This window comes from Quercus lobata, chromosome 4 (assembly GCF_001633185.2).
Source record: "Quercus lobata isolate SW786 chromosome 4, ValleyOak3.0 Primary Assembly, whole genome shotgun sequence".
NCBI lineage: Eukaryota > Viridiplantae > Streptophyta > Magnoliopsida > Fagales > Fagaceae > Quercus > Quercus lobata.
Genome location: NC_044907.1, coordinates 87,434,096 through 87,678,335, shown reverse-complemented (window position 1 = coordinate 87,678,335; position 244,240 = coordinate 87,434,096). Strand labels below are relative to the sequence as shown.

Genomic DNA, 244,240 nt, shown 5'->3' with positions numbered 1-244,240 from the left:
TATATGGGATGAACTTAAAAAATAAAAATAAAAAAAAAAGGCATATATAGACTCTTGACTTAGCTTTTTTGGTTTCTTTAAACATGTTACATGGGATGAACTTAATTAGTGCTATAGTAACAAAATAAAAGAGGCCTATTATTAACGCAGCACCCGTTTAGATTGAATATTTACTAATGATGTACCGTTGCTACTTCTTTCTTTCTTTTTTTAGAAGGTACGGTTGCTACTTTGGGAGTAATAAAAAGCTTGTTAAAAATGAGTAATTATAGAATATTCCTAGGGTACTATAAATACATACTCATCTCTTTCTCATCCATGGTAAACTCTACCATGAATGTGAGAGGACGGAGTACCATTTTCCGAGTTTTAAAAGTACCTAAGAATTTCTCCTCTCAAAATAGTGGAATCCAATAATTAAATTCATGGTGGGACCAATAGTTGTCAAAACGTGGTGATGGTGGCAATAGAGATGGAGGATAGTCTATTTTTGTTGATTTTTTTGTCGGATTATCATATGTTGTGGTGGTGGTGGTGGTGGTGGTGGTGGTGATAGTTGGGTGGTGTTGGGTTGCAGTGGTGGTTGTACGGTGGTGGGTGGATAGTTGATCAACTCTCTTGTTTAGAGAGAGAGAGAGAGAGAGAAAGCTGGAAAATAAGAGAGTGAGGGAAGGAGAGATAGATGGCTGACTTTGAGAAAAAATAAAAAATAAAATATTGATTTACACAATTACTGTAACACCCCGACCCAATTTTTATAATTAAACTATGTGTTTAAGTGGTTAAGTATTATTAATATTTTAAGCCACTTACTTACAAAAATTAATAGAAGAGTATTTAATAAGCATATTATTTTATAATGCCATTGAATGAAAATTGTAAAGATTATACATAATTGAATTGCTATCGGTATTTTAAATATATACTAAGTATGTACAAAATTATATTAAGTGGTTTAAGTTATTAGATATATAATTGTTGGTGTTTAATTAAGTGTATAATGATAAGGATATATATATATATATATATATATATATATATATATGTGTGTGTGTGTGTGTGTGTGCATGTGTGTATATGCAAAGTGATATTATTTTGTAGAAAAGTGAGTGTGAATGCGAGAAAGTTAAAAAGGTAAGTTACCCTTTCTTTTCACCCAAGATATTTTGCTGGACTTCTTGGCTGCACCAGAAATTCCCTTGGTCATTCTTGCTTTACTTCTTTGTTTTCTTCCTTCTTTGTTCTTATTGGTTGCACCTTTATCTCTTCTTTGACTTTCTCAAAGAAAGAAGACTCAAGAAACTTTTTGCTCCCATTTCCCACGGATCAATGCAAATCAGAAATTTGCACCTCACTTTACACTCTTTTCTCTTAAGGAAAGTGCTAGGAAGCTCCCTTGAGTCTTCCTCTCAAGTCCACCGGTTCACACACCAAAGGAAAGACAAAACCCCACCCAAAAGTCTTCCCTTTATCTCATTTTCTTGGCTGCAACAGACAGAAAGTCCAGCAGCAAGAAGGAAGCTTCTTTCAACTCTCTCAAGCTCTCTACCTCTCATACCTTCTGGTCCAGCCACTAGGAAAGGAAATCCTTTCATGTAAGTCTATATATATATATATATATATATATATATATATGCTGTTTTAAGAAGCTTTGAAGTTGTGTTGGTGATTTGTTGAAGGTAGGTTAGGGTTTTTACTAATTAATGATTTTATAGGATTAAGGAAGTAAGAAAAAGTTAGGATGAGTATTTTGATGTTGCTACTGGGATTTTTGGTTGTGCTTATTTTGCTCTAAATGGTTAAATGACTGTGTGTAAATGTTTTATAACATGTCTTATGTGTGTATAAAAATCCCCATGTGAAAATACCATTGTTTGATAATTGTTTATGAATTTACGATAAAACGTTGCAAAGCTGTCACTGTGACAGATTCTGTGTTCATGCATGTTAAATTATGTATTAAATTGTATATAGGGAATTTGGATGCTAGGGATAATTCCTATGAAACCTAAGACACTTGTGGTTGTTATTGAATTGGTCTCACAGCATTTGGATTAATATAAAAATAATGGTTTAATTTATAATTTGCATGAAATCCTGTCAGGACAGATTTGAGTATGCTGTCTTACGTGATTTTTGGTAAATTATGGGTTTATGATTTGACTCCGAAATTTTTATGGTTTATAATGAACATACAGGAGAGTAGTTATATAAAATTTCATAACAATTGGATGTGTTTGGATAGCCCGTTTGTATTTTACAAATGGGGCATATGCTGCTGGAATAGAACAGTGAACAGTAAGGGACATGCCTAAATTTGAGGATTTAATTCTATAGTTAGGGTGAATGGTGAAAGTTCAAAAACGTGTATAAACACCCTTGAACGTTTAGACCCCCAAGCACAAAATAACCAATTCAAGCTTTATGACAAACAACAAATGTGCGGAAAATGAACATAAGAAATAAACAGAATTGGAAATCAATCTAAGCCAATTATAAATCACAAAAATAAAACCACAGCAGATAATAAAAAGGCAAAGATAGAGAGGAAGGAAGATGCAAATACAAAGACAACACGCGATGTGTTATCGAAGAGGAAACCGAAGCCCTCGGCGTAAAACCTCTCCGCGCCCTCCAAGCGGTAATCAATCCACTAGAAAATACAGTTGGGATACAAGGACAGTAATAGACCCTCCAAGCCTAATCTACCCAGTGCACCTAAGCCCTCCAAGCTTCTTGCTCCAACGAGGTTGCGCCGAACCTTTTTCTTTTCTAGCTTCCCGGATTCCGCTACTAGACCGTAGCATCAACCAATGAAGATTGGTTCCTTCCTAACTGCTTCCCAGAAACCCAAACAACTGTCTCACAGTGATGATGATGGTGAGAACCAGGTTTGGTATAATGCCTCTCAAGGATTTGTCAATGGAGAGGAAGAGAGTTGAGGAATTTGAAGAGTCTCTAAGGTAGAGATTGTAGGTGAAACAATCTTGTTTTTCTTTAGGGTTTCTCTCTCAAAATTCTCTCTGGAAGCTCTCTTTCAATCGTGGGTAAAAGGGGTATTTATACTGGAGTGGGAGAGGAATGTGAAACATCAGGTTTTACAAAAACAGGAGTGGGTCGCGGCTTGACCTCGCGGCTTGACCAAGTCGCGAGATCCAGTCGCGAGATAACCGTATGGCCAGTTGTCCTGTTTTGTCCTGTAGTGCTCCAGCTAGCATGACTGTTCATCTTCCAGCATGCTTGACACGTGTGCTGCTTCTGGCGGCTTGCAGCCGCGAGTCTCTGTTTTCTTGCATACTCTTGAGCAAACTTCACTCTATCTCACTCACTACCCTTACAACAAACCCACCTAAATACAGGGTTACTAAATACTGAATTACAAGCAAATTTGGTACGGAATAAAGCCAATTAGATGGTTGAATAAATTCAACCTTACAATCTCCCCCTTTGGCTATTCCGTGACAAAACCCTAAAACAGACTCTAGACTTAACATGTGAGTTGGGAACAGTTGATCAAAACTCACTCACACCTAACTCTAGAAGCTGTGAAGCACTTGAATCATATGAACATAATACTCCTGAAACACAACAATACACCATGATCATTGTAAGCAGAAAATTATAAATGCATATGAAACAGGCAATATGTGATCAAGCAAAGATGGAGTTAAGAAACAAACCATAGCTTGATCAACCAAGTGAACACCACAAGGTAGTGATCACAGTGCTCATTCACACTTGGAATGAACACAAGGACACACAAGTTAACAAGCACAAGGCAAGACACTTGTATGAACAACACTCAACCAATGCATAACACACAAGGTATATGCATCTAGGAACAATCCTACAAGGGCACAAGAGTGACAGTACATAAACCAAAATGGAGAACATTTAGATTAAAGTACTGATTTCAACATAGCATAAAGGCTGCATTAAGCAAGGTACATACCATAAAGCCTACAAACTATACATAAAACATAAACCCTAAAAGCTTACAAAAGCACATGGGTACAAACACAAAACATCCTGAAAAACATCATCAAAATATATTAAATTTTAAACCAAGAGTATATGTTAAGAGTTAGAAACAACTATACACCAAAACACAGTGTATAAAACCCATAAAAACACTAAGAGTACTCAAAACATAAACATATATAAACAAAGTCTTAGAGTTTGACAACTCCCCCTCAACACATTACTCCCCCTTAAGAGCTACTTTTTTGCTTCTTAATCATCAATAACATTATCAACAGAAAGAAACTTCTCCCCCTTTTTGACAGGAATGGCCAAAGGGTCACTGTTCAGGCTGAGTGGTGAAGCTGTCAAGTTTTGCAGATAAGACATCAATCTGGTCCTGCATGGCTTTCATTCTCTCAGAGTGCTCAGTCTGGATTTCTCTTATCCCATCAAGTCTTTCCAGAATAATTTGGAAAGCATCTGGAGGTGTATCTGAAGAAGTTGATGCTCTAGGTCTTTTGCCACTCCTTCTGGGTGTTGAGGTTGATGCATGCCCTGCTGCCTCTGCTTCAGTCTCCATTGGGACACCCTCTCCTTCATCACCTTCATCTTCTTCTCCTGGAAGCCTAACACTTATCCTTTTGCAGGTAAGCTTGTTAATTGCAGAAGGTGTGGACATGGGACTGATGTCTTGAGGAATTGGAATCCCCTTCCTTCTGAAAATCCTCATCAGCAAACTGGGAAAGATCAATTTTGGCCTAGAGGTTGTTCTTGTCTCATCCACAATGGTGTCAAATATGTGGGAACTTATGTCTATGAAATTCTTTTCTTTGAGATCCATCAGAAAGATTGCTCTAGCACAATTGATTGTAGTCAACTTCTTAATGGGATAGAGGTTAAACATCATGATGATTGTTAGACACCTCATGTCCACTGGAAAGGCAGTGGTATTCAAACATTTTCCTTCTCTCTGTCCACTTATCCTTTGTTGAACTGTTTCAATAGAGACACTCCTATCCTTGTAGTTTATAAATTCCTCATCTTCTAATCCTTCAAGTCCTAATGCATCATCTATGACATGAGCATCCAAAATGAATTCTTTACCTCTAACCCAGCAACTTAACTCATTCTCCTTTATCACAGCATTTGAGTAAAATTCCCTAATCAGGGGTTCACACACTACAGGGAAATCACTCAGAAGTTTTTCCCATCCTCTTCCTTCAAAACAGCTGGGGATAAAGGTTTGTCTCAAATCCTCCAAATCTACAAATCTTTCTTGAATAATTCCTGCACTCATGAAGTTATCCCTGTATCTCTCAAAATGATGAACTGACCGAAATAGTTTAGAATCCATTTTCAATCTTTTGTCAGCCTTCTTTGTAGGAGTTTTCTTCTTAGGAGGTGAGGGAGCCATCTGTGAACAATCAGAAGAGGCCACAACAGTATAGAGCAATATATGTGTAGAACTAGTCAGTACCATGTAATTAATAAAGAAATTTCGTCCATACAAGTGAACTTGGAACATTCAAAACACAAGCTACTTAGACCAATAAGATGGATAAACAAGCCTAAGATAGGAAACACATATAAAAGCATCAGATATAGAAACTAACTTAAAGGCAGATAAATGTCAATGAGACAGATAATGGAAAATGATATGGCTCATAAACAGCATTGTGAAGCACACATATGCTCCCAAAAGATTTACACAAAAGAGCATGCATATTCAGCACAGTAAAATCCACAGCCTCAAGAGGAACAATTTGAAACAACTCAACAGCTCAAAGTTCAAATAAAATGAAAGAAACACTTAGCTAAGCACAGGATGAAGAGCAATAAGGAAACAACTAAGAGCATATCAAATTCTAGCAGCAGCATTCGCAATCTAAGCATGAACAAGGAGCAAAATCCGAAACACAAACCCATTTCTAAAACACAAACATAGGCGAAAAATCAAAGGGAAAAACACAAAATCAAGTAGAAAAGAGTGCAAAACTGAAAACCCATACCTGTGATTTGAAGATTTTGAGCTACAAGTATGCAATAATGGAGATTGAAGATGAGAACACGGAGTGTTTGGGAGGAAGAAAGTTTAGAGAGAAGATGAACAGTTACCAAAAGTTCGAGGGAAAACTGAAAAAGGTTTAAAAACTGCTCCTGTTTCTGCCAAAACACGCGATTTTCGCGACTTGATTAAGTCGCCACACAGTCGCCAGCTCAAGCCGCCAAAGTACACATAAACAAAAATTTGAAAAAATTTTCTAAGTGTTTTTCGCGACTGGAAGGTCTACCCGCGAGTGAGTCGCGAGCTGAGCCGCGAAAATCTCTGAGTGAACCTCGCGACTGGACCTTCCACTCGCGAACAAGTCGCCAAATATGACCAGCGAAGATGCGACTGAGTCTCGCGACTTGACATACCCGCGACTGAGCCGCCAAAACAGGGCAAAACAGGATTTTTGAAATTTTCAGATTTTTCAAACAAAAAATTTTCCAAAAACACCTAAAACACTCAAAAATCTTTTTGTGCTTGAATTAACAGAGATTGAGCATGTGAAAACACATTTCATCAAGTACAATCACACAAATGAATATGGCATTTATCGAACATAGACTTGTGTGTTGTGTGTGGATATCAACAATGAGATAGTCCTTAGTCTAATGTGAAGCTTCAATGATCAATTCAACCAAGACATACACAATTAGCACTAGATCATGTGACCCATCTCAATTATAGAAATATGTATATATGACCTCCCACAAAAACTTGATAACATAATTTGGAGCTTTACATTTGACTCCACTTTCAATCATATCATTTGATCTTTTTGATCTTTTAAGTCAATCACCTCTCATTGTGAGAGTGATATTTGATATTTCACTTTAAAGAATAAGTCTTTGGCTTTTTGAATAAACATTCACTTTAATATAAGGTCGCTTACCCTTTTTCCTAGTCGAATACTAGAATGTGCGACAGGCTTTTGCAGCTCAATATCTCTTTTCATTTGGAGATTTACATTTGGTGAGCTCTTTTTAGCAAAACAAAAATAAAGAGTGGGAAGATATATAGACACAAGTCTATGCATGTCTCAAGATCAACATAACCATTCACTAATCATTCATGACAAGTTTGAAGATCTATTTACAACAATCACATAGATTTCAAGATTTTTCCCACAGTGATATAAGTGCATGAAAACAAGCAATGCTCGAAAATGCACAAAGCCATTAGCACAAAGGTACAAGGCAAAACAAGTTTTGAGACAAAACTCAACAAAGTCAATCAAGCTTTTTGATTTTCTAATTTTTTATGTGATTTTTGGATTTTTGACACAAGAAACAAAAGATTGATAAGACAAAATTAAAAATATTCACAAGTAGACAAGCAAACAACCAACATCAAAAACAGCAAGCAAAAAGCAAACCAAACAAACATTGTCACAAAGCATAGGAAGTATTAATGCATGGACATGTTGTAATACTTATGCATGAGTACCCTTTTTCACCCACACGTCACTTGCGTTTGGGGTGATTTCCATATAGGATTGGGTACGGGAGTTAGGGCTTTCAAACCTTCGTGAGAAGCTTTCCAAGCAGTTGGTGAATGCACCAATCATCTTCATCACGTTCATCATTCCGGGATCTCCATTTTGATCTCTAGATTGATCTCCTGCCCAAATTCTCCTATCATTTCTAGGTCCTCCTGACCTTTGAGGAGTTGCACTGTTCTTTGCTCTCAGCTTTTGGCAATTTGGTCGAGTGTGCCCTTGAAGTCCGCAATAATGGCACACATAGGTTCCTCTAGGACCTCTTTGTGGTCGTGGACGTGACTTGGCACGAGATTCAGACCTGCCCACAGACTGATTACGGGGATTTAACATCCGTTGGTTCACCACATTCTTCTTCTCCTCCACCTCGAGCTTCTCACCAGTAAGGTTAGCTACAACTGGATCTTTGGCCTTTACAAACTTCACTTCTTTAGTGACATTTCCAGATGAACTACTTCCTCCGGTATATCCCAATCCGGATTTGTCTGAAAAGCTCTTTTGAGATGAAAAAACATCATCTAGCTTCTTGGTGGTGACCCTTTCTACTTTAGCATTTGCTTGCACAACCTCACTCTCAAGAAATCTTACTTTTGTGTAAGTTTCGGACAATTCACCATTCAGAGTTTCTATCTCACATTTGGCCTCCCTATATCGGATTAGGAGACTTTTGTAGTCCTCCTCAGCCTTCTTCATTTTTCTCACAGCAGCCTTGGCCACCCTTGTGTATTCCCCGGACTTCTCCAAGAGTGAGTTATAATTCTCCTGAAGATTTGCTGTGCTTCCATCTTCTTCAGCATCCGATTCCTCAACAATTCCTAGTGATTCATCATCACTATGTTCTCCAAGGTCTCGCACAAGCAGATTCAGCTCATATGAAGACTTAACATGAGCAATAGTCATAAAAGCCGAATAGTTCCCCTCTCCATCACAACTCTCTTCAGATTCTGAGTCAGACGAATCCGAGTCACTCAAGGTCGTGGCATACGCTTTACCTTTCGATTTCAAATAATTCGGACATTCCTTCTTAAAGTGTCCATGCCCGTTACATTCGAAACAAGTGACACCTTGTGTAGGTCCATCTTTCCTCTTGAATTCCCTTTTCTCCCTTCCAGAACTTTGGAATTTTCTTTTATCATCAAATTTGCCATTATTTTTGAATTTCAAAAACTTTTTGAAATTTTTGACAAGGTATGCAACATCTTTGTCAACCACATCTTCTCCCGATGAGTCTTGATCTTCCACCTTCTCATTAATGGTCTTTAGAGCAAGAGATTTACTCTTCCGTTGATTGGGCAGCGACATCTCATAAGTCTGCAGAGAGCCAACCAGCTCTTGTACTTTGATATCATCAAGGTCCTTGCTCTCTTCAATTGCTGTCACTTTAGCTCGAAAACTTTCCGGCAATGATCGAAGGATCTTCCTTACAATCTTTGAGTCCTCCGTTTTCTCCCCCAAGTTGAACTTGCTGACAACCACTTCATTTAACTTCCCATAGAAAGAGTCAAAAGACTCATCCTCACTCATTTTGAGCTCCTCAAACCGAGTGGTCAGCATTTGTAACTTGGTGTCCTTCACTTTCTTCGTGCCTTCATAGGTAGTTTCCAAAATCTCCCATGCTTCTTTGGCCACGGTAATATGAGAAATCCTGTGAAATTCATCTGGAGACACACCACAGAAAATAGCATTGAGTGCTTTACTGTTAGCATTAGATGCAACAAGTGCTGCCTTATCCCATGTGGATTTGGCTGCCTCAGGTTTGGTCCAACCAATCTCAACAGCATCCCAAACGGATTCATCAATAGAACACAGAAAAGCTCTCATGCGAACCTTCCAAAAAGCATAATTACTACCATCAAAATATGGAGGTGCATTTAGGGATTGAGACCTATCCATCTCAAAAGGGAGTCAAGGATCACATAATGGTAATGAAACCAATAGCAGTGTACCCGCTCTGATACCAATTGAAAGTTCAAAAACGTGTATAAACACCCTTGAACGTTTAGACCCCCAAACACAAAATAACCAATTCAAGCTTTATGACAAACAACAAGTGTGCGAAAAATGAACATAAGCAATAAACAGAATTGGAAATCAATCTAAGCCAATTATAAATCACAAAAATAAAACCACAGCAGATAATAAAAAGGCAAAGATAGAGAGGAAGGAAGATGCAAACACAAAGACAACACGCGATGTGTTATCGAAGAGGAAACCGAAGCCCTCGGCGTAAAACCTCTCCGCCGCCCTCCAAGCGGTAATCAATCCACTAGAAAATACAGTTGGGATAAAAGGACAGCAATAGACCCTCCAAGCCTAATCTACCCAGTGCACCTAAGCCCTCCAAGCTTCTTGCTCCAACGAGGTTACGCCGAACCTTTTTCTTTTCTAGCTTCCCGGATTCCGCTACTAGACCGTAGCATCAACCAATGAAGATTGGTTCCTTCCTAACTGCTTCCCAGAAACCCAAACAACTGTCTCACAGTGATGATGATGGTGAGAACCAGGTTTGGTATAATGCCTCTCAAGGATTTGTCAATGGAGAGGAAGAGAGTTGAGGAATTTGAAGAGTCTCTAAGGTAGAGATTGTAGGTGAAACAATCTTGTTTTTCTTTAGGGTTTCTCTCTCAAAATTCTCTCTGGAAGCTCTCTTTCAATCGTGGGTAAAAGGGGTATTTATACTGGAGTGGGAGAGGAATGTGAAACGTCAGGTTTTACAAAAACAGGAGTGGCTCGCGGCTTGACCTAGCGGCTTGACCAAGTCGCGAGATCCAGTCGCGAGATAACCGTATGGCCAGTTGTCCTGTTTTGTCCTGTAGTGCTCCAGCTAGCATGACTGTTCATCTTCCAGCATGCTTGGCACGTGGCTGCTTCTGGCGGCTTGCAGCCGCGAGTCACCCGTGAGTCCCAACCGCGAGTCTCTGTTTTCTTGCACACTCTTGAGCAAACTTCACTCTATCTCACTCACTACCCTTACAACAAACCCACCTAAATACAGGGTTACTAAATGCTGAATTACAAGCAAATTTGGCACGGAATAAAGCCAATTAGATGGTTGAATAAATTCAACCTTACAAATGGTTTGAGCTATAATTAAATATGCTCATCCTTTGGTATGTTAGAAATATATATAAATTTTATGAATTGGTTTCTCTATGATTTAGTACATCATGTTGTCTGATGAATGCATTTTGTGTTGGGACTTCCTTGATTCTAAGAGATAGGCTTTGAGATGAATGTGAAGTTTATGGTAAAGAATTATGGATAGTAATAAGCTTTGATTTATGGTTTAGGTGTTACCAGTATCCAAGTCTAAGCTCCTTCGACTTTAGGCTCTCGGTTCCTCTGCTTTCAGGTAAGGGATAAGTTATATGGGCATTTGGTAAGTCATGAGGTTATTTTAAAGTATATTATGCATTAAAATGTTTTTGATTAGAGATATGACATGTAATCATTATTCTGACAAAGATATGTTCGTGAGCTTTCGAAACCCTATGATTTCAGCATACTGATGCTATTACTGGTTCCACGAACATGATGTTTAATGAAAAGAATGGAAATGCTATGATTATGAAATGTTATGCAAAAGAAGAAATTTCAGTATGATGTAAAGTATGAAATGTTTTCGGGTTATATCCTCTGGTAATCTGAACTCGGCTAGTAGGGGTTAATTACTAGCTTTCCATGGAAAAATGTTATATGTTTGGCCATTTAAAGTAGAGGAAATGGGGCTGCCCGTAACTCTAGGCCATTTAAAGTAGAGGAAATGGGGTTGCCCGTAACTCTAATCTGACTAAGGCCTTCTCCACAATGTGTACGGACGGCGGGGAGGAACAAAACCTGGAGGGGATGTGCCATCAGGCCTCCCAAAGGGGACAATATCATACACACGGGGGCACCCAAATGTGATGAGGCCTTCTCTGTACAGCTTATCAGACATGGACTAACCAATATGATATGAACAGCTATGTTATGTTATTAATTATGAGAGAATTATTTTGTTTAAATGCATTATGAAAAGTTAAAAGCTCTCATGAAAATAAGAAGTTTCTAATGAAAAGAAAGCTGTTCATTAAAGATTAAAGTTTCTGAAGTTCTGTTGTGGTATAAAGATAAAGTTTCTGATGAAAGTACAAGTTTATGTTTAAAGGTTATCAGATATCTGTTTTTATGAAACGTTAAGTTTTATGATCATGAAAGTTATAGTATTCTATGAGAAGAAGTTTATAACGAAAAGTTTTCTTATTAGTCAAGATGTTTCTAGTTTAATACAAAGTTGCCGATTATCTGATTTGAGTTAAAATAATTATTTTGTAACGAGAATATATATATGGCAACTTTGTAAGAAATGAAAGAAGTTTAATTTGAAAGGTTTTGGTAATATTAAATAGATAAGAAAAAGGAGAACAATTATTTTCTATGATGAGCGTATAAGCTGTTATTATGAATAGTATAAAATACTATGCATGAAAAGATGTTCTCCTGTTCGAATATTCATAGAATGAAATGATTTTGTTACATGCATCCTTATTAAATTCTCATATATCTTACCTTTACTGAGCTATGTAGCTCACCCCTTCCACTCTTTCAATTAGTAGGTTTTATTTTGGAACAGAGGGAGCCTTAGTCGAGTTTTGGAAGGAGCTGGTTTAGTTTTATATGTATAGACCCTAAATTAGCAATTTTATGTTTAGCTTTGTAGTATCGTGTATTTTAGGATCTAAAGAAAGTTGTGTATCTTAAAGTATTAAGAGATGTATTATGTGAAAGTGTGGAAATTAAATAATTGGTGGATTATGTTATATTTTGAGTACAGTATTGATGCTCTGACTATCAAGTGAAAAGTGATATCAAGAAGTAAGGAAACAACAAAATTATTCTAAAAATAAAAAGAGAAGCTTTTGGAAAAGTTTTGTAAAAGTTAAGTTGGTTCTTGTTAATATCAGGTTTAAACTTGATATTAGCATGCCGGTCATGGTCACAAATCCGGGTATCGGGTTTGGGGCGTGACAATTACAGTAACCATAAATGTTTACATGGTTACTATAGCAAACTAGTCATAGACCCGCTCAAAACATATTATATGGATTGGGTTAAATTTAATGCATATAAGTAAACAACTACATTTACTAAGGGCAGTCCAAAAGGTTTAGTTGTGCATCAGAAAGTTGCATTAACAGCAAGGAAACTTTAAGCTAAGAACCCATAGGTTCAGCCAGACAAACTCAATTCCTAAAATATATTCTTTGTATTATTTAAAGATATATATGCTCTAAGAGAATGACAATGATTCTTATGGATAAACATTTTTTTTTTTTTGTATAGTGACACAACCGAACAAAAACAGCACTAAAATGATGATGACGATAATGAGGCTCCTTGAAGCCATTGAAAATATGTTGATAAAGTGATAACTAGGAAAGAAAGAATATGATTTGATGTGGATTTTTTAAGCAAAGCTGAAACCTTTTACAATTCAATTACCCAACAAGTGGACCAGTAGGAAGTCCAATAATTACAAAATTGAGGTTTGTTTTCTAAATTTCAATAATTAATTATTCTGCATATATATATATATATATATATATATATATATATGTATATAATGATTGTGAGAATTTAAACCATGTGTTAAAAACCTCATGATTTGCAAGTTAACCTGTAAGGCTATTATTAAGCACATTATCAATTTATTAAATAAATAAATAAATAAGGAACAATTTGTTAAGCACATCATCAACTGAAAATAATCCAAGATTGTAGAGCACCCAATCTATTTACTAGTGGAACACACAGAAAGAACGAGTAGATCCCAAAATTGTGATACGTGTAAATAGCTCTTCCATGTTTGTTTATTTATTAATTAGCCAAGCTTAAATTTTTTTTAAGCCTATTTAATAAACGAGCTCAATATAAATAATGGGCTTGATAAAGCTTGAAAATAGTCTTGAATTATAAGCCCAAACTATCTTTTTGCTATGCCCCCATTACTTCCATAGTGGTACACATGGCCCATTTGTATCCATTTATCCCATTTGCCATGTCTTAAAAAAAAAATCTTAATTTCTATAGTGATTCACATTTTCTACGTTATCAGAAAATTGAAATTTCCCATCCATGTGAATCTATGGGATAAGAGAAGAAGTCAAGTTTTCATGTGAGTACAATTTTTGAATTCGTAATATTCATGAATATATTAAAACCTGCGAAAATAACAAACACTTAAAAAAAAAAAAAAAAACCTGGTATATACCTGGCAAAATACGTCCTACCCAGATCATAAAAAGACCTATGCAACTATTTTCCTTTTACATGTTTATTGTCATGGTCCTCTTGGACTCAGTTTACCTCTAGTTTACTAAAATTGACACAATTACAAATACATGTTTAATTTCTGTTACATGTTCAAATTGTTTTAGTTCCAATGCACTGGTGAAGCCAAACCTTACCCAATTGTCTTATGGTGAAAATTGATAACTCCAAAATAAATCGTCTAAAGGCCAAAAGGCCAAAAGGCATTGTCCAGAGGCAGCATTCATTACCAACACAAACAGTTGGATATCGACATTCATTACCAAGATCTATAGTTACTACAAGCAACAAACAAATAGCTTTTACCTCACTTAATGTGCCAAACGCTAAACTCATAAATGCACACCATTTATGGAAATAAACAAGCTAACGACTACAAAGGCTCTCCTATAAAAGGAGAGGCCACTCCACATGGAAAGGTACGCTTTTATACAGCTTACAATATACTTTACTCTCTTTCTCAGCCTCTCAAATATTGACAAAAACATCGGAGGGCTTTTGACCAACACCCCATTGATATTCAAGCCATAGCCTCTTAGCTGCTCTCTTTTGCAAGATTCATCCATCTAGTGCCTAGCTAGACGAAGAAAGCATATTGTAGATTTTAACTCTTAACAAAAACAATATTCTACACGTGATGCTCTCCATGTCAATAATGTTTTGTTTATAAAACCAATAACCAACTCTCATCTTTACACTAAGTATAAAAAATAAAAAAAATAAAAATCCCCTAGCTAAAAAATTTTGTAGCATAACTGATACCTCATAAATCTTGGTGTTTCCAAACAAATACCTCAGTCCAAATCCTCTTTCTCCGATTGTATATATGAAATTTTAAATAAAAACAAAAAGGCAAAACAAAGCAACCCCACTAAAATCCCACACACACAAAAAAGTGCATCAAAAGCAAATTAACAACTAAATATACCTCAAATTTTACTGCATCTAACGTCTATATGAAAAATCTTAAGCAAGCAAAGCAACCTACCATTTAAGATTAGTAATATAAAGATACACATGCATATAAACAAATTTAAAGAAGCCATTATCAATATTTATAGCAAATGAAGTTGATGTGGAATTGGATTATTATACATTCTCCAACACAAAAGAAAATGATACAAAGAAAGAACAAAAGAAGCAAGTAAGCAAGGGATTCATGCTTCTTGCCAACTTAGATTTATATACTTTTCTTTCTCTTTTATATAACCACTATTCATTTTTAAGGAGAAAATGTTTTTTTAAGTAAATCTTTGTGTTCTTATGTTTATTTTATATTTTCTATTGTCTTGGTAATTTTTTGTTATAATATTTTAGGGATTTAAAAAAAAATTATTTTTTGGATTTTCATAAATCATATAAGAATAGATTGCGGCCTAATAGGCAATAGCTCCCTAGTCCCACCCAAGGAGTTTACCCATGGTTTTCTACTTGCTTCATATATGGGGCAGAGAATGCAACATATGAATTGTGAGTGTTTTGATTCTATTCTAAATGGTATTGGGATAAAAGGTTTGGTCTTCCATTACTTTTTAGCAACGAGCACATCTTTCCAAAGTATGTGGTAGACTATAATGGCAAGCTATTTAATCTAACCCGTAAAACTGAAATCGTGGTTCTGTCAAAATTGTCTAATCTCTGCCAATGAAAAGTAACGACACAAATCAGACCGGTCTTCGTCGTAGACTTGTAGTCACGTCCCACAAGTCTAAAGGAGTTCCATATAATCATACAAACTTTGTGTATCTACCTCTGCCTCAACAGCTTCCAGCGGCATGCTTGTCCAAACCAATGAAGCTTCTCAACCCCAATAGTATGTGATTCTACTCTTTACTATATGGCGTTTTGCATATTAGATGCTTATGGATGCCCAGTGGCAAGATGTAATAGGCAAGAACTCACACTCAATCACACAGCCAAACTCTTGGAGTAAGAGCATCTCCAACAGCTTCAACCAATTTTTGTACTATTTGGAGAATAAACAGTGACATTTAGCTTTTACATACCCACTTTTTCAAATACACTTCCAACAGATTCTTTATCTCATTTAAATATTATTTCTTCATTCATTCTTTATTCATTCTCTATCATCATTTATTTTTCCTATATTTATTCCCAACAATTATATTTTTTAATGAAAAGTGTTATATTTACAACATTTTTTGCAATACTTTCACAACAAAATTTATGTGAAAAGTTGTTACTAATTCTAATTTGAACTCACCACTGAAATTATCTTTTTTTCTCGCCAATATTAACTAATAAAAATTTGTTATTTAAAATTTATTGTGAAAATATTGTGGTAAAATTTCTTAGTTAGAATTTTTTATTTTTTATATTATTTTTTATTCTTTCATTTCATTCTCCTCCACACACGTGTCCTCTATCCCCCTTATTTTATTTCTTTTTCTCCTTTTCTCCTCCAGTACCTTCCAGCAACGTCTCATTTGCTCCTCTGTTCCTCAAAAAAAAAAAAAAATTGTTCTTCTCATCGGAGAAAAGACAGAGACAGAGACAGAGACAGAGGAGAAAGACTGAGAGAGATCGGCTTGGCCTCCACCGCATGCATCTCCACCGCCGCTCTAGCTGCCGCTCCAACATCTCCACCGCCAGGCTGGTCGGATCGGCTTGGTTTTTTTTTTTTTTTTTTTTTTTCATACTTGCTTGTTCTGATTCAAATTTATTTTAAGAATTGGATTTTGTTTTGTGGTTTGTGTTTTGTGTTTGGATTAGTTCTTTTGCTCATGAACAGGTCTCTCTCTTTTCTCTTTTTTCTTTTATTTTTTCTGATTTCATTTGGTTTATGAGAAAAAAAAAAAAAAACAACGGCAACGGAGAGAATGAGAGAATGAGAGGGGAAAAAAAAAAGGAAGCAACGGAGAGAATGAGAAAAAAAAAAAAAAATCCGAATGAGAGAGAAAGAATTGATAAAGAAAGGAGTTGGTAGAATATTTTAATGCAAGAAATTCAATTGCTAATGAACAGTAGCTCATCAGATCTGATGAGTTACTGTTCATTAGCAAAAAAAATTTTCGGATATAGCTAAAGCTGTTGGAGCATGAACAGGAAAATGAACAATGCACAAATTCTCCAAATTTTAGCTAATATACCCGGATACAAAAGCTCTTGGAGATGCTCTAAGTCATGAAAGCTTATGGTTCCAAGCAAACTTAGAAATTTCATTGCAGATGCTATCATTTATGGGTGCAGACAAGGACAGCTTCAATAAATGGATCCCAGTTTATCTTGTGTTGGCCATATGGTGGACGACTTGAAAAATTGAGTGGTCAATTAAATGGTCACTTAAGTGTTCCAATAGGGATGCGGTCATTTGTTAGCTTTAGAGGCAAACAAATGCCACACTAGTAGGATTTGGCTGGAGGATACTCCTCCATGTTTCCAAAATTAATGGTACATGCTTTCAATAAAATTACCAACTTTTCATTCAAAGAAAGAAGAATTTAAAATATTTAAAAAAAAAAAAAAAAACAAAAAGGGTACAATCTTCTTGTCCCTAGTTCTGTACTGAATCTTCTCATCACAGGCATGAGATCTCTATAGAATATATTTTGAAAGAGTACAACAATGGCATGGGCATTGAGCTAGAATTGAACCATATACCAATGAAATTATTGCCAAAGAAATCAGACAATTCAGGAATTGACAACAACGCATTAGGCAAATAATATTTTGCAATGAATTATAAATGTGTAGCAAACAAATTACACAGCAACAACATGCCAAGCAAATTTTCCTCAAGTATCATGTTCTGCAATTTGATCAGCCATTGGTTGATTCTGTTCCAATGAAACCAACCCCTACCCAAATATCTAATAATATGATAAAGCTAACTTTTCAAGCTTAGTAGACAGTAAAAAGACTTGGAAATTGCATACATGTTGGGCTTCTAATGCCAACAATGACAATTCAGTTACATGACTTTAAGGGTGTTTAAGCAGAACCAATTTCATTATTTTGTTTTGATCTTATGAGAAGTTGTATCCACCTAAGCTCCAGCATTCCTTCTCCCATGGCCGGCCTCTCATCTCTGTTCTTCTTGATGCATCTCAATGCAAGCTCAGAGAATGCTTGAATATCTTCATTGCTTCCTTGGCTTAGCACCATATCATCAACAATTTGCAATATGCAATTCTCTTCCATTGACAAAACATGCAATCTACCAAATTCATATGCCCTAGGAACATTTCTGTGGGATGATAACCTGTCAAGACTTCAACCAATACAACCCCAAAGCCATAAACATCAGACTTTTCCGTGACACGTAGTGTCTCTAGATATTCTGGGTCTATGTATCCAATGGTTCCCTCAATGGAATTACCTTGGAAAAAGTCTTCTGCTAGTGCAATTGAAACTGAAAAACCAAAATTTGATAGTTTGGCAATCCAGGACTCATCCAAAAATATATTTGATGACTTGACATTCAAATGGAATATTGGCCTTGGCCTACCATAGTGCATGTAACAAAGAGCATAGGATGTCTCAGTGGCTATTCTTACACGGACAAGCCATGAGATCCGGCAAGGAATCTCATTGTATTGACCTTGGAGATTATCAAAGAGGGTGCTATTGGAGATGAGCTCAAAAACCAACATGGGAATTTCAGTTTCAAGGCAGCAACCATAGAGTCTCATAACGTTCTTGTGGCTGATCAATTGTTTAATTGTGACCTGGTTTAAGAAGAAATCTACCATCATCTCAAAGGGCCAATGCGTTGGAGGGCCTTTAACTTTAATAGCTACTTCCTGTTCATCTAGTGTTCCTTAGTAGATTGTTGCAATTACAGAGCCGAGGATTAGATTAGGATCATAAAATCTGGATTGGCTCCATATCTCTACCTTAGTTGCAGGTGGTTTGATTTTCTAACCATCATCTCAAAGGGCCAATGCGTTGGAGGGCCTTTAACTTTAATAGCTACTTCCTGTTCATCTAGTGTTCCTTAGTAGATTGTTGCAATTACAGAGCCGAGGATTAGATTAGGATCATAAAATCTGGATTGGCTCCCTATCTCTACCTTAGTTGCAGGTGGTTTGATTTTCTAGTAACATTGCTCCATTGCAGATGAAGTATTCTTCTTTGGCCTCAAATAACTGCCTTGCTTTCTCCATCCTGATACTCTTCACTGCCCATAAAGTTATTAAAAAAGTGGATATCACTTCATATGAAGTTAAAGCACGTGTATCTTTAACTAAAATTACATCCAAAAAATAAAAGAGAACAAATCTGTGCTAATTATGATATATTTAGCCTTGAAAGGAGTGTGGATGTAATAAATCAACAATTATATATGTACATGATGATAGGCAAATGACCAAAAATCCATTTTAAGTAGAAAGTTACCTCCATAATTCATATCATGAGTATTGGAGCAAATTCAAATATGTAATTAAGAGAAAATTTTCAAGTACCTTTATAGAAAGGCCACCAAAGTTATTGACCAAATACTCATCACGGTGTAATCAAAATCTTACCAATCACCTAGAATTTGTAACAGAAGCAATTAGCAATGTTGTTGTTGCTAGTACCAGAAAGAAAAGTTACAGTTTTGGTCATACTCTGAATATAAGTTGCAATTTGATACTACACGACAAACCTTAATATATTATACTACTAAAGTTGACATGATCATTACAATTAATCAAATGTGTTGTCCAAACACACGCAAACAACATAAAATGTAATCTTAAAATTCTGTGGAATCTATTTTAATCTTAAAAAATATTTAATACTTTGGTAGTGGATTTGGGCCACAATACATTGACACAAAGGAATAAAAACAGCACTAGAATAAAAATGTACAAGATTAGGAGTCCATTGTGTGCTATCAAAGGTAAAGTTTATAAAGCGGTTAGGAGCAATGGTTGTCAGAAGACGTACCCTCCTCTCCGAACCCAAAACATCTGTCAACTGGTTCCTAATTCCTAAACATCTGAATGCCCTTCATCAGCTCGATCTGCCACCTCTCTGTCACCTCTATTCCAGCCCCTATAGTCCAGCTCAAACAACCAGGCAATGGACCCATCTCTATTTTTACAATCAAAACCGAATGAATCCCCTCCATTTCGTTCTTCTACCCTTGCAGCTCTCCTCCTGCAGGATTGGTTGCCAGTTGGAAGACTCTATAAAAGTCTGGACTTTGCTTATTTTGCAACTGTTGAGGCTTTCCTTTAGTTCTTAACTGTTAGCTACCTTGCACATAGAAATAAAACTTTTACTATGCATGACCACATTAGTGGCAAGGAAAGGATCTCCCTTGCCTTGTTCCTACAAGTTCAAATAGATCATAAAATAAAGACAAACGACACCTAGAAGTACTTTAAGTTCTTTAAATTTTCCCTTATATCCTTCTGCCAGCTATTGATCCATGCCTGAATTGAGTAGGCTGAATGAAATCAGCTCTAATGGATAGATCAAACCAAAAAAAAGCCTTTTAACAGTTCCAGACAAATAAAACCCCTTCGCACACTTAAACATAAAGCAAACCATACTATATGGAAAGGACAACAAAGAAATATATAAGAATTAGAATTCTAGTTCATTTTGAACTACCCCTCAATGTGTCATGTCTTTACTAATGAGCTTGTACTCATGGACTTCTAAATAAGGACAACCCAGAAGCCTAGTTCCGAATGTAAGAAAGAACATGGGATAGAACAATAAATCTATATACCATTGGCAGTGAAAGCTTCCAGTTTCAATGTTTAATTGCTTTCCAGCACATGATTTGCTTTTAAAACACCGACAAAGTGCTTTGTCTTGCCATTCTTTTTTCATACATTGAAATGAAGGAACCAAAACAGCACAAGAAGAAAAGAGTATAAGATTCATAGTTCACTGTCTGTTATCCAAGCTAATGTTCGTAAAGAACTTAGGGGCAAGGGTTGCTAGGGATCAAGACTCTGCACGGACATCCATACACCTGTCAAACCCAAACATTTGTAAACTGTTTAATGTCCTTCACCACAGCCTCTCTATTGGCCAACTCTGCCACCTGCTTGCAAATTCTAAGATTACTAATAGAGGGAAATCTCAAAGCTTGAAGATGCTATGAAGTAAGATTTGGACAAACTAGAAGATGCTATGTAATAGTCAATGTGGAACATCTGGAAAGCTGGAATATATATTTTTGTCATCTAGTTGATATGTGCCACTCTCATGATCCCCATTTATGATTTTATTTATTTATTTTTTTTTTCCTTTTTTAAAAAAAATTGATTTATTAAATACAAAGACCTTCACATTTTATTAAGGGGAGGTTGTCATTTTGAATAGTTTGAAGTTAGAGAATGAATGGTATGTCATTTTATTAAGGGGAGGCTTTCCTGGAACTTCTAGATCAATAATAGATTCTTTTGCTTAAAATTTTTGTGTTTATTTATTTATTTTTATGTTATTTATGATCCTCTTTTGATATTATAGCAATGGGATCACTTCTAGGTGTGATGCCTATCAATTTATATGTGAATAGCATTCATTTTACAAGCAGTGAAAAGGTACAATGTCACTTTGCTTGGTGTTAGGACTTAGGAGATTCAAAGGGGAATGCAATATCTACAAAGAGCTTCTACTCATGTATAAAATGTATTTGAATTGAATGCATGCACATACAATTAATGGAAATTATTCTTGAAAATCTGTGGAAATTTCTATTTGTGGCAGTGTCATGTTTATTTTGTGAATGTCCACAAAAAAGATTTAAAAAGGAAGAAAAAGCTCATCTGAAACAACCAACCATGGACACGCACCTTCTCTATTTTTTCAGAAGAAGCTTGGATCCCCTGTATTTATATCTCCTACCCTTGCAGCTTGAGTCCAACAGGATTGGTTGCCGATTGGGACACTCTTTCTACACTTGCTTATCCTGCTGCTATCAAGGCTTCTCTTTGTTTTTTGAACTGTTAGTTACCCTGCACATTGAAACCAAACTTTTACAATACAAGACCACATTAGTGGCAGAGAAATGCTATTTCTTCACAGTTTTCTTGTTCCTTTAAGTCCAAATAGACCATAAAATGGAGAAAAAAGACTATAAGAAGTACTTTAAGATCCCCAAAACTCAGTCCCAAAGCCAGATTTCTCTAGATGAAAAGGGAAAAATTAAAAAAATGGTCTTTCAATATCTTTGACTCAAAGGACTAAGTACTCAGATGCTTTCTCAATTCTGCCCTCACAAGAATAAAATTCAATAAAATTCTCCAAAGAATGACAATCATTTTAGAAGGTAATTGAAACCTATAGTTTTGACAATCATTTTCAGGGACTTCACTTATGGTTGTGCCAGTAAGATTAATAAAGGACCTGCCAGCTTGATTTTGATAATTCCTAGTATGCAACAACCACTATCCTTTTTCAACCAAATAAGCCCTAGATTTGGAATGATGCCTAATGAGCTTGTCATTAACAAAAACAGGAATTTGTAAAATCCTCTGAGAATCATTTTGGCCATAGAGCTTTCAACCAAATTCAGAATTCCACCTGAAAGACTAGCACATATGCCTCAACATGTAGAGAACCTAAACAATTTCATTTGACATCCCTTTGCCTTTGGGGACATCCAATAAAACAGGAACTCTCTCTCTCTCTATATATATATATATATACACACACATACTTGGATGTCTATGAAGGTAGGTGTAATGGTGTATTATCAATTGACTATGAAATGTATATCATCAGGCTAAAGTGACAAAACAACAATGAAAATGTGACAACTTATATTCTAGACATAATGCATGAACAGAGATAACAAGTAGAGCAGGGTTGACCTTCTCCAATTTTCAAACTTGTCTTCCTACATGAGTCTAATTACTAAAAAAACAAATATGTGAAATGAGCATGGATGGTTTGGCTTGGTTTTGATTTGAAATTAGTCTGGAAAATTTCAAGAATATCAAGAGCCCAAAGCACAAAAGTCATATATGGTAAAAATTTCCATAATTAACGAGCAGTGTTACGTATGAAAGGAGCTTAAATTATTAATATTACAGATCAACCAGGCAATGCAAGTGATAGGCAAATACCAGCCTTTCCATTCAAGATTGATATTACATGTATTTTATTAAAATCCTAAATGTTGGAAAAAAAGAAATCAGGTGGAAACAAAATAAAGAAAAGAATAAAAAATCTAATTTACTAAAAGATATGTCACTTTTAAATGAGATTCAAATATTATTGAGGTCTCACCCATGCCTTTGCACAAGCATCACTATGATGATGAGGTGTAAGTATGGACCCAAGTCAACCCATGAGGGCATTTTGTCAAGCAAAGGAGAGGGAACTCTGCAAGAACTCACTCTTAAATTTCTCTTCTTCTCTCTCCTCTCCACACATTTTGCTTCCGATTCCATGCTCTGATTCAGTGTGTGTTTCACTTTGTGGAGTTTCTATGATTAATGAAAATTTGAAATGGAAGAAAACAAAATGAAATAGAACAATAAACCAGTACATTTGGCAACAAAAGCTTTCCAGTTTTCAAGCAGATTATTTCTTCTGCTTCTAAAACGACAACAAGAAGCTTTTTGTTGCAATTCTTTGTTCATCCTAGTCAAATTGCTAGGAGTCTCATTGACAACTCTAATCAAACATATGGTGGAAAATCCATTAATATTTGTACACAAGAAAAAGATATTGTAGCAACCAACAAAACTTGAATTAAGAAGAAAGATAGTGACTTACAGAGAAAAAAAGTTGATTAACCTTCAAGGTCACTTTCACTAGATTCTTGCCAATCACCTAGCTCTTCAGCACATTCCTTGTACTCACTTGACTCCTCCCAGTTAGAGTTACCCTGGGCCATAAATTCTGTGAGCCTTTCAATCCTTTTTGGGTGAGGTTCGTAATTAGAGCTTCCAGCCCCATCACAGTCACCACGGGTTCGCTTGGCTTTGTAACCTTCTGCTGCCACTGCCATCAAATTGTCAAAATTATGATGGGGAACATCTAAGCCCTTATAAGGAGTGATGTTTTTATTGCTTCTCTCAACCATAGTTCGGTTAAGATCTTTGATGTCTTCCATGCATACCATTTGCAACACGCATTTCTTTACCATGATTGGGATTAATTCCTCCCTAAAGCCCTGACTCTGGGTTTGAATTTTAATTCCAATCTGACTGAATCCATTTGCATTGCATTCCCACAATGCTTTTATGTCTTTCTTCCCGTAGAATTGAGGAAGCAAATAAATTAGCCAAATGTGATCTGATAAAGGAACAATTTCGCCAGTGTTTGGTGCTACACACATTTCTTTTCCATTGGCTATCAAATGACAGCTTAGTGAACAGTCTTTGAGGATTTGGTTATGTGAATATGAACAAAATACAATGCAAACAGCAATCCCCATCCACTCATTACACAAAAGAGAATAAGGTTCTTGTATACTAACTTCAGCCCCAATACTTTGATGCCTAAACCACTTTGGAATTTCACTTCCAGGAAAAACAACGCCATAACTGTAGTCAAAAAAGTATCCCCGAAACCCATGTATGCTATTTAGAACAGAGCGAGAGAGAGGGAGCCGAAGAGATTTTATTATCATTGCGAAAAACATGTCAATGAAGCCTTGATTCTCAGCCAGTTTATTGCAATTTGAAAGGAAGAGGCCTCTCCCAGATAAAGAATTTGTTTGAAATAGATCTGGTAGCGTTTTTAGCAAGGTACAACCATATCCCGAAATATAAAAAATATTTAATGGAAGCTTTGGCCAAGATCAAAGACTCGTGCAATTGTCCACCTCCAAGCTTTTCAGAATAGATAGTTGAGCAAAGCTTTCCGGAAGGCAACTAAAATGATTTCCACTTAGAAATAAATATTTTAAAGAGAATAAGTAGCAAATATCATTGGGGATTGCATTGAGATTGCAATAACTTAGATCCAACCTAGTCAAAGAACACAAACCCGATAAAGAAGTCGATAACAAGCCCATGTGATTGAGATTTTTGCTTAAATTGACCGGAAGCAAGTTTTTTAAGAGTTTGAAAAAGAGCATTATAACAAGGCATAAGTCCGGTAGCAGTTCCACTCACATCAACCTCCTCTACACTTTTCTTAGTCACTAAGTTTTCCAGTAGTTTTGAGCATCCGGAAAGATTGAGATTTTTAAGCCACTTCATATTAAAAACGGTACTAGGAAGAGAAATGAGATTTTTGCAATCTTTTACATTCAATGAAGCAAGGCAAGTTAAGTTCCCAATTGATGTGGGTAATTTTGTAATAGCAATGCCATCCAAGTAAAGTCTTCATACACTTTCCATATTTTCACCAAACTCAGGAATTCTTTTTAAATTTGAGCAACCAGAAAGAATAAGGATCTCAAGAGACTCCATTTCAAACTTGCTTGGAAGACTTTTGAGGTTTTTGCAACCTTTCAGATTAAGAAAAGAGAGTTTTTTACAAACTCCAATTGATGGGTGCAAAGAACGTAAATTTATACAATCCTCAAGAACCAATTTCTCAAGATTTGGGATTTTGTTGAAGTCAAGGGTTTCAATCAATTTCAGTGATTTCTTCAATTGAATGAATTTCAAACTATCAAAAGACTGTAAAAAATCAAAAAGAGAAAAAAATAAAAAATTAGCTTCCATAAAAACTTACCATTTAATGAAACATAAAAATAAAGTTGTATAAGGTACCTAAATTACCTTTTGTTGGAAACTTGATGGAAAATATTTTGCGGGGTATCCACTCCAATCAGGAAATCTCAAGGCATTAGGAAGATATTTGGGCTCATGCAAAAGGTGAACGTTATCAAGAATGAGCAATTTGAGATCATGAGCTTTTGAAAAGCATTCCGGATTCCAATATGCCTCTCTTTGTTTATGCAACTTTAAGACTATGCCTTGAATTGCCTTTGTTCCCTAATAATCATGAAGAGCACATATTAGTTAATTACAGAATGTAAGATTACTAAAGCCACTCTAAGTTTACTCTTTTAAATAGAGTGAAACTTAGATACAATACCTTGGTGCAATTCATTAGGTTCCCCCAATAAAATTCAAACTCATAGTTGAAATGAATTTAATTATCCTTGAAAATGGTAACATTGTGTTTTATTGTCAGTGCTATCAAGTGAATTTGATTTGGGAAAATAATATATTGAACCTAAAGTATTGTATCTAAGTTTTCACCTTGAATAATATAATAGGGTACATGCTCAAGTTTTCTAAATAACTGCTTACCGTATTTTTTGTTAGTACATCGTTAATGTCCTTAAACAACCATAGCTTTCCACGCTTTCCCGGCTCTTTAGGACACTCCTTATAAACTATGTTCTTGCCCATTTCTTGAAGCAAATCATGCATCCACAAGGTATGACCACGGAATTTAACAAGAGATTTATCAAAAAGAACCCCCAATCCAACATCTGGAAAAAGATCAAGATAATCTAGTATTTCTACTACATCATTTTTCTCCTTATGATTAAAGAAACAAGCAATATTTAGGAATATTTCCTTCTCTATTTCATGTAGTCCTTCAAAACTTATTCTAAGTACTTGGAGAATATCATTTTCAGGAAACTGTTTTAGCCTATTTAATGTACTTTTCCATTGATCGATATTTCTACCAAACAAAAACGAACCCAAAATCTCAATAGCTAAAGGAAACCCATTCGCATAATATACAAAATATTTAGACAACTTTAGATAATCTTTGGGAGGATGATCTTTTTTAAAAGCTTTCAAACTCAGAAGATGAAGAGATTCATCATTAGTCAATCCATTAGACTCATATATTTCATCTACTCCTAGGGCCTCTAGCAAATGCTTATCTCTTGTTGTTATGATAACTCTACTACCTAAACCAAACCAAAAATGACTCCCTGCTAACTTGTTTAATTGATCTAATTGATCTACATCATCAAGAACGAGAAGAATTCTTTTATGACATAACCTATTCTTGATTACAAAAACTCCATCATTAACATCTTGTACACTCATATTTTCATTCAAAATTTGAAGAATGAGTTGTTGTTGTAATCGAACTAAACCATCTTTCTCACAAACTCCCCTAACATTAGCAAGAAAACAACAACCTTCAAACTTATTTGAAACCATACGAAAAACAACTCTAGCAAGAGTTGTTTTACCTATTCCTCCCATCCCCCAAATCCCTACCATGCGAACATCATTTGACCCTAAATCCAAACATGACTCCAATTTCTGCCCTAGAGAAATTATTCCTACTAGCTTTTCAGTATTATCGGAGAATTCATAGCTTAATTTATGCCATAATTCTCCCACAATGTTCTGGATAATTTGTGACTCAGGCCTACAATGAAGAGATAAAAATATGTGGTTAGTGTAAACCACAATAAATATGTTTAAAAAAAGATAGAAAATCCAATTTTCTATTTTGTTGATTGAAAATTAGTTGGCTCAAGACAAAACTAGAAAGAATTACATACATGTATTTAGGTCTACATAAGGTTCAAAACAATGCTATATATGAGGTGGGTGTTATGTAAATATTTGAAAGAATGAAATGTCAAACTGGATTACCTATCTTGTACATGCCATCCTTTGAGATTAGCTACTACTCTCAAAGCAATTCTCCATTCTTGCACCTTCTCTACGTAGTCCTTGAAATGTTCTTCATGTTTAGCAAAGGCTTGGGCAAAAGTACCCATTTGTTTTCGTATAGTAGATGGATCCACATCATAAAAAATTGGAACAACAGTCATTTTCATCTCTTTCATGCACCCAATGATCTTTACAAGTTCATCCAAACACCATGTAGAAGATGCATAGTTTATTGAAAGAATGACAATTGCAAACCTTGATTTTTCTATTGCTTTCAAAAGCTCTGGTGAAATAGATTTTCCTATCTCAAGTTTTTCCTCATCTCTAAAGGTCAAAATGCCCCTTTGTTTTAAGGCGACATATAGATGGTCGGTAAATCTATTGCGTGTGTCCTCACCTCTAAAGCTAAGAAAGACATCATATTTCCATTGTGGTGTTGAAGAAGAAAATGATGACGAAGATGAGGCAGTTTGAGTGCTAATGGCAGCCATTAGAAATATATTGGCAAATCTTGAACTACAATAAAGATTAAGAAAAAAGTATATTTAATTAAATTTAAAAGGAAAAAAAACTAGAAGAAGAGAACAATTTGATGTGGAGGAATACATCCTCTATTTTCAGTCAAGTCAACAACTCTTTTTTCTTTTTTAAACAAAGTAGGCATGCTAGTGCCCTTTACATCCAAGGATCGACGTTGGAAACTTAAAATTATATAACTGCATTTATCACTACAAAATAAACTTTGTGCTTTTAATAAAAATTTTCTAAGTAGCAAACCTCTTGATCTTTATATTCAAGATGAACCCTTCCCCATGTCAATGCATGTACTCATTGCAATCCTCACACCATTGACCAATCACAGCTAAAATGATGCATCCTTTTAGTTTTCCCAAGAAGAATACTCCATCTTTTCCAAATTCTTGGGCCTCTAGTAGTCCCATAAGGTAGTCCTCTTTTTTAAAATCAATAAATAAATTTCTCAACTTTCCCTTTATTTTACCTTTTTAATTAAAGACAATGCATTATTCTCTCTAAAAACAAAAAAATACATAGCATTAAATGATTCACTAACATGCCAACAATTAGCTGTAACATAATAATAAAAATATTAAGAGAAAAATGTTTGTAATTTAATATTCTGTATAAGAGTAAATAAGTATAGACTCATTTTTATTGTGTTTTTTGTTACATTAAAGTGGTCAAATAAGTAATAATAGTCACTAGAGATTAACTGCGAATGGATGACATTATCTCTTACTAGAATCATACCTATTCCCCTGTATAACAAATAAATGTATATGCATCAAGTAATTTCATTCAGTATTCTTTTGTCAGAGTTGATCTCACTAAGATCTTAAGTGAAAATTTATTCATTGGCTTGTTACATAGGATGATTTGGTGTCTCGCAATGGAGGTTGAAGTATTATAAAGATTATAAAATTAAAGTATTATTAATAAATAAAATGTCAAACCAATTAATTCGTTTAAAACAGTTGGTATATAAGGAGAAATTCAAATATAAAACTAAAGGGAAAAAATGCAAAGACCCATAAACAACTTTTATGTTTTTCCACCTTTCCTCTGCTTTATCATCATCCAAGTGGAAATTGAACCCAAACTAAAATATTTATAATAAAAATAAATAAACAAACAAACAGAGAATTCACAAGCATTACATAAAAGAAGGGAGAGGACCTTGAGGATGTGGATCACGTTGTCAAGGAGAAGAGAGGCTCGAATGATTCCTCAGAAAAAAGGTGTGTGCTTAGTTTGAAGAAAACTATTTAGCGAGAAAAGCTCTATTGAGGAGGAAAATTATACTTGAATTGAGGAAAAGAGGTAGCTGTAGAAAAGTAGGTCTGAAATTACAGTAGAAGAGTAATGTAAAACTCAAGAACCTCCTGAAACAACACCAGATTCAATGTCCATTCACATCCTCTGCCTTGGCCATTTTTTTTCTGAAACCAACTACTGTTTTTATTCATTATGTTATGTATACATGTGTGAGTAAAGTCTCACATTGAATAATAATAACAAGAGCAAATAATTAATACAACATAGTTAGGTCCAAATTCATAAGTTTATGCTTTTGGATTAAATGGTATCCCAACACATTTCAATTAGAGTCTCCAAGGTGTTATGTTTTGTATTGCTTCTTAACTTTTAAGATTGGGCATTGGGTATTGGAAGCAAAGAGACATAGTCACATGCAAGCATGCACATATATTATAAGGGATTTCTCTCTAAACAGCCTGATTGTTCTTTCACAAATTGAAGATGCCAAGAACCGTTTTGCAGTATTTATGATATCATCAGATTGAAAATGTACTCTTAAAATTCAGTGGATTTCTATTGTCTTATAAAAAAATTATGTCTTTGCTAATGGATTTGCACCATGAGCTATGCCTATAAAGGGCTTTCTAAGTTCACTAGTGATTTTGCTTAGTACTTGCCCAAGATCATTTTGCCCATGGTGTGCATAAACAGAAGGAGAGTATGCTAAATTAAAACTATAGTAATACATGGGTTAGGCCTGGCAAAATTGGATTCTTGGCCCATCAATCAAACTATCAAATAGTTGGGTCTAGGTCCATGGTGTGAAGAAATGAATAAACCCATGAACTAAATTGTTTGTGGAAGTAGGCAGAAAGTCGGAAAACAAATCGACCAGGTCTAGACATTATATGCATTGGGTTAAATTTAATGCATATAAGCAAACAATTATTTTTACTAATGGCAGTATTCTAGAGACTTCTGAATGCAAAGCACTGCAGTCCAAAAGGTTTGGTTGTGCATCAGAGAGTTGCATCAACAAGAAGGAAGTTTTAAGCTCCTACTCATGGGTTCAGCCAGACAAACACAATTCCTAAAATATATTCTTTGTATTATTTAAAAATATAAATGCTCTGAGAGAATAACAATGATTCATATGAATAAACATTTTTTTTTTTTACAGTGACCAAAAGGAACAGAAACAGCACTAGAATGATAACCTACAGAATTGAGGACTTGCAGCAATGGTGGTAATGCTCAAAAGCTGCTTGAAACAACTTGGCCTTCAAACCTTTTCTTTTTCCCTTACTATCTCAGACTGATTATTCTTCAAACAACTGGCAAAACAACAAATGAAAATTATTTTTAACTCAAAAGTAAGACTGGAAGTTATCAAATTTATTTTATAAAAAAAATAAAAGGAAAGAAAAAGACCCAAGAAAATTTTTATTCTTTCGATGAAACAGGGTAGGTATGCATCTTCTAGGAATAATGCAGTGAAAATAAGAGCTGGGAGAAAAGAACATTCATAGAAAGCCTCTTTTTGACATCAATTATACAACGTATTTTTACCAATTCAAACTAACAACTATGGCTCTTTATCAATTATAATTTTTATATAGAAATAGAATTGAAAGTTTGGAATTATATTGAGTCAAAAAAAATTAATTAAAAAAAAAAAAAACTTCTCTCTAAAAATTATGATTTCCACACAAAAATCAAGAAAGAATCTACTGCTACCCAAACACTTTTTTATTTTTTAAGGGAAACATTTTGTATTTTGACAATCTCACAACTTCTACAAGAGGAAAAATTCAGATAGAAAACAAGAAAACACAAAAAACCCAGAAATAAATTTTACTTTTCTCCCTCTTTTCCACTGTTTGCCCATCACTCAAACAGAAATTGAACACAAACCAAATATAAATTTAATAAAAAAAGAACACATAATTCATAGAGAGTATTGAATAAGAGAAGAGAGAGGACCTTGAGGATGCGGATACATCACGTTGTCAAGGTCGATGAGAGAGAGAGAGAGAGAGAAGCTACCGGTACCCAAACACTATTTTTTATTTTGTTTCACTTTTCACATAATAATAGTATTAAAAGTGAAAAATAATTTATTTGACAATCACAACTTCTACAAGAGGAGAAATTCAGATATAGAACAGGAAAACGCAAAAAACCCAGGTATATAAATTTAATGTTTCTCCCCTTTTCCACTGTTTCCCATCATTCAAACAGAAATTGAACAAAAAACAAATATAAATTGTGGAGAGTATTAAAATAAAAACAGAGAATTCACAGAGAGTAATGAATAAGAGAAGAGAGAGGACCTTGAGGATGCGGATGGATCAAGTTGTCAAGGTCGATGAGATGAAGAGAGAGAGAGAGAGAGAGAGTCGATTGAAGAGGAAAACTATGGTGGGATTATTTAAGCAACTGTGGACAGTAGAGAAATGTTTTTTTTTTTTTTGATGTGAAATCTGTCAAGTTTTATTCAAATACCAGAAACAGTAGCAAAGTCTTGGATGAGGGCTTGTTCAATACAACAAGGAGTCTCCTCAATCCATACAATAGATTCATTTATGCCAAGAGCATATTTAGCTAAAATATGGACAGGTTTGTTCCCTTGCCTCCTTACATGAGAAAAATAAATTGTGCGAAAATCTGAGCATAGGAGTTGCATCCCCACAACCATTGAATCAATTGTTGAGGGAGGTGAAGAAAGACCACAAAGCGCGCGGACAAGGATCAGAGAATCACCTTCCAAAATTATATCTTGGAAGCCCATGTCCCTAGCCAATTGAAGGCCAGCTTCAAAAGCTTTTGCCTCCACGTCTAAGGGACCCAAGGGCGCTGGAATTTTTCTGCACATAGCTGCTACCACCCGACCCAGTTCATCCTGGATAACAAACCCCACACCAGCAATATTTTGGCGCTTTGTAGTGGCACCGTCCACGATAACTTTGACTAAAGTAGGTGGAGGTGGAGACCACGTGACATTCACTACTTCTCTAACAGCAGGTGCCGACTCTGTTGCCACTGAGTATTCCAGCAAAAATTGAATTACCCATTGAACTATAGCTTCCGGGCTCTTCCTTACAGCCCCATGTCTGGTTTCATTTCGATTGCAGCACAATGCCCAAGCGATAGTCACAACCAATGCAATCTTATCTTCATCAAATGACTTAATCATCAGCAGAAACCAAAGTAAATCAAAGAAAGAATGAAACTGACCCGATCTGAAAGAAGTTGGAAGCTTCGTGCACCCCCAAATACGTTTAGCCCTTGGACAAGACCAGAACAAATGGCCTGAAGATTCTGAGGCTGAACCACATTCTTCACATGTACTATCCAGCAATATTTGGTGTCTACATAAGTTCTCTTTTGTGGGTAGTATATCACGACAGGCTCGCCAAGCAAAATGACGTACCTTGTGTGGGACATGTAAATGCCATAACTTATTCCAAAAGGACCTTTGTTGGCTGTTTGAAGAAGCTGAAGCTACATTCTCTGTTTGATGGAGACACAATTCCACTTTATATGCACTGCGAACAGAGAAACCTCCATAACTAGTCTCAGCCCAAATCACACGATTTCCAGGAAAATTGGCACTTATGGGAATGCTCAAAATTGCTTCTACATCCACAGGGAGGAAAACCTGCTTAATGATTTCCTCCTTCCAGCTGCCTCTCTCTTGGCATATTAACTCACTAACCTTAGTATTCGGGTGAAGAAAAAGCCGAGGAGTAATAACTTCATAACTCGCAGCCCTTGGAAGCCACTTATCTCCCCAAATCCGAATGTTTGAACCGTTCCCTACTCTCCACCGAATACCCTTCTCTACAATGGATTTTGCTGCCAAGATGCTACGCCAAGTGTAAGAGGGATTATTTCCAACAGCAGCATGAAGGAAAATACTTGGCTTTAAGAACACGGTAAAAAAGGGAATTTTGACAAGTTTGGAGTCGCCAACCTTGCTTAGCCAATAAAACTACGTTAAATTGTTGGAGGCATTTGAAACCCATCCCACCCATCTCCTTAGGTTCACAAAGTTTATCCCAACTCAACCACACCATCTTCTTTTCTTCCCCTCCTTGGCCCCACCAAAATTGCCAGATCATACTAGTAAGTTCCTCACATAAAGAATCTGGGATCTTAAAACAACTCATGGTATAGGTGGGTATAGCTTGCGCCACCGCTTTAATCAAGACCTCCTTACCCACTTTAGAGAGTAACTTTCCTTTCCAAGCCGCCAACTTCTTGGAAAGTTTATCTTTAATAGCACTGAAACTTGCTTTTTTATTTCTTCCCACTAACGATGGCAAACCCAAATACTTTTCATATTGTTTTATCACCTGAGCTCCAAACCTCTCCCGAATCTCCTCTTGAACCTCCCGAGATGTATTAGTGCTAAAAAATAAAGAGGTTTTAGCACGATTTAATTGCTGTCCAGAAGCATTCTCATAAACCTGAAAGATCCACTGCAATGACTCACACTCAGAAATGGTAGCTTTGCAAAAAATGAGGCTATCATCTGCAAAGAACAAATGTGAGAGTTTAGGAACGCCACGGCACACCACCACCCCTTCCAAAGTACCAACATCCACCGATTTTCTGATCAAGGCCGAGAGACCTTTCGCCACAATGAGAAAGAGGTACGGAGATATAATTGTTGATACTTGATAACTTGATATAATTGTTGGAGTGGTGAGTGGACTAGGTAGAAAGATATCTTATTATTTAAGCAAAGCTAAAACGTTTGACAATTCATTTACCCAACAAGTGGATTGGTAGGAGGAGGTCCAATTACGAAACTTCCGATTGACAATTCAATTATTTAAAAGCAAAAGCAAAACATGATAAATTGATAATTGACAATTCAATAGATATATATATTGTATCCAAAAAAAAAAAAAAGATATATATATATATATATATATATACACACATTAGTATTATGTCAATGTGATGAACGGTTTAATAAAAAATTTACCTATTAATTTTAAAAAATATATATTTTTGATAATATAACCAAATCTAATAACAAATAAAATAGTAAAAATATTTTTAAAAATTAAGTTACATGGAAAATGTGTATTACCTAAGTTTTTTTTTTTTTTTTTTTTTTTTTTTTTTTGAAAAAAATGATATTACAAAACTATAATTTAATTATATATGTGTGTGTGTGTGTGGCACTTAAAAATATTTCCATTATACTTGCTAACATGTATAATAGCAAAAGTACTAATCATATATAAATTTCTTGTATATATGACCAAAAACAAATTCCATAAATTACAAAAATGCAAGTAATAAGACTGTAATGTAAATATTTATTTATAAATTATCAGTTGTAGCCATTTTAATGTTGTCATAAGTGAGGAAATAATCTGCATAATCAATTAAGAACAGCAAATCAAAAAATAATATCAATAATCAAGATGAATTGCATTATCTAAAATTTTTTGAAAAAATCTTATAATTTAAGCAATAATTCAACTACGTTAATAAAAACTCATTAAAAAAAATGAAAATAGTTCTTCTCACATAAATCTCCTAACTTCATAGGGTAAATGAGTTCCATCCCAACAGATTCAGTCATAAAATTTTGACTGAAATAAAAATTCCATAAATTATATGTGTGTGTATATATATTGGTGAGTTCTAGTCTATTTGTTGGGTAAATTATATTCAATAAAAAAATGTTGAGTAAAGTTGTAACGTTAGGTTATAACTAATTTTGTAACTAAATTTTGTCATTATTTAATTTATTTATATTGTAATATTTACATTTAATCAAAATGTTGTAACATAAAATGTATAACCTACCTTTTATCATTAAATTTTCTCAAAAAAAAAAAAGACCCTTTAGTCATTAAAAAAAAAGGGTAAATTAGATGATTTAAAGACTTTTTTTTTTAAATCATGAAATTTATTTAAAAAAATTTTCAACAGTAATACTAATTTTTTTTAGGAGAAGATATTAGTCTTGTTTAAGTAGAATTTCATGTCCAATCCACTCTTAGATGCGGTTTGGATTGGGCTTATTTATATATGCGTTTTTCTCTTTCACGTTTCCTTTTTTTTTTTTTTTACCTGAAGTTGGTTTCACGTGGGGGACAGACCTGCCAGTGGGTCCTGTGCATTGTGCACGGGACCCACTAGCACTTTGGACGTCCACAATTGGTCTGAAATGGCACTGTTTGTGGGTCCCGTACACTGGTCACAGGACCCACAAATATCTTTTTTTCACCCAAACTTTAATTAAAAATGAGTCTTACAGTACTATTCATACATTCAAAAATTATTTTACTACAGTATTTTCAGTTTTAAGTTTTTAATAAAATAAGTTGTATCTAAATGGACCCTTAACTCATTACCTTTGATGGATTCAGGTGAGAGTTTAAGGTGGTGCAGCCTATTTTGGTTAAGAGTCGTTGTTAATGGACGAATCTGCCCTGGATCATAGCACATAACCAGGTGGTAACTAAAATGGGTAAAAGGGAAAATTGGCATGTTAATAATTTTTTTCAACGGTACTTGATATTTCTGAAATAAAGTACCGTGTAAATTAATTCAGGTCACAATCCCATTACTTTGTTTCTATCCCCCTCCCTTTTTCCCTCTCTCTTTCACGCTTCAAAGCTCAGGTATGACAGATTTCTATAAAATTTCTGTAAAATTCTCAGTCTTTCGGTGACTCTGATTGCTAGGAGTACTTGGAATGTGGTGAGGAGAGCTCAGTCAATTGGAAGGAAGGTTGCTAGAATTTGGAAAAATGGGTTCAAATACTCTGTAAGTCATTGGATTTCTTGATTATTGTTCATGGAGTTTCAAAAAATGGGTTCAAATACCTTGAATTCTTATTTGTGTTACTTATTTGTGCTAGTTGCTCACTTCTTGAATGATTATTGGACTTTTCTGCAATGAGATTGTGTGTGCTTGTGTAATGTCATTTGAGTTTGAATGGAAATGGGTGCTACCACATGAATTACATTGCTAAGCTATAATATTAATGCTTCACTTCATACTACAGGGAGAACAAGGTTGGTCCCTCTGCTGTTGTTCCCATCCTCCAATTCTCTCTCTCCGGCCACTGGCATTTTACGTTCTACGGGTTTGAAAGGGCACACAAACCCAACACCCAAATAGAAACGGATTCCCTGTTACATTCATGTGTAATTTTTAATAATAAAAAAATTCCCTTCATCACTTCTTTTAGCATTATATATTGTGGGAACAATTGAAGAAAAGAAAGTAAAATATAAAAGTGCACTTTAAATACAGCAGAGAGAAAGTTCTTACAACAATAGATTGGAACTTTACATAAGCATTCCTTTCTGAACGAAATTGAAGCATCTGATGCGAGTGTTAGAAATTGGAACGTTATGCATGTTAGATTACTCTCTACAATTTTCTTATCTTTTTGATCAATCAACAATTGATTTAAGGTCCCTAGATGTCTTTTATTGACACTTCAATGGCATACTCAAATGATAATATGCTTGCCATACATATTCCATGCTTACTTCACTTCCTATCTTGCAGGTGATCTGCTCATCCTTAAACAGAATGAATTGCACCGGATCACGCTTCCATTTATGATTAACTGCTCCTTTCTAGGAAAGTATACCACAATCTAGATTTGGTGGTGATCTTCAACATGATGTCCAGAAAGGGGATACAGTGATTAATGCCACTTGTGGCAATGGTTATGATACTTTAGCAATGGTCATTATACTTGCTGATGAATTAGCCAGGGTTGTGTTTATGCAATGGATATTCAGAATGATGCTTTAGAGAATACTTCTTCCTTGCTAGAAGAGTTGCTCAATCCAAACAAGCTGCCCTTTTCTCACAGTTCCATTTATTTGTTCAACTTTATCTGCTAAGAAAAGCAGAAACTGTACAGTTGTTATTTTTGGGATGTTGCCTACTAATTTTGGATAATGAAGCTTCTAAAGTAATCGATTTTCGGTTTTAACATATATGGATCTTTAGTTCTAAACTAAATTCCTTTTAGTTTTCTTTTCTTTGATACCAGGTCCAGAAGGTACAAAACACAGGAAGTCTTTAGCTAATACAGCTTTTACAAAAGATTTGGTCCAACCAAAGAGAATGTATGGGGGATTTGATGCACGTCTTTGCTTTTGAGGTAATTCGAACAACAAGTTGAGTTATAAAAGTTCTATTTGTTCTATTATAGATCAAGTAAATCAATTCTAAATAAGATTTGTACATGTGCAATTTGTCTACTATACGCAGAGGTGGATCTCTTTTCCATAATATCCTTCTTATCTGCACAATTTTTTTCTACATTACCTTCTTCATTTCTTTCTTCGAGTATACAGTACAAAATTTTCATGTTGTCAGAGCTATAAGCAAATCAATCATGGCGTCAAATTGATCATTTTCCACCACCAATACCTTCTTAACATCTTCAGTAAATCTGACACAGTAAGCTCCACTTTTCTTGCTTTCTAAAGTCTCAAATCTAATGTTAGTGAAACTTGATAACTACATCCTTCAGAAGCATCAAATCGCAACCATACAAAAGAATATCATGTCAATGAATTTCACTTCTAAGAAATTTCATTGCTTATGGTTGCCCAAGAGCGAGAGCACATAACCACACAGCCTAACTCTTGGAGGAAGGTATAGCCACTTATTTCCAAACAAACTTAGAAGTAAGATTTTACGCGGGATGGTTGAAGCATAGTGGCAGAGTTATGTCATGTGCAGTGGATTAAGTCCAAACCTTTCGAGAGGCTATCTCTTCATCAACCATAACTCCTGAAGGTCAATGCAATAGACTATGCTCTACCTCCTATTTATGTTTCCAAAATTAATTTTGATGAGCTTACTGATAAACTGGGATGCTACTGAGTTATGGTGTGGTAATTATAGATACTGCAGTTGCAATCATTGCTGATTGGTGTGACCTAAGGGCTAAGGCATATGGATGCAGACAAAGGATAGCTTCAATCAATGGAGCCTTGTTTATCTTTTGTTAGCCATCTGGTGGATGACTTAAAAAACAAAGTTGCAAAAGTTAAGTGTTCAGTTAGATGGTCACCTTAGTGTTGCAATAAGGATGTGCTCATATGTTAGCTTTAGATGCAAACAAATACCACACAAGTAGGATTTGGCTGGAGGATACTCCTCCATGTTTCCAAAATTAATAGTGAATTGCTTGCAATAAAATTACTCTCTTTCAACAAAGAAAAGGTTTTCCATCTTCTTGTCCCTAGTAGACAGAACTGCAGGCATGGTTTCAAAGTAATTGTCAGACAGAGAAATGTAATCAAATCTTTTCCAGCGTGAGATCTCTTTAGAACATATTTTGAGTATTGAGTGTTGCATCGGTACAGTAGCAAGGGCATGTGAACTAGAATTGGGTCACATGCCAATGAAATTATTGACAGACGTATCAATTCAGGCACTAATCACAACAAATTAGGGAGATCACCAGCAAACATCACTATGTCTCCCAACAATGAATTACACGTGTCAAGAGTAGGAAAAAAAAATCCAGAAATGATCCATTTACCCTTTCCCCTACCATCTTTAATTATCATATTCTACAATTTCCTCGAACATTGGCTGTTTCTATTCCATTTAAACCAATTTATACCCAAATAACAAATAATATGATAAAGTTAACTTTACAAGCTTAGTAGACAGTAAAAAGACTTGAAAATCCCATACACATTGGGCTTCTAATGCCAACAATGAAAACTAGGTCAATTTTACATAGACTTATGCTAATCGTGTTAGAGCTGAACCAGTTTCGTTACTTAGTTTTGAGTCTTTTGACCTCACAAGTTGTAGTATCTGCCTAAGCTCTATCGTAACTTCTCTCATGCTTGGCCTTTCATCTCCCTTATTCTTGACGCATCTCAATGCAAGCTCTGCAAATGCTTGAATATCTTCATTGCTTCCTTGGCCTAGCACCACATCAGCAACAATTTGGAATATGCGGTTCTCTTCCATTGACAAAACAAAGTAATCTACCAAATTGTTATGCCTTAAGAACATTTCTGTGGGATAGTGACCTGTTAAGACTTCCACCAGTACAACCCCAAAGCTATAAACATCACACTTATCCGTGACCTGCAATGTTGCTTGATATTCAGGGTCTAAATATCCATAAGTTCCCCGAACTGAACTACCTTGAAAAAAGTCTTCTCCAGGTGCAATTGAAACCGCAAAACCAAAATTTGATAGTTTAGCAGTCAAGAACTCATCCAAAAATATATTTGTTGATTTGACATCCAAATGAACTATTGGCCTTAACCTACCATAGTGCATGTAACAAAGAGCATAGGATGTCTCAGTGGCTATTCTTACACGGTCAAGCCAAGAGATCCGGCAATTAATCTTGTTGCGTTGACCATGGAGTTGATCAAAGAGAGTGCCATTGGGGATGAACTCTAGAACCAACATGGGAATTTCAGTTTCTAGGCAACAACCATAGTGCCTCACAACGTTCTTGTGGCTGATCAATTGTTTTATTGTGACTTGTTGTAAGAAGAAATCTACCATCATCTCAGTGGAACAAAATTTTGGAGGGCCTTTCACTTTAATAGCTACTTCCCTCTCATCTAGTATTCCTTTGTAGATTGTTGCGATATCAGAGCCGAGGATTAGATTAGGATCATAGTTATTAGTAGCTTGTTGGATTTCTTTGGCAGAGAAAATCTTGATTGGCTCTGTATCTCTACCTTGGTTGCAAGTGATTTGCTTCTCTAGTAACATTGCTCCATTCTGGATAAAGTATTCTTCTTTGGCCTTAAATACATGCCTTGCTTTCTCCATCCTGATACTCTTCTCTGCCAACATATAGCATTATTAAACAAGTGAATATCACTTCATATATAGTTCTTTTCTACCAACAACTAACAATATGACAAATTAAGGGGTAGGTAATCTCCAAAATAAGTTTGAGGGGGAAAAAACTAGACATGGAAAAACGGGCGAGTCGGGTCGGGTCAATTGGGTTGCGGGTCAAAAACAAGTTATTTTAAGTGGGTTAAAAACAAGTTAGGGTCAATCGGGTTGCGGGACGGGTCGGGTTGATTCGTATTTTTCACATGAATTTGTTTTTATAAAGAAAACAACATGTATTTGCCATTTAGAAAGTCATGCAACAAATTACTTGATGTAAAATGCATTATATGTATATAACTGTTATGGGTCAACAATTTTTTTTTTTTTTTAATTCAAAAGTAAGATTGGATGTTATCAGATTTATTTAATAAAAAAAAAATTAACAAAAGAACAAACACCCAAGAAAATTTTTATTCTTTCAGTGAAATGAAGTAGGTATGCAAGTGGTCATCTCTTTCTTCCTGGTATCTTTTAGGAAAAACCACAAAAAATGACAGCTAAAAGAAAAGAACATTCACAGAAAGCCTCTTTTTGACATCAATTATACAATGTATTTACCAATTCAAACTAACAATTATGCCTCTTTATCAATTATAATTTTTATATAGAAACAGAATTGAAAGTTTGGAATTTTAGTAATAAGTTTATGATTCTGAATCCTCCAATTCTTCAACTATGATCATTAGTTGATTTCTCAATCTTTAGAGCTAAACTTCTAGATTATGAATTAAAAAGTGAACACATAGGATTGTATTGGATTTAGTTCTTTTCAAAGTATGTACACAACGACATTAATCTTTGACCTTTTGTACAAATGCCAAACCAGGTATGTACACAGCAAATAGACTCTCGACTTTTCTTTTTTGGTTTCTTTAAACGTGTTACATTACATGGGATGAACTTAATTAGTGTTATATTAACAAAATAAAAGAGAAGAAAGAGAAAGTTCGCAATAACTAGTATACCCTTTCAAAAATAACAACTATGCATCTTTAACATGAATAATGGGATTATTAACAAAACAATTAGAGATAATGGGATTGCAAGATTCAGTAGCAGCTCCAGGAATTTTTTTCAAAGTGTTCCTCAACAAGCATAAATTACACAATCTAATAAAAAAGAAAATTTGTATATTGACAACAATAACAATAAAAAAACACGCAAATATATAAAATTTACAATTGCCTTTTACATGGTTTTCTTATCAAATATTTGTCCATAATTCTAGTAAAAGAATAAACAATAAACTATAAGTTCATTTGAAATATTAATAAAATTATTAATTATTGTTGTTTAGTTGTTTCATTAATTTGTTTGTCTTTTATAAACTATAATTTGTTATATTGTTATTTCATTAATTATAAAATTATTAATTGTTGTTTAGCCTAACATAATTTAATTTGTTTGTCTTTTAGAATGTATTGGTTAATTAAATTATTAATTATTGTTTATTAGTTGCTTCCCCCAATTAATTATTGGTTAATTAAATTATTGTTTATACTTATGTATTAATTAAATTAATATTTATTTAATATTTTTATATTATAATATATTTCATTTAAAATATATTTTTGGTGAATTTCTTGCTCATTTGTGATATTTTCATCTAAATTTTGTGTTATATTTTGTTTATTACTAATAACAAATTTATCCATTGATCATTTTTGAGACTCAATTAGTTTTTCTTCTTTTTTTCTTTTTAAAAATTCTTCACATCCGGATGCATATTTTCTAATAGACATTTCTAATCAAACAATATATTATAAAAACTAAAAAAAAAAAAAAAAATCACTTTCAAGCTAGTGTAGAGCAAATGAGAAATAAAACTTGATTTATATAAAAAGTATTGTTATAGTTTCACCAAACAATAACAAGTTTTTAGCAATCTTAACCTACATAAATAAAGATTTATTCATTATATTACCAATAACTAAAATATATATATAAAAACATAAGATTAAAAAAAAAAATTAAAAACAACACTATACAAGCCCAGCGCCCTAGCCCAGCCAAGAGGATGCCTACCAAGATGGCACCCACAAAATACATAAAACAAATCCTATTGCAAAAAGACAAAAAAAAAAAAAAAAAAAAAAACACAGGCTAAAAAAAAAAAAAAAAAAAAAGCTTGAAGGCCCAAACGTGGTGAAACATCCAACTCACTGCCCAGAAAAAACTTAAGGACACGTTTGGTAGATTGTAATAGATACTACAATGTAATAGATATTCCTATGGTATAACTATTCAGTTGTTTGGTTATGTTTTTATTATAATGAATAGTTATTCCTTATGAATAGCTATTCTTTAAAATGAGGAATAACTATTCCTTATCAAAAGTATTAAATATCTATTCTTTCACCTTATGTAATAACTTTTTTTTTAAAATTTATTAAAAAGCCATTAGTTGCCTCATCTTCAAAAGGAAAGAAAATAACTTTTCCTTATTGTTAATTATTAACTCTATTTTGAACACCCTAAAATAAGTGTATTTTACAAAATGTGACTTAAAAATGATTTAATTACACATTCTTTTTATACTTTACTAAATTGTGGATACATATTCAGAATTCTATTTCTAAATGGTTACCAAACTAATGAATAGTAATACTTATTACATTCCAACTTAATGTATTTATATGTAATAATCATTATAGTGTACCAAACGTGCTCAAAGTCTTTAACAAGTCTAGAGAAAGGCAGAAATCCAAGTACCTCAAAAGTTACCAAACGTGCTCAAAGTCTTTAACAAATCTGAAGAAGAGTCTAGAGAAAGGCAGAAATCCAAGTACCTCAAAAGTCAAAAGTCAAAACCCATTCAGTGATTCTTCATTTTGTAGAATCAAAACCCAAACGCAATAGCCAAAAAAAAAAAAAAAAAAAAAGATGAGATTGGAGGAAGCTTGGTCTAGGGCCAACCCTGACAGTGGGAGTGGAGAGAAAGAATGAGAGAGGCGGAGAGTAAGAGTTGAGAGAAAAAAGTAGAGCAAGAATGAGAAAAAGAAAGGTAAAATTTTTAGGGATTTGAGGTTTTTTTTATTTGTTTTGACAACTTGTAATTGCGTATATTGGGTTTTTTACTTTTATTTTTTAGAATTCATGGGTTTGCTACCATGTTGGGTTTGTTTTACTTTGTTTTTTTTTCTTTAGATTGGGTTTGTAATCTATTATTTAGGATTGATGTTGGGCTTTTTTTTCTTGGTGGGCTTGCTCTATTACAATTTTTTTTTCTAGATTTTAGTTCAAAAATTTTTTTGGGCTTTTTTTTGCTTGAAAGTAGAACAAATAAATTTTTTTTTTTTTAATTTGAGGGTATTTCTAATTTTGGTTGGGGGTGTTCCTAATTTTTTTAAGGGTAAACAAATAAAAAAAATTTAATTATTATATATAGTTTTTTTTTTTTTTTTTTTGTGTACTGTACGTTGTGTTGCCACTGGCAAGATTGGCTGTGAGACTTGATCTAACACGCAATTGAGATTATTAGGAGATATTAGATCATAAGGTTTAGCAATGTTCATGTACTAATAATCTATAGGAAAAAGGGAAAAAAAAAATGAAAAAGAAGAAGTAATTTGGAGTCTTTCAAAAGAAAAAGAAACGGAATTGAAAGTTAGCAATATTAAGGGTCTGTTATTTTGTTGAAAATTGAAAACTGAAAACTGAAAGCATTGTAACAAAATAATTTTTAAATGGGTGAATAGTGTCGTGAGACCTTTTAATACATATATATATATATATATATATTTTTTTTTTTTGAATAAAGTAGTTGTAGGTCTTGTGAACAGTATATGAACAGTGCGTGAACAGTCACTTTGTTCCCTAAAGCTAAAACGCGTGCAGCAAAAAAAAAAAAAAAAAGAAAACGCATACGCAGGTTCGTTCGGATCCAAACACATAGTACTCGTTTGGATTGCGCGTTTTGCACGTCTACGTTCAGTGTTTTGGGTTTTTTTTTTTTTTTTTCTTCAGCGCATGAACAGTAAAATCACATGAATTTACTGTGCAGAGACAAAAATCACTGTTCATACATTTAAAAATATTAAAAATGGGTTCTACGGTACTATTTATACATTTAAAAATTATTTTATTATAGTATTTTCAGTTTTCAGTTTTCAGTTTCAACAAAAATAAGTTCAATCCAAACGGACCCTATTTACTAAGTCTTTCGGAAAAACCCACTCTCTAAAAATTATGATTACCACACAGAAATCAAGAAAGAAGCTACAGGTACCCAAACATTATTTTTTTATTTTTTTTTTTTTACTTTTCACATAATAATAGTATTAAAAGTGAAACAGAAATTGAACAAAAAACAAATATAAATTGTGGAGAGTATAAAAATAAAATATATAAAAAGAAACAGAGAATTCACAGAGAGTAATGAATAAGAGAAGAGACAGGACCTTGGGGATGCGGATGGATCACGTTGTCAAGGTCGATGAGTTGAAGAGAGAGAGACAGAGAGAAACAATCGATTGAAGAGAAAAACTATGGTGGGATTATTTAAGCAACTGTGGACAGTAGAGAAATGTTGATATAATTTTAGGAGTGGCGTTGGTAGAAAGATATATTATTATTATTTAAGCAAAGCTGAAATGTTTGACAATTCAACTACCCAACAAGTGGACTGGACTTCTGTTTAAAAAAAAGAAAAAAAAGAATGGGCAAAAGAGAAGATATATATATATATATATATATATTTATATTTATATATAAAAATAGAATTCTTTGTTTAATTACCTCTTCTTCTTCTTTTTTTTTTTTCTTTTTTTTTTTTTAAGAAAAGTTTAATTAGCTCTCTTAATCTAGGTTATAGACACAATATTTTCACAAAAATTTTAAAATAAAATTTATATGACAAGTTGTTAATAGTAGATAAAAAAAATGATAATCTCACTAATAAGTCTAGATGAGAACTAATAATAATTTATTGTCTAAATTTTATTATAAAATTATTATGAAAATATTGCGTCAATAGCACTATTTTTTTTAAAGAAATATAGCACACTAATTTAAAAAGTTTAAAAATACAATTAAATATCACAATATTTTCACAATAATTTTTTTAGTTGTAGCCAATCTTAAATATTTTATTATTTATTTTATTTTGACATATAAAAACAACTCAACTATCAACTGTATTGAAAATTTTGCCATAACTTGTTGTATTTTAACAGGATTGTAATTTTTATTTAATAAATTTTTTTTTTTGGTAGAAAGTAATTTTCCTTTGATGGACATGTATCGTGCTCAAACTACCTTCTATTTTTATTTTAATTTTTTTATCTTCCCTTTTTTTCTCATCCACCTGTTTCTTCCCTATTCCCATCAAATATCTTTTTTTTTCCCCTCCACTAACCATCTTGTCTCCTCTTCACCTAAAAAGCAGTTTTTCTTCTTTCACCCAAAAGACAAGAGGAAAGAGATATATTACACACACGCACAAAATGAGAGGAGAAGAAGCGACAGCAAAAGAAGCAGCAGCTCGCAGTAGAAGGAAAAGAAGCCCGCAGCAGCAGTGGGTTTATGTTGGAATTGAAAATTACACATTTGATTTAGAATTTTGCAATCTATTTGGTTGGTTAGAATTTGGAAGAAACGAAAAGAAAGAAGAACCAGTATGGGATTCTTCTTTTGGGTTTCTTGAAATTGGTGACAGGTATTATTTATTTATTTTTATATATATATATATAGAGAGAGAGAGAGAGAGAGAAAAGAAATTTTTATTTTATTTTTTTTGTGAGTATAAGAGGAAAGGAGGGAATATTGGTGGGACCTTGATCCACCGAAATGTATTTTTTGGTTATACCCATCTGTAACAGATGAACAATATGCGTAATGCGTGTATGGGCCCATAGTATGGGATTGGAAAGTCAAGAGTGGGGACAGGAGTTCAGTGTGTGTGTGTTTTACCTTGTAGCAAAAAACACCAAAACTGCCTCTATATTTGCTAATCCAACATGGCAGATGACAACACACATTGCTAAAGTGACATCTAAAGATAGACTTGTTGATTACCTAGCTGAAGATGCAAAAATAAACTTGGTTATTTTATACACTCACTTTCTCTCTCCTCTGTGAATGACCTCTTAATAGAGAAGTTTATGTACCTTTTTCATCTCTATGAAGCATATGTACTTTATACTTTCTTTGATTGCCTAAATTCGAGATTATAAAACAAAAAGTAACGCCCTTGAATGATCATAAATTTTTTTTTTTTAGAAAACAAAATATGGGAACTTAAGAAATAAGTTGAATTCCATAGCTTACTTCAGTTTCAGGGAAAAAAAGTTGGTACTTAACAAACAAGTTTATCTTTATGGCTTATATCGGTCTTCATCGTATATAAGAGAAGCATGTATTGTACTAATATTGAAGTGATCATTTGTTTGTAGTAGCAGTAGTAGAAGTTCATAGGTATTATGGCCTACATTCCTCCACACAAGCGTCACTCATACGAAGCTGGTAGTAGTAGTGATAGGCATAATAGACCCTCACCAATACCACTATCGCTTGTTCCTCAATTCAGGAGAAACCTTAATTTGAGGTTGCCACCCAAACCCTTTTCACAAAGAAGTGGAAAGATCGTTTATAAGTATGCAGAGCAGGCTATTTCCACATGGTTTCCTGTTGGTTTGGATCACAATCACCAGTTTCCACCTTCTGTACATGTTGACTCTGTTCCCTTGCAGCATTTTGAGAGAACAACAGGAATAAATCCACTAGTTTTGTTCAACAACAACAACAACAATCATCCAGGTAAATGTTACTATTTTTCTGCTCTGATTTTTTTTGGTAACTAATTATTAATAATGGGTTTGTTGGTTTTGGTTAGTTGAGCAAGTGAGGAGTCCATGGGTGTATATAGCAGAAAATGTTGTGTCAGACTTGCTTTCTTCCTTCGAAAATGTCAAAAATGAAATCTTGGACTTGGAAGATGTCAAGCCAAAGTTGGTTGCTAGATTTGGAAAAATTCTTTTTCATGAGTAAGTCATGCTTCTATTCTACTCTCTGAGTTGCTGTTTTTGGTTAGTAGTTTTTTTTTTTTTTTTTTTTTTTGGGACACGCTATGAAAATCTGATTCAGTAAAATGAAAAAAATGTGAAATAATGAGGTTGGCACAAAGAAGTGAGTGAGATAAATCCAAAAGCATGAGTATTAGGATGACACTTATTTGTTATGCACTTTACTACCTCAAAACTAAGCAAGGCATCCTGGCCTAGATCTTTATCTCCTCGTATTTCCTTAAGCACATCTAGCACCTCTTCTTTCTTGAACTCCCTCTTATGAGGAGGCCTGTACTCTCTTTAAAAGAATTGGCTTAGTTAAAAATTTCTGATGCAATGATAGAGATTTGTAAATGCCATTATTTAGTGGATGTATTTGCTAGCAGTTAGTGATTAATAGGCGCTTTGACTTCCTTTATTTGTTTTTTGGTTTGGTATTGGTAAGTGAACATAAGCACTTAATGGGTCTTGAACCCATGAACTTGGCCTTTCACCCGATTCTTATGGCGAGAGCATTTAAGCTAGCGCTCATTGGCAACTTCTCTAATGGATTTGATGCCCTAGATTTTGGCTAAGTAGCAATTTGAGCCCTTTGGTTTCAGCCTTCGATAAGAATCCATGTGCTTGCACAAATTAATCCAATGTCACATCTGAGTGTCAATAGATTGACTGATCAAACAATTCATTTGTTTTGGCAACAACATCTGGATCATTTCATATCCCATTTAATAAATTGTACTAAATTGTTTGAAGTAATGAATGTATTTATATTGATGTTTTGTAACTTCGAAGATTTCACATATCAAATTTGTAATAAGAGAACCCTTTAATATACTTGGAAGAGTTAAGTAGCTACGACTTTCTCATGTAATTTCTCAAAGAAAAAAAAAAAAATTTCTCATGTAGGAGCCCTTCAATCAGTGAAGAAACTACAAGAGTAGGTTTGGCTGCAGAAACTACATTGAGTAAATTGAGGAGATCATTTTACACAAATATTCCTAGTTCATATATGGAAAACATTAAGGGAGAAGTTGCCCAAAAGATTAAAGTTGATTTTGAAGAGGAGAAAGATTTATACCATGTACAGGTATTTCTTTTGCTGAATATCTCTGCTTATTATATTCACAATTATGCCTTTTGATTTAGTTGGCCACTGACTTCCCCAATTTACTTTCTCATTTTGTATAGTTGTCTGATGCCACACTACCAGATTCAACTATTTCTTGCAAATGCAGTGTGATAAAAGAAGACAAAAGGCTTCAACTTTGTAAGGCAAGTTTTCTGCTTAATATTGATGCACATTGCATTCAAATCATGCTTAGGTCTGAACTTGTTACCCGGGTTGCTGATGATTTGTTTTCTTCCTGTTTTATTAATTTTACGTGACAAACAAATCAATTTAACATGAAAAAGTATAGAGTAAAAAAGATGATGAGGTTTAGTATCTCCTAGTTGCTGCCTTTTTTTTTTTTTTGGATAAATGGAATTTTTCTTACTATTTAAGGTTTGGGATTTGATTCATTATGGGGAGCGAGAGAGAGAGAGAGGGATTTGGGACTAGCATTGGTGAAAAAGAAAAAGAATCTCTGATTTTTTTTTTTTTTTTCCTTTTTCTGGGTATATTTGACTTTCCTTCCAATTGTTTATTATGTGTGATTTGAGACTTATGTTCAAATGACACTATATTCTTGTAGATTGAATTACACCCATTGCGTCATATGGTTATAGACATATCGTGCCTTGATAAAAACTTAGACCTAAGGCTGATGCTATCCACCAAGAGGACCTTAACAGCTCTCACTGTAAGTTTCATGTCTATATTTGCTGTCATCTACGTTATTTTACATTATTTCACAAAAAAATTGGTCATTTTCATCCCAAAAACATTCCAAATCAACATAGTCTTAAAGAAAACTACACAAGGAGAAATCTTTATGCTGGAGCTTTTATGCATCTGAATCCCCCATTTCCGAAGGAGAAAATATGTGGTATAATTTTCAATTGTTAATTTGTTATGCATAGACACGTGTCTCTTCAGGCAAGAAACTTACCAACATCCACCTGAGTTTCCAGCAAAACGTTTCCTCTAGACGAACATGAATTTGGTATTTGCAAATAGAATAATGTTTCTATAAATCAAGTTTTAGTCTTGACTTCTAAAAAAGTTTTTTTTTTATGAGGTAAAGTTTTGGTCAGGAAATGGTTTCTCCTAACCTAAAGATTTAATTTTGACTCATTTTCTATTTGTTTATTTATTTACTAGGCTTTTAATCACAAGCTTTGCACGTGAGAAATTGAGCGTTTGATAGAATAATAATAATAATAGTTGTGTGTTCAAAAGCTTTATACAATTATCTACGATGAAATAATTAGTAATAATCCTTCAAATTTTAACATTATTCAAAGTATGTAAAGAAACAAAGCAAATATATATATATATATACACACTAGGGAAAACAACAATAGACAAGATATAAGGATGGCACCTTTTCTTTTTCCTTGGACTTTTTAAGCAGAGGTGAAGCAAAACCTGGCCTAATTGTCTCCCAACCTTTATTTTACGGCAAACTAGAAGATGCTAGTAAGTAAGAGCAAGAGGTGTGCATTAAAAAAATCTAGTTAGAGTTAAAATTATATTGGTTGAGCTAATTGTATATAATTTTTACTACAAAATGGATTATTTATATTATAAATAAATTAAAAATAATAACTTCATTTTTATAAGTAATAAAAATAATAACTTCATATCTTATGAACTTATTTACAAACTAACACAATCCAATCTTAAGTCTGTATAAGTATAATTTTTTTTTTTATATAATTATATAAGTACACTTTTATACATATACACACATGAACATATAATATTATGTATACTTAAATCAATGATTGTACTCTCAAGTTTGTTCACAAACAGATTATTATGTTGGAGTTGACTTATTTAATAGTTAAAGAGTACTTAAGCTTGAACTTGGTTCATTTACTAAATAAACAAACACAAACAAGATATTTCCCAAATCAAGCTCAAATTGTTTATAAATTATAAATAACTCGGTTCATCTACAGCCGTAGGACATGTGTGTGTGCATTTAAATGCCTATGTATACACGTGAAAATAAATATAAAAAAAACGTATTTTTATCATGCTGAAGTTAAGTTTGGGTTAAAGTTTTATGGTCCTTATTGATAGAAAATTTAAGATTCATAATATTAATTTTTTCCCTCTACATATTTTAGTCGGAAGGATGAATTATTATCATCATCAATATATATATATATATGATAAATTGTTACTAGAATTGGGAGAGGGGGGGATTTGTACCTTAGTTCTCCTTATAAAGGAGACCAATCAATGGCACTAAGCTACAAGGATCCTGACATTATCATCTTCTTTTGTATGAAGCAATTGGACTAAAAAAGAAAAATAGAAGAAAAAAATAGAAAAAGAAAAAATTTGAAAACAGGGGTGGAATTGGACTAATCTTACCATATGGGATAGTTTTAGCATGGTATTTCTTTCTCCTAGGAGTCTAAGACTTAAATTTGTGACCAAACTAATTTATGTATTCTCCAGGATGATGAGATGCAAAGCATTAGAAGTCTTATTAATTCTGCAATTCTAGATCCAGATGTGAAGGGTGGGTTGAGATGGCCCTTGGGGAAGGCATCTTCTGGAGGTAGATATTGTGTGGTGGGGGTTTGGCACACAATAGCTAAAGATTATAAAAGTTCATCATTGAGCCTGAAAGTGAGACATGCTGATCGATATGATTTTAGAACTTCAACCGGGGAAGCTACAAGGGAGATAAATTTGAAGCTGAAAAACATTGTCTCATTATTACAAGTAAGTAACGTATATAACTGAGATGCTTATTATAAGTGAATAAGGAGCTTAGTCCATGAAATCTAATTGAGGAACAAATGTCTAACTAGATTTTGTTTTGTTACATTCTTTCCTGTAAGGACCATTCCATAACTTTACTTCAAATTAAGTTTTGCCATCACATCATTAGATTATGTGTTCTATTTCATATGAATTAGATGTTATTTGCTATCAAATCCATAAATTCATACATTTAATGTTTTTGTGATTTAGTTAAGTTTACTAGCATTTTATAGGAGATCCTAAGTATTTTAGGTTTTATTTTCTTTAGTTCCAAGTTAGTGTTTTATCAGTTATTATCTTATTAGATTTTTAGTTTACTAGTCAAACTAGGAGTCTGACTTTAATATTGCTTATGCTTTACTACAGCATATAGATACAAATTGGGATGGGTATCTTTTTCTCTTTCCTTTATTTCTTCATTATGTGTTATGAACTCCTCTTTCAATTTTCAGGAACAGGAGGTTGTTGAGGTTAGTTCGGTTGCCAAGATGCTTAAAGACCACTTGAAATTGATATGGGATCATTTCTTATGCTGTGAACATTTTTTGACATGAAATAGCAAAAAAGGTGGCGAAAAGATAAAAACAGAAGAGACACCATATGGAAAATGGCGGTTTGAATATTTTTGATATGTTTATGGTGTATTTGCTTACATCTTATGGCAATTTGAAGGCAATGGGCATTGATTCAGCATTGTAGTTTTTAGTAGAAGATGATACGTCATCTTGTATTGGTCAAAAAACTATTAAATCATAGGGTCTTGTTATCAATTATTATAAAAATCCAATAAACTTTGATAAAGAAAACGATTAAACCCACTTCCAAAGACACCAAACATAATCCAATTGCATTTTAAACATAATTAGTTGCATTAATCTATGGGAGAAAACATTGGTATACTTTTGCAAGCTAGAAAGTATTCCAACATGACATAGGTTGAGTCCAACTCTAAGTGACAAAATGAACCCTTGTTAGTAGGATTTCACACAATAACTTAGCTTGGTTCTACTCATTCAGTTTTTCAATCACCACTGCAGTCCAACAATCAATAGCAAAGACACATTCCACTCATGGTCAAAGCTACAAAATAGCATGTCCAAGTAAGGAGATAAAACAAAAGAGCTTTATTAACAACATTACAACAAATAAGTCCTAACAAAATAAATTGTTGTTGCCACCCGATTAGAGACCTCCCAAATTCATTCCAAAGTGCTAAATCTACTGATTGATCAACCTAGAAGGTAACATTATCCTCCTTTCCATGCACTCTTTAAATTAAGATATGTTGTCCACCAATTCCAACCATAATGGAGATGAGATCTTTCATAGCAAACTAGATGTCATATTTGAAATCTACTTAAAATTCCCAACATTTCTACGAGATTATGAAAATTGAGACAATCTATTAGCAACAGTTTAAAAAAGAAAGCAAAGGACCTTGAACCTACGACTATCAGCAAATTCAAATCCATTTCAAAACTTCCTGCTCTATGAAATTGTGGATGGCATAAGCATATGGTCATGCCTACTGAAGTTTGAATTTTCAGAATTGGTGCTGACTAGTTACAGACCAAAAAAATAGTCCTCAGTCCACAAAGCTCCCACTTTCGTGGGGTCTAAAAGAGAAGATTGGTAGGCAGCTTTACTCCTAAGTTTTTTTTTTTTTTTTTGGAGAGGCTGATTCGGGCCCCATAACTAGTAACAGACAAATGGACCAAAATCCTAATACTCACATATTATAACAAAACTAAATTATACGGCCTCCAACTATGGATTAGAACTAAAAATTTAAATCCATCAAGAAGTATGAGTAACTTCATTATCAGAGTGATAGAGATAGATTATGCAATGAAGTGATGAACATGTAAAGGCCTATTTTTATAATTTGTCTAACAATTGGAAGATGAACCTCATCTTCCATATTGTAATTATGTGGAAAGAGGTTCCATTGGGTCTGTAACCTGTTGGTTTCATTTTTAACAATACATTTTAGGCCCAAATCCAAATCTTTGTATAGTTACTAGCTATTAATATTTTACTTGTCCATTGCCTTCTACAACTTCATTGATTTTTTTATAGAATAATATTGGGAAACAACTTTTACCCTTAAAAGACATAGAGTTTAGCAACAAATCACATGATTAATTTCTTTCATCAATTTTGCATTTTTTTTTTGTGTTAGTTCTTATTCAAATTAGGTTGGTATCCAATCCAATGAACGAGCACCCAAAGATGCAAATGAAACAATGCAACTTAAAAAGGAGACATACCTTGGCATCAAATGCAAAAGAAATCGAATGGAAACAGTGAAGAAGAAACTTGTTTCAAGGTTGTTTTCAGATGGAGGAATATTTCTTCCAAGTTCGATCAAGATGTTCTCATTTTCTTCGATGGTAGATACAAATTGAAGTCAGAAGAATCATCATCATTGATAAAGTTCTGGGCCATTGAAAAATAACCCAAATCAAACCCATCACTAAAAGTTGAGCCAATTCCCAAATCTGGCAGACCCAAGCGTAAATTGGACTCATATGATGTCATATTATTTGGAAGCTCCATGCTAGATGGCAAAGAAATGTGGCTTGTGTCATCAAGGACAAGGACCTGAGGAGGCTGCTATTTTCTTACCATATGGTGACAGCCCATCAACATGAAAGCCCTTCAAAGGAGAGTCAAACTCATTACTTCTTGTTTCAATACTTTATCAGCTGATTCATTTCTTTTTCACAAGCATTTTATTAATTTTTATGAGATGTTATAAACTTTTTTGATAGGTATGAAATGCTATAAACTTTGATAAAGGAAATAATTAAATCCACTTCCAAAGACACCAGACATAATCCAATTGAATTTTGAAAAAAAAAATGTATTGCATTAATTTTATGGAAGAGAAAATGGTGTATACTTTTGCAAGATTTCCACAATTACATACGCCGTAGTATAACTCAAAGTGATTGCATAAACCCTTGTCAATAGGATTTCACACAGCAACTTAGCTAGGTAGGATTTGGCAGCGTACTAATAATCTGACTTTTCTTTTTAAAAATTATAGTTGTTTTTTCAAAGATAACTGGATTACATGTCATATGCTTTCTAATACATATTAAAGCAAATCAAATAAACAAAAGTAATGAATAAATGGTCTAGAGCTTGCAAGATTTTAGCACATTGAACACTACATGATTCAGCTTGCCTTGATAGATCTAAGTCATTTTGTTCTTTAAGAATTTAACTAAAAACACCTAAACCTGTTTCAAATTTAATTTAATATCATTACAATAGGAAACACTAAAAGATTTACAAAGAAAAGGAAAGCAAATATAGAAATTGTTAAAACAAAAAAGATGTAATTGCACAGAACAAAGAAATCTCAATGATCTTTAGCTTTTAGCAGTGGTGGTAATGCTCAAAAGCTGCTTGAAACAACTTAACATAGGCTTTGGGTTAAATTTAATGCATATAAGCAAACAACTATATTTACTAATGGCAGTATTCTAAAGACTTCTGAGTGCAAAACACTGTGGTCCAAAAGGTTTAGTTGTGTATCAGAGAGTTGCATCACAGCAAGGAATTTTTAAGCTAGGAACTCATGGGTTCAGCGGGACAAACTCAATTCCTAAAATATATTCTTTGTATTATTTAAAAATATAAATGGTCTAAGAGAATGACAATGATTCATATGAATAAACATTTTTTTTGTACAATGACACAAAGAACAAAAACAACACTAGAATGATGATGACAACAATGAGGCTTCTTGAGTACTCATTGAACCCATTGGAAATATGTCAACTTACTTCAAAAGCTGCTTGAAACAACTTGGCCTTTCAACCTTTACTTTTTCCCTTACTATCCCAGACTGATTATTCTTCAATCAACTGGCAAAACAACAAATGAAAATTGTTTTCAACGGGATATACCCTTCCCCATGTAATTGGTTGTTTAGCTGTTATGGTTCAAGTCAAAAAAAAAAAAAATTTTTGTTTTTTTTTTTTCACTCAAAAGTAAGACTGGAAGTTATCAAATTTATTTATGAAAAAATAAATAAATAAAAAGAAAGAAAAAAGACCCAAGAAAAATTTTATTCTTTTGGAGAAACAGGGCTAACTCTCTCATCCTGGCATCTTCTAGGACTAAAGCACTGAAAATGAGAGCTGGGAGAAAAGAACATTCATAGAAAGCTTCTAAAAATTATGATTTCCACACAGAAATCAAGAAACAAGCTACTGCTACCTGAATTTTTTTTTTTTTTTTGACAATCTCACAACTGCTACAAGAGGTAAAATTCAGACATAAAACAGGAAAACACAAAAAACCCAGAAATTAATATTACTTTTCTTCCCCTTTTCCACTGTTTTCCCATCACTCAAACACAAATTGAACACATACCAAATATAAATTTAATATTAAAAAAAAAAATAGAGAATTCACAGAGAGTATTGAATAATAGAAGAGTGAGGACCTTGAGGATCACGTTGTCATGGTCGATGAGATGAAGAGAGAGAGGGACAGTCAGTTTAAGAGGAAAACAGAGAAAGAAATTATTTAAGGAAAGCTGAAACGTTTGACAATTACCCAACAGAAACCTACATTTCAATAAAAGGAATTTAGTTTTCTTTCGTTGATTTTGGTTGGGAGAAAAGTGAAAGAGATGACTCACTTGCTCTTAGGGTATACAGCCAACCCGTCAACCCGTCAAAACTGACCTGATCCAATCCAACCCATCGGGTTGGGTCGATTTTTAGGCCTTGGTGGGTTGGGTTGGTTTACAAAAAAATTTTTGATAGCGGGTCAAGTTGGGTTTGGGTCATAAAATTTCAAACCCGCCAAACCCAACTCGACCCACTTATATATTTAATATATATATATATATATATATATAATATTATATAATTAACAAATTTTATAAAATAACCAACTCTTCCTATCCTATATAAAAGCCAATTAGTTCACACAAACTCTAGTAAATTACTATTGTTGTTTAGTCATTAGTGCTGTTTGTCTTTAAGGAGTTACATTGATATTAATCTTTAGATTTTTTTAATATATTAATATTTATATTTTTTTATACTTAATTTAATAATAAAAATTTGTCCAACCCATGGGTTCAACCCGACCCATGTGGGTTGGGTTGGACTTATGTGATGGGTTGGATTAGGTTGAATTTTTTTTTGACCCATCATGGTGGGTTGGGTCAAAAAATCCCCTCAACCCAACCCAACCCGACCTATGCACACCCCTACTTGCTTTGTTAAAAAAAATGAGAAAGATAAATTTCTTTTTAATAATAGGAAAAAAAAAAATGTTGATTATATAAACTTAATCACAACTCACAAGCCTGGTCACACAAACATAAGGAATATTTTTTATTGAAATAAAATACCTTAGATGTTATTCTTTAGATTTTTCATCTTAAATATCTTCTCCAACACAAAAAAAAAAAAAAATAATAATAAAATAAAAAATAAAGCAAGTAAAGAAGGGATTTATGCTTGCTTGCCAAAGTAAAGAAAGGATTTATGCTTGCTTGCCGACATAGATGTATACGCTTTCTTTCTCTTTTATCTAACCTATTTTCTTTTCTTTTTTTAATCTTATTTTATCTATGTGTAGACTTTTATATTAACATTACCTTTCCTAAACATGCTCATACTAAAATTTTATTTTCTCATTCATTAATTAGATTTCTTTATGCGTCCTCGTTTATATTTCTTTATAAATTTCATTTATTTATTTTTCAGCAATTTTTTTAATATTATAATATGATGCAACAGATAACACAACATAATTTTTGTTAATTTTAATTATCATGGGCCTCCAGTGCAACTATGCAACCCAAGGTTCACTAGTACACCAATGACCTCCTAATAGTTTAAAAAAAAAAAAAAAAAAAGGTGATAATATAGTGACAAAGTGAACATAGATCAATGCTAATTATGTCATAATATTCAATAAAAAATCACATTATTTTATTTGTGATTATCTTATGCTTTGTTACATAGGAGGAACGATATAATTAATTGGCTTTCTTTTATTATCTTTTATTAGTTAAACACACATTTATTAGTTAAAGGCATGTGCGTTGCACGGTTTACTTAAAAAGATATATGTAAATAAATTAAAAGATTCAAAACTATATTAATAATTAGTTAGTCACATTATAAAACATATTAATGTTATGAAATATAATTAATACATACATTTGAGTCACTTTTTATGAGCATGGTGTGTGATAAGTTTGCTAGAGGGTTAGTTGATGAGATTGTTTCGCTGGAGGAATCCCCTCCTCTTGCACTAGAAGCTTTGTATTTGGACTTGCTTAAGATTTAATAAAATTCATTCCCCTTTCAAAAAAATATATAAATTTCCAATATTAAAACATAAAATAATGATATACAATCAAAATAAATATTAAATTTATTTTAAATTATATACTTGAAACTTTTGCTAATAGAATTTTAGATGAAGTAAAATATTTTATTTCTTATAGTTTAGAAAATAGATTATTATTCATAGTAAATTATTGGTAAAAGAGTTTGATCTACTTAACTATCTATTGTCACTATATTAATAATTAATGACGATTAACTATCTTTATGCATTTCATAGTATAACCTATTACCAAAACACTTTAATTTTGAAAGGAAAAATTTGAAAAGGAATGTGCATTTTGAGGAGATAAAACATGGCATTTGACTTTCCTAATGCATAATGTAAACAAAGAAAGAATAAGTGTTAACCTTATGTGTGGAGTAAAGGTTCTTGAGATGATTATATATGAGATCTTCACATGCTTTGTAACCAAATTGACAAACAAACTCTTCATAAGAGTGTCATTAAAAAGTAAAATAAATACTAAACTATAACTCTTAACTCATGGGAAAAAACTGAAATTTGTAAAACTTAAACTTTTTCAAGTGCGTGGATTGAAAATTGTTGATACCTATTTTCGCAACACATTTTCTACAAGCCCGATTCAACTAAGCCCGACTTCCTTGTGGGCTCAATTCATGTATTATATTATATTTTATTCTTTTAAGCATGGCCCAAGCCCATGCGACTTATTAGGGGAAATTGAGAAAGTGTGGTTTGGAGGGTATGGTTCGGTTCCTTTCGGACTTTTTGCATAAGTCCAACCCATGCGTGCTACCAAGTGGGCAAAGGACACTAGTAGCACCACAGGCTTATGGAGAAGGTCTTGTACCCAAAATTTCTACCTCAAAAGAGCTTTTATGCTCTAGGTGACTATGCCCCTAATTTTCAGCCCAGCTCCATTTTCCACACCAAAACACAACAACTCTAAGAAAAAGGCTGAATAACCTAGCTCACTTAGCCACCCAAATGCAATCTCCAAGGACCTGCCATGTCTAGGAAACATCAACCCATGAATTTAGGCTACTTTATTTCCCAAATTATGCAAAAAGCAAGGCATCCCTCTTACCCAGTTAAATCAAATCTGACTATAACTTCTTTGATTCATACCTTGGGGTTAAAAGCCTCTTCTATTAAGCAAAAACAGTCACTTAGAGAACCCCAAGTCCAATACAAAAGGCCCCAATCATATTCAAAATGGAAGGAGGCCACATTCTACATAGAGACCTGAAACTTCAGAGCAAAAACTCATTCAGTCAGTCAACAATCTCACAATTCCGAAGCTTGGGGTTGGAAATATGGGTACAGGAGAACCTTCCCTCTTTTCCTCACGACTTACCTCAATTTCCTCTTTTGTATGACTGTGGGTCGAAGTTTCAGACCTGTTAAACCACGTTTTCCCTATAGAGCTGAAACTTGAGAGCAAAAACCCACTGAGCGAAGAGACATTCTCAAAATTCTGAACCTTAGGGGGGGAAATATGGGTACAGGGGAACCTTCCCTCTCTTCCTCACGACCTCCCTCAATTTCTTCTTTTGTGTGACTGTGGGTCGAAGTTTCAGACCTGTTATGTTTTTATGTTTTTTCAGCACTTTTGCTATTAGCATTTTGATTCTCTCTTGTCAAAGCACCATTAGCTTTTTGTTCATTATACATTTAGAATTTTGGGCTTGATTCTCCACAATAAACACTTCTAAAGAACCCAAGGGAAGATTCAGGCCATTTTCCCATTTTCGGCCCTTGTTGCGAAAACGTCACCGACAAAAATTTTAAAAGTAGATAAACTAACACTTAAATTAAAATTGATGATAGAATAACGTGTATTGACAAAATAAAAATTGTAGATAATTCATATAGTGATGAAGAGGAAAAAAGTTGATATCAACAATTAAGCATTTGTATCTGTCCAAAAATTAATGTAGCAATAGTTTAAAAGTGGTAAACTTACTGGATTTAGTTGAAATTGAATATCAGTGGAAATAGAATTTTATATTGTCAAAATTTTAGCTAATAGAGTTTAATCTCAAGCAAACTATCTTCATAAGAGTTTCATTAAAAAGTAAAACCAATACTAAACTTAAACTCAAACTAAGCTCAAACTCTCTTAATTCAAGGGAAATAAAAAGTGAATTCGTAAAACTTGAACCTTTTCAAGTTTCTAAGCACGATTGATGAAGATAAATAAAATAATATATTTATCTAAAAAATCATAATAATAGAAAATTTAATGATTGATAAAAATCATGTCTAACCATATTTAATGAAAAGTTGATATGAACAAAAATATAATGTTAGTCTAACTTATGAAGTTAATGTTAGTCTAATTTGTTGAGGTGTGAAGTTGAAATCTAATCTTTAAAACATCATGATATTGCTCGATTATTCTCCTTTTTATTAATAAAAATTATACTACTCAAGAAAATTAATTTAATCTAATAACACACATATAAACATAACACGAGTACAAATGGAACCCTTGTTGTAGGAGAGAATACAAAATTTGATAATTCTTAAATAATTAATAGGTAAAGCGTATATATTTTTAGAGGTTTATATAATGGATTTCATGGATTTAAAATTGCATTTATGACTCATAAGCAAAACTTATAAAACAAAAAACAAAAACAAAAAAAACACACAAACAAAGTAGAGAAATACATACCTAGAATAGTTTGGATTGTAGGTTTGATAAAGACTTCTACTATGGATTTCAAAAACATCAAATAGGCTAAGTAATAAGGGAAAAAAAAAAAAAAAAGGAGAGTTAGATTTCTAAACAAGATAAAAATTGTAAGAGAATGAGAATTATTGATAATGGGGAGAGAAAAGAAAAAGAAGAAAAAGTTGTGCCTAAGAATATATAAGAATACACGGTAAAACAATATATATATATATATATATATATATATAGAGAGAGAGAGAGAGAGAGAGAGAGAGAGAGAGAGAGAGAGAGAGAGAGAGAGAGAGAGAGAATTTTCAATTGTGAGTAAATTAGATTTCTAATTATTCTAGGAATAAAAAAAAAGTCATATAGATTGAATAAAAAAATTAGAAGTAATTATCTAAAAACAACAAAAACAAAAATGTCAAATAGATTGATTACATTGAATATGTAGTTGAATACGTTGCTTTTTTTTATTATTTTATTCGTGTACTATTTTGTTGTTTTTTTTTTTTTTTTTTTTTTTACACGTAGTAATATAATTTAAATAAAAATAAAGGTTTGGATGAAGATTGTTGCAGATTTTTTTATTTTTTTTTTACGTGTACTATGATGTTTTTTTTTTTTTACACGTGATAATATAATTTAAATAAAAAAATGATTAGATGAAGAGTTTGGATTGTAATTAAATTAATATTTTTATTAACTTAGAAATTATAGGAGAAGAAGATAAGAAAAAAAAAATTATATATATTTTATTAAAATCTAAAAAAATGTATGCAATTTGGTAAAGCCACTTGGCGCAACCACGGCTTCTAAGTCCAACTTTTATTATATAGTATATGATATTAACTAGTGTGTAGCTCTATGCATTGATAAAATTATTATACGGTTCAAATTATACATTTTTTTTACAAGAAGTTCAAATGATATATGGTATTAGCTTATATTTTTTTTAAACCATACATTACACGTGACTATTTAAATATATATATATATATATATATTTATTTATTAAATTCAAATTTTATTTTATATTTAAATTCTCTATTAAAATCTTGGCTTATCATATTTTTTAATTGAATTTTAAATTTTATTCCATAATTAAATTCCCCTTTATATATGATTATATTTTTTATGATTTTTTTATATTGAATTCCTCGTTTTCTACATTAAATTAATTCATTTGGCACAAAAAAAAAAAAAAATAGATTAGATAAATATATGGCGCAAAATTAAACTCCAATTGAAATCCAATTTTTACACTAAATTAACTCACTTTGCACAAAAAATTAAGAAACTTAGATTAAATGGAACATGTGATGCAAAATTAGACTCTAATTGAATTCTAATTTGAAATCTAATTGGATTTTCTTCCGGCTTTACCTATTAATATATATATATATATATATATATATATATATATAGATAGATAGATAATTCATAAACGTTAATAAAAAAATTTATTAGTTAATTTAACTAATTTCATTCAAAAAATCATATTCTTAGCTGTAGTTAATTTGGCCACTTGAATATTTTAGTATTTTAATCACTTTTGCTGCAAAATTACAGGGGGGCTTTGTTGAGTAATATTTCAAAGGCAAGAGGAAAGGTACCTAAGCTCCCCCCCCCCCCCCCCAAAATTTTTTTTTGCTTTTGTTTTCATCTTTCCTTTTTTTTTTCTTTTTTTGAATGAAATTTGTTAAATTCCATTTTTTTTGAAACATAAATATTAGATCGATTAGATTGAAAAGGAAAGCGGATTACTTTCACTATCATGATTCTCGTTCATAAAATTATAATAAGATCATTATTGTTGTCGTAAAAAAAAATTAAGAAATAAAAAATAAAATATGAGAATAAAAAAGAAGAAAAAGAAGAAGGAATCTATGTGCTTTAAGAAATTTTATCATCTCCTCTATTCAAAGACACTAAGAAAAAAAAAAAAAAAAAAGGAATGTAGGGACACGATTTGCAACGACCCAACATGATACTGGGTTCGCTCGTAAATAGGCCCAAACAATATGATTTATAGAGTGTGGGTTTGAAAGGCTAGGCCTTAGTCACCAGACGGTGAGTTTTTCGTGGTGTTCATACATAGTTAAATTGTGTTCGCCCTAGGAGTCTTTCTCCTGGAGGCGGGCTGGGAGGCTCTGGTTTTTGGCCATTTTTTCCAGCCTCCTCCTTGGTGCATTAACCTTTACATTATATAGCCATTCTTGGTTGATCTTAGCCCTCCACTTGTTGGTTAGGCAGGTGCCTACTTCTGTACCCGTTCCATCAACTGTCCCTCCTTACTTTCTGTTAGTTGCGGTGATCGAAGTCGCCCTGCTCAGGCATCTTTTCTCATTAACATGGTCAGGACGCTGGTTAGTGCATTTAATGCGGAGGGGACGTGTTTATCCTAAACCAGTTTTGCACCGTACCCCCATGTGGGTCCCATTCTACTCGCATCTCTTTTAGGGGGCTTTTTGGGGGCATCCTTCATCAAGACGTTGCTCTTCCCCTTGAGGTCCTGGAGTGCCGAGGACAGGGTCGTCCTCGGCTATTCCCCTCGACACTTCGGACTTTCCCCATTCACCTCGGCACGGGCCTTAGCCCTAATAGGGCATGGGTCGGACCATAAGTTCCCTGGCCCCACAATAGCCCCTCAAAATCCTGCTATCTAACTCCTTGGACGGATAGGAGAGTTTTGATGACATCAGATATCTGTCAATGCCTATCAATCCTTGTCACTTATCGGTTTTCGAGACTTTTCGTCTGCCCGAGGCACGTTCCTGGAGCCCTTGGAAGGTGAAACATGGCCTCATTAAATACTGATGGCACTGTGTTTCCCATGTTCTACGGCATGATGAAGATCAAACGATGGTGATTCCTTGGTCTTTATGGGCGGGAAAATTTGTACAGTTACCCTAGAAAGTATGAAAGATTTTTTGGAACGGATCTGCCTCTTCAGTTTTGCACTTAAGAGTTCTAGCGCGTATACCCTGGGTTCATCTGAACTTTCGTCCAAACTCAAGTCTATCTCCAGCACAAAAAGCCTGTCCGAAGCGTCTTTCCTCTTTTATGTAAGTTCCCTGATTCCATTAAGTCGTACTTTTTCTTTTCTGGGTTTATTTTTCTCTGGTTCCCTTTCTTCTCCCATCGCTAGTTGAGTCTGTTTCGTAAATCATAGAGATGGCTAAATCGAGACTGAGGAAATTAGTTGATACTGAAGAGGCGATGAATAAGTTCATCGCCGATTACAGGATTCCTCCCAACGTGAGTCTGAGGCATTGTAAGATGGGGGAGTGGCACTATAAGAGGGAAACGGGCGAGGTAGTAATTCCCGTCCTCGCCTTTGTAGAGTGGGGTATGAGAATCCCTATAGGGCCGGTAACGAGGGGTTACCTCAGGCACTTCCGATTAGCCCCCACCCAGTGCACCGGCAACATGTTTAGGATTCTGGGTTACGTGGATGCTTTAAATGAAAAGATGGGGTTAAGATTGACCCACCATGACGTGAATTGGTGTTATAATCTCCAAAATTTGAAGGAGAAATCCTACTACATGAAGACGAGAGACGAAAGGGTTCGACTAATTCAATGCCTCCCTGATTCCAACAAGGGATTAAACAAGGATTTCTTTATCGCCTCCGGTGAATGGCATGATGGCAATCCGTGCCCCATAGTAAAAGGAAAACCAGGTGGGGTATAGGGAATGGAAGGGCGCTGACCCTTTGCGCAATTCTAATCTGATGTGGTTCGTTAACTAACCATGCATATATGTTTTTCTTTTATAGATCCACACGCTTATCAACGGCATTTTCACTTAGTCAACCGGGTGGACTTGGAGACTGTTCTACAAGAGGCAGTTTTCGTAAATGACGGAGATGGTCAAGTCCGAGCCGCTTACAAAATATTAGGGTACGCTCCCGTTCAAAAGTCATTCGCCAACCCTAGGCACGTGATCAGCGAGAGCCGCCCTCAGCTTCCAAAAATTACCGTGGTCGAGACAGGATTTCTAATCTCCGAAGTACCATCTGTCCCAGAGAGCATCCCACTGGTGGGCCCCTCCTCGTCTCATCAAATAGCGGAGGACGAAGGCGAGTTAGATCAGCCCGAGGAAGGGTTTGGGGTGTTTGACCTAGCCAACCAATCCGAGAATCCTTCTGGTGATATAGGTGACCCGACCTTGTCCGAGGCGGAGTTGTCATTAGTAGGCACATTCTCTCAAGCCGAGATGGGACTAAAGAGAAAGCCCCTGACCAGCCTATTCGAACTCCTCGAGGGTCAACCAGGGAAGGATGCGCAGGGAACGCTACAACCCAATGCTCCTTCCCCACCACCTCAGCCCCAGACTGTCCAGACTAGGTCATCCTCTACCAAGTCACAGTCACAATCCCCCCGTCCCAAACTTCCTGCTCCTTCCTAACCAACTCTGCCTTCTCGCCGGAAGGCACTGATTCAAAGAGAAAGAGGAGCCCCAAGGGCAAGGAAACCATGGATGGGGAAAATCCCAACCTTCTAAGGAGAGGGAGGAAGCCCCGCGTGCGAAGCAATTAAAGATTGGGCACCAAAGCAAGGGTAAGGAAACCGAAGTCCAACCTTCCCAAGGCAAGGGAAAGGGGATCGAGGCCCAATCCTCGCCAAGCGCCTGGCTTCCAGTCCCAATGCTCCACGGGGGTCCACTGCTGGAAACCGCGTCCATGAGGGACCTTAGAGATGGCGATGGTGGTTACATGGCAGACGCATTAGGGAGAACCATGCTACTTCCCACCGACATGGATGGGTTGAAGAAAATGAGGATGCAGAAGGTCTTCCTCAGTACAAAGAGGTACTTGGGCATGGTAAGGCTCTTGAAATCTAAAACTTTATTAACTCTCACTCTCGGTTTGTCATTCATGATTTATTTATCTCCCTTGACAGGCTCTCCAGGCCACCTATAGGATGGAGGAAGAGGTGAACAACAAGAGTAAGGCAGCCGAGAATGAACGCTCCAAGCGTTTAGTGGTCGCGCGGACTCTCCAAGCTTCTGAGGAGGACCTCGCCAAGACTAAAACTGCCCTAACAGACGCTATCTGAGATAGGGATAGTGCCTCGGCGGGTTTAGCTAGTACTCAAAAACAGGCCGATGATCAAACAAAACGTCTACTAGAAGCCGAGGATCAGTTGCAAATAGCCAAGAAGCTGATCGATGACTTAAATAAAAGACTGGTCACGGCAGAGCATGACAAAGGTGTGGCGGAGTATGCCCGTGACGAAGCCATAAGGGCCAAGCGGGAGGCCGAGTTTGCCAGAAACGAGGCTGAGGCTGCCAAGGAAACGACCGAGGATGATGGTTATAATGCGGGGGTAGCTGAAACCTAAGCCATCCTTAAAGCCCAGATTCTTGGAGTATGCAGGCTTTACTACTCCCAGGTTTGGGAAGAGGCCTTGAAGCGAGCTGGGGTGAATGCTTCATCTGATTTGTGGAAAGCGGAGAACATATTCTACCCTACAGCCATTCGCGAGGCCACCTCCATCAGCTCCGTGGCTGTGAGTGACCAACCCGAGGAAGAGGTCACTCAGTCGGAAACTGTACAGGTCGGCGCCTCTCCTGGCAAGACGCTCAAAGAGGGAGAATTTCAGGATGTGATAGAAACATCTCAGCGTACGGATCTCGAGGTACCCAAAGAGATTGCTAAGCCCGTGGTTGGCACTCAGATGCCTAATGCTGAGGAGCCAGCCATACTTGCCCAGCCCCTACAGGCAATTCCCCTTACTGTGGTCCCCAAGAGTACCGACACTGACCCTGTTCAGCCTTCCCCAGAAGGGACTACCCTCCAGGGTGTCGAAACTGATCCCGTTCCGCCTTCCCAGGACGTGGCCAACGCAAAATTAAAGAAGTAGAAACCCTGGCCAGGCTTCGTACTTGTTTTTAGTTTAACGATTAACTTGTTCCTTTTCCATTTTGAAAACTTTGTAATCTACTAGTAGTTTGAACCTGTTGAACATGTATATATGAAATCCTTTTCTTCCTTTTTCCTTTTGGTTACTTGTTAGTTTCCCTTGTCGATACTTACTATTGTTTATGAATTTTGAACTAATTATCCTAACACGTATGAATAGTTGTGTATGCGATAAATTTAGAATCATGTTTCAGAACGTTAGCTTACCTGCACCTGTAGAGCCTTGAACTCATTTCTGTCCCCCATTCAATGGAGATATAGGCATCATCCGAGATGTCATATGTAGTTGCTAGGTCCTGCTTAGTATCTAGGTTTCTTTAAAGTAGTTGGCTTCCCCATAGGTTTGAGTCCGAGGACCATGCAATACCTTGGTTCTGTCAACATTTGATTTTAAGTAGTTGGTTTCCCCATAGGTTTGAGTCCGAGAATCATGCAATACCTTGGTTCTGTCCAAAACTTGATTTTTCAGTAGTTAGTTTCCCCATAGGTTTGAGTCCGAGGACCATGCAATACCTTGGTTCTGTCCAAAACTTGATTTTTAAGTAGTTAGTTTCCCCATAGGTTTGAGTCTGAGGACCATGCAATACCTTAGTTTTGTTCAAAACTTGATTTTGATAAGTAGTTGGTTTCCCCATAGGTTTAGTCCGAGGACTATGCAATACCTTGGTTTTGTCCAAAACTTGATTTTTAAGTAGTTGGTTTCCCCATAGGTTTGAGTCCGAGGACCATGCAATACCTTGGTTCTGTCCAAAACTTGATTTTTAAGTAATTGTTTCCCCATAGGTTTGAGTCGAGGACCATGCAATACAAAACTTGGAGGTTTGAGTCCGAGGACCATGCAATACTCTGTCAAAACTTGATTTTAAGTAGTTGGTTTCCCCATAGGTTTGAGTCGAGGACCATGCAATACCTTGGTTCTGTCCAAAACTTGATTTTTAAGTAGTTGGTTTCCCCATAGGTTTGAGTCCGAGGACCATGCAATACCTTGGTTCTGTCCAAAACTTGATTTTTAAGTAGTTGGTTTCCCTATAGGTTTGAGTCCGAGAACCATGCAATACCTTGGTTCTGTCCAAAACTTGATTTTGATAAGTAGTTGGTTTCCCCATAGGTTTGAGTCCGAGGATCATGCAATACCTTGGTTTTGTCCAAAACTTGATTTTTAAGTAGTTGGTTTCCCTATAGGTTTGAGTCCGAGGACCATGCAATACCTTGGTTCTGTCCAAAACTTGATTTTGATAAGTAGTTGGGGGAATTAACCCCTCGGCTATGACATGCGACCTTGGTTTTAGGGAACTTAGCTCCTCGGCCAAGCCCCTAGAACCATCCGTGTTACTGACGCTACGAAGCGCAGCCCCTACTAAAGAAACATAGCCCCTAGTGGAACTTTACGCTAGAACACTACAACTGGCTGTTAGAAATGACAAGGGGACTGTCTCGACCTACCGCCTGTGCCAACACACAAGCCTTCCCCACAAACGGCGCCAATTGTAGGGACATGATTTGCAACGACCCAACACGATACTGGGTTCGCCCGTAAATAGGCCCAAACAATATGATTTATAGAGCGTGGGTTTGAAAAGCTAGGCCTTAGTCACCAGACGGTAGGTTTTTCGTGGTGTTCATACATAGTTAAATAGTGTTCTCCCTAGGAGTCTTTCTCCTGGAGGCGGGTTGGGAGACTCTGATTTTTGGCCATTTTTCCCAGCCTCCTCCTTGGTGCATTATCCTTTACATTATATAGCCCTTCTTGGTTGATCTTAGCCTCCACTTGTTGGTCAGGCAAGTGCCTACTTCTGTACCCGTCCCATCAGCTGTCCCTCCTTACTTTCTGTTAGTTGCGGTGATCGAAGTCGCCCTACCCAGGCGTCTTTTCTCATTAACATGGTCATGACACTAGCTGGTGCATTTAATGCGGAGGGGACGTGTTTACCCTGAACCAGTTTTGCATCGTACCCCCATGTGGGTCCCATTCTACTCGCATCTCTTACAGGGGGCTTTTTGGGGGCATCCTTCATCAAGACGTTGCTCTTCCCCTTGAGGTCTTGGAGTACCGAGGATAGGGTCGTCCTCGGCTATTCCCCTCGACACTTCGGACTTTCCCCATTCGTCCTCGGCACAGACCCTCCTCGACACGGGCCCCGAGCCCTAATAGGGCATGGGTCGGACCATAAGTTCCCTGGCCCCACAAGGAAAAAGGGAAAAAATTAAAAAGTAATCTATGCTCTTTAAGAAATCTTTCCATCTCTTCAATTCATTTCTAATAATCAAGAAAAGAAGAAATAAAATCAAGACAAAGACACTTTGAAGAGGTACGTTTCTATTTCATTTTGTAGAATCTAAATTATTTTTTAAAATAATTATCCCCTGAATTGACTGTTATATTTTGTGTGCCTTAATCATGTCAAATACTGCTATTAAAATTTACTACATGTAGTAAGCATAAAATGTCAATTTTTTCATTATATTGTAGTTCATCATCACTTTGTGTCCTAAAAAATAAAATGGTGTTTGTATATATATATATATATATATATATATATTGTAAAATGGTGTTTGTAGATATTTAAAAAAAAAAAAAAATGAGACATTAATACATCAAATGGTGTTTGTATATATATATTTTTAAATGTAAAGGGAGGTAAAAGAAAAAAAAAAATTATTAGCAAAATATACTTTGAAAAGTTAGGGTCATTGCTCGCTCCCTCGCTCCCTACTCCCTCTATCCAGAGGGAAACAAAATGTTTGAGACCCAAAGGCAGACTCGGCCCAACCAATACCAGTCCCTTATGACCCACCCAATACTGCCAAGGCCATGAAAGCCCTCCAACAACAAAACCACCCCATCCAGCCACAACTTGATAAAGCCTTGATTAGCACCAAAAAAAAAAAAAAAAAGTTGCTGAAACCTTTAGCAATCTATTATAATTTTTATGTTGACTAATTCCAAGATGGAAGTTTCATTTTAATGGTTTAAGAATTTATATTTCTTAAGCAATCTATAGAATCCCTTCTATTTTGGAAAGAATTTACGTTTTCTAGCGCCAGCAACTCCCTGTACACATGGGATTGCTTGCCAAACCAATTGGACTTGGTGAATTCTCTTTTTCTAACCATACATGCCCATAGCTCTTCTCCGTCTTTTCAAGATAAGAAGAGTCTAGCATACTCTTGAGCCCATGTGTACCTTTTCACCAGGCATCTACATTGATATGTTTGTGTTCCATGTAAACCAATTTGCACAAAATTTTTTTATAATTTGATATGGCTAAGCTGTCTTGAAAACTTAGAAGGAAAGTGGATAGAAATCTCGGACATGTTGGGTTAATGACGAGTAAGGCAACAACATAAACAAATATACAAAGTCTGACAACAACATAAACATTACAACCTATGCCCCAACCAGGCTGCATTAGCTTAATCTGAAGTAGCATTTGAAACTAATTTAACTATCCATTCTAGTATCCTATATTTACATATTTAAGTACGTCACCAAAATTCCTCCTTAATACCCATATATCTTCAAAAACAGGTTCCAATCTCCAATATATCATCCAATCATCTTTGAGGAGCTTTTGCAACAAGTTTTTATTCTCCATCAGCACAATGACACTTTGAATCCATTTCTCTTGACTGCCATCTTCTAATACTTCCATGCAGTTAAACATTCACTTTCAGCTAAATTCTACAACGAATTTAGGTTGAACTTGAACATACAGCCTTCAAAATCAAACTTGCTCCTAAAAACCATATAAATCATAAAATATCCACTGCCACAGCCACAATAATTGCATTATGAGATTTATTTTCAGACAGAACATTCAACCATCATTCTAATCACACCCTCTTTGATTGGGGTTGCTAAGAATCAAACCAAATTGCTCATGCAATTTGACAAGAGAAAAACAAATATGACACTTAAAAAGCATTATTAATTTCTTCATATTAACGTGGAGCCAATGAGGCATTGACAACTGGAAAGGACCAACAGCTATCAACCGAAAACTATCAAATTAATGAAAAGGCGTCACTCTACTGTCGTGGCATTTAATTAGTAAAAACAGTGCCGTTTAAAGAAAGCAGAATCATCAACAACTATTGTACTATTCTATTCAACAACTGTGTTATCGAAGCTAAAGTTCATAAAGAAGTTAGGAGCAATGGTTGCTAGAGATTGAGGCTCTGTCAGAAGACGTCTGAACTCCTCTCCGAACCTGAAACATCTGTCAACTGGTTCCTAAACATCTGAATGTCCTTCATCAGCTCGATCTGCCACCTCTATGTTACTTCTATTCCAGCCTCCCTAGTCCAGCTCAAACAACCAGAAATGGACCCATCTTTATGTTTACAATCAAAACTGAATGAATCCCCTCCATTTCGTTCTTCTACCCTTGCAGCTCTCCTCAAGCAGGATTGGTTGCCAGTTGCAAGATTCTATAAAGGTCTGCACTTTGCTTATTTTACTACTGTGGATGCAATCCTTTAGTTCTTAACTGTTAGCTACCTTGCACATAGAAATCAAATTTTTACTATGCATGACCACATTTGAGGCAGGTAAAGGATCTCCCTTGCCTTGTTCCTACAAGACCAAATAGACCATAAAATAAAGACAAACGATACCTGGAAGAACTTTAAGTTCTTTAAATTTCCACTGATCAGCCAGCTCTTGATCCATGCGTAAACCACACCCGATCCACTCAAGTATTTTTTCTTTTAATTGTTTAAGAATTCAAATTTCTTAAGCAATCAATACAAACCCTTCTATTTTGGCAAGGATTTATGTTTTCTAGCGCCAGCAACTCCCTATGCATGTGGGATTGCAAGCCAAACCAATTAGACTAGTGAATTCTGTTTTTCTAATCATATATGCCCATAGCTCTCATCTATCTTTACAAGATAAGAAGATTCTAGCATGCTCTTGAGCCCATGTAAACCTTTTCACTAGGCCTAAGGTGCCATTGGTAACATGGTTCGGAAATCTGCATTGACATCTGCATTGATATGGTTGTGTTCCATATAAACCAATTTGCACCAAATTTTTTGATAATCTGATATGGCTAAGCTATCTTGAAAACTTAGAAGGAAAGTGGATAGTACATGTTGGGTAATTGAGGAGTAAGGCAACAACATAAACATTTCATAAACATTATACAAAGTCTGACAACTACATAAAGATTACAACCTATGCCCCGACCAGGCTACATTAGCTTAATCTGAAGCAGCATTTGAAACTAATTTAACTATCCATTCCAATATCCTATATTTACATATTTAAGTACGTTATCAAAATCCCTCCTTAATACCCATATATCTTCAAAAACAGGTTCCAATCTCCAATATATGCAATCATCTTTGAGGAGCTTTTGCAACAAGTTTTTATTCCCCATCAGTACAATGACACTATGAATCCATTTCTGTTGACTGCCATCTTCTAATACTTCCATGCAGTTAAACATTCACTTTTAGCTAAATTCTAAAATGAATTTAGGTTGAACTTGAACATACAGCCTTCAAAATCAACCTTGCTCCTAAAAACCATATAAATCATAAAATATCCACTACCACAGCCACAATAACTGCATTATGAGATTTATTTTCAGACAAAACATTCAACCATCATTCTAATCACACCCTCTTTGATTGGGGTTGCTAAGAATCAAACCAAATTGCTCATGAAATTTGACAAGAGAAAAACAAATATGACACATAAAAGCATTATTAGTTTCCTCATATTCACCACACATCACACGTAAAAAGCATTACTAATTATTTTCCACCAAAAAAAAAAAAAAATTTGACACTTAAAAGTTTCCAAATGAGAGGATACTTCCAAGAAAATCTATCATGATCACTTAAATCTGCACAGAAACTCTCATTGAATTTCACAGTAACAAAGTAAATCGAGAAAGAGGTAAAACAGAAAGAGAGAAAGCAACAGAAAATTGATTGAGGAAAAATGAAATTCACTCAATGATGATTAGAACTAGGATGTTTACAACCAGTGCACTGAATCTATTGTGATGGTAACATGTGTTCCAGTTTTGACCACATGTTGTCATTGCAATAGATCCGGTGCACTCCAAGCACTCGACCCAAACTTTACTTGTTTATATATGCAATTATGTACAAAATAGAGGCTACATGATTAGCTAGAAATTAACTTCCCGAAAACTACCCAAACTGATCTAGCAGACTAATTAACTAACAAACTAGCCATTGTGGCTATAACAAAACTAACAAAATTTACAAATAATGAGGATCCAATGAGGCATTGACAACTGGAAAGGACCAACAGCTATCAACCGAAAACTATCAAATTAATGAAAGGGCGTCACTCTACTGTCGTGGCATTTAATTAGTAAAAACAGCGCCGTTTAAAGAAAGCAGAATCATAAACAACTATTGTACGATTCTATTCAACAACTGTGTTATCGAAGCTAAAGTTCATAATGAAGTTAGGAGCAATGGTTGCTGGAGATTGAGGCTCTGTCAGAAGACGTCTAGACTCCTCTCCGAACCCAAAACATCTGTCAACTGGTTCCTAAACATCTGAATGTCCTTCATCAGTTCGATCTGCCACCTCTGTGTTACTTCTATTCCAGCCTCCCTAGTCAAGCTCAAACAACCAGAAATGGACCCATCTTTATGTTTACAATCAAAACTGAATGAATCCCCTCCATTTCGTTCTTCTACCCTTGCAGCTCTCCTCAAGCAAGATTGGTTGCCAGTTGGAAGATTCTATAAAGGTCTGCACTTTGCTTATTTTACTACTGTGGATGCTATCCTTTAGTTCTTAATTGTAGCTACCTTGCACATAGAAATCAAATTTTTACTATGCATGACCACATTTGTGGCAGGGAAAGGATCTCCCTTGCCTTGTTCCTACAAGACCAAATAGACCATAAAATAAAGACAAACGATACCTAGAAGAACTTTAAGTTCTTTAAATTTCCCCTGATTAGCCAGCTCTTGATCCATGCCTGAATTTAGTAGGCTGAATGAAATCGTTCTAATGGACAGATCAAACCAAAAAAAAGCCTGTTAACAGTTCCAAACAAACAAAACCCCTTTGCATACTTTAACATAAAGCAAACCATATCATATGGAAAGGACAAGAAGGAAATATATAAGAATTAGAATTCTAGTTTATTCAGTTTGAACTACCTGTCAATGTGTCATGCCTGTACTAATGAGCTTGTACTTATGGACTTTTAAATAAGGACAACCTAGAAGCCTAGTTCTGAATGTAAGAAAAGAACATGGGATAGAACAATAAATCTATATACCTTTGGCAGTAAAAGCTTCTAGTTTCAATGTTTACTTGCTTTCCAGCACATGATTTCTACTGCATTCAAAACACCACAAAGTTCTTTGTCTTGCCATTCTTTTTTCGCACATTTTGAAACGAAGGAACCAAAACAGCACAAGCAGAAAAGAGTATAAGATTCAAAGTTTGCTGCATGTCATCCAAGCTAATTTTCATAAAGAATTTAGGGGCAAGGGTTGCTAGGGTTCAAGACTCTGCAGGGAATCCATCCTCCTGTCAAACACAAACATTTGTAAACTGTTGAATGTCCTTCACCACAGCCTCTCAATTGACCAACTCTGTCTCCTATATTTAAATTCTCATAATACTAACAAAGAGAAATCTCAAAGCTTGAAGGTGCTATGAAGAAAAAGCTGGACAAACTAGAAGATGCTATGTAATAGCCAATAGGGAACATCCAAATAGTTTGAAGTTAGAGAATGTATGGTATGTCAAGGAGGCTTTCCTGGAGCTTCTAGATCAATAATAGATTATTTTTCTTATCAATTTATATGTAAATAGCATTCATTTTACAATGCCATGAAAAGGTACAAAGTCACTTTTCTTGGTGTTAGGACTTAGGAGCTTCAATATCTACATTAAGCTTTTGTTCATGTATAATATGTATTTGCTTGCATGCATGCACATACAGTTAATGGAATTTAATCTTGAAAATCTATGGCAATATCTACTAGAGGCAGTGTCATGTTTAATTTGTGAATATCCGCAAAAAGATTAAAAAAGAAGAAAAAGCTCAGTTGAAACAACCAGCTATGGACATGCACCTTCTTTATTTTTTCAAAAGAAGCTTGGATCCCCTGCATTTCCTTCTCTCTAAAGGTCTACACTTGCTTATCCTGCTACTATGAAGGCTTTTCTTTGTTTTTTGAACTATAAGTTACCTTGCACATTGAAATCAAACTTTTACAATACAAGACCACATTAATGGCAGAGAAAGACTCTTTTTTCATAGTTTTCCTTGTTCTTGCAAGTCTAAAAATACCATAAAATAGAGAAAAAGGACAATGAGAAGTGCTTTAAGATCCCCAAAACTCCCTCCCTTCCTCCAGCTCTTCATCCATGCCTGAATCAAGTAAGGCTGAATGGAATTAGTTATAATGGACAGATCAAACCAAACCAGATTTCTCTAGATAAAAAGAAAAAGAAAAAGAAAAAAATTCTTTCAATATCTTTGACTCAAAGGACCAAGTCCTCAGATGCCTTCTCAATTCTGCCATCATAAGAAGAAAATTCAAATTATGACAATCATTTTAGAAATTGTAACCTACATAATTGGTTCCAATGCTCAGGGTCTTCACTTATGGTTGTGCCAGGAAAGATTAATAAAGGGCCTTCCAACTTGGCTTCGACAATTTCTAGTATGCAACAACCATTATCCTTTTTCAACCAATTAAGCCCTAGATTTGGAATGAGGCCTTATGAGTTTGTCAGCAACACAAACAAGAATTTGTAAAATTCTCTCATAATCATTTTGGCTATAGAGTTTTCAAACAAATTCAGAATTCCACTTGAAAGTATCTTTGATCTGCCACAACATGTACAAAAGCTAAGCAATTTCATTTGACATCCCTTTGCCTCTGGGGACATACAATAAAATAAAAACCCTATGTATATACTTGGATGTCTATGAAGGTGTATTATCAATTCACTATGAAATGTATTTCACCAGGCTAAAATGACAGAAGAACAAAAAATGTGATGATGGGGTGTAAGACATTTTCCTAACATTGGAAAACAATGGAGGCACATGGCTAAGGCCACTTTGGAACAATGAGAGTTCAATACTATCTATTATTCACAGTATTTGTTGATTTCCATTAGTGACATTGCTACCTCTTTGAACTGACTCTTCAATCGCAATTATTAATTCATGGTGCGTATCTCTTGCATCTTCACCATTTATTGATGACAGTTAGTGACATTATTAATTTTACGAGTTTTTTCCTCAATCACAATCATAAATTCATGGAATTCTACTTTATTCATTTTGAAAAACCTGTCATGCAAACAAAATGAGGCTGCGCTTGTGGATTTCTAAAATGAGGACAGCGAAGGCAGTGATGAGGGTGGGGAGGGATTCAGAGGTTGCATACTCTACAGATCAAAGTACTAGAATCCTTAGATTTGGGAAACTAGAAGCAAAAGGAGAGTTGAGAAAAATTATTACCTAACAAACTCAAAGACACCAACATTGTAGAAAAGAAGAGACAGAAAGGCAGCCCCACCAAAGGTTAGACCGAGCTTTACCAAAACATGTGGAATTGTGGAAGGGAAGACATTTGGTGAAGCAACAGATGCACAATAGGCATAGGGTACAGGATTGGAAACGGCATAGTGAAGAGTCCAAATTCTAGACATTATATCCACAAAACTAAGATTTTGATCCTACCACCCAAAGTATGGGCCCAAGTCAAGAATGGGGACTAGAGTTCAGAGATGAGGGCATTTTTTCAAGCAAAGGAGAGGAAACTCTGCAAGACCTCACTCTCAAATTTCTCTGCCTCTCTCTCCTCTTTGCATTTGTGGCTTCTCTCTCCTTTGCACACATTTTGCTACTGATTCCAAGCTCTGACTCAGTGTGTGTGTGTGTGTGTGTGTTTCACTTTGTGGAGTTTCTATGCTTAATGAAAATTTGAGGGAGTGAGAAGTATTGTTTTAAACGGAAGAAAACAACAATAAACCAGTACAACAAGAAGCTTTTTGTTGCATTTCTTTGTTTGTTCTAGTCAAATTGCTAGGAGTCTCATTGACAACTCTAATCAAATATATGGTGGGCAATCCATTAATATTTGTACACATGAAAAAGAAGAAAGACAGTGACTTACAGAGAAAAAAGTTGATTAACCTTCAATCACCTAGCTCTTCAGCACATTCCTTGTTCTCACTTGATTCCTCACAGTTAGAGTTACCCTCACCCATAAATTTTGTGACTCTTTCAATCCTTTTTGGGTGAGGTTCATAATTAGAGCTTCCAGCCCCATCATAGTCATCACGAGTTCGCTTGGCTTTGTAACCTTCTGCTGCCGCTGCCGTCGAATTGTCGGAATTAAGATCTTCAATGTCTTTCTTGTATACCATTCGCAACCCGCACTTCTTTACCATTAATGGGACCTTCGAAGATTCAATTTTAATTCCAATCTGACTGAATCCATTTGCATCGCATTCACACAATGATTTCTTCATTCCTTCCTCATCGTAAAATTGAGGAAGAAAATAATGTAGCCAAGTGTGATCCGATAAAAGAACAAAGTCGAGCGTGCCTGGTGCACTATGCATTTTTTTTCCGTTGACTATCAACCAACAGGTAAGTGAACCTTCTTTGAGGATTTGGTGATGTGGATGACAACAAAATACAGCGCAAACAGCAATCCCGATCCACTCATTACACAAAAGAGAATTAGGTTCTTGAATACTAACCTCATCCCCAATACTTTGATGCGTAAACCACTTTGGAATTTCACTTCCAGGGATAACACTGTTATATCTGTAAGAACGGGTATCAGAGCGAGGGCACCGAAGGGAACTTATTATCGCTGCAAAAAACTGCAATCCATTGTCAATGAAGCCTTGATTCTCAGCCAATTTATTGCAATTTGTAAGGTAGAGGAAACGCCCAAATGGAGAATTTGGTGGTGATTGATTTGGTAGCGTTTCTAGTGAGGTACAACCCTTTCCCCAAATATAATAAATATTTAATGGAAGCTTTGGCAATGATAGAAGACTCGTACAATTGTTCACCTCCAACTCAAACAACCTAGATAGTTGAGAGATGTTTTCCGGAAGGCAACTAAAATTATTGCCGCTTAGATATAAATATTCTAAAGAGAATAAGCGACAAATATCATTGGGGATTGCATTGAGATTGCAATAACTTAGATTCAGATGGGTCAAAGAACACAAGCCCCATAAAGAAGTCGGTAACAAGCCCATGTGATTGGGACTTCTCCGCTTAAATCCACCCAAAGCTAGTGTTTTAAGACTTCGAAAAATAGTATTGGAATAAGCCATAAGACCTGTGGCAGTTCCACTCACATCAACCTCTTCTACCATTTTTTCAATCACCAAGTTTTCCGGTAGTTTTGAGCATCCGGAAAGATTGAGATCTTTGAGCCATTTCATATTAAAAAAGGTACTAGGAAGAGACATGAGATTTTTGCAATCTTTTACATTCAATGAAACAAGCCCAGTCAAATTTTCAATTGATGTTGGTAATTTTGTAATAGCAGTTCCATCCAAGTAAAGCTTTGATACATTTTTCATATTTTCTCCAAACTCTGGAATTCTTTTTAAATTTGGACAACCAGAAAGAATAAGGATCTCAAGAAACTCCATTTCAAACTTGCTTGGAAGACTTTTGAGGTTTTTGCAATCTTTTAGATTCAATGAAGCAAGGCCAGTCAAATTCCCAATTGATGTGGGTAATTTTGTAATAGCAATGCCATCTAAGTAAAGCCTTGATACACTTTCCATATTTTCTCCAAACTCCGGAATTCTTTTTAAATTTGAGCAACCAGAAAGAATAAAGATCTCAAGAGACTCCATTTCAAACTTACTTGGAAGACTTCTGAGGTTTTTGCAACCTCCTAGGTTAAGAAAAGTGAGTTTTTGATGAACTCCAATTGATGGGTGCAAGGAACGTAAATTTATACAACCCTCAAGATCCAATTTCTCAAGATTTGGGATTTCGTTGAAGTCAGGAGTTTCAATCAATTTTAGTGATTTCTTCAATTTGATGAACTTCAAACTATCAAAAGACTGTAAAAATCCAAAAAGGGGAAAAAAAATTAGCTTCTACAAAACCATACAGTTTAATGAAAACTTAAAATTAAAGTTGTAAAAGGTACTTGAATTACCTTTTGTTGGAAACTTGGTGGAAAATATTTTGAAGGGAATTCACTCCAGTCAAGAAATCTCAAGGCATTAGGAAGATATTTGGGCTCATGCAAAAGGTGAACGTTATCAATTATGAGCAATTTAAGATCATGAACCTTTGAAAAGGATTCAGGATTCCAATATGCTTCTTTTTGTTTATGCAACTTTAAGACTATGCCTTGAATTGCTTTTGTTCCCTAGTAATCATGAATAGAATAGATTAGTGAATTGCAAGATGTAAGATTACTAAAGCTACTCTAAGTTTACTCTTTTAAAGCTTAGGTACAAATACAATACTTTAGGTGCAATTCATTAGATTTCCCAAAAAAATTCGAACTCATAGTTGAATTTAATTTAATTATCCTTGAAAATGATGACATTGTATTTTATTGGTCAATCCAAGCAAGTGAGTGAATTTCATTTAGGAAACTAAAATATAGAACCTAAAGTATTGTATCTAAGTTTTCACCTTGAATAATATAATAGGATACATGATCTAGTTTTCTAAATAACTGCTTACCGTATTTTCTGTTAGTATATCATTAATGTCCTTAAACAGCCACAGTTTGCCACGTTTTCCCGGCTCTTTAGGACACTCTTCATAAACTATGTTCTTGCCCATTTCTTGAAGCAAATCATGCATCCACAAGGTAAAACCATCAAATTTAACAAGAGATTTGTCAAAAAGAATCCCTAATCCAATATCTGGAAAAAGGTCAAGATAATTTAGTATTTCTACTACATCTTTTTTCTCCTTATGATTAAAGAAACAAGCAATATTTAGGAATATTTCCTTCTCTGTTTCATGTAGTCCTTCAAAACTTATTCTAAGTACTTTGAGAATATCTTTTTCAGGAAACTGTTTTAGTCTATTTAATGTACTTTTCCATTGATCGATACCTCTACCAAACAAAAAAGAACCCAAAATCTCAATAGCTAAAGGAAGGTCATTAGCATAATATACAAAACCTCTGGACAACTCTAGATATTCTTTGGGTGGATGATCTTTTTTAAATGCTTTCAAACTCAAAAGATGAAGAGATTCATCATGAGTCAATCCATTAGCCTCATATATTTCATCTACTCCAAGGGTCTGTAGCAAATGCTTATCTCTTGTTGTTATGATAACTCTACTACCTAAACCAAACCATATATGATCCCCTGCTAACTTGTTTAATTGGTCTAATTGATCTACATCATCAAGAACGAGAAGAATTTTTTTATGACGTAACTTGTTCTTGATCACAAAAACTCCTTCATTAACATCTTCTACACCCATATTTTCATTCAAAATTTGAAGGATGAGTTGTTGTTGTAATCGAACTAAACCATCTTTTTCACAAACTTCCCTAACATTAGCAAGAAAACAACAACCTTCAAACTTATTTGAAATCTTACGAAAAACAACTCTAGCAAGAGTTGTTTTACCTATTCCTCCCATCCCCCAAATACCCACCATGCGAATATTGTTTGACCCTAAATCCAAACATGACTCCAATTTCTCCACTCGAGAAATTATTCCTACTAGGTTTTCGGTACATTCTGAGAATGCATAACTTAATTTATGCCACAATTTTCCCACAATGCTCTGGATAATTTGTGACTCAGGCCTGCAATGAAGAAAAAAAAAATGTAGTTAGTATAAACCACAATAAATACGTTAATAAAGGGTAGAAAAGCCAATTTTCTATTATGCTGATTGAAAATTAATTGGCTCAAGACAGAACTTGAAAGAACTACAGACATGTATTTAGGTCTACATAAGGTTCAAAACAATGCTATATATGAGGTGGGTGTTATGTGAATATTTGAAAGAAAGAAATGACAAATTGGATTACCTATCTTGTACATGCCATCCTTTGAGATTGGCTACTTCTCTTAAAGCAGTTCTCCATGCTTGCACCTTGTCTATGCAGTCCTTGAAATTTTCTTCATGTTTAGCAAAGGCTTGGGCAAAAGTACCCATTTGTTTTCGTATAGTAGATGGATCCACATCATAAAAAATTGGTAGAACCATCATCTTCATTTCTTTCATGCACCTAATGATCTTTACAGGTTCATCCAAACACCATGTAGAAGATGCATAGTTTCTTGAAAGAATGACAATTGCAAACCTTGATTTTTCTATTGCTTTCAAAAGCTCTAATGAAATAGATTTTCCCGTCTCAAGTTTTTCCTCGTCTCTAAAGGTGAGAATGCCCTTTTGTTTTAAGGCAACATATAGATGGTCTGTAAATCTATTGCGTGTGTCCTCACCTCTAAAGCTGAGAAAGACATCGTATTTCCATTGTGGTGTTGAAGAAGAAATTGATGACGAAAATGAGGCAGATGGAGTGCTAATGGCAGCCATTAGAAATATATTGGCAAATCTTGAACTACAATAAAGATTAAGAAAAAAGTACATTCAATTAAGTTTAAAAGAGAAATTAAAAGGAAAAAAATGAGAAGAAGAGAACGATTTGATGTGGAGGAATACATCCTCTGTTTTCAGTTAAGTAAACAACTCTTTTTTCTTTTTGAAACAAAGTAGGCGTGCAAGTGCCCTTTACATCCAAGAATCGACCTTGCAAACTTAAAATTATATAATTGTATTTATCACTACAAAATAAATGCTATGCTTTTAATAAATTTTTTCTAAGTATCAAACCTCTTGATCTTCATATATAGGATAAACCCTTCCCCATGTCAATGCATGCTGCATGCACTCATTGTATCCTCACACCATTGATCAATCACAGCTAAAATGACGCATCCTTTTAGTTTTCCTAAAAAGAATACTTCATCTATTCCAAATTCTTGGCCCTTTAGTAGTCCCATAAGGTTGTCCTTTATTTTAAAGTCAATAAATAAATTTCTCAACTTTCCCTTTATTTTACCTTTATAATTAAAGACAATGCATTATTCTCTGTTAAAAAAAAAAAAATACATAGCATTAAATGTTGTTCCCTTAAAAAGTCGGATTTTTTAATAGAACCAGCGACATTGAATGGAGGTAATAGTAATTTGATCCATTTCACAATGATTCCCTAATATGCCAACAATTAGATGTAACATAATAATAAAAATATTAAGAGAAAAACGTTTGTAATTTAATATTTGGTATAAGAGGAGAATAAGTATGGACTCATTTTTATTGTGTTGTCTGTTACATTATAGTGGTCAAATAAGTAATAATAGTCACTAGAGATTTACCATTAATGGATGACATTATCTCTTACTACAAACATACTTTTTTATGGGGAAAAAATGGAAAAGAAACCAAACCGACCAGTTTTAGAGATAGCGAGGATGTCTCAAGCTAGTAACTCATGGGTTCAGTCAGACAAAGTCAGATCATTGGTCCATTAATATGAACAAACATTTTAACCATTATGATTATATATATATATATATATATATATATATAAACTAGTCGCTAACCCGTGCGATGCACGGGATAACTACTGAATGAGTTTCAGCGGGGGAAAAAACATCATTTTTGAGTTGCAGTAGTAAGCAAAACTACATGAATTTTTTTTTAAAAAAATGATATTAAAAGAAATAGCACAAAGTGTTATTAGTTCTACAAAAGAAAGAAATGATGTTTTATTTATTAGTTTTTTGTGGGAATAAATAAGAGAGAATATTGCGTCTCTAGTTTAATTAGATATATATATATATATATATATATATAAAAGATAGGTTGTAATATATATACCAAAAGTTGCCTATTGAAAAGTCATAACCATTCAAATTAGATATATCGAAAGTTGCTTATTGAAAAGTTATAACCCTTCATATTGGATATACCAAAATGTGTCTATTGACCGAAAACGTTCCTATTGAATGAAAAGGTGCCTATTGACCTAAAATGAACATATTGAATAAACATGTATCTGTTAACTGAAAATGTGTTTATTACGGTGTTTTTAAATATATACATAGCATAAATTTATATAGTCGCATGGTGCAATAAGAAGTGGTCGACAAAAAGTCTAACCTTTTGCTTTTATATTATACAAGCCCCATCAGTGTACAATCCACCTTTTTTTTTTTTTTTTTTTCAAAATTGACGCATCCAAATATTGGGCTTATACTCCAATTTTTTGAAATTACTAACAATAGCTCTCATAATGCTATTTTAATGAGTCCCTTGATGAATTAGTAAAGAGGCTAACCAATAACAAAATTGGCAGCCACGCCAAAATTGAGTCTAATAAAATAGATTCAAAATATTTGACTCTATTATATTGACCAAATTTTCTTTATTCATCAAACCCATACACCTTTGCACATAAAAGGCCAAAGCTAGGGTATTAGCATTAATGACATGTTTAACTGTCATTTACATCCATGCAATCTTTCATAACATATCCATCATGTATTGCCAAATACACAGCTAACGAATTTAACAAAAGATATCAACCGTGTTTATATATATATATATATATAGAGAGAGAGAGAGAGAGAGGGTCATATAAACGAGTGCCCTTAGGGCACTGGTTAAGAATTCATTTTAAGAAAGTTTTAACATTACTTTTATAGGAAATAAAAAAAAAACTATCAAAATATTAATTGTTTTTTTTCTTTTCCTATAAAAACATTTTTTAACTGGATCCTTAACCAGTGCCCTAAGGGCACTCGTTAGCATTTCCCATACATATTACTCATAGATTGCATGCCATTAACTCTTGCCATTACAATCTTGCACATAAGTCAAGAATCATACCTTTTATAAATTATAATGAAACCTGTTTCTTTCTTTTCCACCATTAATTAACCCAAACCGGTACAAGGCTTGGGTCATCAAACCGTTCGCGGTTTCATGAAATAAAAAGAATTAATGGCTTCCAAATTAGACATGTATTCTCATCAAATACATATAGCCAATAAATCAATTAGGCGGTTTCACGCAATAAATAAATACATATAAGTCGCCCAAAGAATCCACCAAGTAGTAACTCAAAACCAATTTGATAGTTTCATATATACTTCTTTATATCAAACTCTATTTACTGTATTCGTTTTATTGTTGCATCGTGAGATTGTCTAAGGTTGTTGTTTGAAAAAGGAATAATATTAGAAAAGAATAAACCAGTTACGTTACTATGTAATCCAACATCAAAATCAATATCACCACTGAAAGTAATATTAACGCAAATATGAAAATGAATCACACAATAACATATACTTAGAACTCACGCAAATCCTTCGAGTTTATGAAACACGGTATAATGAATCACACAATAACATATACTTAGAACTCACGCAAATCCTTTGAGTTTATGAAACAAATTCTGTGCTACGTTAACCCACTTTTTATTTACCATACATTTGAGGAGAGGTATTTGACCTTTAAACTTGTTTTGGAACTTTGCTGGCTGGTGCTATCAAAAAGAGAAGTCCTGTTGCAAATACTAAATTTCGGATAGAGGGAGAGAGAGAAGGGAAAGAAGAATGTTCAGTGAGAAAAATATAAAAAAAGAAGTGATGTTTTATTTATAACTACTGCCCCAAGAGTTGTGTCTCTAGTTTATAATAATAGGTATTTTTTTTTTTATGGTAAACGTTTAATTGAAAAGATACAATTGTGTTGTTTCTCAAAAAAAGAAAAGATACAATTGTTGTGTTTTTAGTCATAGATGTGGAATTAATTTATGTAACCACGTGGCGCAATGAGGAGAGGTTAACAAAAAGTCAAACGTTTCAACTATTAGTTATTATTATATATATATATATATATAAAACTGTTGTGGGTCAAGTCAACAATTTAAAAAAAAAAAAAAACTCAAAACTTAAAAGTAAGATTGGATGTTATCAAATTTATTTATTAAAAAAAAATTAAGAAAATAACAAAGTCCCAAGAAATTTTTTATTTTTTCAGCAAAACAAAGTAGGTATACAAGTGGTATCTCTCTTTTCCTGACATTTTTTATGAAAAACCACTGAAAATGAGATTTGAGAGAAAAGACCCTTCATAGAAAGCCACTTTTTGACATCAATTATACAATTTTTTTACCAATTCAAACTAGCAACTATGCCTCTTTATCAATTATAATTTTTATAAGTTTGGAATTTTAGTGAGTCTTAAAAAAATAAAAAATAAAAAAACTGCATCCTAAAAATTATGATTACTGCACTGAAATCAAGAAAGAAGCTACTGCTACACAAACACTATTTTATCTTAGCGAAACATTTTTTTTTTTTTTTTTTGACAATCTCACAACTACTACAAGAGGAAAAATTCAGATATAAAACAGGAAAACACAAAAAACCCAGAAATAAATTTTACTTTTCTCCACTTTTCCACTGTTTTCCCATCACTCAAACAGAAATTGAAATCAAATCAAATATAAATTTAATTAAATAAAAACAGAGAATTCACACAGAGTATTGAATAAGAGAAGAGAGAGGACCTTAAGGATGCTGATCACTTTGTCAAGGTCGATGAGAGAGAGAGAGAGAGAGAGAGACAATCGGTTGAAAGAACAGAGAATAGAAGAGAAATTGTGGAGAGTATAAAATGTTGATATAATTGTAGGAGTGGAGTATTAGGTAGAAAGATATTATTATGTAAGCAAAGTTGTGAACATGACAATTACCCAACAAGTGGACTAGTAGGTGGTCCAATTATGAAACTTCTTCTTATCTTAATTACTGAAGCAAGGCATAACTAAATTCCATGATGGAAATTTGATAATTACCCAACAAGTGGACTATCATGTTTGGACTTTTGTGAAGGCTAAATTCCAAGATGGAAATTTCTTTGTAATGAAAGTTTTGTTGCAAGTATTTGTCTAAGAACTTTTATTTGTAATCGTTCATTCGGTGTAATTGAGGATGAAGACAAAAGTTTGTTGTTCACTCAACTTCACTCTACAAATTTACAAATTTTGGTCCAATGCACTTATGATCTGTCAAGCGAATATAAGAAAAAATTTCCAAGTTTGGACAAAACTCAATATTCAGTTGAGGAACAAAGTCATCAATAAGCTCATGGTGAAATTAGCTAACATTTTTGCATGAAACCACAAACCTAAATAGGAATTAGACTAAAGGCCATAATTCATTAAAAATTAATAATTTAATATACAATCAAAACTAAAACTAAAAAATAAATCTAACAAGAAAGACTGGATAAGCGAATTAAAGAAAGCTATTGGGGTCATGCAACACTTTACTTCTCCATCAATGAGCCTATAGAATTAGAGTCCCACCTATATTGGCAAGAATTTATGTTTTCTAGTGCTAGCAACTCCCTGGACATGTGGGATTGCTTGCCAGACCAATTCTCCTATTGGGTATTCTCTATTTCTAACCAAATGATTCTAGCTCTTAACCATCTTTTCAAGATGTCTAGCACAAGGTTAACCGGGTACTTACAGGCTCAGCCATTGTTAAAGCTTCAACCTTAGACCTTGAGATCGCCCCAATATTTCTTCTTATTCTTCTTCTCAGTCTCGCTCGCCCCTTCTCCCTCTGCATTTTTGCCGACTGCTGCTTTTGCATTTTCTCTTTCTCTCTGAGTTTTTTCCTTTGCACTCTAGAGTCTTCTAGTCTAATTTGAAGATGATTCACAACTTGCTTTCTGTCACTCCCTAAATACATGCTGTCAACCACTTTTTTTTTATTATTTATTTTTTTTATTGGGTTTAATCAAATTTTTAATGCTTTGTATGGCCACTCTTCTAGTTTTTTTGTTTATTTTTTATTTTAAAAATTTTCATAAATGGTTGAATATTCAAACGGGCTTTAGAATAAAACGATTTAGTGGGTAGTCAAATGGGCTTAAGCATGACTTAAGATAATTTAGACATAAGCTGTCATAAAAAGATTAAAAGAGTAAAATATTGAGCTTTAACAAAAAAATTATTTAGGTTTTCTTAAGATTTAGTATTTCTTATTTTGCCTTATGAAAGTTATGATATAAAAAAGACATTTGAAAAATATATCTCTATATTTATTTGGACTATTTAAGTTCATTTTTCTACTTTTATTAATTTAATATATTTATTTATATTTTAAATAATTATTAAATAAATTATGACATTATCACGGTTTGACTTCAATTCAACCTTAAAAACCTTAAACATCTCCCTCTTATGGTTCATTGAACGATCCGGATTTCAAAACCATAAAATGTATAACCTACCTTCTATCATTAAATTTTCTCCAAAAAAAAAAAAACCTTTTGTCATTAAAAAAAAGGGTAAGTTAGATGATGAAAGATTTTTTTTTTTTTTTTAAATCAAGAAATTTATTTTAAAAAAATTTCAATAGTAATACTAATTTTTTTTAGGAGAAGATATTAGTTTTGCTTAAGTAGGTTTTCATGTCCAATGGACTCTTAGCTCTCCGCCCTTTCATGGGCTGAAGTGAGAGTTTAAGGTGGTGGATCCTATTTTGATTTAGAGCCATTGATAATGGACTAATCTGCCCTAGATCATAGCACAAGACCGAGGGTGACTAAAAGGGGTAAAATGGAAAATCGGCACATTAATTTTTTTTTTTTTTTTTAAAGATTTCTGAACTAAAGTACCATGTAAATTAATACAGGCCACAATCACATTACTTTTCTTTATCCCCTCCCTTTTCTCTCTCTCTCATGCTTCAAAGCTCAAGTATGACAGATTTCTAGCTCTCACTCTCACACTAGCCCATCAACATTTGATTAATTTTGGTTACCCAGTTTATAAATTTTACTTTTCTCCCCTTTTTCAAATTTATAATGGAGATATAATTATAAATTTATACTAATTTTATTTTCCATCTTTTCATTTTTCTTCTCAACCAAACAAATGAGTTTTCTATCTCTTTACCTTTTCATCCCCCCAACTAAACACACATAAGAGAACACTCAAATATCTTCTATACTCTCATTTTTTATCACATTTTTATTTTAAATCCTCCTACTTTTCTAACCCTTGATTCAAATGTACCCGAGAGATAGACAACTTTTTCTTACTGTTGTGCTAAGCCTATATTATGGGCTATTATTGGAACCACCCAAACCATTTGTTTGATTGGCATTGTGCCACTGTCTTCTTAGATGGACAACATAGACTCTCAAACCATGGAAAAAACAAAAGATTTGAGATCCAAAGCACACTCGGCCCAACTAACACCCAGTCACTTACAACTTAAAACCCACCCAATACTGACAAACAGACAAAGGACATGAAAGCTCTCTAACCAAAACCATCGCACAAGCGATCCAAGGTCCAAATCCATACTCACAAATCAACCTACAACAAAACCACTCCATTTAGCCACAAGTTGTTAAAGCCTTAAAAAATCTATTAGGATTTTTGTTAAGGCTAATTCCAAGATAGATGTTTCCTTGTAATGAAAAATTTCATTGCATTTGTTAAAAACTTTTACTCATAATCATTCCGTGTAATTGAGGAACAAAGTCATCAATAAGCTCAAAATGAAATTAGCTAAACTTCAGTCTCTCTTTGGCTCATTTCTCTCATTTGGACCATTTTGCATGAGACCTCAAACCTTAATACAAATTAGACTCCAAGCCATAATTTTCTAAAAAATACAATCTTAGTACTAAATTTAAACTTAAAAACTAACCAAACTTTAATCATGGAAACCATATTTCCAATCATAACTAAAAAAGTGATGTTCTCCAATACTAATAGAAATTGCATAAGAAATAAAGTTCAAAAATTTAAAATCTTTTTTTGACATTTCATTTAACCTTATATAAATTTTAAAATCTTCAAACACTGTTACTTTTTGAAAATCTAATGAACGATTCTTTGTTATGCAAATCATTGGTTAGTAAATATATAATGGTAAGAAGCATTATAAATGAGATCATTAAAAAATAAAAGATAAAATTAGTTAGCAATTATCATTATGGAGTAGTAGTCTATGGTTTAGCACATCTAATGAAGTGGAATATATATATATATATATATATATATATATAGTTTACTTAAAGGTATATGTAAAGATTCACATTTTAGGTGCGTGTGTGTGTAAAAGTTTAAAAAAAAAGTTAAATGTAAGGTTCTAAATATATATATATATATATATATATATATATATAATGAGATCACCAAAAAAATATTATCACGCGCAACATGTGGGTTTGCGACTAGTTAAATAATAATCACAAGAGCGAATATTTAATATAACATAGTTGGGCCCAAACTCATAAGTTTATGCTTTTGGATTAAATGGTATCCCAACACCTTTCAATTGGAGTCTCCGTATTACGTAATTGCTTCTTAACTTTTGAGATTGGGTATTGGAAGCAAAGTGACATAGTCACATGCAAACTTGCACATATATAATAAGGGGTTTCTCTCTAAACAACTTGATTGTTCTTTCACAATTTGAAGATGCCAAGAACTGTTTTGCACTATTTATTATATAATCAGATTGAAAATGTAATCTTAAAATTCAATGGATTTCTATTGTGTTATAAATAAATTACGACTTTGCAAATGGATTTGCACCATGAGTTGAGCTATGCATAGAAAGGGTTTCTGTAAGTTCACTAGTGATTTTGCTTAGTACTTGCTCAAAATCATTTTTCCATTGGTGTGCATAAACAGAATGAAAGTATGCTAAATTAAACCTCTAGTAATACATGGGTTAGCCCTGGAAAAATTGGACTCTTGGCCCATCAATCGAACTATCAAATAGTTGGATCTAGGTCCATGGTGTGAACTAAATAGTAAACAGTTTGTGGAAGTAGGCAGAACGTCGGAAACCAAACCGATCAGGTCTAGACATTATATGCATTGGGTTAAATTTAATGCATAGAAGCAAACAACTATATTTACTAATGGCAGCATTCTAGAGACTTCTGAATGCAAAACACTGCAGTCCAAAAGGTTTAGTTCTGCATCAGAGAGTTGCATCAACAGCAAGGAAGTTTTAAGCTAGGAACTCAATGGGTTCAGCCAGACAAACTCAATTCCTAAAATATATTCTTTGTATTATTTTAAAATATAAATGCTCTGAGAGAACGACAGTGATTCATATGAACAAACTTTTTTCTTTTTTTGGTTCAGTGACACAAAGGAACAAAACCAGCACTAGAACGATGATGACAACAATGAGGCTCCTTGATTACTCATTGAAGCCATTGGAAATATGTTGGTAAATTGATAACTAGGGAAATAACTAGGGAAGAAGAATATATTTTGAAGTGGATTTTTTCCTTCAAAGAGGAAGTAAAAGAGAGAAATAAAAGAGATAGATGTGTTTGAAAAGTAATAACTTACAGAATTGAGGACTTGCAGCAGTAGTGGTAAAGCCCAAAAGCTGCTTGAAACAACCTAACCTTCCAACCTTTTCTTTTCCCAGACTGATTATTCTTGACTGCAAGTAATCATAATTTCCTACTAAGAAAAGAAGATAATCTAGTATTTTTACTGCACTCTTCTAGGATAAACCCTTCCCCATGTAATTGGTTGTTTAAATGTTATGGGCCAAATCAACAAATCATTTTTTTTCACTCAAAAGTACGACTCATGAAAATTTTAATTCTTTAGGTCATCACTCTCTTGCTGACATCTTTTAAGAAAAACCATTAAAAATGAGAGCTGAGAGAAAAAAAATTCATAAAAAGCCTCTTTTTGACATCAATTATATACATATACATATATATATATATATATATATATATATATATAATGAGATTATTAACAAAACAATTAGAGATAATGATTGCAAGATTGGCTGTGGAACTTGATCAAACATGCAATTGAGATTATTAAGAGATATGAAGTTTTGATTGGGGGGCATAAGGCTTAGTAACGTTCATGTACTAATTATCTATAGGAAAAAGAAAAAAAAAACAATTGATTAATAATTTAGAAAGAAATAGAATTGAAAATTTGGAATTTTAGTTAGTCTTTCAAAAAGCTGGTCTCTAAAAATTATGATTATCACACAGAAATCAAGAAAGAAGCTACTGTTATCCAAACATTATTATTATTATTATTATTATTTTTTCACTTTTCACATTATAATAGTAAGGGAAACAGTTTTTATTTGACAATCTCACAACTGCTACAAGAGGAAAAATTCAGATATAAAACAGAGAAACACAAAAAACCCAAAAATAAAATTTATGTTTCCCCTCCTTTTCCACTGTTTTCTCATCACTCAAACAGAAATTGAACACCAACCAAATATAAATTTAATAAATAAATAAATAAAAAAACAGAGAATTCACATAGAGTATTGAATAAGAGAAGAGAGAGGACCTTGAGAATTCGGATGGATCACGTTGTCAAGGTTGATGAGATGAAGAGACAGACAGACAGACAGACAGTCGGTTGAAGTGGAAAACAGAGAATAGAAGAGAAATTGTGGAGACTATAAAATGTTGATATAATTGTAAGAGTGGAGTTGGTAGAGCCTAGAGAGATACTATTTAAAGCAAAGCTGTGAACATGACAATTACCTAAAAAGCGGACTAGTAGGGTGTCCAAAATACGAAACTTCTTCTTATCTTAATTATTTAAGCAAAGCAGAACATGATTATTACCCAACAAGTGGTCCAATCTGTGTGGACTTGTACGAATTAGACTCAAGGCCATCATAATTCATTAAAAACAAATAATCTTAATATTAAAGAGATACGAATTGTCACGCATGCTTCAGAGCTAAGGCAGCATATTATTCTTTATTCTTTAGAATGTGATATAGACATTAGAATAGTCGGTGGAATGGTTGAACACATGAGCTCGTTAAAGAAAGTAACAGGGACCACTAGTTCACTACACAACCAAATCAGTAAGACTGAATTTGAACCGTGGAGCTTGAAATGAACTAACCAAAAGCTTGTAGTTTTTCATAATTTGACAATGTGATTATTTGGATAGACTCATCTTTTGTTGGTGCTCTATGCACAAAAATCCTTATGAATTTGATGTTTTTCCTAATGATTGTAGACTTCCTTAAAAAAAGTAACATTACATCAATAATACTTTTGTAACAAATCTTAAGAAGCAGATTGCTATTGATAGATAAAAATATGATGTCAACGATGAACTTAGATTAGCATCAATCACAATCAATAACCTAGGACTTATTGTAAAAATATTATAAATATAAAATTACTCTTAAAAATTAACCTTAATTCAAGTTCAGATGAAATATCTCAATCACATAAATAAAGAGTGGCGCTAATTATTAAGGCCAACCTGAAAAACTTATTAGAAGGTAAAGTGGGTGGAAAATCTCAGATATGTTGGGTTATTGAGTTGTAAGGCTACGACAATTATTTTTTTATTAGCTATTTATTTTTAGACTGACGAAACTGACGTGCAGCAGTGGTGTTAAAGCACAAAAGCTGGTTGGAACAACGTGGCCATCCTCCCAAAAGATTATTCTTTTGACTGCTAATTTTCCACCATGAAAAGAAGATAATCTAGTATTCTATAATTCTTCCAGGAATTGTCCTAGCAAAACATTGACTGAAAATTATATAGAGGATAAACCCTTCCCCAAGTGATTGGTTGCTCAACTATTATGAGTTAAGTCAATAAATCATTTTTTTTTCACTCAAAAGTGAGACTGGAAGTAATCAAATTTATTTATTAAACAAAAAAAAAAAAGCAAAGAACAAAGAACTATGAAAGTTTTTATTTTTTAACAAAGTAGGTATGCAAGTGGTCATTTCTTTTTTCTTAGCATCTTCTAGGAAAAACCACTGAAAATGAGTGTTAGGAGAAAAGATGAAGTAGGACAACCACACTATTTTCAATGGAACAAACAAACAACAATAGAATCAAGAGTAAACCCTAGGAGTCAGCACCTAAGGGTTGCTTGGAGTTGGTACCAAGCAAACTAGAGTTAGTACCAGTGTAAAAAGAAACACAATAATTTTATAATTCTCAAAACTGTCTTACAATAATCAGATAAAGTGCTTAATTAGCTAACAATAAAATGCATAAAGAAACCCTAATCATTAAATGCTCGGGCTTGCTTAATCTCAAGCCCAATTACTAATTGACTCCATCTATAAGACCACAGGTTGGGCAGTCTTCTTTTTGCTTTTCCTCTTATACATGCGTATAATTAGCTTGTGTCCACACCAACTCCCCCCAGGTGAGAGGAAGTCGACCCCGTCGAGTGGAAACCTGAAGAACTCTGATAGCACTCAAGCAAGTCAGGATCCAGTTGATGTAGCTCATCTCGAGTAATCCATGTGCAATCAAAATCTGGTCACCCTCGCCACCGAACTAGAAAACGGTGAACTCCTCCATCCCTGGTAGAAACAATTTGTTCATCTAAAATAGTATCAATAGATTCTTTATGTGCATAAGGCAGATTTAAGGGTAAAGGAGTAGGGATAGGGCATCAATAGGATTAAGCAAAGGCTCATCAAAAGGGGTATCAGGAATAACTATGGGGCTTTTATAAGCAATGAGATCCTCTATATTAAAGGAGGAGCTAATACCATAATCATGAGGAAGGTCAATGACATATGCATTTGGGCCCATTCATTTCAATACCTTGAATGGTCCGACACTACGAGCCTGCAATTTCTTAATGGTCCAAGAGGGAAACCATTTAGATCGAATCCAAATCATGACATAATCCCCTACCCAAAACTCTGCATGATGCCGATGAGTGTCAGCATGAATTTTATATTGAGAATTACTTACCTGATTTTTTTGCGAATCTCATTATGCAAATCATGAATATGTCGTGCAAATGCTTCGGTAGATTCAGAAATTCTAACATGTGGAGACATAGGCAAAAGATCTAAGGGATTCCTAAGCAAATACCCATGCACAACCTTAAAAGGATTGGCACCTATAGACCTTTTGATAGAGCTATTATATGCAATCTGGGCTATAGGAAGAATTAAATCCCAATTCCGATTGGCTTCACCCACTAGACACCAAAGGAGGTTGCCTAGATTACGATTAACCACCTTAGTTTGACGATCAGTTTGAGGATGAAATGTTGTGGAAAATTTCAATTTGGTGCCTACTAAATGCCACAAAGTTTTCCAAAAATAACTCATGAAGTGAACATCCCTATCAGAGACTATAGTTTTGGGAAGACCATAAAGTTTGACAATTTCATCAAAGTAGAGCTTTGCAATCTTAGAAGCATCAGAGGTCTTAGAACATGATAGGAAATGAGCCATCTTAGAGAAGCGATCAACAACTACTAGAATCGAATCATGCTTCCTAAAGGTGCGGAGCAAACCTAACACAAAGTCCATACTCACATCCTACCACAGGCGATCTGGCACAGGTAGAGGCGTGTACAGGCCAGTGTTTTGCTTGCAATGTTTGGCTAGTTGACATGCACGACATTGACCAACTATCTTGGCAACGCCCCTCTTAAGACCAGGCCAATAGAATTGACGTTCCACTTCCTCAATTGTTTTGTCTCAGCCAAAATGACCTGCAAGGTCTCCCGCATGTATCTCCCAAACTAGAAAATCTCTCACTGAAGGCCGAGGGATACATAACTTGTTGGCTTTAAACAAGTAACCATCTTGAAGGGTATAATCATCTAGGATTGGCCATGGGGCATTACTTAGGCTAGTTCCCTAAAATTTGGGCATGACTGATAGTCATCCTTGAATCGTTCAAACCTAGTAACCTTAACACTCATGACTGATAGGAAAGACACCCTTAGATTTAGTGCATTAGTAGCCTTATTCTGAACTCCCGCCCCATGTTTCACCACGAAGTAGTAGCGTTGCAGAAATTCAACCCAACTACCATGCCTAAAATTCAGCTTCTTTTGGGAATGGAGATTGCGCAAAGCTTCATGATCAAAGTAGATAACAAATTCTCAAGACAACAGGTAATGGCGCCAATGCCAAAGAGCTCGAATAATGGCATAAAATTCTTTGTCATATGTGGAGTACTTTTGCTTAGCATCATTCAATTTCTCACTAAAATAAGCAATTGGGTGGCGCTCTTGACTAAGTACTCCTCCTATACCAATATTTGAAGCATCACATTCCATTTCAAAAGGCTTGGTAAAATCAGGGAGACGCATGACAGGTGCCTCAGTCATCTTTTGTTTTACCTCATTGAAAGCCTTAGTAGCAGCTTTTGTCCAAAAAAACCCCCCTTGTTTCATGCAGTCAGTGATAGGGGACATAATGGTACTAAACGCTTTAATGAATCGGAGATAAAAGGAAGCGAGCCCATGAAAGCTTCAAATTTCAAGGATATTTTTGGGCCAATCCACAATTGCCTGAACCTTTTGGGGGTCGGCAAAAACTTCTTCAAAAGATACTATGAAACCTAGGAAGACGACTTTATCGGTAAAGAAAGAGCACTTCGGTTGCCATATAAACTCTCCTTCCTAAGGGTAGTACAAACTTGAGTTAGGTGGTCTAAGTGTTGCTCCCTAGATTTACTATAGATGAGGATGTCATCAAAGTACACAACCAAGAATTTCCCTATAAAAGGCTTGAGCACTTAGGTCAACACTCTCATAAAGGTACTAGGAGCATTGGACAATCCAAAAGGCATGACCATCCACTCATATAAACCATCTTTCGTCTTGAAGACAATTTTCCATTCATCACCAGGACGACCCTAATTTGATGGTAGCTGCTTTTCAAGTCTATCTTGGAGAAGATCGTTGCTCCAGCCATCATATCCAACATGTCATCTAACCAAGGGATAGGAAAACAATATTTCACAATGATCTTGTTGATGGCACGACTATCAACACACATCCTCCAAGTTCCATCTTTCTTTGGAGTTAAGAGTGCAGGAACTGCACAAGGACTTATGTTTTCATGAACAAAACCCTTTCTAAGTAGTTATTCTACTTGCCTTTTCAACTCGGCATGCTTTGTAGGGCTCATCCTATAGTGAGGCAAGTTTGGTAGGGTCGCTCCAGGCACCAAATCTATGGCGTTTTGTATGTCACGCATGGGCTGTAAATGATCAGGGAGTTCCTCAGGGAAAACATCCTTAAATTCCTGGAGCACTGACTTCACTTCTTCAGGTTGCTTCTCACGGGTCTCTCCATGAAATTCCCTGGCAACTAAGACAAACACAATGGATTCCTGAACTGCTACCCTTTCAAATGCCTTTAGGCTTATGATGTTCAGGCCTTTCGCCTTTGGTACTTTTGTCTTCTTGCTCATGTCGATTGGCTTGGGTTTCAAAGGATTAAGCACAATCTTTTTACCTTCAAACACAATTGAGCAAGAATTGGATCGCCCATGAAGGGTGATATCCAAATCATAAAGCCAAGGTCTATCTAGGGTAATATGCCCTACATCCATGGGAATTACGTCACACCATATTTTAGCCTTGTAGGTGAGGAATTAAAGTAGGACAATACATCTTTCTTTTATGGCTATGGAGGAAGTATTCACTCAAGAAACTTTATATGGGTGTGGGATCAATTTCAAACCTAGGCAGGAAACAACGTTAGAGGACACCGCATTAATGCAACTCCCACTATCTATAATTGTTGAGGGCCATTTGTGAGAGTCCAGGCAGAAAGAAAGAAAGCCCAATAATAAGGGCAACAAAGAATTGACAAAGTAGACAGCAAAAAACCATTAAGCCCAAACGGCAGGAATAATGGATCACAGGCCCAAAAAATAAACAAATAGGTCTTGAAGAGACAAGTGGGCTCAAAGAAGCTCAGAAAGAAAGAAGTAGCATCCCATGGGCAGTGTATAAGGTAAAAAAGTGAGAAAGGGCCGCCACAGGCCCAAGGTAATGCAAACTAAGAGAGTAAGTGGTTTATGGCAGGCCCTTGAACCCCAAGGATGAGAATAAGGTTATTGAGCCAGGTAACCCCAATGAAATTAGTAAAAAGCCCATGGGAGTGTGGAATTAGTAAAAGGGCCGAGGAAACCCAAAGAAAGCAAACGGGCCAATGATGCCCAAAGGGACATAGGAGCCCATAAGTAAAAGTAAAACAGTGGCCATGTCAAGCCACTGAGAAAAGGAATAAACGGCTGGCCTAAAAAGAGGTTTAGCAGGATTAAGTTATTACGGCAGGAATAACAGTACAATATTGCAAGAAATAAAGAAAACCAAGGAGTGGGCTAAAGGAATGTAAGGCTTGTCATTAGACAAAACCCAGCTCTTGAATGGAGCAAGAAAACAAAGAGAAGCCCACATAAGAGGTCAAAAAACATAGACGGCGAGCCTCCAGAGCACAGCAAACGCATGAGCAGCAGGCAGATTTTTTTGACATATCTGAAAGGAAAGTACGCGCAAGGCCCAGGCACCACTAGCCTATACCCAACCAATATGGGACGTGGTGAGTTCATGGGTCAAAGGTAAGAGGTAAATGGGGTATGCTTTGGTGGTGGGGAGGGGAAAAAACCTATTTTACAGCTCCTGCCCAAGCCTTTTTGGGAGGTACGTTCTGCTGGGATGACAGACCACCTAAAAGAAGTAAGGTTGAAGGGGGAACCGTTAGGTGCATGCCTTGAGGGAAAGAGAGAGAAAGCATTTACGTCGCGATAGGTAAGAGTGCTACGGTAGACTGACGAATGAAACAAACCTGCCTTTGTCTGGCAAGGGTGAGTGGCACACAAACGAACCCTTTAGTGGTCAGCAAGTACGTCCAGACCAGACAAAGGCGATTAAGGGGCAAAGTGGTAAAAAACTAGTCACAGCAGGCACTATAAAAGGACCCTTGTCGTGCCCTAAAGAAGGGATCGAAAAACAGAGGGTGTTGCGGAGTAAAAGAAAAGAATAAAAAGAAATAAAGAGAAGGAAAAAAGGATAAGAGAGAAAATAGAAGAAAAAAGAGGGATAATACAATGGGCATGTACCAGTAGGTCGATTTCCCTCTCTCCCCTTTTAAATCCTGCTCTCTCCCAAAACATAACGAAAATTCCTCTGACTCCCTCAAAGCCATTAATCCCCACGGCAGGATCTTTTTCCTTGGAGATTATTTACATTGAAAGGAGGCGTTCTCCCCTCTTTGGTTTTGCTTCTACGGACCAAACTTAAACTTGACTCCATGCTCATTTTTGATTAGTTCATGTTACCTTTTTTTCTCCTTTACTTTCTTTATAAATGACATTGTTATGACTAGAATTATGTTTTATAAGTAGGGATTACTTGGCCATTTTCCATTAAATAGTCAGAGTACTCTGTTTTGTTATTATCATTATATCTGTCTACCGTAACTCATCTGAAACAGTTCTGCTTGCTGTAAGCACACTCTTGGTAGATGAGACATAGTTTGTGCACAAGCCAGCCCAAGTTGAGTTACAGTTTGACTGGTCTCAACTCCCTTACTCAGAAACATTCGGGCCCATTACCGCGGGAGGCAGCCCAGCCCAACGCACAATACACAAAAAAGGCCCTTACAATAATAAACTTGCAAGTTTTGTCCCCACACTTGGTGTAAGTTTGGAAGATGGCACTCCTTCGCCAATCTTCAGTGTCTCTCTGCTCTGCCAAAGCACACTTTACAACATTCACTCTAAGGACACCATCGTCCTTGAAGTCATCAACCTGAGGAGAGATGGCTTTAATGCATGCAAGGTAGCTAGGAACATCTTCCCATTCTACCTCAACATCTTGGATTTCTTCAACATTTGGATCATACATCAACTCCTCAACATCTTCTACCTTTTCTTCATCCTCTTGAGTGACAAGGGTTCTAGAGGGACATGTAGCAGCGATGTGTCCAACCCCATTGCATTTGAAGCTTTGGAGGTGAGAGCCTAATCTTAAAGGCTTATTGACCACACCTTTTCGCTTGTCCTCTTTTTCTATTGGGGTGCTATTGGGGTTGACCTTAGGGGGTAAGGCAAGTCTAGATTTGCTACCAAAAGGTTGAAGGTTGGTGGAAACATTCTGAAGCTCAGAATGTTTCCAAAAGATAGATTTGGATGCTAATTCACAATTCCTAGCAAGGTTATATGCTTCTCCTAAGGTAGTGACTCCTTGGGTGATAATCTCGCCTAGTAGGTTAGCATTTAAACCTTTCTTGAACCTATCGAGTGTTACAACCTCTTCTACAATTATTCGAATTTGCCTCTTGAACTCTTTGAATTTCTCTACATATTCAGCCACAAGAGTAGTGCCTTGCTTTAGGCGATCCCATTCCTCAAGGAGGGAGCTCCTATAAGTTGGAGGAAGATAATTCCCCAAGAGTGCATCCTTCATCTCAAACCAATCAGTAATGGGGGGTTCACGTCATCGCTTAAGGGTATCCTCAAGGTTCTCCCAGAAAAGGTCGGCTCTTCCAAAACTTCATCCTGGCATACCTCACTTTCTTATTCTTAGCCCAATGGTAATAGTCAAAAAATTTCTCCATTTAATGTAACCAATTAGTGAAAACCCATAGGTCTAGGCAACCATCAAAGGTGGATGCTTCTATCTTTTCCTTGGACATCCTATCATCATAATCCCTAGGGCCATTGTGATTATAGTGATCATGTTCAAAGTTTGGAGCCCTATTAAAGTAACCGTGGTTATTTCGCGTAAGCATGTTATCTCCTTCATGGTTAAAAGTCTCTCTTTGAGATGCTTCAACTCGCTCTACCCTTTCCAGTAAATTATGGACACTTTTTGCTAGGTCTTCTATGGTTTGCTCTAAGGAGGACCTAGGCTCAGAAGTGGATTGAAGTTTAGGGTTTGACATGATGCGACCACTACATAGATGCATGCAACACTATATTTATGAATGCAGTTAAGATTCCCCAAAATTTAAGCGACCAATTCTCAATGTAAAATTAAGGTCAAGCAAGAGTGCATATAGAGACTAGATCAATGAATCCAAGGAATAAATTGTAGTCAAGTAGTGACAGTGTTCACAATATTGAAAGATAGCCCAAATAAAATTAAAATTCCAATAAGCTCCACAATTAATAATGAGAATCAGATATTTCAAATAATAAAATACACTACGATGGACTTTAAAAGAAAATAAAATACACTATTCTGCTTAAAAGGAACTACAGACGTTAAAAGAAACTCAGAAACTAAAAGAGACACAAAATCTCAAAATGAAAAAGAAAAAAAAAAAAGTTCTTAGCGGTGGACTTGCGATGCTAGGGTCGATGACTGTGGCGACGCGAAGACAAGGGAGATTGCGGCAGCATGAAACATGGAGGAGTGGCGGCTGCTTGTCTTAGGTCTTGCATCGGCGGTGGTCGACGTCCTCAGCGGTTGTGGTCAAGGGTGATAATGGGTTTCGGCAGCTGGTGGCTAATGGGCCTTATGGTGATGAGTGTTGATTTGTGGGTTTTGGTGGCTGGTGGTTGATGGGTCTTGCGTGGTTTTTTTTTTTTTTTTGGGGGGGGGGGGGTTTGTGGTTTGTAGGTTCTGTGATCAGAGGCGGGCACGGATGGTGGTCATTGGCTTGGGAGGGGTCGCTGGCTTCTCTATTGTTTTGGGCTTGTTCAAGATCTCATAGGGCAAAAACTTGAAAGGTACTGTCATATTTGGTTGGCTTGCTCTTTTGATGGTTTCGCTTTCAAGTGTTTGTTTACAGTTGTGTTGTATGGACTGAAAGTCTTCTCTGATACCAAAACTGACATAGGACAACCACACAAACCACAATAGAATCAAGACTAAACCCTAGGAGTCAGCACCTAAGGGTTGCTTGGAGTCAGCACCAAGCAAACTAGAGTCGACACCAATGTAAAAAGAAACACAATAATTTTATAATTCTCAAAATTGTCTTACAATAATCAGAAAAAGTGCTTAAATAGCTAACAATAAAATGCATAAAGAAACCCTAATTATTAAATGCTGGGGCTTACTTAATCTCAAGCCCAATTACAAACAGACTCCATCCATAAGGCCACAAGTTGGGCCATCTTCTTTATATTCTTCCTCCTATACATGCGTATAATTGGGGGCGTGTACCTTATGTCCGCACCAAAAAAACATTCATAAAAAGCCTCTTTTTGACATCAATTATACAATGTATCTTTCCCAATTCAAACTAACAACTATGCCACTTTAATTGTAGGAATCAAATGAAGCAAAAGGGGATCAGTCTCCAAACACTCTTGTGTTCTTAAAAAAAAATTGAACAAGACAACTTATGCGTGTCCAGCATATAGACTCTTGTAATTCCAACTTAATTGGTACCCTAAGATGTACTAAGTTTGTGATTCCAAATCTTCCAATTCTTTACCCGTAATCTTTAGTTGATTTCTCAATCTTTAGAGTTACACTTCTAGATTTTTTATGAATTAAAAAGTGAACAGATGGGATTGTATTGGATTCGGTTCTTTTCAAAGTATGTACACAACTGCATTTAACTTTGATGTTCTGAACAAATGCCAAACCAGGTTTGTACACAGCAAATAGACTCTTGACTTTGTTTTTTTGGTTCTTTTAACGTGTTACATTCGAAGAACTTAATTAGTGCTATATTAACAAAATAAAAGAGAAGAAAGAGAGTTTCGTAGTGGACTAAGAGGTCCAATTACGAAACTTCTTCTTATCTTAATTATTTAAGCAAAAGCTGAACATTATAATTACACAAGAAGTGGACTAGGAGGTCCAATTATGAAACTTCTTCTTCTTAATTATTTAAGCAAAAGCAGAACATGATAATTACCCAACAAGTAGATTAGAACTCACCAATAGAAAGCTACACTTTACAGTCATATTTAAAGGGGATGGAAAAGGAAAAGAACAAAAAAGTGAAAAGAACGTAGGTTTTTTTTTTTTAAGTATTTGGTTGGAAAGTGCAAAGGAGGGAATATTGGTGGGCCTCAGATCCACTGAAATATTTTCACCTTAAAAAAAAAAGTGGGGGAGAAAGAGATTGACCAAAGAAAAAAAAAACCCATGCGCATGGCTTTTTCTTTTGTTAGAGCATCCACAGCAGTGGAGCTAAATTTTTAGCAATTTAGTTCTACCAAAAGTTACTTTATTTATTTTACCTACACATATGCTGCAGCAGTGGATCTATTTTAGCTTTCAATACAATAAAATAATATAAACATCACAATAAAATATTATAACCACTACAATAAAATAATATATTCCACTACCAACAAAATATTACACCACCAATCTCAACCACCAATCTCAACCACCTGTACCGTCAACCACAGGCACAACCACCACAACCACCACCACCACCACCACCACCACCGGCAGTCCACAGCAAAAAAAAAAAAAAAACCCACAACGAGCACAAGCCCACTGCCACAAACACAAACACAAGCCCACTTGCCCACAACAGATCGGAAAACACAACAACACCACCACCACCACTACCGGCAATCCACAGCAAAAAAAAAAAAAAAAAAAACAACGAGCACAAGCCACTGCCACAAACACAAACACAAGCCCACTTGCCCACAACAGATCGGAAAACACCACTACCGGCAGTCCACAGCAAAAAAAAAAAAAAAAAAAAAAAAAATCCCACAACGACCACAAAAGGAATGGGCTTCGGTCGGCGCAAAAGGAATGAGCACGAGTACAAAAATCCACCGAAGCTCAGCCCAGCCCAGTGTGAGGAGTGGTCGGCGCTAGGCTGGGCTTCGGTCGGCGCTGGACAGTCGAGCTAGAGAGATGAGGGATGAGGGAGATGAGGAAGGCCGGCGAGCTAGAGAGAAAAGAAATTGACCGGCGAGCTGAGGACGACGGAGACCGGCGAGATGGATAGACCGGCGAGCTGGAGAGACCGGCGAACTGAGGGATGAGGGAGATGAGAGACCGGTGAAGAGAGAAAAAAAAATTTGAGGAGGAAAGAAGAAAGAGGAGAAGCCGGAGAGAGATAGATAGAGAGAAAATGCATTGAATATTTTAAGGTGAGAGAGGAGAGAGAGTGTAATAAAAAAATATTTTTTTTTTTTAGATTTGAGCTACAGTGCACATCTAAAGATAGATGTGCACTGTAGCTAAGGAGCTAAATTTTTTAGATTTAGCTCCTCTGCTGCGTGAAGAATTTTTACTATTTGAAGCTAAAAAATAGCATTATAGCTATGTAGCACCACTGCTGTGAGTGCTCTTATACCCATCTCTTTCGGTTTTTCTTTTCTTTATCTTTGGTTTTTGTCTTTTCCTATATTTTTCATTCGGTTTTTTTTTTTTTTTCTCCCTCTCTTTTTGCTCTCATTTTATCTGGATTCTTTTATTTGTGTTTTTTTAATTTTTTTTTTTTTAAGTCTAAAATGAAAAATCCACTCTCTAAATTTCTCCGAAATTCATTTCAACCCTCTTAAGTTTCAAATTTATTCAATTAAAGCATTTACATCAACTTTTGTTAAATTTTTTGAAAAGAAAATATGGAAAATATTTTTCAATTGTTAATTGAATTTTTGTAATTAAAAAAGAATTTAAAAATTAGAAAATTAACTACAACATATAACAAATGTTGATAGAAAAGCCTTAATTGAATAAACTTGAAAGTTAGAGGACTAAAATGAACGTAAGCAAAGTTAAATGACTAAAATGAATTTTGATGAAACATAGAGGGTGAATTTTGCATTTTAGCTCAAATTTTTTTTTTTGAAGTGTCCATATGCAATTTTTTAGTTAAAAAATGTGTTACCTTTTGTTTTATTTAATAGAAACATTCTCATAAATTTATTCTAACTTTATATCTTTTCATTTTACTTCTCAACCAAACAAATGAGTTTTCTATGATTCTATCTCTCTACTTTTTCATCCTCCTAATCAAACACATATGAGAGAAAATTTAAATCTCTTATATTTTCCTACTTTTTTATCATTTTTTACTTTAAATCCTTCCACTTTTCTAACCCTCAATTCAAACTAATCGGATAGATAGACAACTTTTTCTGACTGTTGTGTTAAGCCTATATTATGGGCTATCATTGCAACCATCCAAACCATTGGTTTGATTGGCATTTTGCCACTTTGTCTTCAGAGATGGACAACATGGATTCTCAAACCATGGGAAAACAAAAAAAAGAAAAAAGATTTGAGATCCAAAGCACACTCGGCCCAACTAACACCCAGTCCCTTACAAGTTAAATCCCACCAAATACTAACAAATAGACAAAGGCCATGAAAGCTCTTTAACCAAAACCATCACACAAGTGATCCAAAGTCCAAATTCATGCTAAGGACCCAAACCCACGACAAAAACACTCCATCTAGCCACAAGTCATTAAAGCCTTAAGCAATCTATTAGGATTTTTATTAAGGCTAAATTCCAAGATAGAAGTTTTTTTTGTAATGAAAATTTTCATTGTACTTGTTTAAGAACTTTTATTTGTAATCGTTCGGTGTAATTAAATTGATGATAAAGACAAAAGTATGTTGTTCACTCAACTTCACCGTACACATTTACAAATTTTGGTAAAATAAACTTATAATCGATCAAGCAAATATAAGAAAACATTTACAAGTTTGGACAAAACTCAAAATTCAGTTGAGGAACAAAGTCATTAATAAGCTCACTATGAAATTAGCTAACATTCAGTCACTCTCTTTAGCACCTTTCTCTCATCTGGACCATGTTGCATGAGACCTCAAACCTTTCTCTATGGTCTATACTATTTGCTTACATTGAATAGATTTGAGGTATTGCATAATTTTTATAAATAAAATTACATATATAGTGTTTAGTGTTGACCGCGGAGTCTATGTTAAGTAGGTTTGGTCCATCCCACTAAAATCCCACAAAAAAAAAAAAAAAAAAAAAAAAAAGTGCAACAAAAGCAATTTAACACCTAAATATACCTAAAACTTTACTGCATTTAACACCTATATGAAAAATCTTAAGCAAGCAAAGCAACCTCCCATTTAAGATTAGTAATTAAAAAAAAAAAACACACATGCATATAAACAAATTTAAAGAAGCAATTATCAATATTTATAGCAAGAAGAATCCAAGTTTTGCTTTCAAAACACATCTAGGGAAGTTTCCAAGTCAACCTTAGTTCAATTTTATTAAAGCTAAGTTCATGTGAAATAGGATATTTATATTTTCTCCCACACAAAAGAAAATGAAACAAAGAAAGAGCAAGAGAAGAAAGTAAGCAAGGAATTTATGCTTCTTGCCAACTTAGATTTATATACTTTTCTTTCTCTTTTATATATCCACTTTTCCTTTTTAATCTTGTTTTATCTATGTCTAGTCTTGTGGGCTCCCCTTTTAAAGAGAAAATGTATTCTACCTAAATCTTTGTATTCTTATGTTTATTTTATATTTTCTATTGTCTTGGTAATTATTTGTTGGATTTTCAAAAATCATATAAGAATAGATTGTGGCCTAATAGTGCTCCCAAGTCCCACCCAAGGAGTTTACACATGGTTTTCTACTTGATTCATATATGGGGCAGAGAATACAACATATCAATTGTGAGTGTTTTGATTCTATTCCAAATGGTATTGGGATAAAAGGTTTGGCCATCCATTACTTTTTATATTCCCAGTCGTCCAGATTTACTAAATCGCAGCAACGAGCACATCTTTCCAAAGTATCTGGTAGACTATAATGGCAAGCTATTTAATCTAACCCCTAAAACTGAAATCATGGTTCTGTCAAAATTGTCTAATCTCTGCCAATGAAAAGTAACGACACAAATCAGACTGGTCTTTGTCGTAGACTTGTAGTCACGTCCACAAAAGTCTGAAGGAGTCCCATATAATAATACAAACCTCTGTATCTAGCTCTGCTTCACACTAACATTTCACCAACTTCCAGCTGCTTGTTTGTCCAAACCAATGAAGCTTCTCAACCCCAATAGTCTTCATTTAATTCTACTCTTTACTATAACCCTACTGTGTTTGCAACCTACAACTTCTTTCATTCCAACAAATGAGACTGATCGTTTGGCTTTGCTTAAATTTAAAGAATCCATTGATAATGGCCCATTTGGAAGCTTGATATCATGGAATGATCCAATTTTGCAACTGGCATGGAATTACATGCGGCCGTTGCTATCAAAGACAGTCCAGGAGCGAGGAACGAGTCTCAGTCGGTGCCTAACTACAACGTATCAAGGAAACAAGCCACAAACTAACTATTGTGTCGATTGAAACTGATGAAGAAGAAATTCTTGACATCGTGTTAAAGGGGTTTCCTGAAGAATATCTTCCATTCTGCTGATGATGAGAATCAGAAATGAGCTTATCAATTTTGACGATCTTCATATAGTACTTCTAGTCAACTGAGAATATTGTGGAAGATAGGCAAGACAAGAATATCATGGCAATGAATGTAACTTCTAAAAACAAATATGATCAGGGATCCTTCTCACAGTTACCCCTACAAACAAGTCATTTAATATAGGAAGAGGAAGATTTAACAATAATAGAAGCTGAGGCCATAAAAAAAACAACAAAAGGAATAAGGCATTTTGCATATTAGATGCTTATGGATGCCCAATGGTGAGATGTGATAGGCAAGAACTCACACTCGATCACACACCTAACTCTTGGAGTAAGGTATGGCAACTTATGGTTCCAAACAAACTTACAGATTTCATTGCTTGGCTGCAATGGCAAAATAGAAATGAGATTTTAGATGGGGGTGGTAGAAGCATAGTGGCAGAGTTGTGTCATGTGCAGTAGATTGTGTCCAAACCTCTCAAGAGGCTACCTCTTCATCAACCACAACTCTTGCAGGTAAGACCGCAATGGAATGCTTTTCCTCCTATTCATGTTTCCAAAGTTAATTTTGATGAGCTTACAGATAAACAGGCGCTTCTACTGAGTTTTGGTGTGTTAATCAGAGATACTGCAGTCTGCAGATGCTATCATTGATGCTCGGTATGACCTTAGGTATATGGATGCAGACAAGGACAGCTTCAATCAATGGATTGATCCCAATTTATCTTGTGTTGGCCATCTGGTGGATGACTTAAAAAATTGAGTGTTCAGTTGAATGGTCACTTAAATGTTCCAATAGGGCTCTGCTCATTTGTTAGCTTTAGAGGCAAACAAATGCCACACTGGTAGGATTTGGCTGGAAGATACTCCTCCATGTTTCCAAAATTAATGGTACATGCTTTCAACAAAATTACCAACTTTTCATTCAAAGAAAGAAAAATTTTAAAAAAAGTGTACCACCCTCTTGTCCCTAATTCTGTACTGAATCTTCTCATCACGGGCATTAGATCCCTATACAATATATTTTGAAAGAGTACAACAGTGGCATGGGCATTTGAGCTAGAATTGGACCATATGCTAATGTAATTATTGCCAGAGACATCAGACAATTCAGGCATTGACAAGAATGCATTAGGAAGATCATATTCTGCAATGAATTATAATGTGTCAAGAGTAGCAAACAAATTACACAGCAACAACGTGCCAAGAAAATTTTCCTCGAGTACCATATTCTGCAATTTGATCAGCCATTGGTTGCTTCTGTTCCAATGAAACCAACTTCTACCCAAAAATCTAATAATATGATAAAGTTGACTTTACAAACTTAGTAAACAGTAAAAAGACTTGGAAATCACATACATGTTGGGCTTCTAATGCCAACAATGACAATTCAGTTACATGACTTTAAAAGGGTGTTTGAGCTGAACTAGTTTCATTATTTTGTTTTGACCATATGAGATGTTGTATCCGCCTAAGCTCTAGTGTTACTTCTCTCATGGCTGGCCTCTCATCTCCCTTCTTCTTGATGCATCTCAATGCAAGCTCAGCGAATGCTTGAATATCTTCATTGCTTCCTTGCCTTAGCACCACATCATCAATAATTTGCAATATGCAATTCTCTTCCATTGACAAAACAAAGTAATCTACCAAATTCATATGCCCTAGGAAAGTGTTTGTGGGATAATCACCTGTTAAGACTTCCACCAGTACAACCCCAAAGCCATAAACATCACACTTTTCCGTGACACGTAGTGTTTTTAGATATTCTGGGTCTATGTATCCAATGGTTCCCTCAATGGAACTACTCTGAAAAAAGTCTTCTCCAGGTGCAATTGAAACTGAAAAACCAAAATTTGATAATTTGGCAGTCCAGGACTCATCCAAAAATATATTTGATGATTTGACATTCAAATGGACTATTGGCCTTGGCCTACCATAGTGCATGTAACAAAGAGCATAGGATGCCTCAGTGGCTATTCTTACACGGTCAAGCCATGAGATCCGGCAAGGAATCTCTTTGCAATGACCATGGAGGGATCAAAGAGGGTGCCATTGGAGATGAGCTCAAACACCAGCATGGGAATTTCAGTTTCAAGGCAGCAACCATAGAGTCTCATAACGTTCTTGTGGCTGATCAATTGTTTAATTGTGACTTGGTTTAGGAAGAAATCTACCATCATCTCAAAGGGCCAATGCGTTGGAGGGCCTTTGACTTTAATAGCTACTTCCCGTTCATCTAGTGTTCCTTTGTAGACTGTTGCAATTTCAGAGCCGAGGATTAGATTAGAATCGAAGTTATTAGTAGCCTGTTGGATGTCCTTGGCAGAGAAAATCTTGATTGGCTCTGTATCTCTACCTTGGTTGCAGGTGATTTGCTTTTCTAGTAACATTGCTCCATTGCGGATGAAGTATTCTTCTTTGGCCTCAAATAACTGCCTTACATTCTCCATCCTGATACTCAACTGCCCATAAAGTTATTAAAAAAGTGGATATCACTTCATATGTAGTTCTCTTTTTCCAAAGGCAACTAACAGTATGACAAATGAAAGGGTAGGTAATCTCCAGCGTTATGTGCAAGTAAGTGCTAACTTAATGTACGGAATGAATATAATTTTTTTATCATTTTTACTTTATATTTGGAATTAAAATACATGAATAATTTTTCACCCTTTATCATACCCAATATGGTATTCCAGAGACTCATAAGCTGCAGCAAGAAACTATTCCAGAGACTCTTAATCTATCAACAAATAATCATAAGCACATGTATCTTTAACTAAAATTACGTCCAAAAATAAAAAGATAACTAATCTCTTCTACTTATGATATATTTAGCACTGAAAAGGGTGAAGATGAAATGAGTCAACAATTATATATGTACACGATTATAAGCAAATGGCTAAAGTTTATTTTAAGTAAATGGTTACCTCTACATAATTCATATCATGAGTATTGGAGCAAATTCAAATCTGGAATTAAGAGAAAATTTTCAAGTACCTTTAGCAAAAGGCCACCAAAATTTGACCTAATACTCATCGCAGTGTAATCCCAATCTTACCAATTGCCAAGAATTCGTAACAGATGCTGTTAGCTGTTTTGTTGCTGCTAGTACCAGAAAGCAAAGTTACAGTTTTGGTCATACTCTGAATATAAGTTGCAATATGATACTTCATGACAAACCCCAATATATAATACTACTAAATTTGACATGGTCATTACAATTAATCAATTGTGTTATCCAAACACACAGGCAAACATAAAATATAGGTGGTTAGATGAGATTGTCTATGTCTATTTGGCCAAACTTTACATTTGAAGTAATCCTTGTTCCACCACTAATCCGCTCTAATTGTCATTGGGAAGCTACAAACATATACTGAACCACCATGGACTTGGACTCACCTCAAAACCAATGACTTCACTGGTACCTAAACATGGACTCATCTTCACACCCCGTGATGGGCTAAACTATAGTCTTTGTTAATCATATATGTATAAGAATCATATATGGGCTAAACTATACCCGTGTGATTCTAAACTCTTTTGTATGTTGGAATGCCTCTTTTGTTTTTAGAATCTCTAACTTTGTAGCTCATTCCCTAGCTTACTTTTGTAACAGTTTTGGGTCCCCCCCCCCCCCCCTCTTTCCCTATAGTTTCTGGGTTTGTGGAAGGAGGGGTTGGCTAAATCTCTCCCCTTCCCTTGCTTTTGTTTGTTTCTGCGCTCTTTTTTTGTGTTAATATATTGCCTTATTCAGCAAAAAAATAAAACAAAACCCATTATAAAAAAACCACTACAAGCCATGAGGTATGGTTCTGTGGTTCAAGAACTCTGAAAGAAATGGCTTGGAGTGGCATGTTGTAAACTACCAAAATGATTTTATGGTTTTGTTTCTTTTATGGGTTTTACACACTTATATCATCAATCAATCAGAAACGAGAATTTTCATTAATATTTTGCTTGAGAAAAACAACGGGAAAAAAACCACTTAATACCTGGTTTGGTTTCTTTTGAGCCGTGCTCTATACGCTAGATAGTGTTTAAAAAAAAATCACACTTTTTTCCATCTCTGAAAACTGAGAAAGGTAAAAAGAATTTGTGAGAGAGAGAGATTGAAAGAGAATTGTAGAAAAGACTGGATAAGCAAATTGAAGAAAGCTCTAGGGTCATGGAATACTTAAATTCTCCACCAATGAGCCTATAGAAAGAGAGTCCCTCCTATCTTGGTAAAAATTTACATTTTCTAGCACCAGCAATTCCAATTCCCTGTACATGTGGGATTGCTTGCCAGACAAATTCCTCTATTGTGAATTCTATTTTTTTTTTTTTTTTTAAACCATATGCCCATAGCTCTCGATCATTTGTTCAAGATTTTGTCTAGCATGCTCTTGAGTCCATCTATACCTTTTCACTAGTCTTAAAGTGCCAATAGTAACATGGTTGGGTCATTTGCATTCATATCGTCGTGTTCCATGTATACCAAATAGTTTCAACATTTTTTATAATCTGATATAGCTGAGCTATCTTGAAAAACTCAGAAGGTAAAGTGGGTGGAAAATCTTGGATATGTTGGGTTATTGAGGAGTAAGGCAACAAATTTTTTTTTTTATTAGATATTTATTTTTAAGACTGATGAAACTGACTTGCAGCAGTGGTGGTAAGAAGATGCAAGCATGGAGAACTGCTTTAAGAGAAGTAGCCAATCTCAAAGGATGGCATGTACAAGATAGGTAATCCAATTTGTCATTTCTTTCTTTCAAATATTCACATAACACCCACCTCATATATAGCATTGTTTTGAACCTAATGTAGACCTAACACCATGTAGAAGATGGGGGTGGTTAGAGGATGCATAGTTTCTTGAAAGAATGACAATTGCAAACCTTGATTTTTCTATTGCTTTCAAAAGCTCTAATGAAATAGATTTTCCTGTCTCAAGTTTTTCCTTGTCTCTAAAGGTGAAAATGCCCTTTTGTTTTAAGGCGACATATAAATGGTCAGTAAATCTATTGCGTGTGTCCTCACCTCTAAAGCTAAGAAAGACATCGTATTTCCATTGTGGTGTTGAAGAGGAAACTGATGATGAAGATGAGGTAGTTTGAGTGCTAATGGCAGCCATTAGAAATATATTGGCAAATCTTGAACTACAATAAAGATTAAGAAAAAAGTACATTCAATTAAGTTTAAAAGAGAAATTAAAAGGAAAAAAAATGAGAAGAAGAGAACAATTTGATGTGGAGGAATACATCCTCTGTTTTCAGTCAAGTCAACAACTCTTTTTTCTTTTTTAAACAAAGTAGGCATGCAAGTGCCCTTTACATCCAAGAATTGTCCTTGCAAACTTAAAATTATATAATTGTATTTATCACTACAAAATAAACTGTGCTTTTAATAAATTTGTTCTAAGTGTCAAACCTCTTGATCTTTATATATAGGATACTTATATATAGGATAAACCCTTCCCCATGTCAATGCATGCTGCATGCACTCATTGTATCCTCACACCATTGACCAATCACAGCTAAAATGACACATGGGTTCGGCCAGGAACTCATGGGTTCGGCCAAACAGAGTCAGATCATTGGTCCATTAATATGAATAAACATTTTAACTGTAATGATTATATATATATAACTGTTATGGGTCAAGTCAACAAATTTTTTTCTTTTTAGAAACTCAAAACTCAAAAGCAAGATTGGATGTTATCAAATTTATTTATTAAAAAAAATTAAGGAAATAATGAAGACCCAAGAAATTTTTTATTTTTTCAGCAAAACAAAGTAGGAATGCAAGTGGCCATCTCTCTCTACCTGACATTTTCTAGGAAAAACCACTAAAAATGAGATCCGAGAGAAAAAAACATTCATAGAAAGCCACTTTTTGACATCAATTATACAATGTTTTTACCAATTCAACTATGCCTCTTTTTCAATTATAATTTTTATAAGTTTGGAATTTTAGTGAGTCTTTAAAAAAAAAAAAAAAAAAAAACTGCCTCCTAAACGTTATGATTACTGCACTGAAGTCAAGAAAGAAGCTACTGCTACACAAACACTATTTTATTTAGGCGAAACATTTTTTTTTTTTTTTTTTTTTGACAATCTCACAACTACTACAAGAGGAAAAATTCAGATATAAGACAGGAAAACACAAAAAACCCAGAAATAAAATTTACTTTTCTCCCCATTTCCACTGTTTTCCCATCACTTAAACAGAAATTGAACACAAATCAAATATAAATTTAATATAAAAAAAAAATCAGAGAATTCACAGAGAGTATTGAATAAGAGAAGAGAGAGAACCTTGAGGATTCGGATGGATCACGTTGTCAAGGTTGATGAGATGAAAAGAGAGAGAGAGAGAGAGACAGTCGGTTGAAGTGGAAAACAGAGAACAGTAAAGAAATTGTGGAGAGTATAAAATGTTGATATAATTGTAGGAAAACAGAGTAGTAGTAGAAAGATACCATTATTTATTAAGCAAAGCTGAACACGACAATTCAATTACCCAACAAGTAGACTCGGTCCATTTAGTTCACAATTATCCAACAACTGGACTCGGTCCATTTAGTTCACAATTATCCAACAAACCGAACTCACCATGCAGAAAGTCAAAGTAAAATTGGAGGATAGGAAATTGGGTTGATAAAACATATTATTCTCGTGGTATTTGGATAGGAGGATGGAAAAGTAAAGATAATTACACTTGGACTTTTGTGAAGGCTAAATTCCAAGATGGAAATTTCTTTGTAATGAAAAGTTTACACATTTACAAATTTTGGTCAAATGCACTTATGATCGGTCCAGCGAATATAAGAAACATTTTACAAGTTTGGACAAAACTCAATATTCAGTCGAGGAACAAAGTCATCAAACCTAATATGAACTAGACTCAAGGCCATAATCCATTAAAAACTAATAATCTAACATGCGAAAGCTATTGGGGTCTAGCACAAGGTTAACCGGGTACTTACAGGGTCAGCCATTGTTGAAGCTTCAACCTCAGACCTTGAGATCGCACCAACATTTCTTATTCTTCTTCTTCTCAGTCTCGCTCGCCCCTTCTCTCTCTACAATTTTGCCGACTGCTGTTTTTGCATTTTATCTGTCTCTCTGCGTTTCTTTCGTTTGTTGTTGCTGTTGTCTGCATTTTTCTCTCTCCCTTGCGTTTTTTCCTTTGCACTCAAGAGTCTTCTGGTCTACAACTTGCTTTCTGTCACTCACTTAAAATACATGCTGTCAACCACTCCTTTTATTTTATTTTATTGGGTTTAATCAATTTTTTAATGCTTTATAGTTGTACGGCCACTCTTCTAGCTTTTGTATTTATTTTATATTTTTAAAATTTTCATAAGAGGTTGAATATTCAAATGGGCTTTAGCATAAAACAATTTTTTGGGTAGTCAAATGTGCTTGAGCATGACTTAAGATAATTTAGACATCAGCTGTCATAAAAAGATTAGAAGAGTAAAATATTGAGCTTAACAAAAAATTATTTAGGTTTGCTTAACATTTAATATTTCTTATTTTGCCTTATGAAAGTTATGATTTAAGGAAGACATTTGAAAAATATATTTTTATATTTATTTGGACTATTTTAGTTCATTTTTTTACTTTTATTAATTTAATATATTTATTTATATTTTAAATAATTATTAAATTAATTATAATATCATCATGGTTCGACCTCAGTTCAACCTCAAAAACCTTAAATCTCTCCTTCTTACGGTTCATTGAACAGTTTGAGTTTCAAAATCATGGTCTAGCATGCTCTTGAGCCCCATGTGTACCTTTTCACTAAGTCTAACTAAAGTGCCAATGGTAACATGGTTCGAACATCTACATTGATATGGTTTTGTTCCATGTAAAACAATTTGCACCAAACTATTTAATAATATGATATAGCTAACTTCAAAAGCTTAGAAGGTGAATAAAGGGGAAAAATCTCACATGTTAGGTTCTTTATGCCACTAATAACAATTTAGTTGACTTCTTAACTTTACATGACTTACTAAAATTCTAAAAAGAATGACAATCATTTTAGAAGGTAATTGTAACCTACGTAACTGGCTCCAAAGCTCAAGGTCATCACTTATGGTTGTGCCAATAAGATTAATAAAGAACCTGCCAGCTTAGTTTCGACAATTCCTTGTATGCAACAACCATCATCCTTTTTCAACCAAATAAGCCTCAAATTTGGAATGAGGCCTTATGAGCTTGTCAGCAACACAAGTAGGAATTTATAAAATTCTCTCAAAATAATTTTGGCTATAGTTTCCAAATTAATTCAGAATTCCATCTGAAAGTATCTTTGACTAGCACATATTCCACAATTTCTAGAAAATCTAAGAAATTTCATTTGACATCCATTTGCCTTCATGAACATCCAAGAAAATAGGAACATCCAAGTGTATATATATACACTTGGATGTCTATAAAGGTAACACTTAGTGTATGTATATACTAACAGGAAAAAAAAAAAAAAACTACATTCTTTTCACTTTTTTTTTTCTTTTCCTTTTCCATCCTCTTTAAAATTTTAAATATGATTGTAAAGTGTAGCTTTCTATTGGTGAGGTCTAGTCTATTTGTTGGATAAATCATACTCAATAAAAAGATATTAAGTAAAGCTGTAGCGTTAAGCTATAACTAATTTTGTAACTAAACTTTGTCAATATTTAATTTATTTATATTGTAATATTTACATTTAATCAAAATGTTATAATATTATATTCAAAAAAAAAAATGTTGTAACATAAAATGTATAACCTACCTTTTATCATTAAATTTTCTCCAAAAAAAAAAGAAAAAACCTTTTGTCATTAAAAAAAAAAGGGTAAATTAGATGATTTCAAGATTTTTTTTTTTAATCATGAAATTTATTTTAAAATTTTTTCAACAGTAATACTAAACTTTTTAGGAGAAGATATTAGTTTTGTTTAAGTAGATTTTCATATCCAATGGACTCTCAGCTTTCTACCCTTTGATGGCCCAATTAAGAGTTTAAAGTGGTGGAGCCTATTTTGGTTAAGAGCCGTTGCTAATGGACGAATCTACCCTGGATCATGGCACATAACCAGGGGGTAACAAAAAGGGATAAAAGGGAAAATTGGTGTGTTAATATGTTTTTCCAATGGTACTTGATATTTCTGAAATAAAGTACCATGTAAATTAATACTGATCACAACCACATTACTTTTTTAGTTTAAACATTTTGAGGAAAAACGTATTTCAGTTGCTTCTTTGCCTAGTGGGCAATTTGTGTCTATTGTACCTAACCACTGTGCAAGTGGGTCTTTTGTTGGTAGCACACCCATTCCTATTCCTTGATTCCCTTGTCTGCTTCTTTGCTCCTGATTTAAATGGTACGCTGACTTGACTGAGTCATAGTCCCCCTTTATATTTCTCTAAACATGTTTTATATCACAGGCTGCCAATTATAAGAAATAACACTATTTGCAACAGTTCGGCCTTCACAACTTACGTCTATGGTCTCTACTATTTGCTTACATTAATTGTATAGATTTGCGGTATTACACAGTTATATAAACAAAATTACATATATTCAATTTGCATGGAAGAATATAATCATGGATGGAGGATACTGTACTTCCCACAACTATGGTTTTCCTTAACATCAACAGCAGGGAGTGCCCTAGGACCTAGCCCCACGATCAATGTACCCTTTATACATGTTACCAAACCCACCATCACCAATTTCCTCACAAATAAATTTATCAGAGCATTGCTTTGCATCGTGCATTCTCTGTTATGAGCTCATGTAGTTACTCAAACCCACCTACACTAATAATGAAAACATTATCAAGATTTGTTTGTTTTCTAAATTTCTGTAATTAGTTATTCTTCTTTAATTCACTTTGATGGAAGCACGTTACATATATGGTTAAAATGGTTGTGAGAATTTAAAAACCATGTGTTGGAAACCTCACGATTTGCAAGTTAAGCTGCAAAGTTATTATCAAACAGATTATCAATTAATTAAATAAATAAAATATAGAAGAATTCATCAACTGAAGATACCCCATGAGTGTAGGGAACTCAAGCTATTTACTTGTGGAACACACAGAAGGAAAAGCAACCTTGAACAAGAGAGAAGATTTTTTGAGCAAGAGAGACTTTCAAGTTTCAAATGTACACTAGGGAAAAAGTAGACCCCAAAATTGTGGTGTGAATGTAAATAGCTGGGATTTGGTTGATAAAAATCTTGTGTTTGTTTGTTTATTAAGGAGCCAAGCTTAAATTTTATTTTTAGGCTTATTTGATAAACTAGCGAGAGGGGCTTTTGAATCTACACTAATGAAAAAGTAGACCCCAAAATTGTTGGGGAAAAATGGGCATTTGCCCCTAATTTACAAACTATACACCAAAATACTCATGTTTTGAAACTATTTAGCAAAATATCCATGTTTTTGAAACTCAATTTTAACAAAATTGAGTTACAAGTAAAACTTAACATTAGCAATATTGAGTTCCATGCATATTTTGCCACTTAAATTTTTTTTGAAGATATCAAGTTTTACACCAAGTTTCAAAATAGAGGCATTTTGGTAAATAATTTCAAAACACGTGCATTCTACTACATATTTTTCAAATTAGGGGCAAATGGCTATTTTCCCCAAATTGTTGTGAGTGTAAATAGCTGGGATTTGGTTGATAAAAACCTCTTTTTTATATCTATTTATTTATTAATGAGCCAAGCTTAAATTTTATTTTTGGGCTTCTTTAATAAACAAGCTCAGTACAAATAATGGGCTTGATAAAGCTTGAAAATAGGCTTGAATAATAAGCCCAAACAATCTTTCTGCCGTGCACCCTATGATTTCCATGGTGGTACACATGGCCCACTTATATCCATTTATCTCATTTTCCATGTTTAAAAAGAATATATATGAGTTGGTTTAAGTTACATCTAGTGTAATTCTAAATAATTTCACCACCTATTAGAAACTGAAAGAATATGGATAGACACCCCATGTGAGCATGTCCCTCTATTTGCCTCAGAATGATTGTAGCATCTAGGAGTTATGGAGTAATGGTATTAGGCCATTACACTACCCCACTGAGTCCATTATCCCACTCAATATTAATGAAGTGGTGTGTATATAAATACCAAGAATGGTACCCATTGAATGGGAACGAATTCTGCATTTCTCATAGTGTTTACAGAGTATTGTGAGACTCTTAGATTGTGGGTTATGTTTGCATTACTCTGGTAGTGTGCAACACCGTCGGAGAAACATTTTTGGTTCGACGGTTATGCAAACTGGAATTTAAAACGTGTTGGGATAGCTGGTCTACGTGGAGGCTGGCTCTAGACAGCGTAGAACAATCTCAAAATTCCTGTGTAATCATCGGTTTTGGGCCAAGAGAGGTATATCGAAAAACCGATTACTTATATTCCACTGCAAGTTTCTATTTCTTACACCACCTAATAACTTGTTATTGAATTTATATTTTGACAATTCTACTGTTGGATTACATATTCTATTTGTTCTAAACATGCATGCCAATTTCCATACTTATCGGATGTTATTTATCATTCGATCCATAAACTCATCTTTTATGCATTATTTTAAACTACAAAAACTTGAATCTATACAATTGATAGATGACATGACTATTAATCTTTGATCACCTTGAAATTTTACAAGTATGGAGAATATATAAAGATAATGTAATCCAATGGTCGATTTGTCAAAATTCACATCCAATTAAAAAATATTGATTAGTGTAATATTGTTTAGAGTTACACTAGGTGTAACTTGAACCCACTCTATATATATATATATATATATATATATATATATATATATCAAAGTACTAGAATTCTTAGAGGTTTCAAGCAAAGCTGTGAACATCAAAATTACCCAACAAATGAACTAGTAGATGGTCTAATTACGAAACCTCTTCTTCTTATCTTAATTATTGAAGCAAAGCAGAACATGATAATTACCTGTGGACTATCATATTTGTACTTTTGTGAAGGCTAAATTCCAAGATGGAAATTTCTTTGTAATGAAAAGTTTTGTTGCAAGTATTTGTTTAAGAACTTTTATTTGTAATCGTTCATTCAGTGTAATTGAGGATGAAGACAAAAGTTTGTGGTTCACTTAAACTTCACTGTACGCATTTACAAATTTTGGTAAAATGCAATTATGATCAGTCGAGCGAATATAAGAAAAAATTTACAAGTTTGGACAAAACTCAATATTCAGTTGAGGAACAAAGTCATCAATAAGCTCATGGTGAAATTAGCTAACTTTTTTGCATGAAGCCTCAAACCTAATAGGAATTAGACTAAGCGAATTAAAGAAAGTTATTGGGGTCATGCAACACTTTACTTCTCCATCAATGAGCCTATAGAAGTAGAGTCCCACCTAATTTGGCAAAAAATTATGTTCTCTATTTCTAACCAAATGATTGCTTGCCAGGCCAATTCCCCAATTGGGTATTCTCTATTTCTAACCAAATGATTCTAGCTCGCGACCATCTTTTCAAGATGTCTAGCGCAAGGTTAACTGGGTACTTACAAGCTTAGCCATTGTTGAAGCTTCAACCTTAGACCTTGAGATCGCACCAAGATTTCTTCTTATTCTTCTTCCTAGTCTCGCTCGCCCCTTCTCTCTCTGCATTTTTGCCGATTGCTATTTTTGCATTTTCCCTTCTCTTTCTCTGCGTTTTTTGGTTTGTTGTTGTCTGCATTTTTCTCTCTCCCCTGTGTATGTTCCTTTGCACTCTAGAGTCTTATGGTATAATTTGAAGATGATTCACAACTTGCTTTTTGTCACTCACTAAAAATACATGCTGTCAACCACTCCTTTTTTTTGGGTTTAATAAATTTTTTAATGCTTTGTAGTTGTACGGCCACTCTGTATTTATTTTTTATTTTTAAAATTTTCTTAAATGGTTGAATATTCAAACGGGCTTTAGAATAAAACAATTTATTGGGTAGTCAAATGGGGTTGAGCATGACTTAAGATATATTAGACATAAGCTATTATAAAAAGATTAGAAGAGTAAAATATTGAGCTCTAACAAAAAATTATTTAGGTTTGCTTAAGATTTAATATATTTTATTTTACCTTATGAAAGTTATGATGTAAAAAATATATTTGAAAACTATATCTTTATATTTATTTGGACTATTTTAGTTCATTTTTCTACTTTTATTAATTTAATATATTTGTTTATATTTTAAATAATTATTAAATTAATTATGACGTTATCACGGTTTGGCTTTGGTTCTCAAAAATCTTGAACTTCTCATTCTTACGATTCATTGAACGGCGCGAGTTTCAAAATCATGGTCTAACATGCTCTTGAGCCCCATGTGTAAGCCTAACTAAAGTGCCAATGGTAACATGGATCAAAGATCTACATTGATATGGTTTTGTTCCATGTAAAACAATTTGTACCAAAGTATTCAATAATATGATACAGCTAACTTCAAAAGCTTATAAGGTGAATAAAGTGGAAAATCTCACATGTTGAGTTCTTTATGCCACCAACAACAATTTAGTTAACTACTTAACTTTACATGACTTTTACTAAAATTCTCTAAAGAACAACAATCATTTTAGAAGGTAATTGTAACCTACGTAATTGGCTTCAAAGCTCAAGGTCATCACTTATGGTTGTGCTAGTAAGATTAATAAAGAACCTGCCAGTTTGGTTTTGACAATTCCTTGTATGCAACAACCATTATCCTTTTTCAACCAAATAAGCCCCAGATTTGGAATGAGGCCTTATGAGCTTGTCAGCAACACAAACAGGAATTTGTAAAATTCTCTCAAAATAATTTTGGCTATAGAGTTTTCGAACTAATTCAGATTTCCACCTGAAAGTATCTTTGACTAGCACATATGCCACAACATGTAGGGTTTGTTTGGAATTCGCTTATTTTGTTAAAACTAAAAACTTTTTGTTGAAAGTATAATAGATAAAGGTAAAAGTCAGCTAAAATAGTATAGTAAAACTCATGAATAGTACCAAAAAATGCAATAGGATTCATGAATAGTAGTAAAAATAAGCTGAATAGTAAAATAAATTGATCTTTTAATTTGGAGCCAAACGCACACATATAGAACCCAAGCAATTTCATTTAACATCCATTTGCCTTTGCGAACATCCAATAAAATAGGAACACCCAAGTGTATAAATATACACTTGGATGTCTATAAAGGTAACACTTAGTACCTATTTGGATATAGCTTTTTCCACATCTGCGTCTGCATTTTTTTTTTTTTTTTTTTTTGAAGCACTTTCCTAACTTTTTGTGGCTGTGGCAGTTTTTCAGTGGGTCCCGCGTACTGTTCATGGGACCCGTAAATCTCTTATTTCAATACAACTTTAATTAAAAATAGCTCACACGACACTATTCACACATTTTAAAATTATTTTGTTATAGTGTTTCCAATTTTCAGCAAAATAAACAGTATCCAAATCAAGGATGTCAATACCGAACCGGAGGCCGTACCGGTTTGGCTACCGGTACGATATATTTCGGATACCGGTCAATACCGGTGTACCGTTTAAGATTTACCGCTATTTTTTATATTTATAAATATATATATATATATATGTATGTATGTATGTATGTGTTTGTGTATATATATATATATATATATTATAATAAATATAAAAAGTTTACCATAAAACATTTCCTCAATTCAAAACTAATTATTCATAGTTTTAAACTTTAGTATCAATTAAAAGGGAAAAAAATAAAAAAATAAATAAAATAGAAAGCTTAAAAGTTACCATTGCATACTAAAAAAACAAATAATACTAATAAGTTTATGCAAATAAGTTACCATTCTTTCCTAACAAAAATTCAAAAATTACAAAACTTAAAAAAAAAAAAAAAAAAAACCTTTTTCTATACCGACTGGTACGCCTGGTACTGGCCGGTATTGCCCGGAATTGGTCGGTACGCCTGGTACGAGGCCGTTACGGCCGGTATTTTTTCCGGTACGAAACAGGGGGGTCGAGCGTACCGGATTACTGGCCGGTACGGTATATTCCGGCCGTACCGGCCGGTACGATACGGAATTGATAACATTGATCCAAATGGACCCTTAGTATATATATATACCAAAAAAAAAAAAAAAAAAAACTACATCCTTTTTAACTTTTTTTTTCTTTTCCTTTTCCATCCCCTTCAAATATGATTGTAAAGTGCAGCTTTCTATTGGTGAGTTCTAGTTTATTTGTTGGGTAATTCATATTCAATAAAAAGATACTAAGAAAAGTTGTAACTTTAACCTATAACTAATTTTGTAACTAAATTTTGTCATTATTTAATTTATTTATACTGTAATATTTACATTTAATCAAAATGTTATAACATTCTATCCAAAAAAAAAAAAATGTTATAACATAAAATGTATAACCCAACTTTTATCATTAAGTTTTCTTCAAAAAAAGAAACCTTTTGTCATTAAAAAAAAAGGGTAAGTTAGATGATGAAAGAATTTTTTTTTTTTTTTAAATCAAGAAATTTATTTTAAAATTTTTTCAACATTAATACTAATTTTTTTTTGGGAGAAGATCTTAGTTTTGTTTCTATTTATTTTCATGTCCAATGGAACCCTTTAATGGGCCCAAGTGAGACTATAGAGTGGTGGAGCCTATTTTGATTTAGAGCCATTGTTAATGGACGAATCTGCCTTGGATCATGGCACAGGACCAGGTGGTAACTAAAAGGGGGTAGAAGGGAAAATTGGCACATTAACATTTTTTCAATGGTACTTGATATTTCTGAAATAAAGTACTGTATAAATTAATACAAATGACAATCACATTACTTTGTTTTTATCCCTCTCTCTCTCTTCAAAGCTCAGGTATGACAGATTTCTGGCTCTCAGTCAGTCACTCTAGCCCATCAACATTTGATTTATTTTGGTTACCCAGTTGAGAGAATTTATGGGTTTTGGCAGATATGTCTGCATGTAGTCATTAACCACGTTTACAAAGATATTCATGGAGTTTTTCTATACAATTCTCTTGTTTCAAAATTTCTGTAAAATTCTCAGTCTTTTGGTGACTCTGATTGTGGTGAGGAGCTCAATCAATTTGGATGGAAGCTTGCTGGAATTTGGAAAAATGGGTTCAAATTCTCTGTAAGTCATTAGAATTTAAAAAAGTTGTTGTTTGTATGGAGAAGAACTAGGTAGCATGCTAGGCTTTTTTTTAATTTAACATATTAATGGATTTTTACCAAGATTTGAACAAGAAATAAATTTTAAAAAAAGTGTAATTCTCATTCACTCTAACCAACCACATACATCCAACCACTTTAATGCCCTAACTCGGATACAAGCTTACGTTATTAAACTCAGCACTTTTTTATTTTTTATTTTTTTGAGAATCAATACGAAGAAACTTTATTAAATCAGCCAAAGTCTGATATAAGATTAAGCTCGGCACTTGGTATGGTTATTGCAACAATTAATAAATAAAACAATTTACCTGTATTTTATCGATGTGGGATATTGAGGACTGTTTTGCTATTTATTCCAAGTGTCAATGTTCCTTTTTTTCCCACTATTTTCTCGAACACGTTATCGCTCAACTTTGTTATTCACGTTCCTTTGTAAATCTAGAGAATGGACTCGCTTCTGCGTTAAAGCCATTGAGCCAAATGGACTCGCTTTTTGGTACCCGTTTTCCCTCTTTCACTTCTTCTGAAAATATTTGCGTGCGTCTTTGTTATGTATAAAATAATTAAATGGTAGTGAAGAAGAATTTCAAATCCGCAATGAAGTTTTTGGAGTCTAATTTAGCGGAAGCTTTAATTTTTGAAGTGTCCCATATGATAAAAATTATTTTCTTTTTCTTTGTCCTTCATAACAAAACAGAGTACTAGTAGTGGTTGGCCATTTGGGTTTTATGCTAAAATTCACTATTTGCTTCAATGCTGATGGATTTCTTTGTGAAACTATACTTACAAAAATCTGGGTTTTGTTGTAAATTTGATACCTTTTCATAATCTGAAGCTTAGTCGCTTTAAACTTGTAGGTTAATTTCTGTAAACTTAACTTGTTATTTGCAGGTATATATGTGATTAGATTAGATTAGATTCAATTTAATTTAATCCAAATGTAGTTGTATAATTATGAAAGGAACTATTCTGATTTTTTATAAATCAGTTCGCTTGAGCCTTTGAGCCTCTAGTTCTTCCAATTTCTTTGAATGTATGTATATATGTATGTTTTGAATATTTGTAATGTGAATGCTGTGATGTAGGAATGGAGGATATTCTGAGGAGATATATCTTTGGGAAGAAGAAGACAACAGAGTTGGTCACTTGTAAGTACTTCAAATACCGGATTCCTTGAAATATTGATTTTATATAGTTGTACTTGTATATTTGGCTTGCTATTTTCATTCTTTACAAATATTTCAATGCTTGCTAGTTCAGATTAAGTTATAGTTGATTAGAAGGCAACAGAAAAATTCCCTTCACCACCACTTTTTGGCATTATATATTGTTGGAACAATTGAAGAAAAGAAAGTAATATATAAAAGTGCACTTTAAATACAGCAGAGAGAAAGTCGAAAGTTCTTACAACAATAGATTGGAACTTTACATAAGAATTATTTTCTGAACGAAATCGAAGCATCTGATGCAAGTTTTAGTTTTTGGGGTTTTGTGTGCTTGCATGAGATTTTGTGGATAAAGTTTTTATAAATCTTTGTTTGATATGAGCACAAATTGGAACGTTAGGCATGTTGGATTACACTCTACAATTTTCTTATTTTTTTAATCAATCAACAGTTGATTTAAGGTCCCAAGATGTCTTTTATTGACACTTCAATGGCATACTCAATGACAATATGCTTGCCATACATATTCCATGCTTACTTCACTTCCTATCTTGCAGGTGATCCGCTCATCCTTAAACAGAATGAACTGCACCGGATCATGCTGCCATTTATTATTAGCTGCTCCTTTCTAGGAAAGTATACCACAATCTTGATATGGTGGTGATCTTTAAAATGCCTTTTTATACACTAGTGCGGATGATTGACGAACCCTTTCACAATTAACCATAAATACACACACACACATCTTGGTACTTAAGTTTATGAGCTGAATGCTACTTTTGCTTGGTGGGTTAAGAAAATGAGTTTGTTTTATGGACCTTGTTTGATACTATATTGGAATGACCTTCTACAGGCTCCTGTTAAGGCATTTTTTTGTCCAATTCCATCTCTAGATTGAGATATTTACGTTTGTATTTTGCATATTATTTCAGACAGTTGTATCCTGGCATCAAATAGTTGATATTGACTATTTTTACCAAGGTTTAGAAACATGATGTCCAGAAAAGGGATACAGTGATTGATGCCACTTTTGGTAATGGTTATGATACTAGAAAAATAGCTGTTGTCTCACTTAATGAGCTAGACGTTATGCTAAACTCATAAATGCACACTATTCATGGGAATTAACAAGCTAACAGCTACATAGAAAGAAAGACCACTCCACATGAAAAGGTACGCTTTATCAAAATATACTTTACTCTCTTTCTTAGTCTCTCAAATATTGACAAAGGCATTAGAGGGCCCTTGGCCAACACCCCACCGATGTTCAAGCCATAGCCTCTTTGCTGTTTTCTTTCGCAAGATTCGTCCACTTGTGCCTGGCTAGACGAAGAAAGCATACTGTAGATTTTGACTCTAACAAAAACCATATTCTAGACGTGATGCTCTCCTTTTGATCATATTTTTTTATTTATAAAACCAATATATAGTAGCCATTCTTCTAACACATCACTCAAACAACCAAATCTTATCTTTACACCGAGTAAAAAAACAAAACCCCTAAAAGAATTTGTTTCATAACTGATACCTCATGACTTTTGGTGTTTCCAAACAAATAAACTTGGGTACATATCCCCTTTCCCGCATTGCACATACGAAATTATTAAAAAAAAAAAAAAAGTGCATAAAAAGCAATTTAACACCTAAATATACCTAAAACTTTACTGCATCTAACTTCTATATGAAAAATTTTAAGCAAGCAAAGCAACCTACCATTTAAGATTAGTAATAAAAAAAAACACATGCATATAAGCAAATTTAAAGAAGCAATCATCAATAATTTATTAAAGCGAAGTTCATGTGGAATAGGATTATTATATCTTCTCCAACACAAAAGAAAACGAAATAAAGAAAGAGCAAGAGAAGAAAGTTAGCAAGGGATTTATGCTTCTTGCCAACTTAGATTTATATACTTTTCTTTCTCTTTTATATATCCACTTTTCCTTTTTAATCTTGTTTAATCTATGTCCAGTCTTGTGGTTTTCCCTTCAGGGATAAAATGTATTCTACTTAAATATTTGTGTTCTTATGTTTATTTTATATTTTCTATTGTCTTGGTAATTATTTGTTGGATTTTCATAAATCATGAAAGAATAGATTGCGGCCTAATACCGCTCCCAAGTCCCATCCAAGGAATTCAGCTAAAAAAAGAAGTCCCACCCAAGGAGTTTACACATGGTCTTCTACTTGATTCATATATGGGGCAGAGAATACAGCATATCAATTGTGAGTGTTTTGATTCTATTCCAAATGGTATTGGGATAAAAGGTTTGGCCATTCATTACTTTTTTATTCCCAGTCGTCCAGATTTTCTGAATAGCAAATCGTGGTAGACTATATAATGGCAAGCTATTTTAATCTAACCCTTAAAACTGAAATCGTGGTTCTGTCTAAATTGTCTAACCTCTGCCAATGAAAAGTAATGACACAAATCAGACCGGTCTTTGTCGTAGACTTGTAGTCACGTCCACAAAAGTCTAAAGGAGTCCCATATAATAATACAAACTTCTGTATCTACCTCTGCTTCACACTAACATTTCACCAGCTTCCAGCTGTTTGCTTGTCCAAACCAATGAAGCTTCTCAACCCCAATAGTCTTCATGTGATTCTACTCTTTACTATAACCCTGCTGTGTTTGCAACCTACAACTTCTTTCATTCCAACAAATAAGACTGATCGTTGGCCTTCCTTAAATTTAAAGAATCCATTGATAATGGTACATGCTTTCAATAAAATTACCAACTTTTCATTCAAAGAAAGAAAAATTAAGAAAAGGGTTTACCATTTTCTTGTCCCTATTTACTGAATCTTCTCATCACAGGCATGAGATCTCTACAGAATATATTTTGAAAAGAGTACAACAGTGGCATGCGCATTTGAGCTAGAATTGGACCATATGCCAATGAAATTATTGCCAGAGACATCAGGCAATTCAGGCATTGACAACAACCCATTAGGAAGATCATATTCTATAATGAATTATAAATGTGTCAAGAGTAGCAAACAAATTACACAGCAACAACATGCCAAGCAAATTTCGTCAAGTATCATATTCTGCAATTTGATCAGCCATTGGTTGCTTCTATTCCAATGAAACCAGCCCCAACCCAAATATCTAATAATATGATAAAGTTAACATTACAAGCTTAGTAGACAGTAAAAAGACTTGGAAATCACATACATGTTGGGCTTCTAATGCCAACAATGACAATTCAGTTACATGACTTTGAGGGTGTTTGAACTGAAACAGTTTCATTATTTTGTTTTGACCATATGAGATGTTGTATCCACCTAAGCTCTAGTGTTACTTCTCTCATGGCTCGCCTCTCATCTCCCTTCTCTTGATGCATCTCAATGCAAGCTCAGAAAATGTGTGAAAATCCTCATTGCTTCCTTGGCTTAGGATCGTAGTTATTAGTAGTCTGTTGTATGTCCTTGGCAAAGAAAATCTTGATTGGCTCTGTATCTCTAGCTTTGTTGCAGGTGGTTTGCTTTTCTAGTAAAATTGCTCCATTGCGGGTGAAGTATTCTTCTTTGGCCTCAAATAACTGCCTTGCTTTCTTCATCCCGATACTCTTCTCTGCCCATAAAGTTACCAAACAAGTGGATATCACTTCATATGTAGTTAAAGCACATGTATCTTTAAATAAAATTACGTACAAAAAATAAAAGAGAACTAATCTCTGCTAATTATGATATATTTTGCCCTGAAAAGGGTGTGGATGAAATGAGTCAACAATTATATATGTACATGATGATAAGCAAATGGCCAAAGTCCATTTTAAGAAGAAAGTTACCTCCATAATTCATATCATGAGTATTGGAGCAAATTCAAATATGTAATTAAAAGAAAATTTTCAAGTAGCTTTATAGAAAGGCCACCCACCAAAGTTAGACCAAATACTCATCACAGTGTAATCAAAATCTTAACAATTGCCTAGAATTTGTAACAGAAGCAATTAGCAGTGTTTTTGCCGCTAATATCAGGAAGTAAGGTTACAGTTTTGGTCATAGTCAGAATATAAGTTGCAATATGATACTTCATGACAAACCCCAATATATTATACTACTAAAGTTGACATGGTCATTATAATTAATGAAATGTCTTGTCCAAAGACACGCTAAAATAACATAAAATATAGCAGAGATTAAAAGAGATTTTCTATGTCTATTGTGCCAGACTTTACATTTGAAATGGGATTATTAAGGTAAATACAGTTAAGTCAAATCTTTGTTCCACTACTAATCTGCTAATAATTGCTTGTTAAATTTAAGGCTGGATATTAGGTATTCAAATCAAAGAGACATAGTCACGTACAAGCTTTAATATCCTCGGTCAACAACTCATTGTTTAAACAAGATAGGTGTGAAAGTGAGAAAACAACAACAAAAAAATTATTCAACTATGGAATTTCTCTCTAGAAAGCAAGAAACTTAATTTCTGTGGATTTCTATTTTGTTCTAAACAAAAAGTAAGACTTTGGTGATGGATTTGAGCCATGATACATTGATAGCAAGGAATAAAAATGTACAAGATTAAGAGTCCACTATGTGCTATCGAAGCAAAATTTCATAAAGAAGTTGGGAGCAATGGTTGCTAGAGATTGAGGCTCTGTCAAAAGACATCTGTCCTCCTCTCCAAACCCAAAACATCTGTCCACTGGTTCCTAAGCATCTGAATGTCCTTCATTAGCTTGATCTGCCACCTCTTTGTTGCTTCTATTCCAGCCTCTCTAGTCCAGCTCAAACAACCAGCCATGGACCCATCTCTACTCTTACAAACAAAACTGAATGAATCCCCTCCATTTCGTTCTTCTACCCTTGCTCTTAAAAAAAGCCTTTAAACAGTTCCAAACAAATAAAACCCCTAGCATACTTAAACATAAAGCAACCATATTATACGGAAAGGACAAGAAGGAAATATATAAGAATTAGAATTCTAGTTTATTCATTTTGAACTACCTGTCAATGTGTCATGCCTTTTATTAATGGGCTTGTACTCATGGACTTCTAAATAAGGACAACTCAGAAGCCTAATTTCGAATGTAAGAAAAGAACATGGGATAGAACAATAAATCTATATACCCTTGGCAGTAAAAGCCTCCAGTTTCAATGTTTACTTGCTTTCCAGCACATTAAGTGCTTTGTCTTGCCATTCTTTTTTCGTACATTGTAAATAATATATAAATAACTGTTAGGTATGCAAGTGGTCATTTTTCTTTTCATGACGTCTTCTAGGAATAAGCCACTGAAAATGAGAGCTGGATAAAAGAACATTCATAGAAAGCGTCTTTTTTACATCAATTTTACCAACACAAACTAACAACTAAGCCTCTTTACCAATTATAATTTTTATATAGAAACAGAATTGAAAGTTTGGAATTTTATTGAGTCTTAAAAAAAAAAAAAACTATTTTATTTTAGTGAAATATTTTTTATTTGATAATCACAACTGCTACAAGAGGAAAAATTCAGAAATAAAACAGGAAAACACAAAAAACCCAGAAATAAATTTGACCTTTCTCTTCCTTTTCCACTGTTTTACCATCAATCAAACAGAAAATTGAACACAAACCAAAATTTAATAAATAAATAAACAAAAAACAGAGAATTCACACAAAGTATTGAATAAGACAAGAGAGAGGACCTTGAGGATGCGGTTCACGTTGTCAAGGTCGATGAGATGAAGAGAGAGAGAAAGACACAGTCTGTTGAAGAGGAAAACAGAGTCCACTGAGAAATTGTGGCGACTGGAGTGGAGTAGTGTGAACATGACAATTACCCAACAACAAGTGGACTAGAAAAGAAAAACAGTGAAAAGAAAGAGGAAATGAGGGAATATTATTGGTGGGACCACCAAAGACAACGAGGTTGACCAAAAAAACCCATTTGCGTGGCTTTTTTCTTTTTTTCATTTTTTTTTTCCTTGTTTTCATTCAATTATTCTCATTTGTTTTGGATCGTTTGGCTTGTATTTCTTTTAATATTTTATAAATTGCAGAACCCACCCTTAAGTTTCTCCATAATTCATTTTAATCCTCTAACATAGTTTCATTTTAGTCCTTTAAATTTTGGATTTATTCAATTAAGGTTTTTTCGTCAACTTTTGTAAAATTTTTTGATAAAAACAAATTTGTAAAATATTTTTCAATTATTAATTGAATTTTTTTTTATAAAAATTTAAAGATTGAAAAAATAGCTACAACATATAATAAAAGTTTATGAAAAAAATCTTAATTAAATAAATTTTAAAGTTAGAGGACCGAAATAAAAGAAAACAAAGTTAAAGAACTGAAATGAATTTTGCTTACATTGTATAGATTTGCGGTATTACACAATTTTTATAAATAAAATTACATATATTCAATTTACATGGAAGAATAAAATCATGGATTGAGGATACTGAACTTCCCACAACTATGGTTTTCCTTAACATCAACAGCCGAGAGTGCCCTAGGACCTAGCCCCATGATTAATGTACCATTTATACATGTTACCAAACCCACCATCACCAATTTCCTCACAAATAAACTTATCAAGCATTGCTTTGCATCATGCATTCTCTGTTATGAGCTCATGTAGTTACTCAAACCCAACTACACTAATAATGAAAACATTATCAAGATTTGTTTGTTTTCTAAATTTATGTAATTAGTTATTCTTCTTTAATTCACTTTGATGGAAGCATGTTATATATATCGTTAAAATGGTTGTGGGAATTTAAAAATCATATGTTGGAAACCTCACGATTTTCCAATTAAGCTGCAAAGCTATTATCAAACAAATTATCAATTTATTAAGTATATAAAATCTAGAAGAATTCATCAATTGAAGATACCCAATGAGTGTAGGGCACCCAAGCTATTTACTTGTGGAACACACAGAAGGAAAAGCAACCTTGAACAAGAGAAAAGATTTTCTAAACAAGAGAGACTTTCAAATGTACACTAGGGAAAAAGTAGACCCCAAATTTGTGGTGTGAATTTAAATAGCTGAGATTTGGTTGATAAAAATCTCTTTTGTATTTGTTTGTTTATTAACAAGCCAAACTTTAATTTTACTTTTAGACTTATTTGATAAACTAGTGAGGGGAACTTTTGAATCTACACTAAAGAAAAAGTAGACCCCAAAATTGTTGGGGAAAAATAGGAATTTGCTCTTAATTTACAAACTATGCAGCAAAATTATCCTGTTTTGAAACTATTTAACAAAATGCCCCAATTTTTTAAACTCAATTTTAACAAAATCGAGTTATAGGTGAAACTCGACATTGCATATTTTGCCACTTAAATTTTTTTGAAGATATCAAGTTTTACACCGAGTTTCAAAATAGGAGCATTTTGGTAAATAATTTCAAAACATGTGCATTTTACTACATACTTTTCAAATTAGGGGTAAATGGCTATTTTCCCCAAATTGTTGTGAGGGTAAGCAGTTGGGATTTGATTGATAAAAATATCTTTTTTTATGTCTATTTATTTATTAACAACCCAAACTTAAATTTTATTTTTGGGCTTTTTTGATAAACAAGCTCAGTACAAAAAATGGGCTTGATAAAGCTTGAAAATAGGCTTGAATAATAAGCCCAAACAATCTTTCTGCCGTGCCCCTATGATTTCCATGGTGGTACACATGGCCCACTTATATCCATTTATCTCATTTTCCATGTCTAAAAAGAATATATATATATATATATATATATATATCAAAGTATTAGAATTCTTAGATTTGGGAACCTAGAAGCAGGAGGAAGATTGAGAAAAATTATTACCTATCAAACTCATAGACACTAACGTTGTAGAAAAGAAGAGACAGAAGGGCATCCCCACTAAAGGTTTAGTAATGGTTAGACCGAGCTTTTGCAAAACATGTGGAATGGTGTCAATGTAGAAGGGAAGACATTTGGTGAAGCAACAGATGAACAATATGTGTGTATGGGCCCATAGAATGGGGACAAGAGTTTAGCGTGTGTGTGTAATTCAGTTTGCGGAGTTTCTATGCTTAATGAAAATTAGAGGGAGTGAGAAGTATAATTTTAAATGGAAGAAAACAACATATTATTGTGGAAAATTTACAATGGGTAAAGCAAAATTTACCCATGGAAAATTCACACACTTTCTGTCTCCTCTAGTCATGGGAGTGCTCTTAAGTCGAAAACTGGTTAAAACTCTTGTTGTTGATTCATGCTTTTTTCAATTTCTATGGTGTTGAGGTTTTTCTTCTAGGGCCCAAACCCATTAGGAGACAACTCCAAGTCGAAGTACTTAATGTACTTGGGGCTTACAAAACAATCTTTGCGCTTCGGGACAACCATCAAACCTCATTTTTGTGAATGACCCCCTTAATAGAGAAGTTTATGTACTTTTTCATCTCTAAGTAACAATTACTTTGTACTTAGGGTCTGTTTGAATATCGTTTATTATTAAAACCTGAAGACTGAAAATTGAAAATATTGTAATAAAATAATTTTTAAATGTGTAAATAGTACTGTGGACCCAATTTTAAAGTTGTTTTTTTGGGAAAAGTAGTTTGTGGGTCCTGTGAACAGTGCACAGAACCCACTATTTTTAAAAGAAGTTTATGTACTTTTTCATCTCTAAGTAGTATTTACTTAAACTGCAAGCCAATCTTTGATATAAAACAAAAAGTACCGCCCATGACTGATCATAACAAAATGTTTTTTTCTTTGGATAAAAGGTAAGAAAACCAAATTTGGGAACTTAAGAAATAAGTTGAATTCCATGGCATATTTCAGTTTCAGGAAAAAAAAAAAGTGGAACTTAACAAACAAGTTTATCTCCATGGCTCATATTAGTCTTCATTATATATAAGAGAAGCATGTATTGTACTAATATTGAAGTGATCATTTGTTTGTAGTAGTAGTAGAAGTTCATAAGTATTGATGGCTTACATTCCTCCACACAAGCGTCACTCATACGAAGCTGCTAGCAGTAGTGAATCTAGTGATATGAATAATAGACCCTCACCAATCCCACAATCCCTTGTTCCTCAATTCAGAAGAAATCTTAATTTGAGGTTGCCACACAAAACCTTTTCACAAAGAAGTGGAAAGATTGTTTATAATTATGCAGAGCAGGCTATTTCCACATGGTTTCCTGTTGGTTTGGATCACAATCACCAGTTTCCATCTTCTGTACATGTTACCCCAGTTCCCTTGCAACTTTTTGGGAGAACAACAGGAACAAATCCACTAGTTTTGTTCAATAACAACAACAATCATCCAGGTAAATGTTATTATTTTTCAGCTCAGATTTTTTGTTTGTAACTAATTATTAATAATGGGTTTGTTGGTTTTGGTTAGTTGAGGAAGTGAGGAGTCCATGGGTGTATATAGCAGAAAATGTTGTGTCAGACTTGCTTTCTTCTTTCGAGAATGTCAGGAATGAAAAGTTGGACTTGGAAGACGTCAAGCCAAAGTTGGTTGCTAGATTCGGAAAGATTCTTTTTCATGAGTAAGTCATGCTTCTATTCTATTCTTTTTTTTTTTTTTTGGTGGGGGGGGTGGGGGGTGGGGGGACACCCTATGAAAATCTAATTCAGTATAATGAAAAAAAGTGAAATTATGAGGTTGGCACGAAGAAGTGAGTGAGATAAATCCAAAAGCATGAGTATTAGGATGACACTTATTTGTTATGCACTTTGCTACCTCAAACCTAAGCAAGGTTGTCAACTGTCAATTCATCTTTATCTTCTGACGAAGAAAATAACTTAAACTTCATTAATCCAAAACTTTAACGATACACTCAGTCAGTTAGAGTAACAATATGATATGAAGTCTGTTGCTGGTGTTGCTACTTAGCACCTTCTCGCCTTAGAAGTTCTACGTAGAGGGTGAGGTCATGAGTTTAAGACTTACTGGATGCCTGTATAACTTTCAAAAAAAAAAGAAAAAGTAAAAAAGAAAGGCATGTCTGGTGTCATTTATTACTAGATATTTGTCTCAACATTACTGAATCTTGTCATATAAAGTTATTACTGTAAAAGCACAAAGTCACACAGAGAAGTTGTCAATAAAACTCGGGCAATTTGTATCTAATGCAATTGTGCAGAAAACTTGCTTATGCAGATATGTGCCCTTCATTGTCATTCACCAAATTATAAAGGGTCTTAGTATAAACTTGTAGACAGCACTAAAAATCTAACAGTGGTGATATAGATAGCTATTCATTTCTTTCATTTCTCACCATAACCAAAATGGTCCAGTATGTAAAAAAGACAATTCTAATTCACATGATCATAGGCTTTCTCAATATCAAGACATTCATTGCCTATGGAATTGAGTCTAATCTTTATCTCCCTTCCACAAAAGCAATTTGGTACTTGGGCATTATTTTTCCTAACAGTGGTTTTAATCTATTGGCTAATACCTTTGCCAAAATTTTATACCTACAACTAACCAAATTAATTGGTTGAAAATATCTTATACTTCTAAACTCCCAAATTCTTCGGCATTAGAGTTTTAGCATTGAGAGGTTTCCAATGCTATTTTTACTGTATTGGCTAATACATTTGCCAAAAGTTTATACGCATGATTGAGCAAACCTTTTCAACGAGAATCCCTTATACATCTAAATCCCATTTTCTTTGGTGCTTGAGTTTTAGCATTGAAAGGTTTTTTAAAACAGTAAAGAGGCGTAAACTTCCTGGAAAAATTCTAAAAAATCCTTCCTTCTCAACAATTCCCCAAAATGTTGGAAATATGCCATAGTGAAGTCATCCTGGCCTAGAGCTTTATATCTAGTGATTTGTAAATGATAGTTATAAACGCAATGATGGTGATTTGTAAATGCCATTATTTAGTAGGTATATTAGCTAGCTAGCAGTTAGTGATAAATAGGTGTATTGACTTCCTTTATTGGATTTTTGGTTTTTTATCGGTAAGTGAACATAAGCACTTAATGGGTCTTGAACCCATGAACTTGGCCCTTCACCCGATTCTTATGGCGAGAGCATCTAAGCCAGAGCTCATTGGCAACTTCTCTAATAGATTTGATGCCCTAGATTTTGGCTAAGTAGCAATTTGAGCCCTTTGGTTTCAGCCTTCTACAAGAATCCATGTGCTTGCACAAATTAGTCCAATGTCACATCTGAGTGTCAATAGATTGACTGATCAAACGATTCATTTGTTTTGGCAACAACATCTGGATCATTTCATATCCCATTTAATAAATTGTACTAAATTGTTTGAAGTAATGAATGTATTAATATTGATGTTTTGTAACTTCGAAGATTTCACATATCAAATTTGTAATAAGAGAACCCTTTAATATACTTGGAAGAGTTAAGTAGCTACAACTTTCTCATGTAGGAGTCCTTCAATCAGCGAAGAAACTACAAGAGTAGGTTTGGCTGTAGAAACTACATTGAGTCAATTGAGGAGATCATTTTACACAAATATTCCTAATTCATATATGGAAAACATTATGGGAGAAGTTGCCCAAAAGATTAAAGTTGATTTTGAAGAGGAGAAAGATTTATACCATGTACAGGTATTTCTTTTGCTGAATACCTCTGCTTATTATATTCACAATTATGCCTTTTGATTTAGTTGGCCACTGACTTCCCCAATTTACTTTCTCATTTTGTATAGTTGTCTGATGCCACACTACCAGATTCAACTATTTCTTGCAAATGCAGTGTGATAAAAGAAGACAAAAGGCTTCAACTTTGTAAGGCAAGTTTTCTGCTCAATATTGGTGCACACTGCATTCAAATCATGCTTAGGTCTGAACTTGTTACCTGGGGTGCTGATGATTTGTTTTCTTCCTGTTTTATTAATTTTATGTGACAAATACATCAATTTAACATGAAATGTATAGAGTAAAAAAGATGATGAGATTAAGTATCTCCTAATTGCTGCCATTGTTTTTGGACAAATGGAATTTTTCTTACTATTTAAGGTTTGGGATTTGATTCATATGGAGAGAGAGAGAGAGAGAGAGAGAGAGAGGGATTTGGGACTAGCATTGGTGAAAAAGAAAAAGAATCTCTGATTTTTTTTTTTTTTTTCCTTTTTCTAGTTATATTTGACTTTCCTTCCAATTGTTTATTATGTGTGATTTGAGACTTATGTTCAAATGTCACTATTCTTGTAGATTGAACTACACCAATTGCGTCATATGGTCATAGACATATCGTGCCTTGATAAAAACTTAGACCTAAGGCTGATGCTATCCACCAAGAGGACCTTAACAGCTTTCACTGTAAGTTTCATGTCTATATTTGCTGCCATCTACGTTATTTTACATTATTTCAAAAAAAAAAAAAAATGGTCATTTTCATCCCAAAATCTTAAAGAAAACTACACAAGGAGAAATCTCTATGCTGGAGCTTTTATGCATCTGAATCCCCCACTTCTGGAGGAGAAAATATGTGGTATAATTTTTAATTGTCATGCATAGACGCGTGTCTCTTCAGGCAAGAAACTTACCGACATCCACCTGAGTTTCCAGCAAAAAGTTTCCTCTAGACGAACATGAATTTGGTATTTGCAATTAGAAGAAGGTTTCTATAAATTAAGTTTTAGTTTTGACTTCTAAAAGAGTTTGTTTTATGAGGTAACAGATTTGGACATGAACATTTTGGTCAGGAAATGGTTTCGCCTAACCTAAAGATTTAATTTTGACTCATTTTCTATTTGTTTATTTATTTACTAGGCTTTTAATCACAAGCTTTGCACGTGAGAAATTGAGCGTTTGATAGAAAAATAATAATAATAGTTGTGTGTTCAAAAGCTTTATACAATTATATAGGATGAAATAATTAGTAATAATCCTTCAAATTTTTTTTAACATTATTCAAAGTGTGTAAAAAAAACAAAACAAATATATATATACACACACACGGGAAAACAACAATAGACAAGATATAAGGATGGCACCTTTTCTTTTTCCTTTCTCGGACTTTTTGAGCAGAGGTGAAGCAAAACCTGGCCTAATTGTCTCCCAACCTTTATTTTATGGCAAACTAGAAGATGCTAGTAAGTAAGAGCAAGAGGTGTGCATTAAAAAAATCTAGTTAGATTTAAAATTATATTGGTTGAGTTAATTGCATATAATTTTTACTACAAAATGGATTATTTATATTACAAATAAATTAAAAATAATAACTTCATATCTTATGAACTTATTTACAAACTAACACAATCCAATCTCAAGTCTGTATAATTATAATGTTTTTATATATAATTATATAAGTACACTTTTATACATATATACACATGAACATATAATATTATGTATACTTAAATCAATGATTGTACTCACAAGTTTGTTCACAAACACATTATTATGTTTGAGCCGACTTATTTAATAGTTGAGAGTACTTAAGCTTGAACTTGGTTCATTTACTAAATAAACAAACACAAACAAGAAATTTCCCAAATTGAGCTTGAACTGTTTATAAATTATATATAACTTGGTTCATCTACAGCCATAGTACATTTGTGTGTGCATTCAAATGCCTATGTATACATGTGAAAACAAATAATAATAAAAAACATATTTTTATCATGCTGAAGTTAAGTTTAGGTTAAAGTTTTTTGGTCCTTATTGATAGAAAATTTAAGATTCAATATATTAATTTCTTCCCTCTACATATTTTAGTAGGAAGGATTAATTATCATCATCAATATATATATATATATATATATGATAACTTGTTATTAGAAGTGGGAGAGGGGGGGATTTGAACCTTAGTTCTCCTTATAAAGGAGACCAGTTAGGCACTAAGCTACAAGGATCTTGAAATTATTATCTTCTTTTGTATGAAGAAATTGGACTAAAAAAGAAAAATAGAAGAAAAAATAGAAAAAGAAAAAAGTTGAAAACAGAGAGGGGGGGGATTGGACTAATCTTTACGATATGGGATAGTTTTAGCATGGTATTTCTTTCTCCTAAGAGTCTAAGACTTAAATTTGTGACCAAACTAATTTATGTACTCTCCAGGATGATGAGATGCAAAGCATTAGAAGTCTTATTAATTCTGCAATTCTAGATCAAGATGTGAAGGGTGGGTTGAGATGGCCCTTGGGGAAGGCATCTTCTGGAGGTAGATATTGTGTGGTGGGGGTTTGGCACACAATAGCTAAAGATTATAAAAGTTCATCATTGAGCCTGAAAGTGAGACATGCTGATCGATATGATTTTAGAACTTCAACTGGGGAAGCTACAAGGGAGATAAATCTAAAGCTGAAAAAAATTGTCTCATTATTACAGGTAAGAAACTTATATAACTGAGATGCTTATTATAAGTGAATAAGGAGCTTAGTCCATGTAATCTAATTGAGGAACAAATGTCCAACTAGATTTGTTTTGTTACATTCTTTCGTGTAAGGACCATTCTATAACTTTACTTCAAATTAAATTTTGCCATCACATCATTAGATTATGTGTTCTATTTCATATGACTTAGATGTCATTTTCTATCAAATCCATAAATTCATACATTTAATGTTTTTGTGATTTAGTTAAGTGTCTAGCATTTCATAGGAGTCCGACTTCAATAGTGCTTATGCTTCTGGTCTTTTGTTGCTTACTACAGCATATAGATACAAATTGTGATGAGTATCTTTTTCTCTTTCCTTTATTTCTTCATTATGTGTTATGAACTCCTCTTTCAATTTTCAGGATCAGGAGGTTGAGGTTAGTTCGGTTGCTGAGATGCTTAAAGACAACTTGAAATTGATATGGGATCATTTCTTATGCTGTGAACATTTTTTGACATGAAATAGCAAAAAAGGTGGCGAAAAGATAAAAACAGAAGGGACACTATCCGGAAAAGGGCAGTTTAAATATTTTTGATATGTTTATGGTGTATTTGCTTACATTTTATGGCAATTTTAAGGCAATGGGCATTGATTCAGGACTGTGGTTTTTAGTATAAGATGATATGTCATCTTGTATTGGTTAGAAAACTATTAAATCATAGGGTCTTGTTATCAATTATTATAAAAATCCAATAAACTTTGATAAAGAAAACAATTAAACCCACTTCCAAAGACACCAAATATAATCCAATTGAATATTAAACATAATTAGTTGCATTAATCTATGGGAGAAAACATTGGTATACTTTTGAAAGCTAGAAAGTATTCCAACATGACATAGGTTGAGTCCAACTCTAAGTGACAGAATGAACCCTTGTTAGTAGGATTTCGCACAATAACTTAGTTCGGTTCTACTCATTCAGTTTTTCAATCACCACTGCAGTCCAACCATCAATAGCAAAGACACATTTCACTCATAGTTAAAGCTACAAAATAGCATGCCCAAGTAAGGAGACAAAACCAAAGAGCTTTATTACCAACATTACAACAAATAAGTCCTGACAAAATAAATTGTTGTTGCCACCCAATTAGAGACCTCCCTAATTCATTCCAAAGTGCTAAATCTACTGATTGATCAACCTAGAAGGTAACATTATCCTCCTTTCCATGCACTCTTTAGATTAAGATATGTTGTCCACCAATTCCAACCATAATGGAGATGAGATCATTCATAGCAAACTAGTTGTCATATCTAAAACCTACTTAAAATTCCCAACATTTCTACAAGATTATGAAATTTGAGACAATCTATCAGCAAAAATTTTAAAAAGAAAACATTTAAAATGTAATGGTATGTTCAAAGGACCTTGAACCTACGACTATTGGCAAATTCAAATCCAATTCAAAACTTCCTGCTCTATGAAATTGTGGATGGCATAAGCATATGGTCATGCCTACTGAAGTTTGAATTTTCAAAATTGGTGCTAACTAGTAATAGACTTTAAAAAAAAGTCCCCAGTCCACAAAGCTCCCACATTCATGGGGTCTAGAAGAGGAGATTGGTAGGCAAATTTACTCCTAATTTTTTTTTTTGGAGAGGCTGATTCTGGCCCGGTGACTAGTAACATACAAATGGACCAAAATCCTAATACTCACATATTATAACAAAATTAAATGATATGGCCTCCAACAATGGATTAGAACTAAAAATTTAAATCCATCAAGAAGTATGAGTAACTTAATTATCAGAGTGATAGAGATAGATTATGCAATGAAGTGATGAACATGTAAAGGCTTATTTTTATAATTTGTCTAACAATTGGAAGACCTCATCTTCCATATTGTAATTATGTGGAAGGAGGTTCCATTGGGTCTGTAACTTGTTGGTTTCATTTTTAACAATACATTTTAGGCCCAAATCCAAATCTTTGTATGGTTACTAGCTATTAATATTTTACTTGTCCACTGCCTTCTACAACTTTTTTGATTTTTTAAAAGAATAATTTTGGGAAACAACTTTTACCCTTAAAAGACATAGAATTTAGCAACAAATCACATGATTAATTTCTTTCATCAATTCTACGTTTTCTTTGTGTTAGTTCCTATTCAAATTAGATTGGTATCCAATCCAATGAACGAGCATCCAAAGATGCAAATGAAACAATGCAACTTAAAAAGGAGACATACCTTGGCATCAAATGCAAAAGAAATCAAATGGAAACAGTGAAGAAGGAACTTCTTTCAAGGTTGTTTTTAGATGGAGGAATATTTCTTCCAAGTTCGATCAAGATGTTCTCATTTTCTTCGATGGTGGATACAAATTGAAGTCAAAAGAATCATCATCATTGACAAAGTTCTGGGCCATTGAAGAATAACCCAAATCAAACCCATCACTAAAAGTTGAGCCAATTCCCAAATCTGGCAGACCCAAGTGTAAATCGGACCCATATGATGTCATATTATTTGGAAGCTCCATACTAGATGGCAAAGAAATGTGGCTTGTGTCATCAAGGACAAGGACTTGAGGAGGCTGATATTTTCTTACCATATGGTGACAGTCCATCAACATGAAAGCCCTTCAAAGGAGAGTCAAACTCATTACTTGTTGTTTTAATACTTTATGAGCTGATTCATTTCCTTTCACAAGCATTTTATTAATTTTTATGAAATGCTATAAACTTTTTTGATAGGTATGAAATGCTATAAACTTTGATAAAGGAAATAATTAAATCCACTTCCAAAGACACCAGACATAATCCAATTGAATTTTGAAAAAAAACAAATGTATTGCATTAATTTTATGGAAGAGAAATGTTGTATACTTTTGCAAGACTTCCACAATTACATAGGCCGTAGTATAACTCAAAGTGATTGCATAAACCCTTGTCAATAGGATTTCGCACAACAACTTAGCTAGGTAGGATTTGGCAGCGTATTAATAATCTGACTTTTCTTTTTAAAAATTATAGTTGTTTTTTCAAAGATAACTGGATTACATGTCATATGCTTTCTAATTATTAAAGCAAATCGAATAAACAAAAGTAATGAATAAATGGTCTAGAGCTTGCAAGATTTTAGAACATTGAACACTACATGATTCAGCTTACCTTGATAGATCTAAGGCATTTTGTTCTTTAAGAGTTTAACTTAAAACACCTAAACCTGTTTCAAATTTAATTTAATAGCATTATGTTATGAACCGTGGACATGTGGAGTTAGAAGAAAGGGCTGAGCCGAATAGTGGCTAACATGGGCCAAGTGATAGAGATTGCCTCAAGTAGTAGTTATCGTGTGTTAGGATAAATTGTTATTGAATTCAATTAAGTTATTGTTAGGATAGGATCTATCTTGTGATAGAACTCTATTAGGAGTTATCTTGATTTCCATTCTAGTGTATTTAAGCATTAAGGATGAATAACATGAGGCAAGAAGAATTTAACCCAAACACTCTTTTCTTCCTTTTTATTCTAGGAGGGTAGTCGCCTCGAATACGACTAAACCATCCTATTATTTGCAGTTCACTGCAATTGGTATCAGAGCCATGACAACCATCCCACCAAATACACGTTCAACCACCAACGATGACCGCCTGGCTGCCTTGGAGGTTAGCACCCATTCCTTTAAACAACAAGCCGACGCTCAAAATGAAGAATTTGCAGGCATGAAGGGAGCGTTGGAGCCCCTCACTGATGCCGTGGCCAAAATGAGCCGAGCTATGGAGGACAGGGGAACTCGGGTTGATGAGGAACAGAGCAGCAGTGGCAGAGACAATGGGTCCATCAACCGGCATCGCGAGTATGGAGAAGGAAGCCGAGGCACTCAACAGGGCGGCTTGCAGACCAGATTTTCACGATTGGACTTCCCTCGTTTCAACGGGGAAAACCCAACCGGATGGATTTATAAAGCAGAACAGTTTTTCCATTATCAAAAAACAGAGGCCAACGAAAAGGTGTTGTTGGCATCTTTCCACTTACAGGATGACGCTTTGGAGTGGTATCAATGGTTTGAACAATCCCAACCAAACGTACAATGGGAAGAGTTCACCCAAGCCTTGTGCATCCGTTTCGGCCCTTCAGACTATGAAGATTTCGACGAGGCTCTCGCTAAATTGCAGCAAACGGGCACCGTACGAGAATACCAAACGCAGTTTGAACGCCTGGCTGCTCGTGTCCGTCAATGGCCTCAGCGAGCGTTAGTGGGTAGCTACGTCGGCGGGCTGAAAGAAGAGATCCGCGCAGAAGTTAAACTCTTCCGGCCCACCACCCTGCTTCATGCCGCAAGCTTGGCTCGGTTACTAGAAGAAAAACTGTCCAAACAACGACGACCAATATTCACCACAACACCACCCAGACCTTCACTGTCACAGCCCCCACCATACAAACCGTCCCTTCTTCCTACCCCAACTCCTATCAAAACCACCACACCCTTTCATCCCAGCAACCGAACTACCACCAATCCGACATTTAAAAAATTGTCATGGGCTGAGATGCAAGCGCGACGGGAAAAAGGCCTTTGCTACAACTGCGACGAAAGGTTCGGACCAGGGCACCGATGCAAGAAACAACAAATATTCGTCTTGGAAACAATGGATGAGACGGAAGAAAACTTCGGGGCAGTAGAACTTGATCCTGAACTTGAAGCATCACAAGCGGTGCCGGAAATCTCGCTCCATGCATTGTCTGGAGTGTCCACGCCCCGAACGATGCGAGTCACTGGCTTAATCCGTGGCAGAAAATTGCACATACTTATTGACAGCGGAAGCACACATAACTTTGTCAGTTTGAAATTCGCCAAACGAATGGGCTGTTCTACAACTCCGGCACCGGCTTTCCAAGTGATGGTAGCCAACGGTGAAAAACTACGGTGTGAAGAAATTTATGTGGCAGTCCCCATAGAGATACAAGGCTATAAATTCCAAACTAACATGTATCCTCTCAATCTACAGGGGTCAAATGTAGTTCTGGGTATACAATGGCTACAGAGTCTTGGCCGAGTTTTGCATGACTGGAATAAACTCTCCATGGAGTTTTGGGTCGACGATCAACAATTCGTTATACATGGGGAAGATAATGGAAGAGTGTTTCAAGAATCCATACACTCCATTATACGTCTTGCATCTAACAGTGTGAAGTTTTGTATTATGCCAATTTCAGGAGGGCCCACCAAAGCATTTATAACGGAGATAACTCGCGACCCATGCAGCGAACTTGATGCATTGTTGAGAAAATACCAGCAGGTGTTTCAAACACCAAACATGTTGCCACCGCCCCGTACCCATGATCATCGCATTCCCTTGGAACCTGGGAGTGGGCCTGTGAGTGTCCGTCCTTACCGGTACCCCCACATCCAAAAAAATGAGATTGAGCGAGCGGTCAAGGAGATGCTCGCCACAGGAATTATACGACCAAGCTTCAGCCCATTTTCGTCGCCGGTCCTCCTGGTTAAGAAGAAGGATGGCTCTTGGCGTTTTTGCGTGGACTACCGAGCATTAAATCGCGTCACAGTCAAGGATCGTTATCCAATTCCAGCCATAGATGAGCTACTTGACGAACTCCATGGTGCGACGTATTTCACCAAGTTGGACCTCAAATCGGGATATCATCAAATTCGGGTGCATTCCGACGACATTCATAAAACCGCTTTTCGCACCCATGATGGCCATTACGAGTTTTTGGTCATGCCGTTTGGACTCACCAATGCCCCAGCAACATTCCAATCCTTGATGAACGACATTTTCCGGGCATTACTAAGGAGGTACGTCCTGGTATTTTTCGATGACATATTGGTTTATAGCAAAACATGGGATGAACATTTAATCCATTTGGATACTGTGCTGCATACTTTGATGACTAATGGCTTATAAGTAAACCAATCTAAATGTTTAATTGCTCGGGAAGAAGTAGAGTACCTAGGCCATGTCATTAGCGCTACCGGCGTGGCTGCCGATTCGACGAAGATACAGAGCATGGCGGATTGGCCAACTCCGACAACCACCACTGGTCTTCGCGGCTTCTTGGGGTTAACCGGTTACTACCGAAAATTCATCCAAAATTATGGCACCATCGCCGCACCGCTCACACAGTTATTGAAAACGGATGGATTCCATTGGTCAGAGGCAACCGAGAAGGCATTCCACACTCTCAAGCACGCAATGACTCAAGCCCCTGTTCTCGCATTGCCGGACTTCACCAAACAATTTGTGATTGAGTCCGATGCATCAGGAACTGGGCTAGGCGCAGTCCTTATGCAGGACGGTCGACCCATCGCCTACTACAGCAAGGCACTTTCAGGCCGAGCCTTGGCGTGTTCCACCTATGAAAAGGAATTTATGGCCATCGTTTTATCGGTCCTCCAATGGCGTAATTATCTGTTGGGATGGCGGTTTCGCATTCGTACTGACCATAAAAGCCTGAAATATTTACTAGAGCAACGCATTTCGACCATGGATCAACAAAAATGGCTTGTGAAGTTGATGGGATACGACTATGAGATTGAATACAAACCAGGTCGTGAAAATGTGGCTGCCGACGCTCTTTCACGTGTGCATGGTGAGTTAACTGCAATCTCTTATCCACAACCCACTTGGTTGGCCATAGTTCGCCATGAAGCCCACAACGATCCACTCTTGATTGCTATGAGGGAAGACTTGCAAAAAGGGACTAAGAGCATTAGCGGTTATGAGGCACGGGGTGGACAATTGTGGTACAAAGGCAGGTTGGTCTTGTCTCCAAATTCTCTGCACAAGGAAGCCATCATTCAAGAGTTTCACAATACACCAGTCGGGGGACACTCTGGAATTTTCCGAACTTTTAAACGTTTGGCTACCAACTTCCATTGGAAGGGCATAAAACGGGATGTTCAACACTACATTCAGAGGTGTGATGTTTGTCAACGTAACAAGCATGATACGATGACACCGGCTGGTTTATTACAACCGTTGCCCATTCCGAACCGGGTTTGGGAGGATGTATCAATGGATTTCATTGAAGGCCTTCCAACATCAAGTGGCTTTTCCGTCATCTTGGTAGTGGTTGATCGACTCTCCAAATATGGCCATTTTATCGCCCTTAAGCACCCTTACTCAGCAAAGATGGTGGCAGAGACTTTTATCAAGGAAGTAGTGCGGCTTCACGGCATGCCGCGATCCATAGTCTCTGATCGGGACCCTGTTTTTACTAGTCGGTTTTGGTCAGAATTCTTTCGCCTACAAGGTTCTGAATTGCGTATGAGTTCGGCTTATCACCCTCAAACGGATGGCCAGACAGAAGTCCTCAATCGTTGCGTGGAAACTTACCTGCGTTGCTTTGCAAGTTCAAAGCAAAAACAGTGGCTCCAATGGCTGCCATGGGCAGAATATTGGTACAACACAAGCTACCACACCGCTACTCGCATGACTCCCTTTGAAGCTGTGTATGGGCGACCCCCGGCGACCATTCATTCGTATGTGCACGGCGACACAATGGTGGCACAGGTCGAGCACTCCTTGCGAAGCCGAGATGAGATTCTTCGAGTGTTAAAAGAAAATTTAGCTACTGCCCAACACCGCATGAAAATGAATGCAAACCGTCACCGCCGTGAGTTGGAATTTGCATCTGGTGACTTTGTATATCTTCGGTTGCAGCCATTTCGACAATTATCTGTGCGAACTCGAGGAAATATGAAGTTATCCCCACGTTTCTACGGACCTTACCAGGTAATGGAATGTGTGGGAAAGGTGGCCTACCGATTAGCACTTCCAACTGATTCCCGAATTCATCCGGTCTTCCACGTTTCACAGTTAAAGAAGCAATTGGGACACTTAGACCGCGCAGCACAGGAGCTTCCTAAGGTGCAAGACGATGGCAAGTTGTTGTTGGAACCCGCTGCACTTTTGGATTACCGTTGGAGCAAGGCAGGAAAGAAAGTCCTTCAGGAAGCATTAGTACATTGGACAGGAACAACAATTGATGACGCCACGTGGGAACCTCTTCCGGAATTACCACAGCTGTTTCCCCATTTGAATCTTGAGGACAAGATTCGTTCTCCAGAGGGTGGGAATGTTATGAACCGTGGACATGTGGAGTTAGAAGAAAGGGCTGAGCCGAATAGTGGCTAACATGGGCCAAGTGATAGAGATTGCCTCAAGTAGTAGTTATCGTGTGTTAGGATAAATTGTTATTGAATTCAATTAAGTTATTGTTAGGATAGGGTCTATCTTGTGATAGAACTCTATTAGGAGTTATCTTGAATTCCATTCTAGTGTATTTAAGCATTAAGGATGAATAACATGAGGCAAGAAGAATTTAACCCAAACACTCTTTTCTTCCTTTTTATTCTAGGAGGGTAGTCGCCTCGAATACGACTAAACCATCCTATTATTTGCAGTTCACTGCACATTACAATAGGAAACACTAAAAGATTTACAAAAAAAAGGAAAGCAAATATAGAAATTGTCAAAACAAAAAAGATGTAATTGCACAGAACAAAGAAATCTCAATGATCTTTAGCTTTTAGCAGTGGTGGTAATGCTCAAAAGCTGCTTGAAACAACTTGGCCTTCTAACCTTTTCTTGATCCCTTACTATCTCAGACTGATTATTCTTTAAACAACTGTCAAAACAATGAATGAAAATTATTTTTAACTATAATGATTATACATAGGCATTGGGTTAAATTTAATGCATATAAGCAAACAACTATATTTACTAATGGCAGTATTCTAGAGAATTCTGAGTGCAAAACATTGCAGTCCAAAAGGTTTAGTTGTGTATCAGAGAGTTGCATCAATAGCAAGGAACTTTTAAGCTAGGAACTCATGGGTTCAGCGGGACAAACTCAATTCCTAAAATATATTATTTGTATTATTTAAAAATATAAATGCTCTGAGAGAATGACAATGATTCATATGAATAAACATTTTTTTTTTTTTTGGTACAATGACACAAAGAACAAAAACAGCATTAGAATGATGATGACAACAAGGAGGCTTCATGAGTACTCATTGAACCCATTGGAAATATGTCAGTAAAGTGATAACTTACTTCAAAAGCTGCCTGAAACAACTTGGCCTTCCAACCTTTACTTTTTCCCTTACTATCCCAGACTGATTATTCTTCAATCAACTGGCAAAACAACAAATGAAAATTATTTTTAACAGGATATACCCTTCCATATGTAATTGGTTGTTTAGATGTTATGGTTCAAGTCAAAATTTTTTTTTTTTTTTTTTCACTCAAAAGTAAGACCAGAAGTTATCAAATTTATTTATAAAAAAATAAATAAATAAAAGGAAAGAAAAAAGACCCAAGAAAATTTTTATTCTTTTGGAGAAACAGGGCTAACTCTCTCATCCTGGCATCTTCTAGGAATAGAACATTCAAGAAAGCCTCTTTTTGACATCAATTGTACCAATTCAAACTAACAACTATGCCTCTATATCAATTATAATTTTTATATAGAAACAGAACTGAAAGTTTGGAATTTTATTAAGTCCTTAAAAATAAAAATAAAAAATCTATTGTCTAAAAATTATGATTTCCACACAGAAATCAAGAAACAAGCTACTGCTACAAGAGGAAAAATTCAGACATAAAAACAGGAAAACACAAAAAACCCAGAAATTAATATTACTTTTCTTCCCCTTTTCCATTGTTTTCCCATCATTCAAACACAAATTGAACACAAACCAAATATAAATTTAATATTAAAAAAAAAAAAAAACTGTAGGGTCACATTTTTTAGGCCAAGCCCAAAATGAATGGGACTTTAGACCTGTGAGTCCGGTACAATGAATTTGTAGAGAGTGGGCCAAAGAACTAGGTTTTAGCATATGAACAACGGTCATCATGGTGCTCTTTCCGATCAGGTTGAGGCGGACCGGATTCATCAGAGAGGATCGGTCCTTGCCACGGTCTGGGGAGCCTTTTCTTTTCAGTGCCTCTGGTGTGTTGGGGGGTTCCCGCCCCGCCCTTTCTGTGTCACTTTGCTCCCTTTTTATAGTAATTTCCTTCCTCCTGAATGAGGCTCTTAGGGTAGGTACTTGTCCCATCAGCCCTTCCTTCCAGTTGTTGGGAGTGGTTGTAAGGATAGAAAGGTATGGCCGTATCAGGCACAAGGCACTGAATGTGATAATGGTAGCCTTTCCTTTCAACACTTTCATTGTCCTTTTCTGCTTTAGTACTTTTCCCGCTCCGTGAGATGATAGGGAATGTCACTAGCGGTGGCAAGTTACCTCCTCCATCCTCGGCTACATTGTGCCGAGGAGAGATTTTTCCCATGGGCCGGGCCTTTGGCCCAATGTAGTCATCGACATGGGCCTACTGATCTTTTACCCCACACAGAAATAGATAATTCACAAAGAGTATTGATTAATAGAAGAGTGAGGATGCGGATGGATGACGTTGTCAAGGTCAATGAGATGAAGAGAGAGAGAGGGACAGTCGGTTGAAGAGGAAAATAGAGAAAGAAATTATTTAAGGAAAGCTGAAACTGAACTTACAATTACCCAACAAGTGGACTTTTACTATTGATGATGCCATAAAAATCACCAGTGAGCTACACGATCCTCGTATGCTTGAAATAGCGACCTGCAAGAAGAAAGAAGTGACCTAACAAAGAGCACCGGTGTGGTGCCGGCCAAATACCCTCCGAAAGTCAAGTTAGAACTATTCTCAACTCTAGAGTACTAGAGAAGGGTTAATTATGCGTACTTTGATTTATAAGGGCATTGGGGCTTTTATAGTAGTAAAAGGTTGGCACCTCTTTCTTGGTATAGAAGTCTTTTCCTTATAGGAATCTAGTAGTCCCAAACGTGATGAACAAGACCTTTCCTTGTAGAGAAGATCTTCATTTATGCATGTATCTTTCGGAATCCTAGTGCGACTAGGATTCCATTTACCTTAGGATTCCATAGCGTGTGTCTCAAGTATTTTCCATCTAGGGTTTTTGCTGTATCTATCCATAATGGGCCTTTGCATAAGTTGGGCTTGCTCTCTATTGGCCCACGGACCTGGATCCGTCAGGCCCATTTAATAATGCCCGTCAGGCTATATTTTTATCCCCTTCAACTATTATTACGAAACTTCTTATAAATTGAACTTACTAACAGAAGCCTACACTTCAATTAAAGGAATTTAATTTTCTTTCGTTGATTTTGGTTGGGAGAAAAGTGAAAGTGATGACTCATTTGCTTTGTTAAAAAAATGAGAAGATAATTTTTTTATTTTTTTTTATTTTTTTTTATAATAGAAAATATTGTTTATATAAACATACTCATAACTCACAAGCCTTGCTCACACAACATAAGAAATATTTTTTTGGGACAAAATACCTTAGATGTTATTTCTTAAGTTTTTCATCTTAAAATTTATCAATGCGGTTACTTAACTAAAAAAAATACACTTCCGTCCTAAGTGAAAAAATGCATATGACAAAATTTTAAGAAAACAACCTAAGAAACAACACTTAAGTATGTACCTAAGTCTTGTCCCTTTTTTTATAAATAGTAAAGAATAAAAAATTTCCAATATATATATATATATATATATATTATAGGTAACATAAACCAAACCCATTTAACAATAATATCTCACAAACATATAAAATTAATTCAAGTGCAAATGAACAACTAAATAGGACTAAATTATCCAACCCCCCTACTCTTTTTTTTACTACATTTAACGTTTATATAAAAAAAATTTAAGAAAGCAAAACAACCAGGAGTTTAAGAGTAGTAATAGAAAAACAAACATACAAAAGAACAAATTTACAGAAATTTTTATCAATACTTACATCAAGAAGATTATAAGTTTTGACTTCAAAACACACCTAGGGAAGTTTTATAGTTACCTTAATCAAAAATTGGTAAAGCTAAGTCCATGTGAAATAGGATTGTTAGACATTGTGCCAAAAAGAAGAAATACCTTCTCCAACACACACACACACACACACACACAAAAACATAGATTTATATGTTTTCTTTCTCTTTTATCTAACCTGTTTTCTCTTTTTTTTTAATCTTATTTTATCTATGTCTAAACTTTTATATTAACATTACCTTTCCTAAACATGCCATACTAAAATTATATTTTCTCATTTATTAATTAGATTTCTTTATCCCGTTTATATTTCTTTATCCCGTTTATATTTCTTTATACATTTCGTTTATGCATTTTTAAGCAATTTTTTTAATATTAGAATATGATGCAAGATAACATAATTTTTGTTAATTTTAATTATCATGGGCCTCTAGTGCAAGATATCTTTCATTTCCTCTTAAAAAGTTGGTCTATTCCCAAGGTTCACTAGTACACCAATGGCCTCTTAATATATATATATATATATATATATATATATATATTTTAAAAGGTGATAAGATAGTGGCAAAGTGAACATAGATCAATGCTAATTATGTCTTAATATTCAATAAAAAATCACATTATTTTATTTGTGATTATATTATGCTTTGTTACATAGGAGGAATGATATAATTAATTGGCTTTCTTTTATTATCTTTTACTAGTTAAAGGCATGTGTGTTGCACGGTTTACTTAAAAAAAATATATGTAAATAAATTAAAAGATTCAAAACTATATTAATAATTAGTTAGTCACATTATAAAACATAATAATGTTATGACATATAATTAATACATACATTTGAGTAACTTTTTATGAGCACGGTGTGTAATATATAAATTTTACATATTAAAACATAAAATAATGATATACAATCAAAATAAATATGAAATTTATTTTAAATTATATACTTGAAACTTTTGCTAATAGAATTTTAGATGAAGTCAAATTTTTAATTTCTTATAGTTTAGAAAATAGATTGTTATTCATAATAAATTATTGGTAAAAGAGTTTGATCTACTTAACTATCTATTGTCACTATATTAATAATTAATGACAATTAACTATCTTTATGCATTTCGTAGTATAACCTATTACCAAAACACTTTAATTTTGAAAGGAAAAAATTGAAAAGGAATGGGCATTTTGAGGAGATAAAACATGGCATTTGACTTTCCTAATGCATAATGAAGACAAAGAAAGAATAAGTGTTAACCTTATGTGTGGAGTAAAGTTACTTGAGATGATTATATATGAGATCTTCACATGCTTTGTAACCAAATTGACAAACAAACTCTTCATAAGAGTGTCATTAAAAAGTAAAATAAATACTAAACTATAACTCTTAACTCATAAAAATAAAAATAAAAAATAAAAAAAATAAAAACTGAAATTTGTAAAACTTAAACTTTTTCAAGTGCGTGGATTGAAAGTTTTAAAAGTAGATAAATTAACACTTAATTAAAATTGATGAAAGAAAAACGTGTATTGACAAAATAAAAATTGTAGATAATTCTGTTAGGACATATGTGAATCATGTTAGGAACATATGTCAATTTAGAATTGGCTAATTCTTTGACAAAACATACTTTACTTGTAATTGGATAGATCTAAGATGTGTTTAATGCTTCAAGGAACGAGGTTTCAAGTTCAAGTGTTAAAGCCATGCAAATCTGTCCAAGAATTAAGTGAAGAAGTGCTGGATTTTAAATCTTGACAGCTAGCTCGACAGATAGCATCTATCGAGGTTTAAAAGGCAGCCTTTGCCCAATGCTCGATAGCTGCTCAATAGATACCCTATCTATTGAGATTTAAAAAAATCAGTTTTTCAGATCTGATTTCACTCCAATCCGTGTATACATGTTTGAGCGTTCTTTTCTCACAACCCTAAACATATATAAGGATTATTTTAAGGGCCGTCAGAGATGATGCACTTAGATGAAAAGTTTTTTCACAAGCATATTGTGAACCGGAAACGTATGCTTAAGTTCATCTTTCTCTTCAAGAAGCTGCTGTGTTTGTATGCCGTAGGGTTTCGTAACCAAGGAGATTCGTGATCTTCATCGTGTGATGAATTGAAGAACTTTGCAGCCAACATCCTTCTGAAGTTAGTGTTAGTCACGTACTGAGATTCATGCAAAGGAGTAAGCCGCGTATTGGGATCCGCACATTAATTGGTTAGTCACGTACTGGGAGCCGTGCAATAAAAGGAGTAATTGTCACTACAAAATAAGTCCAATCGGGTATTGGGGTAAAGGTTCAATTGTTGGTTGGTATAAGGTACTAGGATTCCTTTACTTGTAACCGCTTGTTGTGATAATAGTAGATTCTCAAGAGTGGTGACCTTAAATTCACTCGGTGGGATTTTGCCTCGGTGGTTTTCCGCATTCGTAAATAAATCACCCATGTCAAATTTATTTTTCGCTGCATTTAGTTTAATTGGTGATTTGTTTGTGCTACCACGCTTATTGCATGCTAATTGAAATTAATTAATCAACTTGGCTAATTAATTGGTTAATTCATCACTAGGGGTCAATACATTCTTGGCCTATCAAATTCATATAGTGAAGAAGAGGAAAAAAAGTTGATATCAACAATTAAGCATTTGTATCTATCCAAAAATTAATGTAGCAATAGTTTAAAAGTTGTAAACTTACTAGATTTAGTTGAAATTGCACATTAGTGGAGATAGAATTTTATATTGTTAAAATTTTAGCTAATAGAGTTTAATCTCTAGCAAACTATCTTCATAAGAGTTTCATTAAAAAGTAAAACCAATACTAAACTTAAACTCTCTTAATTCAAGGGAAATAAAAAAGTGAATTCGTAAAACTTGAACCTTTTCAAGTTTCTAAGCACGATTGATGAAGATAAATAAAATAATATATTTATCTAAAAAATCATAATAATAGAAAATTTAATGATTGATAAAAATCATGTCTAACCATATTTAATGAACAGTTAATATGAACAAAAATATAATGTTAGTCTAATTTGTGGAGTAAATGTTAGTCTAATTTGTTGAGGTGTGAAGCTGAAATCTAAATCTTTAAAACATCATGATATTGCTCAATTATTCTCCTTTTTATTAATTAAAATTATACTACTCAAGAAAATTAATTTAATCTAATAACGCACATATAAACATAACACAAATACAAATGAAACCCTTGTTGTAGGAGAGAATACAAAATTTGATAATTCTTTAATAATTAATAGATAAAGCGTATAAATTTATAGAGGTTTATAAAATGGATTTTATGGATTTAAAATTGCATTTATGACTCATAAGCAAAACTTAAAAAAACAAAAACAAAAACACGTAAACAAAGTAGAGAAATAAATACCTGGAATAGTTTGGATTGTAGGTTTGATAAAGATTTCTACTATGGATTTCAAAAACATCAAATAGCCTAAGTAATAAGGAAATAAAAAATAAAAACAAAGGAGAGTTAGATTTCTAAACAACATAAAAATTGTAAGAGAATGAGAATTGTTGATAATGGGGAGAAAAGAAGAAGAGGATGAAGTTTTGCCTAAGAATATATAAGAATACACGGTAAAACAATATATATATATATATATAGAGAGAGAGAGAGAGAGAGAGAGAGAGAATTTTCAATTGTGAGGAAATTAGATTTCTAATCATTCTATAAATTATAAGAGAAGAATAATTAACTTAGGATGTATGTTTATCCAAAAAAAGAAAAAAGTCATAGATTGAATAAAAAAAATTAGAAGTAATTATCTATAAAAAAAAATGCCAAATAGACTGATTACATTGAGTATGTAGTTGAATACGTTGCTTTATTTATTTATTTATATTCATGTACTATGTTGTTTTTTTCACACGTAGTAATATAATTTAAATAAAAATAGAGGATTAGATGAAGATCGTTGCAGATTTTTTAATTTTATTTTTATGTGTATTATGTTGTTTTTTTTACATGTGATAATATAATTTAAATAAAAAAAAAATGATTAGATGAAGAGTTTGGATTGTAATTAAATTAATATTTTTATCAACTTAGAAATTATAGGAGAAGAAAATAAGAACAAAATTTTTTTTTTAAATTTTTTTTTTTTTTTTTTTTTTTACAATTTGGTAAAGCCACTTGGCATAACTACGGCTTCTAAACCCAACTTTTATTATATAGTATATAATATTAACTTGTGTGTAGCTTTGTACATATGCACGGGTAAAATTATTATACAGTTCAAATTATACACTTTTTTAGAAGAAGTTCAAATTATATGTGGTATTAGCTTTTTTTTTTTTTTTTTTTTTTTAAACCATACATTACACGTGATTGTTTAAATATATATATATATTAAATTAAATTCAAATTTTATCTTATATTTAAATTCTCTATTAAAATCTTGGCTTATCATATTTTTTAATTGAATTTTAAATTTTTATTCCATAATTAAATTCCCCTTTATATATGATTATGTTTTTTATAGTTTATTTATATTCAATTCTTCATTTTTTACACTAAATTAATTCATTTGGCACAAAAATTTAAAAAAAAAAACTTAGATTAGATAAATATATGACGCAAAATTAAACTCCAATTGAAATCCAATTTTTACATTGAATTAACTCACTTTGCACAAAAAATAAAAAACTTAAATTAAATGGGACATATGGCGCAAAATTAGACTCTAATTGAATTCTAATTTGAAATCTAATTGGATTTTCTCCAGTTTTACCTATTAATATAAATATATATATATATATATATAGATAATTCATAAATCTTAATAAAGATTTTATTAGTTAATTTAACTAATTTCATTCAAAAAATCAGATTCTTAGCTATAGTTAATTGGCCACTTGAATATTTTAGTATTTTAATCACTTTTGCTTCAAAACTACAGGGGCTTTGTTGAGTAATATTTCAAAGGCAAGAAGAAAGGTACCTAAGCTCCCCCCCCCCCCTCCTTTTTTTGCTTTTGTTTTCATCTTTCCATTTTTTTTTCTTTTTTTTGGAATGAAATTTGTTAAATTCCATTTTTTTTTCTTTTTTGAAACATAAATATTAGATTGAAAAGGAAAGCGGATTACTTTCACCATAATGATTCTCTTTCATAACTTTATAATAAGATCATTATTGTTGTTGTCAAAAAAAAATTAAGAAATAAAAAATAAAAAATGAGAATAAAAAAGAAGAAAAAGAAGAAGGAAGAAGGAATCTATGTGCTTCAAGAAATATTATCATCTCTTGTGTTCAAAGACACTAAGAAAAAAAAAAAGGTAAAAGGAAAAAAAATTAAAAAGTAATCTATGCTCTTTAAGAAATCTTTCCATCTCTTCAATTCATTTCTGAAAGCTCAAATATGTGTATAAACACCCTTGAACGTTTAGACCCCCAATATACAAATTACCAATACAAGCTTTAAATCAAACAATTAATGTGTGGAACATGAACAAAAGCTTAATACGGAATTGGTAAACAATCTAAGCCAATTAAAATCACATCCACAGCAGAAAATAAAAGACAAAGATAAAGGGAAGAGAGATGCAAACACAAGGACAACACACGATGTGTTATCGAAGAGGAAACCGAAACCCTCGGCGTAAAACCTCTCCGCCGCCCTCCAAGCGGTCAATAATCCACTAGAAAATGTAGTTGGGATACATGAACAGCAATAGACCCTCCAAGCCTAATCTACCCGATGTACCTAAGCTCTCCAAGCTTCTTGCTCCAACGAGGTTGCGCCAAACCTTTTTCTTTTCTAGCTTACCGGATTCCGCTACTAGACCGTAGCATCCGCCATCCTTGGCATCTTCCAATACTTCCCAAAGCTCCAAAAACACTCAACACTCTAAATTGGTGTGGGTAGTGTTTGGATAGAAATCTCCTCTCAATAGATATGACAATGAGAGAGGGAATAAGAAGAGACTACAAAGGTTTCTCTCTAAGAATGAGTAGCTCTCTCTAATTGGGTGGGTGTTTTGAAGAAACCTCTCTTAGGGTTTTTCTTTCTGAATAGCCACACATATTTTGTGGGAATGAGGGGTATTTATACTGGTGTGAGAATGGAATGTGAAGAGTCAGGTTTTCCAAAAACAGGGCTGGCTGGCGACTTGACCTCGCGACTTGACTGAGTCGCGAGTTCAAGCCGCGAGCTAACTTAATGGTCAGTCTGGATTTTTGTCCTGTAGTGCTCCAGGTGGCATGACTGTTCAGCTCCCCTGCATGCTCTGCGCGTGTGTAACTTTTGGCGGCTTGCAAGCCACGAGCCTCCCGCGAGATCAAGCCGCGAGTCCCTGCTTCACTGCACAATCTTGAGCATTTCTTCACACTCTCTCACACACTACCCTTACATGATTCCCACCTAAATACAAGGTTTCTAAGTGCTGTATTACAAGCAAAGTTGTCACGGAATAAAGCCAACATATGGTTGATTAAATTCAACCTTACAATCTCCCCCTTTGGCTATTCCGTGACAAAACACCCTAAAACAGACTCTAGACTTAAACGTGAGTTTGGGAACAATGGCAAAACTCACTCACACCTAAATCTAGAAGCTGTGCAGCTCTTGAATCATATGAACATGAATCTCCTGAAACACAACAATACACCATGATCATTGTATGCAGAAAATCATAAAATGCATATGAAACAGGCAATATGTGATCAAGCAAAGATGGAGTTAAGAAACAAACCATGGCTTGATCAACCATGTGAACACCACAAGATAGTGATCACAGTGCTCATTCACACTTGGAATGAACACAAGGACATACAAGTTAACAAGCCCAAGGCAAGATACTTGTATGCTCAACACTCAACCAATGCATAATACACAAGGTATATGCATCTAGGAACAATCCTACAAGGGCACAAGAGTGACAGTACATAACCAGAAAATGCATGACATTTGGATAGAAGTACTGATTTAACAAAATCATAGAGGCTGCATAAAGCATGGTACAAACCATAAAGCCTACAAACATAACCCCTTAAAGCTTACAGAAGCAACATGGGTACAAAGCACATTATATTGAATAAAAACTTAAACAATATAAACTAAAAGTGTTTAAAGTTTCTCCCCTTCAAAATGATGAGAAGCTGTGATGCACTGAGAACATATATACTTGTAACCTGAAATACTTGCACAAAACACATTAGACCCTCAAGGTAAAGCAAGTAATACAAGGACAAGTATAATGTAATAAGTAAAAAACGATCAAGTAAACATGTTGTGAAACATATGAGAAACTTGATCAAATACCAAAACAGTCATATAGAAATGACTACAATGATCACATAGCAGAGCAAATGATCATCCGAACATGCATTCAAGGAAGCATAATAGCATAGGGATATATGCATGTCCAAAACACAAACATGATGCAATGAGAACAACAAAGCATAACTCAAAGTACCATAAAGCCAACAAGAAAACAAACAGAACAAAGTTTTCTAGTTAACACAATGTCTTCTCCCCCTTGGTATATGCATCTCCACTATGAAAAATCTCTCCCCCTACAAATTTGCACGAGAAATAGAATTTCTCCCCCTAAGGATGTGCACAAGAGTCATAACAAGAGTCATATAGAAATGACAAAACACACCGGTATACTCTCTAGAGTATAGACAAAACACACCGGTATACTCTCTAGAGTATACTCTCCCCCTTTTTGTCAGGAATAGACAAAAGGTCAAGGAGAAAAGAGGGCAAGAGATGAAAGAATGAACAATGATAATGATGCATGAGGGGTGCAAGATGAATGAGAAAATGAAACTCAAACCTAAGACAAAGTAACATGCTACAAAGCATAAGGTAAACATGACATGCTAGGATGAAGAAAGAAGGTAAAGACCAAAACATGACAAGGGTAGCAAAGGTGTGTGCAAGAGGTGGCTAAGTGCAATGTATGACCAATGCATGAAAAATGCACATGTGGGGCAAAGTGTGCAAAATACACAACAAATAAACCAAACATGTTCCTAATGAGGAAACATGAGAAACCCCAAAGTTTGGTACTCATCGGAGTCCAACCAAACGAGAAAATGCCTAAGAGACATTTTATCAAACACCTAACATGCATACCATGAACAATAATGTGAAACAATGCATGAACATCATGAAAACCACCCTTAATACAAGTTCTTTCTACCACAAAGGGCCAACATCCAATGCAAATCATCAAAAGCAACCAATCCCATGAAGAAAATTGACAAAAAAATAAGTTTTCCCAACCCCTATGATAAAAATCCCAACCAAGAGCACAAAACTCTCCAAAACATAATCTAAGAATCAAAATTAATGAAAAGAGTTTATAATTACTTTAGAGATGTTAAGGGAATGAAAAATCATTCAAATTGGTTGGGTTTTGATGTAAAAATATTGAAAGAGGGGTTTTAGAGAGGATGGGAGAGGTTTAAAACAAGTTTCCCACGAAAAAGCTCATTAAAAAGCTGATTCTGGGCGCTTCGCGACTGGCGAGTCGCGAGCCAAGTCGCGAGAGAGCCGCGAAACCTCTCTGGATGAACTCGCAGCTTGCAAGTCGCCAAACTGAGTAGCCAAAACTGGCAGCTTGCTGGCAGCTCGCGCAAGTAGCCAAAATGAGTAGCCAAAAATTCTGACACTTGTTTTTCAAAACAGAACATGTTTAAACATTGAAAAACAAAGTAAGCACTAAACATAAACACAAAAAAATGATAAAAATCACTTCCAAAAACATATAAAATGATCAAAAATCTTTTTGGATTGAACCATATATGATTGAGCACACACACATCACATTTAGACAAGTACAATCTAACAAATGAATTAGACATTCATTGAACATTAGGCATGTGTGTTGTGTGTGTGTATCAAATGTGGAATAGTCTTTAGTCTAGAATGAAGCTTCAATGATCAATTCAATCAAGTCATACACAACTAGTACTAAGTCAAGTGGTCTATCTCAATTATAGAAATGAACATATATGACCTCCCACAAGAAAATGATTACATACAATGAAGCTTTTCATTTGGCTTCTTTACAATTCTTAACATTTGATCATTTTGAATCAATATAACTCATTTTTTGATCGATGCCTGAAATTTGTGATATTTCAATTTTATGAACAAGCCTTTGGCTTTTTGGGCATCATACAATTTCATATAAGTCGCTTTCCCTTTTTCCTAGTCGAATACTAGTATGTGCGACGGCTTTTGCAGCTCATTATCTCTTTTCATTTTGAGATTTAATTTTATTGAGCTCTTTAAGCAATAAAAATAAAAGAGTGGGAAGAGATATAAGCACAAGTCTACGCATGTATCAAAACCAACATGACTATTGACAAATTATTCATGACAAGCTTGAAGATCGATTTACAACAATCACACAAAGATGTCAAGATTTTTCCCACAAAGATATAAGTGCAAAAATAACAAGCTAAGCTCGTAAATGCACAAAGCCATTTGTACAAAGGTACAAGGCCAAACTCACATGTGATATGTGCTCAAACAAATATGATCAAACTTTTTTAATTTTTCACTTTTTATGTGGTTTTGGATTTTTACTCACACAAAACAGAAACATAAAAGTAAGATAAAAAAATGAAACAATGCATACAAATAAATGTAAGATGCACAAAATGCATGAAAATATGACATTTAATGCATGAAGGGTCCTACAAAGATCGAAAGAATTAGATCAAGGACCAAAAGAGCAAAAGCTCAACCAAAGGAACCCTTCCTCATCCAAACGGAATGATTGTTTGGAATGCGTGTCTCATGGGAAGTGAGACAAGGGTTGGAAGAATGAAAACCAGAGATGCACATAGTCAAGGAGTTAAGAGCATTAAACATTTTCTTTAACAACATGTTATTTTCACTCAAAACTGGTTTACTCTTTTTAGCACAACTTCCAAAAAGCTCAAGTTTTTCTTTTCTTTTAATTCTTTTAAAAGCATGAAACTTAGAGCATTGAGGTCTTAGATGACCAAAGGCACCACAATGGTGACAAACAATGTGTTTAGGTCCACTAGGCTTTTTGGGAAGGGATCTAGCAACATGGTTTTGTTCCCTCTTCAACTTATGACATTGAGGTCTTATATGACCAATCACACCGCAGTAGTGGCAAGTTGGAACAAATTTAGATTCATTCAAAACCTTAGGTTGAGACCTAAACGAAGGTTTTGACTTAACAGCCTTTCTCTCCACCTTTTGATTTCTTTTATGTGGAGGAATGTACACCGATTTGTCCTTTAAGGTAGAACACACACTAGGCACAAAATCAGGTACCACAACATGATTGTAACAAATATTATCATCCTTTTTAGTAATAGGTTCAGCAATCAAACACTTGGCATACATCTTAAGAGATTCATTTTCACATTTTAACTCATCAACAAGTTTGTTAGACAAAACAAGTTTAGCATCCAAGTCCATATTCAAACATTCAAACTCTTTCAGTTTTTCAAGAGAAATTTCAGCAAGTTTTTTATATTTCTCAATCAATTTGTTGGATTCATTGAGCTTAGCAATCAAATCATCCTTTTCACAAAATAACTTACTCAAATTCTTTTGAAACTTCTTAGCATTTTTCTTCAAGAGTTTGTCAACAACACCCATAGATTCAAATAACATGTCATCACACTTATGAGGATTAACACTCATAGAGGCATTTTCACAAACACGTGGCATGTTACATTCATCACCAACCAAATCATGCAAAGAGTCATACAAAGCACAGAATTGGTAAACAATCTAAGCCAATTAAAATCACATCCACAGCAGAAAATAAAAGGCAAAGATAAAGGGAAGAGAGATGCAAACACAAGGACAACACATGATGTGTTATCGAAGAGGAAACCGAAACCCTCGGCGTAAAACCTCTCCGTCGCCCTCCAAGCAGTCAATAATCCACTAGAAAATGTAGTTGGGATACATGAACAGCAATAGACCCTCCAAGCCTAATCTACCCGATGTACCTAAGCTCTCCAAGTTTCTTGCTCCAACGAGGTTGCGCCGAACCTTTTTCTTTTCTAACTTACCGGATTCCGCTACTAGACCGTAGCATCCGCCATCCTTGGCATCTTCCAATGCTTCCCAAAGCACCAAAAACACTCAACACTCTAAATTGGTGTGGGTAGTGTTTGGATAGAAATCTCCTCTCAATAGATATGACAATGAGAGAGGGAATGAGAAGAGACTACAAAGGTTTCTCTCTAAGAATGAGTAGCTCTCTCTAATTGGGTGGGTGTTTTGAAGAAACCTCTCTTAGGGTTTTTCTTTCTGAATAGCCACACATATTTTGTGGGAATGAGGGGTATTTATACTGGTGTGAGAATGGAATGTGAAGAGTCAGGTTTTCCAAAAATAGGGCTGGCTGGCGACTTGACCTCGCGACTTGACTGAGTCGCGAGTTCAAGCCGCGAGCTAACTTAATGGCCAGTCTGGATTTTTGTCTTGTAGTGCTCCAGGTGGCATGACTGTTCAGCTCCCCTGCATGCTCTGCGCGTGTGCAACTTTTGGCGGCTTGCAAGTCGCGAGCCTCCCGCGAGATCAAGCCGCGAGTCCCTGCTTCACTGCACAATCTTGAACATTTCTTCACACTCTCTCACACACTACCCTTACATGATTCCCACCTAAATACAGGGTTTCTAAGTGCTGTATTACAAGCAAAGTTGTTACGGAATAAAGCCAACACATGGTTGATTAAATTCAACCTTACAATTTCTAATAACCAAGAAAAGAAGAAATAAAATCTAGACAAAGACACTTTGAAGAGGTACACTTTTGTTCTTTTTCGTAGAATCTGAATTATTTTTTAAAATAACTATCCCCTGAATTGAATGTTATATTTTGTGTGCCTTAATCATGTCAAATATTGCTATTAAAATTTATTACATCTAGTAAGCATAAAATGTCAATTTTTCCATTATATTTTAGTTCATCATCACTTTGTGTCCAAAAAAAATAAAATGGTGATTGTGTGTGTGTATATATATATATATTAAATGTAAAGGGAGGTCAAATATATATATATATATATGTTAGCAAAATATACTTTGAAAAGTCAGGGTCATTGCTGACTCCCTCGGTCCCTACTCCCTCAAACTAGGAGGAAACAAAATGTTTGAGACCCAAAGGCACACTCGGCCCAACCAAGAGCAGTCCCTTATAATCAACCCAATACTGCCAAGGCCATGAAAGCCCTCCAACAAAAAAACTACCCCATCCAGCCACAACTTGATAAAGCCTTGATTAGCACCAAAAAAAAAAGTTGCTGAAACCTTTAGCAATCTATTATAATTTTTATCTTGACTAATTCCAAGATGGAAGTTTCATTTTAATGGTTTAAGAATTTATATTTCTTATGCAATCTATAGAATCCCTTCTATTTTGGCAAGAATTTACGTTTTCTAGCGCCAGCAACTCCCTGTACATATGGGATTGCTTGCCAGACCAATTGGACTTAGTGAATTCTCTTTTACTAACCATACATGCCTATAGCTCTTGTCCATCTTTTCAAGATAAGAAGAGTCTAGCATACTCTTGAGCCCATGTGTATCTTTTCACCAGGCATCTACCTGCATTGATATGGTTGTGTTCCATGTAAACCAATTTGCACCAAATTTTTTGATAATCTGATATGGCTAAGCTATCTTGAAAACTTAGAAGGAAAGTGGATAGAAAATCTCGGACATGTTGGGTTATTGAGAAGTAAGGCAATAACATAAACATTATACAAAGTCTGACAACGACATTAGCTTAAACTGAAACAACATTTGAAACTAATTTAACTATCCATTCCAGTACCCTATATTTACGTATTGAAGTACGTTACCAAAATTCCTCCTTAATACCCATATATCTTCAAAAACAGGTTCCAGTCTCCAATATATGCAATCATCTTTGAGGGGCTTTTGCAACAAGTTTTTATTCTCCATCAGCACAATGACACTGTGAATCATTTCTCTTGACTGCCATCTTCTAATACTTCCATGCAGTTAAACATTAACTTTCAGCTAAATTCTACAATGAATTTAGGTTGAACTTGAACATACAGCCTTCAAAATCAAACTTGCTCCTAAAAACCATATAAATCATAAAATATCCACTGCCACAGCCACAATAACTGCATTATGAGATTTATTTTCAGACAGAACATTCAACCTTCATTCTAATCACACCCTCTTTGATTGGGGTTGCTAAGAATCAAACCAAATTGCTCATGCAATTTGACAAGAGAAAAACAAATATCACACTTAAAAAGCATTATTAGTTTCTTCATATTAACGTGGAGCCAATGAGGCATTGACAACTGGAAAGGACCAACAGCTATCAAGCGAAAACTATCAAATTAATGAAAGGGCGTCACTCTACTGTCATGGCATTTAATTAGTAAAAACAGTGTCGTTTAAAGAAAGCAGAATCATCAACAACTATTGTACTATTCTATTCAACAACTGTGTTATCGAAGCTAAAGTTCATAAAGAAGTTAGGAGCAATGGTTGCTGGAGATTGAGGCTCTGTCAGAAGACGTCTGAACTCCTCTCCGAACCCGAAACATCTGTCAACTGGTTCCTAAACATCTGAATGTCCTTCATCAGCTCGATCTGTCACCTCTGTGTTATTTCTATTCCAGCCTCCCTAGTCCAGCTCAAACAACCAGAAATGGACCCATCTTTATGTTTACAATCAAAACTGAATGAATCCCCTCCATTTCGTTCTTCTACCCTTGCAGCTCTCCTCAAACAGGATTGGTTGCCAGTTGGAAGATTCTATAAAGGTCTGGACTTTGCTTATTTTACTACTGTGGATGCAATCCTTTAGTTCTTAACTGTTAGCTACCTTGCACATAGAAATCAAGTTTTTACTATGCATGACCACATTTGTGGCAGGGAAAGGATCTCCCTTGCCTTGTTCCTACAAGACCAAATAGACCATAAAATAAAGACAAACGATACCTAGAAGAACTTTAAGTTCTTCAAATTTCCACTAATCAGCCAGCTCATGATCCATGCCTGAATTTAGTAGGCTGAAAGAAATCAGTTCTAATGGACAAATCAAACAAAAAAAAAAACAAAAAAAAGCCTGTTAACAGTTTCAAACAAACAAAACCCCTTTGCATACTTTAACATAAAGCAAACCATATTATATGGAAAGGACAAGAAGGAAATATATAAGTATTAGAATTCTAGTTTATTCAGTTTGAACTACCTGTCAATGTGTCATGCCTGTACTAATGAGCTTGTACTTATGGACTTTTAAATAAGGACAACCCAGAAGCCTAGTTCTGAGTGTAAGAAAAGAACATGGGATAGAACAATAAATCTATATACCTTTGGCAGTAAAAGCTTCCAGTTTCAATGTTTACTTGCTTTCCAGCACATGATTTCTACTGCATTCAAAACACCACAAAGTTCTTTGTCTTGCCATTCTTTTTTCGTACATTTTGAAACGAAGGAACCAAAACAGCACAAGCAGAAAAGTATAAGATTCAAAGTTTGCTGCATGTTATCCAAGCTAATGTTCACAAAGAATTTAGGGGCAAGGGTTCCTAGGGATCTAGACTCTGCAGGGAATCCATCCACCTGTCAAACAGAAACATTTGTAAACTGTTGAATGTCCACCACAGCCTCTCAATTGACCAACTCTGCCACCTATTTGTAAATTCTCATAATACTAACAAAGAGAAATCTCAAAGCTTGAAGATGCTATGTAGAAAAAGCTGGACAAACTAGAAGATGCTATGTAATAGCCAATAGGGAACATCCTGAAAGCTGGAATATATATTTTTGTCGTTTAGTTGATATGTGTCATTCTCATGATCCCCATTTCTGACTTTTCCTTCATTTTTTTTTTTCGAAATTGATTTATTAAATACAAAGACATACACATTTTATTAAGAAGAGGCTGTCATTTTGACCATCCAAATAGTTTGAAGTTAGAGAATGTATGGTATGTCAAGGAGGCTTTCCTGGAGCTTCTAGATCAATAATAGATTCATTTGCTTATCAATTTATATGTAAATAGCATTCATTTTACATTGCTATGAAAAGGTACAAAGTCACTTTTCTTGGTGTTAGGACTAAGGAGCTTCAATATCTACATTAAGCTTCTGTTCATGTATAATATGTAATGGCTTGCATGCATGCACATACAGTTAATGGAATTTAATCTTGAAAATCTATGGCAATATCTACTAGAGGCAGTGCCATGTTTAATTTGTGAATATCCCCAAAAAGATTAAAAAGGAAGAAAAAGCTCAGCTGAAACAACCAGCCATGGACATGCACCTTCTCTATTTTTTCAAAAGAAGCTTGGATCCCCTGCATTTCCTTCTCTCTAAAGGTCTACACTTGCTTATCCTGCTACTATCAAGGCTTTTCTTTGTTTTTTGAACTGTAAGTTACCCTGCACATTGAAATCAAACTTTTACAATACAAGACCACATTAATGGCAGAGAAAGGCTCTTTCTTCACGGTTTTCCTTGTTCCTACAAGTCCAAATATACCATAAAACAGAGAAAAAGGACAATGAGAAGTGCTTTAAGATCCCCAAAACTCCCTCCCTTCGTCCAGCTCTTCATCCATGCCTGAATCAAGTAAGGCTGAATGACATTAGTTCTAATGTACAAATCAAACCAAACCAGATTTCTCTAGATAAAAAGAAAAAGAAAAATAAAAAAATTCTTTAAGTATCTTTGACTCAAAGGACAAAGTCCTCAGATGCCTTCTCAATTCTACCATCACAAGAAGAAAATTCAAAAAAAAAATCTCCAAATTATGACAATCATTTTAGAAGGTAATTGTAACCTACATAATTGGTTCCAAAGCTCAGGGTCTTCACTTATGGTTGTGTCAGTAAAGATTAATAAAGGGCCTTCCAGCTTGGTTTCGACAATTTCTAGTATGCAACAACCATTATCCTTTTTCAACCAAATAAGCCCTAGATTTGGAATGAGGCCTTACGAGTTTGTCAGCAACACAAACAAGAATTTGTAAAATTCTCTCATAATCATTTTGGCTATAGAGTTTTCAAACTAATTCAGAATTCCACCTGAAAGTATCTTTTATTTGCCACAACATGTATAGAAGCTAAGCAATTTCATTTTACATCCCTTTGCCTTTGGGGACATGCAATAAAATAAAAACCCTATATATATACTTGGATGTCTATGAAGGTGTATTATCAATTCACTATGAAATGTATTTCATCAGGCTAAACTGACAGAACAACAATGAAAATGTAACAAAACATAAATTTTAGACATAATGCACCAACAACGATAACAAGTAGTGCAGGGTTTACAAATCTAAGCAGACTACCTTCTCCAATTTTCAACCTTGTCTACACAGTTGTTTGCTTGCTTGAGTCTAATTACTAAAAAGACAAACATGTGAATTGAGTATGGATGGTTTGCCTTGGTAATGATTTGAAATAAGTCAGGAAAATTTCAAGAATATCAAGAGCCCAAAGCACAAAAGTCATATATGGTAAAAATTTCCATAATTAACAAGCAATGTTATGTATAAAATGAGTTTAAACTATTAATATTACAGATCACCGGGGCAATGCAAGTGATAGGCTGATACCAGCCTTTCCATTCAAAATCGACAGTACATATATTTTATTAAATTCCTGAATGTCGGAAAAAAAGAAATTAGGTGGAATCCAAATAAAGAAAAGAACAAATAATCTAATTTACTAAAAGATATGTCACTTTTAAGTGAGATTCAAATATTATTAACATCTCACCCATGCCTTTGAACAAGCGTCACATGTGATGCTGGGGTGTAAGACGTTTTCTTTGTTTGTTCTAGTCAAATTGCTAGGAGTCTCATTGACAACTCTAATCAAATATATGGTGGGCAATCCATTAATATTTGTACACATGAAAAAGAAGAAAGACAGTGACTTACAGAGAAAAAAGTTGATTAACCTTCAATCACCTAGCTCTTCAGCACATTCCTTGTTCTCACTTGATTCCTCACAGTTAGAGTTACCCTCACCCATAAATTTTGTGACTCTTTCAATCCTTTTTGGGTGAGGTTCGTAATTAGAGCTTCCAGCCCCATCATAGTCATCACGAGTTCGCTTGGCTTTGTAACCTTCCACTGCCGCCGCCGTCGAATTGTCGAAACTAAGATCTTCAATATCTTTCTTGTATATCATTCGCAACCCGCACTTCTTTACCATTAATGGGACCTTCAAAAATTCACGAGTATTTTTAATTTTAATTCCAATCTCACTGAATCCATTTGCATCGCATTCGCACAATGATTTCTTCATTTCTTCCTCCTCGTAGAATTGAGGAAGCCAAGTGTGATCCGATAAAGGAACAAAGTCGGTCGTGAGTGGTGCGCGATTCATTTGTTTTCCGTTGACTATCAACCAACAGCTAAGTAAACCTTCTTTTAGGATTTGGTGATGTGGATTAGAACAAAATAATGCGCAAACAGCAATCCCGATCCACTCATTACACAAAAGAGAATTAGGTTCTTGAATACTAACCTCATCCCCAATACTTTGATGTGTAAACCACTTTGAAATTTCACTTCCAGGGATAACACCGTTATATCTGTAGTAACGGGTATTAGAGCGAGGGCACCGAAGGGAACTTATTATCGCTGCAAAAAACAGCAATCCATTGTCAATGAAGCCTTGATTCTCAGCCAATTTACTGCAATTTGTAAGGTAGACGTAACGCTCAAATGGAGAATTTGGTGGTAATAGATCTGGTAGAGTTTCTAGTGAGGTACAACCCTTTCCCAAAATAAAACAAATATTTAATGGAAGCTTTGGCAATGATAGAAGACTTGTACAATTGTTCACCTCCAACCGATACAGCCTAGATAGTTGAGCAATGTTTTCCGGAAGACAATTAAAATTATTGCCGCTTAGATATAAATATTTTAAAGAGAATAAGCAACAAATATCATTGGGGATTGCATTGAGATTGCAATAACTTAGATTTAGACAGGTCAAAGAACACAAGCCCCATAAAGAAGCCGTTAACAAGCCCATGCGATTGGAACTTCTCGGCTTAAATCCACCCATAGCTAGTGTTTTAAGAGTTTGAAAAAGAATATTGGAATAAGCCATAAGTCCTGTGGCAGTTCCACTCACATCAACCTCTTCTACCCTTTTCTCAGTCACCAAGTTTTCCTGTACTTTTGAGCATCTAGAAAGATTGAGATCTTCGAGCCACTTCATATTAAAAAAGGTGTTAGGAAGAGACATGAGATTTTTGCAATCTTTTACATTCAATGAAACAAGCCCAGTCAAATTTTCAATTGATGTTGGTAATTTTGTAATAGCAGTGCCATCCAAGTAAAGCTTTGATACATTTTTCATATTTTCTCCAAACTCCGGAATTCTTTTTAAATTTGAGCAACCAGAAAGAATAAGGATCTCAAGAAACTCAATTTCAAACTTGCTTGGAAGACTTCTGAGGTTTTTGCAACCTTCTAGGTTAAGAAAAGTGAGTTTTTGATGAACTCCAATTGATGGGTGCAAGGAACGTAAATTTATACAACCCTCAAGATCCAATTTCTCAAGATTTGGGATTTCGTTGAAGTCAGGAGTTTCAATTAATTTTAGTGATTTCTTCAATTTGATGAACTTCAAACTATCAAAAGACTGTAAAAATACAAAAAGGAAAATAAAAAAAATTAGCTTCTACAAAATCATACGGTTTAATGAAAACTTAAAATTAAAGTTGTAAAGGTACATAAATTACCTTTTGTTGGAAACTTGGTGGAAAATATTTTGAAGGGTATTCACTCCAATCAAGAAATCTCAAGGCATTAGGAAGATATTTGGGCTCGTGTAAAAGGTGAACATTATCAATTATGAGCAATTTAAGATCATGAACCTTTGAAAAGGATTCAGGATTCCAATATACCTCTTTTTGTTTATGCAACTTTAAGACTATGCCTTGAATTGCTTTTGTTCCCTAGTAATCATGAAGAGAACAAATTAGTGAATTGCAAAATGTAAGATTACTAAAGCTACTCTAAGTTTACTCTTTTAAAGCTTAGGTACAAATACAATACCTTAGATGCAGTTCATTAGGTTTCCCAATAAAATTCGAACTCATAGTTGAATTTAATTTAATCATCCTTGAAAATGATAACACTGTATTTTATTGGTCAATCCGCAAGCGAGTGAATTTCATTTGGGAAACTAATATATTGAACCTAAAGTATTGTATTGAAGTTTTCACCTTGAATAATATAATAGGATACATGATCTAGTTTTCTAAATAACTGCTTACCGTATTTTTTGTCAGTACATCGTTAATCTCCTTAAACAGCCACAATTTGCCACGTTTTCCAGGCTCTTTAGTACACTCTTCATAAACTATGTTCTTGCCCATTTCTTGAAGCAAATCATGCATCCACAAGGTAGAACCCCGAAATTTAACAAGAGATTTATCAAAAAGAACCCCTAATCCAACATCTGGAAAAAGGTCAAGATAATTTAGTATTTCTACTACATCATTTTTCCCCTCATGATTAAAGAAACAAGCAATATTTAGAAATATTTCCTTCTCTGTTTCATGTAGTCCTTCAAAACTTATTCTAAGTACTTGGAGAATATCTTTTTCAGGAAACTGTTTTAGCCTATTTAATGTACTTTTCCATTGATGGATACTTCTACCAAACAAAAAAGAACCCAAAATCTCAATAGCTAAAGGAAGGTTATTAGCATAATATACAAAATCCCTGGACAACTTTAGATAATCTTTGGGTGGATGATCTTTTTTAAATGCTTTCAAACTCAAAAGATGAAGAGATTCATCATGAGTCAATCCATTAGCCTCATATATTTCATCTACTCCAAGAGTCTGTAGCAAATGCTTATCTCTTGTTGTTATGATAACTCTACTACCTAAACCAAACCAATTATGATCCCCTGCTAACTTGTTTAATTGGTCTAATTGATCTACATCATCAAGAACAAGAAGAATTTTTTTATGACGTAACCTGTTCTTGATCACAAAAACTCCTTCATTAACATCTTCTACACCCATATTTTCATTCAAAATTTGAAGAATGAGTTGTTTTTGTAATCGAACTAAACCAACTTTTTCACAAACTCCCCTAACATTAGCAAGAAAACAACAACCTTCAAACTTATCTTCAAACTTATTTGAAACCATACGAAACACAACTCTAGCAAGAGTTGTTTTACCTATTCCTCCCATCCCCCAAATCCCTACCATGCGAACATCGTTTGACCCTAAATCCAAACATGACTCCAATTTCTCCGCTTGACAAATTATTCCTACTAGGTTTTTGGTACATTCTGAGAATGCATAACTTAATTTATGCCACAATTCTCCCACAATGTTCTGGATAATTTGTGACTCAGGCCTGCAATGAAGAAACAAAAATATGTAGTTAGTGTAAACCGCAATAAACACATTAGTAAAAGGTAAGAAATCCAATTTGCTATTATGCTAATTGAAAATTGATTCGCTCAAGACAAAACTTGAAAGAACTACAGACATGTATATAGGTCTACATAAGGTTCAAAACAATGCTATATATGAGGTGGGTGTTATGTGAATATTTGAAAGAAAGAAATGACAAATTGGATTACCTATCTTGTACATGCCATCCTTTGATATTGGCTACTTCTCTCAAAGTAGTTCTCCATGCTTGCACCTTGTCTATGGAGTCCTTGAAATTTTCTTCATGTTTAGCAAAGGCTTGGGCAAAAGTACCCATTTGCTTTCGTATAGTAGATGGATCCACATCATAAAAAATTGGTAGAACCATCATCTTCATCTCTTTCATGCACCTAATGATCTTTACAAGTTCATCCAAACACCATGTAGAAGATGCATAGTTTCTTGAAAGAATGACAATTGCAAACCTTGATTTTTCTATTGCTTTCAAAAGTTCTGATGAAATAGATTTTCCTGTCTCAAGTTTTTCCTCGTCTCTAAAGGTGAGAATGCCCTTTTGTTTTAAGGCAACATATAGATGGTCAGTAAATCTATTGCGTGTGTCCTCACCTCTAAAGCTGAGAAAGACATCGTATTTCCATTGTGGTGTTGAAGAAGAAATTGATGACGAAGATGAGGCAGATTGAGTGCTAATGGCAGCCATTAGAAATATATTGGCAAATCTTGAACTACAATAAAGATTAAGAAAAAAGTACATTCAATTAAGTTTAAAAGAGAAATTAAAAGGAAAAAAAATGAGAAGAAGAGAACGATTTGATGTGGAGGAATACATCCTCTGTTTTCAGTTAAGTCAACAACTCTTTTTTCTTTTATAAACAAAGTAGGCATGGAAGTGCCCTTTACATCCAAGAATCGACCTTGCAAACTTAAAATTATATAATTGTATTTATCACTACAAAATAAACGTTGTGCTTTTAATAAATTTTTTCTACGTATCAAACCTCTTGATCTTTATATATAGGATAAACCCTTCCCCATGTCAATGCATGCTGCATGCACTCATTGTATCCTCACACCGTTGATCAATCACAGCTAAAATGACGCATCCTTTTAGTTTTCCCAAAAAGAATACTTCATCTATTCCAAATTCTTGGCCCTCTAGTAGTCCCATAAGATTGTCCTCTATTTTAAAGTCAATAAATAAATTTCTCAACTTTCCCTTTATTTTACCTTTATAATTAAAGACAATGCATTATTCTTTGTAAAAACAAAAAATACATAGCATTAAATGTTGTTCCCTTAAAAAGTCAGATTTTTTAATAGGACCAGCGACATTGAATGGAGGTAATAGTAATTTGATCCATTTCACAATGATTCCCTAACATGCCAACAATTAGATGTAACATAATAATAAAAATATTAAGAGAAAGACATTTGTAATTTAATATTTGGTATAAGAGGAGAATAAGTATGGACTCATTTTTATTGTGTTCTTTGTTACATTATAGTGGTCAAATAAGTAATAATAGTCACTAGAGATTTACCATTAATGGATGACATTATCTCTTACTACAAACATACTTTTTTTATGGGGAAAAAAAAAAAGAAACCAAACCGACCAGTTTTAGAGATAGCAAGGATGTCTCAAGCTAGGAACTCATTGGTTTAGTCAGACAAAGTCAGATCATTGGTCGATTAATATGAATAAACATTTTAACCGTAATGATTATATATATATATATATATATATATACTAGTCGCTAACCCGTGCGATGCACGAGAATAACTACTGAATGAGTTTCAAGGGGAAAAAAAACATCATTTTTGAGTTGCAGTAGTAAGCAAAAATACATAATTTTTTTTTTAAAAAAAATGATATTAAAAGAAATAGCACAAAGTGTTATTAGTTATACAAAAGAAAGAAATGATGTTTTATTTATTAGTTTTTTGTAGGAATAAATAAGAGACAGAATATTGCGTCTCTAGCTTAATTAGATATATATATATATATATATATATATATATATTTATATATATAAAAGATAGGTTGTAATATATATACCAAAAGTTGCCTATTGAAAAGTTATAACCATTCAAATTTGATATACCGAAAGTTGCTTATTGAAAAGTTATAACCCTTCATATTGGATATACCAAAATGTGTCTATTGACCAAAAATGTTCCTATTGAATGAAAATGTGCCTATTGACCTAAAATGAGCATATTGAATAAAAATGTGTCTGTTAACTGAAAATGTGTTTATTATAGTGTTTTTAAATATATACATGACATAAATTTATATAGCCACATGGTACAATAAGAAGTGGTCAACAAAAAGTCTAACATTTTGCTTTTATATTATACAAGCCCGATCAGTGTGCAATCCGCCTTTTTTTTTTTTCAAATTCGACGCATCCAAATATTGGGCTCATACTCCAATTTTTTGAAATTACTAACAATAGCTCTCATCATGCTATTTTAACGAGTCCCTTGATGAATTAGTAAAAAGGCTAACCAATAACAAAATTGGTAGTCACACCAAAATTGAGTCTAATAAAATAGATTCAAAATATTTGACTCTATTATATTGACCAAATTTTCTTTATTCATCAAACCCATACACCTTTGCACATAAAAGGCCAAAGCTAAGGTATTAGCATTAATGACATGTTTAACTGTCATTTACATCCATGCAATCTTTCATAACATATCCATCATATAATGCCAAATACACAGCTAACGAATTTAACAAAAGATATCAACCGTGTGTATATATACATATATATATATATATATATATATATATATATATAGGGTCATGCAAATGAGTGCCCTTAGGACACTGGTTAAAAATTCATTTTAAGAAAGTTTTAACATCACTTTTATAGGAAATAAAAAAAAAAAAAAAAAACTGTCAAAACATTAATTGTTTTTTTTCTTTTCTTATAAAAACTTTTTTTAACTGAATCCTTAACTAGTGTCCTAAGGGCACTCGTTAGCATTTCCCATATATATCACTCATAGATTGCATGCCATTAACTCTTGCCATTACAATCTTGCACATAAGTCAAGAATCATACCCTTTATAAAATTATAATGAAACCTGTTTCTTTCTTTTCCACCATTAATTAACCCAAACCGGTACAAGGCTTGGGTCATCAAACCATTTGTGGTTTCATGAAATAAAAAGAATTAATGGCTTCCAACTTAGACATGTATTCTCATCAAATACATATAGCCAATAAATCAATTAGGCGGTTTCACGCAATAAATAAATACATATAAGTCACCCAAAGAATCCCCCAAATAGTAACTCAAAACCAATTTGATAGTTTCATATATACTTCTCTATATTAAACTCTATTTACTGTATTCGTTTTATTGTTGCACTGTGAGATTGTCTAAGGTTGTTGTTTGAAAAAGGAATAATATTAGAAAAGAATAAACTAGTTATGTTACTATGTAATCCAACATCAAAATCAATATCACCACCGAAAGTAATATTAACGCAAATATGAAAATAAATCGCACAATAACATATACTTAACACGCAAATCCTTTGAGTTTATGAAACAAATACTATGCTACGTTAACCCACTTTTTATTTACCATACATTTGAGGAGAGGTATTTGACCTTTAAACTTATTTTGGAACTTGCTGGCTGGTGCTATAAAAAAGAGAAGTCCTGTTGCAAATACTAAATTTCAGATAGAAGGAGAGAGAGAAAGGAAAGAAGAATGGTCAATGAGAAAAATATAAAAAAAGAAGTGATGTTTTATTTATAACTACTGCCCCAAGAGTTGTGTCTCTAGTTTATAATAATAAGCAGTTTTTTTTTTTAATGTAAACGTTTAATTGAAAAGATACAATTGTGTTGTTTCTTAAAAAAAGAAAAGATACAATTGTTGTGTTTTTAATCATAGATGTGGAATTAATTTATGTAGCCATGTGGCACAATGAGGAGAGGTTAACAAAAAGTCAAACGTTTCGACTATTAGTTATTATATAGATATATATATATATATATATATAAAACTGTTATGGGTCAAGTCAACAATTTTTTTTTTCTTTTAAAACTCAAAACTTAAAAGTAAGATTGGATGTTATCAAATTTATTTATTAAAGAAAAAAATTAAGGAAATAACAAAGACCCAAGAAAATTTTTATTTTTTCAGCAAAACAAAGTAGGTATACAAGTGGTATCTCTCTTTTCCTGACCTTTTTTTATGAAAAACCACTGAAAATGAGATTTGAGAGAAAAGAACCTTCATAGAAAGCCACTTTTTGACATCAATTATACAATTTTTTTACCAATTCAAACTAGCAACTATGCCTCTTTATCAATTATAATTTTTATAAGTTTGGAATTTTAGTGAGTCTTAAAAAAAAAAAAAAAAAAAAAAACTGCGTCCTAAAAATTATTATTACTGCATTGAAATCAAGAAAGAAGCTACTGCTACACAAACACTATTTTATCTTAGCGAAACATTTTTTTTTTTTTTTGACAATCTCACAACTACTACAAGAGGATAAATTCAGATATAAAACAGGAAAACACAAAAAACCCAGAAATAAATTTTACTTTTCTCCCCTTTTCCGCTGTTTTCCCATCACTCAAACAGAAATTGAACACAAATCAAATATAAATTTAATTAAATAAACCCAGAGAATTCACATAGAGTATTGAATAAGAGAAGAGAGAGGACCTTAAGGATGCTGATCACTTTGTCAAGGTCGATGAGATGAAGAGAGAGAGAGAGAGAGAGACAGTCGGTTGAAGAGGAGAATAGAGAATAGAAGAGAAATTGTAGAGAGTATAAAATGTTGATATAATTGTAGGAGTGGAGTATTAGGTAGAAAGATATTATTATGTAAGCAAAGTTGTGAACATGACAATTACCCAACAAGTGGACTAGTAGGTGGTCCAATTATGAAACTTCTTATCCTTTTTTTTTTTTTTTTTTTGATGAAATTCTTCTTCTTATCTTAATTATTGAAGCAAGGCATAACTAAATTCCATGATGGAAATTTGATAATTACCCAACAAGTGGACTATCATGTTTGGACTTTTGTGAAGGCTAAATTCCAAGATGGAAATTTCTTTGTAATGAAAGTTTTGTTGCAAGTATTTGTCTAAGAACTTTTATTTGTATTTGTTCATTCGGTGTAATTGAGGATGAAGACAAAAGTTTGTTGTTCACTCAACTTCACTCTACACATTTACAAATTTTGGTCAAATGCACTTATGATCTGTCAAGCGAATATAAGAAAAAATTTACAAGTTTGGACAAAACTCAATATTCAATTGAGGAACAAAGTCATCAATAAGCTCATGGTGAAATTAGCTAACATTTTTGCATGAAACTTCAAACCTAATAGGAATTAGACTAAAGGCCATAATTCATTAAAAATTAATAATTAATAATTTCAACAGTAATACTAATTTTTTTTAGGAGAAGATATTAGTTTTGTTTAAGTAGGTTTTCATGTCCAATGGACTCTCAGCTCTCCTCCCTTTCATGGGCTGAAGTGAGAGTTTAAGGTGGTGGAGCCTATTTTGATTTAGAGTCGTTGGTAATGGACAAATCTGCCCTGGATCATAGCATAGGACTAGGGGGTGACTAAAAGGGGTAAAATGGAAAATCGGCACATAAATTTTTTTTTTTTTTAAAGATTTGAACTAAAGTACCGTGTAAATTAATACAAGTCACAATCACATTACTTTGCTTTATCCCCTCCCTTTTCTCTCTCTCTCACGCTTCAAAGCTCAAGTATGACAGATTTCTGGCTCCCACTCTCACACTCTAGCCCATCAACATTTGATTAATTTTGGTTACCCAGTTTATAAATTTTACTTTTCTCCCCTTTTTCAAATTTATAATGGAGATATAATTATAAATTTATACTAATTTTATTTTCCATTTTTTCATTTTTCTTCTCAACCAAACAAATGAGTTTTCTATCTCTTTACCTTTTCATCCTCCCAACTAAACACACATAAGAGAAAACTCAAATCTCTTCAATACTCTCATTTTTTCTCACTTTTTTTATTTTAAATCCTCCTACTTTTCTAACCCTCGATTCAAATGTACCCGAGAGATAGACAACTTTTTCTTACTGTTGTGCTAAGCCTATATTATGGGCTATCATTGGAACCACCCAAACCATTTGTTTGATTGGCATTGTGCCACTGTCTTCTTAGATGGACAACATAGACTCTCAAACCATGGAAAAAACAAAAGATTTGAGATCCAAAACACACTCGGCCCAACTAACACCCACTCCCTTACAACTTAAAACCTACCTAATACTGACAAACAGACAAAGGCCATGAAAGCTCTCTAACCAAAACCATCACACAAGCGATCCAAGCTCCAAATCCATACTCACAACTCAACCTACAACAAAACCACTCCATTTAGCCACAAGTTGTTAAAGCCTTAAACAATCTATTAGGATTTTTGTTAAGGCTAATTCCAAGAGAGATGTTTCCTTGTAATGAAAAATTTCATTGTATTTGTTAAAAACTTTTATTCGTAATCATTCCGTGTAATTGAGGAACAAAGTCATCAATAAGCTCAATATGAAATTAGCTAAACTTCAGTCTCTCTTTGGCTCATTTCTCTCATTTGGACCATTTTGCATGAGACCTCAAACCTTATACAAATTAGACTCCAAGCCATAATTTTCTAAAAAATACAATCATAGTACTAAATTTAAACTTAAAAACTAACCAAACTTTAATCATGGAAACCATATTTCCAATCATAACTAAAAAGGTGATGTTCTCCAATACTAATAGAAATTGCATAAGAAATAAAGTTAGGAAATTTAAAATCTTTTTTTGACATTTCATTTAACCTTATATAAATTTTAAAATCTTCAAACACTGTTACTTTTTGAAAATCTAATGAACGATGTTATCCTCATTTAACGTCTTTGTTATGCAAATCATTGGTTAGTAAATATATAATGGTAAGAAGCGTTATGAATGAGATAATTAAAAAATAAAAGATAAAATTAGTTAGCAATTATCATTAGGAGTAGTAGTCTATGGTTTAGCACATCTAATGAAGTGGAATATATATATTGTTTACTTAAAGGTATATGTAAAGATTCACATTTTAGATGTGTGTGTGTGTAAAGGTTTAAAAAAAAGTCATATGTAAGGTTTTAAATATATATATATATATATATATATAATGAGATCACCAAAAAAAATATTATCATGCGCAACATGTGGGTTTGTGACTAGTTAAATAATAATAACAAGAGCGAATATTTAATATAACATAGTTGGGCCCAAACTCATAAGTTTATTCTTTTGGATTAAATGGTATCCCAACACATTTCAATTGGAGTCTCCAAGGTGTTGTATCATGTAATTGCTTCTTAACTTTTAAGATTGGGTATTGGAAGCAAAGAGACATGGTCACATTCAAGCTTGCACATATATAATAAGGGGTTTCTCTCTAAACAACTTGATTGTTCTTTCACAATTGAAGATGCCAAGAATTGTTTTGCACTATTTATTATATCATCAGATTGAAAAAGTAATCTTAAAATTCAATGGATTACTATTGTGTTATAAATAAATTATGACTTTGCTAATGGATTTGCACCATGAGTTGAGCTATGCCCAGAAAGGGTTTCTGTAAGTTCACTAGTGATTTTGCTTAGTACTTGCTCAAAATCATTTTTCCATTGGAGTGCATAAACAGAATGAAAGTATGCAGAATTAAACCTCTAGTAACACATGGGTTAGCTCTAGAAAAATTGGATTCATGGCCCATCAATCGAACTATCAAATAGTTGGATCTAGGTCCATGGTGTGAAGAAATGAATAAACCCTTGAACTAAATAGTAAATAGTTTGAGGAAGTAGGCAGAATGTCGGAAACCAAACCGATCAGGTCTAGACATTATATGCATTGGGTTAAATTTAATACATATAAGCAAACAACTATATTTACTAATGGCAGCATTCTAGAGACTTCTGAATGCAAAACACTGCAGTCCAAAAGGTTTAGTTCTGCATCAGAGAGTTGCATCAACAGCAAGGAAGTTTTAAGCTAGGAACTCAATGGGTTCAGCCAGACAAACTCAATTCCTAAAATATATTCTTTGTATTATTTTAAAATATAAATGCTCTGAGAGAACGACAGTGATTCATATGAACAAACTTTTTCTTTTTTTGGTTCAGTGACACAAAGGAACAAAACCAGCACTAGAGCGATGATGACAACAATGAGTCTCCTTGATTACTCATTGAAGCCATTGGAAATATGTTGGTAAAGTGATAACTAGGGAAATAACTAGGGAAGAAGAATATATTTTGAAGTGGATTTTTTCCTTCAAGGAGGAAGTAAAAGAGAGAAATAAAAGAGATAGATGTGTTTGAAAAGTGATAACTTACAGAATTGAGGACTTGCAGCAGTGGTGGTAAAGCCCAAAAGCTGCTTGAAACAACCTGGCCTTCCAACCTTTTCTTTTCCCAGACTGATTATTCTTGACTGCAAGTAATCATAATTTCCCACTAAGAAAAGAAGATAATCTAGTATTTCTACTACACTCTTCTAGGATAAACCCTTCTCCATGTAATTGGTTGTTTAAATGTTATGGGTCAAATCAACAAATCATTTTTTTTTCACTCAAAAGTAAGACCCATGTAAATTTTAATTCTTTAGGCCATCACTCTCTTACTGGCATCTTTTAGGAAGAACCACTAAAAATGAGAGCTGAGAAAAAAAAAACATTCATAGAAATCCTCTTTTTTACATCAATTATATATACACACATACATACACACACCTTTTCCACTGTTTTCCCATCACTCAAACAGAAATTGAACACAAACCAAATAAAAACTTAATAAAAACAAAAACAGAGAATTCACGAGAGTATTGAATAAAAGAAGAGAGAGGACCTTGAGGATGCTGATGGATCACGTTGACAAGGTCGATTAGATAAAGAGAGAGAGAGAGAGAGAGAGACAGTCAGCTGAAGAGGAAAATAGAGAATAGAAGAGAAATTGTGGAGAGTATAAAATGTTGATATAATTGTAGAAGTGGAGTACCGGGTTATTTAAGCAAGGCTGTGAACATCAAGTGGACTAGAAAAGAAAAAAGGGAAAAGAAAGTATAATGGTAGTTTTTTTTTTTTTTTTGGGGGGGGGGGGGGGGGTTGTGTTGAGTATTTCGTTGGAAAGAGGAAGTGGAGAGAAAAATGGGTTGACCAAAAAAACCCATGTGCTGCATGTGCATCTCTTTATATATTATACATCTTGTTTTAGTTTTTCTTTTTTTCTTCTTGGGTTTTTGTCTCTTCCTGTATTTTTCATTAGTTTTTTTTTTCTCTCATTTATTCTCATTTATTTTTGATCCTTTGGCTTCATTAAAAAAATAAAAATTAAATAAAATGCAAAACCCACCTTTAAATTTCTCCAGAATTCATTTCAGTCCTCTAACTTTGTTTTATTTCAGTTCTTTAAATTTTAGATTTATTTAATTAAGGTTTTTATATCAACTTTTGTTAAATTTTTTTTAAAATACAAATCTGTAAAATGTTTTTCAATTATTAATTGAATTTTTTTATTTTTTAAATTTGAAGAAAATTTTAAAAATTGAAAAATTAACTACAACATATAATAAAAGTCGATGGAAAAGTCTTAATTGAATAAATGTGATAGTTAGATCGAGGACAGAAATGAACGAAAGCAAAGTTAAAGGATTGAAATGAATTTTGAATCTTTGATAAAACATAAAAGGTGAGTTTTACATTTTAGCCCAAAAAATAATAATTTGAGGTGTCCATACACAATTTTTTAATACAACTATGCCTCTTTAACTGTAAGAATCAGATGAACCAAAAGGGGATCAGTCTCCAAACACCCTTTTTTTCTTGAAAATTTTGAACAAGCCAACTTAAGTGTGTCCAGATGTAAAATAGCGGAAGCTCAAAAATTATCAAGATTGATTGTGAAAATATTTTAGACCAAAGAAATATCTCCAAACAAACAATAGAAACGAAGAAAATAAATCAAAAGAAAAATATACACAAAACACTAAGAATTATGAGGTTTGGCAATAGCCTATATCCACAGGCAATGACAAAGAATTTCAATGTTGACCAAATTTTTTTTTAATTGTAATGATCATATATATATATATATATAGAGAGAGAGAGAGAGAGAGGATAACCCTTCCCCAAGTTGGTCGTTTAACTATTATTAGTCAATTCATTAAATAATTTTTTTCACTCAAAAGTAAGATTGGAGGTAATGAACTTTATTTATTAAAAAAAAGGAAAAAAATAAAGAACCTAGAAATTTTTTGATCTTTAATAGAGTAGGTATGCAAGTGGTCATCTCTCTCTTCCTGGCATCTTCTAGAAAAAAAAAAAAAAAAAAAAAAAAAAAAAAAAAAAAAAAAAAAAAATGAGAGCTGGTAGAAAAGAACATTCATAGAAAGCCTCTTTTTGAAATCAATTATACAATGTTTTTATCAATTCAAAATAACAACTATGCCTCTTTAACCATAGGAATTAGATGAATCAAAAGGGGATCAATCTCCAAACACCCTTTTTTTGTCGAAAATTTTGAACAAGCCAACTTAAGTGTGCCTAGTTGTAAAATAGTGGAAGCTCAAAAATTATCAAGATTTATTGTGAAAAAAAATTTAAACCTAAGAAATATCTCTAAACAAACAAATGGTACGAAGAAAATAAATCAAAAGAAAAATATACACTAAACACTAAGAATTACGAGGTTTGGCAATAGCCTACATCCACAAGCAACGACAAAGAATTTCAATGTTGACTGAAATTTTTTTTTGATTGTAATGATTTTATATATGTATATATATATATATATATAGAGAGAGAGAGAGAGAGAGGATAAACCCTTCCCTAAGTAATTGGTTGCTTAACTGTTATGAATCAAGTCAATAAATAATTTTTTTCACTCAAAAGTAAGATTGGAGGTAATCAAATTTATTTATAAAAAAAAAAAAAAAAAGGAAAGAATAAAGAACTAAGAAGGTTTTTATTCTTTAATAGAGTAGGTATATAAGTGGTCATCTCTCTCTTCTTGGCATCTTCTAGAAAAAACCACTTAAAATGAGAGCTGATAGAAAAGAACATTCATAGAAAGCCTCTATTTGAAATCAATTATACAATGTTTTTATCAATTCAAACTAAAAACTATGCCTCTTTAAATATAGGACTCAAATGAAGCAAAAGAGGATCAATCTCCAAACACCCTTTTTTTCTTGAATATTTTGAACAAGCCAACTTAAGTGTGTCAAGTTGTAAAATAGCAGAAGCTCAAAAATTATCAAGGTTGATTGTGAAAATATTTTGGACCTAAGAAATATCTCCAAACAAACAATAGGAACGAAGAAAATAAATCAAAAGAAAAATATACACAAAATACTAAGAATTACGTGATTCGGCAATAGCCTATATCCACGGGAGATGACAAAGAATTTCAATATTGAATGGAAATTATTTTTAATTGTAATGATTATATGTGTGTGTGTATATATATATAGAGAGAGAGAGAGAGAGGAAAAACCCTTCCCCAAGTAATTAGTTGATTGTTTAGCTATTATGAGTCAAGTCAATAAATCTTTTTTTTTTTCTCTCAAAAGTAAGATTGGTGGTAATCAAATTTATTTATATAAAAAAAGGAAAGAATAAAGAACGAAGAAAGTTTTTATTCTTTAACAGAGCGAACTATTCTTTCGCCTTTTACTAAAGAATTGCTTGTTAAATTTAAGTTTGAATATTGGGTATTAAAATCAAAGAGATATAGTCACGTACAAGCTTTAATATCCTCGGTCAACAACTCATTGTTTAAAAAAAAAAAACTATTCAACTATGTTTGTGGACGTCATCAACATATACAATAAGGAATTTCTCTCTAAAAAGCAAATGCTATCTTAGAATTCTATAGATTTCTATTTTGTTCTATGAAAAATTAAGGCTTCAGTAATGGAATTGCATCATGATACATTGATACGAAGAAACAAAAACAGCATTAGAATAAAAATGTACAAGATTAGGAGTCCACTTTGTGTTATTGAAGCTAAAGTTCAAAAAGAAAGACTGGAGCAATGGTTGCTAGAGATTGAGGCTCTGTCACATGACATCTTCTGGTTCCAAAACATCTGAATATCCTTCATGTTGGGAGATAAACATCTTGGGAGCTTTTTTTAATAATTAATATAACATATAGAGACACTTTAACCTAAAAAGTCTAAACCCAATGGATATTTGCTCAATTATAGTATATTAACTATTCATTCTTCTCATCATTATTTAATGTGAGACTTCACTTTTGCGTTTAAACTCAACATTTCATCAGCTCGATCTGCCACCTCTTTGTTACTTCTATTCCAGCCTCTCTAGTCCAGCCTCTCTAGTCCAGCTCAAAGAATCAACCATGGACCCATCTTTATTTTTACAATCAAAACTGAATGAATCTCCTCCATTTTGTTCTTTTACCCTTGCTGCTCTCCTCTAGCAAGATTGGTTGCCAATTGGAAGACTCTATAAATGTTTGGAATTTGCTTATTTTGCCACTGCTGAGGTTTTTCTTTTGTTATTAACTGTTAGCTACCTTGCACATAGAAATCAAACTTTTACTATGCATGACCACATTAATGGCAGGGAAAGGATCTCCCTTGCCTTCTTCTTACAAGTCCAAATATACCATAAAATAAAGACAAGCGACACCTATAAGTACTTTCCGTTCTTTAAATTTCCCCTGTTATCAAACTTTTACTATGTATGCATGCCCACATACTGGCAGTTTTGTTTCTACTTGTACTGGAAAGTAAAGTTACAATATAATTTTGGTCGTACTCTGAATATAAGTTGCAATATTGATACTTCGTGACAAACCCCAATATATAATACTACTAAAGTTGACATGGTCATTACGATTAATAAAATTAGCATGTAACTCATGCAAATACATGAATGCATTTAAAATTAAATACAATTTTTATAATAAATATATAAATAATTAGTCAAATTATTTTTAAAAAAAAGTAAACGTAATCAGTCACATATTAAAATTCTTACCTAATTTTTATACTTATGATAATTTTTTTTTTCTAATTTTTAATAAGATAGAACGTGTGGTGATCTTTGTTGTGTGATGATTTTTATATATTGAGTATATGTGCTTGGTTTTTTTTATTTATATAATTCATTAATATTAGATTCTTAGTACTTTGCACTCATTAACTCACTTGACACAAAGATTAAAAAACTAATTAAGTAGACATATGACACAAACTTAAGTGGATAATTATGATGTGGTGTCTACATAAATTTAAACACATAGCACATAATTGGATTCTAATTTCAAATTCTAATTGAATTTTCTCGGAGATTTACCTATTATTAATCTATATATATATATATATATATATCTACATATATATAACCAAAGCCTTTGAAACTCTCTCAATTTTCCATGTCAGCACAATATTTAAATAAAATTATCATTTTATTTAAATAAAATTATTTTTGTTTAGTCCAAATTTAACAAGGAATGAAATTCTATCTCTCCAACAAATCCAACTTAAACTCAAATTCATCAATGTTTTATTCAAACACAAACATTGATAATATATATATAACACCGAAGCAAAAAAACAGAGACTAAAAAAAAAAAAAAAAAAAAAAAAGGCAATCTAATTCAACTTTCTTCTTTGATTAATGAATTTTATGTTGAATTTTTTTATATTGTTATTATTAATAAAATTTCGATTCAACGTATGTGGATATTTGTTTGTATCTAAGATTTTTATTATATCTTATTCTTTTGTTATGTATAGAATTGATTTTCTTTTGAGTATTTGGGTTAATCTTCATATTTATATATTTACATTGTTTTCGTGGGTTTGGTTTTTAGGCTAAAATTTCTACTAATTATTTTTTTTTATTGTACATGGCAGATAAAGTATCTCTATATTTTTGGAGAAAAATCAAAGTTGCAACCTATGTCTTCCAGCTTAGGGAACGATAAATTTTTATCTGGTATGTTATATATAAATTTGTTGAATTTGTTAACAAGGAATGAAATTCTATCTCTCTAACAAATCCAACTTAAACTCAAATTCATCAATATTTTATTCAAACACAAACATTGATAATCTATATATATGTACGGCACCGAGGTGCCCAGATCCAATTGGGCCTTGGATTTAGGCCCAGTAGGACGGCCTAGTTTTTCAATCCCTTTTTATTCTACCCTTATAAACTACAAGTCCAAATCTCGTCACCTAACCAGTGCTTGGAGTAAAATGCCTGAACAATAAAGGAAGACTAAAATCCGAACATAACATAGGATGCTCGGCAGTTTCCTGGAAACATCACTACCGGGCATATTTGCTTAAGTTGGAACCAAGTTCCAAAGCCATAATCGCTGCATTCCACTCTCACCTAAACATCCACTTACAACAGATAATATTCGACCTTCAATTGCACTAACAATGATAGTAATCATGATCTCCCCACTAACTTAGAGCTATAAATAGGAGAAGTTGGGGAAGAAATGGGGTTCAGAAAAAAAGGAGAGAAAAACAGCTATTCAGTAAGAGAGAGAATATTACTTTGAGTCTCTGTGCTGAGAACGACCCAAAGTAGGAAATTCTAAGCCCACCTTATAAATAAGTTGTGAGCCCAAGTGAGATTAAGCCCAATAGCCTCATTTCCGGTGCGCACAATATATATATATATATATATAGATAATCGAAGCAAAAAACAAAGACTAACGTAATAAAATAAAATAAAATAAAGCAAGCAATCTAATTCAACTTTCTTCTTTGATTAATGAATTTTATGTCGAATTTTTTTATATTGTTATTATTAATAAAATTTCAATTCAACATATGTGGATATTTGTTTATATCTAAGATTTTCTTTCTATCTTATTCTTTTGTTACGTTTAGAATTGATTTTCTTTTGAGTATTTGGGTTAATCTTCATATTTATATTGACATTGTTTTCGTGGGTTTGGTTTTTAGGTTGAAATTTCTAATAATTATTTGTTTATATTGTACATGGCAAATAAAGTATCTCTATTTTTTGAATAAAAATCAAAGCTGCAACCTATGTCTTCCAGCCTAGGAAACAATAAATTTTAATCCGATACGTTATATATAAATTTGTTGAATTTGGTTTGGTTTTGAAGTAAAATTTGGGGATTCTATAAATTTTGAAGTTTTAAGTCTTGGGGTTGATCTTAATTCTTCACCTTAAATACTTTTTATTTAGGTTCATGTGATTTTTTGTTTTCCTATTAAAAGCTATGATTTTTGGTTGATTAATTATTTGTTTGGATTAATTTCAATTAATTATTTGTTTGGATTCAACATAAAAGATAATGGAATTAGGTATTATGATTTTGATATTATTCCATATTTTGAATTGTCTATATTGTTATTACTACGAGAAAGTCATATTACTACTCAAATTTGAAACTTGGTGTGTCTTCCTCATATCGTGGTCATTGTTTATATATTTGCAATTTATATTAGTTTTGAGTGTGTGTGTGTATATATAACTATTGGGAGTTTTGCTTTATTAATTTAAGAATTGTAAATTACTTTGTAGATTTCAGTAACTATGCACTTGCAACTCAATAATGTTTAATGTTAGATAACACTTCTAAACTATGGAAAAGTATAGAAGTTAAATATTTCTTCATTTAAAAAAAAAAAAGAAAAAAAAAACTATTTAGCAAAATGTCTATTTACTCATTGTTGGATTTTTTTTTCAAAATCGATAATTTTTCCATGCATCACACGGATTAGTAACTAGTATATATATATATATATATATATGTTGTCCAAACACACACGCAAATAACATAAAATATAGCATAATATATATATATATATATATATATGTTGTCCAAACACACACGCAAATAACATAAAATATAGCATGCACGACAGAGTCAAATTTACTTGGTTGGAAGAGATTGTCTATGTCTATTGTGCCAGACATTACATTTGAATTGGAGTTGCTAAGGTGAATACGGTCAAGTCAAATCCTTGTTCCGCTACAAACATATACTAAGCCATTATGGACATGGACTCAGCTCAAAAACCAAGGACTTCACTAGTATTTAAACATGGGCTCATCTTCACACCCCGTGATGGGCGGCAAAACTATAGTATTTGTTAATCATATATGTATAAGAATCTTTCCCTAAAAGCAAGAAAACCCATTATCAAAAAAACCACTTCAAGTTATGAGGTGATCTAGTTCTGTGGTTCAAGAACTATATGAAAGAAGTGGCTTGGAGTGGCATGTTGTAAACTACCAGAATCATTTTATGGTTTTGTTTCTTTTTCAAAAACAAAAAAGTTAGATTGACCTAGAAAATAAAAAAATAAAAATAAAAAAAGGAAAGGGACTAGTTTCTCTATCCAAAAATTCTAGTAGCACAACTTTTGCCACATACTTTGCAACAATTCTCTTATGTGGCTAATTGTAAGTGGTAAGAAAAAGTGGTAGATTCATATGAAATTGACAGGCAATTAGTCGCAATTTACTGTATAGAATAGTTGTGACAAAGTACGTGACTTAGAATTACTATCTATCATGATGCTCTTTCATAAAATTATAATAAGAACGTTAATTTTGTATTAAAAAAGGGGGGGGGGGGAGGAAACTATGCTCTATAAGAATTCTTATCATCTCTTCCGATCTTTTCCTAAAAACAAATATATAAGAAATGAAATCAAGATAACTTTGTAAAAGTAAACTTCTTTTTCTTTGTGTATAATTTACTCAATCATTTTCAAATTTGATTATCCCAAAGTTGGCTGTAATATTTTCTGCCCTAATCAAGTCAAACATTGCTAATAAAATACTATCTAATAAATATTAGTTTTACATTATATATATTTTATGGAAAATGTTAACAAGATTTTTAAGAATGAGTTATTATGGGATCCAGTTAATAAAATATGACAAGAATATATGGAAGGGATTGAAAATTTTGATTGAAGTCACAAGAGAAACTCAAGAGTTGAATGTTTTTACTCTTTGGACCAAATTGCCTTTAATTAACACATTTCCTGCAATTTTACAAAAAAAAAAAAAAAAAAAAAAAAAAAAAAAAAGAAAAAAAGAAAGAAATTTTCAAAGGCAAGACAACGCAAACAGTAGATTTTTTTTTTTTTAAGAACAAAAACACTAGTTAAATTCACATTTCTAGACCAAAGGCAATGGCCTTAAACTAACAAGTAACAACAATTGATTTTTTTATTACTAAATTCCTCACTTTCCCACAACAATCTCTTTCTTTTTTCCTTTCCCACGTTCTTCTTTTTCTTTTTTCTTTTTTTTTTACCCCTTTTCTTCCTAGAGGACTAATTTGCTCCCACCTTTGTAGATGATTCACTGTACCAAGGATTATATTTGAAAGGAATTTCTTAAATTTGACATAAAGCAATTTCTTAACAGGTACCTTATAATGCCAATTAACACAACCCATATTATATTTGAAAGGATACAGGGGAAACATCATTCAATGGTAAACCTAACTACATCATTATATGGTTTTTCTAACAAGGATATCAAAGTGGTATGGGAAGGTGAGGTTGTTCAAATAACATGTTCAGGTTAGGCTGTAAGGTTGAATTTTATCAATCATCTTGTTGGCTTAATTCCGTGCCAAATTTGCTTGTATTTTAGCAATTTGTAACCCTGTATTTAGGTGGGAATCATATAAGAGTAGTGTGTGAGAGAGTGTGAAGAAATGCTCAAGATTGTGCAAAGAAGCAGGGACTCGCGACTGAATCTCGCGGGTAGCTCACGGTTTGCAAGCCGCCAGTAGTTGCACACGTGCCAAGCATGCAAAGAAGCTGAACTGTCATGCTAGCTGTAGCACTACAGGACAAAAAGTCCAGTCTGGCCATTCAGTTACCTCGCGGCTCAGTCAAGTCGCAAGGCCAAGCCACCAGCCAGCTCTGTTTTGAAAAACTGACTCTTTACATTCCACTCTCACCCTAGTATATATACCCTTTATACCCTCGAAATGAAAAGAGCTTCGAGAGAGAATATTGAGAAAGAAACCCTAGAGAAAAACAAGATTGACTCATCCCCAATCTTCACATAGAGACTTTTAAAATTCCTCTACTCTCACCCTCTCTATTGTTATATCCTTAAGAGATACATTACCAAAACTTTTTCTCAACATACCCACATCTATGAGAAGGCCATTTGGTGCTTGGGAAGCAATTAGGAAGGGACCAATTTCATATTGGTTGATGCTATGGGCTATAGCGGAATCCTGTAAGCTAAAGAAGAAATAGGTTCGGCGTAACCTTGTTGGAATAGGAGCTTGGAAGGCTTAGGTACACTGGGTAGATTATGCTTGGAGGGTCTTCTACTGTTCATGTATCCCAACTACATTCTTTAGTAGATTATTTACTGCTTGGAGGGCGGCAGAGAGGTTTTACGTCGAGGGCTTCGGTTTCCTCTTCGATAACACATCGTTGTGTTGTCCTTATGTTTGCATCTCTCTTCCCTTAATCTTTGCCATTTAATTTCTGCTGTGGATGTGATTTTATTTGGTTGAGATTTTTTATCAATTCTGTTATATGTTTATGTTCATATTCTGCATATTAATTGTTTGATAATAAGCTTGAATTGATATTTTAGAAATTGGAGGTCTAAACATTCATAGTGTTTTATACACTTATTGAACATTCAATTGGTATCAGAGCGGGTACACTTGTTTTAGTTTAAATACCTAAGTGTGATCCTTGACCTCTTATATTATTTGCCATGGATAGTGCTTTGTATGCCTCTATGCATGTTTTGGATATTGATGAATGTAACATGCCACGTGTTTGTAAAAATGCCTCTATGGGTGATAATTATCATGATTGTGATGCTATGTTACATGAATCTTTGGGTGTTGTTGATATTCTAAATGACAAACTCTTGAAGAAAAAGGCTAAAAAGTTTCAAAAGAATTTGAGCAAGTTATTTTGTGAAAATGATGATTTGATTGCTAAGCTCAATGAATCCAACAAATTGGTTGAGAAATATAAGAAACTTGCTGAAAATTCTCTTGAAAAGCTAAAAGAGTTTGAATGTTTGAATATGGACTTGGATGCTAAACTTGTTTTGTCTAACAAACTTGTTGATGAGCTAAAATGTGAAAATGAATCTCTTAAGATACATGCTAAGTGTTTAATTGCTGAACCTATTGCTGAAAATGATGAAAATATTTGTTGCAATCATGTTGTGGTACCCGATTTTGTGCCTATTGTGTGTTCTACCTCAAAGGAAAAATCGATGTACATTCCTCCACATAAAAGAAGTCAAAAGGTGGAGAGAAAGGCTATTAAGTCAAAGCCTCCATTTAGGTCTCAACTTAAGGCTTTGGATGGATCTAAATTTGTTCCAACTTGCCACCATTGTAGTGTGATTGGTCATATAAGACCTCAATGTCATAAGTTGAAGAGAGAACAAAACCATGTTACTAGATCCCTTCCCAAAAAGCCTAGTGGACCTAAACACATTGTGTATCACCATTGTGGTGCTTTTGGTCATATAAGACCTCATTGCTCTAAGTTTCATACTCTTAAAAGAATTAAAAGAAAAGAGAAACTTGAGTTTTATGGAAGTTGTACTAAAAAGGGTAAATCGGATTTGAGTGAAAATAGCATGTTGTTAAAGAAAGGGTTTAATGCTCTTAACTCCTTGTCTATGTGCATTTCCAGTTCTCATTCTTCCAACCCTCGTCTCACTTCTCATGAGACACTCATTCCAAACAATCATTCCGTTTGGATGAGGAAGGGTTCTTATGGTTGAGCTTTCGCTCTTTTGGTCCTTGATGTAATTCTTTCGATCTTTGTAGGACCCTTCATGCATTAAATGTCATATTTTCATGCATTTTGCATTTCTCTTTATGCATTGTTTCTGTTTTGATCTTACTTTTATGTTTTAGTTTTGTGTGAGTAAAAAATCCAAAATCACATAAAAAGTGAAAAATTCAAAAAGTTTGATCGTATATGTTTGAGCACATATCACATGTGAGTTTTGCTTTGTACCTCCGTACAAATGGCTTTGTGCATTTACGATCTTAACTTGTTCTTTATGCACATATATCTTTGTGGGAAAAATCTTAACATCTTTGTGTGATTGTTGTAGATCAATTTTCAAGCTTGTCATGAATGATTAGTCAATAGTCATGTTGGTTTTGATACATGCATAGACTTGTGCCTATATCTCTTCCCACTCTTTTATATTTTTGCTTAAAGAGCTCACCAAATGTAAATCTCAAAATGAAAAGAGATAATGAGCTGCAAAAACCATCGTACATACTAGTATTCGACTAGAAAAAAGGGAAAACGACTTGTAATGAAAATGTATGATGCCTAAAAGCCAAAGGTTTGTTTATCAAATTAAAATATCAAAAATTTTAGGCATCAATCTCAAAAAGAGATGTAAAGATCAAAAATGGTCAAATGTTGTGAATTGTAAATAAGTCAAATGAAAAGCTTCAAAAATTATGTAATCATTTTCTTGTGGGAGGTCATATATGTTCATTTCTATAATTGAGATAGATCACTTGTCTTAGCACTAGTTGTGTATGACTTGATTGAATTGATCATTGAAATTTCACTCTAGACTAAGGACTATTCCACATTTGATACACACACAACACACATGCCTAATGTTCAATGAATGCCTTATTTATTTGTTCGATTGTACTTGTTTAAATGTGATGTGTGTGTGCTCAACCATATATGGATTAATCTAAAAATATTTTTGATCATTTTATATGTTTTTGGAAGTGATTTTTATTACTCTTTGTGTTCATGTTTAGTGCTTACTTTTTTTTTCATTGTTTAAACATGTTCTGTGTTGAAAAACAAGTGTCAAAATTTTTGGTTACTCATTCTGGCTACTTGCATGAGTAGCGAGCAAGTTGCGAGTTTTAGCTACTCGTTTTGGCGACTTGCAAGTCGTGAGTCCAAGCCACGAGTTTACACAAAATGGTTTCGCGACTCACTCGCGACTTACTAGTCGCGAAACGCCCAGAAATAGCTATTTAAAGAGCTTTTCGTGGGAACCCTATTTTAAACCTCTCTCATCCTCTCTAAAACCCATTTTTCAATATTTTTACATCAAAACCCAATCAATTTGAATGGTTTTTCATTCCATTAACATCTTTAAGGTAATTTTAAACTCGTTTAATTGATTTGGATCCTTAGATTATGTTTTGGTAAGTTTTGTACTCTTAGTTGGGATTTTCATCATAGGAGTTGAGAAAACTTATTTTTTGTCAGATTTTTGTATGGGATTGGTTTTTTTTTTTTATGATTTGCTTTGAATGTTAGCCCTTTGTGGCAAAAAAAAACATGTATTAAGGGTGAATTTCATGATGTTCATACATTGTTTCACATTGTTGTTCATAGTGTGCACGCTAGGTGTTTGATAAAATGTCTCTTAGGCATTTTCTCACTTGTTTGGACTCCGATGAGTACCAAACTTTGGGGTTTCTCATGTTTCCTCATTAGGAACATGCTTGGTTCATTGGTTATGTATTTAACACACATTTCCCCACATGTGCATTTTCAATATTTTGGTCATGCATAGAACATAGCCACCTCTTGCACACACATTTGCTACCTTTGTCATGCATTAGTCTATACCTTATTTCTTCATCCTAGCATGTCATATTTACTTTATGCTTTATAGCATTTTGTTTTGTCTTTTTTTTTAGTTTCATTTTCTCATTCATCTCGCACCCCTCATGCATCGTTCTCCTTGTTCATTCCTTCATCTCTTGCCCTCGTTTCTCCTTGACCCTTTGTCTATTTGTGACAAAAAGGGGGAGAGTATACTCTAAAGAGTATACCGTGAGTTTTTGTCATTTCTACATGGCTCTTGTGCACATCCTTAGGGGGAGAAATTCTATTTCTCGTGCACATTTGTAGGGGGAGAGATATTCCATAGGGGAGATGCATATACCAAAGAAGAGAAGACATTGTGTTAATAAAAAAAATTTGTTTTGGTGTTTGGTGTATGTTCAAGTTGCTCACATGTTTCACATCATGATTACTTGATCGCAATTTACTTGTTACATTATATTTGTCATTTTTATGACTTGCTTGACCTTGAGGGTCTAATGTGTTTTGTGCAAATGTTTCAGGTTACAGGTATATATGTTCCAAGTGCATCACAACTTCTCATCATTTTGAAGGGGAGAAACTTTAAGCACTTTTAGTTTATTTAAAATACTTTATATTTGCACCCATGTTGCTTTTGTAACCTTTTAGGGTTTGTTTCCATGTGATTTGTAAGCTTTTATGGTTTGTACCATGCTTATGCAGCCTTTATGCTTTGTAGCCTTGTACTTCTAGCTAAATGTTATACATTTTCTGTAAGTACTCTCACTTTTGTGCCTTAATAGGATCTTGTTCCTAAATACATATACTTCATGTATTGTGCATTGGTTGAGTGTTGGATATGCAAGTGATTTGCATTGAACTTATTAGCTTGTATGTCTAGATGTTCATTCCAAGTGTGAATGAGCATTGTGGTCACTATCTTATAGTGATTGATTGTATGGTCAAGCCATGGTTTATTACTTTATTCCATTTTGCTTGATCGTATTGTGCTTGTAAGTTTTTCTACATACAATGATCATATTGTGTTGTTGTGTTTCATGAGATACTTGGTCATATGATTCAAGAGCTACACAGATTCTAGAGTTAGGTGTGAGTGAGTTTTGTTCAATTGTTCCCAACTCACATATTAAGTCTAGAGTTTGTTTTAGAGTTTTGTCACAGAATAGCCAAAGGGGGAGATTGTAAGGTTGAATTTTATCAACCATTTTATTGGCTTAATTCCGTGCCAAATTTGCTTGTATTTTAACAATTAGTAATCTTGTATTTACGTGGGAATCATGTAAGGGTAGTGTATGAGAGAGTGTGAAGAAATGCTTAAGATTGTGCAAAGAAGTAGGGATTCGCGATTGGAACTCGCGGGTAGCTCGTGGCTTGCAAGTGGCCAGAAGTTGCACACGTGCCAAGCATGCAGAGAAGTTGAACTGTCATGCTAGCTGCAGCATTACAAGACAAAAAGTCCAGTCTGGCCATTCAGTTACCTCACGGCTGGAACTCGCGGCTCAGTCAAGTTGCGAGGCCAAGCTGCCAGCCAACTCTGTTTTAAAAAACTGACTCTTCACATTCTCTCTCACCCTAGTATATATACCCCTTATACCCATGAAATGAAGAGAGTTTCGAGAGAGAATATTGAGAGAGAAACCTTAGAGAAAAACAAGATTGACTCATCCCCAATCTTCACATAGAGACTCTTCAAATTCCTCTACTCTCACCCTCTCCATTGTTACATCCTTAAGAAGTACATTACCAAAACCTTTTTTCACCATACCAACATCTATGAGAAGGCCATTTGGTGCTTGGGAAGTAGTTAGGAAAGGACTAATTTCATATTGGTTGATGCTATGGGTTATAGCGGAATCCGGTAAGCTAAGGAAGAAATAGGTTCGGCGTAACCTCATTGGAGTAGGAGCTTGGAGGGCTTAGGTACATTGGATAGATTAGGCTTGGAGGGTCTTCTGCTATTCATGTATCCCAACTACATTATTTAGTGGATTATTTACCGCTTGGAGGGCGGCGGAGAGGTTTTACATCGAGGGCTTCGGTTTCCTCTTCGATAATACATTGTTGTATTGTCCTTGTGTTTGCATCTCTCTTCCCTTAATCTTTGTCATTTAATTTCTGCTGTGGATGTAATTTTATTTGGTTGAGATTGTTTATCAATTCTGTTATATGCTTATGTTCATATTCTGCACATTAATTGTTTGATAATAAGCTTGAATTGATATTTTGGAAATTGGGGGTCTAAACGTTCATAGTGTTTTATACACTCATTGAACATTCAGAGGCTCTTTATAAACGGGCCATCCATAGTTGAGGCCTTTAAGGGTTTTTTTCTCCCGTAGGAGGTTTCCTAATTCCTACATCTATTGCACTTACCAAATATTAATGTGAATTATCAATCTTTCCGTATATCAAGGTAATTTTAGGCATTAAAAACTCATTTATCTTTGAAGAGCTCTTATAGTTTTTCTAATTCTTAAATACACTAAATAAATATCTCATACATGTAACAATAAATGGCAACCGATTGTTATGAAATTGTGTATAAAATTATAAACCAAACCCATTTAACAAAAATATTAATTTCACAAAAATATAGAATTGATTTTTTTTTTTTTTTTTTTGAGAAAGAAATTGATTGATTTTATAAATGTAAATCAACTACATCCAATTGTAAAATCGAAACAAAATGCGATGAGACATCTTCCATACATATTTGAAAATCTGGTATGCATAACGCATTTTTCGCCAGACTATGAGCTACCCTATTGTCGTTTCTCTTAATGTGAGAATACAACAATCTTACATAATTATTAGCAAACATCTTCACATCTTCTATCAGCAAACCCATTGGTGATAAGCTATGCTCCTCTGCCTTCACTACTTGAATTAGTCCAAGAGAATCACCTTCAAGAACGGCACTTCAGGAACCCAGCTCCAACGCAAAAGACACAGCCTTCATGGCTACCAGCACTTCAATCACATCAGCCTTGTATGCTTGATGGATTTTTTCTGAGCAAGATGCCAAAATAGCTCCCTTATCAACTCGGATTAGTACTCCAATACCGGACATATGAGATTCACTAAATACAACTCCATCAAAATTTATTTTTACCAAACCCGCTTGCAAATACCTCCATCTCGATCCTCCGTTGCCACTGTTCATTATCTGTACCTCAGGAACTTGCTGATTTGCACAGAATTGTACCAGCATCTCCTTCGCCTGTTCTGCCACTTGATGAAGCTTGATAGCTTGTAAATTCAGTCGAGCTTTAGTTCTCTAATTCCACACCATTTAAGCCATGTATGCAAACAATTCTAACGGCTTTCCTTCTGCAATCAGCCATGATAGCAGCTTTCTTAACATCAAAAAACCCCACCTCAGAACTAATCCCAGCTTTATAATAAAGAACTAATCCCCCACTTCACCCCACTCTTGGTACAACCCATCTATAATCAAAACCAATACTACTTTGGGCAAACTCTAGCCTTGCATCATCTGTAAGTGTCTCGGCTAAAAACACCACAATGGGATCTTTTGCCCGTATGATTTCAATGAGCTCCCTCCCTGTACGCAGGTTCCCAAACTCACGACAGCTCCAAGCTAAACAACTATAATATGCCTAAAATATTACTGCATTTGACATCTATATGAAAATTTATAAGCAAGCTGGCATTTAAGAGTAGTAATAGAAAAACTCACATACATATGAATAATTTATAGAAGCAACTATCAATACTTACAGCTAAAAGATTCAAAGTTTTGACATCAAAACACACCTAGGGAAAGCTTCCAAGTTAGCCTTAGTTCAAAAATATTGTTAAAACTAAGTCCATGTGGAATAGGAATGGCAGATCATTGTGCCAAAAAAGAAATACATTTTCCAACTCAAAAGAAAACATTACAAAGAAAGAACAAAAGAAGCAAGTAAGCAAGGGATTTATGCTTGGTTGCCAACTTAGATTTATATATTTTTCTTTCTCTTTTATCTAACCTCTTTTCTTCCTCTTTTATCTAACCTCTTTTCTTCATACTAACATATCATTTCTTTTCCTTTTCTAAAAATTTATTTTCTCATTCATTTATTAGATTTCTTAATACATTTTATTTATTTATTTTTAGCAATTTTTTTAATTAGCATATGATGCAACATATAACACGACATAATTCTTGTTGGTTCTATTTATCATGGGCCTCAAGTGCAAGATTAATTTATTTCCTCTAAAAAAAAATTGTTCTATTTCTAGGGTTCACTAGTACACTAATGTTTAATGGTCTCCTAAAAGAAAGCTAGTGGCAAGATAGTAACTGAGCAAATCATAGATCAATTTAATTATGTCATATATTCCATAAAAATATTCACATAATTTTATTTGTGATTATAATATGCTTTTTTACTTAGGAGATATGATATAATTAATTAAATTTCTTTTATTATCTTTTATATCAATAATTCATAAATGTTGATAAAAAAATTTATTAGTTAATTTAACTATTTTCATTCAAAAACTTAGATTCGTAGCTATAGTTAATTGGCCATGTTAGGACATATGTGATTCACTTGTTAGGAACATATGTCACTATTTTATGTAATTGGCTAATCCTTTGACAAAACGCACTTTACTTGTATTTGGGTAGAACTAGGATGTGTTTAATACTTCAAGAAACTTTGTTTCAAGATCAAGTGTTGAAGCCATACAAGTCTGTCCAAGATTCAAGTCTGAAAAGTGCCTGTCATTAAAGCTCGACAACTAGCCATCTATCGAGCTTGAAGAGCTGTTCAGCCCCGTGGCTCGACAACAGCTCAACAGATAGGGTATTTGTCGAGATTTATGAAAAACAAAATTTCAGATCTGTTTTAACTCTAATCTGTGATTGTATGTTTGGGATTTCTTTTCTCACAACCCTAGACATATAAAAGGATTATTTTAAGGGCTGTCAAAGTGGACACAAGTTGCACAAGTGTTGAGCAAAGTTTATTCAAGCAAATTGTGACCGGAGACAGAGTTTTGCCCTAGTTCATCTTTCTTGTGAAGAAGTTGCTGTGTTTGTGCACCGTAAGGTTTATTGACCAAGCATCTTCTGGATCTTCATCGTGTGATGAACTGAAAAACTTTGCAGCCAACAACTTTCTCTAGTTGGTGATTGAAGTCACGTACTGGGATCCGCGCAATTGGTTAGTCATGTACTGGGAGCCATGCATTAGAAGGAGAGATTGTCACTACAGAACAAGTCCAATTGGGTATTGGGGTAAGGGTTCAACTGTAGGTTGGTATAAGGTACTGAGATTCCTTTACTTGTAACCGCTTGTTGTAATAATAGTGGATTCTCAGGAATGGTGATCTTAAAATCACCTGGTAGGGTTTTTATCGTGTTAGTTATCCCCATTCGTAAACAAATCACCGTGTCAATTTATTTTTCGCTACATACTTAGTTTAATTGGTGATTTGTTTCTGCTACCACGCATTTGCGTGTTAATTTGATTGATTAATAAACTTGACTAATTAATTAATTAATTCATCACAAAGGGTCAATACGTTTTGGGCCTATTAGGCCACTTGAACATTTTAGTATTTTAATCACTTTTGCTTCAACATTATCGGGGCTTTGTTGAGTAATACTTCAAAGGCAAGAGGAATGGTACTTGAGTTCCTCTCCCCCCCCCCCCCCTTTTTCGCTTTTGTTTTCATCTTTTCATTTCTTTCTTTGTGATAAATATTAGATTAACATAGAAAAGAAAAGGAAAGTTGATTGGTTTCACTATCATGATTCTCTTTCATAAAATGATTGGTAAAATTTGATTCTCTTAAAGAAAAGGAAAGTTGATCTCTTTGTGATTCTCTTTCATAAAGCTGATTGGTAAAATTTCTTTTTTCTTTTAATTTTTTTGTTTGTTGTAGTTGAAAAAATTAAGAAATAAAAAATAAAAAATAAAAAAGAAAAAGAAAAAAGAAGGAATCTATGTGCTTGAAGAAAATTTACCATCTCTTGTATTAAAAAACACTAATAAAACAAAAAAGGAAAAGGGAAAAAAATTTAAAAAGTAATCTATGCTCTTTAAGAAATCTTTCCATCTCTTCATATTCATGTCTACTAACCAAGAAAAAAAGAAACAACATCAAGACAAATACACTTTGAAGAAGTACACTTTTGTTCCTTTTCCTCGTAGAATCTGAGTCTTTTTTTTTTAAAATGATTATCCCAAAATTGAATGTTATAGTTTGGGAGCCTTAAATTAATCATGTCAATCATTGCTAGTAAAATTTGTTACGTCTAATAAGCATAAGATATATATCAGTTTTTCCATTATATTGTAGTTCATCATCACTTTGTGTCCTAAAGAGCAAATGCAAAAACACTTTTGTGTCCTACGTGAACTCATCTAACTCCTGGGCTCTTAAGTTTATAAGTCCATCTCTCAACATTGAGAGTTAGACAACTTTTTGTGCTTGCCTATATTATGGGCTATCATAGAACCACCCAAGCCATTGGTTTGATTGGAATTTTGACATTTTGCCTTTCAGACCAGAGGAAAAACAATATGTTAACCAAAACCCATTCTCTTATAACCCACCCAATTCTGCCGAAGGCCATGATTAGCGCACGAACACACACAAAAATTGTAAAAATAAAATAAAAAACCTTAAGCAATCTATTAGGATTTTTAATTTTTTATGTTGACTAAATTCCAAGATAGAAGTTTCTTTGTAATGAAAAGTTTCATTGTTTTTTAAAAATTTAAATTTGTAATTGTTCGGTGTAATTGAGTTTGTTGTTCACTGTGCACATCTAAAAATACTGGTCAAGCGAGCTTATGAATGGACGAGGAAATATAAGAAGAAATTTAGAGGCTTCGACACATTTCAACATTTAGTTGAGAAATAGAGTCATCAATTAGCTCACTATGAAATTAGCTAACATTCAGTTTAAGCTATCTTGAAAAACTTAAAAAGATATGTGGGTGGAAAATCTCGGACATGTTAGGTAATTGAGGAGTTAGGCAACAACAATATTTTCAATCTACATATTTAAGTATAGTACCAAAATCCCTCCTTAATAATACCCTTATATCTTGAAAAATAGGTTATAGTTAAATGCAAAATTAAAACGCCACATGATACTACTTCATGCACTCGTCTCTACCTTTATATATATATATATATATATTGATTAGCTATTTATTTTTAAGACTGACGAAAGCTGCTTGACAACATGGCCTTCCTCCCAAGAGATTATTCTTAACCGCAAGTAATCATAATTTTCCACTAAGAAGATAATCTAGTATTTCTATAACACTCTTCCAGGAATCGTCCTGGCAAAACATTGACTGGAAATTATTTTTAATTGTAATGATATATATATATATATATACATATACATATATATATATATATACATAGAGAGAGAGAGAGAATAAATCCTTCCCCAAGTAATTAGTTGTTTAACTGTTAAGAGTCAAGTCAATAAATCTTTTTTTTTCCACTCAAAAGTAAGACTAGAAGTAATCAAATTTATATATAATAAAAAAAGGAAAGAACAAAGAACCAAGAAAATTTTTATTATTTAACAGATTTGGTATGCAAGTGGCCACCGTGCTATTCCTAGCATCTTCTAAGAAAAACCACTGAAAATGAGAGCTGGGAGAAATGAACATTCATAAAAAATTTAAAATCTGTGGATTATTCCAGAAATATCCCTAAAAAAAAGAGTCCAAATAGAAAATTACATGTAAAGTAAAACATACTAATCCATGCAAATGTTGAAAGTAACACACTATCTACTACATCTTTATGCATCTATTTAAAAAGTAAATAAATAAATAAAGGCCTAATCAAAATATGAACATGGATTCTTGAATGATCACGTCAATGTAGAAATCTAAGGCATTGAATGAGTGACCCATATTATTATAAATTATTTAGGACGTATTTTGCAAGTTGAAGGAAATTAATAAAACGGATGTAGGCCCACTCTGTCTTTTTCATTACAAAAATTAGAGTCCCAAATTTGATAGTATATTTCTCTACGTTTCAATTTTCAAACAACATTAGTTTCACGCGTTTTCTATTAAAGAATATATATGATCCTTTTGTTTTTTTCTTGACAAATTTATTCAACTCTCTCTCTTTCTCTCTCTCTCTCTCTCATGTGAGGAAATAAAATATGAACTAAAACAATAAGCACAACAATAGTAAATGTCTTGACAATAAACAACAAGGGTGCCATGACTTGACTCAATTATCCTACCTACTGCCTTCACAGATTTATTGTGCATAACTTCGTTCCCCTTTCCTTGTGGAAATAATACCTTAGGGAGTCTTCAACTGAATAATACGTAAATATAATATATAAGAAAACCATCTAACCCAAAAGACTTAAACACATAAGTTTGAGGCCAACTATATTATATTAACTACTTACTCTTCTCATTCTTGTTCACATGGACGGAGCCATCATTGGACCGGGGGGCAATGCCCCCCCCCCCCCCAAAATATATATATATTATTATTATATGTGTGTGTATCAATTTTAGCAATTTTTTTCTATAAAATTACATTTTATTTTATAAAATTACATTTTATTCTATAAAATTACATTTTATTTTCCTTAAACAATATCATTGATTCTTTTAAGAAGAATACTATACTCACAAACTCTTTTACAAACTGTTTTGGTAGCAAATTCTTATTGATACGCATGAGCCCACTACTCACATAATTTTTTTTTATTTACCAATAACCACTTATCACATCAGTAATCTATAAAAAAGTTTGAAACTCTAGCATTTTCCTCATTTTAGTGACCATAAAAAAATTTATAGATCTAAAATATAAAACAAAATATACAAGCCCCATAAAAATAGCTCAATAACAAAAATTACCAATAGTAAAACTAAAAAAATTAAGGTCAATTAACCAATTTTATCCAAAATAAACAATCCTGTCCTTTAAAAAATTCTAAACAAAAATAATTTTGTTCTTACCCATAATAATAAAAAAAATAAAAAAATAAAAACACTCAGCAGATAAGTAGTATCTTTGTTAGAGGTTGAAACCGCCACACACAACCAATAGTAAAGCCGCCCCCCTATCTTAAAGCTCTGGCTCTGTCCCTGCTTGTTCAATGTGAAAATTTACTCACACACGTGTATTCCCAAGTCTTCCACCATTGACTTGACTCAATTCTCATACTTTGTAGTTTGTATAAAACTGTCACAACAATGAATAGGGGAGTAATACTATTACTACATTTTCACAATGGGATGGTCCTTGGTGAATAGCTTATTGTAGGGTTTGATCGTTGTAGTTCAACTTCACAAGCCTAAAGGTTGCATTGAAGAAGAGTGGATGAGTCTGATAGAGAAATTAAGAAGTTTGTGAGGTCCACCCTCGATGTGGACAAAAATGGAAAGAAGCATATAAAAATCTAATCAACTAAGAACAAAAGAAAAGAGAGAGATGAGAGAGTGAGACTAGAAAAGAAGAGAGATGAGAGTTTGTCTCAATTTCCACATCATTCGAAACACATTTGGGCTTGTCTAAGCTAGGGTCATATCACATATTCATACGTACAAACTCACTTCATTCTTAGAAATCTAGATTTTTGGGCTCTGCTAAGGTCATATCAATTTTTTTTTTTTAATATTTGAAAAGAATAGCTTGTTGTTGTGTTAAGTGTGTGGTATTGGTGTTAATAGGGTCTATTCTATTTATAGGCTTATTGGGCCTCCCAAGTCCCAAGTGCCCCAATTAATAAAATGTTGGTTAAGTTTCTTGTGGTTAATGAGGCACGTGATTCTAAGTTGTGGGAGTTTCTAATAACTATTGCTAGTTTTTAATTAAATGGGCTAGAGTTACATGTACTATTGGGTCAGATAAAAGAGTTTCAAAGAGAGTTCATGGGCTCAATATATGGTCCATTAGTAGGTCAATGATAGATCATTTCTTTATTTCATACCATCTTCTCCACTACATCTTCTCCTACCCGCCTTACTTTGATCCATTTCTCATTTGTTAGAGCTATTATCAAGAACGGATGTTATAGATTGAAACTCTCTCAAAAAAAAAAAAAAAAAAAAAAAAAGAGAGAGACTCTTTCTCCTACTTACTAATAACTTAAAATACTTATTAATTCATCTCCAAAAAAAAAAAAAAAAAAACTTATTAATTAATAAGGACTCTTTTTCCTTGTCAATTCATGATTAATTTTTTTTTTTTCCTAAATCACTAACTTCTCCACTCTAAGACTCATTAGCCACATGAAACTTATCTCATTTAATTTTTCAACTTATTTTTTTAATTAATTCATTTAAATCATTTTTTAATTATAAAATGCTCCAAAAGATGCCTTTGTCTTTCAAAAAAAAAAAAATCAAAAACAAAACAAAACAAAAAAAAAAAAAACAGAACAAAACAAAAGATGCCTTAAAATTATGCTTAAGTGACAAGCATGACTTGTACAAAGAGTATATTGTTATCAAATGCCGTGTGAAAATTTCTCAAAAGATTCTCAATTTTTTTTTTAAATGTATATTTTGTCCACACAAAAAAAAAAAAAAAAAAAAAAAAAAAAAAAAAATAATTGTGGTCTATGCTAAGAGCCAATTGAACAAAAATGCTCCAACGGGATGGCCTTGAATTATAATTTTCTTTTTCGGCCGTTGAGTTAACTCAATTCTCCTAACGACAACCTTTGGAGAATACGAAGAGTAAATTGTACCCATAATTTTTTACTCTCTTTTTCAACCATTGACTTGACTCAATTTTCCAACTTCGTTTAAAACTGATCATGGGCAATGAATAGAGGAGTATTACTATTGCTACATTTTCAAAATGGGATGGTCCTCCATGAAGAGCTTACTGTGGGGTTTGATAGTTCTAGTTCAAATTCACGGGCATAGAGGTTGCTTTGAAGAAGAGAGGATGGATCTTTTAGAAATCAAAGAGTTTGTGAGGTTCAACAAATATGTTGATAAAGATCATCTTCTCCCTTCATGGGTTGATAACCATGAAAGTGAGTGTTGTGAGTGGGAGTAAGTCAACTACAACTCCACCACTGGTCACTGGATCCAACTCTCTCTCCACAAAATTAGTGATTTACACTTTTATTGAGATTTAGATAAAATCTGGTTTCTAAGCGCTTCTCTATTTGAGACTTTTAAGTAGCTAAGAAATCTTAATTTATCCTCAAATAGGTTTGGTGGTTGGATTGAGAATGAAGGTACGTTAATGGTGTCTCCTATTTATTTGTTTCTTATTATATTTTTCAAAGATTACACCAAAAAAAAAAAAGGTTTTGATTCTGAATTGGTGTTATAATATGGCTATCGCTAATCTATATATCTATATATATAATAATAGGTGAAACTGAGAGAAACTCAAATTACAATTTCAAATTAGAGTTCCAATTTTGCATCATGTGTCTTAAATTATTTATTCTTAAAGAGTTTTATTTATTAATTTTAGAATCAAATGTGGGACCATAGCATAAATATTCATCCAAGTGAGTTATTAAGTACAAAAACCAAAAAGTCTAAAATAAATGAATCTTAAAAAAAAATGTTTCATAATAATTTTTTTTTAAAATGGAGAATTTACATTTTATACCTAATAATATTCTAACAAATTTTTTTAATGAATTAATAAAATATAAAAATGACTATCAATAGTATTTAAATTATATATATATATAGGAATTATATTATACATCTTATTGTATATTTTTAAGTGTACTCATGCATATACATGGGGTTACAAGCTAGTATATTTAGTGTGAGAATTACAGGTTTTCATATTGTCACATGAATTATACTCGCTTTAATATTTAAGGTTTTTCTTATTATTTAACAATTTTTAATTAATTAATTCATGCATCATATGGTTCATAATATTAAGTGGTTTTTTTTTAAAAATCATTTCTTTGTAAAACAATTGAATTTTGCTTACATGTTAACTTCACATTTCTTCAAGCAAGTTTTTCTTCTCCATTTAATTTATGTATCAAATTAAATGGAAAAAACCTATTTAATATACTAAAAATTGGTTTTTGAGTTCTCTTCAATTGACTCTACCATTAAAACTACTTATTGCACTATATTATATTCCACGCTATAACCCATGTATCTTATTAGATGTACTACATATGTTTAGTTATCACTGTGTGTTCAAAAAAAGAGAAAATAAATCCATCACTGTAACATAGATTACTATTGTAAGGACTCAATTCGTAACAACCCAAAATGATACTGGGTTCGCACGTAAAAAATGCTCAAACAATATCATTTGTAGAGCGTGGATTTAAAAGGCTAGGCCTTGGTCACCGGACGGTGGTTTGCCGTGGTATTCATACAGAATTAAATCGTGTTCGCTTGAGGAGTCTTTCTCCTGGAGGCGGACTGGGAGGCTCTGGTACTTGGCCATTTTTCCCAGCCTCTTTTCCGAACTGCTTGCTTCCCTTTTTATATTAGCCTGTATCCCTTATCCTACGTCCACGTGTAGGTTCGACTTTCTAGGACTGATACTTGTCCCATCAGCCCATACCCAAAGTGGTTGGGAGTGGTTGTAAAAGCTGAAAAGCATGGCTCTATCAGGTGCAGAGTATTCAATGGCAATAATGGCAACTTTCCCTTTGTCCTTGGTTGTTTATACTATCCAGTGTCCCTTTCCCTATCAGCATAGATATTTTAGGTTTTGCCCAAAACTGTTCCCATACCGCTCTTGCCCTTTCTTTCAGGGGGACCTCGGATATGCCGAGGACGGAATTGTCCTCGATTATGTCTCAGGACTACTTAGACTTTTATTACACGTCCTCGGCTATACCCCTCCTCGGCTCGGGCCTTGGGCCCCAATGTAAAAACGGGCCAAGGCCACAACTTCTTGGGCCCCACAATAGCCCCTCAAAATCCTGCTGTCCGACCTTTTAGTCGGAGAGGAGGGTTTTGGTGATGTCAAGCCTTTATTACAGCTCATTTAACTCCGACCTTCATTAATGTTGGTATCCCTTCATCTATTTAGGAAATGCGTCGGGTTATGAGACATTCGTCTAGATTTTCACACGAGGCGCTCCTGCCGTTTCAGTGTACGAGGCGCATCTTTAATAGATTTACGCTACGAGGCCGATCAAATCTGACGGTTATAGATGACATTGGGGAGTTGAACAGACACTATATCGTTTGCAGTTCTTCTTGGAAATCTTCACGGATTAAATGCCAATGAACTTACCTTCCATACAAGAAGCCAGATGAGAGGGTACTTCCTTTGTATAAAGACCCTTTAACGTTTCTAAAGCCTTAAACCTCAAGCTGGGCTCAAAGTTTCCCTTATCAGCACATTCAAATCTTATAGTGTGATATGTCTGAGGAAAAAAACGGGGGTAAAGAGACCACATCCTTTCCAAAAGCACCGCGTCCCTCCAAAACTTAAGATGGCTCGGTCAGGACAGGGTTGGCAGAGACTCAAGATATTTCTCATCCTCCTTCAGCCAAAATCCGAAGCAGGAGCTAATTGCATCAAGCTTTTGGTGCAATTGAGTTGGGGTTGCTCATCATCAGTACCATCCGCTCTCCTATGAGCATAGCTAATATGGCACCAGCGTGTTAGGAGTCAGGACTGATGCAGGAACTAAGTATCCCTGCTTATTCCTCTCTTCCTTCACTGATGCCTCCTTTTGCCCCCCCCCTTCTTCTTCTTTCCCATCACCAGATCCATCCTGGTGCTTTTCCTTCTTCCTCTTCTTCTCCTTATCCATCAAAAAAGGTCCTCCTCTCAATATGGTAGCTACTAGGGCAGAACTTAGCGAGATTTCTTTTTTTTTTTTTGTTTTTTTTTTTTTTTTTTATTCTAGTTCTGGTAATTTGTTTCCTATATAGGCTTGTTTAAGCCCTTCATTGTACGCTGTACTACTTTTTTACATTAATAAAAGTTGCCATTGTTTTATTCTATGTATTCTTTCTTCCCTGCAATAGTTATGCCGTGAATGGACGTACTACTGTATGACTTCTTTTCATTTTTATACTCTGAACGATGCTTAGAGCCGAAATCCCTGTTAATAAAAAGACTTTACTTTGCGCTTATCGAAACTATCTAACATAATAATGCCGATCTGAGCAAATGATACTTAGGAAACTATCTAGCATAATAATGCCGATCTGAACAAATGATACTTAGGGCAGAAACCCTCACTAAGCAAAAAGAAAAAGATGTTATTATGAGCTTATTAGAGCTATCTGGCATAATAATGCTGACCTGAAAAAATGATACTTAGGGCCGAAACCCTTACTAAGAAAAAAGATGCTATTATGAACTTATTGAAGCTATCTTGCACAATAAAACCGACCTGAAAAATGGTTGTATGCCCCAAACTGAACGAGGTGATGGTTGAATGCTCGGTGCTGTGTAAAAAGTAATCATCCGAGGATATGTAACCCAAAATGAACAGCCCCTGCGGGTCGCTGAGTAATAAGGTGTTTCGCCATTTTCCTAATGACCTTCATAGTCTTAACCTTTTCTGGTATTTGGTCCGAGGACTGAGCGACTTATAATTCTCTTTGAGTAGCTGATTTTTCCATAGGTCTGAGTCCAAGGACAATACAATACCTTGGTTCTGTACAAAACTTGATTTATTTAAGTAGTTGGTTTCCCTATAAGTTTGAGTCCGAGGACCATGCAATACCTTGGTTCGGTCCAAAACTTGATTTCTTAAGTAGTTGGTTTCCCCATAGGTTTGAGTCCGAGGACCATGCAATACCTTAGTTCTGTCCAAAACTTGATTTCTTAAGTAATTGGTTTCCCCATAGGTTTGAGTCCGAGGACCATGCAATATCTTGGTTCTGTCCAAAACTCAGTTTTTAAGTAGTTGGTTTCCCCATAGGTTTGGGTCCGAGGACCATGCAATACCTTAGTTCTGTCCAAAACTTGATTTCTTAAGTAGTTGGTTTCCCCATAGGTTTGAGTCCGAGGACCATGCAATACCTTGGTTCTGTCCAAAACTGATTTTTAAGTAGTTGGTTTCCCCATAGGTTTGAGTCCGAGGACCATGCAATACCTTGGTTCTGTCCAAAACTTGATTTCTTAAGTAGTTGGTTTCCCCATAGGTTTGAGTCCGAGGACCATGCAATACCTTGGTTCTATCCAAAACTCTTAAGTAGTTGGTTTCCCCATAGGTTTGAGTCCGAGGACCATGCAATAGTCCTCTTAAGGTTTCCCCATAGGTTTGAGTCCGAGGACCATGCAATACCTTGGTTATCCAAAACTCAATTTTTAAGTAGTTGGTTTCCCCATAGGTTTGAGTCCGAGGACCATGCAATACCTTGGTTCGTCCAAAACTTGATTTCTAAGTAGTTGGTTTCCCCATAGGTTTAAGTCCGAGGACCATGCAATACCTTAGTTCTGTCCAAAACTTGATTTCTTAAGTAGTTGGTTTCCCCATAGGTTTGAGTCCGAGGACCATGCAATATCTTGGTTCTGTCCAAAACTCAGTTTTTAAGTAGTTGGTTTCCCCATAGGTTTGAGTCCGAGGACCATGCAATACCTTGGTTCTGTCCAAAACTTAGTTTTTAAGTAGTTGGTTTCTCCATAGGTTTGGGTCCGAAGACCATGCAATACCTTGGTTCTGTCAAAAACTTGATTTCTTAAGTAGTTGGTTTCCCCATAGGTTTGAGTCCGAGGACCATGCAATACCTTGGTTCTGTCCAAAACTCAGTTTTTAAGTAGTTGGTTTCCCCATAGGTTTGGGTCCGAGGACCATGCAATACCTTGGTTCTGTCCAAAACTTGATTTCTTAAGTAGTTGGTTTCCCCATAGGTTTGAGTCCGAGGACCATGCAATACCTTGGTTCTGTCCAAAACTTAGTTTTTAAGTAGTTGGTTTCTCCATAGGTTTGGGTCCGAAGACCATGCAATACCTTGGTTCTGTCAAAAACTTGATTTCTTAAGTAGTTGGTTTCCCCATAGGTTTGAGTCCGAGGACCATGCAATACCTTGGTTCTGTCCAAAACTCAGTTTTTAAGTAGTTGGTTTCCCCATAGGTTTGGGTCCGAGGACCATGCAATATCTTGATTCTGTCCAAAACTTGATTTCTTAAGTAGTTGGTTTCCCCGTAGGTTTGAGTCCGAGGACCATGCAATACCTTGGTTCTGTCCAAAACTTGATTTCTTAAGTAGTTGGTTTCCCCATAAGTTTGAGACCGAGGACCTTGCAATACCTTGGTTCTGTCCAAAACTTGATTTCTTAAGTAGTTGGTTTCCCCATAGGTTTGAGTCCGAGAACCATGCAATACCTTGGTTCTATCCAAAACTTGATTTTTTAAGTAATTGGGGGAGTTAACCCCTCGGCTATGGCGTGGGACCTTGGTTTAGGGGAATTACCTCCTCGGCTAAGCCCCTAGAACCATCCGTATTGTTGACGCTATGAAGCGCAGCCCCTAGTAAAGGAACGTAGCCCCTAGTGGAACTTTACGCTAGAACAATACAACCGCCTGTTAGAAATGACAAGGGGACTGTCTCAACCTACCGCCTGTGCCAACACACAAGCCTTCCCACAGACGGTGCCAATTGTAAGGACTCAATTCGTAACGACCCAAAATGATACTGGGTTCGCACGTAAGAAAGGCCCAAACAATATCATTTGTAGAGCGTGGGTTTAAAAGGTTAGGCCTTGGTCACCGGACAGTGGTTTCCCGTGGTGATCATACAAAATTAAATCATGTTCGCTCGAGGAGTCTTTCTCCTAGAGGTGGACTGGGAAGCTCTGGTACTTGACCATTTTTCCTAGCTTCTTTTCCGGATTGGTTGCTTCCCTTTTTATATTAGCCTGTATCCCTTATCCTACGTCCACGTGTAGGTTCTACTTTCCAAGACTGATACTTGTCCCATCAGCCCATACCCAAAGTGGTTGGGAGTGGTTGTAAAAGCTGAAAAGCATGGCTCTGTCAGGTGCAGAGTATTCAATGGCAGTAATGGCAGCTTTCCCTTTGTCCTTGATCGTTTATACTATCCAGTGTCCCTTTCCCTATCAACATAGATATTTTAGGTTTTGCCCAAAACTGTTCCCATACCGCTTTTGCCCTTTCTTTCAGGGGAACCTCGGATATGCCGAGGACAGAATTGTCCTCGGTTATGTCTCAGGACTACTTGGACTTTTATTACACGTCCTTGGCTATACCCCTCCTCGGCTTGGGCCTTGGGCCCCAATGTAAAAACGGGCCAGGGCCACAACTTCTTGGGCCCCACAACTATAATTTTGTTTCTCATCTTCTTTTTTCCTTTCGAAATTCATACATATATATACCGAATAACCAAAGAATCTCTCTTCAAATATGAATTAATTAAAATGTTTCACGTATTTTTTCTTCGTGAAACTCTATTACTAGAAGTTTCCAATTAATTTAAAAAGCTATTTTGGATTCATTCAATTTAAATTTATTGAAGAAATTCAATAGATGTTTCATTATTATTTTTCTTAAGTAATTTTTTTTAAAAAAAATATTATAATTTTTAGTATTAAGCAATTCCAGTTGCGATGTTCGACCTTTCTCATAACTTTCTTTCGGGATCATTATCTTTGCGGAAAAGCAGTACTTTACAATATTACATTTGGAAGAGAGCATGTTTTCAGGATCAATACCAAAAGCTTTTCTCAATATTTCAGAGCTTTTGACCTTGAATATCAGTAACAACCGTTTGTCAGGCAACATTCCTAGTGCAATTGATAAAGCTCTCAACTTAAGAATTTTGTTATTGCGAGGAAATCGTATGAGTGGCACTATTCCAACACAGTTATGTCAATTGATCAAAATAAATTTAACGGTTCTCTCTAGAAACTTCATTTCTGGGACAATACCTCACTGCTTTCCACACATCGTCCCTAAGGAGACTCTGAATTTTCGTTTATTTCTTGTAATTGAGTTTGGTTCCATCAATATAGATATTTATGAACCGTTCGAAAATTTTGTCCAACAAGATGAAGCTATCTTTGTTACGAAACATAGGCTTAGCAATTAAATTCATTCACTAAACTTGTCTCACAATCAGTTGATGGGTTCCATTCCAAAGACATTGTCAAATTTGACTGAATTAGAGAGCTTTGGATCTTTCTCACAATAGTTTGAGGGAAGAAATCCCTCCACAATTACTTGAGCTTACCTTTTGGAGGTGTTTAGTGTCGCTTATAACAACTTATCAGGTAGGACCCCGGATATTAGAGCACAATTTGAAACTTTTGATGCAAGCAACTTTGTAGGAAATCCATTTCTTTGTCGACTCCCATTGGAGAAAAATTGCACCAGGAGAGTAACTGAGCAAATCATAGATCAATTTAATTATATCATATGTTCGATAAAAAAAATTCACATAATTTTATTTGTGATTATACTATGCTTTATTACTTAAGAGATATGATATAATTAATTGACCTTTTTATTTTCTTTTATATTAATAATTCATAAATGTTGATAAAAAATTTTATTAGTTAATTTAACTATTTTCATTCAAAAAATTAGATTCGTAGCTGTAGTTAATTGGCCCGTTGAACATTTTAGTATTTTAAATAATTTTTTCTTCAAAATTACAAGTGCTTTATTGAGTAATATTTCAAAGGCAAGAGGAATGGTACTGGAGTTTCTTTCTCTGTGATAAATATTAGATTGATTAGATTAACATAGAAAAGAAATGGAAAGTTGATTAGTTTCACTATCATGGTTCTCTTTCATAAAATTATAAAAAGACCATTATTGTTGTAGTTGAAAAAATTAAGAAATAAAAAATAAAAAAGCAAAAGAAAAAAGAAGGAATCTATGTGCTTTAAGAAATTTACCATCTCTTGTATTAAGAAAACACTAAGAAAACAAAAAAGGAAAAGGGGAAAAAAAATTTAAAAAGTAACCTATGCTCTTTAAGAAATCTTTCCACCTCTTCATATTCATTTCTAATAACCAAGAAAAAGCAAAGAAACAACATCAACACAAATACACTATGAAGAAGTACACTTTTGTTCCTTTTCCTCAGAATCTGAGTCATTTTAAAAAAAAATGATTATCCCAAAATTGAATGTTATATTTTGGGTGTCTTAAATTAATCGTGTCAAACATTGCTAGTAAAATTTGTTACGTCTAATAAGCAAAAAAAATCAGTTTTTCCATTATATTGTAGTTCATCATCACTGTGTCCTAAAAAAGCAAATGCAAAAGCACTTTTGTGTCCTAAGTGAATTCATCTAACTCCCGGGCTCTAAGTTTAGAAGCCCATCTCTCAACATTGAGAGTTAGACAACTTTTTGTGCGTGACTATATTATGGGCTATCATAGAACCAACCAAGCCATTGGGTTTGATTGGAATTTTGTCATTTTGCCTTCTCAGACCAGGGGAAAAATAATATGTTAACCAAAACCCATTCTCTTATAACCCACCCAATACTGCCAAAGGCTATGATTAGCACACGAACACACACACAAAATTATTAAAAATCAAATAAAAAACCTTAAGCAATCTATTAGGATTTTTAATTTTTTATGTTGACTAATTTCCAAGATAGAAGCATCTATAAAAAATTTCCAAGATAGAAGTTTCTTTGTATTGAAAAGTTTCATTGTTTTATAAGAATTTAAATTTGTAATTGTTCGGTGTAATTGAGTTTGTTGTTCACTGTGCACATCTACAAATATTGGTCAAGCGAGCTTATGATCGGTCGAGGAAATATAAGAAGAAATTTAGAGGTTTGGACAGATTTCAACATTTAGTTGAGGAACAAAGTCATCAATTAGCTCAGGATGAAAATTAGCTAACATTCAATCTAAGCTATCTTGAAAAACTTAAAAAGGTAATGTGGGTGGAAAATCTAGGACATGTTGGGTAATTGAGGAGTAAGGTAACTCCAATATTCTCCATCCTTGTATTTAAGTACATTACCAAAATCCCTCCTTAATAATCCCCTTATATCTTCAAGAACAGGTTCCAATCTCCAGTATATGCAATCATCTTTGAGGAGCTTTTGCAACAAGTTTTTTATTCTCCATCAGCACAATGACACTATGAATCCCTTTCTCTCAACTGCCATCTCTTCTAATACTTCCATGCAGTTAAACGTTCACTTTCTGCTAAATTCTAATATCTTTTGGTTGAACTTGAACTTGCAACCTTCAAGTTCTTGGTCCATTACCAGAAAGTCAGAAACCAAACCTACTAGTTTTAGAGACAGCAAGGAAGTCTTAAGCTTCCTAACTCATGAGTTCAGCCAGACAGAATCAGATTCTCGGTCCATTAATATGAATTAACATTTTAACTGTAATAATTATATATATATATATATATATTTATATATATATATGTTATGGGTCAAGTCAACAAATCTTTTTTTTTTTTTTTAACTCAAAACTCAAAAATAAGATTGGATGTTATCAAATTTATTTATAAAAAAATTAATAATAAATAAGGAAAGAACAAAGACCCAAGAAAATTTTTATTCTTTCGATGAAACAAAGAAGGTATACAAATAACCATCTCTCTCTTCCTATTATCTTCTAGAAAAAACCACTAAAAATGATAGCTGAGAGAAAAGAATATTCATAAAAATCCTCTTTTTGACATCAATTATACAATGTTTTTACCAATTCAAACTAACAATTATGCCTCTTTATCAATTATAATTTTTATATAGAAACAAAATTGAAAGTTTGGAATTTTAGTAATAAGTTTATGATTCCGAATCTTCCAATTCTTCAACCGTGATAATTAGTTGATTTCTCAATCTTTAGAGTTAAACTACTAGATTATGAATTAAAAAGTGAACACATAGGATTGTATTGGATTTAGTTCTTTTCAAAGTATGTATACAACTGCATTAATCTTTGACCTTTTGTACAAATGCCAAACCAGGTATGTACACAGCAAATAGACTCTTCACTTTGCCTTTTAGGTTTCTTTAAACGGTTACATTACATGGGATGAACTTAATTAGTGCTATATTAACAAAATAAAAGAGAAGAAAGAGAAAGTTCGTAATAACCAGTATACCCTTTCAAAAATAACAACTATGCCTCTTTAACATGAATAATGGGATTATTAACAAAACAATTAGAGATAATGGGATTGCAAGATTGCCTGTGGGACTTGATCAAACACGCAATTGAGATTATTAGGAAATATTAGATCATAAGGTTTACTAACGTTCATGTACTAATAATCTATAGGAAAAAAAAAAAACAATTAATTTGGAGTCTCTCAAAAGAAAAAGAAACAGAATTAAAATTTGGAGTCTTTCAAAAAACCCACTCTCTAAAAATTATAATTACCACACAGAAATCAAGAAAAAAAGCTACCGGTACCCAAACACTATTTTTTTTTTTTTTTTTCACTTTTCACATTATAATAGTATTAAAAGTGAAAAATAATTTATTTGACAATCACAACTTCTAGCTACAAGAGGAGAAATTCAGATATAGAACAGGAAAACAAAAAAGGCCCAGATATAAATTTAACGTTTCTCCCCTTTTTCACTGTTTCCCATCATTCAAACAGAAATTGAACAAAAAACAAATATAAATTGTGGAGAGTATTAAAATAAAATATATAAAAAAACAAAAAAAAACAGAGAAATCACAGAGAGTAATAAATAAGAGAAGAGAGAGGACCTTGAGTATATGCTGCGGATGGATTACGTTGTCAAGGTCGATGAGATGGAGAGAGAGAGACAGTCGATCGAAGAGGAAAAATATGGTTTGTGGGATATAATTGTAGAGAAATGTTGATATAAATGTAGGGATGGAGTAGGTAGAAAGATATTATTACTATTATTTAAGCAAAGCTCAGACGTGTGTATATATATATACTACCCTCATCATGCGCTTCGCGCATACAATGTGTCTTTTTTTTCTTTTCTTTTTTTGAAAGTGGTCCTATTTTATAGAAAAAAAAACTGTGTTTTTTAATTTATTTTATATATATAATTTTAATTTTGAAATTTTAATTTATAGTAAATAAATCAATTTGAAAATTAATAGGAAAGTGACCTTATTTTTTAGGTAATGTTTTAATAGGAGTTAGAGTTGTATTTTTACAGGATTGTCCTTTAATTTTGTCTCTACTTAAATATAGGAGTGTAGGGATATTTTTGAACTAAAAAATTAGGAATCCAAACAGGGAAAGTCCCTTAAATAATAGTATAGATATATATATCTAAAATCACATCCACATTGGTGGAGCTATTCTTTTACCTATTTGACACCATAAAAAGTTATTTTATATATTTTACTTACTCACTTTACAAAAAATCTAGTACCAATGGATCTTTCTTAGTTTTTAACATAATAAAATAATATAAATATCATAATATAATAATATAAATATCACAATAAAATAATACAGGTCATAAACACAACATTTTCACAAAAAATTTACAATAAAATCTATATGATAAGTTGTTAATAGTAAGCCTCTGTTTGGATACCAATAAAAAATGAAAATTATTTCACTATTCAGCTTATTTTTGCTACTATTTATAGGCCCCACTGTACTTTTTGGTACTATTCATGATCTCTCTGTACTATTTCAGCTAACTTTTATCTTTATCTACAGTACTTTTAACAATAAGTTTTCAGTTTCAGTAAAATAAATGGTATCCAAACAGACCCTAAATAAAAAATAAATAAAAAAATGATAACCTCACTAGTAAGTGTAGATGAAAACTACGAATAACTTATTGTCTAAATTTTATTATGAAATTGTTATGAAAATATTGTGTCAATAATACTTTTTTTTCTTAAAAAAAAAAGGTCTAGTGCCACCCATTTTGGCACAACAAAACCACAATTCGTTATGTTGTAAGTTGTAGTTGGTAAAAGGGTGATACTGGATCCGCTCTCTATTAACCACAACTCACCACATGAGTGAGTTGTGACATTTGTTGTGCTAAAATATATGGCACTAGACTTATTCTAAAAAAATAGCACACTAATTAAAAAGTTTAAAAATATAATTAAATATCACAATATTTTGTAATTTTTTTTTTTTTTTGGTCAAGCCTAGTATAATATTATTTTATTTTATTTTGACATATTTGACCCCTTAACTTTACTTCTTTTTCTTTTCTTTTTTTTCACCTTCTCAAAAAAAAAAAAAAAAAACTTTACCTTTTTTTTTTCTTCACTTTTTATCTCATCCACCCGTTTCTTCCCCCATTCCCATCAAATACCTTTTCTTTTCCTCCACTAACCATCTTGTCTCTTCTTCACCTAAAAAAAGACAGTTTTTCTTCTTTCACCCAAGAGACAAGACGAGAGAGAGATATTGCACACACAAAAAATGAGAGAAGAAGAATCCACAGCAAAAGAAGAAGAAGAAGAAGGTCGCAGCAGTGGGTTTATGTTGGAATTGAAAAGTGCACATTTGATTTAGAATTTTGCAGTCTGTTTGGTTGGTTAGAATTTGGAGGAAAGGAAAAGAAAGAAGAACCAGTATGGGATTCTTCTTTTGGGCTTCTTGCAATTGACGAAGAGTGAGCATAGAGTGTAGAGAAATTCTTCCCCAGCTCCATGACGATTTATTTATTTATTTATTTTTGGGTTGGAAAGAGGAAAGGAGGGAATATTGGTGGGACCTTGATGTCTTTTTTGGTTATACCCATCTGTGGTGTGTGTTTCAGTTTGTGGAGTTTCTATGCTCAATGAAAATTAGAGGGAATAAGAATAATTTTAAATGGAAGAAAACAACGACATGGTATTGTGAAAAATTGACAGTGGGTAAAGCAAAATTTACCTTTCTATTAATTATATAAAAAGTCGTTATGCCGCTACAGTATTTACATACTGTTCATAGAATGTATTCCATTGTTTATATATAGTGAAAATTTGGTGAGCACCTTTTTTTTTTTTTTTTTTTTTTTTTTATCAAACCGTAGCTATAGTACCAGGCGGCACTGTAACTATAGTAGTTATATATTTTCTGTCATCCTTTTGTACTTTTTTTTTTCTTTTATATATATTGTTATACTAACACAATAAATTTCACAATATTTTCACAATTATTGAGGTATCAATTTCTTATAAGTCAAAATAAAATAATAAAATATGAAACTGTGATCAACCACAACTGAAAATAAATGTTTTGTGAAAATGTTGTAACACTTGTTAGGTGAATGTGTAAAAATTACAGTACTTTTGATTTGTTCAAGTGGCAGTGTAGCTATAGTAGCTACAACATTTTTTTTTTTAGTCTTCCGTTTGTACTTTTTTTCTTTTAAATATTTATAAGAGCCAATATATATATTGTTATACTGACACAACAAATTTCACAATATTTTTATAATTATTAAGGTGTCAATTTCTTATAAATCAAAATAAAATAATAAAATATGAAATTGTGACCAACTACAACTGAAAATAAATGTTTTGTGAAAATTTTGTAACACTTGTTGGGTGAATGTGTACAAACTATAGTACTTTTGGTTTGTTCAATATGTACTGTTCATCGCTTTTTTATATTTTATATTTTTATTTTTTCTCACTCATCGATTTGTACTCTTTTTCCTTATATATAAAAAGAGCAAATAAGCTTATGAATAATGTTATGAACAGTATTTTTGGTTTAGTGACTTGCCTTTTTCCTCCTTTTTTTTTTTCCAAGTTCACTAACTTGGTTTGAGCTTTTTTTTTTTTTTTTTTTTTTTTTAAAGGATTTTTATATGTTTACTTTCTACTTGTAATGTAAGCTTACATTGTATACACACAAAAAGTAGCAAATATTATATACATTTGCACAAAAAAAAAATTGTACAAATTTTGCAAATGTGTATAACATTTACCAATTTTTATGTGTTTACAATATAAATTTACATTTTAAGTGCAATGTATATTTCTATATATATATATATATATATATATATATTATATAAAAAGAGTGAATAGGAAAAGTTACAATAATTTCGCTACAGTAGTTATGGTTTATTTAACTTTCTAACTTTTTTTTTTTTTTTTTTTTTTGTGAATGCATAAAGTTGTAGTATATTTGCTATATTATTTTTAGTTTGTCCACAATAATTTTCACAATACTTTCATAACAAATCAAATATGGTAAATTGTTATTGGTTCCAATTTAAACTTACCATTGAAACTACTTTTTTGCTCACCAATAATAACTTGTAGTAACCTACTACTTACGATTTGTTATGAAAATATCATGGACATAACATTTTTTTTTGTGAAAAATGTTAAGACATCTTGATGTTGTCGCAATATTTTCAAAACTGCTGAACTATCAATTCTTTACAAGTTAAAATAAAATATAATAAAATTATAAAGATATTATGAAATTGTTGCGTCATTATATGATGTTTTTAGAAATTTTTTGTTGGTTTAATCAACTTTGTTGAGCCAAAATTCACTATTCTACATACAATTTTTTTGAGTTGACTTTTTGTATATTTTTTTCTTTACACACTATTTTAAATAAAAACACATTGTTTTGCACGCAAAAATAAAAACAAAAACTTAGGAAAAAAAAAACATTTTTCATCCTTTATGTTTGGGGTAGTTTACAATTCTTCCTTAAACTTTAAAATTATGCAATTTTTCCCTTAATATTTTGGAAAAGAGCAAATATGTCATATTGTTATTCTCTTAGTTAAACCCTAATGAAAACTTATGGTTCTTAAAATATTTTATTATGTAATGTCTAAATTACTCCTGCTAAATTTTAACATCCTAAAATTTTCTTTACGTATTTTGAGTTTTAAATGATAAAAATTTTTAAAAAGATAGAATGATGATATTCAATGACACAAGCCTTTTGTTATCTTATTTATTTATTTATTTTAATTTCTTAGCAAAACTCAGTTATTTATTTTTTGAAGATAATGATATTCGTTATCATTTTTAAAAGTTTTTAGAGAATAGATATATTGTTTTTAGCAAGTAGGAACTAAAAAATTATTATAATTAAATAAATATTTATATGTTAAATAATTATCCTAAACAAACAAGATTAACTATTTTCGACATAATTATCAAAATTCTTAAAATTAATGTCTCTCTTGATTAATGTAAATTTCTACATACTTTAAAAATTAAATGATTCATATCTTTATTTTATAATACAAATAAAATTTAGAATTAACCTTAATTACTACAGTATTTTTTTTTCACGGCAAGCACGTGCCTTCCATCGTGCTGCCCTAACTAGTTGAGTCAACAAAGTAAACATTGTATCAAATCTCTCAAAATGGCATGGTAATGTAAAATCAAAAAGTTCGGGGCGTTATAATTTGGGTGAAAAGTAATGGTAAAAAGAAGTAATTTACCTTTTTTTTTTTATTATAAATGTCAATACTACTTTTGACAATAGTGATTAGTGAGCCATCCATTACCATGACCACAGCATCCTAGGCTACTTTGGACAATTTTATAGTTGAGAAAAATTAACAAATGCCTTAAGTATATTAGTTTAACAATTAGAAATATTTTAATGGGAAACAATATTAATTTTTTTGTAACTCTATATTTGAAAAATATTATGTCCACAACAATTTGAAAAATACTAAGTGACAAGTTGTTACAATCTATTATGTGTAAATAAAAATGTAATTTAAGTTATTAGTCTCCATTGTGTGTGTGTGTTTGTTTCTCAAAAAAAATTAGAATTAGTAACAATTTATCACTTAGAATTTATTGTGAATATATTGTAGATATAATACTTTTCTTTATACTTTTCATGAAAATGATATTAAAATTTTTCTAAATGATACCAAAAAAAACAAATACTTTAAAGGCACCCATTATCGCAATCATTTATAATTTTCAAAGATTAATGGCTCGCTTGATAATTTTGTTCTAGTAACGTTATTTAAGTGTCATTAAAAATAAGTATAAGTAAAAAGTGTTGTGAAAATATATGTAATATTATTTACACAATAAAAAACAATAAAAACAATGGTTTAAACTATGCAAACAAACAGTGTACTAGTGTAGCAAAAAACACCAAAACTGGCTTTATATTTGCTAATCCAACATGGTAGATAACAACACAAGTTGCTACATTTCTTAAGTCTTAACGGAGAAGTTTATGTACTTTTTCATCTCTATGAAGTTTGTACTTTAAACTTTAAACTGCATGCCAATCTTTGATTGGCTAAATTCGAGACTATAAAACAAAAAGTAACGCCCAAGAATGATCATAATTTTTTTTTTTTTGGGATAAAAGGTTAGAAAACAAAAAGTTGGAACTTAACAAACAAGTTTATCTCCATGGCTTATATCAGTCTTCACCATATAGAAGAGAAGTATGTATTGTACTAATATTGAAGTGATCATTTGTTTGTAGCAGCAGTAGGAGTCCAAATTTGAAGTTCATAGGTATTGATGGCTTACATTCCTCCACACAAGCGTCACTCATACGAAGCTGCTGGTAGTAGTGATAGGCATTATAGGCCCTCACCAATCCCACAATCTCTTGTTCCTCAATTCAGGAGAAATCTTAATTTGAGGTTGCCACCCAAACCCTTTTCACAAAGAAGTGGAAAGATCGTTTATAATTATGCAGAGCAGGCTATTTCCACATGGTTTCCTGTTGGTTTGGATCACAATCACCAGTTTCCATCTTCTGTACATGTTGACTCAGTTCCCTTGCCGGCTTTTGAGAGAACAATAAATCCGCTAGTTTTGTTCCATAACAACAACAATCAATCAGGTAAATGTTACTGTTTTTCTGCTCAGATTTTTTGTTTGTAAATAATTATTAATAATGGGTTTGCTGGTTTTGGCTAGTTGAGCAAATGAGGAGTCCATGGGTGTATATAGCAGAAAATGTTGTGTCAAACTTGCTTTCTGCTTTCCAGAATGTCAGGAATGAAAAGTTGGACTTGGAAGATGTCAAGCCAAAGTTGGTTGCTAGATTTGGGAAAATTCTTTTTCATGAGTAAGTCATGCTTCTATTCTACTCTATGAGTCATTGTTTTTGGTTAATAGTTCTTATTTTTATTTTTTGGGATACCCTATGAAAATCTAATTCAGTATAATGAAAAAATGTAAAATTATGAGGTTGGCACAGAGAAGTGAGTGAGATAAATCCAAAAGCATGAGTATTAGGATGACACTTATTTGTTATGTACTTTACTAACTCAAACCTAAGCAAGGTTGTCAACTGTCAATTCATCCTTTTCTTCTGACCAAGAAAATAACTTAAACTTCATTAATCCAAAACTTTAATGATACACTCAGTCATATAGAGTAACAATATGATATGAAGTCTATTGCTGGTGTTGCTACTAAGCTCTAGCTCATTTAGCATATCCTCCCCTTACTAGTTCTAGGTAAAGGGTGAGGTCATGGGTTTAAGACATACTAGATGCCTATGTAACTTTTGAATTAAAAAAAAGAAAAAAGAAAAAAGAAAGGTCTGTCTGGTGTCATTTATTACTAGATATTTGTCTCAACATTACTGAATCTTGTCATATAAAGTTATTACTGCAAAAGCACAAGGTCACACAGGGAAGTTGTCAATAAAACACGGGTAATTTGTTTCTAATGCAATTGTGCAGCAAACTTGATTTTGCAAATATTTTCCCTTCACCATTATTTATCAATTATAGTCTACTCCTTCTAGCTGGTTCTCTGTCTAGTGGTTGCTTCTTTCCCCTGGTGTGCTTTTTACAAACATACATTATCCTGGGTTTCTCATAGCTGATCCTACTGGTTCAGAACTCTAGGTTAAGGCTTTTCTAAATTAAGTAGACCTAAGATTTCTGGTTTTACTTTTTTAGCCTAAATAGACATGAGATTTCTAGTCTTACCATATCATTTAAAATGCCCTCCATGTTTGAATTACAATGGGGTTATGATCGGTGTTCAGTACTAATTCTAACATTGCATAGGCTTAAGGATTCCAATCATGAAAATCTTAAATGAAACTTAGATTCCATTAATAAGGCCAGCCTATTTTTCTCTCTTGACCTCAACAAAGAGAGCACAGATATATCTTTGTTCTATGCAATCAAATACAATTTGAAAACAATTCTTTTGAGGCCTGTTCACCACACCCACATCATGCCAAAATATGATCCTCAAAGCTTTCTAAAGACAACACACGAATCCAGAAATCCAGTCACCCTACGCAGCCCTAAAGTTTGCACCTAGTCACCCTACGCATCCCATAATTTGCACCCATAAAAGTCTCCAAAAATGGTCATGCTTCTTACCAAGCAGTCATAGCACTTACCCCAACAGAGCTTGGTTAAATATGGTCAATTTCCTTGCTCCTAAATCACCATAATTCTGTAGGGATGCACACCAAGTTGCAATCTACCAAATGGAACTTAAATTGAACTCACCCCTTATAAAAAATTACTTGGGTGTTCATTTCATTAGCCATATGAGTAACGTACTTTTAAGTAAAGCAACCTCCCTTTGATAAAAGAACCCCACTTTTACTGGGTTTAAGAGATAATTGGTAGATAGCCTTACCTCAAATTTTGGTGAGGCTAATTCCCTGATTCCAACCCTTGACACATCACTTAAACAGAGGGCACTTGCCATTGCAACCTGTTGATAAATACAGATTTTTTGATCAAGTCAATTGTTTCTCATCCTTTCTAAAACAATTCCATGCTATAGTAGCTTTATGAGGACAACCCATTGGCATAGCATGATAGTTCATAGGTAGAGTTCCCTACCTTACTAAGCAACAAAGTAGCCAACTCCACATCTTCAAAGACCCCGATTGGGGCTAGCTTACTCTTACTCAAGTTGCGCTTTAATCCCCAGACTACTTTAAAACAAAAAATTGTAGACGAAATATTTACAAATCAAGATAGACCCTTCCTCAACAAATAATAGAGATGAAATTGTTAAGAGTTTCATTAGAGCCTTTCACCACTCTAAAAGCAGTCAGAGAGAGTAAAGAAAAGAAAACATTCCTCCATAGTTGTCAATTACAAATGACTAAGAACCTTTATAATTTGGTAAATAACAATGAAGAAAGTAGAACCCCTTGTCTCAACCACCTAGATTTGTCTAAGAGGCTTGTAGGCAGCACTAAAAATCTAATAGTGGTGATACAGATAGCTATTCATTTCTTCCATTTCTCACCATAACCAAAATGGTCTAGTATGTATAGAAGACAATTCTAATTCACATGATCATAGGCTTTCTCAATATCAAGACATTCATTGGCTATGAGAATCGAGTCTAATCTTTATCTCCCTTCCACAAAAGCAATTGGTACTTGGGCATTATTTTTCCTAACAATGGTTTTAATCTATTGGCTAATACCTTTGCCAAAATTTTGTAAATACTACTAATCAAATTAATTGGTTGAAAATATTTTATACTTCTAATTCCCATATTCTTCGGCATTAGAGTTTTAGCATTGAGAGGTTTCCAAATGCTGTTTTTACTGTATTGCAAATACATTTGCCAAAAGTTTATACGCATGATCGAGCAAACCATTTCAATGAGAATCTCTTATACGTCTAAATCCCGTTTTCTTTGGTGCTTTAGTTTTATCATTGAAAGGTTTTTCAAAACAGTAAAGAGGCATGAACTTCCTGGAAAAAATCTAAAAAACCCTTCCTTCTCCACAATTCCCCAAAATCTTGGAAATATGCCATAGTGAAGGCATCCTGGCCTAGAGTTTTATCTCTAGTGATTTGTAAATGATAGTGATAAATGCAATGCTAGTGATTTGTAAATGCCATTATTTAGTCGGTGTATTTGCTAGCAGTTAGTGATAAATAGGTGTATTGACTTCCTTTATTTGTTTTTTGGTTTCATATTGGTAAGTGAACATAAGCACTTAATGGATCTTGAACCCATGAACTTGTCCCTTCACCCGATTCTTATCGCAAGAGCATCTAAGCCAGAGCTCATTGGCAACTTCTCTAATAGATTTGATGCCCTAGATTTTGGCTAAGTAGAAATTTGAGCCCTTTGGTTTCAGCCTTCTACTAGAATCCATGTGCTTGCACAAATTAATCCAATATCACATTTGAGTGATAAATAGGTATATTGACTTCCTTTATTTGTAGTTAGTGATAAATAGGCATATTGACTTACTTTTATTTGTTTTTTGGTTTCTTATTGGTAAGTGAACATGAGCACTTAAATCTTGAACCCATGAACTTGTGCCTTCACCCAATTCTTATGGCAAGAGCATCTAAGCCAGGGCTCATTGGCAACTTCTCTAATAGATTTAATGCCCTAGATTTTGGCAAAGTAGCAATTTGAGCCCTTTGGTTTCAGCCTTCTACTAGAATCCATGTGCTTGTACAAATTAATCCAAAGTCACATCTGAGTGGAATTTTTTTTGCATTTAACATTATTTTTGAAATATTTTAATTAGTTGTCATGTTTGCAAAACTATGTAGCAAACTAGCATCTTGAGACTCTAAAACTTGAGTTCAACCTGTTTCTAAGACTCGAATTGCATGTGATGGTAGTCTAATACTCTAATGTGGAAAAAAATTCATGTGGAGAGTATTTAAAACTCAAGTTCCCAATCCTCCACATCCCACAAATAGACCTCTTTCTTCTTCTTCTTTCCAGATCTGATTCTTCTTCTTCCTACCCGATCTGGTCCTCTGTTCTTCTTCCTCTCCTCTTCTTCTTCTTCTTCTTCCTTCTGATCTATTCTGGATCTGATTTGGTCCTCTGTTCCTCTGTTCTGGATCTGATCTAATCTGTTCTTCTATAGAAATCAAGTCCTATAGACTCGGGTTTACTTTTTACAAACTCGAGTCTATAAAGACTCGAGATCTATGTGGCAAAAAACCCCCAGATCAGCAAGTGGAACTCGAGTCTTTGAGACTTGAGTTTATATTGAACTCAAGCCAATAAAACTCGAGATGCTACTTTGCTGAATCATTTCTAAAGCTATTGTTTCCCAAATGCATGCTAGCCTGCAAATTACCTTTATTTGAGTGTCACTAGATTGACTGATGAAATGATTCATTTGTTTTGGCAACAAAATCCTGATCATTTCATATCCCATTTAATAAAATGTACTAAATTCTTTAAAGTAATGAATGTATTGATATTGATTTTTTGTAACTTCGAAGATTTCACATATCAGATTTGTAATAAGAGAACCCCTTAATATACTTGGAAGAGTTGAGTAGATACAATTTTCTCATGTAGGAGCCCTTCAATCAACGAAGAAACTACGAGAGTAGGTTTGGCTACAGAAACTACATTGAGTCAATTGAAGAGATCATTTTACACGAATATTCCGAATTCATATATGGAAAACATTAAGGGAGAAGTTGCCCAAAAGATTAAATTTGATTTTGAAGAGGAGAAAGATTTATACCATGTAAAGGTATTTCTTTTGCTGAATACCTCTGCTTATTATATTCACAATTATGCCTTTTGATTTAGTTGGCCACTGACTTCCTCAATTTACTTTCTCATTTTGTATAGTTGTGTGATGCCACACTACCAAATTCAAATATTTCTTGCAAATGCAGTGTGATAAAAGAAGATAAAAGGCTTCAGCTTTATAAGGCAAGTTTTCTGCTTAATATTGATGCACATTGCATTCAAATCATGCTTAGGTCTGAACTTGTTACCTGGGGTGCTGATGATTTGTTTTCTTCCCATTTTATTAATTTTATGTGACAAATACATCAATTTAACGTGAAAAGTATAGTGTAAAAAAGATGATGAGGTTTAGTATCTCCTAGTTGCTGCCCGTTTTGTTTTGGACAAATGGAATTTTTCTTACTATTTAAGGTTTGGGATTTGATTCATTATGGAGAGAGAGAGAGAGGGGGGATTTTTTTTTCCCTTTTTTCTAGGTATGTAACTTTCCTTCCCATTGTTTATTATGTGTGATTTGAGACTTATGTTCAAATGTCACTCTATTCTTGTAGATTGAACTACAACAAGTGCGTCATATGGTCATAGACATATCGTGCCTTGATAAAAACTTAGACCTAAGGCTGATGCTATCCACCAAGAGGATCTTAACAACTCTCGCGGTAAGTTTCTTGTCTATATTTGCTGTCTATAAAAGGCTTAAAACTATTGTATGAGATAGTTTTAGCATGGTATTTCTTTCTCCTGAGAGTCTAAGACTTAAATTTGTGACCAAACTAATTTATGTGCTCTCCAGGATGATGAGATGCAAAGCATTAGAAGTCTTATTAATTCGGCAATTCTAGATCCAGATGTGAAGGGTGGGTTGAGATGGCCCTTGGGGAGGACATCTTCTGAAGGTAGATATTGTGTGGTGGGGGTTTCGCACACAATAGCTAAAGATTATAAAAGTTCATCATTGAGGCTGAAAGTGAGACATGCTGATCGATATAATTTTAGAACTTCAATTGCGGAAGCTACAAGGGAGATAACTCTGAAGCTGAAAAACATTGTCTCATTATTACAGGTAAGTAACGTATATAACTGGATGCTTATTATAAGTGAATAAGGAACTTAGTCCATGTAATCTAATTGAGGAACAAATGTCTAATTATATTTGTTACATTCTTTCCTGTTAAGGACCGATCCATAACATCATTAGATTATGTGTTCTATTTCATATGACTCGGATGTCATTTGCTATCAAATCCATAAATTCATACATTTAATGTTTTTGTGATTTAGTTAAGTTTACTAGCATTTTATAGGAGATCCTAAGTATTTTAGGTTTTATTTTCTTTGGTTCCAAGTTAGTTTTTTATTAGTTATCATCTTATTAGATTTTTAGTTTACTAGTCAAACTAGGAGTCCTAACTCTATTGGTACAAGAAAGAGCCCCTTATATATATTTATGCCCAATATACTTGAAGAATACATGGAGTTAATTAATAAAATTATTGAAATTAATAAAATTATTATTATCAGCATCATCATTATTATTATTAAGTACTAAGGCACGTTGGCTTATTGTTATTCGCCACCTCCCCCAACCCCCTTCCCCATCTCCTTTTTTGGTTCTTCTATGTCTCGTGTTACTTTCGTGGATACTGTTGACACAGCAACTAGACAACATATATTTCTCTTTTTTTCCTTCTTCCTTACAACCCCATATCGAAACCATAAACCCCAACATAGTTTACCTACAAAATAATTATAAAAAAATAAAAATAATAAAAACCCTCATCAAACCCTAACCAATTTAATGTTGATGAAGACTTTTTTTTTTTTGACTAAAAAAAAAAAAATGGGGTCTCTGGTTTAGACTCAAATGATGAAGACTTTATTTTGCTTGAGCATCTACCCTTGCATTTGCAATGACATTAATTGGAATTAAATGGCTTCGTAAATAGTTTTCATTTCTCCAAAATATATATACAAATATATAAACAATAAAAATAGCTAGAAAATGTTATCATTTTTTGTACGTCAAAGGATTATTGGCATTTACATATTGACTATTGCTTATTGTGTCATAATATGGGGTTTAATTTGGACAGATTAATATACATATGATTTTACTACCACCTAATGTGATGATTTAATTTGCTGGTAAAGACTACCTATGTTGTGCATCACTTTTGTTAAATTTGGGCAATCATCTACACTTCAATATTGCTTATGCTTCTAGTTTTTTGTTGCTTACTACAGCATATAGATCCAAATTGTGATGAGTATCTTTTTCTCTTTCCTTTATTTCTTCATTATGTGTTATGAACTCCTGTTTCAAGTTTCAGGAACAGGAGGCTGAGGTTAGTTTGGTTTCTGAGATGCTTAAAGACCACTTGAGATTGATATGGGATCATTTCTTATGCTGTGAACATTTTTTTGACATGAAATAGCAAAAAAGGCGGCGAAAAGATAAAAAAAGAAGGGATACCATCTGGAAAAGGGCAGTTTGAATATTTTTTATATGTTTATGGTGTAGTTGCTTATGTCTTATTGCAATTTCAAGGAAATGGGCATTGATTCAAGATTGTAGTTTTTAGTATAAGATGATATGTCATCTTGTATGGAATTTTCGGATGAGTTATTGTACGTGTGTGTATCATATGAATCGTATTGAATTGTTGTCTAAGTGTGTATTGTCCAATGTATAAACATGTAAATTTACTGTGTTTGTACAAATATATGAGATTGTGCGTGATCTTGGTGAGTGCAACAACTACCAATATAGCCTGTTAGTTGGAATTTTGCAAGATCACAATGATGATAGTAACATGGATTTGTATTTTGGAGATATTGTGTTTCATTTTATGCTCCACAATTCACAACTTGCCAATGTATTTGTTTTAATTTCCTTATAAAATGAACAAATTTAAAAATGAAAAATAATAAAACATATGGCAAGTTGTGATTTGGAGAACCCAAAGCGAAATACAAAAGGTGAGACAAAAGATTTGTATTAGTTGGACATGATGAATGATTATGAATGTGATGGGAAAGAATAGTATTTTAAATTATAGTGTGCTATTACATAAGTAAAAAAAGCATTTGAAATTGATCAATTTTATGATTTAGATTAAAACTTTCACAAATCTAAAGTGCATAGTGTCCCATCATTATAAGATTTTCAATGACGCCGAATTATATTCAAAAAATAAAATTGTAATGGATAAATTACCATTTTGATCCCTAACGTTTATATTATGTCAATTTGATTTGTAATGTTTATCAGTTTAGTTCTATGTCAAAGTGCTAGTTAACAGCCAAAATAAAAAATTAAAAAAAAAAAAAAATCTTTTTCTACCACCTCAAATGTTATATGGCTTTGCCTAAAAATGACCAATATCAATTTGTGTATAATTGTGTAAATTTACAAATTTACTACAATAAAGTATTCTCTCTCACTCCATATCTTTAAGAAATCAGTTGACAGCCAGTGATATGATTTTTTTGGGATGAGCTTCAAGTTGAAGCTCAACTGTGGAGGTATGGAGACATGATTTTGTGGATGAAGTTCAAGGTGTCAGAGATAAATAACCAAGAACTTCATGAGATAATCTAATGCAAGTGCACCCATATCTGATTTCAAACTTTAAATCTTCTCTACCCACTCTAAGAAGAAGATCCGTAGTAGGTATGATCAATGGAGGAGAGCCACACATGTTGATTTTCTTCTTTGGTGAATGTCTTAATCAAGTTATTCTTCTTGTGATTAATTGCTTGATGTGGTGTTTAAGACGTTAATTGAGGCAAACGAAGATAATGAGAGATTATCAACTCTAGAGCTTAAACTTCCCTTTTTTCACAAACTTATTGCTTGATTTAGACATATATTTCCCTGTTTACATAAATGAAAACTTAAGATTAAAGGAGATAACACAGAGGACTTTGATAGATTAATAGAGTAATAACAATTTACCCACCTAACCAAGGAGGTTGGCCAAGTTGGTTGAGCTCTTGGTCTCAAAGTGCTTGTACTTGGCTCGACTAGGTGTGCTCCCTAGTTCGAGTCCTGCTACCTGCACTTTGAAAATAATTTCCTTGGCCAGTGCTTTACCCCTTCGTGGGCTCACCCGGCACGAACAGTGATTAGTCTCTGGTTGAAAGCCTTGAGGAAACACTGTAGGAAACCAAAAAAAAAAAAAAAAACAATTTACCCACCTATGTTAGGTCTGTTATCATTTTGCCATTTGCGTTTAAAAAAATGTCACATTACCCTCCTCCTAAGGTCAGCTTAGTTACAGCTTCGTTACCTAGGCCATCAATTCATAACAAATATAAATTATGATAAAAAAGTTAGGGTTTTCTAAAATCAAGAACAATGAAACATTAGTATCAAATTTTTATTGTTTTGATTAACTGGAACTTTTATTAAAAAAAACTAAGAATTACAAAATTTGGGGTAAACAATGCCCCAAGCATCAACTAAAAACTGGTACAAAATAGAAGAAGGGGGATTGGAGTGAAATAAAACAAAATAATTTGATAAATTCCCTTCCTTTGCCAAAAGATCCACGCAATGATTACCTTTGCAGTTGGATATTTGATTGAAGGAGTGAGAGGAAGGGGAGTTGTTAATGAGGATGGGGGATGGTCAAAGGAAATTTTTGGGAGATGAAGGACATTGGCCTCTTCAAAAAGGGTTTTCCAAAGAGGGTTTCAGAGGACTCTATCAAGGGCATGACAAGGTTGGAGTCTCTTTTATTTGACCAAGTAAAACGATGTTGTTTCAGAGGACTTCTCTCTCCATAAAAAGTCTGAAGCAGAGTACACTGTGCTCTACTGATATGATTGTCACAGCTTCACAGGTTTGGCAGCGTTCCACCCTAAAAGCCTCCACCGGTTGCTCTGGTGACTTACATGGGAATGGGCTTCTCTCTGGAGAATTTCAACACCTTCTCAAACAATAACCCAAAGAATAATACCAATCCCCAAAAATGATGTTGTTTCATCCTTGCACATTGAAGTCCCTATTAGGAAAGACTTCAGTTCCCCAAGACATCACTATTTCCATCCTCGTCCCCAAGCTCTCAAGTTCAACATTGAATTTCCTCTTGAATTTGCTTCAAAAATTGTGAATGAGAAAGAGACACCACATACTGATGGAGACAGATATGTGTATGTGTCACATTACTTAATAGAGTTGGGATTGTAGAATTTGTGGTTGCTAATTAAGTCCCCTTGATGGACTTTTTGAATTCCCAACTAACCATTCGGCAATTCATCTAGCTTGGAAATGTCAATGATAAGAGTTGCTGCTACATACAGTAGGCACATTGATTTAAGCTATTCCACTTACTGCATTTGAAAAATGTGGCTAGTAAGAGTATACCCCAAAGACAACCAATGAAAATTGGAAATCAAGTTCTTAACACCAGCATAATAATTAGTTGTCTTCCTCTTTGAGTAATCAATAGATTATTTCCATTTTAAAATGAAAATTTCAGATTTGGTTCCAACTTCCACTCTTAATCAAAATAAATTGACATCTCAAGTCAAAAATCGTGAACAAACAAAGATCATTAAGTTGCTTGAATATTGAGAAAATGTACAATATGATTACCTCTACAGCTTTTTAACTTTGATATATGATCTTCAATGAATTTGTATCAAAGAGGGAGCCCAATCTTCACAAGTTTTCAAGGGCTTAACATGCTGATTAAGAGTTATAAATGCAAAATATATATTAATCATCCTACCTGTTAATCTAAAAGGAAACTAGATTTGAACTTGAGCATTGCTGATAAAAAATAGTACTAACCTTCAGCAATTTAGGCAAAAGAAGCAAATATTCATGGAGACACTTTCAAGCAAAAAAATTATGGTGCTGGATAATCTGTTGAAGAAAAAAAATATTATTAGATATACACCAAGGATTACTTACTCTCAACATACAAACAAACAGCATAATATTTGGCAATACAAGGCTATATCTATCTCAAAGAAATATGCCTGTACAACTTTATGCTTATAAATTGGACATTCAAATCCTAAAAAATTCCTTTTTGCTAGAGAAAAAGAAACCTATATTTAAATGAAGGCCAAGCTGCATCTATGCTTTTTGCAGTCTGAATTGTTATGCATTTTGTGCTAATTATGTTCAAGAACTTGAGAATATTCATTAATATATCATGGAAAATGTTGGTGAACTTGACATTTTTGAAATTTTATGACAAATTTTGGATATAAAAGTAACATAGAAGCCTTAATAAATTCAAAATTAACGCTAGAATTATGATCTTCACTAGTATGATAAGATACCTTTAGCAGGTCAGAAATGATTAAGAGCTCACTATGCAAAATCATTAGCACCTTTTATATACTCAAGGTAATGATGACTCAAGCCAAAGCTTATTAATTTTGAATATCCTGATACAGGGACCTGCAAGTAAGAATCCAATCAAAGACAGAATTATAGCGTTATGTATTGAGTGCATAATGATAAGGAAACCTGAACATTGTTGCCCCATTCTCTCATGTCATCCAGAATTTTCTCTAGCGCTCAAAATTGTTTCAGCAATATTTGTAAGAAAGCTAGGAATCCCATCCTTGAGCTGTACCACTGCCTTCAAATCTTAGAATCCTAATCCTAAGTGACGCTCCCCATAAAAGATTGATAAATGGTAAGCATCTAAAAATAGATTTGACGAACTCATAATTATTGAAAATGAAGGAAATATACCTTTTTGAAAGATCCTGCAATCAAAAATTCACCATATCAATCATTAATCACTCCTTCATAGACCCACCCACAATTTTGTTTGATTTCTGTTTGATCAAGAAAAAGAATTAGATGGAATCATAAAACCATAATGCAGAAAGCAATAGTCAAGAATGCTGAAAGCTGCAAATTCCCAAAGAAAAGCCAAAAAAAAAAAAAAAATCTAAAATTCCCAAGCCATTGACTGCCTAAAAACTAAAATCAACTTAATCATCTTGAGACTTTATGTTTAAACTTTGAGTTTTGGTAACAAGAAAAAGAACAAGGGCCACTGGTATGACACTGAAGACACATACTAACATGGCCAGATAATGGGAAAATAAAACACAACACTAACATTAATTTGTTTCTGGATGTGTGTTCTTAACACATTTTCATATTAACAGGGTACCTAAGTGTTTGTTTGCTATCAATTAAGCTAATAATTAGATTCTATTATATAATTAAATAGAGGCTGTCAAAGGCAATCAGGGATGACCTCATTGATGTTAAAATCTAAAGAAAAATTTTAACAGCATTTTAAATCATACCTTTCCTAATTGTCAAGATATGCATTGCTATGGATATGAAACTGCATCATCTTTTAAAGCAATTACCTCACTTCATTGTCACCAGCAGTGGCCCCAGGCTGGATGTAGGAAAAGCAATTTTAAGAACTAAGAAAAAAATATAATCCCTTCTTGCTGTGATAACAGTCAACATTCCCATTTTTAACCCAATATATTTGTCCCTTGTCAAAGTCAAACAATATTTACTTTCATATTACCAATAACCGCATTTTTCATCACATTAGTTACATGATATACATTGCATTTTATGCACATCTAAATGTAGAAGTAGGGACAAGATTGGAGTCTATGTATGATGCATAACTGGGAACACTTATTGCATCTTTCATAAACTGTATTAGACAAATTCAAAAGTTTAACTACAGAGAGAAAAGGCCATCTAAACAACAATTTTATTGTTTAAACAGACGAGTAACTCAGATATAAGGTTTTACCAGGATCTCCAGGAGGTTAAGAACTACAGAACATGCAAAAATATCAGCTGAAGGTTTATGCATTCAGAGGACAATACTTGCATAGATCCATCATGGGCTGCAACTCATGGTGAAAATCCTAAGAATGTTTGTGGTGATTTAAGGAAAAATCAAACCTGACAGTGAAACCTCAGTCCTTGTATGGTAAGTCTTCCCACTTGAAACTGGTGCCTAAGCTGTGCCACCATGGCCTAGTAACTCTAATAAGAAATTTTGAAGTGTAATTCAACAGAAAGTTATTTGGGAATGGCATAAAATATAAATATATATATATATATATTAAAAGGCAGTGAAACAAAAAATCATAATCGAAATAACATGGGGATTGCTTGAACTGTTCAAGTGGATGCATTAGTATTTTCAATAGGGAGGGAGCATTAATACGTATAAGTACCGGATGTTTTCTTTTTGCTAAGTATGTAAGAGGGTGGCAAAGAACCAAGGAAGATTACAATCATCAAAATAAAATTGGAGATAATCCTATTAATTTATTCACAGAAGAGTAGGCATGTTGGTGAAACATGAAATGGCTACAGAGCTATAGTCTTCAAAGGGATAGAAGACTTGTTCATGGTTGCAGACACTGTTAGAACCTTTGTTTTTTGGTATAGAGATTCATTGTAAAGTCTACAAAATAAGGACATCAAATACCAAAGAAAGGACTTACATATGTAGTCAGTTACAATTAATAGAACTTATTATTGAAAATCTGTGGCAATTTCTACTAGTGGCATTGTCATGTTTATTATGTGAATATCCACAAAAAGATTAAAAAGGAAATGAAAGCTCAGTTGAAACAACCATCCATGGACATGCACCATCTCTATTTTTTTTCAAAAGAAGCTTGCTTATCCTTCTCCTACTCTTGCAGCTTGACTCCAACAAGATTGGTTGCCAGTTGGGACACTCTCTAAAGGTCTATACTTGCTTATCATGCTGTTGTCAAGGATTTTCATTGTTTTTTGAACTGTTAGTTACCCTGCACATTGAAATCAAACTTTTACAATACAAGACCACATTAGTGGCAGAAAAAGGCTATTTCTTCACTATCTTGTTTCTATAAGTCCAAATAGACCATAAAATGGAGAAAAAAAAAAACAATATGAGCTGAATGAAATCAAGTAAGGCTGAATGAAATCAGTTCTAATATACAGATCAAACCACCCCAGATTTCTCTAGATGAAAAGGAAAAAAAAAAAATATATATATATATATATATATATGATCTTTCAGTATCTTTGACTCAAAGGACTAAGAACTTAGATGTTTCTCAATTCTGCCCTCAAAAGAATTTTAGAAGGTAATTGTAACCTACATAACCGGTTCCAAAGCTCAAGGTCTTCACTTATGGTTGTGCCAACTTGGTTTCGACAATTTCTAGTATGCAACAACCCATTATCCTTTTTCAACCATATAAGCCCTAGATTTGGAATGATGCCTAATGAGCTTATCATTGACACAAACAGGAATTTGTAAAATTCTCTCAAAATTATTCTGGCTATAGAGTTTTCAAACTAATTTAAAATTCCACCTGAAAGTATCTTTGACTACACATATACAACAACATGTAGAGAACCTAAGCAATTTCATTTGAAATCCCTTTGTCTTTGGGGACATCCAACAAAATAGGAACCCTATATATATACTTGGATGTCTATAAAGGTGTATTATCAATTCACTATGAAATTTATTTCATCAAGCTAAAATTACAAAATTACAGTGAAAAAGTGACAAAACTTAAATTCTAGACATAATGCATCAACAACCATAACAAGTAGAGTAGGGTTTACAAATCTAAGCAAACCACCTTCTCCAATTTTCAACCTTGTCTACACAGTTGTTTGCCTGCATGAGTCTAATTACTAAAAAGACAAACATGTGAAATAAGCACGGATTGTTTGAGGGAGTGAGAAGTATAATTTTAATTGGAAGAAAACAACATGAGATGGAACAATAAACCGATATGTTTGGCAGAAAAAGCTTTCTAGTTTTGATGTTTACTTGCTTTCAAGCAGATGATTTCTTCTACTTCCAAAACTACAAGAAGAAGCATTTTGTTGCAAGTCTTTGTTCATCCAAGTCGAATTGCTAAAAGTCTTATTGACAGCTCTAATCAAACATATGGTGGACAGTTCATTAATATTTGTACACAAGAAACAGATAATGCAACAACCAACAAAACTTGGATTAAGAAGAAAAACAGTGACTTACAGAGAAAAAAGGTTGATTAACCTTTAGGGTCACTTTCACTAGATTCCTGCCAATCACCTAGCTCTTCAACGCATTCCTTGTACTCACTTGACTCCTTAACTTTAGAGTTACCTTGGGCCATAAATTCTGTGAGTCTTTCAATCCTTTTTGGGTGAGGTTCATAATTAGAGCTTCCAGTCCCATCACAGTCATCACGGGTTCACTTGGCTTTGTAACCTTCTACTGCTGCTGCCATTGAATAGTTGAAATTATGATGGGGAACACCCAAGCCCTCATAAGGAGTGATGCTATTATTGTTTCTCTCAACCATAGTTCTGTTAAGATCTTTGATGTCTTTCTTGTATACCATTCGCAACCTGCACTTCTTTACCTTTACCATGCCTGGGAATACTTTGTTCGTCTTCAAGTCCTGACAATCAGTTTCAATTTTAATTCCAATTTGACAGAATCCATTTGCATCGCATTCCCACAATGATTTTATGTCTTCCTTCTTGTAGTATTGAGGAGGCACATAAAGTAGCCAAATGTGATCTGATAAAGTAACTATTTGGGCCATGCCTGGTGCTGATTTAACTTGTTTTCTGTTGACCCTCAACCGACAAACAAGTGAATAGTCAATTTGTGTTTCCGTTGAATTAATTTGGTGATGTGAATGAGTACAAAAAACAATGCAAACAGCAATCCCGATCCACTCATTACACAAAAGAGAATAAGGTTCTTGTATACTAACCTCATCCCCAATACTTTGATGCCTAAACCACTTTGGTATTTTACTTCTAGGAATAACAATGGGATATCTGTATAGAGGAAACATGCTAGAGTGAAGGAGCGGAAGGGACCTTATTATCATTGCAAAAAACACTTCAATGAAGCCTTGATTCTCAGCCAATTTACTGCAATTTGTAAGGTTGAGATATGAACCAAATAAAGAGTTTGGTTGTAAAAGATCTAGTAGCGTTTCCAGTGAGGTACAACCCTTTCCCTTAATAAATCCAATATTTAATGGACGCTTTGGCCATGGTCGAAGACTCATGCAATTGTCCACCACCAAGCTTTTCAAAATAGATAGTTGAGTGATGTTTTCCGAAAGGCAACTAAAATTATTTCCACTTAGATATAAATGTTTTAAAGAGAATAAGCAACAAATATCATTGGGGATTGCATTGAGATTGCAATAACTTAGATTCAGTGTGGTCAAAGAACGCAAACTCGATAAAGAAGTTGATAACAAGTCCATGCGATTGGGACTTCTCTGATTAAATCCACCAAAAGCGAGTCTTTTAAGAGTTTGAAAAAGAGCATTAGAATAAGGCATAAGTCCTGTAGCAGTTCCACTCACATCAACCTCCTCTACACTTTTCTCAGTCACCAAGTTTTCCAATGGTTTTCAGCATCCAAAAAGATTGAGATCTTTAAGCCACTTCATATTAAAAAAGGTACTAGGAAGAGACATGAGATTTTTGCAATCTTTTACATTCAATGAAACAAGGCCAGTCAAATTCTCAATTGATATGGGTAATTTTGTAATAGCAGTGCCATCCAAGTAAAGCTCTAATACACTTTTCGTATTTACTCCAAACTCTGGAATTCTTTTTAAATTTAAGCAACTAGAAAAAATAAGGATCTCAAGACACTCAATTTCAAACTTGCCTGGAAGACTTCTGAGGTTTTTGCAATCTTTTAGGTTAAGAAAAGTGAGTTTTTGATGAACTCCAATTGATGGGTGCAAGGAACGTAAATTTATACAACCCTTAAGAACCAGTTTCTCAAGATTTGGGATTTTGTTGAAGTCAGGAGTTTCAATCAATTTTAGTGATTTCTTCAATTTGATGAACTTTAAAGTATCAAAAGACTGTAAAAATCCAAAAAGGAAAATAAAAAATTAGCTTCTACAAAATCATTCAGTTTAATGAAAACTTAAAATTAAAGTTGTATAAGGTACCTAAATTACCTTTTGTTGGAAACTTGGTGGAAAATATTTTGAAGGGTATTCACTCCAGTCAAGAAATCTCAAGGCATTAGGAAGATATTTGGGCTCATGCAAAAGGTGAACGTTATCAATTATAAGCAATTTAAGATCATGAACCTTTGAAAAGGATTTAGGATTCCAATATACCACTTTTTGTTTATGCAACTTTAAGAATATGCCTTGAATTGCTTTTGTTCCCTAGTAATCGTGAAGAGAATAGATTAGTGAATTGCAACATATAAGATTACTAAAGCTACTCTAAGTTTACTCTTTTAAAGCTTAGGTACAAATACAATACCTTAGATGCAATTCAGTAGGTTTCCCAATAAAATTCGAACTCATAGTTGAATTTAATTTAATTATCCTTGAAAATGATAATATTGTATTTTATTGGTCAATCCAAGCAAGCAAGTGAATTTCATTTGGGAAACTAATATATTGAACCTAAAATATTGTATCGAAGTTTTCACCTTGAATAATATAAAAGGATACATGATCTAGTTTTCTAAATAATTGCTTATCGTATTTTCTGTCAGTACATCGTTAATGTCCTTAAACAGCCACAATTTGCTACGTTTTCCTAGCTCTTTAGGACACTCTTCATAAACTATGTTCTTGCCCATTTCTTGAAGCAAATCAAGCATCCACAAGGTACGACTTCTGAATTTAACAAGAGATTTATCAAAAACCCCTAATCCAACATCTGGAAAAAGGTCAAGATAATTTAGTATTTCTACTACGTCTTTTTTCTCCTCATGATTAAAGATACAAGCAATATTTAGGAATATTTCCTTCTCTATTTCATGTAGTCCTTCAAAACTTATTCTAAGTACTTGGAGAATATTTTTTTTCAGGAAACTGTTTTAGCCTATTTAATACTTTTCCATTTGATAGATACTTCTACCAAACAAAAAAGAACCCAAAATTTCAATAGCTAAAGGAAGGTCATTAGCATAATATACAAATCTCTAGACAGCTCTAGATAATCTTCAGGTGGATGATCTTTTTTAAATGCTTTCAAATCACATGAGTCATTAAAAAGGTTATATGACTATAAATACATGTGAATGGTCTTTTTAACAGTCACATAGTGGGTTAGAAAAAGTTTCCTCTAAAGATAAACTTTTCCATTACTTTATTTTGTTCTTACCAAGTCAATGGCTTACTTAACGGTTAACACACCACTAGACCAACATAACTCTTCAACTTTTTCTCTCTTGACTAGTCCCATTTAAATTTAGCTTCTCTCTCACATAGATTGCTCATCTCTCTCTCAAATAAGAACAAATCAATTAGTTGATTATCCATCTCAAAAGATGAGACTCTTATGAAAAGTTGGTCTTGTAGCTTGGTGTGTGGATCTACATCTAACATGATGGTGAGATTGTTTCTAAACTTTTGGTTTAAGTTTCTCCTCGTGTTGATTTTTGGATTAATCTTGTTTCTTACCAAGATTTTGTGCATTCTCAAAAAATATTTCCAAATTCCAACATCCTCTACAAGATTGGCCCAATGGCTGATGGACCATGGCCTCAGGCCACTCTAACAATGGCCCCTTTGCACTACTTAAGAAGCCCAGCCCACAAAAACAGTATATCTCACAACAAAACGCCTAAAAAACAAACATGAACGTGAGGTGTGGTGTGGTGTGTGAATAAACTTTGCCCCCTATTTACTTCTAATAATTTGTTAGAGCCATACTAACATATGCTGAACCAATTGATACTTTCTTCTCCGAATAAACTGACAGTTCTTAACTACTCAAACCTATGACTTCACTGGTATTACACAATGTACTCAGTTTATCATTCAGTTAATGTAACCACACATTGATCACAATCACACCCCGTGACTGGTAAAACTATAGTCTCTCTCTCTCTCACACACACACATACACATATATAGAAGAATCATTCCCTAAAATCAAGAAAACCCATAACTTAAAGAGACGAAGCAGATGCCAAAAAAAAAAAAACACTGCAAGCAGTCAGGTTTGGTTTGATACTTTGATTCATTTCAGCAAGAACCCTATTAAACAGATGGCAAGACATGGCAATCCCATGCATGCATATAATCTTATGGATAGTTTTTTCTCAATCAGAAATGAGATTTTTTCACGAGAAAAACAAAAAGATAAAAGAAGAAAAAGGCTGTACAGTATACCTGGTTTGGTTTCCTTCAAGCTGTGTCCTAGCGTAGACTATCTTTCAAAATCACACTGCATGTTTTTTTTTTTTTGTCCTTGTTAAGTGTAAACTGAGAAAGGTCATAAGAATGAGTGCGAGAGAAGGAAAGAATTGTTAGAGGTGGCAACTGGCGAAGAAAGTAACTGTTGAAAGAAAACTGTTGAATTTTTTACATCTATAATGGTTCCCCCACTCCCATACTCAAGCAAACACAACTAAATTGAGTCCATCTTTGAGGGTTTTCCCTTCAGGGAGAAATTATTTGTTTAATTTCCTTAATTCTTGTAAATTACAGATTATGGCTTAACAAATGATAGCAAGTTTGGTTGATTTAGCAGGTGTTTTATTGTGTGAATTAACATGAATGATATTTGAGTTTTTTTTTTTTTTTTTTTTTTTTTGAGGGTGAATGATATTTGAGTTTGATGATTAAATTTGCGGGTCTCGATGGAGTTTGAGAAAAGATTATACTAGGTAAAATTTATAATTAGTTTTATTGAAGTGCGCGAGAGTATGGCCTTAAATGTGGAAACGTTGATTATCATATTTAAGGAAAGTTTGCTTTGATTAAGGCGGAAATATCACAAGAAATTAAAGAAAACTGCTTAATGGAATTTGAGTCAAGTGGATACTTTTTTCAAAATTGCCACAAATTCTTATTATGAATTGGTTAACTATTTGGGGATTTCTTAATAAAGAAGTAAAATTAATTTTGTTAATTTTGGGTTTTCTTGGTACGGAAGAAGAATAATTCTGGAAGGAAACTATATTTCTTAAAAAAAAAAAAAAAAAGCAAAAATGCAATTTTAGTCCTTACATTTTAGTCGATTTTCAATTTGGTCCCTAAATTGATTTCGCTTCTAAGTCAGTTCTGATTTCGAAAAATCATTTTTATTTTAGTTTCTACCGGCAACTCAGTAACAGAAAAATCTGAGATGGCAAATAAAGTGCATAAGTGACATATTAAAGGCTGATGCAGCCAAAAAATAATAATATAAAAAATGACATCAGCATCCATGTCAGTATTTAATTTTTTTTTTTTAAAAATCAATTTTAACAAAATTAAAAATCATAGAAACAAAATTTAAAACATAAAAATATATCAATTCAAATTCAAATAAAAATAAACAAGAACATGAACTCAGATCACAAGAACATGAACCCAGATAACAAGAATAGTACTCAGAATTTCTATTCCAAAATTTGTATACATTCTTCCACCAAAAATCAATTATAAATTAAATAAAAAATGGTGTTGAATTCTTCCACAAAAATCAAAACCTAAACCATCAAACCCAATGACCACCACCATAATCTACCACACTAACCCATATCCACCAACACCAAACCCGAATGACCTCTAGCACCACCACTACCAGATCCATCACCACCAAACCCCACAATCAAATTCAACCATAACTCAAACATATTTTGAACCATTAAACAACCCAAACCCCCCACAGCATCATGAATCAAAGAAAGAGGCACTGAGTGGGTGAGTCCGAGAAAAGAAGAGATAAGAGGGAGAGATCAAGAAGACTATCTTGATGGTGCTGGTGGCGGTGAATGGCGAGGAAGGAAACCACGGCTACTACCACTAATCTGAGTTTCACAACACACACAAGGGGGAGAAGTTGTGTTGCCCATCATTTTCTTCGATCCGTGTTGCCCACCAAGCACCGAAGCCTCCATGATCAAAACCCCAAAGAAAGATAAGCAAATCTGCTTGTCGTTGGTCGATGAGGGAGAAGCCAAACCACCGTCAACCAGATCTCAGGCTCTCTCTCTCTCTCAACCCAGATATATCTCTGTAAACATGATAAAAAATCATACTCCAAAAATAGTTTTAAAGTTTTAAGAATCAAAACTTGTGACCACTTTTTACCACAATTTTAGATTTAAGATTAAAAAAAATTAATTAAATTAAATTTTTTAAAAAAATTAGAAATTCAGAAATTTGCTTTTAATTCAACGTTTTTTTTAATATAATTAAATTATTTATTTTTATTAGATTAATGTTGTGGGGCCCAATAATTTATGGGTCAGGCCCACTTGCTCATGGGGAGTCCAAAGGCCCAACCCGAAAAAGGTTATGATCCGGAGATGCAGCCGAGGACAGTTTAGTCATCGGTAGACCCAAAGCTCCATTGAGAAGAGGGGTAAAAAAGAGATATAGGAACAAATTTGGAAGGATATCTAAAATATCTTGGGAAAGTTATCCTTACTACCCTTCCCAGATAAGACTCTGCACCTAACAAAGCCGTATTCTTCAGCTTTATCAACCATCCCCAACAATTCTGGGATTGGACTGATGGGACAAATATCAGTCTTGTAAAGGTTGACCCTACACGTGGACGAAGGACAGCGAACGCAGGCTAGTATAAAAGAAAAAGTAAGTGAATCTGGAAGGGGGCTCTCATCCTACTTCCAGAAAAAAGACTCCATGGGTGAAAACACCTTAACAACACATGCACCTCACAGAAAAAACCCACCGGTGGGTAACCGGGGTAAGACCTGAATGATCCTCGGATCAAGTTCGAGGAGTCCAACCCCATAGGATGCGACGCTGTAGGGCTTAAATGTTCAAACCCAACTCCTTTTTCTACAGGAATTCCTCTAAAATCAAGACCGGAACACCGCCCCGTGACCAAAGGCAAGTTTTTCAAGCCCACTCTCTACAAATCATATTGTGAGGGATCTTTCATGTGCGAGCCCAACATCATTATTGGGCCGCAAAAGAACCGTGTCCCTACAATTGGCGCCGTCTGTGGGAAAGCTTGCGCGTTGGCGCAGGTGGCGGTGAAGTCAACTCTCTAGCAAGCAGAGGTTCATGAGGTTTCCTACGTTTTCGGCGACATACAGCTATTGCTCCGACATAAACTTCTGCTAGGGGCTACGCCTTGCAGTGCCAAGGGCACGGGCATCTTTAGGGGCTTCCGGCCTCAAGCCAACTCTCCCCGCCCTGGTATAAGGGCTTATGATCGAAAAATAAACCAAGTTTTGGATAGAACCAAGGCCTTGTATGGTCCTCAGACTCAAGCCTATGGGGAAACCAAGTACAAAAAAGAAAAAATCACAAGTTTTGGACAGAACCAAGGCCTTGTATGGTCCTCGGACTCAAGCCTATGGGGAAACCAAGTACAAAAAAGAAAAAATCACAAGTTTTGGACAGAACCAAGGCCTTGTATGGTCCTCGGACTCAAGCCTATGGGAAAACCAAGTGCAAAAAAGAAAAAATCACAAGTTTTGGACAGAACCAAGGCCTTGTATGGTCCTCGGACTCAAGCCTATGGGGAAACCAAGTGCAAAAAAGAAAAAATCACAAGTTTTGGACAGAACCAAGGCCTTGTATGGTCCTCGGACTCAAGCCTATGGGGAAACCAAGTACAAAAAAGAAAAAATCACAAGTTTTGGACAGAACCAAGGCCTTGTATGGTCCTCGGACTCAAGCCTATGGGGAAACCAAGTACAAAAAAGAAAACAAGTTTTGGACAGAACCAAGGCCTTGTATGGTCCTCGGACTCAAATGGGGAAACCAAGTATGTTTTGGACAGAACCAAGGCCTATGGAAAAAATCACAAGTTTTGGACAGAACCAAGGCCTTGTATGGTCCTCGGACTCAAGCCTATGGGGAAACCAAGTGCAAAAAAGAAAAAATCACAAATTTTGGACAGAACCAAGGCCTTGTATGGTCCTCGGACTCAAGCCTATGGGGAAACCAAGTACAAAAAAGAAAAAATCACAAGTTTTGGACAGAACCAAGGCCTTGTATGGTCCTCGGACTCAAGCCTGTGGGGAAACCAAGTACAAAAAAGAAAAAAATCACAAGTTTTGGATAGAACCAAGGTCTTGTATGGTCCTCGGACTCAAGCCTATGGGGAAACCAAGTACAAAAAAGAAAAAATCACAAGTTTTGGACAGAACCAAGGCCTTGCATGGTCCTCGGACTCAAGCCTATGGGGAAACCAAGTACTCAAAAAGTTTTGGACAGAACCAAGGCCTTGCACGGTCCTCGGACTCAAGCCTATGGGGAAACCAAGTACAAAAAAGAAATCTCACAAGTTTTGGACAGAACCAAGGCCTTGCATGGTCCTCGGACCCAAGCCTTTGGGGAAACCAACTACTTGTAAGGAAAAACTACATTACATGGACTTTAGGAGCTATTCGAGGAAAACTCTCCACTAACAATTGGGTTAGTTCCTAAATTACGAGGATTCTCAAGTCTGCTTTCGGATCTGCAGCACCAAAGGGATCGATGCGATATAGAGCAATATGTCGCCTGAAAAACAATCTGAGTTCTCTACTGCTCAGTCAACTCCTCGGATGGATTATTTAGAGATTATCATTCTCGGACGGTATTCTCGCACTTATCACAGAATATTCAATTGTTACCTAGGTTTCCCGCTCTAAGTATCATTGAAGAAACACACACATGGAGCACACCCTTTCACAAAGTGGTGTTGCAAAAAGAATAGTATTCAAAACAAGTAAATAAATTTCCCTTTTTTACTGAAACAAAGAAATAGTACAGCGTACAATGAAAAGCTGGAATCAGCTTATGTCAGAGCTCACTACATAATGGAAAACGAAAAACAAAAGAATAAGACAAAGCCGAGGAGGCAGCATAGAGGAGGGGTTTGCTACTGCTTCAAGACCTTGTTCTTCCTCAATGCTTTTGCATGCCCATAACTCAGGCAGCAAAAGAACCCAGCTTGGGGTCTGCACCGTCGAAGAAAGGGTGCAGAGAGAGCCCAGCTTCAGGCTAGCGTAGCTGAAGAAAAGGTGCATGAAACCCAACTTGAGCCTCACACCGCTGAAGGGAAGGTGCAGGGAGCCGGAAGTTGAGGAGCCTTCACCAAAAATTCGCCTGCAACAAGGTAGAGGCGCTGATGGCGGAGAATCTTTCTTCTGACACCCCAAAATTCTGGCATGAATAGAACCTGCTTCGGATTTTGACTAAAAGAGGGAGAAACACCTTTTCCCCTCTGTCGAAACGGAATATTCCCTTGAATTTATGCCTCCTTTGCCCGTACCTCATTATTTTGAGTCTCAGGGGGACACGGCGCCTTTGTGGCGGAGAGAATTCCTTTTCCCCAACCCTCGCCTCAAACATGATATACTAAGGGAGGAAACTGAAGGATTTGCGCGTAGGTAAAGCAACTTTCTCTCCTATTTATTTAAAAAGATAAGGTAGTGGCATTTAATTCACGCAGCGTCCCAAGGAACGCTACAGACAAAATGTCTCCGGCTCGATTTCCAACGCCATCTGCAACCACGAGATTAAAGGAGTCTCGTGAAGGCGCACCTCGAACACTGGGACGCCAAAAAGTACCGTGTGACCAAAGACTACGGAAATACCTCTTAATTTGTGGGCCTAGTAAATTCGCGGCCCAGACCCGTTCTGTAGGGGGGCCCAGGGACTACGGCCCACGCCGAGGAATAGCCGTTGCCGAGGACAACCTCCTGCTCGGCACCTTGTGAAATACCTGAGGAAAGGGAGAAACTGAACTATGGTCCTCGGACTCAGGCCTATACCAAAAAAAAAAAAAAAATTTTTGGACAGAACCAAGGCCTTGCATGGTCCTCGGACTCAAGCCTATGGGGAAACCAAGTACTCAAAAAGTTTTGGACAGAACCCAAGCCTCGCATGGTCCTCGGACTCAAGTCTATGGGGAAACCAAGTACTCAAAAAGTTTTGGACAGAACCCAGGCCTCGCATGGTCCTCGGACTCAAGCCTATGGGGAAACCAAGTACTCAAAAAAAAAAAAAAGTTTTGGACATAATCAAGGCCTTGCATGGTCCTCAGACTCAAGCCTATGGGGAAACCAACTACCCGGATGGGAAAGTCCTCGGCTCAAATACTGTAAAATGTTAAGGCCAACAAGAGTGTTAGGATGATGGCGAGACGCTCCACTATTCGTTAGCCTAAGGGGGCTGTTCATTTTTGCGGGTGATATGTCTTCGAATGATTACTTCTTACACCGCATAAAGCATCCAGTTCTAATCTCGGCATTGTTTCGGGCAAGTATCGCTATTCACAGGTGCGCATTGCTATGACAAACAATTTTATTAAAGTTGTGGCGACATCTTTTTATTAGCGAGTATTTTGGCCTTAGTTGTCATTGATTCAAATGCTATATTATTGTGCCGAGCAGCATTTGCAAATTTATAAAAACATAGAGACAGAACATGCGAAATAAAATAACAACAATTTTTATTAATATGAAAAATTATTACAACGTACAAAGAGGGGCTCAAACAAGCCTATACAAAAGGTGAATTGCCGAAGCAACGATAACATTTGCAGTACAGATAAGTAAACAGTCAGGTGTCTTTTAAACTCGTCTTCAAAGTCTCTCCAATCTCTGCCTCAGTATTGCTCATATTAAGATAAAAACCTTCTTTGGAAAAAGATGAAGGAAAAGGAAGAAGAAGATGAAGGAGAAGGAAGAAGAGGATGGAGGAGATGAATGAAGAAGATGGAGGAGATGAATGAGGAAGTTGGAGGACATGAGTAAAAGAAGGAGGAGAAGAAGAGGGAAGAGATGAAAAGAAAGAGAAAGGAGCAAAAGAGGGAGAAGTGAAAGCCCCAGGATGGATCTGGTGCTGGGAAGACTAAGAAAGGGAGGCGGAGGGGATACCAGTGAACAAAGAGAGGAAGAAGCAGAGGCACTTAGTCCCTGCCTCGTTCCTGACTCCTAACACACTGGGGCCATATTAGGTATGCTCGTAAGAAAGCGGTTGGTTATGATGATGGGAGTTCTCGACTCAGTCACGCCGAAAGTTTGACGTGATGAGCCCCTGCTTCGGATTTTGGCTGAAAGGAAGGCGAGACAAGTCTTGAGTCTCCGCCATCCTTGCCCCGACCGAGCCATTTCGAGCTTCGTTAGGACATGGTGTTTCTGGGAGGGGAATGATTTTTTCATTGCTTACTACTATGGTGAGTGTATTTCAGGCTAAGGTATAACCGGAGAGTAAAAGTAAACTCCGGAAGAACTCTAAGGGTTTCAAATTTTGGGGGGATTAAAGGGATTCATCTGTGGGAGAAACAACTCTTGTTTCTCCTCTTTATATAGGGGACGAAGGGGAGAGTACTTAACGTGTTCAGATCCCCAAGGAAATCTATAAACAAGAATACACCCGTTTCGTTCCCCCACGCCATCGATAACCGTTAAATCTGGGAGGTCTCGTAAAGGGAAGATATTAAAG

At 34.1% G+C, this 244,240-nt stretch overlaps 11 protein-coding genes and 3 long non-coding RNA genes across 49 annotated transcripts; 5 read left to right on the top strand and 9 right to left on the bottom strand.

The window, feature by feature from the left end:
- Window positions 1–17,491: 17,491 nt before the first annotated feature.
- On the bottom strand, window positions 17,492–90,374 carry LOC115986742 (TMV resistance protein N-like). The gene is made up of 9 exons (XM_031110019.1): window positions 90,283–90,374; window positions 89,296–89,392; window positions 80,324–80,442; window positions 26,009–26,193; window positions 25,472–25,687; window positions 23,511–25,369; window positions 21,581–21,742; window positions 19,713–20,024; window positions 17,492–18,957 (listed from the first exon to the last, which is right to left on the bottom strand). Exons 3-6 carry the CDS (start codon window positions 80,415–80,417, stop codon window positions 25,070–25,072), a joined length of 795 nt encoding a protein of 264 aa, XP_030965879.1. The 5' UTR covers window positions 80,418–80,442; window positions 89,296–89,392; window positions 90,283–90,374; the 3' UTR covers window positions 17,492–18,957; window positions 19,713–20,024; window positions 21,581–21,742; window positions 23,511–25,069.
- Window positions 17,769–18,469, bottom strand: LOC115986069 (wall-associated receptor kinase-like 8). The gene is made up of 2 exons (XM_031108932.1): window positions 18,040–18,469; window positions 17,769–17,971 (listed from the first exon to the last, which is right to left on the bottom strand). Exons 1-2 carry the CDS (start codon window positions 18,467–18,469, stop codon window positions 17,769–17,771), a joined length of 633 nt encoding a protein of 210 aa, XP_030964792.1.
- Window positions 35,734–38,561, top strand: LOC115986747. The gene is made up of 3 exons (XR_004090859.1): window positions 35,734–35,923; window positions 36,165–37,283; window positions 37,502–38,561. It is a non-coding gene; the product is annotated as an uncharacterized LOC115986747 (long non-coding RNA).
- Window positions 45,404–51,705, top strand: LOC115986736. 5 transcript variants are annotated; one of them, XM_031110004.1, is made up of 8 exons: window positions 45,404–45,674; window positions 46,545–46,774; window positions 46,854–47,001; window positions 47,929–48,109; window positions 48,211–48,294; window positions 48,717–48,824; window positions 50,597–50,866; window positions 51,361–51,705. In XM_031110004.1, exons 1-8 carry the CDS (start codon window positions 45,463–45,465, stop codon window positions 51,460–51,462), a joined length of 1,335 nt encoding a protein of 444 aa, XP_030965864.1. In that variant the 5' UTR covers window positions 45,404–45,462; the 3' UTR covers window positions 51,463–51,705. The 5 variants fall into 5 exon arrangements, with proteins under 5 accessions (XP_030965864.1, XP_030965863.1, XP_030965866.1 ...); XM_031110003.1 differs by having other exon boundaries at window positions 45,405–45,674; window positions 46,851–47,001; window positions 51,361–51,702; XM_031110006.1 differs by having other exon boundaries at window positions 45,608–45,674; window positions 46,414–46,774; window positions 46,851–47,001; window positions 51,361–51,699.
- Window positions 69,849–177,923, bottom strand: LOC115986734 (TMV resistance protein N-like). 30 transcript variants are annotated; one of them, XR_004090829.1, is made up of 11 exons: window positions 177,823–177,923; window positions 177,313–177,409; window positions 169,088–169,624; window positions 167,757–168,858; window positions 167,220–167,435; window positions 165,400–167,119; window positions 163,992–164,072; window positions 163,774–163,891; window positions 162,817–163,068; window positions 162,442–162,498; window positions 161,740–162,325 (listed from the first exon to the last, which is right to left on the bottom strand). XR_004090829.1 is itself a non-coding variant. In XM_031109999.1 (6 exons), the coding sequence occupies exons 2-6, from the start codon at window positions 169,597–169,599 to the stop codon at window positions 163,841–163,843; spliced, it is 3,009 nt and encodes a 1,002-aa protein (XP_030965859.1). In that variant the 5' UTR covers window positions 169,600–169,624; window positions 173,604–174,780; the 3' UTR covers window positions 163,469–163,840. The 30 variants fall into 30 exon arrangements, 3 of the variants coding, with proteins under 3 accessions (XP_030965859.1, XP_030965857.1, XP_030965858.1); XR_004090833.1 differs by lacking the exon at window positions 177,823–177,923 and adding an exon at window positions 172,511–172,582 and having other exon boundaries at window positions 177,313–177,440; XR_004090834.1 differs by lacking the exon at window positions 177,823–177,923 and adding an exon at window positions 172,532–172,582 and having other exon boundaries at window positions 177,313–177,440.
- LOC115986735 (TMV resistance protein N-like) lies at window positions 74,234–80,175 on the bottom strand. 2 transcript variants are annotated; one of them, XM_031110002.1, is made up of 5 exons: window positions 79,906–80,175; window positions 78,588–79,677; window positions 78,049–78,264; window positions 76,021–77,950; window positions 74,234–74,273 (listed from the first exon to the last, which is right to left on the bottom strand). In XM_031110002.1, the coding sequence occupies exons 1-4, from the start codon at window positions 80,100–80,102 to the stop codon at window positions 76,043–76,045; spliced, it is 3,411 nt and encodes a 1,136-aa protein (XP_030965862.1). In that variant the 5' UTR covers window positions 80,103–80,175; the 3' UTR covers window positions 74,234–74,273; window positions 76,021–76,042. The 2 variants fall into 2 exon arrangements, with proteins under 2 accessions (XP_030965862.1, XP_030965861.1); XM_031110001.1 differs by having other exon boundaries at window positions 74,245–74,258.
- Window positions 94,830–95,300, bottom strand: LOC115986068. Its single transcript, XM_031108930.1, has one exon. The coding sequence runs from the start codon at window positions 95,298–95,300 to the stop codon at window positions 94,830–94,832; it is 471 nt and encodes a 156-aa protein (XP_030964790.1).
- On the bottom strand, window positions 106,172–109,038 carry LOC115986741 (putative wall-associated receptor kinase-like 13). The gene is made up of 2 exons (XM_031110018.1): window positions 108,052–109,038; window positions 106,172–107,516 (listed from the first exon to the last, which is right to left on the bottom strand). Exons 1-2 carry the CDS (start codon window positions 108,088–108,090, stop codon window positions 107,034–107,036), a joined length of 522 nt encoding a protein of 173 aa, XP_030965878.1. The 5' UTR covers window positions 108,091–109,038; the 3' UTR covers window positions 106,172–107,033.
- Window positions 106,459–106,998, bottom strand: LOC115986067 (putative wall-associated receptor kinase-like 16). The gene has a single exon (XM_031108929.1). The coding sequence runs from the start codon at window positions 106,996–106,998 to the stop codon at window positions 106,459–106,461; it is 540 nt and encodes a 179-aa protein (XP_030964789.1).
- On the top strand, window positions 131,305–137,281 carry LOC115986065. Its single transcript, XM_031108928.1, has 7 exons — window positions 131,305–131,647; window positions 131,725–131,875; window positions 133,732–133,912; window positions 134,014–134,097; window positions 134,519–134,626; window positions 136,370–136,639; window positions 137,051–137,281. Exons 1-7 carry the CDS (start codon window positions 131,305–131,307, stop codon window positions 137,147–137,149), a joined length of 1,236 nt encoding a protein of 411 aa, XP_030964788.1. The 3' UTR covers window positions 137,150–137,281.
- On the top strand, window positions 140,231–142,552 carry LOC115986064. The gene has a single exon (XM_031108927.1). It carries the CDS (start codon window positions 140,231–140,233, stop codon window positions 142,550–142,552), a length of 2,322 nt encoding a protein of 773 aa, XP_030964787.1.
- A 30,615-nt stretch (window positions 177,924–208,538) lies between the features above and the next one.
- Window positions 208,539–212,339, bottom strand: LOC115984280. Its single transcript, XR_004090466.1, has 2 exons — window positions 212,192–212,339; window positions 208,539–208,860 (listed from the first exon to the last, which is right to left on the bottom strand). It is a non-coding gene; the product is annotated as an uncharacterized LOC115984280 (long non-coding RNA).
- Window positions 212,340–217,758: 5,419 nt separating this feature from the next.
- Window positions 217,759–225,654, top strand: LOC115983781. Of its 2 annotated transcripts, none has more exons than XM_031106557.1 (7): window positions 217,759–218,237; window positions 218,315–218,465; window positions 222,680–222,860; window positions 222,962–223,045; window positions 223,414–223,521; window positions 223,656–223,925; window positions 225,193–225,654. In XM_031106557.1, the coding sequence occupies exons 1-7, from the start codon at window positions 217,910–217,912 to the stop codon at window positions 225,295–225,297; spliced, it is 1,227 nt and encodes a 408-aa protein (XP_030962417.1). In that variant the 5' UTR covers window positions 217,759–217,909; the 3' UTR covers window positions 225,298–225,654. The 2 variants fall into 2 exon arrangements, with proteins under 2 accessions (XP_030962417.1, XP_030962416.1); XM_031106556.1 differs by having other exon boundaries at window positions 225,187–225,602.
- Window positions 225,655–227,305: 1,651 nt separating this feature from the next.
- Window positions 227,306–228,740, bottom strand: LOC115983253. The gene is made up of 3 exons (XR_004089931.1): window positions 228,663–228,740; window positions 228,465–228,556; window positions 227,306–228,199 (listed from the first exon to the last, which is right to left on the bottom strand). It is a non-coding gene; the product is annotated as an uncharacterized LOC115983253 (long non-coding RNA).
- Window positions 228,741–244,240: the final 15,500 nt, after the last annotated feature.

Excerpts from the sequence above, each read along its gene's own strand:
- LOC115986069 (XM_031108932.1), bottom strand. The coding sequence starts at position 18,469 with ATGAGACTCTATGGTTGCTGCCTTGAAACTGAAATTCCCATGTTGGTT. Across the intron at positions 17,972-18,039 it reads ATTGGTTGAAGTCTTGACAG|AGAATTGCATATTGCAAATT; the intron begins GTTATCATCCCA and ends TGTCAATGGAAG.
- LOC115986735 (XM_031110002.1), bottom strand. The coding sequence starts at position 80,102 with ATGAAAGAAATGAAGATGATGGTTCTACCAATTTTTTATGATGTGGAT. Across the intron at positions 79,678-79,905 it reads GGATGGCATGTACAAGATAG|GCCTGAGTCACAAATTATCC; the intron begins GTAATCCAATTT and ends TCTTCATTGCAG. Across the intron at positions 78,265-78,587 it reads ATATACTAACAGAAAATACG|GGAACAAAAGCAATTCAAGG; the intron begins GTAAGCAGTTAT and ends CATGATTACTAG.
- LOC115986067 (XM_031108929.1), bottom strand. The coding sequence starts at position 106,998 with ATGCACTATGGTAGGCCAAGGCCAATAGTCCATTTGAATGTCAAATCA.
- LOC115986742 (XM_031110019.1), bottom strand. The coding sequence starts at position 80,417 with ATGGCTGCCATTAGCACTCCATCTGCCTCATTTTCGTCATCAATTTCT. Across the intron at positions 26,194-80,323 it reads TGTCTTTCTCAGCTTTAGAG|ATGTTGGATTGGGGGTTCTT; the intron begins GTGAGGACACAC and ends ATCTTTTTCCAG. Across the intron at positions 25,370-25,471 it reads CATCAAGTTTCCAACAAAAG|TCTTTTGATAGTTTGAAATT; the intron begins GTAATTTAGGTA and ends GATTTTTTACAG.
- LOC115986068 (XM_031108930.1), bottom strand. The coding sequence starts at position 95,300 with ATGGATGTAGGGCATATTACCCTAGATAGACCTTGGCTTTATGATTTG.
- LOC115986734 (XM_031109997.1), bottom strand. The coding sequence starts at position 169,599 with ATGGCTGCCATTAGCACTCAATCTGCCTCATCTTCGTCATCAATTTCT. Across the intron at positions 168,859-169,087 it reads GGATGGCATGTACAAGATAG|GCCTGAGTCACAAATTATCC; the intron begins GTAATCCAATTT and ends TCTTCATTGCAG. Across the intron at positions 167,120-167,219 it reads CACCAAGTTTCCAACAAAAG|TCTTTTGATAGTTTGAAGTT; the intron begins GTAATTTATGTA and ends GTATTTTTACAG.
- LOC115986065 (XM_031108928.1), top strand. The coding sequence starts at position 131,305 with ATGGCTTACATTCCTCCACACAAGCGTCACTCATACGAAGCTGCTAGC. Across the intron at positions 131,648-131,724 it reads TAACAACAACAATCATCCAG|TTGAGGAAGTGAGGAGTCCA; the intron begins GTAAATGTTATT and ends GGTTTTGGTTAG. Across the intron at positions 133,913-134,013 it reads AAGATTTATACCATGTACAG|TTGTCTGATGCCACACTACC; the intron begins GTATTTCTTTTG and ends CATTTTGTATAG.
- LOC115983781 (XM_031106556.1), top strand. The coding sequence starts at position 217,910 with ATGGCTTACATTCCTCCACACAAGCGTCACTCATACGAAGCTGCTGGT. Across the intron at positions 223,046-223,413 it reads AAAGGCTTCAGCTTTATAAG|ATTGAACTACAACAAGTGCG; the intron begins GCAAGTTTTCTG and ends CTATTCTTGTAG. Across the intron at positions 223,926-225,186 it reads ACATTGTCTCATTATTACAG|TTTCAGGAACAGGAGGCTGA; the intron begins GTAAGTAACGTA and ends TCCTGTTTCAAG.
- LOC115986736 (XM_031110003.1), top strand. The coding sequence starts at position 45,463 with ATGAGAGGAGAAGAAGCGACAGCAAAAGAAGCAGCAGCTCGCAGTAGA. Across the intron at positions 45,675-46,544 it reads TTTCTTGAAATTGGTGACAG|GAGAAACCTTAATTTGAGGT; the intron begins GTATTATTTATT and ends TCCTCAATTCAG. Across the intron at positions 48,295-48,716 it reads AAAGGCTTCAACTTTGTAAG|ATTGAATTACACCCATTGCG; the intron begins GCAAGTTTTCTG and ends ATATTCTTGTAG.
- LOC115986741 (XM_031110018.1), bottom strand. The coding sequence starts at position 108,090 with ATGAGTATTAGGTCAAATTTTGGTGGCCTTTTGCTAAAG. Across the intron at positions 107,517-108,051 it reads TTGGTGGCCTTTTGCTAAAG|TTGAGTATCAGGATGGAGAA; the intron begins GTACTTGAAAAT and ends CTTTATGGGCAG.
- LOC115986064 (XM_031108927.1), top strand. The coding sequence starts at position 140,231 with ATGACAACCATCCCACCAAATACACGTTCAACCACCAACGATGACCGC.